At 40.0% G+C, this 288,358-nt stretch overlaps 7 protein-coding genes, 1 long non-coding RNA gene and 1 pseudogene across 11 annotated transcripts; 3 read left to right on the forward strand and 6 right to left on the reverse strand.

The window, feature by feature from the left end:
* Positions 1 to 43,962: 43,962 nt before the first annotated feature.
* On the forward strand, positions 43,963 to 131,313 carry pot1 (protection of telomeres 1 homolog). The gene is made up of 20 exons (XM_067590859.1): positions 43,963 to 44,044; positions 59,908 to 60,041; positions 60,916 to 60,988; positions 64,005 to 64,090; positions 72,372 to 72,479; positions 76,982 to 77,053; positions 81,806 to 81,932; positions 84,172 to 84,302; positions 84,382 to 84,675; positions 89,280 to 89,435; positions 121,455 to 121,660; positions 122,480 to 122,577; positions 123,864 to 123,890; positions 124,389 to 124,545; positions 124,665 to 124,873; positions 124,990 to 125,125; positions 126,082 to 126,164; positions 126,930 to 127,024; positions 130,621 to 130,726; positions 130,937 to 131,313. The coding sequence occupies exons 2-20, from the start codon at positions 59,922 to 59,924 to the stop codon at positions 131,074 to 131,076; spliced, it is 2,424 nt and encodes an 807-aa protein (XP_067446960.1). The 5' UTR covers positions 43,963 to 44,044; positions 59,908 to 59,921; the 3' UTR covers positions 131,077 to 131,313.
* A 3,443-nt stretch (positions 131,314 to 134,756) lies between these two features.
* On the forward strand, positions 134,757 to 143,865 carry gpr37a (G protein-coupled receptor 37a). Its single transcript, XM_067590860.1, has 2 exons — positions 134,757 to 136,215; positions 142,011 to 143,865. Exons 1-2 carry the CDS (start codon positions 135,265 to 135,267, stop codon positions 142,842 to 142,844), a joined length of 1,785 nt encoding a protein of 594 aa, XP_067446961.1. The 5' UTR covers positions 134,757 to 135,264; the 3' UTR covers positions 142,845 to 143,865.
* Positions 137,836 to 139,881, reverse strand: LOC137183666 (uncharacterized). Its single transcript, XR_010928515.1, has 3 exons — positions 139,509 to 139,881; positions 139,131 to 139,291; positions 137,836 to 137,925 (listed from the first exon to the last, which is right to left on the reverse strand). It is a non-coding gene; the product is annotated as an uncharacterized lncRNA (long non-coding RNA).
* Positions 143,866 to 162,203: 18,338 nt separating the features above from the next.
* On the reverse strand, positions 162,204 to 169,402 carry LOC137183667 (hyaluronidase PH-20-like). Of its 3 annotated transcripts, XM_067590862.1 has the most exons (5): positions 168,953 to 169,400; positions 167,476 to 167,566; positions 164,637 to 165,600; positions 162,914 to 163,003; positions 162,205 to 162,815 (listed from the first exon to the last, which is right to left on the reverse strand). In XM_067590862.1, exons 3-5 carry the CDS (start codon positions 165,579 to 165,581, stop codon positions 162,387 to 162,389), a joined length of 1,464 nt encoding a protein of 487 aa, XP_067446963.1. In that variant the 5' UTR covers positions 165,582 to 165,600; positions 167,476 to 167,566; positions 168,953 to 169,400; the 3' UTR covers positions 162,205 to 162,386. The 3 variants fall into 3 exon arrangements, with proteins under 3 accessions (XP_067446964.1, XP_067446963.1, XP_067446962.1); XM_067590863.1 differs by lacking the exon at positions 167,476 to 167,566 and having other exon boundaries at positions 162,204 to 162,815; positions 168,953 to 169,402; XM_067590861.1 differs by lacking the exons at positions 167,476 to 167,566; positions 168,953 to 169,400 and adding an exon at positions 166,634 to 167,322 and having other exon boundaries at positions 162,206 to 162,815.
* Positions 169,403 to 171,456: 2,054 nt separating this feature from the next.
* LOC137183668 (hyaluronidase-5-like) lies at positions 171,457 to 176,721 on the reverse strand. The gene is made up of 4 exons (XM_067590864.1): positions 176,614 to 176,721; positions 174,964 to 175,888; positions 173,866 to 173,955; positions 171,457 to 171,994 (listed from the first exon to the last, which is right to left on the reverse strand). Exons 2-4 carry the CDS (start codon positions 175,879 to 175,881, stop codon positions 171,665 to 171,667), a joined length of 1,338 nt encoding a protein of 445 aa, XP_067446965.1. The 5' UTR covers positions 175,882 to 175,888; positions 176,614 to 176,721; the 3' UTR covers positions 171,457 to 171,664.
* A 1,215-nt stretch (positions 176,722 to 177,936) lies between these two features.
* On the reverse strand, positions 177,937 to 181,851 carry LOC137183860 (hyaluronidase-4-like; annotated as a pseudogene).
* A 1,211-nt stretch (positions 181,852 to 183,062) lies between these two features.
* Positions 183,063 to 207,755, reverse strand: hyal4 (hyaluronidase 4). Its single transcript, XM_067590866.1, has 4 exons — positions 206,690 to 207,755; positions 190,209 to 191,198; positions 188,187 to 188,276; positions 183,063 to 186,473 (listed from the first exon to the last, which is right to left on the reverse strand). Exons 2-4 carry the CDS (start codon positions 191,163 to 191,165, stop codon positions 185,976 to 185,978), a joined length of 1,545 nt encoding a protein of 514 aa, XP_067446967.1. The 5' UTR covers positions 191,166 to 191,198; positions 206,690 to 207,755; the 3' UTR covers positions 183,063 to 185,975.
* Positions 207,756 to 222,133: 14,378 nt separating this feature from the next.
* On the reverse strand, positions 222,134 to 240,209 carry hyal6 (hyaluronoglucosaminidase 6). The gene is made up of 4 exons (XM_067590865.1): positions 240,008 to 240,209; positions 230,405 to 231,374; positions 230,217 to 230,306; positions 222,134 to 228,333 (listed from the first exon to the last, which is right to left on the reverse strand). The coding sequence occupies exons 2-4, from the start codon at positions 231,338 to 231,340 to the stop codon at positions 227,848 to 227,850; spliced, it is 1,512 nt and encodes a 503-aa protein (XP_067446966.1). The 5' UTR covers positions 231,341 to 231,374; positions 240,008 to 240,209; the 3' UTR covers positions 222,134 to 227,847.
* Positions 240,210 to 253,643: 13,434 nt separating this feature from the next.
* On the forward strand, positions 253,644 to 287,479 carry wasla (WASP like actin nucleation promoting factor a). 2 transcript variants are annotated; one of them, XM_067590887.1, is made up of 11 exons: positions 253,652 to 254,242; positions 262,381 to 262,515; positions 264,498 to 264,584; positions 266,081 to 266,177; positions 267,805 to 267,828; positions 276,983 to 277,187; positions 277,792 to 277,834; positions 281,078 to 281,231; positions 283,622 to 284,247; positions 285,617 to 285,725; positions 286,080 to 287,479. In XM_067590887.1, the coding sequence occupies exons 1-11, from the start codon at positions 254,138 to 254,140 to the stop codon at positions 286,139 to 286,141; spliced, it is 1,647 nt and encodes a 548-aa protein (XP_067446988.1). In that variant the 5' UTR covers positions 253,652 to 254,137; the 3' UTR covers positions 286,142 to 287,479. The 2 variants fall into 2 exon arrangements, with proteins under 2 accessions (XP_067446989.1, XP_067446988.1); XM_067590888.1 differs by lacking the exon at positions 267,805 to 267,828 and having other exon boundaries at positions 253,644 to 254,242.
* Positions 287,480 to 288,358: the final 879 nt, after the last annotated feature.

The raw sequence follows: 288,358 nt of genomic DNA on the forward strand, positions 1-288,358 counted from the left end.
TCTGCAACAATGTGTAACGGGAAGGAGTCAAATGTTCAGGACCATGGACAGCTCCCGTATCTTTACAGACGCAGCACCTTAATGTTAATTTGTGCCTCATAGAATGAGCTGATACAGATGACGACAAGACTCTGGAAGCAACAGTGACTCAAGTAAGAGACTCAAAGTACATCTCTATTATCTTGGACTGACACCTGACATTATTATTTATTATTATTCTGAGAAACGTAGAGATGAAGGAGCTCTTCCTCAGCTCTGTAAATGTTGAGGTCTGTCCACTGTCATCTCAGATAAGCTGAATGAGCTGAAGATCCCATTTGAAGATTGCAGAGGGCCAGAAGCTTATGATAAAAGGGACAACATGAAGGGCATCACCAAGGAGTACAAGCCAGACTGATCAAAAACAAACAAAAACAAAACAACCCAGAGTGATGTTGGTCCCATGTGGAGTATAAACTCTAAACCTTGTCATTGCAGATGCTGCCAAATCTTCAACAGATGCAGTTGGGTTTTTTGGGGGCAAAAGCTCTTCATATTCTTTCTACAAAGTGTTCATGCAATCAGGTATCAGGCTTGTGAGGGTCGGGAGGAGTTACAGGAAGTCAGACAGACAATCAACCATCATCCTGTGGCCAATGTGGAGGCACAAGCATTTTCAGATGGAAGTTGTGTCTTAACGCTTCTTGATTTGCTGTGTTGTTTACTGTGAGATACTGACTGACAAACAACAAGCTCCTCCAGTCCGCCTCAATGCAGCCTGATACAGCAGTGAATTTAATCTCAAATGCAAAGGCCTTACTCACCACGTACCAGGAAGCTGGATTCTCTGAGGCCCAAACAACAGCCAGAAGTATTTGTCAAGAAATGAATGCAAAGGCTGTTCTGAGAGAGAAGAGACTGAGAAACAGTGAGAGACATTTCAGCTATGAGGCTCCTGATGAACCAGTGACTGAAAAACCTTTAAGTCAACTACTTCAACACTGTGGTCGACTCTGCTGTAACATCCACGGATGAGAGATTTGAAACATTTGGTTTGAGCGCTGCTGAACTTTCAGCACCGAGTCTCAGATGTCTAGTGAATCTTTAAAGGTTCGCTGCATGGAAGCTGAAAACACTGTAACCTTCAGAGATGGCTGACATGAGCGGAGCTGATCCAACACACCAGATTCAGATAAGACGAGTCTTTGAGCTGCTATCCTAACCTTCAGATAGCCCAACAATGCCGTCACCCTACCAGTAACAGCAGGTCTCCCATGTGTCAGTGGTCTGGTCATCATGAGCATTAATCATGAAGAGGGGAAACACACGTCCTATGATGACATCATTGATGATTTAACCTCAAGAAAGTGCAAAAGAGCTGCTGATGCTGATGCTGATGTTGATGCTGATGATGCTGATGCTGATGTTTATGCTGATGATGCTGATGCTGATGTTGATGCTGGTGCTGATGATGCTGATGTTGTAGAGATGTTGTAGAGGGAACCAAAGCTAATCACAGAGCTTTATAGGTTTTGTTTTACTATAACTATGGCGTTGTAACTTTTGAAGATATGTCTGTTCTCATGGGAGGGGGGGGGGGGTGTTACGTTCACTGACTTTTTTTTTTTTTTTTTTGGACTGAGCTGTCTGAGCTCCTCTCTTCCTGGTCGGATTGCCCGCACCTGAACTGCATCTGGTCGTCAGTGGAGCTGTACATCAACTCCCCCGGACCAGTGCTTCTTCCCGTTTTGTCACTGAGCTACTGGTTGGACTGGTGCTGTCGAGTTTTTGCTGTTCATACTCTGTGTTGCTGTCAGCACTTTGATACAGCTCTGGGTAACTTGATGATTTTCAGGAAGCCTTGTAGGGGTTCTCTGCCTTTTTATTTTGCTTTCCTTTTTTTTCTCCTGTATTGTGGCTAGCCATGGAGCGTAGCATTGTCTTCTTTTTTTATTCTGTAGCCCAAGTGAGACTTTTCTTTTCTAGTTAGAGAGGGATTTTGTTTGTTGTTTTGGACTCGGAGACCCTGACGCCGAAGTTGCTTCCTTTTTTTTTTTACTATATCAGTCAGTTTATCTGTTAATAATCCTTTTTTGTTAATAAATGGTTCTAACTGTCACACTTTCCAATTGTTTTAGCAGCCTTTTTCCTACCATTTTTACAAAGGGTTTTGGGTTACCTAATTATGTTACTCCTTGTGTCCCCCCCCGAGACATTAGAGGTCGTAACAATATACTAAAACATATAACTGCAGCCATAGCCTATAGGCTTATGTTTACATTGTATAGCCAAAGCTTATTGTATAATATTGTTTGGCAGGCAGCAGAGACAAAGTTCAGTGTTATATTTTAGATTTTTTACATTTTATATTTTCTGCAATTTCTTATTTATGTTAATGTTACAGTAATATTCATTTAAATTATCTTCTATTCCATAAATATCATCTGTTTATACCTCATTCTGATGTATTTAGGTCTACTTATTCTTAGACTGACAGACGGAGCAAACTGTTGTAAAGGAGGGAGGATTGTAGTGGGAGCACTGGGGTGTCAGGTGTGACTATATGGTTTATATGGTTTACATGTGTGGGTCAGGTATGAGGGTTTAGCTTGAGGCCCCATGCAGGTCTGGACCGGCTCTGCTTTCTAGTTCTAGTTAAAGTACAGTAAAAATATGGCAGCAGGAAGCAACAATAAAAACACACTTTATTGCACCAGAAGTTACTGCAGTTAAATAAACTTGTTATTACACACTGACAGGAATTTCAGTGTTTTGTAAAAATATTTCATCAGTGTCAGCATATTTGGGGCTATGTGTGTATATGAGTACTGTTGTATTATTGTGTTTTTTGGACTTCACGCTGCATTTTTTCCCCTCAAACACACCACAGTCTCTCTCCTCTGGTCTATTTTAAGGGTCAGTTAACACTGTTATCTCGAGCATGTTGCCACACTGATGTTATGTGCTTAAGTAGATCCTCACGGTGCCGCTGGCATGACTGAGGACCACAGATCTCGTTCCATTACGTTAAAGGGACCCCGTGTTCAAGCTCACACTGGAAGCTGTGAGATGTAGCAGTTGTGATTCAATAAATGTGTTTCAGTGTGTTCAAATGAAATGAAGTGACCTCCTGATGATAATAATAATGCAGATTCACAAATGTGCAAATCCAGTGTTAAGATTTCACATCACCAGACACGAACTCCAGCTCATGGGATACACTGACTCAGACACGTGTGCACTAGTACGCCCCCCCAAACACCCCGAATGACAATTTCTATCACGCTTTCTGGCTTTGCACACGAGTACATTTCTATCGGTCAGGGGTCATTAAGCAGCTGTCTGACATCTCCCTCTCTGTGCTGCTCAGTGATCTCTCAACATCAACCTACTTTACAATAGCTTTCTCCTCATTTCATTAACTCCAGTGGAAAAAAAAAGACAGGACTAAAGTCACAGTACAACAATGTCAGACCGTTCAAACCTGGAAAAACTCAGACTGGGCTGCAGCGAGCTGAAACCCCCCCACTGTTCCCTTTCTCTGTTGTTGTTTTTCTTCACTTTTCTGTTCAATTTCACTGTTTCTACTTAACTGCAGGAACGTGCAAACATGTTGTTTGTTCTCTAATGTCGTCTACATGTGTTGTGATTCTTACACAAAGAAATAAAGTGGATTAATGTGCATAAGAACCTTTCCGTGCTTCCAGCAGGTAGGAAACACTCCTCCTCCTCCTGCTCAGCGATAAATCAACCTGACTGCAAGACGACCACAATGAGGACGTGGATGTGTGCCTCTTGTTCAACATTCCTGTCAAGTAATTTGTGGGTTTTGATTTTCGCCAACACACACACACACACACACACACACACACAACACTTAAATAATTCTGGGGCTGTGAGACGCCTTCCAGCAGCTTGTTTTCCCTCCTCAGCAGACGACGAGCGGCGGAAGGAATGCAAATAGGACAGCGGGGATAGAAGAGAATCAGTGAAGTGTATCTGGGCGTACAGGTGTACTGTTTGACAGGGGATGAATGTTTTTGGTGTAATGCATTCAGAATGAGGCAGGAAGCCGGAAAGAACATGCTGTGAACAGATAAGTGCGATGAGTAACACCTGAACAGGTTCAACAAAGAAATGTTTTTTTTTGTGATTGTGCAGAATCCAGCAGAGGATCATGGGAGTCTCAGTGAGATGACACAGATTCACTGATGTTATACCTCCCCCAAAAAAATACAGAGTATGTAGATGACAAATCATCCAGAGACAGGGGAAAAGTTAGGAAGAAAGAGACAAAAAGCCACATGAAAACATTTTATTTTAGGAAATTTCCAATGGAAACAAGTGTATATGAAGATGCTCTCTGAAAATTTCCATTAATTTTTTGTATCCCTGATAACTTCTCTCCATCTGCCCTGCACTGAGAAAAACATGTCAGTGATTCCAGGGAAAGTTATCACACATTCACATCCAGACACCCAAAACTGAATCTGTGTCTGATAGACAACGATGTGCCAGAAAACACTTAACAAGCCCCACTAAACAAAACTTGAGGTTAACTGTACAAAGTTAACTGCTTATTACTGCCAAATATCAGTTGAAGGTGTGTGATGAGTCACATCAACATAAGATTGAAGTGATTTCCAAAACTACAAAAACAAAGTTTGCAAAACACCAAAAAAAGACCTGACAGAGGAATATTTTGTCTATTACACTCAGTTAACAGATATGTTATCACTTAATTTATTAACAAATATTAATATCTGTCTGTAAAAATGCTAGAAGATGGAATGGAAAATGGCAAAATGCTTGTGACAAGTTCCCAGAGCCCAGCTGACATCTTTGAATTGTTTGCTTTGTCTGACCAACAAACAAAGATATTCAGTTTACTCTCATATAAGACAAAAAAAGCAGGAAAAAAATGTTGCATGTAGATTAATTTCCTGTTAATCATCTAAGGAGACCACAATACATGTTTTTAAATCTTCCTGCATTGACTGTAAATCTAAATCTCACCTGCAGCTGGTTCAAACTGGTTACCAGTCAAATACAGACTTGGCACCAGATTATCTTCCTGAACTTCTCCTTCGTCCTTTTAATAGTCATTATGAATTTTATTTATTGATCTTTTTTCCCCTCCTTCTATTATTTATATGTTCTCTGTCTAATGCTGTTGTGTTTTTTAGGATTTAATCCCATTTTTTATTTATTTTCCTCTTGATCCTCATAACTATGACTGTTTTTATTTGATTATAGTCTTGACTCAACATCATCATTTCATCTCATTCATTTGGTTAATAAAGAAAAAGACATGAACGTGTAAAGTCTTCTTCTTTGTTGCTGTAGTCATGACGACAACCATTTAGGACTTATTGGTGTGCAGGTATTTATTACGCCTGGTAAAATCAGATGATGCAGTGTGCTTACTCACTACCTGAACCAGAGTTATTGCCGTTTCTTGTTTCGTCCCGTCTCTTACTGATGCAGATTACGATGCGCTGCGATGTTGCCGTCCTGAATCTGTCAGTGCAGATGAGACACGGAGCTGTACGGGAGCCTTTAGCTCGTCTGTTACTCATCAGTCGTCTCCCGCTGTCATCCGACATGTTGTCTTCAGACGTCACTTCACGCTAAGACGGAGCGGTTGAACCCCATCGTCTTGTCTGCGTACATAAAAATCAAAACGCACCTCTTTGTAAATACAACTGCGTCGCATGCAGCGGTAAGTCAGAAGACATGTTCCTCTTCGTGCTCCGAAGCCTTCATCTAATCTGCTTTATTACTCCTGACAACCTTCAACAGACTGAGCGATCACCGGAGTGAATTACACACTCGACTGTTGATGATTCGCCACTTTAAAGACCCTTCAACTGCTCATTCAGAAACATCTTGGTCTTTATGAAAATGATGAAGAGCAGTGAATGAAACTCACACACTGTCAGATACGTGACTGTCGTATAGTAAACTTATGACAACACTGATTTTAAAAAACCTGATACTCAAAAACAAAAAATAATCTATGAGAGCAGACACAGACATACAACATAACCTCAACATCCGACTCTGGAGAAGGACTTTGATGAATGTCTTCTCAAGAACTATTGACACTTCAACACATATTTGCATTTTTGGTCCTCTGAAAGAGTAAACACAATACTAAAGAATCGGGAGTAATAGCTTTTACATCTGTGATCGCTAAACGCCGCCTCCTTCTTTACTGGAAATCCACAACAGCTCCTTCTAACATTCAGTGGATTAAGGAGGTTTCAAGAAGGGGAAACTTGAACAAATTCTACAATAAATGGCAACCGTTTATGGATTCCTTCCTTCCTTCTTCTATGTCTAAATACCCTTTTCACTGTATTGTCTATTTGGTTCTATATATATATATATATATATATATATATATATATATATATATATATATATATATATATATATATATATATATATATATATATTGTAACCGTTATTTGTTCTTGAAAAATGTGTAAACTTAAATCTGATGGTGTAAACAAATACGTCTAATGCTGACACCGATGTGCCCAGATATTTGTAAGTGCCTTTGTTATTCTTGTATACACATCAATAAAAATATGAAACAGAAGGACCTTGATGAATAAACCACCTCACTCTCCTCGTTTCCTGTTTCTCCTTGTTTCTTCAATGTCAATGGTCCAATAAAGGCGAAAATGAGCCAACTGAACTGAACTAATGCAACTTGAGGGCTTTTCCCGTCATTTCAATACAATTAGGTTTCTGTGGCACCATCTAATGGACATGAGAGGAACTGCAGCTTGATTTTAGGGGGCCGAGTGTTCATGCAGCGATCAGCAGTGAGTCTTTTCTATGCTTGATTGCCGTGATCCTCGTGAACAATTTAAGGAAAGGAAGCAGGGGGAAAAGAGGAGTTGTCAGACTGTTACTAAGGCCTCTTCCCTCCCTGGTTAAAGGAAACATTCAGTCCTTGCAGAATAAACTTGATGAGCTACAAGGAAATGTTCGCTTTCTTCCAGGACGAACAGAGACAGTTGCGTCAGGCGTTCAGAGTCTTGGCTCACCGAGCAAGGACTCAGATAGCGATCTTTCGGATTCGGTCGGCTGCTCCATTTCTCCTGGATCAGAAAGCAGAGGTGACGGGAGAATCTATTGACTCTATGTCAGTAAGCACTACTGTATCTCTGTGACTGTCAGAGAAAGACTCGTCTGATGTTAAACTTCTATCTGTGTTGCTCCGTCCTTTCTATTTACCCCGTGAATTCCCACAAATATACATAACAACTGTGTATATTCATCCTAAGGCAAAACCTGCTGCTGTCACAAGCATTATATTTGATCTAGTGCAAGAACTACAGTCCATTTCACCCGAAGCACCGAACCTCATACTTGGAGATTTCAACTGTGTCTCTAAAAAGTCTTCTATCAACATGTAACTTGTCCAACCAGGCAGAATAAGACGTTACATCTCTGTTACACACACTACAACTGTGTGCTGCTTCACCACATATAAAACTGTCCTAAAGAGAGAACAAATCCAGACCAAAGAGGTTAAATCTGGTCTAAGGAATCCACTGCTTGTGCACTGACTGAAAGATGTTCAGAGACTCCTGTAAGGACATTGATGAACTCACTGATGTAATCTGTTCTTATGTTGCCTTTTATGAGAATATGATTATTTCTACTGAAGAAGATTAAGGTTTACTCTGATAATAAACCTTGGATGTCTGAGGCAGTTCAGTCTACAGAAGAAGCGGAGGACGGGCTGTTAAATAGATGCAGCCTAAAGGGAAGTGAACGTGTGAATCTTGAGGGCAAAAATAAAAGTATAAAACTAAAGTAGAGAGTTAACTGGCTGAGAGGAACCTCAGCTTAGTCTGAACCAACATTACTATGGACGGCTTCACGTCGGGTTGTAAATTCACCAACGTTTTTAATAAATTCTACCTGAGATTTGATCAGTTTGACTTTAGAGATGAAGTTGAAAAGATAAACAAGAGCCCTGGTCCTGACAATATCAGTGGCAAATTAAGTGCAAAGCATTTAAGTTCTATCTTTTATGACATTTTCAACATGTCTCTGCTAACCTATGGAAGCAGGTTCTGATGATCCGTCTCCCTAAAGGCAGCATCCCTGAAGCTTTTAATGACTTCAAGCTGGTCGTCTTCACTTCACTTGTAATGAAAAGCTTGCAAAGGAAACCGAACACATGCGCTGTATGTAATTCGCCTACAGGGCACACCGAGGAGTCGAGGATGCTACTTACTCACCCCAGTGTTTAAACACCTAGAGGGGAATAAAACCCAAGCTAGACTGTTATTTATTGGTTTTTTCCTCAGCCTTTTATACTATCCAACTCCAACATTTCAGCCATGAGGCTGAACAGAGCATTTTGAGTTGAGTCACAATCCGGTGGGTTGGATAATTGATTTTTTGACAAACAGAACACAAAGGGTGAAAGTGAACGGCATTTTATCAGATTCATTATGTTCTTTCTACTGGCTCGACCCGCGGGCTGTGTTCTCTCACCTTTACTTTATATTCTGTACACAAACATGCACCAAAGTGAGCATGAGAAGAGGACCATACTGAAAGCTGCAGATGATGTTTGTCACCTGGTGCAACAAATCTTTCTTGGAGCTAAACGTGTCCGAGACAAAGGATATGATCATGAGACTACAATCATTAAAGACCAGGCTGTGGACTGTGTAGACAGCTACAAGTATTTTGGGACAGTCTAGACTCTAAATTGACCTTGTTGTAAAAAGGAACATCAGTGTTTGTTTTGTCTCAGAAAATTGTCCCGTTTTCACACTGATAAAACCATGATGAATCTTGGAGTGTGATGACGGTGTGACGTAGCAAGGGATCATGGGAGTTGTTGTCTTCGTTATTAAACAACCAGCTTCTCCGGGATAGGATTACTCCAGTGTTCATCATTCAGGATGTTTTTACCGGGAGCCAAATTATCCGCAGAGGTCTCCTCCTCTCCAGAACAAACGGACCCGGTGATTAAAACACTTAAAAATTTTTTTAAAAAATCAGTGTTTCTCCGACGATGTTTGGTGACCACCGGACTTCCTGGAGGGGCTGTTAGCCGAGCTGCTGCTAACGTTTGTCCAGTTTATTTCTCTGATAACTTAAGATCCAGACGTCCAATGACTAAAATCCTTCTTCCGGCTAAAAGATATAGTTAAAAACCACCTAAATTTATCATGAAAATGTGTCTTAAAACTGAATAAAAGTCCATTTATAACAGTTTGTGTGGAACAACCACGACGCCGATGTATTATCTTGTATGTGTGTAAGTTACTCTTTGGTAGACGCCATTGTAGCGGACAAACACAGCGCCGCCGTATGCATCTGGTGCGTGTCTACTCTTTGGTAGAGGAGGTATGACGCCATTGACAGGCGACCAAATGAAACGGTCCGTTACTTTGATTAAATTACAGATTTCTCTGGGTTTGAAAACTGTTGGAAACATTTGGGATAATGTAAGTACACAACTCAACAACATATATAACATAGGTCTAGATGTTTTCAGACATTTTAATGTGGAATAATTACATGTTATAGCTTTAACAGGCTTTTATTGAATCAATCTTTGCTTTTTCACTTGTGTCATGGTTTGGTAACTCAGTGGGCTCAGAAGCTTATAATAATAGGTGAGTCTGAAGTCGAGCTGTCAGCTGCAGCGTCAGACGAGCTCTGTTCTCCAGGACTCTTCCATCCCTCACGTAGAGAATTCCAGCTCCTTCGCTCCGGCTGTCGGTTTGCTGCCCCCCGAGGTGAAGAACAAAGTGATGCTGAAATGCTTTTGTACCTGCAGCCACTGCACTAATAAACAAAGCTATAGCATGAGATGATGCACTTCATCCATGCCTGGCACTTTCAGCTTTTTAGAGTGTGTGTGTGTGTAGAAGCACTTTGTCATGACCTTTTTGGGAGTTCTTATGCTTTTTTTTTGATTCTATGATGATACTTCTTTTAATGTATTTTGTTTTGATGTCTTTTGAATCCGTATCGCTCTGATGTCTTGTTTTTAACTGCTGAATCTTCCGTCTGCACAACAAATTTACCCCTGGGTGCTAATAATAAAGAAACCATGAACCTTTAGATGCTGACTTTCATAAAAAATTTCAAGACATGATTCATCTCATTACTGCATCTGAGCGTTCAGAAATAAACGATACATTTCTGATTTCAGTAGATGCCTTGTGTTGTTTGTAATGAAGCCTGATGGCGCCACTGTTATCTGTTTGCATCATCTGCGTTCAAATCGGTTTAACTTGAGTCAGATCAAAGTGTAAAGTGGTCGGCACAACGTTTCCTTCTCTTTTTCTGTAACTTTCAAATGACACTTTAACGACGCCGCGACACAACAGAGACATGAAAATATTTATCAGCAGGAATAATGGAAAAATAAATGGGCAGTGCTGCTGCTCGGAGTGACACTTCAATAAGTCTTCTGAAGGAGAGAAAAACCAGACAAAAACTTGAAAATTCAATTTGGAGTGTCAAAATAATTACGCCGCCTGGGACTGACTGGAAGGAAATTGTTCTCTTTCAGAGTAAAGCGAGAAGAGTCCTGAAGCTTCTCAAGGACACTGAAGGTGTGATCAGACAAACATATGGATCAGTTTGGAGTTTCTGTTCATTTCTTCTCAAGAACCAAAAGAACTTAATATGAACAAGCTAATGACCGTGACTTAAACATCTTAGGTTCGTTGTTCAGTGTGTGTAATAACTTTATTTTACATTCCTGCACTCCTTCCTTTTTTATTATTATTATTATTAGTCTCACACTGAAGGTGCAGACCAGTCTTTGCTGGTTTAAATTACTGGCACCTTTTTATTCCAGTTCAGTCTGTGTAGCAGCACAAATTTTGCACAAGAATTTTTAATTTGAGAGTATTAAATTTCTAGCCAGTGATTCAAAATGCAAATAATAGTTCATGTGCACATTTTTTTTAAAGTACTCTGAACAGATCATTTATAGAAAGAGGATCTTTAAAGTGTCCTGCTGAGTTTTGTTCTGTTTGTGTCACAATATTTGACAAAGTTCTCTGTTGACGGGCGTTACAGCGCTGCGTCCCTATTGGACAATTACTTTTGGACGGACAGGTCAATGCTCCGAAGTGCATCAAGTGGTATTTTTTCCCACCAACTGCCAATCCTAATAGAAAATTAGAGTATTTTACATTTTTCTTAGGTTATTATTAATAGTTATCATTTGACATTTAACTCAGCAGCCAAATACATTTTGTTCATGAGTCAGCGTCCATAAAACTGTGACCTCTGACCCTCCATCTCCTGGTCAGCAGGTTTTTCTCTCTTCTGTTCCAGCTGCTGATTTAAAAAAACGTTCCTGTAACAGAGAAACCTTCTGAACCTCCCGTAGAGACAAATAACGAGCTCCGTAATTATACTGTAATTGTCTGTGGGTGGCTCAGAGTGTGTGTGTGTGTGTGTTTATTTATGCAGCGAACGTGTGTATTTATCTGTGTGTTCAGATGTGGTTCAGCTGCGTCTGTCAGTCCAGTTCAGAAGAAACAAACTTCAAAAGCTAAAACACATTGTATGCATTACACTTCCTTCATCCAGCATCACATATGAGTTATACTCCGTACAAATAGCTGTGTGAATATAAACTATATACGTGTGGAAATAATGAGACCAGCAGTGCATCTCTGGAAGCCTTATCGAGGTAGAACAAGGCAAGACAGGTTTATTGGTAAAGCACCTTTCAAACATAGAGACAAATCAAAGTGCTTCATATACTGTGAGGCAGGAAGTCTCAAAGTCTCAGCGTTCCAGGAAAATAAGATTCCGAGGATCCGTAATGTCATAAAAATATTGATAATGCAATATGGAAAAACGTTTATATTAATGGATTTTGTCACTTCTGTTAGTATTCATTGTTTCTTGTCTCACTTCAATTTTGGGGAATATCTGTGTCTCCGTTTTGGGACTACAGTTCCCATAATACACTGGGGGATGTAAACAGGAAGTATAGCATAGATGAGAGCAGCACATCCGGGTGCTTTGGCCTTGCGTCATGCCCCCGCCACTTTTTGCACTTTGGACGCAGGGAATGAAGAAACAAAAAAATCATAAAGAGCCACTGCAGAGAGAGAGACAGCTCCTATATCTGAGGAGAGAGAGAATCCCGTCTACCTGGTAGCAGCTCTTGAAAAATTCCTGAGCAAAATTCTACCAGGTGCAAAGTCCCTCCGTCTGCAGCCGAGGAGGGTAACAGCTCTGACAGACAGCTTCTGGTTGTCCCCCCTGGGAGTAAACCAGCTGTCACAGATGTTACCCAGGATGTGCAAAGCAGCAGGGACACACACACACACACACACACACACACACACATCTTACACCCACTGCAGCCTGACCGCCGCTGTCATACAGAAACTATCTGACGCGGGACTCGAGGCGAGGGAGATCGTGGCAGTTAGCGGATGTAGGTGAGATGCTTTATATAAACATATAGATACAACAATGTGAGCTGTGATTTATAATGAGTGGTGGATGTAGTGGAAATTTTACAGTTTTACATTCTTTGCAAAAAAAAGGTCGTTCAACATGCAAGCGGTTAATGAAGAAAGACCCTGAGCATGAGGAGAGCTAAACATTTATACCTGAGGAACGCCCCCCCCCACCCAAAGAAATGTTTTCACACCTTCTGGTCTGCTTTGGGTATCGGAGCCGACCCCCTACGGTGTGGTTCACACCAGAGGCATCCTGCAGGTTTAGTGTGTAAATTTGAACAAACATCATAATTAAAAACACAAAAGGGAAGGTGGGGTGTCTCAGGTAGACAAAGAAATGAAATTACAATTAACATAAAAAATATACAAGTAAACAAAAAACTCGATCCGTGGAGAACAGGAAACGATGGAGCGACGTACGTCTGAACAAACTCATCAGAATCAAACAAAACACTGTAAACTTTGTTCACTGGTTGCACAATAAATGGAAACATGCAGATAAATGTGCATGATACAAGCAGCTGGCCTGATGTAAAGTGTAGACCTGCACAAGGCTGCAAGCTAGTGTGCAGGAAGATGTTTGTGTTGCTTGGCAACAGTCCAGTTGTGAAACTATTTGTGTTGGCTGAACCAAATAAATGATTAAATAAACAAATCATAATCTGATGTCTCTTATTGCTGTTAACTAATAAATGGCTCTTGTAGAACTGGTGTATAAAAGCAATATCATAACAACAGCACTGCCGCTGGTGTAATATTCATTAATCATCTGCTAGTTGTTTATCCAGCTGTGTGCACGTTGTAGCTAAAAGCAGCTTCATCCTGACTTGGTCCTGACTCGGTCCTGACTCGAGGCTTTGACCCGTCTGTACCAGTCAACTAGGAGACAAGGAAAAAGATGATCTTCCTGAATCAGTTTTGCTTTAAGTCGTGTTTTTCAGTACTTCTGCTGCTGTGTACATCTTGTCAGACTGAGGAGTAAAACCTGATTGACAGTCAAAGTCATGTTGTTAATCTGACTCAACGAGCTGTTCTGGCATCTCGGCTTTTTAAATGGAGACCTGTTGCTGCGGCTCTGCTGGAATAATTACCAGCTGCTGAGCGTCTCTGTATAATAATAATAATTCAGCCTGAGAGGAAGTTAGTCATATCAATCATCGCTGACGCCGTGTGAATGCTGATGAAGAACACTGAAGAGGATTAACAGTCTAGTCTGTTAGTAATAATGTGTCTCGTACGTCCGTCCTGTGGGGACAGTAAGTAACGTCTGCACATTTTGAATTCCTAGAAGACAGCAAATGTGAAGAACTAAGCTCTCCTGTTTTCCCATCAAAGCTCAGTGGTGGTAACAATAAGATAAGAAGAGGCTGAGTGGAAGCTCTGTCAGCTCGTTATCATGCTGTAGAAGTATTTACACATTAAAAGGACGTGTCTGGTCATTTTCTATATTTTTCTTCTTGTCAACAAATTTCATGTTTGGATCCAAACCAACGATGAACTGATCTACTAACAAGTATTGTTAGTAATTAAAGCTGCAAGCAGCGTTGGTCGGGACCTCGCACTCTGGCCCGTCGGGATCAGATCATTTTGCTTTTTTAAAATGAGGGATATTTATTACAAGTGTGGTGTGCTTTTATTTTGAAAGTTTGATTGACATGTGTACTGTCAGGTGTGTAGAGACAATAAGTAACTGCAGCTGGACACAGAAAAATACTCATATATTTGAATGGAGAGTGTGAGTGAACCCACACCTTTTTGAACATTTACTGCTTCCACATAGTTTTAGATACAAACTTCATTTGAACTTTAAATGAGTCACGAGACTTTGACCTACAAATCTTGAATTTACATGTTTTTTCTATCTTTTATTGTTTTTGATATAAATCCCATGACTTTGGCCAAATCTTACATTAAAAATCATATTTTAGTAGGAAATTTTGTTGCGAAGCCATTGATACAGGCTTCACTTTCATTTTCATCTTTAATTTTCTAAAATAATAAGTGTAATAAAAACAAAAACAGGATTTTTAAGCCTCTTTCCACTTTTATTCGAATACAAATACAAATAATTTTGCTGCCTCAACAAATACAGATACAAATACAAATACTGGACTCTCTGCACATCCCTACTAACTACAGACCTAAAATACTGTCCAAGATATTATCACTGAGGCTAAACAAGGTTTTACCACAAATCTTTCACAAAGATCAGGTGGAGTTTATATAAAAAATAATAATAATAATAAAATATTAACTGATAACATGAGGACACTCCTACATCTAATGTGGATCAATAGAACCAACTCGTGCCCTTAATCAGCCATATCACTCGATGCCCAGCAAGCATTTGATAGGGTAGAATAATTAAGTAATATTAATAATAATAATAATAATTCAGGTTTGGTAATGATTTTTGTAAATGGATAAAAGTTCTATATTCATGCTGCAGGGCTGCAGTTTTCACTAACGGGATAATATCTCCATTCTTTAATATATTAGATCAATCCACTTCTGTTCCAGCAGCCACATCGATTAGAGACGAGCCAAGAATTCAAGGAGTTATTGGAGGCGGCAGGAAACACTAATTATTACTTTATGCTGATGACATTTTGGAGTCAAAGACCCTGCAGAGACCCTCCATACCAAGTATCTGGTTATGAAATTAATTGGCACAAGCTTGCATTTAATCAAAAGTTATGAAATATTTGAACTGAACCCAGAAATTATTACCACTAATATGGAAACAGTATTAAATCAAATATAAGTTAATCTGGATAATTGGAGTGAATTACATTTGATGTTATCACAGGGAAAGTAAACGCAATAAAGATGGTTATAATCACACAGATAAATTGCCTAACTGGAATGATACCAATATGTATTCCATAATAATTACTACTAAGATATAACAATATGATAAAAAAAACACTTTCTTTGGGATGAAGGAACTCCTAGAATTCATATGAAGAAGCTCTGACAGCCAAAGAAGAGATAATAACATAAAATATTATGTTTTGAAATGGCTGAGCTCACCAGACTCTGAACTAACTTCTCCTTTTAAACCTACTGAGGTTCTGGCACAAAGAAAAATAGGATGAATCCCATTCTAGCACATTCAAAAGGTAGTTTCTCTCATAGATCTCTCATAATAATCAAATATATCCATCCATATTGTAAAACCCCAAAGTAAAAATAGGTAAACAGAAGCGTTATTGGGCTCAGCGGATAAATAAAAGGTATCAGAATACAAAATGACCCATTAGAAGAGGGAAAAATTCAATTTGGAGAGACATAGTCATCTTAGGAAATATTTGCACATTAAACACTGTTTTAAAATGAAAGTTCACTCTCATCAAGATAAAACCCAGAAGACTTTTGTCTGTTTCTTCTGTTTCTGTACTCTTCCTTGGGTCCCCAGAAGTATTTTTAACAATATTTCAATAACAGAAATACATCAATACACATCTGTAATATTCATACTCACAATAAACTAACAAACACAACAACCTACTCACAGCCTGTCTAATACATACAATAGCTCTAAACAATCATTTCATCTCTTAAATAATTAAGAAAAGCTTAAAAACTCATCCATTTAATCACATATGTCTACATCCAACCACGTCTTCAAGAACAGAAAGAACAAAAACTCATAACATTCTGCACTATTCCTTGTGTAAACAAATACAATCTTAACTTTTTGTTAAAACATGTATTACTCTCTGAAATCAAAAAGCTTGGTAATAAATGAAAAGGAGTCTAATTACAACTACCAGCAGTGTTTCATAAAGCATCAGAGTGGTGTGAGATAGATATGTCTCTGGGTAAATATGGGAAAAACACACACGAGAGAAGATTGTTTCCAACAATGAGGAATATATCAGAGAAGCCAGAGGCAAATTTATTCAATATAAAAAAGACTTAACAGATATTATTACACCCCAACAAGACTCGATAACAAGTCTAATTAAAGACAGTTTATGTTGGAAATTTAAAACAGAACAAGGTACATACTGGGGGTTTGCTTGAATACAAATACATTATACGGCAAAGCACAAATAATGAGTTTACGAATATTTGTTTCATACAAATATTTTAAAAATATTTGTTAGTCAGAAGTCTGTCTGCAATTAAGTAAAGTTTTAGCTCAGTAGTCAGCGCAGTCGTCTATGATCTGAGAGACCCAGATCCCAGTTTGAGACCCAGTGTGGGGACCTCCTTCATAAGGTAGTTTATTCAGGAACACTTATTGTAACACTTAAATTTTCTAAAATTAAAAGCGTAATAAAAAAACAACAACAAGATTTTTAAGCCTCTTTCCACTTTTATTCGAATACAAATACAAATAATTTTGCTGCCTCAACAAATACAGATACAAATACAAATACAAATACTGGGCTCTCTGCACATCCCTGGTACATACATGCAAACATTATTTCTCTTTTATGGAGGAATAAATGGGTGAATGGTTATGTGAATGTGAACTGTAGAGTATTAACATCTGGCTTAATCTGCGCCTGGTTGATTCTTAGATGTTGGAAAGAACCTCAAACTCCTTCACTGAAAACATGGAGGGGAATAAATGATGGAAACATGTGAAAAGATGTTTGGAATATTAAACAGAAACAATGAGACAGGTGTGTGTCTGGAGGGAGCAAACTAACCTTGACCAGAATCTGATGGTTTGATAAAAAACATCTGTAACTGCTGCCTCATACACATAACTGCCTGTCTTATATCGGTGTCTGTTTGGTTACCTGTCTGTTCTTTTGTTTTGTTTTCTGTTGTTGTATTTGAAATTCAATAAAAAACTAATTTAAAAAAGAGAACACATCAATGAGCCTCACTGGGCGACATGTTCCTTCATTATGAAGAGTTTGGTCTCGTTAGTTTGAACCAGAAAGACAGAAATACTCTCCAGAGACTGAAAACTTGACGCTGTTATTAGTCTTTGGAGCCGTTTCTAAACAAACCAACGTGTCCAAAACTCTTTATAATGAAGGAACATGTCACCCAGTGCAGCGATGAGGCTCACTGATGTGTTTTTAATAGTTTTTGGACATAGAGGAATAAGATTTATCAGCTTTGATACACACACACACACACACAATACTTGTTAGTAGATCAGTTGTTGGTTTGAATCCAAACATTTGATTTGTTGACAAGAAGAAAAACAAAGAATGCATGCAAGCTCTAAACATCTATCCATCTTTATCCTTATGTCAGCTGGATTGTCATTAGTATTACAGTCCATGCACCATCATCATCATCATCATTCCTTTTATTGCAGCTCTTTCAGGTATTTCACAGCAGAAAGCCATTTTCAGTCCCATACGGCCGGATTCGCTGCAGAAAGCTGTGAAATCCTGTTTGTCCCTGGAGTGATGAAAGCACTTTAGGAGTTTGTGTCTCGGTTCAGAGCCTGTTGAAAGTCCCTGAAGCGTTTCTACATTTTCTGCCCCGCTGGAGGAAAAACTGCAGCTTCCCCGCCGATACGTTAAAAACACCTCCGGTCTCCGAGCGAGAGGAGCTCCACAAATTATTTTACAGACAGGAAGAATGTGAGAGTACAGGTAACGAAGCAGAAACCTCAATCACTTTATTTTCCATGAATAATGTGTATGTGTGTGTATGTGTGTGAGATCTTTGAAGAGAAACAGAACATTGTCAGACCAGATATGAAGACATAAATCAGTGAAGATCCATAACGACCGGACAGTCCTGACAGTAGAACTGCATGATTGATTATACTACGATTCATCTTCATGCCTGTTTGACAACAATTCATATTTGCATTAATGAGGAGATCCACTGCATCAAACCAAGTAACAAGTCAGGACGTGGTTAGCCTAGCTTAGCATAAGGTCTGGAAGCAGTGGGGAATCAGCGGTCCTTCTCCCTAATCTCTGTCCGTTTAATCCGTAGATCTACACAAACAGAGATGTAAAAGGTTTTTTGGGGGGGGGGGGTCACATGCTGGAATTATTTCTTCTTGAACAAATCACAGGCACAGTGATGAAGACGTCAGATTAGTTTGATTTGATTTATTGAACAGGACAGTGTGCAGTATTAAGCATAAATGATGCACTGCACCGGAGTTAGCTTGAGGCTAATTTGCATTCGTAATCCCCCTGGAATCAAAACACACAACAGCACAACAACAAACAGTACAAAGCAAAAAAATAAATTAAAAAAAACAACACACAGAGCAAAGCATACAAAATACAAAGCTACACACAACAGCACATCACATACACCCACAATGTCAATTAAAAATTAATAATGTAAACGAGGCTCAGTGGTCACACAGCTGATTCATCTTTAGTTGATTTTTTAATTTGGCCTTGAATGTATCGATAGAACTACAGTTCTTCATATCATCAGGTAGCTGACTGCTCAAATGCAGTGCGACAAAATGGTAAATATTATAGAAACAGAAAGAAAGAAACATTAAAACAGATCATTATGAAGTTGCTGAGAAACAACATATTTTGTTGACAAAAACAGTCCCACCACAAAGTCATTGAGTAGCTGTTCTGAAGCTTTCGGACATGATCTTCCTCAGTTGATGTCGTTCAATGTTCAAATTTCCATTTGTTCTGAGCTCTTTAAGAATCATTCTGGTGATTTTCTATATTTTTCTTCCTGTCAACAAATCTCATGTTTGGATCCAAACCAACAATGAACTGATCTACTGACAAGTATTGTGTGTGTATCAAAGCTGATATATCTTATTAAAAACACATCAGTGAGTCACACCGCTGCACTGGGTCACATGTTCCTTCATCATGAAGAGTTTGGTCACATTAGTTTCTTTAAAAACAGCTCCAAAGACTAATAACAGCATCATGTTTTCAGTCTCAGGAGAGTAGTTCTGTGTAAGGCAGATAATTTACAGCTTCACTAGCTTGTTGTGCTAAAATCACAACCTCTTGACTTTATATTGAAGTTCTTTGAGAAATTAGTATAAAGAGGTTGTGATATATAAACCACAACAAGCTAGCAAAGCTCTGAAAATGGAATCACATTCCTGCACATGCTACGTAAAACCATGAAAAGCACACTATAGTAGTGGGATTTCACTACTTTTTTCTCTTTCTTTACTCCAAATATCTTATTCCTCCATTGTTGTCCGCTGTACTGGGTGACATGTTCCTTCATCATGAAGAGTTTGATCACATTAGTTTGTTTAGAAACGTCTCCAAAGACTAATAACAGCGTCATGTTTTTAGTCTCCGGAGAGTAGTTCTGTGTAAGAGACGCCACTGAGCATGTGCAGGAACACGGCCGTACAAAGAGCCTCTCTCCTGAGATTTACAGTTGCTGTTATTAGTATAAACTAGATATTAATATATAAAGCATATGTCACACATATATACAGACAAAATATTGACACTTGTCAATATACAACACAACCTTCCACCAATAACTACTCAAAATGACCTCAGACTTCACTCAGCGTCTGTCAGTGTCAAAAAAACATAATAACCTTAACAGAGACAGTATTTAACAGATATAGTATTTATTACAGGGCTGTTGTGTGTGATTGCATTAAATTGCCTGTGGCCACTTAAAGGTTTAAAGCTAAGCTGCACGCTGCTAAAATTAGCAACTGCACACAGACATCAATGATATATTTTAATAGATAGTGGAAGAAAGATCATGTGAGGATCATTTAACATCTGAAAAACTACTGTAAAATATGAAGTTTCTCTCAGAGTTGCAGTGAAGTTCAAACTGCAGGTTACAGGCAGCTGAAAAACCCTTTTTGAGAGAGAAAGTAAGAAATTCAAGTCATTTGTTTTAAAAATAAAAACATTTCAAGGAGAAAAGAGGCCGCACACAGAGATCTAAATCCAGGACTGTCCTCTGAAAAACCCCTCGTTATTATTTATTATCAGAATGTTTGGGTTGAAAGCTGCGGGTGATTTAACTTTCATGGATGAAAAATGATTTTAGGAGCAATAAAAATAAATCTGTGTTTTGGTAAACAAAGATGGAGGTCATGTATCAAAGTTACAGAAGCAGCAGCAGCAGCAGCAGTGTGAGATGTTTAGAGACATTAAACGACCAATGAGGAGAGGTCTGAGGCACAACATCCTGTCAATCAATCCTTTATCTGAACGATCAATGACATGGCTGTCGGATGGATTTCTGGCTGGTCAGATGTTTTGGTCGGCTGTCTGCAGTTTTAGTAGTTCAGTCAGATTTTCTACAGTCGTATATATTTAACAAGTTGTGTCTCCAGTAGTCTTGGCCTGACAGTGTGTTGTGATAAATATTAAAGGAGACATATTCTGCTTTATTTATATCCTGTTATGAAGTCAAATGTTAAACATGGTCAAAGTTACAAAACTTGAGGTGAACGTATGTAAAAATGTTCCCTGCAAGTCAAAAGTCAGGGCTTCAACCAGCTCTGAACGATTTGTTTGCGACCATTTTTTTCTACCTTGTCGACAAGCTGACGTTGGCTCGTTGCACATGCTCATAAACGTCCGTCCGTTCTGTAGCCGTGGTTGCTACGGTTGTTGCTAAGGTTTTTCCCTATATGTTGTTCACGTTCATGAAGAATGAGGAAAAGTAGTAAAACCTGCTTCTACAGTTTGTTTGCCTCCAGTGCGTCTGGATGTCAGCCAATCAGAACAGAGTGGGTTCATCAGGAGGGCAGGGCTTAAAGAGACAGGAGCTAAAACTTCCTGTTTCAGACAGAGGCTGAACTGAGGGGCTGCATAAAGGACCAGTAGAAGATAAATAAGGAGTTTTTAAACTGGAAATCATGTAAAGATATTCCAGTAGAGCCCCAGAATATAAACATAGAGCTGGAAATGTGACCTTCCTTACTTTTCCTTTAACTTTTGTCAACAGATGTCTCAGTGTTGATCCTGCACATCACTGAAATCTGTCATCTTCATCAATAAATCCACATTCACTGTTGAAAAAAAGTATGCAACAGGACTGCAATTCCTTAACACTGAATTAACACGACACTCGCTGTGTGTGTCTCTCTCTCTCTCTCTGTGTTTAGTGAAATATTTGGCAGGCGCTCTCTAGGTCTGATGGGAAATGTAGATCAGTGGGTAAGTGGATGTAAATTTCCGCCAGTGGAGAAACTATTTAAGCTCTGCAGCGCATCAGATTCCAACAACATCAATTATTTAATATGTTGGAATTAAAGACTGGCACGCCTGGCTCCCATTTAACGTTTTTAGGTGATGTGAAATATTAATGCAGCTGAGACCGGGTCACCACGGAGACGGAGGATGTGAGTTTACTTCAGACTGAAAAGCAGAGAATAAAAAAAAAAAGAGTGATCAACAGGCCTGGACTGGAGCACCGGGACAAGTCCTGGTGGCCTGGGGTGTCAGACCAGTGTCAAAACATGAAATTATAAAGCTAAATCATAGAAAAAACAACAGCTACATCCATCCAGATTTGTACACAGCCCCCCCCCCAATCCCCTGTGCAAGTTAACCAAAGAGTTTTCTCTGCAGTACAGCTTAGTTCAGACTTTGAGTTCTATCATAACTCTCTACAGGCTCAGCAAAATCTCTTTCTCCTTTTTACAACAACTGAAGCTTGAGTGTGATTTAATGCTGCAGGGAAGTAAAAACAGCTCACAGACACTCACCATCTGATATTGTTTTGTTTCAGTGAACACTTTCAGCAACACTGCTGTCCAGTACTGAATGTTTTTCTTTTATCTCCAACAAGCCTGACCAGAAGGACTCTACAACTTCTTTTTGAAGGTAGGAACAGAATATTAAAGCGCTGTAGACTTCTGTGAACCAGCAGGAAAAAACCCTGGAAACCTTCAACTGAAGTGGAAAACATGAAAATCAATTGAGGTTGAAGTTTCAAGGAAAGTTTTGAATGATTTGGAGGGATTAGATTCCTGACCAGCGCTGGTGAAACTCATGTCAGGTTCGACTTGTGTTTGTGAATCACTCCGAGATTCATGAGTCCGTCTCAGGGCTCCAGGAGGTGTTTCATGTTTTATTCACTTTTTCTGCACTGTCACTGTGGCGGGATTAGCCTGCTATGGGGCCCGAGTATAGACTGTATGTAAAGATGGACATGACTTCACCTGCTGATTTGCACTGGGGCTGGTTTGAAGCCCAGAGTTGCGGCTTATGGTCGGCGCCATCTTTTCCATTTGTAGCCAGGAGTCCGGAAACCTGCCCCGCGGACCCAAGCTAACTTGTGCTAACATTAGCTAGCTAACAGGACACATAACATTGTTATCAAGTAACATTAAACTTAAAGGGGACATATTATGCTTTTCCTTATTTTCAGAATATATATATCCACACATATATACACACATACACAGATATAATGTTCGGTGTCGGATGTTCATGTTAAAAGTGGCCGACGTGTCAAATAACGAGGTAAACGTATGTAGCAGTACTCCCTGTTAGCAGAAAGCAGCAGCTTCAGGCTGCTCTGAACGCTACGTTTCCAACTGTTTTTTCTACTTTCGGCCCGAGCTGATGTCAGTTCGCAACGGATTTCTTTCTGCTTGTACTCTTCCTCCCTGCGTTATTTATAACTGATCCACTGAACAAACAGCTCCAAATGTTGTTGTTTCGACCGGTTTCAGCGCCGCTAACGAAGCTCCGCTAATTCAGTGAGGAACACGTTTTATTTCCTGTAAATTCTTCACAATAAAGGTCTCGTTAGTTAGTCATTTAAAAGCTTTTAATTTGAAGCAGTAAAGCAGGAAATGTTTGTTTTGCATTGATGGTAAAGTTACTCTGATGCGTAAAGCTGACCAATCAGAACAGAGTGGGCTGTGTATATTGATGGGCTGCATAAAAAGGACCAGTATGAGATAAATAAAGGAGTATTTTTTAACCGTGAATCATGCCAAGCTACTCTAGTGGAGTCCAAAAATAAACATTTAGAGCTGAAATGAGCATAATAGGTCCTCTTTAATGAAAAAATGCGGCAATAGTCCAACTCAGTGTGAGTCCCGGAGCGAGGAGAGCAGCAGGTGAGCCAACTGTCAATCACAGCTGTCAATCAACACCCACACAGCAGACATCAAAGCTATTATAAGTCTTCAAGTCTTATTAATGGAGTGTTAATTTCCAAAATGACCACCAGCACACTTATTAGAGGGCCTGAATTCAGAGTTTGAGACCAGAATGACTTGTTGAAAAAATTTATTGACTCAATATTTTCTTAATGAGAGAAGTTGAGGCTTTTTGAATGGGAGTCTAGACGCGAGGCAAAAGTTTGTTGTTGAACAGGAGGAATAATTACAGCAAAAAAAAAAAACAGGTTTCTGTCATGGCTCGTAGCAAGAATGGACCCAAATGCAGAATCTGAAGGTGAAGCAGGTCTGAAGAAAACTTTTTTTTTTTTTTTTTTTTTTGCAGTGAGCAGCAAAAAAATAAGCTGACAGAACAAAACAGAACCAATGATCCAACAAGAGTCAACAGAAAACCAGACTTTAAATACAAACGAAACTAATCAGATAACGAGGAACAGGTGACATGACACCGGGGCGGGCTGGGAGCTAACGAGACTGATGCAGGGCAGGTGTGAAGGTGACAACAGTCTGGGGAAGAACACTGAGACCAGGGCAGAGCTAACGAGGACGAATGCAGGGCAGGTGTGAGGAGGAGTACAGGAACACAGGAGGGAAACACACAGTAACAGAAAACACAATAGTCTAACTCACAACCCAGCATAAATCAAACTGTCCCAGAATAACTTAAGCACAGAACACTACAAACTAACTAATAATGCAAGACAGTCCTTCAGAGATGCAAATCCAACACAGTCCAATCTTAACATAACAGGGAGAAACACAAAGGGTTCATCTAAGTCTCTTATTTGATATTTCCTCACTCCTCCTCTTGAACTGGAAGTTGTTCTGGTCCGCCATGTTGACGGGCGTCCCAAGTCTCCCTTTTTTCTGCTCTGAGGAGCGAGGAAACTGATCTGATACGTCACAACATCACTGTAGTTTCATACCGACGTGGAGACAGATAACAGATTAAATTTAAGTGTATCACTCTCAAGTTTTATATTTGATTTGTTAGTTAAAAATCTGTGTTAATTATCTGATCAACAAAAAGAAACATCAACTTTCTTCATTTATTTGAAAGATTTTTCTTTTCATGACATCTTGTTATTTCCCCCATGAACTGAGAGTCTGTCTGTCAGCAAGAAACACATTTTAAACACATTTATATTTTACATAATTAATCGTTATTTCCATTCAGTCACATGTGAGGCTGAAGATTCCTGAGCGTCGGGTTTGATATAAGTTACATAATTATACATAATTCAATTTTCCCTGAAACATTTAGTCTAATAAATAATTTCCAGTGTGCAAAAGACACTCTAATCATATTCTGGGTTGTTAAACAATGAATTCACAATCAGAATATCAATAAATACAGACACAAATAATTAATAAACAATATAAACGCATTCTGCCAGTAGAAATGGTTCATGTGGCTCTGAGCAGCACACAGTATAAACACAGAACACAGGTGTTTGTTGAACAGGTAACAGGCTACAAAGAGAACTGATAACATCCACCTTTATTAATATTATAACAGCACACATGTGGACATTAGGGATGTGCAGAGGGACCAGTATTTGTATCTGTATTTGTATTTGTTGAGGCAACAAAATTATTTGTATTTGTATTCGAATGAAAGTGGACAGAGGCTTAAAAATCCTGTTTTTGTTTTTATTACGTTTTTAATTTTAGAAAATTAAAATGTTACAATAAGTGTTCATAAATAAACTACCTTATGAAGGAGGTCCCCACACCGGGTCTCTAACTGGAGTCTCCCAGATCATAGACGACTGCGCTGACTACTGAGCTAAAGCTTTACTCATCACCTCACTGCAGACAGACCTCTACCTATTTATACACCCATAACACAGAGACAGCACAGTGTGTAACATGTAGAGACTTCAAAGGTGATTCTTGCTTTGCACTTTTCATTTATTGCCTATTTTTTTACAACCTAACTTTGTGGAAAGAAGAAGGTGAACAACAGGTTATGGAGAGTCCCTTGGGAGCACTTCGAGCATGTCAGTAGCTCAGCTTTATCTCCGGGGAACACCGCCAAATTAGGAAATGTGCGTCATGTAGCAGGTGGATGTGACTCCCCTCATTGAGACCTGCTGATAGACGTAACAGAGGAGTAGAGGAGAGACACTGAGATAGTGATGTAACCGACCTGCCCTCATTATTTGACATGGTTTTCTTTTTCCTCCTGAAAACAAATAATTTTTAAAATATTTGTATGAAACAAATATTCGTAAAAAAAAAAAAAAAAAAAAAACACTATTTGTGCTTTGCCGAATAACGTATTCGTATTCGGGCACACCCCTAATACAGACACAAACTCCATCAAAAGCCGCTACAGCTGTTAAATGCAGCTGTGATCAGCTGTCAGCATCATCAGAAACTTCAGAGGAAAGCAAGTCTCATGTCTCTAAAAACAAATTTGTCTTGTCTGGTTTCTTGCATCTCTCCAGGCGTCCTCAGTAAGACGCAAAGAAAAGATGCAAGTGAGGGAAACGTGGATGCAATTTAAGAGACTTGAGATGCACCCAAAGAGTCCAAACACAACAGAGAGTCATGGCAGGATGGCAGGATGTGTCCTTTAAAGGCAAAACACATTGCTGAGTATGAAGCATGTCAAAACACCTGCAGTGCACCCATCATATTCTATTCAAACCAACTCAACGGTGGCATCTTGAGTGCATCATTGCATCACCTTGTCAGGCGGAACTTTTTTTCCAGCATCAACGTACCTCAACTTCCAAGAAAAAGCACATTCACTTCCTAATGGACAAACCCAGACATCTGTACTTCTTCTGTCTGCTGCCTCTGGTTTGTGCTGCGGCTTTAAATTGACATGACGCTATGTGACAAGGTCAGTGAGCGTTGCACTTCATACATGTAATAACCCGGATTCTATGATGAAACGCGGCTCGAAAATCAACATCAAGTGTGTCGTGACATTTTCAATCTCCAGACGTGTTTTTACTGTGTGAATACATGAACACATGTTAACTCGCTGACAGTCTGACATTAAGTGTGTTAATATCTCCACGCTGGACTGTTTTCAGCTCTGAAAGCGTGTGATGTAACAGCAGCAGAGCACATCTCCCTCTCTGGATTCAGCACATTTGCAGTGATTATGCAAAACGCCAAACACAACAGATTTGTTTTTGTGCTCCAGCTCTGCTGTAATTGTAAAAATATTTCATGATGAAGAATTGTTAAATTCCAGAAACTTCTCCTCAAGTTTTTTTTTTTTTCCAGTTATTTAAAGCAATGATTGACAAACGAGCTTTTGGGATTATTTAAATCTAATGGGTGCGAAGCTGTCCTCAAGGATTCATTAAGTTTTACCAGTTTATAAATGTATGTTATTTGGCTGCAGAGCAGAATGCAGAATGTCTTTAATCAAATGTTTACACCAGAACAATTCCAATAATGAGCCATTTTTCTCTCAGCTCAGCTCCGGTGTTGAAGTATGATAATTGAGATCCTGTATGAGGTGAACGGCTTTCATCTCTCACATGAAACCCAATAAGAGAGGCCAGACAAAGAACACATCTCATCAGAGTCTTTTCATACTGGAAGAGAGTCCCTGTCACACACACGCAGCTTTAATTAAACCACTGAACAAATATTGCAGCTTCTGTAATGGTGCCGATGACGGAGCTGCCCAAACAAAACCCCGTCTGTTTCCACAGAGTGTGATTGTGAGAAGCAGGAGGCAAAACTAAGATCATCAGAGAGGCTGTTATTACACTGATTTCAGCTGTAATATGCAACTTTTCACATTAAAGCAACAACCAGTGAACAGGAGGTGTCCTGACCTACTGGGGGAATTATTATCAGTTTCTCTGAAATTATGGTTTCCACCTCGATCTGAGAGGCAGCGAGTTCTGTAACTTTAAGCAAGTTTTCTTACTTAAAGGACACATATTCTACACATCTCCAGCTCTATATTTATATTCTGGGGCTCTACTAGAATATCTTTGCATGATCTCTAGTTAAAAACTCCTTATTTATCTTCTACTGGTCCTTTATTCAGCCCCTCAGTTCAGCCTCTGTCTGAAACAGGCCGTTTTAGCTCCTGTCTCTTTAAGCCCTGCCCTCCTGATGAGCCCACTCTGTTCTGATTGGTCAGCTTCAGGAAGCTTCCTCCGGCTCCGGAGACTACGTTAACAAACTATAGTAGTTGAATTTAGCTTCTTTTTCTAGTTCTTTATTCAAAATGGAAATTATACGATCCGAAATATGAGCGTGGACGACGTGAACAACCTTAGGAACAAACGGAACAGACAGCTGTTTGTTCAGACGTCATTACGAGGAGGAAGTAGAGGTAACTTTGCAAACAAATGCTGTGTCTCAAATCACATACTTCTGTACTTACACTTAACATCTTGAGTGCATAAGTGCATTCACACTGAGGAGTATGGGAAATGCAGTGCACTGTGAGAACCCGGATGGTGCACTCAAAACAGTCAAAAAGTTGATTGTTGAACTATGGACACTTCTCGCCCTCAATGGTCGCCATCTTGGCTACGTAGCGGAAGGGGAGGGACCATTTTTCAAACTGGAAATGGCGGCCGGGTACGTCACCACATTATACAAATGTAAGTTATACATGTGTTTTTTAGCACTAAGCGCCACTATACTGGTGTCGGATATAAGCCATCAGTATGTTTTTTGGGTTAATTTAGCAGTCTGTAATGATTTGGTAGCGCGAACGATAACGCTAGCTAATGCTAATTTGCGATCATCATTTCCGGTAAGTGCACAATGGCTGTGTTTGATTTGAGACACCCTGTAGAAATTCACGCACTACGCCAGTAATATATAGTGTACACAGTGTACTACATGAAAGTGCAGAACAGAAGTATGCGATTTGAAACACAGCTCAGGAGTTCAGAGCAGGTTGAAGCCCTGACTTTTGACTTGCAGGCAGCAATTCTACATACGTTCATCTCAAGTTTTGGACCTTTGACCATGTTTAACATAGATATCTGATATTAAAACAGTATCAAAATAACAGAAAATCACAAAAAGCATAATGTGGCCCGAGGTCAAGGAGGCAGCAGGATCCACAGTTTTTGGAGCTTGATACATACTAGGGACTAAAAGTCTGGTTCATTTTTAGCCACACTAGCGGCTCTTCGGATGGCATTGTTGGTCTCTCAGTTTGTCAGCTGGTCACCACTTTGGTCCAGGTGGAAATATGTCAACAACTATGAGACGGATTTACGTGAGATTTTCTGCAGATATTCATGTTCCTCAGAGGATGAATCCTGCTGACTTTTCCTTTGGCGCCACCATGGGGTTAATATTTTTGTGTCTTAATGAAATATTATGACAGCTATTAGAAATTAAATTTGGTTCAGATATTCATGGTGCTAATGATGAATCTTAACTTTGGTGATCTTTCTTATATGTGGTTAAACCTGCAGTGAGGAACTTTAACATACAGTGCTGCTTGAAAAGTTTGTGAACCCTTTAGAATTTGCTCTATTTCTGAATAAATATGACCTAAAATGTGATCAGATTTCCATTCAAGTCCTTAAACTAGATAAAGAGACATTACACTTTTTCATTTATTTATTGAGCAAAATGATCCAATGTTACATATTTGAGTGTGGCAAAAATATGTGAACCTCTAGGATTATCAGTTCATTTGAAGGGGGAATTAGAATCGGGTGTTTCAATCAATGGGATGACAATCAAGTGTGAGTCTGGGAGGCCCTGCCTTATTTAATGAAGAGAAATCTGGGTCTTTAATATCAAACCCTGAGCTTCACAACACAGGGTTGTGGAAGTGTGTCATGGCTCAAACAAAGGAGATTTCTGAGGATCATAGAAGAAGAGTTGCTGATACTCACCAGGCTGGAAAGGGTTACAAAACCATTTCTAAGGAGTTTATACTCCACCAGTCGACTGTCAGGCAGATCATATACAAATTGAAGACGTCCAACACCATTGTTACCCTCCCCAGGAGTGGTCGAACAACAAAGATCACACCAAGAACAGGCGTGTAATAGTCCAGGAGGCCACTACGGACCCCAGGGTAACGTCTAGAGTCCATCATCAGGAGAACATTGAACATCAACGGTGTGCATGGCAGAATTACAAGGAAAAAAGCCTCTTCTCTCCAAAAAGAACATTGCTGCCGTCTACAGTTCTCTCAAGACTACATGTCAGCATTATGTTTGGCGATGAGCCAACACTGCATTCCAACATAAGAACCTTATCCCATCTGTGAAACATGGTGGTGGTAGTATCATGGTTTGGGTCTGCTTTGCTGCCTCTGAACCAGGACAGCTGTGAGCTCTGAGTTGTACCAGCAAATTCTACACAAAAATGTCAAGGTATCTATCTGCAAACTGAAGCTCAACAGAAAGTGGGTCATGCAATAAGACAACGACCCTAAACACACAAGTTGTTCTACCAAAGAATGATTAAAGCAGAAGAAAGATAATGTTTTGGAATGGCTGAGTCAAAGTCTTGACCTTAATCGTATAGAAATGCTGTGGAAGGACCTGAAGCAGGCAGTTCATGCAAAGAAGCCCACCAACATCCCTGAGTTGAGACTGTTCTGCAAGGAGGAATGGGCTAAAATTCCTCCAAGCTGATGTGCAGGGCTGATAAACAGTTACTGGAAACGTTTGGTTGAAGTTATTGCTGCAAAAGGGGGTCACACCAGTTACTGAAAGCAAGGGTTTACATATTTTTGCCTCCCACAGATATGTAAGATTACATAATTTTCCTCAATAAATAAATGAAAAAGATGAAAAAAATTTAAATATCTGTCTCATATCTTCAATTGGGTTCACCTTATCAAATGTTAGGACTTGTGTAAATATCTGATCACGTTTTAGGTCATATTTATGCAGAAATACAGAAAACTCTAAAGGGTTCACAATCTTTCAAGCAGCACTGTATAAATAAAGGTCTGTTACATTCAAAGCCATAAAAGTTCACATAATGCTGATTAAGCCTCTCATCACCAGATAAATCTCTCTGTATTTCAAAATATATGAAACATTCCCCTCAGCTGTACTTTGTGTTTAGTGTTAATTAGACAATAACAGCTAACACACTAAATACTGATGTTAGCATTTAGCATAAAGCAAAGTGATGCCCAGTACAGTGTCATGGAGCCACTGGTGTGAGGAGGGTTGCACACTGCTGCATTTTATAAATATAATACATGAAATACACTGTGCAAAAATACCAGACTTTAATTTATCCTTTTTTTAATCAGGAGTGATTGCAGACCTTCTAGTCAAACAGTACTTTGCAAAAGTTTCAGGCACTTTAGATGTTTAGACTCTATTGACCCCTTTAGTTGATGTTGTGCTAAATGCTCCATATTCTCATGTAAATTTGCATTTAATAACTGACACAAAAACATCCTACATCAGGTTGTATTCCAGCACAGTGGCTCTATGTGGGAGTGTGTGGATGCGTGTCTACATAATGGATATTTGTCTTAATTAAAGGAGTAGTATACTGAGCGGTAAGAACAGTGGGTCAATACGAGTTCTTTTCCAGACTGCTAAGAATTGTGATTCTCTGCTTGTGTTGTCTGTGTACACAAGGCGTCCACACAGTCAGGAAGTTGTATAAATAACGAAAGAATGTCTGAGTGAAGGAATGACAGAACTGTAGAACATTCAGCAGCATGAACACACACATACAGCAGACAGTCGGAAGTGATTGTGAAGACGCCGTGTGGAGTGATTATCCGCTCAACTCTTCGGTTCTGCAGCGTCTGATTGACCGACACTCTGGAGACTTGAAGACATTTAACTTGAACCTTCTCTGTCCGCCTGGAGGCCTCAAAACGACACTCCACCGCTGTCAAACACACCCACACACACACACACACACTTCACACACTCCTGAACCAGCTCCATAATGACCCATCTCCTCTGTCTCATTATATATCTGCAGCTCTGGTCCAGCAGCAGCAGCTCATAAAGAGCACGCTCGTTTCATCCTGAGGCCTTCAGCTCAGAGTAATGACTCTCTGAGGACGAGGTGTCGCCACAGCAGGAAGCCTCGGGAGACTTAGCTTAGAGAGCTAACAGTCATCGCTCTCCTGTAAACCTTTTATTATCCAGAGAAAGTCAGCTTAGGTCTGTCTTTAAGCAGCGGCCGATGGTTCGCCGCAGCTGCTCGGAGGAAATCTGACCTCTCTCTCCGAATTCAGATTAGTAAACACAAAGTGAACCGGACACATTTCCTCTGACAGAGAGAGCAGAGATGTTTGGCTTAATCATGGCTGGCAGTCGCCCCCTCTGACAGATGAAGGTCGTCTGTGTGGATGTGTGGAAGTTATTCAGTCTCTAAACATTGAAATTAATTAGGACGCTTTGTGAAAAAATAATGTAGCGTCTGTCTGACCTCCACAGAAGAGAGTGTGTGGAGTAACTTATTAAACCAGCCGGAATAACTTGCTAGCTTATGATTTAATTCATTAAACTCCATGATTGCAGTTTAATCAGAATCAGAAAGTCTTTTGCTGGGCGACAGAGCCATAAATTAAAGAATTTCAGAGAAAATACTGTTAATAAAACTACAGAAACTAGAAATTATTGCTGAAGGGATCCATAAATGTGTTCTTCATGATCTGATAAATCATCATGTTTGCATTAAAGCTATAATATGTAATTATTCCACATTAAAATGTCTAAAAACAACTAGTCCTATGTTATATATGTTGTTGAGTTGTGTACTTACATTATCCCAAATGTTTCCAACAGTTTTCAAAACCAGAGAAATCTGTAATTTAATCAAAGTAACGGACCGTTTCATTTGGTCGCCTGTCGATGGCGTCATACCTCCTCTACCAAAGAGTAAACACACACAAGATGCATACGGCGGCGCTGTGTTTGTCCGCTACAATGGCGTCTACCAAAGAGTAACTTACACACATACAAGATAATACATCGGCGTTGTGGTTGTTCCACACAAACTGTTATAAATGGACTTTTATTCAGTTTTAAGACACATTTTCATGATAAATTTAGGTGGTTTTTAACTATATCTTTTAGCCGGAAGAAGGATTTTAGTCATTGGACGTCTGGATCTTAAGTTATCAGAGAAATAAACTGGACAAACGTTAGCAGCAGCTCGGCTAACAGCCCCTCCAGGAAGTCCGGTGGTCACCAAACATCGTCGGAGAAATATTGATTTTTTAGGTGAAACAGCTTTAATTAATATTTTTAATGATTTTAATCTCCGGGTCTGTTTGTTCTGGAGAGGAGGAGACCTCTGCGGGTAAAAACATCCTGAACGATGAACACTGGAGTAATCCTATCCCGGTGAAGCTGGTTATTTAACAACAAAGACAACAACTCCCATGATCCCTTGCTACTTCACACCGTCATCACACTCCGTCCTTTGTTATTGTTTTGATTGAGACGCCTAGCGGCTGAAATTACATATTGTGCGTTTAATATTTTTATTTTGTCTTACTTTTTTTAATATTATCATGTCATATTTTGGAGGTTGTAATTAGTTTGTTTCTCATTGTTTTAAAATTTGTAAATGTTTGAACTTTACTATGTTTTCTCTTTGCTGTACAGAGTTTGCTCATTTTTAATTTTTTTTCAAAAAGCGATTCACTCAGCTGCCAAAATCCACAGTTGCTGGTAAGAAATGAGAAGCAGCTTTTGATGGTAAATCTGCCGTAATTATCAGTGTAAACAGCAAATGTAAATGTGCCGTATGAGAATGGACAGGTTGACAGCCGTAGCAACTATAACTAAGATCACGTCCACAGCTTGTTTCTGTTGATGCCTCCGTCCACATTAAAACACCAAAATGTGAGTAATTCACCTCCTACTGGGCATGTGCGGAGGACAGATGAGTCAGCATCAGAAAACCAGTGAAGAAGAAGTGGTTTACTGTTTCTGTCATGGATGTATCATAAGAATTGGATACTGGACTCAAAGATGGCACCTGTTCAATCAAATGGAAACTGCAGCCCCAAAACTTTACTTTGGGACGACATCACAGATTTTAAATTTCACTTTTCTGAGTTTGAGGAAAGTTTTACAAATATAAAACCTTCATGGACTAAAAAATCATAAGTATGATAATTGACCTTATGTGGAGTTCAAGGTGTCTTGTCAACAGATTCACAGACGGGAAAATGGTTTGTTTTTCTTCTGCAATACCGTGAGTGACCACAAAAAGTTCCAGTTCTGTCTTAATACATCTGTGATTTCTGTTTCTACATCAGCTTCCTGACATTCAGTGTATTGCAGCAGATTCTGACAGTTTGAGCAGAGAAAGATGGTAGGTTGTTACCTTTAACTCTAAACAAGCTGTTAAAGCAGACAATAAAGAGAACAACACTCGCATGAAGCCGTCCGCCATTATTGTTGTTGTTGTGTTACTTCTTCTTCCTCTTCTAATGAAACGCCGTGCTGCTGCCACCATCTGTTCTGTCAGCGATATGACAGCGTTTCCCCGAACACACTATGACACCACGCTGGCGTTTTCACATTTACACACTCTGGAAAAGTTCAGTTTTCAGGAGAGAAAATTGGCGTTTTAGTCTGGACGGAGGGCCTAAAGGGGGGCGGGGCCAAGCAAACGTCCAGTTCTCGCTGGATGTATCAGCTTTAATCTGTCCTGCAAAATATTCTCTTTCACTATGTTTCTCTGAAATATTTAGATTTTACCACATTCACCAAACCTGCATGAGTGAATTTTATATCACGTTCCATCATTTTTTACGTCCACAGACAGAAATCAGGTCTGATTTTATGTGCATTAAATGACACATTTGTTAGACCAGGAGAGTGAAAGTGTTTCAAATATGTATTTTTTTTTTGCTGCACATCACATGAATAATGTGTTGAACTCCTCTGGCAGGTTATTGATCGTTGCTGTAGACCTCCAGTGAACGTTCATTTCATCAGACTTCTCAGAATGAATATTTCTGTCCGCCTGATTAGATTTGTGATCTTCTCTGCTTCTGTGTGTCTGTAATTATCCAGACTTTCATTCTTCATCATATCAGACTCCCAACCTGCTCCTTCACATTATCGTTGATCAAAGGAAATGATCCACCGTCGAAGTTTCTCTCTCACACACACTATCAACTCTCAGCAATTAACTCCTTAAAATGTTATTTGCTATTTTCACTGTTAACTCATGTATTCGTTCTGAGATCAATTACCTCCACGTCAGCGTCTCCACACTCATTTCACTGATGGATGTCAGTCGTGACTGAAACTATAAACTCTGAGGAAACTTTGACAAGACTTCCTGAATCAGGATCCTGAGATAAACCTGCGAGGTCTCTGATTCAGCAGCAGCCAAAGATTTCTGATGTTCAGTCGACTTTTAAAAGCGTATCACGCTGAAGTTCTCACTCCCAACTCGTCATATATCGACGCTTTGTCAAGGCCCCGTGGCGTCACTTTTTAACACACTTGGTACCCCTTTACTGTCATTTTTTAACATGCGGAGTAGTCCGACAGACTTCTGTTGAGCTCCCACAATGTCTGAAATAGACGCCATGAGACTGATAACGTCTATATAAGGCGACAAATTTCAGCCTGGTCACCAGAATAAAACGTTGGTATTGTACGTTTCTGCAAACCACAGATATGTGAATATGTACATTTCAACATCGGTCGGTGGATGGGTTGTAACGTTGTTGGCAGAAACTTGTAAATCAGCAGAGAGCACGGTTCGAGACCACCTCGCCGTTTTTATTTTATTTTTTATTTTAACCCAAACCATGATCTTTTCCTAACCCCTAACCAGGTGGTTTTTGTGCCTTAAGCACTGCGTTGTCACACCATAAAATATAATTATTTTATAACAGTGACTGTCGTGATACTGCGCGTTGAAAAGTGAAGCTAAAGGGGTACCCAGTGAGTTAAAAAGTGATGCCACGGGGTCCTGACCAAGTGTCGATATGTGAGGAGTTGGGAGTGAGAACGTGTTTGCATTTCATTTATTAAACACTTAATAATTTTATCATTAGGTGTAACTGCTAGCTGCCATTTATTTTGTTACCTAGCAGGGTTATTTTGTTTGTAATTATTATTTTTCTATCAACTTTTATAACAAATATAAAACACAAGTTTGTTTCATAGTGAAACACCAGACCACATGTTACAGTAAATCAATGAAGAACAAGTAACAGAACAAACAGAACAAAGAAAAACCTTAAACCGCAAAGACAAAAGTAAAAATAAGGGGGTTCTCTCCAGCTTCCCCCCCACAGACCAGAAACATGCAGGTTCACTGATGACTCTAAACTGGCCATGAGTGTGAATATGAATGTGAATGTGATTGGTTGTCTGTCTCTATGCTATATTTTAGCCCTGTGATTGGCTGGCAACCAGTCCAGGTGAACCCCGCCTCTCTAGTTTGGACTCTGGGAACAGAAAGCAGACCTGAGCTTTAAATCCTTAAATCTTTATGTCCTCAGTCTTGTACCTTTGACCTTTTATCACAGAATCAGATATTTTCTAACGTGGTTGTTCATCTTTTGTCCTGATGGTTTAACTGGGAGAGTTTCATATTGATCCAAACTGTAGAAGAACTCAAACTGTGAGTAACGTGATGTAGCTCCTCTCACTTCTTCTCTCACTTTTCAACTCGATAGCATCATTTGAGACTTTGTTTGTATTCTGCTATTCCATAAAAAAGGAAAAAGAGGCGACTGTGTGATGAATCCAGTTTGCAGGTATGTTGACACTGAGCTGCTGTCAGTTTAATGAGCAGCTGTGACCACAGAGCAGACGGATCACAGGCCGCCACGCCCTCGGCTGTCCGTCTGCAGCAGCACCACAGAGCTCCGGCGCTCCTCGGGGCCTGAAACTCACAGGGATGATGAAGCTCATCTGTGAGGGGGACAGGACGAGTAAATCATCTCCTCTTCATCTTCCTCCTCCTCCTCCTCCTCCCCCGCCTCCTGGCCCCCGAGGCTGATGGGAGGTTGGCGTCATATTTTTGTGTCATCTTTGTTAATGCTGGGTGACACCAGCCTCTCTCTGACCTGCTGTACAGTAGTTTCCTCTTTTCTGAGATTAGATTAGACTAGAGAGTAGATTAGATTAGACTGGATTATATTAGAATAGAGAACAGTTAGATTAGACTAGATTATATTAGATTACACTAGAAAATAGACTAAATTAGATTGGATTATATTAGACTAGAGAACAGTTAGATTGGACTAGATTATATTAGATTACACTAGAAAATAGACTGAATTGGACTAGAGAATATACTAGATTAGACTGGATTATATTCGACTAGAGAACAATTGGATTGAACTAGATTATATTAAATTAGACTAGAAAATAGACTGAATTAGACTACAGAATCAGAGAATCAGCCAATCAGAGAGAACACCACCTGCAGCTCATCACACGCACACACACACACACACACACACACACACACACACAGCGAATGCAGAGAGAGTACTATTAATACAGGAACAAAACAAATAAATGACCAATGATTACATTACATTACATCATATTAGACTAGAGAATAGATTAGATTATATTGGGTTTTATTACTCTAGAGAACAGACTAGATTAGTTTAGACTAGATTATATTAGTCTAGAGAACAGACTAGATTAGACTAGAGAACAGACTAGATTAGATTATACTAGATTATATTAGTCTAGAGAACAGACTGGATTAGATTAGACTAGATTATATTAGTCTAGAGAACAGACTAGATTAGTTTAGACTAGATTATATTAGTCTAGAGAACAGACTAGATTAGATTAGACTAGATTATATTAGTCTAGAGAACAGACTAGATTAGTTTAGACTAGATTATATTAGTCTAGAGAACAGACTAGATTAGATTAAACTAGATTATATTAGTCTAGAGAACAGACTAGATTAGATTAGACTAGATTATATTAGTCTAGAGAACAGACTAGATTAGATAAACCTAGATTATATTAGTCTAGAGAACAGACTGGATTAGATTAGATTAGATTAGTCTAGAGATAGACTAGATTAGACTAGACTATATTATATTAGTCTAGAGAACAGACTAGATTAGATTAGATTAGTCTAGAGAACAGACTAGATTAGACTAGACTAGTTTATATTAGTCCAGAGAACAGACTAGATTAGATTAGACTAGATTATATTAGTCTAGAGAACAGACTAGATTAGACTAGAGAACAGACTAGATTAGACTAGACTAGATTATATTAGTCTAGAGAACAGACTAGATTAGATTAGACTAGATTATATTAGTCTAGAGAACAGACTAGATTAGATTAGACTAGATTATATTAGTCTAGAGAACAGACTAGATTAGATTCGACTATATTATATTAGTCTAGAGAACAGACTAGATTAGATTAGTTTATATTAGTCTAGAGAACAGACTAGATTAGACTAGACTAGTTTATATTAGTCTAGAGAACAGATTAGATTAGATTATACTAGATTATATTAGTCTAGAGAACAGACTAGATTAGATTAGACTAGATTATATTAGTCTAGAGAACAGACTAGATTAGATTCGACTATATTATATTAGTCTAGAGAACAGACTAGATTAGATTAGTTTATATTAGTCTAGAGAACAGACTAGATTAGACTAGACTAGTTTATATTAGTCTAGAGAACAGACTAGATTAGATTAGACTAGTTTATATTAGTCTAGAGAACAGACTAGATTAGACTAGACTAGATTATATTAGTCTAGAGAACAGACTAGATTAGATTAGACTAGATTATATTAGTCTAGAGAACAGATCAGATTAGACTAGATTATATTAGTCTAGAGAACAGACTGGATTAGATTAGATTAGATTAGATTAGATTAGATTAGTCTAGAGAACAGACTAGATTAGATTAGACTAGATTATATTAGTCTAGAGAACAGATCAGACTAGACTAGATTATATTAGTCTAGAGAACAGATTAGATTAGACTAGATTATATTAGTCTAGAGAACAGACTGGATTAGATTAGATTAGATTAGTCTAGAGAACAGACTAGATTAGATTAGACTAGATTATATTAGTCTAGGGAACAGACTGGATTAGATTAGATTAGATTAGTCTAGAGAACAGACTAGATTAGATTAGACTAGATTATATTAGTCTAGAGAACAGACTGGATTAGATTAGACTAGATTATATTAGTCTAGAGAACAGACTAGATTAGATTATACTAGATTATATTAGTCTAGAGAACAGACTAGATTAGATTAGACTATATTATATTAGTCTAGAGAACAGACTAGATTAGATTAGTTTATATTAGTCTAGAGAACAGACTAGATTAGACTAGACTAGTTTATATTAGTCTAGAGAACAGACTAGATTAGATTAGACTAGTTTATATTAGTCTAGAGAACAGACTAGATTAGATTAGACTAGATTATATTAGTCTAGAGAACAGACTAGATTAGATTAGACTAGATTATATTAGTCTAGAGAACAGACTAGATTAGATTCGACTATATTATATTAGTCTAGAGAACAGACTAGATTAGATTAGTTTATATTAGTCTAGAGAACAGACTAGATTAGACTAGACTAGTTTATATTAGTCTAGAGAACAGACTAGATTAGATTAGACTAGTTTATATTAGTCTAGAGAACAGACTAGATTAGATTAGACTAGATTATATTAGTCTAGAGAACAGATCAGATTAGACTAGATTATATTAGTCTAGAGAACAGACTGGATTAGATTAGATTAGATTAGATTAGATTAGATTAGATTAGATTAGATTAGTCTAGAGAACAGACTAGATTAGATTAGACTAGATTATATTAGTCTAGAGAACAGATCAGACTAGACTAGATTATATTAGTCTAGAGAACAGATTAGATTAGACTAGATTATATTAGTCTAGAGAACAGACTGGATTAGATTAGATTAGATTAGATTAGATTAGATTAGATTAGATTAGATTAGTCTAGAGAACAGACTAGATTAGATTAGACTAGATTATATTAGTCTAGAGAACAGACTGGATTAGATTAGATTAGATTAGTCTAGAGAACAGACTAGATTAGATTAGACTAGATTATATTAGTCTAGAGAACAGACTAGATTAGATTAGTTATTCAGTTCTAGTGTATAATGAATGAGTTGTCGGCCTTGGCTTTCAGTTGTGTCACATGATCTTCTGCAGAGGGAGTTCTCCGGTAGTCATGGAAACATAGATGTTTGTATTTCCATCACGTTTGGTTCATGGTTTGAGTTTTGACTCCAAATATTCACATAACCTGCGTTAATTAAAATGTTCTTTTGCAGATTTTCTTGAAATTTGGTTAAAATTTGCACCACATTTTGATGGAAACCTGACTTGTTTGTTTGTAGCAGACAAAGACCTTATAAAACAAATCAGGAGGTGTTGATAAGATATATAATATGTTAAGTGTCCAGTTGATGTGAAAGAGACAAAATTCAGTAACAACATTCATAACCATAAAAACAACAAATGAAATCTGACTCCCTGAAGTTGTGCTGCTGGTAAAGATGCAACACAGGTCAGATTATTTTCTTACTGAAGGCGGCAGCAGCCTGATCCTGAGATCAGGGTGAACAAGTATCCATCAGGAGCAGCTAATGACGCCCCCCCCCCCCCACGCCCCCTCCAGGCAGCAACAATATGGAAGTTGTTGTTTTCCATCTACCAGACAGCTTCATGTATGTGGTTTATTGATGATATTCTGCAGCGATGGAGGACGGTCGATTAGAAATATAAAGCAGGAACAGGAACCGTCGGGTCTGCTCCTGCGATGTACCTCTGCAGGAGAAACTCATTAGTGCTGAGTAATGAGCCTCCTGTTAATATAGCAGCAGAACTGTTGCTCTCTATCAGAGGCTCTGAGAGCGTTTGGCATTTTTCAATTTAATTAAACAGTTAGTAATCTGGTTGTAAAAGCTTCTGAGGTTTCCATCTATAATGTAACATGAATATGACACTAGTTATAGCTCGGAGCGGAGCTGCTGTTTGATGTGAGGGAAGTTGTTGTTTCTGCCCTGAGTATAATGATGCTGGTTGATGCAGATTGATCCATAGAAAGATATCTCAATAATTACTTGACAGATTGACATGAAATTCACTCCGGATATTCAAACTCACCAGATGAGTCTTAATGATTTCGGAGAACTTTCCTCTTGAGTCACTGGACCGAGGGAAGCTGTGCCTGTTACACCTGCATCGGCCTTTAATTTTATACTAATTTCCTGGAAATGTTCTGAGTAATTTGCACGTATTTAACAATTCATTTTGCAGAAAGGATGGTGCAATTTGGTGCAAAAGTGGTTGGTTTGTTGGTAAGTGTGCCGATTCATTATATCTGGGTTCATAATGGGTTGTTAATTTGTAATTACATCCTTAATAAATTAGACTCTCAACAGTAAGATGTTATTCTGCTGTTGCCAAACGACTGTATAGTTATTTGTATGCTGGAGAACATTAAATGTCTATAATACTACTCAAATAGACTGTTTTGCAATAAGGTGAACATTTAGTAAGAAGACTTTGGTTTGACAGACTTTTGGCTTTGAATATCTTGACCTGAGCATAACTGTGCATAGAGAAGATGAACATATAAAGAAATCTGACGTCAGCTCATCTTGAAAGTAGAAATGCTGCTTTAGTCTGGACCGACGGTCGAAACGAAGAGAAAAAGATACATTTACAACTTTAGCCGGCTTAGTCTGAGACAGACTGAATACAGTGGTAAGAAAAAGTATGTGAAACCTTTGGAGTTATATGGTTTTCTGCATGAATTGGTCATAAAATATGATCTGATCTTCATCTTAGTCACAAGTATAGACAAACACAATACGATAAGCTAATAACACACAAACACTTACAATAGTTTGTGGGTTTTTTTTAAACACATCCATAAAGCATTCACAGTGCTGGTGGAAAAAGTGAACCCGGGGATTTAATGACTGGTCGAACCTCAACCATGTGTTTCCAGTATCTGCGGATTAGATGCACAACGTTCAGGAGGAATTTTGGACTCTTCCTCCTTACAGAACGGCTCTCTTGAGTTCAATCCACAGCATCTCCATCGGTTTATAGTCTATGCTGCTTGTTCTTACCAAACAATTCAACCTTAGTTTGTGTCAAGGTGCTCTTTGGCAACCCTCAGGTGCGCAGAGATGTTTTTTTTGGCGAGCAGTGGCTTCCACCATGCCTGTTCAATGACCTGCATCTGGTGGACTCATGATCAGAGATGTCAACCGGCTCTAATGATTCCTTCAAGCCTTCAGCTGATTCTCTGGAGTTCTTTTTTTACCTCACTGAGCCTTCTGCGTTGTGTCCTTTGGAGTCATCTTAGCTTGGCAGCCACTAACTCTGGACTGATGAATATCTAAACTCTTTGAGATTTCTTTATAAGCTTCTTCAGCTTTATGCAAATCAACAATTCCTGATAGTAAGTCTTCTGAGATCTCTTTTTTCCGAGGCGTGGCATATCAGCAGGTACTTCTCGTGAACAGCAAACCTTTTGGGTAAAAGTAGCTCTAACACACACCTCCAATCTGGTTTCATTGATTGGACTCCAGGTTGCTAATTCCTGACTGCAATTAGCTTTTGCTGACATCATTAGCCTGCGTTCACATATTTTTTCCACCCTAAAATGTGAACGTTTGAACGATGTGTTCAATAGAGACAACAACAATACAATGATTTGTGTATTAGTAGTTAAAATAGATTGTGTTTGTTCATGATTGTAATTTATATGAAGTTCTGACCGTGTTTAATGTCAAATTTATACATAAATGCAGACATTTCCAAAGGCTTCACTTACTTTTTGCCAGTGGATGCTGATGTTAATGTCACCAGTGTGCCATGTGGCAGGAAAACACTGTATAGTGTGCATGTTTTCTTGATGACAGCTGATCAACAGGCCAGAGTGGATCATAAACACATGAAGAGAGAAACACAGACGCGTGTCGTCTGGAAGCAGACACTCAGTGGTGTTGAAAGGGACACTCTCCCAGTGTGGGTTGGTGCTGCCGGCGGCGGCGGCTGCACTTCAGCAGCTGACGTTATTTTGACTCCTGACAGGACAAAGTGCTGCACGAATCCTCCCAAACATACCAAACGCAGAAGGGCGGAGTCACCGAGCGGGAAGCTGTCAGTCGTCCGCTGTCACTTCCAGCAGCGGCGGTGAGAGTCGGCAGGCTGGCAGGTCGTCCTGCCTGATGTCAGTATCACACCTCCAGCTCCTGTCAGACAGACAAAACACAAACTACTGTCACACAGAGCAGAGCAGACCTGCAGGTTCAATAAAAACTGGACATTATAGCCTTCATGAAGGCAGAATTCATTGCAGGGCTGTTGTATTATACTGCACTAGGTTTTATCTAAACTGGCAAGTATATATATAGAATTTTATCCTTTTTGTCAGTGTTGAAATGTATTGGGTGATACTGAGAAGTGTTTCTAATATTTTTTTCATCCCATCCTCATATGTATAAATGTGGGAAGAGTAAATATGACCATTTAATAAATCTACACCTCTCTAAAACAAACCAAATAGGAACTTTTTAAATTATTTTATTGCAACATAGAAACAGAACAGTTATACAAACATAGAGGTGAACAAAAGGTTCATCATACATCAAGAGCAGTAGAAACAAAATTAAGACAAATTATGAGTCAGATATAAATATCAAGACAAGCAACAGGCAATAACTAACCCTAACAACCCGTACGTATGAGGCACAAAACAGATATGTCATCATATAACATCAGTTATTCATGGAGTCTTATGGATTCCTTATTTATAAGAAATTTAAGAGACATGAGTAAAAGGTTAAAATCTATTTCTGCTGAGAGAAATGAGGCATGTTGGGTAAACCTGTCAGTACTCTTTGCTTGTGTAAAAAAATGTCACTAGAACCAAGAAATTTACTACATAACCAAGTGTTTGATGCTGTGTGTCAAAATAACAGAAAATGTCCCTGAGGCTGAAGGAACGTGTGTGTGGGTTGACTTTGGCAAGTAAAAAAAAAAACCCTACAAAAACTAAGAATGTACAAAAATGTCAAGGTTTTCTCTCAGGTAAAGAACAAACAGGAGTTTCTTCATACTTTCCACAGAAGAAACAAGAGCTGTCAACACCTGTTTAGCTACAAACACATTAGAGGGATAAATCGTTTGTAAAAGTTTAAAATGGGTTTCCTTTCCTTTGTTGGAAATGCAATATTTGTAAGGTAGAAGCCAAACCTTCTTCCAGAAAATACTATCAATGCATAACTTCCAAAATAATTCACCTTTAGGTCTAAATTTGTTCTACAATAGTTTCCTTGTCTCCACATACCGACTGACATTTAATTAACTGTATTAAACCCTGAGGAAGACCTTTAATAACAGCTTTAATAACTATAAATTGATAAAAATGCAACTATTATCATCGTAAAGGTCAAGAACATGTTTAATATTCCTGCCAGTTTGACTAAATAAGGGCTGAGTAATACAGACCCTCCGCGCATGCGCATTACAGCAGCCTGTCAATTCGAAACCAAGCGAGGGAAACAAGCTGCAGCCGTAAGTTTCCTCTTTTATTTAATTCCTCTTTTATGCTTTGTTTCCTTCCATGTAATGACTGGTGAAGATGTGCAGTTTGCCACATACTGTATGTATAATGAAATGTTTTTAATTAACCATCTGTAGAGGTTTATTTAGTGGCAGTTTGACTCAAACTGACAGGAAGAGCAGCCAGACCCCATTTAAAAAAACTCATATTTTGGTTTGCATTACTTTTTGGGACACTTTTATGCAACACAGAGTACATGGTTGCTCATTTTAAAAGTCTATATATCCCAATCTAAATTTCGGCTTACACCCAATACACAGCCGGATTACATTAAAGGGTTAAAATCACGATTATATTGATAAGTTTACCGTTTTTTGACCTCAGTCCTTGTCCAGACAACATGCTCAGTTCACCGTTTGGTCCTGCAGGAAAGTTGAAATATTATCAAAGTAACGTGCTGACTGTGTACAGAGTGTTTGCCGAATGTACCAACAGAGACTGTTTATTTGTAAAAGCATGTATTTTATATTGTATTTGCTGTATAAATCTGCAGGTAATCAATAAAACTTATAACGGGAGGATTTTTTAAAGGAGTTCGGCTTTACGTTCTAGTAAATAACTGATCAGAGTATTTCTCGCTCGTTACATATTCTCAAAGTTTTCTTTGTTCACTAACTTACCTCCACATTGTATAAAATTAGTTTGAAGTGTAAAATTGTCAGTAAATTTGTGCTAAAGCGATAATGCGTGCGTGCTAAACCGGAGGCTAACGTTAGCTAAGCTGCTCTCTGTTAATGTTGGCTAAAGTTACTCAGGAGGCTAAATGGCTAACAGATACAGCTGCAGGTAACTTAATGACACATAAACTGTATCTGTACAGAAGAAAACTGTTCACTGTTCATGTTATTTATTACTCACACTTACGTAGTGACAGGTAGACCTGCAGAGCTGAGACTGATTGCTAGTAGTATTCAGATCATTTACAGTAAAAGTACCAATACAGCAAAGTAAAAATACTCAATTACAAGTGAAAGTACATAAGTATTATGAGCTTGATGTAGTTAAAGTATTGCAGTAAAAGTACATAAGTATTATGAGCTTGATGTAGTTAAAGTATTGCAGTAAAAGTACATAAGTATTATGAGCTTGATGTAGTTAAAGTATTGCAGTAAAAGTACATAAGTATTATGAGTTTGATGTAGTTTAAGTATTGCAGTAAAAGTACATAAGTATTATGAGTTTGATGTAGTTAAAGTATTGCAGTAAAAGTACATAAGTATTATGAGCTTGATGTAGTTAAAGTATTGCAGTAAAAGTACATAAGTATTATGAGCTTGATGTAGTTAAAGTATTGCAGTAAAAGTAGTGGTTTGGTTCCTCTGACTGATATATTATTATATATGACATCATTAGATTATTAATAGTGAAGCATCAGTGTTAGAGCAACATGTTACTGTTGTAGCTGCTGGAGGTGGAGCTAGTTTACACTACTTTATATACAGTTAGCTAGTTTAGTCCAGTGGTTCCCAACCTAGGGGTCGGGCCCCTCCAAAGGGTCAGCAGATAAATCTGAGGGGTGGTGAGATGATTAATGGGAGAGGAAAGAAGAAAAAACAAAGTTCTGATACACAAATCTGTTTTCAGTTTTTGGACTTTTTCTCTAATCTTTGATTTTTGCTGAAATATTGGATCATTTGAACATTTATTGAAATGAAAGCATGTGAGAAGTTTAGAGGGAAAAATCACTATTTGGTGGAGCTGTTAACAACTCATAGACATGTGAAATGTGACCCCGACTACACACTGCTTTTTGTAAGACGTCAGAAGCCAAAAAGGTTGGAAACCACTGGTTTCATCTTTAACAATGTGTTGTATTTTAAAAACTTGTTATATTATCCATTGTGTCAAATCTTCATCTGAAAAGTAACTAAAGCTGTCAAATAAATGTAGTGGAGTAGAAAGTACAATATTTCCCTCTGAAATGTAGAAAGTAGCATCACATGGAAATACTCAAGTAAAGTACAAGTACCTCAAAACTGTACTTAAATACAGTAGTTGAGTAAATGTACTTTGTTACAGTGCTGATGTGAGTCATTTCTGGGGTTCAGATCAGATGTTAAACTATTTAACATTTCTTGTTATGTTGTGATTCAGTATTTGCAGTAATGTGATGTTGTATCTGTCAGAACGCTGTGACCTCTGACCTTTAACCTGCTACCTATTTAACCTGTTTGTTGCTTGTGATTTAATCTAAATAAAGAACACAGCAGTGAACAGTGAGCTGTGAGCAGCAGCAGTAGAAGAAGAGGAGACTGGTAGTTGCAGCTCTAATGGTCTTCAAAGCTTATTTTCCTCTTATTTCTTCCACTTTCTCTGTTCAAATCGGCTGTGATTGCGTAAGGAAATAGCTTTGCCTGTTTTTACCGCTGACATTTTATTGAGGTGCTGCTCGGTTAATCACAAGAAGGGATGAACAGTATGAAGCCTCACAACTCAGAAAATGGGATTTTACAGTTTTGCGTTTATTTTGGAGGCAAACGATTGAAAATAACACAGAAAACGACTTTATTTTCAGCGAGGAAAGCTGCTGCATGTGTTTTACTGATGGAAGTGACGGCTGAGTCTCCCTGTTGTTGGTTTATACTTTATATTCTTTTGATTCTGTGAAGCACTTTGTAACTTCTTTACTGAGTTTTGACAAGTCTGAGAAAAGAACCCTGATGATGTCACAGTGATGTCATCAGGGTTAAAACCGGAGGTGTGGAGTTTGTATGTGGCTGTTTACAAGGCAACTAACGGAAAGTGGTGAAAAATGTGGAGCTGCAATGATGAATCGATTTCTGTTAAATTAATCCCAAACTATTTTGAGTCTTTTTTTGATTCCAGCTTCTCAAATGTAAATATTTCCTGGTTTCTTTTAGTCCTCTTTTTAGTCATCTTTTTTTTTTTGGAGAAAAAAATCGCTTGCAGCTTCTGAAATGTGAATAATTTCTGGTTCATTTAATCTTCTGTGACAGTAAACTGAATATATTTGAGTTGTGGACATTTGAGGACGTCATCTCAGGCTTTAGGAAACAGTGATCGTCATTTTTCACCATTTTCAGACGTTTTATAGACCAAATGACTGATCTATTAATCAAGAAAAGCAATAATGAAATAATCAGTCGCAGCTCTAATTCAGAGTATTCAGAGACAGCACCTTCCACCTCGGTTTACATATTTTATGAGGGGAAATCCTGCACTGGAGGGCAGTGAGATGATGAATGAATAACTGTGTTAAGAGTTATTGTTGTTATTAATCAGCCTGTGATATTCTGCGGTGGTCCTGGATTCTCCTCCTGCGTTGGGGCTGCAGATGAATATTTATGACTTCTAAAGGAGCTCGCTCATCCTGTCTCCACCCCACCTGCGAGGGGGTAAAAGTCGAGCGCTCCCTTCCCCGCTTTTGAAGTGGCGGCTGCTCGCTGCGGGAAGGATCACGCGGTGCGTGACCCAGGCGGCCTCCTGCTGGACAGCTGGACGAAGGAAGGGGCTCAGGACAGGGCTCGGTGGCTGCTGTGTTACAGAGATCACCTGCCACTTATTTCACCTTTTTCACCTGAAAACTTGTTGGTTGGAATATAAAAGAGCATCCAGAACCTGGCTGGTTTCCTGCTGGATGAAAAAGAGTAGAACGAATCTACCTGAATCAGTCTGTTGAGTGTCAGTTCTTCTTAAACCTCAGTCAAACAAACCGACTGAAACAGGACGACGTGTTGATGGTTGTGTAGTGACACGTGTGCATTAGAGGTGGGCCCGAATGCAAATACGTTATTCAGCAAAGCACAAATAGTGGAGTTTGTTTCATAGAAATGTTTTTAAAATTATTTGTTTTTGGTAAGAAAAAAACAAAACATGTCAAATACCAGCGAGCTGGTCAGTTATAGTCGCTATCTCACCCTGGGATTCCACCGCCGCGTTCTGGCTCCAATGTGGTTTTGCTCCGTCCTCTGCACGGCGCCCTATTCCACCGGGAGCGTGTCAGAAGCGGAGCGTCTTCACTGCGGGGAAGCCATCCGCCGTTTAAAGTCAGTTGCACTCCTGCTACAGTAATTACAGCAGCCTAGTCAAAGCTGATAAAGTCCCTTAAGGCTACCGTAATTACTGCAGTAGCAGAGCAACTAAACGGCCCAATTTTGTTTCATTTTCCTTGATCTTTGTGCTTCTGCTGTGGTTCAGTAGACAACGTAGTTAAATGGTTTCTTTATTCATCTGTTTTAATTGTGTTTATTGTTGATATACGACCAGGAGTCTGCACGGGGTGTTTTATTTTGAAAATTGACCGGATGCTCAATACTGTTTCTGTGTCTGACTTCCTGCCCAGCTCCATCTGCTCTGTGCTGCTTGACGCGGCCTCCATAAAAAAATAGACGCGGCACCTATCTTTAGCGCAGCGGAGCGGAGAGCCACCTCTGGGACGCTTTTGAAACGCGCCGCGGCGCGCCCGGTGGAATCGGATACATTGACTAGAGTGGCCGCGTCGGAGCCGGAACGCGGCGCACACGTGCCCGGTGGAATTCAGGGGTCAGTGTCTCTCTTCTGCTCCGCTGTGACGTCTATCAGCAGGTCTCAATGAGGGGAGTCACATCCACCTGCTACATGACGCACATTTCCTAATTTGGACATCACTTTCATTTTCATCTTTAATTTCCACTTTTATTCGAATACAAATACAAATAATTTTGCTGCCTCAACAAATACAGATACAAATACAAATACTGGACTCTCTGCACATCTGTAGTGTGCATAACACCGACAGGTTACAGCTGAAGGATACTCGGGTCCTCCCTCAAGAAAATTAATGCATTTTCACATCATTTTGTATCTTCTATCAGGTTGTAGTTTTTCACTCAGACATTAGCAAGAAGAAAAGTGAATCACTGTGTCCTAAGATATCAAATGTCTAACAGTCCAAAAGTCAAAGATATTCAGTTTACAATGATATTAAAGCAGCATTAGAGAAGCTGGAACTAAAGGATGTTTGGCTTTTTTGCTTAAAACATGAAAACTGATCCAAATAGTTCCTGATTAATTTTCTGGTGATCCATTCAGTGATTAACTGACTAATTATCGCGGCTCTGCAGCAGATGAGCTGCATGTTGCTGAGCAGCACAGAGTTCACTCCACCGCTGTCACAGGAACAATCCTCTCTGCATCTGTTTCTAAGCACTTGTTTTTTTTTTTTTTCTTTGGTTCTTGCTTTTGTTGAGCTTCTCTCTCTCTCAGTCTCATCTCCACACAAAAGAGGAAAGAGACAAAGATTATGCAAATGTGGAGCAAATACGGTTTGTGTCTTGGCAAACGCTCCGGCGTCGGCTGAACCAACAGAGAGAGAGGACAGTTATAGGAGGCGGCGTCCCCTCCACCTCGCTTCATACTGATCGGCTGATGTTTGGCAGGATGGATTCATTCACATCTTCTCAGCTTCTCACACTGATAGCAGCTGTCAAAGGTGATCAGTTACTGATTTGTAATTTGTAGTGAAATAAGGAGAAGACAGCAGTAGAGTCGGGTGATATATGGAAATGTCCCCACATCAGTTTCTTAACGTAGCCGTTTACTGCAAATTCTCAAATATTTACCTCAAGAACCAGGCTGATATCAGGCTTACATGGCACTCAGGCATGTTCCCAGTAAGCTAGCGTTAGCTTGGGTCCGAGGTAGCGGTTCCTTATCTGGAGGGTTGTGGTTCCAAGATGGCGCCAACCATAAGCTGCAACTCTGGGCTCCAATGTAGAGCTGCAATTAATGATTCATTTCATTTTATTCATTTAAATTCTTAGTTGTTTAGTCTAAAGAATGGTGAAAAATGTCAATCACTGTTTCCTAAAGCTCAAGGTGACATGACTTTTATTTAAAAGTACTGCCAGATACAAGTAAAAATGAATCAACAACTATTCTGAGAATCAATCACTGAAAACATGTTGATCATTCTCTGGTTGCAGCTTCTTAAATGTGAGGATTTGTTGCTTCTCTCAGTTTTATGTCACTAAATATCTGAAAACCTTTGTGTTGGACAGAACAAGACATTTGAAGAAGTCAGACACTATTGTTGTTTGCTCTAATGCACATCATCTCATCTGTGATCACAACAATCATGTGTGTACTAGGACTGCAACTAACAATTATCGTCCTTATCGATTAATCTGCCAATTGTTTTCTTGAATAGAAGTCAGAAAATGGTGAAAAATGATCACCATTACCCAAAGCACAAAATGATCCTGCACAAATCAAAAAAAGGCAATTAATTCTCCAATCACAAGGAAAACTGTTGCAGTTTGTCAGCTGAAAAGAAATTGTGGAGAAGCTGAGAGACGACGGAGGAAAAGCAAACGACAGAGTTCACTTTGACATTTTCAAAGATCAAGTTATAATTTACAGTAATGCAGTCAGTAGAGAGACGAGTCTGTTTCTCAAAGATTATTTCAGAACACAAAATAATCCCAAAGTGCTTTTTTCCCCTCAGTTGACAGTCTTCTAAAATCCATCACCTGCACCTCAGTCTTCTTAATAACTCAACTCTTAAATGTGAAGAATTTACTTCATTTTTTTAAAGGAAAAATAGTTTCTACCAGAGTCGGTGTTGTAACTCCCCTGGACCTCCCTGCCCATTGGGCCTCCATCTATGATGTCATCCTTTGATATGATGTCAGAAGTCGCCATCAGTGAAGTAATTAGGAGAATTAGCATAAACTCTTTAATTGAATCATGTTCCCCACAGCTTTTAAGACTTCAGTGGTTAAACCTCTCCTCAAGAAATCCAATCTAAATTACTCAGAGCTAAATGATTACAGACGCGTTTCTAATCTGCATTTCATTGGTAAACTTTTAGAGAAAATTATTTTTAATCATCTACTCATTCATCTAACCAGCAACAGCATTTTAGAAAAGCTCTGATGTGGTTATCGAGCGGACAACAGCACAGAGACAGACAGACAGCACTACTGAAAGTTATAAATGGTTGAAAGTTGTAGAAGTGGATTCAAGCATCGTGGCCGTCCTCCTCTTCTTAGACCTCAGTGCAGCATTCGATATAATCAATGACATTGACAGACTTGAGGAATGTGTGGGTCTGTCTGACTGTGTTTTAGCTGGTTTCAGTTTTATTTAACTTGCAGACAGTTTTTTTTTATCAGCCTGGGTGCTTCTATATCAGAGACTCATGGTATTGAATATGGTGTTCCTCAGGGAAGCGTTCTGGGCCCAGTTTTGTTTTCATTCTAAATGCTCCCACTTGGAAACGTTATTAACTATCACCTGTCAATTACCATTTTTATGCTGACGACACATAATTGTACATCTCTGAACATGCTGACATTGATTGTCTCACTGACATTAATGTTCGGATGGGTAAAAACCTTTTTTAAATTAAATAAGGAAAAACAAATGAAATTCTCTTAATAGGACACAAAACAGGAAGAGAAAAACTGCACTCAGTGCTCAGTGATCTTAAACAGATTAAAACACAAATAACAAAGCTGAGAGTGATTTTAGACTCTAATTTAAATTTGAAGTCTCATTTTAACAAAGTCATTAAAACATCCTTTTTTCAACTTGGAAATACTGACACACAAGTCAGAGCTTTTTAACTCAGAGAAGCTTTTTAACTCATTCATGCTTTTGTGACTCACTGTTTAGACTATTTTAATTCTCTTTTAACTGATTACCTAAAAGGTCTTAATTAAAACAGAGAAAATGAATCATATCAGCCCACTGCTGACGACGCTGCCTGGCTATCTGTATCTCTCAGAACTGATTTTAAACTTCTTTTACTTGGTTATAAAGCTTTAAATTACAGAGATTTTCTTTTATTTTATGTTCCAGCCAGATGATTTAGGTTAAATGTTCCTGTTGAACACGCTGCCTCTGACTGGTTCTCTGTGTTTTTAAATAGAAATTAAAGACATATGTTTTTAATCTGGTTTTTAATTTTAACATGGAGTAACGTTATAGCTTTAGCTTTAGTTTTTAAGTTTTAATCATTGGTTTTTACATCATTTTAATCCCCATTATTCTCTTTTATTGACTTATTTATCTGTTTTCAACACTTGATTGTTTTATTGTTGTAATATTTAGTCTATTTTGCTTTTGTTTCATTTTATTTTTATCTGTGTTGTATTAATCCTGCCATGTGAAGCACTTTGGGCTACATGTTTGTATGAAAGGTGCTACATAAATAAAGTTGAGCTGAGTCGAGTTGATTCTCACTGCAGAGGAAACTCCTCCAGTCTGCATGTAAATAAAGCTTTTTTTAGATCTGTTTTCAACCTGCGGGTCAGGAGATAAGACGGATGATTTGTCGGGGATGCATAAAAACATATCTGCACCACACAGACTGTGTGTGTCATCGGACCCCTCCGGTCCTTCTGAAATGTTCAGTTTCTTCTAAAGATGAAACCGATGAAACAACATGAAAAGAAAAAATATTCTTTAGTTTCACTGTTAATACTGAGCTACATGAAACTACTACAAGGCAGGAACACCAAAACCAAAGGTGTCTTCTTCTTCTTCTTCTTCTTCTTCTTCTTCTTCTTCTTCTTCTTCTTCTTCTTCTTCTTTTTCTTCTTTTTCTTTTGTTCATAAATCAAAGATATTCAGTTTACCTTCACACACACTAAAAATCACTGGGATACATTTTTACCCAGTTTGTGTCATTATATCACAGACACAATACTGGACCTTTAATGTTTGATCCATAAAATGTCAGGAAATGGTGAAAAATGTCCAAGATGACGTCATCAAATGTCTTGTTTTGTCCACAATTTAAAGATCTTCAGTTTACTGTCATAGAGACTAAAGACACCAGAAAATATTCACATTTAAACGCACAATATGTAATTTCAGCTGCTAGGGGTCTCAATCAAAACAATAACAAAGGACGGAGTGTGATGACGGTGTGAAGTAGCAAGGGATCATGGGAGTTGTTGTCTTGGTTGTTAAATAACCAGCTTCACCGGGATAGGATTACTCCAGTGTTCATCATTCAGGATGTTTTTATCCGCAGAGGTCTCTTCCTCTCCAGAACAAACGTACACGCAGATTAAAATCATTAAAAATACTAATTAAAGCTGTTTCACCTAAAAAAAATCAATATTTCTCCGACGATGTTTGGTGACCAGCGGACTTCCTGGAGGGGCTGTTAGCCGAGCTGCTGCTAACGTTTGTCCAGTTTATTTCTCTGATAACTTAAGATCCAGACGTCCAATGACTAAAATCCTTCTTCCGGCTAAAAGATAAAGTTAAAAACAACCTAAATTTATCATGAAAATGTGGCTTAAAACTGAATAAAAGTCAATTTATAACAGTTTGTGTGGAACAACCACGACGCCGATGTATTATCTTGTATGTGTGTAAGTTACTCTTTGGTAGACGCCATTGTAGCGGACAAACACAGCGCCGCCGTATGCATCTGGTGCGTGTTTACTCTTTGGTAGAGGAGGTATGACGCCATCGACAGGCGACCAAATGAAACGGTCCGTTACTTTGATTAAATTACAGATTTCTCTGGGTTTGATAATGTAAGTACACAACTCAACAACATATATAACATAGGTCTAGTTGTTTTTACACATTTTAATGTGTTAATCTACATAAGAAGCTGGAATCAGAATTTGGACATGAATGATTCCAAATGATTAATTGACTAAAAAGTGTTGTATAGCTAATAATCCTGTCTGTGTTCATGAGTAACACCTCACATTATGCATCGTCCTTCCTTCCAATGTTAGTATGAAACTAGAATCAGGCAGGTTGAACCTGTAGTCAGTGACTCAGAGGTCTGGACCAGGCTTCATGCTTGCACTTATTTTAAAAGTGTAATTGGGACGTGTGATATGAGACAGTTTAAACACGAGTGTCTGCGTCCAGGGGTCTGTCTGCTTAGTCTTTTCTCTCTCTCTGCTCTTGCTGCCCACAGAGAGTCTGTGACTCAGTGCTGGAGTGTGGGGGTTTTTTAAATAGTTTTTAATAAATGGGGTTCTTTGAGTGCTGCAGAGCTGCTCTCCCTTGACACGCTTCCCACCGCTCAGCTCTCGCAAGCTGCTCCTGACCTGATAAAAAAAAACCCAAAAACAACAACCCTGAAATCACCTGCCGAGCCATGTGACTTTCATTTTTTTATTTATTAAATAGGTGAAGCTGCCGGAGCGTTGGCCTGTGGCAGCTGGAGGTTTTTTATGTCGTAGGGAAATAAATGGATGTTTAGTTTGCAGCCAACACTGAGCTGCTTGTCTTGACTTCTGTCTGTAATTAATCAGTGTACTTTGGAAAAAAAAAGATTGTGAAACAGCAGTTAAACTAGTGAACTTCTGAGTCATCAGGTTATTTCTCAGTGGATGGTGGAAAGTAACTAAGTACATTTACTCAAGTACTGTACTTAAGTACAATTTAAGGTACTTGTACTTTACTTGAGTATTTCCATGTGATGCTACTTTCTACATTTCAGAGGGAAATATTGTACTTTCTACTCCACTACATTTATTTGACAGCTTTAGTTACTTTTAAACTTTTTAATTTTTACATAAAATAACATAATAAGTTTATAAATGTTGTTGTTAAAGATTAAACCAGTGGTTCCCCAGTACTTTTACTTTAATAGTTTAAGTAAATTTAGCAGGTAATACTTCTATACTTTTACTTGTAATGAAGTATTTTTACATTGTTGTATTAATACAGTCCCATAAGTAAAGGGTCTGAGTTCTTCTTCCACCACAGTTTGCTGTTTAAAACGTTTTCTTTGGTTACCGTCTGAGTGACGAACATCTTTGATGTCCAGGCTCCTGCTTGGTGATTGGTTTGTTGATCTGTGGTACACAGAAGCCAATCACATATTTTTAAAGCAGCTGTAAGCAATATTTTTGATAATAAACAATGTATTAAATGTCAGTGTGTAATGTGTTGGTTGTGGATCGTAGTGATGAACTTACAGAGAATTATCAGTGACTCTGCAGCTCCTCTCGGCTTTACGGAGCTTTATAGTGAGTTTCAGCTCATTGTTTATCTGTCCGGCTGCAACTTTACTGTTCTGGTTCACTCTCAGCGTCTCATAGCGTCATTTTTCAGAGAAAAAGCTGTAAAAAGTCGCTGTACACTACCTGCTCAGCACCAAACAGACACAGTTAGCTGTAGACTAGCTGGTGAACATAGTGGAGCATTTAGCAGCTAAAGAGCCAGATATTTCCCTCAGGAGTTGGTAGAGAGTAAAAACAGAGCTAAAAGAGAGTGAATATTGGACTTACATTCACCAGGTGGACAGAAACACGACTCCACATGAATGATAATGTTGCTCCGTAACTGCTGGATGTGGAAATAAACAACTGTTTGCTAACATGTTCAACATATCAACTTAAAAGATGATGATGAGTCAGATTACCGATATATGCACATATTTTTTTCCACCTTGCTGAGGAGACTATTATGCATGCAAGCATAGATTGTACTAAGTGATCAAAAAAAGACAATATATGAAGCAAGAACTTGGGAAGAGTTCAGGAGCTCAGCATTAAAACTTTAATGAACCTGCCAACTGGGTCAAGCAGACTTTTCTTTGAGTTTATCAGACAGAATTAACGAGCAGGATTTAATCTGTGGTTGACAAGCCGAAGCAGAAGGTGGCGGTAATGCATCTAATACGCTGGTTTTCAACTGCCGTTATAAACTAAGCAGAAGAAGAAGAAGAAGTTTTTTTCAAACAGAGTGATACATCCTGTCAGCTGAGACGTTACCTATCTCTGCAGCTGAACACAGCAGCTCCTCCGCGGACTGTTCCACCTTAACGGTCCTGGTGCCTCCTCTGCAGGCTGCACTTCACTCAGCCGCCTGACAAGCTCCTTCCTCCTCCCAGCTGGTCCCGGCTCTCCGTGTGGATCCAACCGGAGCGTCGAGGTCCGGTTAGCAGCAGGTCTGTGGAGCAGAAGAAGAAGAAGTACTAAGCAAGTAGAAGAAATGAACACATCTTGTAAAATGTGGTTTGTCCACAGCGCGAGACAAAGACGACAACAACAATTAGTTCATTGATCGATTGGTCGGTGAAACTGCCAAACATTTGATGGTTCCAGCTTCTCAAATGTGACGATTTACCACTTTTCTTTGTCATATATGACTAGAGCTGCAGTGATTAGTTGATTAGACTTTGGGAAACTGATATTTTTCACAATTTTTTGACATTTTATGGACCAACAACAACAAATCAATTAATCCAGAATATTGTGAATGCCGTTTTCCCACAATTTTTATCTTCTATTCAAGAAAACGATCTGCATATCAATCGATAATGAAAATAACTGTTAGTTGCAGCACTAGGCTGACAGATTCTGTATTACAGCAAACAACAAAAGTGTTTGTTTTCTTTAAATGTCTTGTTTTGTCCGACCAATTGTCCAAAACAAAGATTTTCAGATATTTACAGTGATACAACACTGAGAAAAGCAACCAGAGAATGATCAACATGTTCTCAGTAATTGATCATAGTCGTCCTGTATTTGACAGTATTATTTAGATAAAACTGAAGAATGAATGAGACTCTAAGCCTTCAGTAGATTAGATCTACACTCAGTGAGCTGGTCGGGACTCTGTGTTTCTCTCAGCGGCCCTTCAGTAGGTCATGCTGTCTGTTTGAGGGGAACAGGTCAGAAACATTTCATTGTGTGCGACCGCTTAGCTTCCTCCCACCTGAGCAGTCATGTCTGCTCTGAGCTCACGGCTCAGCGGTGAGCTGCCGTGAAGAGATCTGTCCTCCGTCCCCCCTCTCAGCCGCTCCGTTCCTCATGAACCATGTTGTCGGGATGAACTCGAGTTACCCTCCCGAGTTAATATGCGTCCCGGAGCAGCTGAACGGTGGAGGTTTTTTTCGGTAACGCTTGGAGGAACAGAGAAAGCCGCCGTCTGCTCGGTCGTGGCCCCGGCTGACATTTGGCAGAGATCAGCTGCCGTCCCACCGCAGGGAGCGACCGACTGTTTACAGCCGACTGGTGGTCTCTGATATGTTGTTGCTCTGTGGGACGGGGGGCTCGCCGCTCAGTCTGTACCGTTCATCTACCGCCCTGTATGTAGATAACATCCTGCAGGCCCACATGTCAGGAGTCCATCATACAGGTGGACAACAGACACTGCAGGGGTTTCAAACCAAACCCTGAGACCAGAGAGATGAGCAGACAACCAACGGGAGTTTATTTCATTACACACGAACATACAAAACTCAGAACATCACCAATGCAGCCCTCCTTCAACTTCACACCTATTTATACCAAAAGCGGACGTGACTTCCTGCCTGTGTTTTTGGCACTTTTGTAAGAAAAATGATCACTTGGACTTTGACCAATTGGGTGTAGATGTCTCTGCACCATTTGGACGAATATCTACTGTGTGTGTGTGTGTGTGTGTGTTGTACTTTGCCCCCCCCCCCTTTCCTAATATGTGTCTTCTGTTTATCTTTGGATGGGTCAATGACCAGCGGAGGTCAAGCCCATCTGGTAAAAGTTGTGTTTTCCCAGAGATTATAACCAGAACTTTTGAAAACAACCTCCTTTAAAGGAGGACTCATCATAGTCGTAGGAGCTGCATATATGTGTTTTGTACGCCATCTTGGTTATAATTGGGTTCCTGTTGATGGTTCCTTTTTGGCAGAATACCTGCATTAAAGGATAATTCTGCTGATTTTCTATATCTTATCATCAACAAATCTCATGTTTGGATCCAAACCATCAATGAACTGATCTAACAACAAGTATTGTGTGTGTATCTAAAGCCTGATGTATCTTATTAGAAACACGTCAGTGAGTCACATCGCGGCACTGGGTCACATGATCCTTCAACGGTCATGTTTTCACTTTCTGGAAAAAAGTGTTTCCGTGTCAGGAAGAGGCAGCCGCGCTCGCACGAGGACGTGGGAGGGTCCGTCGACGGCGCTCTGCTAGCTTGTTGTGCTACATATCAGAAAGTCTTAACTTACAGTGTCTGAGTCTGAAAAACTGTTGATTGCTTATTGTAAAGACTATTAAGACACAGATTAAGTTTTGATTATGCTCGGTATAAACTAATCTTGTTTGATAATATGTGAAAATAATCACAATTTAAATTAGTTCTTTCAATTAAATAGTTCCCAGAAAAATTACATGTTTTCCTCTAATCATTCTGCCGTCAACGTTTTTATCTAATTTTTTAAAATTAAATCACAAACCTGTGTGTGGTCGTCCTGGAAACGTAATTCAGTTTTGTTTCCAGTTTCAGTTTTATTAGAAGCATCTTTCTGTTTGTTTCTGTTTGTTTCTTCCAGCTGCCTCATGTGTCGTCTGATTGGTTAATGTGTTTCTTATTTGTATTAGTTTTCAGTACATGTTGTATCTTTTGTCCTAAAGTTGATGCATGTTGTCAGAAGGATGAAGATGTTTTCTGTTTACCTGCATTTTGTCCATTTTCTTGTGTTTTCAGTATGTTTACTTCACTCAGACTGTAAAATACAGCCTGAAACTATTGAACAAGATTTTAAATCTGATCAATCTGATGTTGACTTTTAGTGTTTGACAGTTTTTTTTTTGTAACTCGTCATGTTTGCAGCAACTATAAAGAACATACCTGTATTTATTTGTGTGCAACGTAAATCAGACTCATGTTGGTGTTTAAAGACCTTTTGCAGCTGCAGGTGAACTTGCAGCTCTGTCAGATCATATATCGATTCATCTGTCGATTATGTTTTTGATTGATTGATTAGTTGAAAATGGTGAAAAATGTTGATGTCTAGTTTTATCCACAAGCTGAAGACATTCAGTTTACTGTCATAGAGGACTAAATATTCACATTTAAGAAGCTGGAATCAAAGAATTTGAACAATTTTCTTCTTGAAAAATGACTCAAAACGATTAAATCAATTATCAAAGCAGTTGTTGATGAATATAGTTGTGAACTGATGGATTAACAGCTGCAGCTCTGTGAGGTTGAGGACGTGTTCGGAGCAGACTAACAGCTCTGTGAGGTTGAGGACGTGTTCGGAGCAGACTAACAGCTCTGTGAGGTTGAGGACGTGTTCGGAGCAGACTAACAGCTCTGTGAGGTTGAGGACGTGTTCGGAGCAGACTAACAGCTCTGTGAGGATGAGGACGTGTTCGGAGCAGACTGACGGTGACTGGTAGCAGCTGTAGGTCAGGAAACGTCTGCGGTACCTTCACACAGATCAGCTCTGAGCTCATGAATGAATTGCTCATCCTGCTCTAAATCAGGCCTCCGGCTCTTCCCCTTCGGCCTAAATCAGAGAGCTTTATTTATTTATTTATTTATTTATTTTTTTTTTTTTTCCTCGCTGAGTTTTCCGCCTGACTGAGCAGCTGACTGTCCGCTTGAGTGAACAGCTCGTCTGCCTCGCAGGCTGTTCCCGCTCCTCCTCCTCCCTCCTCCTCCTCTCAACACGGTAGCACCGAGGGACTCGCCAGTCAAATCTGCCTGAAATCAAACTAACGAGCTCTGACAGGAAGCAACGCGCTACCTGCTGGGAACACGGCCAACACTTTCCCCGGGTTTCTCTCTCTGGAAACGCCTCGCAGACTTGAACCCTCCCGCCGTGTTGTCGACATGGATCTGGCGGTGCCTGTTAGAGGTTTTATCCTCGTAATGAGTCTTCTTCTTCTGTGGTGGTGGTGGTGGTGGAGGACAGTCAGACTGGACTTTCACCCCAAACACCTTGAAAGCACAGATCACATGTCAGATCAGTGGTGGTCATAATATCATAGCCTGAAGCTACAGACGATGAACTGACATCATTACTCACAACTCTGATTAAACCAGTTAACCAGTTCATTTATCAGCCTGTTTGTTGGTAAATAAATATTTTATCCGTGTCTCTCAGGTCACCTCAATGTCATGCCTGTCCATGTGCTGTCGGAGGGGGCGGGGCCAGGCGTCCAGGTACCAGCTCACCTGACCAGGATTCCCGTGTCGCTCATCAGCGCCGGAACCGACTGCACCGACAAAACAGTCAAGGTTTGTTTACAGCAGGATCGTCATCAGAAAGGTTTTCATTCAGTAGAGAAACGACAGGATATGATCCACTAATATACGCTCTGATTGGTCAGATACCGACCATTAGTCAGCTATAAACGTGTTAAACTGCTCAACATACCAACAACTAAGACGGAGACCTGCGGTGAAGCTGCTTCCTGTCTTTCAGTGGACAGAAACCTGCAGTGATGCTTAAGTGACTCGTTACTCTGTAATCAACGTTAGAAACGTTGTTCCATTATCACTTTAAGTATATTTAGTTTGCTCTTGTTAACAAAATCAGCAGCTAATCAGGAGAGCGACTCCCACCTGTGCGCCGCCCGCTCAGCTCCAAGCTCTGAAATATCTCACAGAGCAGCTCTCGCCATAAAAACGGAGCCTTTTAATGTTTCTGGAGACTTTCCTCAACACATGACAGATGTCATGTAGCGGCTGTAGTAATTCTGACCCAGAGCATATATATTTATATATATTTATATATATATCCATATAGATATATATCTGTGTATTTCTCTCTTTCTTCTCTTTTCATTCATCTATCAGCTGCCACCATCTGTTCACATCCTCCTAGTTTCTTTTCTTTTCTCTTCACGAAGCTATTTTCTTGTTCTTGATTAGTATGCGGCAGGAATATATTTATATATTTATATATATATAAAAGAAAAGAAAAAAAACCAAAGCAACGGAATAATCCACCTTCTGTCTCGCAGCTCATTTCCCCGAGGCGCTCATCAACACGGCTCAGTTCTCTGACGTGTCTTTGAACGTTTGACAGGCTCGGTGACGCTCTGCAGAGATTCACTCACAGCTCAAAGCTTCTCAGTTTGTCTCTAAGTTTTTTTTTTTCTTTTTCCAGGGGAAGGTGGTTCGTAAAGGCCCGCTGGTGTCATTGGCCTCTGACGACTTCATCCTGAAGACTGTTATTCAAGGTATCGCATGTTTGTCTCTGTTTGTACCTGCATGTGATCTTAAGTACAGTACATGACTGAATGTTACTTTCCACCACTGGCACCAGGTTAGCAGGTGCTGCTACTTGCTAGTGCTAGTGAGCCACATTAGCCTTCAGTCCGAGCTAGCTACCCGCTAGCTACCTGGTGTATAGCATCGACCGACTGCAGACTGTGCTGTTTATACTGGACCTACAACGATTAGTTGATTAATCAGTTAGTTGTCACCTGTTACATTAATCAGCAACTATTTTGATAATTGATTAATTGTTTTGAGTCATTTTTTTAGGAAGAAAATGTCTAAATTCTCTGATTCTCGCTTCTTAAATGTGATATTTTCTGGTTTGTTTAGTCTCTTTGACAGTAAACTGAACATCTTTGTGGACAAAACATTTTAGGTTGAATCTTGGACTTTGGGAAACAGTGATCAACATTTTTCACCATTTTCTGGACCAAACAACTAATTGATTAATTGATAAAATAACCAACAGATGAATTGATAATAAAATGAATCGTTAGCTGCAGCTCTGGTTTATAAATGGCTGCTCTGTTTCTTAAAAGGTCAGTACAGTTAAAAAAAAAACACTTTCCTGTTGTTCAACGATGAGAATTTGTATGTAAAAGTTTAAAAAAATGTTTTAAATGTTTTATATTCAGCAGGTGAGCGAGTCGTATCTCTAACTGGTTCCTTATCAGTTAGTCTGTAACTTTAGTCTGTCTGCTGTTTGTTGCTGTGCAGGTAAACGTCTGGAAACACTGAGACTGAACCATACAGGAAGTACTGCGGCGTTGACTCTGTGTGTGTGTGTGTGTGTGTGTGTGTGTGTGTGTGTGTGTGTGTGTGTGTGTGTGTGTGTGTCTCTCGTTGGTCTTGTTATCTCTGATCATCCAGATCTTATTGCAGGATGAACAAGAGGCTCCTCTCCTCACAGTGTTTGACCTGCTGCTGCTTTGTGAGATTGTGTGTTTGGTGTGTCTTCTTGTTGTCTTTTTGTTTTGATGTAGTTTTATAAAAGCTGTGTACAGATGGTGTGTGTCCCAGTTTAGTCCAGTTTGTTCAGACTGATGAGATGTTGAGCCTCAAAGAGAAACCAGTGTTTAGTCTTTACATCCTGCCTCCTTGTTACTGTGTGTGTGTTCAGTCTTAATGTTGGACAAATTAAAATAATCATTATAGTGTTGAAGTGTAACAGGCTGTTTTTGATACTCTACTAATCACAACATGGAAAAAAACTAGTGAGTCGTGCTGAACAGAAAATTATAAACAAACAATCTGAAGAAGCATTTTGGATTCAACAGGTTTTTGCTGAAAAGACTTTTAATTTCCCAGAAAGTGCACAGAGTCGGCAGAATTCATGAAGAGAAAATATTCAGAGATCCACCTTGAGATGCGAGCTTCCTGTTTGAAGACCTTGATAATTATTTCAGTTGTGTCTGTTCGCTACACCTGCAGAGATTATTTATAAGACTGTGATCAGTCGGTGACGGAGCGAGGTCAGTTCTGTTGCACAATTATAACGCTTGATTTTTATTGTTTTGTATAATTTGGAAGCATGTAAATATTAACTAATACAAGAACTGCACACATCATGTTGGTCTATTTGGATGCAAAGTTGCAAACTGAGGCAAAGTAGTTCCTGTCCTGAGTATAGACTGTATAAAATATGGACGTAGTTACCGTGACGACACTCGTTGGTTTCTGAAGAGCGGTTTTGAAGCTCAAAGTGAGCCGCTCCGGCCGTCGCCATCTTGGCAGTGCGTGACGCTGCCTAACTCCCAGCCAATCAAAAATGGACAAAGAGGCGGGCCGAATGGCTGAAACAAGCCACCTAGCGGCTGGCGGACCTGTCACTCAAAGCAGCCATGTCCTTCATTATGCAGAACTTTACGGCTTATTAAACTTAAACGGGTGAGTTATAAAAAAATTCACCCCCCGTACAGTTGTCATGAAAGAGGAAATTAGCTACAGAGACCAAAACCGTTGTTTGTACCAGGCTGTAAACATGTTTATTTCTGCTGTAAAGTTGGGTATTTTAACATGGGGGTCTATGGGGATTGACTCGCTTTTGGAGCCTCAAGTGGTCGTTCAAGGAACTGCAGTTTGTGGCTTCATTTTACAGCCCCGGAGGTTCTGTACATTTACTACCAGACTGACAACTTACTACTAACCTTTTCCTCTGCTCTGCTTGTATCCACCATCACTTCTCTGTCGCTCGCTCTTTCCCCGCTCGCTACGCAAACACACTACGCAATGACGTATTACTTAACGGAGTTATGCGCCCAATAGTTTCCCAGGTAACGACACAGAGGTTGACTCACGTACCGGAGCAGCACTGCATAGAGAATGAAGGGATATTTGGTGTTAATTCTGGCATTACATTTTTTTTTTTGGCCTGGCGGGAGAGAAACACAGATTCAGTAAACGTTCAGTAAACGTTGAGTAAACGTTGAGTACAGTTAGATCCGACAGTCTCCGTTAAGTTGGGCGAGTTCAAAGTTGTGTAGTCTGAAAGTAGTCTGTCCCTCCCGCTGCAGGAAATAATGGATTCATCCTGGAAAGCTGTTGGTGTAGCACTTCTCTCCTTATGAAAATAACACAGAGATGATTCAACCAATGAGAATTTAGTTGGACGAGAGCTTATCGACCAGCAGACTACAGCCCTGTAATGAGGGAACATGTCGCCCAGTGCATTGATGTGTTTTTAATAGTTTTTTTGACAACAGCAACAACTCATCCTCATCCTCATCCTTTAGTTGGAGGTTGAGTGCACAGATGAAGAGGAATAGTTTTTACCTGATGTTTGATTTTCTCTGCATGTAGCAGTGATTTTACGTGACGTCAGCTCAGCAAACCCTGTCATATAAATCCAACCCATCCTCAGTTCGCTGTCTCTGTGACTCAACGTTTACAAATACATATATGTCATACATGATAGAAATGCCCTTCATCAGCTTCACTCCTCATCACTCTGCATCTGTTTTTTTCTTTCTTTTTCAGAAGAAGACTCTCAGCCGAACGTCTCCATTAACGTCTTCCTGCTGGGAGCGCTGGCCAAGGACTTCTCTCAAGCCGTCAATCAAGAGGTACAGTCATGACTCATGTTCCTCCTTCAGACACAAAGAGTCTCCATGCATGTATAGAAATATATTCTGTCATGTTATCTATGGAGTTATATTTGTGCCTTGTTCCTGAGCATATATGTAGAGAAATTATAATCATGCAAAGAAAAATTTAATTTTAGCAAACAAATATCTGTTTTGTTGACAATAAATGTATCAATCTAAACCTCTATTCATGTGTCCTCTGTCAGTATCTCGCTAACGTCTCTGCTCTGTCGGCTCTCAACTCGACAGCGTTACGGTGCTTCAGTTCCAGCCAATCAGAAAACTGGAGCGGGTCATTTTGATTGGCTGTTTGTCTCCAGTCGGATTGCCAATAGTATTATTAATTACTAATTACTATACAATTTAGGGTGCATACTTATACATTTTCCTTCTGTACTATATTTTCTTCAGTTCTGCCAGACAATATTTAACAATAGTTAACTAAACTAGTTGACTAACTTGATGATTGCTAGCTACACAGGCTAGCACAAGGCTAGCTGCCATTCTCCACCGGTCCTCAGACTTTTCTCCCTCTTTGTTTGGACTGAGTGGGTGAAAGCTGGTCTGTGTCTGGCATGATGGTTATTTGGGTTGCCTTTACTGGTTGGTCTGTGTTTGTTGTCACTCTGGTCTGAACTCATACAGCATATACTCTGTCTCAGTGATGAAGAGGACTGTGTGTGTTTTGAATCTGCTCCTGCTTACATATTGTTTGTGATGCGTTTCTTCGTGTAGTTTAGCTTGTTAATGTTTTTTCTTTGAGTTCAGGACTCTTGTTTTCTGTAGTTTTATCTCTGCGCTGCTTTGGTTTTATTCTTGACAGTTTGTAACTTGTTCCTCATGTGTTCCTGTAGTCCTGCCCCCCCCCCCCGCCCCCCCCTCCAAGTATACACACCTGTCTGTTCTCTCAGTAGTCTGTCAGATGGTTGTGTTTCAGCTCCTGACTGCTGAACTCAAAGTAAAGGTCTTGATCAGTAATTCATTTGGGTCGACCTGCTCCGCTGCCTGTGACATTATAAACATTAATGTACAGTAGTTCCCTTTAAAAGATGCTTTAATTGTTCCTGTTTTAAATCTGAGGTATCATTTAGTTGGACAGAGTGTGCTACATCTTCTTTTAAAGCTGTAAACTGAGCTAATGAAGTTCACACTGAATTTCATCAAACTGTAAACCAGTAACGTGGAGCTGCAGAGATTCTTCCAGTGCTTCCAGTGCTCCCCTAGTAACTAGCAGTCAGACTGGAGACAAAACAGCCAATCTGATGATTTCTTACTGCAGGTTTCTAATTGGCTGGAACTGTAGCAAACGAACACCATGCAAACCTGGAAGCACAGAGATGCTGAGATGCTGAGAGGGGAAGTGAGTGAAACTGAGTGAATAAGGTCACAATATGTGTGTTACATCCCTGAAAAACGTCCAGAGGATAAAGACAGTAACACATATAACAATGAGCTCAGGAAGAAGAAAAGAAACTGATGTAAAAAACATGAATTTATTTAGAGAATAACAAATAAATGTGGAGCAGCATCTCAGAATGAAGCTCCTCAACACAAGTTAAAGAAACGATCTTCACCCTTCAGAAGCAGCAACCAGAGCGAGGTGTGTTGAGCCTGCAGGGTTTTCAGTGTCATGACGGATCACCATGGTAACACATACTGCAAACTAAACCTGGTCCGGAGCAGGTGATGTTCTGAGTTTCAGCTTAAAGCAGCAATAAAAAGCACCGAACTTTCACTAACTAACTGATTTACTGCACAGTCTGTTTAACACTGCAGCTGTTAGAACACTGATTAGAATATTGATTAGTCTGTTATCAGACTGACTATTGATTTGATGTCATAATGTAAATGTATAATGGTGCAAGAGGTTTTGGATACTGTGGGATGAGATGTTGTTACAATATATCAAACTGTATTTTAAATAATAAAAAACAAAAACAAACAAAAATAAAACTAATGAAGAAATACTTTGATCTGTTTATCACAGATAATATTCCATCTATAATATTAATGTCACTTTGATTTGAATCTAAAGTGATTTCCACTGATCCTTCATTATGAGTCAGTTTAATGTTTAAATCTGCTGCATCAAGTTTAAAGTTTCTCTGGATGTTGGAGGCTCTGAGCGGTAAAATATGTATATAAACTAATTATGTAATTAATAAATTAATGAATTAGTTTTTTAATTAACAAATTTACATCAGCAGTTTTCTGCCAGCGTCTCTCTCACCTTATTTGCAGCAACAGTGTTGCTTTTTTCTGTGATAATATATTTATATTATTCATTGCTCTCCGTTATAACGACCTGTTCCTGCTGACTGAAGCAGGCGACGCACGATTGGTCCGTTTAGTGCGGAAAAAGAGTCAAATGACGCGTCAAACGCCTCCTTTCATGGTGACGCGCACAGAGCCTGAAGCAGAAAGACTGAGTTCATAACCTCCGTCGTGATACCAGCTCACACAAAGAAAGCCTGGATGTGTTGAACTTACTGATCCTGGTACACGAGCTGTCACATGACCCGCTGGCCCCGGCCATCTCCTCCTCCTCCTCCTCCTCCTCCTCCTCCTCCTCCTCCTCCTCACTACCTGAACACCTGTTGATGAGCGAGAGGAGTCATCTGCTCCACAGGAGGAGGAGAGCAACACTAAAAAAATTGTGGATAATAACAAACACGTAAAATAAACGTGTTGAACAGGAAACATAACAACATAATTATCAGGTTTCTTTCCTGTCATGAACAAACTAAAGACTGTGAGCTGCATCTGTAGATGTTCAGCCCTGATACATGAATCATATGAATCTATATTTAGGATGTGCTGACATGCTGTTGATGATGATGATGATGATGATGATGATGACGTTCAGTGCAGACTTGATGGCTTCTAGCAGCTGAATCTCATTTACAGTTTGAACTGTTTCCTGTTTGTGTTTCTCTGCACCTGAGTGTGAACAAACGCTGCTGCTGTGTTTGTTCACACTTCACCTTCTAAAACACTTTACTCAGATCTCCCATCATGCTTTGCAGAGAGAGGCCGGAATAATCAGTGTATTGATTGTTTCTTTATTGTTTTTTGATAATATGTAGTTTAGTTGTTGTCTTGATAAATTCAATATAATGTACATTTCCACAACAACAGCTGTCACTCTGCTTTCTGTTTAAAGGCCTGATCACACTGGAAGCATCTGACGTGCACGTTTTGAAGTGCACATATTGTTTTTAATGGCTGAACACGCGCTAGAAGCTTCATGACGCGCGTCTAACTGTCTTGACGCGTCTACTCCGACCTTGTTTCGATTTTTGGAGCGTCATATGACGACCCAGCAACCAAAACTGTTTTCTCTGCAGCCGAAAAAGAGAGAGAGAGAGAGAGAGAGAGACAGCGCGGCGGTGGTCGAGCAAAGAGAGCGAGCGGCAGTGAGAACAAAAACCTCTGAACGAGAGAAATAAAACGTTTCATATTCTGATTATTTCACTGCAGTCACGTTTTAACGCACCAATAAATAAACATCAAACAGTCAACAGATGATTCACTGTGAACACAGACGCTCTTAGTTTCACTTTCCTCCTTTTCATTCATTCATTACATCCTAAACTAATGTAGCGGTTAATACGAGGACAAAATGACAAATCTGTGTTGGTTCTGTGGTGGAATTTCAAATCTGACGTTTGCGGTGCACCATAGCAGCGTCACATGACGGGCGTCAATTATCCACTTATTATTTCCTTTTTCTTCTTCATTGATGTTTTTCACTGTTAACTCACTCAACACTTCCTGCACGGCTGTTTCACATTAAAAGCTTTCCAGTGGCTCAAAGTGCTTCATCCCTGCAACTAACAATTTTATCAATTACCTGCCGATTATTATCTCGATTAACCAATTAGTTTGGTGCATAAAATGTCAGAAAATAGTGAAAAATGTGAATCAGTGTTTCTAAAAGTTCAAGACGACGTCCTCAAAGATCCTCAGTTTACTGTCACAGAGACTGAAGAAACACATTTAAGAAGCTGGAATCAATTTATAATGAATTGATTTTAACAGTTGGTAACTAATTGATTAATTGACTAATCGTTTAGATCTAATCCCTGCAGCGGTTAGTTAGTTGCATATATGTGTGTGTGTGTGTATAAATATTTATTTTTTTGAATATTTTTACATAATAACTTGTCTTTTCTTTTCTTCTCTAAAACGTTTTCAAATGTTTGACTCATCTTGAACTCAGAGGCAAAATTTACCAAAAAAATTATCCAATCAAATGTGACTTTGGGCGACCAGCTAACCGCATCTATTATATAAAACGGCCTGCGGCGTCGCGGTAGCTGCAGTAGCTGCAGCGTCATAGAGAGGAAGTGTCAAGTCAATTTTATTTATATTGCACCAAATCATAACAGAAAATATCTCAGGGCACTTTTCATACAGAGCAGGTCTGAACCTTCTGTGTGTTACATCACTGTGTTTCCATTTCCTGAAGAACGTGTGTGTGTGAGGTCTGATTGGTTAATTTCTGCGTCCTGATCTAACAGCAGGTGAGGAAGGTGTGTGTGCAGCTTCGCTAACATTATCTGCAAACTGTGTATTTTATTCTATTATATTTATTTGTGGGGGTTTTTCTCGGATGTGTGGTTTGATTAACTGCAGTTTTATTGTTACCGTTCAGCTTCTTCTCGCACTAACACGTCTGCCACAGACCGTAATGATTGATTACATTCATTATATTTAACAGATCTCTAGTTATTTTTGATCTAGATAATTTATGCAAATAGAGAACATGTCCTTGTCAAACACAGAGGAGTTTGGAGAGGTTATTCCCTTGAAGCTTGAAGCCCGAGGCAGCTGAATGAAGTAACAGGTTGAAAGCCTTTTTTTATAGTAAATATTCATGAGATTAAATTATGATTTTATTCATTAAAAGCTTCGAGCTGGCAGTTTGGAAGGTGTGTTAGTTGAAATAGTGTTTTTTTTTTTCTGCATCATAAAAACTGATTTGAATAAGGTAATGAGATATGATTTGAAATGTGATGATATTAATTTGCAGGATGTGATAAATTCATTGTTGTGTTTGAAGGAAGGTGTGCTGAGCTGCGTTAAGCCTCACATGGACTGAAGTAATTGAATTTCCTGCTGTTTGACAAAGTAAAGCAGCACATCAAGACTTTATTCACTTTATTTAGAGGTAAAAATAACAGACAAAAGCACAACACTTAGACTCAGGTTATAATAAACCAGAATAATCCTTTATGTTTCAGATTAAAGGGGACCTATTGTGCTTTTCCTTACTTTCAGACATATATATATAACGTCACAATGTTGGATGTTCATGTTAAAAGTGGCCGACGTGTCAAATAACGAGGTAAACGTATGTAGCAGTAATCCCTGTTAGCATAAAGCAGCAGCATCAGGCTGCTCTGAACGCTACGTTTCCAACCGTTTTTTCTACTTTCAGCCCGAGCTGACATCAGTTCGTGATGGATTTCTTTATATGGACGTCTGCTACGTGCACACTCTGCTCTGAGATTAGTTAACGCCGAGCCACGACGCCGTTACACAGCACAGCAAAGTAAAATAAGTAGTTTACCTGTTGGAGGTGTGCTGGTTGTCTGCAGCTCTTCATCAAACATCATCATCATCACTGTGGCTGTTTCTGCTTGTACTCTTCCTCCCTGCGTTATTTCTAACTGATCCTCTGAACAAATAGCTCCAAATGTTGTTGTTTCGACCGGTTTTTAGCGCCGCTAACGAAGCTCCGCTAACGAAACTCCGCTAATTCAGTGAGGAACACGTTTTTACTTCCTGTAAATTCTTCACAATAAAAGTCTGTTGTTAGTTAGTCATTTAAAAGCTTTGATTTGAAGCAGTAAAGCAGGAAATGCTTGGTTTGCATTGACGGTAAAGTTACACAACTCCGATACGTAAAGCTGACCAATCAGAACAGAGCGGCCTGTTTCAGACAGAGGCTGAACTGAGGGGCTGCATAAAGGACCAGTATGAGATAAACAAGGAGTTTTTTTTTAACTGTGAGTCATGCAGAGCTGCTCTAGTGGAGTCCAAAAATAATCATTTAGAGCTGAAATGAGCATAATAGGTCCTCTTTAAAATTTACTGTGTATTTGTGTCTCTCTGAGTTGTTCGTTCCACCAAAGAGACATTTTCCCTCACATGGTTTCATATAAATAACTGTTTGAGGCCCAAAGATGTAAAACTCTCCAATATTTCACAAAAACACAAAGGTTAAAGAAAAGTTCTGAAAAATTCATCCAACTTTATGTAGCAGAACTTCGTTTTTTCTTCTTCTCTCCCCAATCTATCGTCTCAAGACCTCTCAGATTTATCATGTGACCCTCACAAAGCAGCTCAAACTAGGGCTGTGGGATATGACGATATATATCATGTGACGATCGTTTCATATTATGCTCTCTCATTTATATCGTTGTGACGCAACTCACACTCTTTACAGCAATATTCTGCATCATTTGGAGTCCGTCCATCTTTTGACTTGGATTTCACTGATGTTTACTTGCTTTTATTGCATTAACAGTAACGTAACGAGTTGAGCAGACCTGCCAACCTGTACGCATTTGTCACTCAATGCTCAATTCATAAATCTATGGTTCACTTGTGCACGTGCAAGTCCAACAGCAACACGCAGCAGCTTTGTAGCCTGCAGAAAAGCAATAGAAGAAGAAGAGTTTGACCAATTATAGCACCGGATTCAGCGAGGATATGGTCCATACATCCATGATATGGTCACACTTGACAAATACGTGATGACATTACAAGAGACTGCAAATAGAAAGCAACATGTGTGTTGGCACTGCAGTCTATAACTACTCCAGGAACATTTTAACAACCCCTCACTGCAAATTACGTCCAATATTTAAGGAGAGATGTGATGAGTTTCAGCAGCCATGTTCATATTCAGCCTGTATTGTCATTAAGTCATCGTACCATTGAGTTATAGCCTTCCTTTAATGAGAACTGTTAAATATTGATTTAATCATAGCAACATTGTCATCATCTTTTCCAACTCAAAAATCAAATCGTCTTAAAGTTAAATTATTGTGGAGGTGTAAACAATATAAACTATATACATGCAGCAGCAGTGGGAGGTTAGTGTGAAAGACAAGTGGACAAACAGGCATAAATGACTAACAGTAGTTGGCATCTGCACATATTTTTGTAAACAATCTGTTATTATCAAGAATTTTCATATCAGTGCATCCTTCACATTTGTGTCAGTTTGCTGCATGTGTGCACATGTATGTTTGCTAATTACGTACAATAATTCATTGTTTTAACAGCAGTGATTTGCATCTGACTCATCTACGTTGCAGAAGTGGAACCGTCTCTCCTCTGCTGCGCTGCACGTACGCGGAGGACTCAGCCACGCCAGCGCTGCGGAGGAGCAGAGAAGCAGCGAGACGGCGACCACATAACAACCATAAGATGCTGCTGATGCATCAACTCATCAGTATTAATAATGAACGGTCTGATTTCCTGCATAATGACTACTTTAAGTAGCTGGTAATACTTCTATACTTGAATAGGATTTTATATGCAGGACTTTTTCTTGTATTGAAGTATTTTCACATTGTGTCTCTGAATCGTCGTTGCCGCGGCGGCTCGCTGTGACAGTCGACTCTCAGTCCACTCCGATGCCGTCACGTGTGCACATCTGTACAGGCGCGGCAGCTGTGATGTTGTTTACAGGGCGGCGGTGGATGTGGATGTGTCTGTGACCTGCACAGGGACGGTGTACACATCAGGGATAATCCTCCTGTCAGCAGCATCTCACTGTGTTTCCGTCTCCCTACGGCGGCGTCTCGATGGAACTCAAAGCCCCGCAAAAAGCTCTGTGAAAGGCAGGAAGTCGTGGCAGCCTGAGCCGCGGCGCTCGGCTGTAGATCACAGAGGTCTTGTCAGGCCGTGTGTCTTCTGTAACGTGATTATTCAGACTATGCGCTGTCCCTTTTTTCAGCCCTGAGCGAAGGCTTTAAAGCCGTCTCTGGAGGCAGCTGACACGCCAAACAAAAGACAATCTCCACTTTTCATACCGGCTTATCATCGGCGGCTTGTTGTGAAGTCTTACTTAACGTCTCCCAGGGTGCAACATCTGCTGCTTCAATCTGCTTCAATCTGTACTCCCTCTGGGAAGAAGGATGTACATTTATCTCTCTGCTCTCTCTCTCTCTCTATCGTTTTTTAATCCCTGATTCCTCACTGCTTCATCTTGTTGTTGTTTATCTTTGTGTTTTTCTGGCAGGATGTGGTGGTGGCCTCTGGCTTCACTGTCGGCAAATCTCCCACGGTTAATAAGGACAAGCTGCACCCCTGTAACCTGCTGCTGTCAGGAGACGACGCCTGCGTTTATGTAAGAACTTTAATAAATATAAAGTAGTTATGTAGCGTAAGAACAGGCTCTTACTTAGTGTTTGTCTTACACAGGTCATGTGCACTAAAACAGCATTTTAATACAATACTAACTACAGTACGCTGTAAGAAATGAAGGTCAAAATCCACAGCGCTTGTTCTAAAGTTCAGCTGAAGCTAATATGGAGCTACAGCAGCCTCAGGTAGATAAATGCAGGTGATATCTTCCAAAGTTACAGTCTGTTTAAGATGAGATTCCCTCTTTTTGTTTCTCCAGCACATCTCTTAGTAGTTGCGTGTAGATTTGTTGCTTTTTTCCTCACATGTTACAGAGTGAAGCACGTATTTATCACCGCTTCCCTTCTGCTGAGATGCAAACTCTGTATTTATGTCCATTTTGACAGCTATCAGGATCTCTCAAAGGAAATCTCTGGAAAACATTTTTCCCGTCGCTTGTTTCTTTCACAACACAGCAGATGAACTCAGACTGAACCTTTATTCCATGTGACGCACAGAGGCAGGAGCAAGTCGAGGTGGAGATATAGTTAAAAACCACCTAAATTTATCATGAAAATGTGGCTTAAAACTGAATAAAAGTCAATTTATAACAGTTTGTGTGGAACAACCACAACGCTGATGTATTATCTTGTATGTGTGTAAGTTACTCTTTGGTAGACGCCATTGTAGCGGACAAACACAGCGCTGCCATATGCATCTTGTGCGTGTTTACTCTTTGGTAGAGGAGGTATGACGCCATCGACAGACGACCAAATGAAACGGTCCGTTACTTTGATTAAATTACAGATTTCTCTGGGTTTGATAATGTAAGTACACAACTCAACAACATATATAACATAAGTCTAGTTGTTTTTAGACATTTTAATGTGAAATAATTACATATTATACCTTTAAAGTTGCTCTTCTTTGGGTTTCATCGGCGGTTGGCAACCAGCTCTTAGATGCTTTCAAAGTTTTCTCTGAGCACGTCTTCAGTAGTAAAAGCCGATTTACACGCCACGACCACAGTGTATCCCTCCGCCACAGCTCAGTGAGACGCTTCAGTTCATTGAAACAAAAAGAGGGAATCAGCAGACTTGGAATAACACAAACCTTTCCATGACAGTTAAGTGTGGAGACTGAAAGAAAATACAGTATATATAGAGAGAAGAGGATGGTGTGTGACATGTAATAAAGTCACACATGCAACCAATAAATCCATTTTAAAATATACAAAGAAACATAAATATAAAGGATCTAAAACTGACTTAAAGTGGGGGAGGTTTATTAAAACACAGTCACAAAGACAACAATTCTCTGGTGGATTGTATCAGTTGCATCTTTTTCATTTATAGTTATGAAACATGTTTCCAAAGGCCTTCAGACAATCGAGCGGAGCGACTCCGTACCAGCGCTGACAGCGTGTGAGACGACCTCGTCTGCGGTTCAGAGGATGGACTTAAAACACCAACAGCTGGGCCTCTGATGCCTCGCTGACGCTGCGCTGTCTGCTATTATAACTGAAATATCTTGTACTGTAAGCAGGAGGATAAATCACTAAATATAAGTCAGGAGGGTCAAGAATGATGGACAAAACTACAAAAATAAGACTCAAGTCATGATGTCATCCAGTGTGCACATATACACAGAACATCTTAAAGGATCAGGCTGTGATCTTCTGTGTTTTTCTTCTTGTCAGTAAATCAGATGTTTGGATCCAAACCAACGATGAACTGGTCCGTTAGATCTGTTGATTGTGCTGCTGGTTTGCTGTTAGAGCCTGTCGAGATCAGACGTCTGAAAACATCTTTTATAGGATATCAGTGTTTATGAATGTTTGATATGTTGCCGTGTTTTATTATCCTACTCTTGACAGTTTGTTTTTCGGTGTAACTTCATTCTGATCTGTTTGTTTTTATCTGCTTTTAATTGCTGTTTGTTAATTCTGTTACAAACCCGGCTCCGGCTTGTAACAAAGGAGAGAGAGTCCACACTGAATAACGGTGCAAAAATGTTATTTATTTAACTAAACATAAATCATACGGGGATGTTTGTATCAGTGGTGTAAGGTGGGTGTGTGGATGCATGAAATGTTGAGTGCAGAAGTAAAGAAACACAAGTTCAAAACAACTTGTGCAAGCCATGTGGACGGGGTAGAGAGAGAGAGAGAGACGACCGGGCCTCCTCAGGTACAGCTGATCAGCTGACGGACCTCTCACCCTCCCACTCCTGGAAGAAACACTACAAGAGTAACTGGAGAGAACTAGAAAGAGGGAAAGAGAGAGAAAGAAAGCAAGAGAGAGGGAGAGAACAAGAGAGGGCTGTCACAATTCTTTCTTCTTTTCTGTGCTATGTAAATAAAGCTTTATGATTATAAATAATATTAGAAACGTGGTCCCTTTTAAAGAGCTCCAGTAGCTTCTTGTTATTGTACTGAAGTTCTTTGAGAAATAGTTGTGATCTGCAGCACAACAAGCTACTGAAGCTGTAAACAGAACCGCGTTCCTGCACGTGCTCAGTGGCGTCTGCCGCACAACGAAACAATCTTACAGCTGTTATTAGTCTTTGGAGCCGTTTCTAATCAAACTAACATGATCAAACTCTTCATGATGAAGGAACATGTGACCCAGTGCAGCGCTGTGACTCACTGACGGGTTTTTAATCAGATATATCAGCTTTGATACAAACACAATACTTGTTAGTAGATCAGTTCATTGTTGGTTTGGATCCAAACATGAAGAAAAATATAGAAAATTGCACCTTTATGCTTTAAGTTGTTGGGGTATCAGGGACCAGCAGGTAGTCAGGTGTGTATATGTGAAGGTGAACATACAGAACATGTGCAGCATTAAAATCGACCTTCTGTTCAAATGGAGCTGAAGCTCATATCGATACATTATTTAAGGAGGCAAAGAGGCTGAAAACTGTTTCATATTTCATAAGAAAAACACGCAAACGAGAGAAAGTCATTCATATTTTATTTATAGTGATAAATTAACCTTTAAAAGAAACCTTGACTCCCAGAACCATGACCGGGTCACGACCCCGGGATGACGTTTATCACTCATCATCTCTGAACTGATGCTCTGCAGCTTTATTATCTGTGTGTGTGTGTGTGTGTGTGTGTGTGCGTGTGCGTGTGCGTGTGCGTGTGCGTGTGCGTGTGCGTGTGCGTGTGCGTGTGCGTGTGTGTGTGTGTGTGTGTGTGTGTGTGTGTGTGTGTGTGTGCGTTTGTGTGTGTGTGTGTGTGTTCAGTCTGCAGGCTGTAACACTGTTTGAACAGGAGATCTTCTGTTTGAACTGTACATTGAACAGTGTCAGACAGAAAACAACAACAACAACAACACCAGGAGACGTGTTTACCTGCTGATGAGCTTCACATCGTTTTCCCTCCAGGCTTAACTGTTACTCCATTAACAATACAACATTAACACAATCCCTCAAATTTACACTAGACTTGCTTTTTCTCCTCAAATCAACACAATTCACAAAACTTCTGGAATGTAACAGAATTTGTGAGCAAAGTGAGCAGTTTCTGATTCATATTTGCTGTTTCAACCCTTTAATTTTACTTTTTAAAGAATAATTCTGCTGATTTTCTATATTTTCCTTCTTGTCAACAAATCTCATGTTTGGATCCAAACCAATAATAAACTGATCTTCTAACAATACACAAGTACAATAGTCCATCAGGTCAGAGGAGTTTGAGAAAGATTCTTTAGTTTTGTCTTAAAGATGGAGATGGACTCTGCAGATCAAATGTAGTTTGGTCGGCTGTGCAATATGACCAAAATCTCATATCTCATATCCTGATATGGCACATTTTCTGTAAATTCAATTTTAAATGTGGGCAGCAACCGGGAGCCAGCGGTAGAATATGAACAGTAAAGTGAGGTGTGCTGTTTCAGGCTGGTTGAAGACCAGATGCAGCGATGCATTGTGGATCATCTGCAGAGACCTGCAGGGGAGACCTGCCAGGAAGGAGCTGCAGCAGTCAGTGTGTAATATTATGAGATGTGCTGCATGCTCAGACAGGGAGGGTCTGATCTTCATGATGTCATACGGGGCAAATAAACACAACCGAGCAATTTAGGCCACATGAACCTTAAAGGTTAGTTGACAAGCGATGAATAGAAGGCGAGACCCGCATCAGCTGACCCACCTATTGAAACCCAGAAAACACTCACCAACCGAGTGCTATCTCCTATGTTCTGGATCAGAGTCTCTACTGATGCTGTTATTAGTCTTTGGAGCCGTTTCTAAACAAAGTAAAGTAACCAAACTCTTGATGATGAAGGAACATGTCACCCAGTGCAGCAGCGATGTGGCTCACTCAGTTCATCAGATGGCTGGAAGCTAGTTTGTGGAATTAAACTGCATCTTCTCTCTTCACTCACTCTGTCGTTGTATTTCTCTTCTCTTCCTCCAGTAGCAGTAGCAGCAGCATCGTCTGCAGCGAGCCTCCATCACTGTAACGTCTTCTCTCTCTCTGTCTTTGTCTTCCAGGTGTCTCGCCCGCAGCCCGCTGACCCCAGATCGCCGCTAGCCATGAAGAGGAGCTCCGCGCTCTCCACTGAGGTCAGAGTCAGAGGCCTTGTTAGCTGAGGTGGCTGCTGAAGTGTGTTGTGGAGGTCTTGTATCTGTCAGGACACTTCATGTCAGCTGAGCTTGGCTGGATCGGGGGGGGGGGGTCTCACCAGACCTCTGTGCCTCCGTCTGTCAAGGTGAAATGTACTAAACATTATAGGCAGGCAGTGATGGCAGACTATGGCAATTATGACCAATCACATTCGCTGCTTTAAGCTAGCTGTAAATCAATTGATTTATGTTATTAGAATGTAACTTGCAGTTTTGAGGATGTTGAGGATGCTGGGGGGTCTGACGATGCTGAGGGGGGCTGAGGATGCTGAGGGCGCTGAGGATGCTGGGGGGGCTGAGGATGCTGAGGTTGCTGGGGGGCTGGGGGGGCTCAGGATGCTGGGGGAGCTGAGGATGCTGAGGGAACGCCTGGCACCTCATAAGAATGTCTGGATTAGAAAAGAAGGATCTTCTGCATTTCTAGTCATGTGTAGCTCGTGTGCTAATAAATGCAGTGAGACAGAGGGGAGAGGCTGAAGAGTCAGGAACAAGGTTCAATGTTTTGCATTGAACAGTATTAGAATATGTTAAAATATGTTAAAACATTAGTTCAACAGCTTTGAATATATTTATTATCTTATAGTTTTCAAATAATATACAGTTTTATTAATTGGTTTGTTAAATACATATTATTAACGTTGGAAACTCAAACGTGAAAAACTCCTTGAAAAACGCAGGTTTAAAAAAAATTAAGTTAATTTTTTTTTTTCATGCCTGAAGAGGAATAAAAACACTTCAGTTATCATCATTCATGCATGAAAGGGTTAATCAATAATGAAAGCAGTTGTTAGTTCCAGCCTCAGCAGAGTTTAACATGATTATTGTGTTTTCATGAGACTGTGTGAACTGTGTCAGTATCCAACACGCCTGTTGATTTGCAGTAGAAACAATAATAACAGTAATAATGATAAGCAGCGAGGGTCCTGATGATGCAACAGATACCTGCTGCCTTCACACGGCAGTGAAAACCGTCACCAGAGTCACTGAGACGCCTTCAGTAAAAGCTACACATGCTGATAAGAATCACTCTATTTTTTTCCCGCGGCATTAATCTCGTAATTGGAATAAAACAAGATTGTGATTTGCTGCTTGATTGCTGCAACAACACGCTCTGCATTCTGTCCTCCCGCTGGGACGCATGGCGAGAAACCAACATACCAAACTGGTGCAAGTGAGGACAAAACAGAGCGCCCCAGGAAATGGCAGATTGCCTGGTGCGGAGCTCTGTTCTCCGCCACGCACAGGAACCAAAATAGACCTCAAAACATACAGATTTTAATAACTGCTTGTCTTCTACAAGGGTTTTATGAAGGACCTATTTGCTTATAAGATGTAATTATCAGTGGAATAAAATTACCACAAGAGCAGAACAACCTTTGCAGGCAGATTTAAAACACGTAATAACTTCAACCAGAAATAAAATCTGATATTTTGAGACCAAATTAAGTTATTTAGCAAAAAATATTTGGTGAATAGGACTGCTGAGGTCACAAGACTACATGTTGATGTAAGTTCTAACAGTAACCAGCGGAGGAAGAAATACTCAGATCCTTTACTGCAGTAAAAGTACTAATACAGCAATATACTACAGTAAAAGTACATAAGTATTATGAGCTTGATGTAGTTAAAGTATTGCAGTAAAAGTACATAAGTATTATGAGCTTGATGTAGTTAAAGTATTGCAGTAAAAGTACATAAGTATTATGAGCTTGATGTAGTTAAAGTATTGCAGTAAAAGTACATAAGTATTATGAGCTTGATGTAGTTAAAGTATTGCAGTAAAAGTAGTGGTTTGGTCCCTCTGACTGATATATTATTATATATGACATCATTAGATTATTAATAGTGAAGCATCAGTGTTAGAGCAGCATGTTACTGTTGTAGCTGCTGGAGGTGGAGCTAGTTTACACTACTTTATATACAGTTAGCTAGTTTAGTCCAGTGGTTCCCAACCTAGGGGTGGGGCCCCTCCAAAGGGTCAGCAGATAAATCTGAGGGGTGGTGAGATGATTAATGGGAGAGGAAAGAAGAAAAAACAAAGTTCTGATACACAAATCTGTTTTCAGTTTTTGGACTTTTTCTCTAATCTTTGATTTTTGCTGAAATATTGGATCATTTGAACATTTATTGAAATGAAAGCATGTGAGAAGTTTAGAGGGAAAAATCACTATTTGGTGGAGCTGTTAACAACTCATAGACATGTGAAATGTGACCCCGACTACACACTGCTTTTTGTAAGACGTCAAAAGACAAAAAGGTTGGAAACCACTGGTTTCATCTTTAACAATGTGTTGTATTTTAAAAGCTTGTTATATTATCCATTGTGTCAAATCTTCATCTGAAAAGTAACTAAAGCTGTCAAATAAATGTAGTGGAGTAGAAAGTACAATATTTCCCTCTGAAATGTAGAAAGTAGCATCACATGGAAATACTCAAGTAAAGTACAAGTACCTCAAAACTTTACTTAAGTATACAGTAGTATATAGTTGAATAAATGTACTTCACCAGTGCAGTTTGGTCGTCTGTCATCACCACAGCATGATGACAGCAGCTTCGCCTCCTTTCTACGGGTGTTAAGATTAGCAGGCTAGGCTAACTAGCCTCCACTTCCTGATAACTGAGATCCTTCCAGTTCTTTAGTTAATGCAACATTGCAAAAAAAAAACTACAATCAGACTGTAGTTACAGTTCATGTGACTGTCAGCCTGTAGAGAAACATGAGAACTGTGGATGAACTCGCTGCGATAGAGATAATCACCTCTACTAGTTAGAGATACAGTATGATTAAACATAGATACCAACCGCTTCACAACCACAGGAAATGAAATAATAAGAGCTGTGACGAGCTTTAAACATTATTAAAATAGAATAAATTAACAGATACGACTGACAGAATAAGAATAAGTGAGATTAAAGATTCATCACAAGCCTGCGATCAGAGTTCAAAGGCTTCATGTAAAGCTGCTTCTGACTCTTTGAATTTGATCTGAGCTGCAGAACAGATGGTGGTAAAAACTAAAATAAATGTTGGACCTGCTTCTTTTGTCTGTTTTTCTGTTTTCTCAGCATATACTGATCTTTCAGATCTTAGTTGTTCTCTTCTGAAAATCACATTTGAACGTGAGGTAACGTTTGGAAACTATCAGCTCCTCTGATCTGTCGTTTCCTTCGTTTTCAACATTTATCAGAAATGACATTTGTTTAGTTAAATGTCAAGATTAGTGAATCTGTCAATAATAGAAAACATGATTAGTTCATTTTTTTTGAAACATCAGTTCTGTGGTGATGATAGTTCACATTTATTTGAGTCTTTGGAGTCTATCTTAAAACAAGTCAATTCAGTTTTATTTATATAGCGTCAAATCACAACAGAAGTAACACATAGAGCAGGTCGAGACTGTACATTTTAATCAATGTACATACTGCTAAGGGCCGACGGGCGAGGACCCTGTTGTTTGTTTGTTTCGTTATTATTACGCCACTTAAACCCTAAATTTGACCCCCTAAACATGCTCAAAAACTCACCAAATTTGGCACGCACATCAGGTCTGGTGAAAAATTTGATAAAATGTAAAAATTAACCCCCCAAGTGCCAAAATATGCTCTCTAGCGCCACCTATGTAACTAAAATGGCCACCATGGCCCGTAGGAATGTCGTAGAGAGATCAAACCAAAACTCAATTATTCGTCTCAAATCATATTATCACCGACACCCCTGACCTAAATCCAACAGGAAGTCCACAATCTCACTTTCAAAATAAGACTTTGCCACAATTTTGGACTCCAAACAAACGCTATCTCCTCCGACGTATCAGCTTCAAACTTTGATCCATGACTTATGACACTGTGCTGAACAAAAGTTGTTAAAAACTTTGTAATAACTCGAACGGTTTGGATTTTATAAGCCCTGAAATTTGCAGTGCCACATCACCCTTACAATGTAAACCAATGGGGAGGCAATCTATGGGCATGAACTTTGTGTCAAACAGAGGCTTCTGACGTCTAAACTATAAGTCTGACCACTTTCAAACCTGTATCAATGGATTCGCCACGAAATTTCCTACTATAATATGATTTTTAATGTTAAATTTGGCCAAAGTCATGGGATTTATGAAGATATTTCACAAGAAGCGTACTCTAAAATCCTCCTCTCCAACTGCTCCTGGTGATGTCACTCCCTCAGTGCTGTGAAACATTCCGCAATACACACTCATTATAAAATCACAGGAGGAGCAAGAAAAGACTTTAAAACTCACACTCTAATATCTCAAAAACAATAAAAGATAGAAAAAACATGTAAATTCAAGATTTGTAGGTCAAAGTCTCGTGACTCATTTAAAGTTCAAATGAAGTTTGTATCTAAAACTATGTGGAAGCAGTAAATGTTCAAAAAGATGTGGGTTCACTCACACTCTCCATTCAAATATATGAGTATTTTTCTGTGTCCAGCTGCAGTTACTTATTGTCTCTACACACCTGACAGTACACATGTCAATCAAACTTTCAAAATAAAAGCACACCACACTTGTAATAAATGTCCCTCATTTTTAAAAAGCAAAATGATCTGATCCCGACGGGCCGTCCATAAGTCTCTTCCTAATGTGATTGTAAGCAACGGGAGACTAAATTGTTCTCATGTAAGACTGACTTTAATGTGCCGGTGCTACGTTGATAACTTTTGTTTCTCCTCAGGTTTCCAGGACGACCAAGGCTCAAAAATACACGTATACCCCGCTAGGTGACCTGAAGGCCGGAGCTGTAGTCAACGTGTACGGAGTGGTGGTCTTCTTCAAACAGCCGTTCAGGAGCCGCGGCACAGGTCTCTTCATCATCTGAATTATTCTTTTCAACCAGATTTAAGAGTCTACAGCCGCGCTGGTCGCTCTGTGAGGTCGTAGCAGCGACGCTTTAATGATATTAATGATAGAATCTCAATCTGCACTATAGTTGAGACATGATATCAACCTCCTGGTGGATGAAAAGTCATTACGCCTTTTTTCTCTGGGAATCTTAAATGTTTGAACCAAATTTTTTGATAATCTGTCAAATAGTTGTTGAAATATTTCAGTCACGACCAAAGTTTTGAACATGTTTGATCTTTTTTTACGCCTCCACGCCGCTGACAGCCACAGAGCTCTCTACATATATATATCTATATCTCAGGAACGCCTTCAAAGAATTTCTTCAAATTTGACACAAACGTCCAATTTGAACTGTCTGATGAACTGATTAGAGTTTGGTGGTCAAAGGTCAAAGGTCACTGTGACCTCACAAAACATGTTTTTTGGTAATAAGTCAAGAATTTATACACCAGTTGTGAGGTTTTCACACAAAAACTGTCGAATAGGATAAAATGATGAAGTGACATTTTAAAGGTCAAAGGTCAACTTCACTGTGACATCATAACACTTTCCTGGTGATTATTCATCACTATAACTCAGGAGCAGAAGGGAGATTGTGACCATATTTCATATTTGGTCGGATATTGAATCTGTGACTCTGATCTTTTGTTCCCATCTTGAAACTGTGCTGATTTGTTTTATTAAATTCATACTTCAAACTGCAGCTTCACTGGTTGGTGGAAGCAGGAAGTCAAAGTCATATTAAAAGAAAAAAGGTCATAATGTTATCAAGATAAAGTCAGAATATTTACAGATATCCGTCGACAAATAAACTCCAGGTTATGATTTTCTCTTTTATTGGTAAGTAAAGCTGTAAAACTCTGTTACTGCTGTAAAACCAGACAGTCAAACTAGAAACTCGTGTCTAAAACTGTTAGAAAAGATCGATCGTTACTGGTAAACGAGGCTGTGGAAACATAAAACCAGCAGAATGAGCCGACAGACGGAAAAGAAGAGAAAATATTTCATGAAGTGATAAAAGCTGGAATCGATGCTGAGTGAGAGCAGATGCAGAAGCTGCAGCAGAGCTGATGGAAACGTCTCTGATTATTTCTGTAACGCTCAGAGAGGTGTAGAGAGAAGAAGAGAGGAGCGTTGTTAATAGTCTAATAATGGACGTCTGGGGTTTGAACTGGCTGCTCATCAGCTTTAAAAGCTGCAGCGCTCATCATCATCATCATCACACAGGAAGATGTTTTAATCTGAACCAATGAACATCTCGAACAATATTTAGTCATTTAGTTGGTTTCCTGGTCGGCAGCTGATATCATGAAGAGCAGAAGAAGCTGTTTGACTTTTGGTCAACGTTCAGACGACGGAGTGATGGAAACGGTGATAAGATGTTCAATCTGAGTCGACCTGCAGCCTCAGGATGATGAAGAGTGTGTGTGTGTGTGTGTGTGTGTGTGTGTGTGTGTGTGTGTGTGTGTGTGTGTGTGTGTGTGTGTGTGTTCTCTGTCCAGAGTTTATCATCATGTTTGTGGATCCTTCAGGCGTCTTTTAAAGTAAACAGAGATATTAGAAAAATCCATCTCATCAGACACTGGAGACACACACGCACGCACACACACACACACACACACACACACACACACACACACACACACTACACACACACACGGTTCATCATCCTGTCAGATAGAAACACATGAACATATAAAAACTGAAACATAAATGTATTTCTACTGGATATGAACACAAAAGTTGTAAAAAGTAAATTGATAATATTGGTAAAAACATTTTTTAGAGGTGATATAATAATACAAATTGGTTGTTAATTTACTTTTAGAAGTTTTAATATTTTCCAACAAATTTTTACACAAACACCAAAACTGACACAAACACATTATTATTATTATATATTATATTTGTGTGAGGACTAAAGCTTCATCAATCAATGAATGTTTCAATAATCTGATAATAATATATAATAATATATCTGCCAATATTCATTTTTGTAATGAAAACACATAAAATAAGTTATTTATGAATATATTGAATGATGGAATAGAGACTCTGTTTCTAAATTACCTCGGCAGAACTAAACGTTGACAATAAAGTTCTGTGTTTCTCCATCAGTATCAATAAAATAACTGTCAGGAGAGCAGCTGTGACGTTTGTCTATCAGACATCTGATCAGACTTTTTCTTTCCTCAGACTTCTGCTCCAGCCTGAAGATCACCGATCAGTCCAACCAGAAGATCGGCTGCACCATCTTCTGTGAGAACCTGGACGACCATCCCAAGATCTTCCAAATCGGAGACATCATCCGCATGCACAGAGTCAAGGTTCGTCCCGGATCACACACACGTTATTTCCAGCGGCGGCGGCGTTAAACTGAACTAACTGATGATCTTCTCTGCTCAGACTCAGCTCTTCAACGACTCCATCACGCTGGTCAACACCTTCGGTTTCTCCGTGGTGACGTTCGAGGGGGCGGCGGGCGGAGCCGTGGAGCCCCGGACGTCCAGCCGCTCCTTCCACTTCGACCAGGAGGACCGTCGGATCGTAGAGGAGCTGCGATCCTGGTCGGCCAGCGGGGCGCTGCTGCCTCCGGTTCCCACGATGCCTCTGTCCGCCGTTCAGCCCAAAGCTTACTTCGACCTGACCTGCCAGCTGCTCGCCAAAGCGCCCGTCGACACCACCTGCACCCTGCTGAGGGTAAGACAGACTCACCTGCTTAGTGATGCGGTCATCCAGTCAGCCAATCACGTGGCAGCAGGAACAAGTCAGCACCTCCAGCAATCAAACATCCCATAATTTTATATTATATTATATATGAGCTGCCAATTTAGTATAAAAGTAAGTAGTTGATCCAGTTATATCACTGTAATAACTGCAAACATTTACTTATATAGTTAAATGATTAATACAGTGACAAATACATCAATAAATAAGTGATGAGGAAGTTAAATAAATTAATATCAAATCACATAAAGGAAATGTATCTTCAAATTTTAAACTTAAAGATATTTTCTAATTAATGTATCTTTTAAAAACTGTGTGTTTTGTCTAAAAATCTTTTCTATATCGTGTATATTTGTATTATATTTTTGTATTTTGTTGTTGTCTAAAGTCAGCTGACATACTGATGTTTTCTTAGTTGTGAAAACAGTATAAACAGTGTTCAGATATGTGGAGGTTTGTGTTAAAGCTGCATTATGTTAATGATTAATATTCAACAAAGATGTTGGTGATGGTGATGGATGTTCACTGCAGTTATAAAGTTCTTCACTAAAACATCAAACTGTGCAGCTGCTTCACTGTTTCTGTCATATTTTTATTTTCTTTGAATCAAACATGTTATTAAAGTGCACAGAGAGGATGCAGAGAGAGAGAGCTGATTGGTGCTCAGTGAGCAGCTCTTCTCGTCGCTCTGGTGGTGAAACGGCGTGAAAAGTTCCTCCTGTTGCTGCAGGACGTCCTCGTTCTACGCCCGTCACTTCTCTGTTGGAGAACCTCCAGAACCTCCACGGCCTCCATCTCGTAGTTCTCCGCCCGGATCCTGAGGAGCGTTTCTTTATCGAGCTTCTGAATGAGCTCCATGATGTCCTGGTTGAGAGCTTCTTGTTTCTCTTTCTCCGTTTTCAGCTTGTCAGCGAGCGTCTGGCTTTCGGCTGAAAGCTTCTCTGCGACCGTTCGAGCTTCCTCCAGTTTTTGGAAAAGCGCCTCCGCGGCTCGAACGGCCTCCAGGTTGCTCTTCTCCGCCTCCGCCCTCAGCTGCTTCTCTTTGTGGAGCGTTCGCTGCAGCTCCAGGATCTCATGACGGAGTTCCGCCTGTTTTGCTTCCTCAGATCTGAGTCGAGCTGAAAGCACGCAGCTCTCGGCTGAAAGCTCCTCTGAAAGTCTCTGCGTCTCGTCCACTTTATGGAAAAGAGCTTCAGCGATGTCCACGGCCTCCAATTTCTCCGTCTCCGCTCGCCTCCTGGAGACTTTCTCTGTGAGGAGCTGCTGCTGGAGATCTTCCAGCTCATGTTTCGCCTCGGTGAGCTCTGCGGCGAGCATCAGACTTTCAGCTGACTGATTCTTTTCTGCCTCCTCCAGTTCTTGAGAAAGTGCCTCTGCTATCTGGGGGCAGGACATCTCCTCATCTCTCAGCTCAGGGGCTTTCATGGCAGAAGCTCTCTGGAGTTCCCTCCTCAGCTGCTGGATTTCCAGGAGCATGGCCTCTCGGTGGTCGTTCTCAGCTGACATCACAGCTTCTCAGATCTCTTAAAGTCGTCTCTGATAAAACACTGTGTGAATCTCTGTCTGTCAGACTTGTGTCTCTCTGATATGGAAGCGGTGAGACTGAACTGAACATCTGCAGCTGGATCGTTCCAGAACATCACGTCATAAAGGATGCTGGAATGTCGAGGTCATAATGGTTGAACTGGTGCTGCTGTGAGAGGAACGTTCATCTAAAAGGAAAATAAATAACCATTCATTCACCGTTCCTCACACAGCGTACATCCACATATTCTGACAGTAACGCTTCAACATAAACTGCAGGTGTTCTGATTCATATTATCAGTGATCGTGAACACTGATCTGTATTGAAACCTTCCTCATATAAACACACACATGCAACAAGCTCATACGAACAGATTCATTCTTCAGAGGCTGGTACGACTGATTCAAGAAGATTTGTGGCATTTATCAATTTTCTCGTACTTTGAATTTTCTCTTATGAACAAATGAAATCTACAAATGATCCAGTCTGACTTCCTTCACAAGGGGAAATCATAAAGACATTTTTAGCATCTAACTTCATGTCAAAGCGTTTCTTTCTCTTTATTTCTGTCACAGTGCAGCTGCTGCTCTGATGGATTCATATTTTCTAATTGTTTCATGTCCTCTAATAAAACTACTGACTCTCCTAAACGTATCATGTTACCGTCTGCTGAGTTCTGACAACATGAATTAAAGCTCTGTGGTGTCAAATTCTTGTTTTCACTCTTTTTTGTGAATGAAACTCACAAACGGAGCAGAACATGAAGCCTTATATGGACATTTTAGAGGCAGTGATTATGCTAATGATCACATCTCATGAACAGGTGACGTTCATCAGAAGTCCGACTCTCGTACGAGTAAACCTCACAGGAAAAAAGTCAGAGAAGAATGTGAAAACAGACACCTCGTCTTTGCAGAGGTTTCATCACTCTCATGAAGCGACACCACGACGTCCAGGACTGTTATTAGACCAACGACAGTCTTTATGTTCTGATCCCAGAGCGCGTCCCAGTCGTCTCCAGGAGTTAAATTGAATAGTCTAGACATCACAGACTGATGAGAACCGACTTTTTAACTTTAATGTGTTTTTCCTGCTAATAAACAACAGAGCAGAAACTTCGTCGTCTCCGGGAGGCTTCGCTGGAGGCTCTTTACTGTCCACTTTTATTTATGTTTGTTTTTATCACCAACACTTGGCTGCTTTTCTTCTTCTTCTCATCGATGTTAATGTGACTCGTTGTCTTGCTAGAAAGCTGCGAAACTGATGTTATTTTCCTGATTAATTGATTAGTTGTTTGGTCTATAAAACATCAGAATATGGTTTCCAAAAGCCCAAAATGTCTTGTTTTGTCCACAAGTCAAAGATATTCAGTTTACTGTCATAAAGGATTAAAGAAACTAGAAAATATTCACATTTAAGAAGCTGGAATCAGAGAATTTCTTATTAAAAAAATGACTCTAAATGATTAATCGACTAATTGTTGCAGCTCTAGTCCACATCGTGTTTCTCCTCCTTTGCAGTAATTGAGCTGTTTTCCTTCAGTCTTCATCTGTCTGGCAGTAAATCCACTTGACAGTCTGATGGCCTTCTAGCAGGAGGAGGTCTTGTGTATTTTATCCGGGTCCTGAGCCGTTTTACCTGCCGCCGCCGCGGTTTTCAGGACAGAAATGAGGCTATAAGTGACGGCTGGTTTCCCGCCAGCGCTGCTGATAGAGGAGATAAATCTGAACAGTATTTTTGGCAGCGACTGCTGGTGCGCTGCCAGCCGGCTCTCACTGATTTCTAAAGCTGCTCTGAGCTGTAAGAGCCTGCTGTTACACAACAACACACACACACACACACACACACACACACACACACACACACACACACACACACACACACACACACACAACCAGGAGAGGAGGCCGTCCAAATCAGAGCAGGTTATTAGGAGGAGAATATATTTTGCGTATCTGTCCTCAAACACCTGAGAGCGACGTCAACCGAGAGTTTGTTAAATGTTCCCGAACTTTGACGTGAATAAATCTGACTGAAGGAAGCTGTGATGAACATGAATGTTTATATTATTATTATTATTACAGTATTATTACTAATTAAAGTCATAGTTTAGAGCTGCAGCAATTAATTGCCATCTATTTCGATAATCGTCATTTTTTAAGGAAAAAAAGTCCCAATTCTCTGATTGCAGCTTCTTAAATGTGAATATTTTCTAGTTTCTTTAATCCTTTATGAGAGTAAACTGAATATCTTTGAGTTGTGGACATTTGAGGACGTCGTCTTGGGCTTTGGAAACCATTTTCTGATATTTTATTGACCAAACAACTAATCGATTAATCGGGAAAATAACTGACAGATTACTCAACAATGAAATAATCGTTAGTTGCAGCTCTATCATAGTTAAAGAGTAAATGAATTAATGTTTTCAGTCACTTAAACATCAAACGTTTTCTGTTTCCAGCCTCTCCAGTGTAAGAATTTGCTGATTTTCTCTGTTTTTTGAGGTTGTAAACTGAATAAATTTTGGTTTTTGAACAAAAGAAAACATCTGAAGACGTAACCTTGGACTCAGGAAACAGTTTGTAACATTTTAAAGTCTAAATAATTAAAAGATAACTCTGCTCACACTAAATGGAAATCTATCAGCGGCCTCCGAACATAAACAAACCAACATGCGTCCCGACCACAGCGCTCGCTCTGTCTTTACTTCCCTTCAGACTCAGACACAAATGTTTGAAATGATTCACATATAAATCAGGTTTATTTGTGAAGCTGTAGGAGGCTCAGCAGCTTATATGATATATTTATATATATATGTATAGAGGTGAAAAGTTATTAAAATCTAAAATATCATTGTATATTGTTGCATTAAGTCACTGCAACTAAGGGACTGAGAATAAAAAGCTGTTGACAAACTGGTCTTTGTCTGTTACGTTGTAATAATCTGCGTTGTATAGTGATTAATCTGACAGACAGGTGGATGGATGGTCCTGCTCTGGTCCCTCTGAGTCATGCTGTCTCTGTTTATGTGTGTTTATGTGTGTTTTGTCAGGTGTGGGACGGGACCAGGTGTCCTCACACTCTTCTGAAGGTGATAGTGGAGCCGAACGTCACGGAGGGACCGTCCTCCTTCCCCGCGGAGCGAGAGAACCTCATCGCTAACGTCCTCGTCTACGACAACCACGCCGAGTTCGCCAGGCAGCTGAAGGTCAGAGTTCACTCGCAAAAACAAAACCCCGTCCTACAGAAAAGGTAAAAGCTGATTATATCGAGCACAACGCTGCAGCTGAAAGTTAGAATGAGCAACTTATTTGTGACACAAATTACATCCTTACATCTCGTAACTCGGTTGAATCTGAACCCAATTTTCTGTTTTTCTCTGTCATGTATGACAGTATTTTGAATATCTTAACATTTTATTCTGTTAATTATACAAAACAAACAAATCAAAGACGTTATCGTTCCTCTACATGTTACTACATGCTGCTGCTTCACTCTCGATCATGTAACATCATTAAACTGAGACAAAAACACATCAGGCTTCACTGACAAATATCAGAAGAAACAACTAAGGCTGCAACTAATTATTATTGTCGTTATAGATTAAACTGTTCATTATTTTCTCGATTAATCGATTAGTTGGTCTATAAAATATCAGAATATGGTTTCTAAAGCCCAAATGTCTTGTTTTGTCCACAAATATATTCAGTTTACTGTCATAGAGACTAAAATATTCACATTTAAGAAGCTGGAATCAGAGAATTAGAACTTTTTTTTTTCTTAAAGACTCCAAATGATTAATCGATTATCAAAATAGTTGCTGATTGGTTTAATAGTTGGCAACTAATTGATTAATTGATGAAATGTTGCAGCTCTAGAAACAACATAACCGGGCGCCGTTTTAAAGTCAGTTGCACTCCTACTACAGTAATTACAGCAGCCTAGTCAAAGCTGATAAAGTCCATTAAGGATACCGTAATTACTGCAGTAGCAGGACAACTAAACTGCCTGATTTTGTTAACTTGCTCAGCTTTCATTGATTTGGTCATTTAACTGTCTGTTTGTTTTGTGTGAATATCACCACATAAATTTCTTTATTTTGAAAATAAAAATACTATATATGGCACATAACTAAGATATGTAGTGATGTAAATAATGTCAGTAAGACAAAATGACAGTAACATAAAGTGTGCAGCCTCACTGTGGTAAATAAAAGATAAGAACACGTCTCTGCTTAGCTCTCAGATTACAGACGGAGATGGAAGGATTGTTTTCTGATGTCAAACCTGCTGACTGCACACAGTTATCAGATCAGATAGGATTTGCGAGTCTATTCTCTTCACTTTTCAGTCGACGTCAGCTGCCGCCGCCGCCGCTGCCATCTGAATATCGCAGCACGCCGCTCAGAGCGCCTTAGAACAGAATAACAACAAGACATGAAGAGAATAACATGACTCGACACACACGCATGACATGAAACCTCAGAAACACTTGATCTTGTGACACAGTTGTGCAGACCTCATCCTCACCGCAGTACACACTGACCCTGAGCACACACACACACACACACACACACACACACACACATACACCTCTGAATGTTTCTGTAACATCCTTCATTCCTGTCACTTCAAACCAACATCAGACAGAAGAAACTGTGTGACGTTATTTAGACGTTCTCACTGAGTCATCAAGTGCTAAATTAGCATAAACCTAATGATTAATTTATTACTTTGTGTATTATTCATATTAGAAAATGAGGAAGTTTACCTGTATTTCAACCTGAGGATCAAGTGTCCAGATAAAGTCCCTGCTCTGGCTGTAGTTCTTCTTTCTTGTGCTCTGGAAATCACTACTTTGTAGGGCTGAACGTTGCTGAAAAAGGTTTAGAAAACTTCACTCAGACAGTAAAGTTTCAGGTGCTTTGGACCCAGAAGGACTAATCTCAGAGACTGAACCTGGAACTTCAAAGTCCCTGTTGTGCATCCTGTTAGTGTTTCCACTCGTACTCCTGCATGAGTTGAATGTAATTAATGAAGTACTACCTAGACTACTACCTTGTTTTATGAATGAAGCCGCACGCTTCCTGTGCATTTGGAAAATACGACCCCCAAGCAGGGACACTTCCTGGGGGGTAAAACAGTCTCCCTGGAACTTCATTTAGACCTGGTTCCTCCGGTGGAAACACAGGAGTTCCTTAAAGGGTTCTTAGTCTGCGGGGAAAGTTCCTGCTGTTGAAACATGACTTAAGCAGCTCTGTTAGACCCGACAGACGCTCGAATTTTCTTTCTTCTCATTAAAGAAAGAAAAACAAAACACAGATGTTTTAGCCTGAATTTTAGAGGTTTTAGAGGTTTGGGGTCGACGTCGGTTCATCTTTTTACTCGTGAAGCTTTTATTGCATTTACAGAAACATAACAAGTGTCGTTATCATCAACTGGAGTAACGTTGGGAGGGTTGGGGTCCATATCAAGAGTTTCCAAGGCAACAACACAGAGGTTGGCGAACAGAGGCTCCCAAACACAAATGATTATTGATTTCCAAATGAATGGATATTTGGCATTATTTTTGGCATGGCAGGGCTCTCGTTGGCATGGCGACCTGTCAGGTCTGAACAGTTATAGAGTAAACACTGTGAGATTACTTACTGTGGTTTCAAAGTACCTGGAACATTTAATGGAGAAAAACTCTTTTGCTCCGTAGTTTCTGCAGATACTCGCTCAGTATTGCACTTCACCTGCAGAACAGACTGGACGGGACTTCTTTATCAAGAATATCTGTTGTTGTTGTTGTTGTTGTTGTTGTTGTTAATATCTTGTTGTTGTTGAGGTATTGTGTTTGCATATCACCAAGTACTGAGAGTTAACATCACACGTCTGGTCAGATTCATAATGTGGTTCTGATGGTAGATCGATCTGTGTTTGAAACAGAAAACAAGCACCGAGTGAAAGTAGTTACATCACTGACCTCCATCTTTTGTCTTTATTTGACTTATTTCACTGACTTTTATATAAAACCATCCAGTTTCATTCTCTGCAGCTCAGATTCCTCCTGCTGACCTCAGATCACCCTCCGCTCACAATAATCACTGTGAATTTTTTTAAAAAAATGCTGCAATTAGAGTTTCCTCTCTCTCTCTGGAAGGTAAATCTGCAGCTTTGATCCTCTTTGCTGCTCGGCTGTTGTTGTCAGAGCTGCAGACTCATCAACATACAGCTGTGCAGCTCTGATACTCAACACATCATACGTTTTAACCGTACGGGACCAAACATGAAAGAGCTTTACGGTACATTTACATTTAGTTTGTTGTCATTCAGCTCCTGTGGTGACTCACAGCGTGTTCACAAGATACATCTGAGAGGTTGTGAGATGATTAAAGGATCATTTCTATCAGTAATAATATCACTGTAAAAAGTTAATATGTGTTTACTGTTTGTGGAGTAAACAGGAAACTGGGACTGCCTCCTAGAAGTCTCTGAGTCGATGCATCAGTGGATAAACCCGAGTCGACTCGCGTTTCTCAGTCGATTCGCTGCCTTTTTTTTTTTTAGCGACGTCATCAAACTTTTACAGATTCTCGTCTCTAAGTGACATAAATACACAACTGTGATGGAAACAGAGGACGGAGCGACTGTTTCCCGCTCTGAGCTCTCACCTCGCTGTTAAATGCAGTGAAGTCTCTTCTCTGCTGACAGCGCTGTCAACAGCCAATCAGGAGAGAGACGCTCCATGCTGCGCTTGGATTTAATAACTGAACTAAAACCAGGATGCAAACTTTTTATTTCTCTGACTGTGAAAATCTGATGTTTTCACATCACAGATGAAGAACGACAGCATTAAAACATGAGTCTTACAGGTAAAACATGAGACTCACATGCATTTGATTGTACTGTAACTATGGTAACCGGGCAGAGACATGAATAACGTTTGTCACAGGAAGCTGTACTGAAGAAAGAAACAGTATGTAAGAACAAAATATATGTAAGGAGATAAATATAGAGTCATCACACCTGGGTCAATGCTAAAGTGCTGACTCTGAGTCTATTGTGTAAATACCAGCAGGGGGCTGGGGGGGGGGGGGGCAGCGCTACAGGAAACACACACTGAGAACGTTCAGAGTTTATAATAATCTGTTCGCCAAGAATTTCACAAGTTAAAGCACCGTCTCCAAAAATCAGATTAGCTTTGAACGCTCCAGGTTAACCTCCAGCCCCCCAACCTGTCTGATCATCTGTGTGTGTGTGTGTGTGTGTGTGTGTGTGTCTGTGTGTGTGTGTGTGTGTGTGTGTGTGTGTCTTTGTGTGTGTGTGTGTGTGTGTGTGTCTTTGTGTGTGTGTGTGTGTGTGTGTGTGTGTGTGTTGGTTAACGTCCACTGTGATTCATATAACTTCAGTTAGATTGGATGTAACAGACAAATCCATCCAGCCCCTTTAGAATGACTTATTCCAGTCTTGTGTGAAGCGTGTGTGTGTGTGTGTGTGTGTGTGTGTGTGTGTGCGTGTGTGTGTGAGACAGACTAGCTGTGAAGCACATCCATCTTTATTCAAGTCTCTGAGACACAAATTTCATCGTGTCGGTTGCAAAGTCACATTGAATTACAAGACAGACCCCACACACACACACACACACACTCACACACACACACACACACACACACACACACACACACACACACAGGTTTATGACACAGCTCTGTTGAACATATTGAACCCTGACTTGTTTCCGTCACATCAAACAGATGCATTAAATGGTTGAACGTCAGTCGTCATGTGAACCAGTTTCTTCTCCCACTTCACACACTGGAAACACCATCTACTGCCCCACTGAACCATAACACTGTTACATACTTACATATACGTTTTTAGATTGATCTCCTTGCAGACAGCCACTGGTTTCAGTTTATTTCCATTAAAATCATCTTGCAGAGACTCAGTTTTATCCTTTAATAGTGAATGTAAGATCAAGTTGTGAGCTCTTTCTGTCCAATGTCAACACCTTTTTTTTCCACCTTCTTTGAAAAATGCAGCAGCTAGATTGAATGTTTCTCCACCATTTATCAACTCATCAAATAACCGCCTTTATAAAGGTAACCCACAGCTCTTTCTTCAAATGACAGAGTATTACGTCTAATAATTCCTGCAGAGCCTGTTCTTGTTATTCTATGTATTTCAGCCCCCCGTAGTCTTTGTCCTTCACTGGTTTTTTATATGTTGGTAATCAGTATGGAGCAGCCTGTGTGGTGGCTGAAGTGACCAGAGGAGAGCTGGCAGGAAACCAGGAGCTCATTTGTCCTTTTCACTGTTTCCCCTCCTACAAGGACGTCCACCCTGTAATAATCACAAATAACTCTAACAGCAGAAATCACTGTGAATTACAGCTGCATTTCATGACCTCTTGTTGCAGAGCTAATCCCACATAACCAGAGCCGCTGTTAGAGTTCACACACGGGAATATGTTTAAGGATGAATGAGTGCGTGTTGACCTCTGGGTAGTTTCACTGCCTTTCTGTTGTCTCTGTACTTGTTAGGATACATCTGTTATACCGGTGTCATGTGTAAGGCCTCGACACTCACACCAGACGCTTCTTCTTCTGTGTTTGCTCGAAGTTAAACTTTTATTTTAACCGCTGAAAGTTTGAAAAACAAGCTCAGATCTTTAAGTCCTGGAGGCGAAAGGATGTGCGAGTGCTGGAGGTTTGGTTGTTTTTTTGGCTTCAGCTCACAGCCCTCGAAAGCGGAGGCCTCTCGGTCGATGTTTTCATAGATGTTTCTGTTTCTCAGAACGTCTTGTTCAGTGCAAAACTGCCAGATGCTCTCAGCTACGTAACCGTGTGATCTGAAGGCCGCAGCAGCAGCAGCAGCAGCAGCAGTGTGTGATGGTGATGATGATGATGGGTGCAGTCAAGGAGCAAAATCAGAGCGGTTTCCACAGCGACGGCTTTAACCGCTGTAGATGAACAACATTACAAACCGTCAGTGGTCGTATGTTATCATCAGGTGTGCTTTTTTATTTACATCATACACCTTTTCATGTATTCACCTGAAAACAGACTCAATCCAACATAAAACATAAAAAAAACGTTATGTATAAAATTGAAGAAGTGTGAAAAGTAATTTTATTTACATCCTGCAGATGTAATGGAGCGCAGAGATCAGTCCGTCACATTTACATAAACTGCAGCTAAACGATACTTGATGTCGAGTTGTTTTGACATTCGTTGCGCTGAAGAGTGATGAAGTACGACAGGAAGTGTTTTTCAGCTGCTGAATTTTAAATATGAGTTGAAGAGAAGACAGCTTTTAAACTGCAAACATGCATTTATCCCGGAAGAAGAAGGACACATGTGAGGAAATACAGTTAAATAAATAATCAGTTTAATAGCCTGATGTTGTCACGTCTGTTTTATTTACATAGCGCCAAATCACAACAGAAGTGATCTCAGGGCTCTTTTCACATAGAGCAGATCTAGACTCTTTAATTTACAGAGACCCAACGTTCCTCCATAAGCAGCAGCAATGAAAAGCTCTCCTTTAACGGGAAGAAACCTCGAGCTGAACCGACTCTAGGTGGACGCCATCTGCTTTGACCGGTCGGGTTGAGAGAGAAAGAAGGAGGGAGAGACAGAGAGAAGCATAATAACAATAAGGGATGCACGATATTGGATTTTTTGCAGATGCTGATATTTCCAACTTATTGTGGCCGATTGCAGATATATGCACATATTTTTTTCCAGCTGGCTGAGGAGACTATTATGCATTCAACAACAGAGTGGTACATCCTGTCAGCCGAGGTGTTTCCTATCTGTGCAGCCGAACACAGCAGCTCCTCCGCTGAAGGTCCCGGTGTTTCCTCTGCAGGCTGCACTCAGCTGCCCGTCAGACCCGCTGATTCTTCCCACTTTAACCTGAATAACAAACCGGGGCTCGGTGCTCCGGTTGGATCCACACAGAGAGCCGGGGTTAACGTTAGCTGAGAGGCTAGCGGAGCGTTAGCAGCAGCGTGACCGGAGGGAAGCACAGCCAGCTAGCCTCCCAGCTAGAAGAAGCAGCAGGTCTGACGGGCAGCTGAGTGAAGTGCAGCCTGCGGAGGAAACACCGGGACCGTCAGGGTGAAACAGTCGGTGGAGGGAAACACAGTGAGGCGGCGGAGGAGAAGGCAACAAATCGGCTTCTCATAATCAGCAGAAAATGTTCATTTCGGGCCGATATTTCATTTTAGAGCTTATATCGGCCGATACCGATGACGTGCCGATAATATCGTTCATCCTTAATAACAATAATAACAATAACAACAATAATAATAACATAAGCTAAATAGCCAGATGTTTCCCTCAGGAGTTGGTAGAGAGCAGAAACAAGACTCCACATGAATGATAATGTTGCTCTGTGACTTTTTATGGATTAATTGATTGTCTGGAAATGCTCATATAAAAGCTGGTTACAGTTATTACAGTAATATAACTGGATCAACTTTTCATACTAATCTCACATTTTAAAAGAGTGATATATCCTCTGGAAGTTATTTTTTTCCCGTCCAACCCCTAGTTAGACCATCTCATCGTCTTTATCTGTTATATTCAGTGGCTCAGTTGAAAGTTTTGAACAGACAGTGGAGGCTTTTCTTCTTCCAGTGGAGAATTCATCAGCGAGTTTACACTTTTTAATGATGGTGGAAAATGACTCAAATGACACGGACACATTATTCTTTAATATTTGCTTCATTTACCAATCATTTGCCTAAGTGAAGTTAATTTCTTCTCATTAATTTCCTTAATTATGGCTGTATGAAGTGATCATCTGTCAGTTGATATTATAGAGTCGGTTTAATGGCGAGTCTGTGAGGCAGAGCGCGATCTGTTTGACTGTTTTATACTCTGTGAAACAGCTCTCCACTCCGTCCTCGTGACGCACGTCCACACTCGACCCCGGAGGCGTTAAAAAGCTCTTCACAGTCCGACAGAGCCGACTCATTACAGAGAATGTCTTTAACCACAGATAAACGTTGAAAAATACACTTCATCAACACATTATTTAACTTGAAACAACAGTGGAGGTAATGAGTTTGAAGTTATGTGTTGAATGAGATCATACGGAGGTCGCCGGCTGTAAATAAAGCTCAGTGAAACGTTAGAAGCGGAGCGGAAAAAAGGATCTATGTGATGAGATTATTAAAGTCAAAGAATTTTCGGGGTTTTGTCGGCTCGTTTGAAACTTGTCAGAAACGACTGTTTGACCAATGAGATCCGTCTCTGTTTAATGAGGTGATGAAGTGAGGCGGCATCATCTTTTCTCCCTCCGCCAACCTCCTCCACAGGATTTTTTTAGTGAATGATGTTTCCTAGAAGTTCATATACAACTAAACTGCAACAGCAAAAACGTTTAGCTAGAAACATAATGTTTCCTCTCAACATAATGAGAAAATGTTATTAATTAACGTATTTGGCAACTAGTTTGTTTTTTTCCAACCAAAATATCAGATGTTGTAGTAAAATATCAGCTGGTAGAAACGGTGTTCAGACTCTGGTATCAACATGTTTCTGAACATGTAATACAACAGCAGCATCTTTCACCAACCTGAACCGAACCCGGGTCTCTGCTGTCAGAGTCCTGCGTCCATCCCGACCTCTGACCTCTGATCCCCGACCTCCGACCTCCCACTGCAGAGACACATAGAAACGTCACCGTGAACATCATCCAGGTGGAGACGTCACATGGAAACAGTTTAGTTGTATATGAATGTAACTTCTAGGAGACGGAGTTGCAGGCTGAGGTCGCCATGACAACAAAAGCCAATCAGATGACGGCGTGCAATGTGCAACATTTAACAAAACTAAGAGTTTACAGCAGCTAACATGCTAACAATGACACAGTTAGCATGGTGATGTTTAGCAGCTATAATGTTTATTGTATTAGTAAGGTATATATTCCATATCGTTTATTCAGTGCAGTTAGGTCGTGATTGTTTTGTCAGATGTAAGGGAGAACAGTAAATGTGAATGTTTTTTATGGGATTATCCATACGTTTACTATATCCTGACAGTACAAATATACAGTATATAACAAAACTGAGTACAGCTCTGGTCAATATCACTAAAAATAATAACTAATTCTTTCCATTTGATACAATTTTATCTGTTTTTTAGACAATACTCAAGATAAATTAAGTCAATTCACTTTAAAAACAGAATGTTTGACTCATTAAACTATAATGAAAGGTCCATGTTTAAGAAGGAACTGCAACACCCTTCATTAGTAAGAATCTATCCTTTATTTAAATATTTTGTATGCTTGTCTTTATTTTTGATGACAGATTGGATCCTTCTGGACAGGATGATACCAGCCTTGTTCTGTTATTATTCACACATGATTCTTTCCAGCTGCTCTTTGCTGGAGCGGTTTTGTTGCTCTACCTTCCTCTTATAAATACTCTAAAGATGTTCTGTTGGATCCAGGTCAGGGGTCGTACTCAGCCCTCAGCACTTTCTTCTTCTCTAAAAACTCTTATGTGATGTTTTTCAGTGTGTTTGGGATCATTGTCATGTTGGATAAGTCCTCTCCTGCCAACCTTCTTGAGACTGGGAGTCATCTTTTCATTCATAGTGTCATCTATAAATCTCCTCGACACCTTTTATCCTCCCACTCCCACCTCCATGTTTCACAGTGGGCACCGTGCAGTCGCTGTTAGTCCTGGCCAGGTCCACACACACTATAAACATGCTGGACCCCATCTGTTCCAAACAAATTTATTTTGATTCCATCTGAACAAAGAATGTGCTGCCAATGTTCATCAGGCTTCATTTCATGTTTTTTTTTTGGCAAAGTTTAATCTCAGCAGTTTTGTGCCATTTTGTGAGCGACGCTGGTTTTGTTGTTGGACGTCGTCCGTAGAGGTTGACTTCCTGCGGTGACCTTCGCACTGTGTGAGCAGTCACTGAAACACCAGTTTCCACACAGATAATCCTCGTGCCAAGTCAGAAGGACTTGATTGTCTGTTTTTCAATGCAAGGCTGCATAAACAGCAAATTGTGCGTGGTGTCATTTTTTCGAGGACGGCCGTTGCTCCTTCTGTTATTGGTAGTAAGAGTCCTCCTGTACCTCTGCTGCAGCCGGGTTTGGCTTCTGTTCAGCAGCCTACTGATGATCTTGTACCTTCTAGAGGGATGAGAACTCCAGCAACACCTGTAGTATGAAGAACAACTTTATTAGTTGACTGACGCGTTTCAGCTTGTGGCCTTCATCAGGGTCATCATAAAACACATTACAGGCAACATTTAAATAAAGTTGGGCATGAAAAAAGGTACCAAAAAAACCAAAAAAACAACCAATCATACATCCAGACACATATCAGCCAATGGGACATCTACAAAGACGGGTTGGATGTATGATCTTGTGGCTTCAGGCCAATCGTTGTCCAAGATTAACAGAGGCAAGCAATGACGACATCCAACCCGTCTTTGTAGATGTCCCATTGGCTGATATGTATCTGGATGTACATTATTGGTTGTCTAATAAAGTTGTTCTTCATACTACAAGTGTTGCACCTTGGAAGTAGGTGAAGTTGTGCCAGAGACCGTCACTCTGGATCTTGTACTCTCTCCCATCTTCATGAAGTCTCACAATCTGGTTTCTTACTTGTTCGTGTAGCATTAGACACAAGACTGAGAGAGTCGTGTTGTTCACAGCTTCTTTTATAATCTCGTTCAGACAGTTAGTCTGAATTGGAAATAACAGGTGTAATCATTTTTGTTTCAGTGGTCACAGGTGTTCTCACCTCTGTTGTATTGAGGCCTGTATTTTCAATTTTGTCTATTTAACCTGTTTTTAATTACAAATGAGATCAAATTACCCGACACTCCACCCTAAAAATACTACAGTTATTGTAAGATGTGTTGGGCCGTGGCTACAAGTTTGGCTATCAGCAATAATTAATGATTATCAAAGATAATTGTTAATTATTAAAATCAATAAAATTATTAATAAGAATTAATAATAACGGGGCACCACCCTGGACTCAGGGAAAAAGATAGCCAATTCAGTCTCAAAGTGTACTAATCTATGAATTTGGGACTTTGATTAATAATTAATTTAATAACTATAAACAAAATCACCATATCAATAGCTAGTTATGGTTGAAGGACTTGGAGTTCTTTACAGAGCAGGGGTTGGCAAAACTCATTCTTGTGCAACATTAAAACAGACAACAGGTATATCCAAAAGCATTTATTTAACAAAAGGGTAAAAGCAACACACAATACTAATCTAGCTAAGTGTATCTATATACAAGTGTGAATGTGTGAGTGTGTGTGTGTGTGTGTGTGTGTGTGTGTGTGTAGGGAAGACAATAGCAAGATGGCTGCAGTCACCTGGTGACTGAGCACATGGCATGCCGACACTTTGGCTGATAAAGGGAACTACAGGGATAAAAGGCCAGACCATGTGGTGTCTTGAACCACATGTGCTGCCTGAACCAAAGTTTGCCAAACTAGGTTTTAACCTCTTAACTGTGTGGTTCTCTATTCAAGGCCAATTGGTGTATGCTAAAGGTGCCAGGTTAAAACGAGGTTAGTTGCATGCAAGGCCTAGTTACTGGATGTAACATGTGTTAAGCATGCTAACATTAACCTAGCGGTGTGGCTATGCAGTAACCTGACTATAGGCAACAAGGACATCACAACAACATTTCAATGTATAACCTTAACCAAATCAATACACGTACAGTACATTGTTTGAGTTAAACATTCTTGCTTAGCCGTACTATGCTTCACTGTGTTGCTAGGCTATGCCCAGTTGTTACCAGTCCATGAAGGAAGAGATGCTTTGTGGTGTCCTGCTTTGTAGCCGGTGAATCCGTGGGTGAGTCAGGCTGAGAAGGCTTTGGCTCTGAAGCTGAAAGATGCAGGCGTTGCTGGGCAGACAGCACTCCAGTCGTGCAGAGAGCCCAGGTCACTCCTTGGTGTAGAGTTAGCGGCAAGCTAACTCCATTTCGCGGCTCCTGTACTTGTTAAACTGGCCAGCAGACTTGTGTGTTAGCTGCTGGCACAAGGAAACTTAGTTTCTGAGTCTTAGGCAGGCTCTCGCGTCTTCTGCCGTAAAGAAGACTGTGTGTGTCTGCTGTGAGCAGGCCACACAAGAGAGCAGAGAGCTGCTCCTGCTGCAGCTCGTGGAGAAAAGAGAGAGATAAGAGGGGAATCTCTAGTTTTGATAACCTGGATCCATGGGTGGAGCTTCACACTTTGGGTGCGAACCCCCAGGGCTCAGGTTTCTTGGAGTCTTGAAACATGTGTAAACTGTGGTCCACATGTAGTCCCAACAGATGATACAGTTTTGAATCATGTAACATTTTAGTGATATTGCACAGGGATGTACTCAGTTTTGTTACATACTGTTTATCGATTTTGGAAAAATATCCGCTAATATTGTTATAATGAAATGATTATTGCGCTCTAGTGTGCCGGTTAGGACCTGGATTGTGTTCAGTAAGTTATTAGTAACCACTAACTGGTTTAAAAGTAGTGGTTTAGGTTGCACCATTATAACTTAAGAAATGTCCCAGCAAGTAAACACTTTAGTAATGTGTAAATCTGTTGCTAGGAAACATCTGTAGCACTGTCCAATAAGAAGGCAGCAACTATGTAAACAGGAAGTGAATGTAGCATCACAAGCAGTGACATAACTTCCAAAAAGAACAGTTTTAGGAGCCAAAAGATCAAATAAACTTAGCTTTCAACAGTAATGCCATGAATAGTTTTTATTGATCAGTTAACTTGTTATTTGGTCTTTAAAACAGCAGCAGTTCTCCTCAGTGTTTCAGCTACTCGGCAAGTCGGTTGTTCCTGCATCTTGGAGAAGTCGCCACAGTTCTTCTTCTATTGTGGATTCCAGCGTCTCAGCTGCTTCTGTCTCTTCATGTTAATCCCAGACTGACTCCATGATGTTGAGATCAGAGACCATCTGTTGCAGAAGATAGATCTTTATGAGTCTGGTTGGATGTTCATGATGCAGATGATCAGATGCCTCCCTGATGCTGCTGCATGCTGCTGTATTATAGATAAGAATCAATACTGCAGGTCTCGCTTTGTTTCTATCTGTATAGTCGTATTAATGCAGTTTACAGTGAGACTGAAATGTCTGATTATGCTAAACTAAGCGACGTTATTTTGGTGATTTAGTAATGATATTGGCTGTGATGTGTTTTATCCCAGTGTGTCATCTGTGTGTTTGCGGTGTGATCACATCTGTGTAGTTACAGCTGTTTACTTCTGGCTGAGTGTGAAGTCAGACATAGATAACAGATACAGACATAGACATTCAGATAAAACATGGAAGTGAGAGTCTTTGATTTTCCGTATCAGTAGAAGACTATCAGGTGTGTGAAAACTCTCAGCTGAGGTGTAAAAATTAAATGAAGTTCAGGTTAAATTTAGATTCTGTTGTTGCTCCTTAATAGAGAAAAAGACGTTTTTTGCAGGAAATTATTTTAGTCTTTTAGAATCAATATTCTCTGTTCAGTGAGGTTGTATAGTAGCTTCATGTTGGTATAATAATTACCAGATGTTCTTCCAACTTTTTATTATTTTGCAGAAACCACATCAGTTCAGTTATTGATCTGCTGGACCCCTACAGTGAGGGAGTCTATTATGCTGTGGGGGGGCATTTTGCTGGCATGGTTTGGGTCCACTTGTCCTCTTAGAGGGAAGAATCACTGCTAATCAATACACAGTTGTTGTGAGTGATTGATCACCTGTTGTGGAAATTGTCTGAAAACACTAAACGCACATATGAAATAACACACGAAACACTGCTGGGTTGAAGATTAAAAGAAGAGACAGAACACACAAAGATTTGTATCTATTCTATTATAGTGAGAGAAGGAACAGAAAAATGATCTGTGATTGGTCAAATCATACAAGCTTGTAGATCACAACCAATGGCAAACAGCCCTGAGGTATACATTTACATGCCCGTGTATGCTAGATAAGAGCCACATCTCCCAAGGAGACAGGAAGGCAAGAGCCCTTTTGACCCTTTAACCTGTCCTGTTTACTCCCAGACCCAGGACGTTACCTTATCTGAGCCTAAACAAGAATGGAAAGAGAGGAGTGGGCCTCCTAAAACACAACATAGCAAATGATCATCCTTGCACAACTCTGCACCTTAAAATGATAAGCCAACCCTTTGGTCTTCCATTACCTTTACACACCTTTATCCAATGATGAAGCATGTCTATCCTGATGGGAGTGGTCTCTTCCAGGATGATAATGAATGGTTTGATGAGTATGAAAACAATGTGAATCATATGTAGCGACCTTCACAGTCACCAAATCTCAACCCAGCTGAACATCTATGAGAGATTTAGGACCGACGTGTTAGACAGCGTTCTCCACCACCATCATCATCAAAACACCAGATGAAGAATGATGATCATCCCTCCAGAAGAGTTCAGAGTCTGTAGAATCAATGCGGCATCAATCAATGTGTCAGATATCCACTTGATATGACTAACTCAGACTGCTGAAGCCTCATATAAGCTTCACATCTACTTTTAAATGTGGGTTTTGGCCTCCATCACTTCCATTGAAAGCACATTTGAAGGATCTTTTAATATCCAGTATGAACAGGAGGAATGATTACAGCGAGGAAAACCTCTTTCACTGTTCATATGGACACCTGACTGCTGGTTTAAGACACGCTTGAAACATTGTGAACCCGTCCTTTAACCTACTTCACCTACTTAAGTTCTTCTCCCACAATGGCTCTATCGGTTATCAGAGATCACATTCGGCTGACAGAAGGATCCACACGGTCACACAAACCTTAAGTGGAAGTCTAAATGGTAAAGGAGGAATCCATTCAAAACACTTAGGGTCTGTAAGTAAAGCTCAGACTGATGGATCATTGGTAAAATGCCCCTTTGATTGGATTTTCCTGACAGTTGTCTCTTAACACCTGTCAGTTGATCCAACACACACACACACTGAGAGAATTTCCACTAAAGAAGTGTTTGAACAGGAATATTTCCCCCAATTACCAGGCTCCTCTGGTGAATCGTCGGTGATATTGTGTGAAATTGACTGAGGCGTTTCTGTGAGAAGAAGGCCATTAGAGGAGAGAAAGGAGCCCATTATGATGAAAAGAGAAGCTGAGAACAAGAAAGCAAGAAGAAGGAGGAGGAGGAGGAGGAGTGCTGCCTCCTCAATCATCGATTCCCACGGAAACACACATACACACACAATAAAACATCTATTTGATGTTTAAAGGGATAGTTCAGATTTTTTTTGAAGTACTTATCCAGAGTCAGTGTATTAGCTGCAGTAGATGGGTGGGGGCTCTGACTCTGGGTAACTACCTCATACAACCCCACTTCACAAAACCCAAACTATCCCTTTAGGAAAGGAAGAAACCTTTTGCAGACTTAATCAAAGCAACAAAATGTCACATTTAACTGTCAACCTGTCAGTCTGACGCCACCTTCATCGGCAGAAACTCACTGATCTGCATGTAAAAGGAGACGGAGAGCATGCAGGATACTGTGTGTGCACAGTTTGTTGCACCTCGTGGTTTTTACATTTTACACTTTTGCATTAGTGATTACATGTCAGACACAGAAATAAGCTGCTGTTCATCTAAAACGAATAAACAGATCAGCATGTGTAGTTTGTTCACCATGTTGTTGGTGTTCACATCAGCTTTAGAGGAAATCTGGTCTGACCTTTTACTGGTCAGCTGATTGACAATTATATATTTTTATTTGTTGGGTGCTAATTGTATAATAAGAGTCTGAACTCTTCTGGAGGGATGAACACCATCCTTCATAAAGATATTCCCTCATGTGGTGTCTAACACGTCATGTGATCACTCACAACAACTTTGTATTGATTAGCAGTGACCCTTCCCTCTAAGGGGACAACTGGACCCAAACCATGCCAGCAAAAGGCCCCCCCCTCTCCCCACAGCATAACAGAACCACCAGACCCCCTCACTGTAGGGGTCAAGCATTCAGACCTGGACCAGTTTTTCCTTTAATTTGTCACCATCTGTATGTTTACATGCTGTTTAATGTGATGCGGCTGAGCAGCTAATTATATAATTAGCCTGCTAACTGATATTAGCGGTGAATGTTTGGTGGCTCGTTCAACAAGCTGCAGGACAAGACGTCTGTTCATGTCTGTAAGTTAGATAAGAAGGAGACTTAAGCAGGAAGCTAATGTGGGTTGCTGGTCAGATTCTATGGCCCCACAGCATAACAGAACCACCAGACCCCCTCACTGTAGGGGTCAAGCATTCAGGCCTGGACCGTCTCTTGGTGAACGCCACGCATGCACTCACCCACCTGTGGAGGATATGATGGTGATGACTCATCTGACCATATCACATCTCTGTAGACCAGTACCTATAGTTTTTGCACCACTGAACTCAGATGTGCATTCATCGTTATAATGAGGGGTTTATACACTGCAACCCTACTATACTCCTTTTCAAAAATTAGTGAAGCAGAACTCCGCAAAATCATCACACAGATGAAATCCTCCACTTGCTCCCTCGATGCCATTCCCACTTTCTTTTTAAAGGAAGTTTTAGATAGTTTTATCTATGATGTACTGGACATTGTAAACTGCTCCCTAGAGACAGGCATCTTCCCAAGTACACTTGTCTCCAAGACAAGCGTGACTTTCTCTTTGGTGTTCCTCAGGGTTCAATCCTTGGTCCGCTACTGTTCTCCCTGTATATGCTCCCGATTGGAGAAATTGTTCGCAACCATGGTGTAAATTTTCATTGTTACGCAGATGACACCCAGTTACATATATCTGTAGTGCCAGACGACAAAGATGCCCTAATTCCTTTGATAGATTGCCTCTCGAGCATCAAACAGTGGATGAGTGGTAACCTCCTTAAATTAAATAAAGATAAAACAGAAGTTCTTCTCTACAGATTAAACCAGAAGTAAAAAACTTGGCGGTTATCCTTGATTCTGAATTGAATTTTAAAAGTCATGTCCGCAACGTTACAAAGACAGCTTTTATCATTTAAGAAACATTGCAAGAGTCAGACCATACCTTACTTTGGAAGATGCCAAGAAACTCACTCATGCCTTTGTTTTATCAAGCTTAGATTATTGTAATGCACTTTATACCGGTTTACCAAATAAAACCATTGATCAGCTGCAACTCAGTCAAAACTCAGCAGCAAGAATTTTAATTGTATGTTATGAAAGGTGCTATATAAATAAAGTTTATTACTATTATTATTATTATTATATCCTTCTCTATGTAATTGTCGACAGACTGTTCTTGCTGACAGTCTGATCACATCCTGCTACGTTCTCAGTCACCTGAGGAAGAGTTGCTCTTCTGTTTTTTCTTACATATCACACTAATGCACGAGCATCACAATCATCAAATGTGTGCTGTCGACCACAATTTACTGATGTCTTTCCCACAGATCTAAGTGCAGATGCTGTTCCTATTGAAACACGAGCTGAACAGTCTTTGTGACTGAAGCTGCTGCCATCCGTCGTCCCAACAATCAACCCTCTATCAAAGTCGCTTAGATCTTTTCCTCTCGCCATCTTAATATAAAATCATAATAAACTGGGCCTGCTCAGTGTTTTTATACAGGCCACAGAGCATGACTGGATGTTAATTGCTTAATTATACCATGCAGTGCACCTGTGTGGAGGCATCTGCATTCATTATGTTTCTCCCCACATTTATTCAGGTTTTTCTTTAAATCTATAACCCGTCGTATACGTGGACACGTTTCCTCATTCAGAGGAGGACGAGGCTGGACGGAGGCTTTAACCCAACAGTGGACATTGCCACGGGAGACCGCTGTTCATTTCCTGTTTACAACCACGAGTTGGGACAGTTTTCTAAACACTGTAATTACGATTGCCCCCTAACCCCTAACCTTAACCCCGTGGTTATTATTGTAGCCATGGCGACGAAGGTGGTCTAACTTTAAGGAAGTAGTAACTTTAACCCACCACATGTTTCTCTAACCTTAACAAAGTGATCATTTTAACCCAAACCAGGATCTTTACTAAACCTAACCAGACCTGAACCACAGCGTTGTGTTGTGTGTCGTTCTAGAGTCACATGATCAAACCACAGATCTGCTCGTTTCATTTGAAAGACATGTTTCAATGTTTATATGTTGATGTTAAAGCTGCTCTGTGGAGTTTTCTATTAAACAAACAAAAGCGTTGTGTGCATCCCTGAGGTCTAATAAAAATGTCGGATGCATTTCCGTCCTCATAAAACATTTGCTAAGCTGATTTTTTTTTTCTTTGTAAGTAGTTTAAATCTTGCCTTGTTTACATCCATGGTTACTAGCTTGCAGTCTTCTTCTTCTTCTCTGCCTTTGTTGGTGCATTGCTTTGTTTCTCGGGAACCTTTAAGCAGGTGTAATGTTTACCAGGTTCACTATCTTAGTTTAGTATGTATCTGGACATGATGTGTTTCTGATCCTTGACCCAAACAAATATAGAAATGAATGAGTAAGCAGCAGTTATTTATACTGTAGCATGAACTTTATACTGTTTTTGTTGACCCAAATAATCTTTCCTCTAAGCTCCATGACTGTTAAAGCTGTGAAGGTGTAGAGTTACATAATTGTCTTCGGCAGTGATTCTATCACATTACAGTGAATCATTTTACTCACCTCATAGAGCCTCCGAGCATCATTCAGATGTTTTTTCAGATTACAACCAGACATTTCTTGACTCATAGTTTGTCTTTTGTGTTTCCAGCCTCAGTCACTCACCACATACTCAGTTTCTTCTGACTCTACCGTTCATTATTCATCCATTGATCTTCCCCTCTGTCCCTCCTGCAGTCCTCTCTCTCTCTCTCTCTCTCTCCCAGCAGAGGTGTTTACCTGCTTACGTCATTCTCTCTTCCTGCTGAAACTGCACCTGTCTTTAGTCTGGTTGCACACAAACACTGTAAACACACCTGTCACCTGCCCAGCACGGAGCTGTGAAAATGGAAACACTGCAGCTACACCTTATTTTTATACAGTCTGCAGGCTACACACAGCACAGCAATGGTTATGCTAATGATGCTAGCCATGCTAACTAGCCGCTAGCCGCCGTGCAAGCTGGTAAAATGGATCCGTCGCGTCTCTTTGCATCCGCGGCTTGGTGCTCCTGTCAGTGTTGGAGCCTCCGTGTGAGACGAGCTGCATGAGGACGTAATTGAAACTGTTCACGCCGATTCATTTTGAAAGAGCAACAGCCAATGGGGAATCTCCAACACTGGACCGGCTGACCAATGGTGTAACTTCATCACTCATTCAGTCAGTGACAAACAGACATTCGGGGTTAAAGGGCTCGTCCGTAAATATGAAATTATAGTGCAGGGTATTGATATTTAACACAAAACGTACATACAGGATACTCCAGGGCTGAAATGATTAGTTTATTGACAGAAAATTAATTGACAACAACTTTGATAACTGAGAAATTGTTTAGGTCATTTTTTAAAGCAAAAATGCCACAAACATTCTCATATATCATAGCACTGTTTCACTGAGAGCACACAACCCTGGCAGCTCTGCAGAGATCTTACCAATCATGTTATGTGGAGTTAAAATAACAAGTTCGTTAGAGATCAGTAGAAATATCAGTCGGGACGATTCAGCAACACCTTGACCTTTGTAGGAACATGTCCATACACAGATCTGCACCCATGCATACAGAATATATATGTAGGCCTGATAATGTGGATTTGCAGGCAAACATGCATTTTTATCCAAAGAAAAAAAAAAACGTGACCACATATCAACGATTTTACGCATAAATCACTAATGTCACAGGCTTGAAGTAATGATTGAAGTCTGGAGGGTCTTCATCTACATGCCCCATTATGATTAAGCAGTCATGTTTCATCACCGCCTCCTTTTGTTTTCTTTTAATGGTCACATCCTGGAATATTGTGGAGAAAGTTTGAGCCATTGATTGTCGTGTTCACAGTGTCACCGTGACCTCCTCAGTGTGTCTTCAGCTCCAACAAGCTTCTGCTCATTATCTCATTTTTAGCACTCATGGTCGACCGAGCGCACATTTCCATGTCATCGAATGTATTTTTGGGGGGGGGGAGATCGTGCACTAATGCAGCACGCTCTTTACTCCCACACTGTTTCCTGTTTAGTGAACACAGCTCGGAGGAAAATGAGACTTCACGTCGGCCCCTGCGGGCTCAAATCCTCCTCCAAAAAAAAAAAAAAAACCACCGACCGCAACACAGAAATGCTGCTTCTGCTTCTGCCGGCACCGTAGAAGGCAGCAGAGCATCACACAAACAACCGAGAGAGTTCAGATCCACGCTCACACCGACGCTTCATTACACAGCTCTCGTCTGTGTGGAGATGTACAGATCATTTGTTTAGATAATACAGCTCTGGACTGATTCATCGTTGTGAGAGTGTGAGTGGGTCTAATTCTGAATCTGAGGAAGAGGGTTTTTTAAAAAGCTTTCATTGGAAGTCTCTTCTTTTGATCAGAAAAAACTGATGTCATGTTCATGTAATGTAAAGCTCGCTGGCTCAAGTAATAAATAAATTCTGCTGCTTTTTAACGCTGTGAGGGACGGGACTTCCCTGGCGGCCGTCTGACTCCACAGCGGCCTCAACCTCCTTCTATTATTCATGAAGATGAGATAAGGAAGTGGAAAACTGAGACCTACAGCACAGATCTTCTCTGAACACTCTTCCAGAAAATACAGTCAATAAACCAGTTGTTTATTCAGTGGTTTAGTCGTGTTGATGTCACAGTGAATCTTCCTGCTGAAGCAGATTGTTTGAGTGTTGGGAGGATTACTTCATTATTAGTCCAGTTTTATTTCATTAGGAAGTCTCATTGAGAGCAAAATCTGTTCACACCAACGGGGACAGTTTTATTGAAGATATCTGACCCCAGTTCACAGTTGTATCATGTGATCTGGCGTCATGGTTGTTCACTTTAAACTCAACTACACACTGAAAATCACTGGGTTCAAATCTGACCCAGTTTGGGTCTGTCAAGGAGCTGGGTGAGCGGAGCAGATGGACCCAAACGCAGAGACAGTAGGCAGATATATTTAATGAAAACCAGGAAACAAATGCAACACAAATCAAAGAGTCCCTCAAAAAGTCCAACTAAAAACAGAAAAAGTCCCGGTAGGACGTGACAGGGTCAGTATAGCGTTATGGAATTTTCCATCTTTAGGGGTTACAGATGGGGTTACGCTGGGTCAAGCTGTAATTCTGAAGCAGGAAGGAGGACATATTCTCCTTCTCCTTGGGTCTCCAGCTGTCTGTGATGTTTCGGGGAAAGCAGAAACCTCTCTGATGGAGGGTAAATCAGCATCGCCATGGTCACCAAGGTCGGAGGAGGCTTTGCTAGACGACACAGATAGATGGATGCGTCGATTCTATTGACGCAGTCAGACATTCAAACCAAAGATCTGCTGTTCCATGCAACGTGACCTTAACTGACACGGGTAAAATGCAGTTCCTTGTTTAGAAACTAGTGAACCAATTAGACTCATTTTTCATATTATAGGCTGATAAAGACTAGGACTCAGACCTTCAGAGGACAGGATGGAAAGAGACAGCATCCGAGTCGCAGATGACTTCGATGTTCGATGTTTCAGTTTCTCCTTGATCAAGTACTTCAATCAACCTTTTCAGCTTTAAGACATCAAAGGCTGGTGTCCACTTTCCTCCACTGAGGTGCTTCAAATATCCACAACATATAGAAGCAACATCAGGTTAACTTTACCCAGCTTTACACACAACAAGCTTCAGCTAAAAACTCTCACAAATGTTTTGTTTCTTGTACAAAACGACGTGCAGATGACATTCAAAAGACACACAAGTTATTAAAAATCAATAAGAAACTGTGACATGTAAGTTTAAAAAGAGTAGATTATAACAAGCTTTAGTTTGGGTCAATAATCCAACAGTAAAATAAAAAATAACACTAAAACTGGGTCAAAACAACATTAAACCGGTATTGTGTTGGTGATATATTATATAATATATATATATAATATTACTGACCCAAACTGAGTAAAATTTTAACTCAGTGATTTTTAGTGTTTGAATGGTTTCAAACACAGACCTGCTGGATATTCAATCCAAAAAGGAACAACGATAAAACGAAACGGCAAAAAACGGGCCGATTGGTTTGATTGGTTTATTTGATTCTGACACCAAAAACATTTTTTTGTTTTTTGGTTTTTCAATGACAAATAAATTACGAATTATCCGATGATACCCGGACCATAAAGCCTAATATAGTGGTTCCCAACTGGTGGGTCTCAGTCCAAAAGTGGACCATGGGCTCACATTTGGGGTCGACTTCATCAAAAATTAAAATGACTTTCAAATGAAGAGAGTTTCATTCAGGTTGAAGTACTATTTCCAGCTTGCTAGTCAGTAGCGGTGCTACAACATGAAACAACCTACGGCTTTGTTGGTCATGTGACCCTCACCTTGCATGCCGTCTTTCCAGAGATGGAGAAGAATATATAGAAGTTCTGGCCTGATAACAACAACTTTATCGTTTTGTATCAGGCCTGTTTACATTATTATTTTAGTACAACCCAGTAATTAGCTAAATTAGTTTTAATTTCTGTTGCTTCTAATATTTTTAAAATGTTGTTTTTTAACCCTTAATGTCACTCTCTTTGCTGCAATGCAATGCTTCTTATGTGTTATATATGTATTAAGGGTCAGTAGCGGTTAGTTGTGTCTCAACAACAAGAAGGTTGTGAGTTTGAATCCACTGACGTTGTATTTGAGCACTTTAAGGACTTTTTATCTATGGTTGCTTTAAAGCTGAGTTGAACCTTTCAAGGATCAAAGATTAAGAATAAAGTTTGAAGCTCAACTTTTCAGCCAACGAAGACAAAAAGCAGCTGAATCAGGTCAGATGAGAAAAGGCTGATTGATTCGCAGCCTTTGATAATGACAAATAGACCGATGTTTCAACACTACTGTGTCTTCATCAGAGTCAAAGGAGCCTCTTTTGACTCATCTGAAAGACAAAAAAACCATTAAAGTGAAGCTTTTTTGAAGCCGATACAGAATATTCCAGAGAATGGCTCATTTTTTAACATAAGCACATAAAAATTGCTTCTTTTTTTTACAGGATCCCTTGAATTTGTTTTAGAGATACAGAATGTAGTGAGCAGGACGTTTTACACTTGAAGCTTCCAGATGGACAAACTATGTAATGATGATGTTTTATAGTGGAAGTAAAGAGCACGTCGGCTAATATCTGAAGAAACGATTACACTTCTACTTATTATTATTATTATTAGGCTTACTCAGCTTTAACAACTCAATAATATTTAAACACACAATTTGTAATTTCAGCCGCTAGGCGTCTCAATTAAAACAATAACAACAGGTGGAGTGTGATGACGGTGTGAAGTAGCAAGGGATCATGGGAGTTGTTGTCTTCGTTGTTAAATAACCAGCTTCACCAGGATAGGATTACTCCAGTGTTCATCATCCGCAGAGGTCTCTTCCTCTCCAGAACAAACGTACACGCAGATTAAAATCGTTAAAAATACTAATTAAAGCTGTTTCACCTAAAAAAATCAATATTTCTCCGACGATGTTTGGTGACCACCGGACTTCCTGGAGGGGCTGTTAGCCGAGCTGCTGCTAACGTTTGTCCAGTTTATTTCCCTGATAACTTAAGATCCAGACGTCCAATGACTAAAATCCTTCTTCCGGCTAAAAGATATAGTTAAAAACCACCTAAATTTATCATGAAAATGTGTCTTAAAACTGAATAAAAGTCCATTTATATCAGTTTGTGTGGAACAACCACAACGCCGATGTATTATCTTGTATGTGTGTAAGTTACTCTTTGGTAGACGCCATTGTAGCGGACAAACACAGCGCCGTCGTATGCATCTTGTGTGTGTTTACTCTTTGGTAGAGGAGGTATGACGCCATTGACATGCGACCAAATGAAACGGTCCGTTACTTTGATTAAATTACAGATTTCTCTGGGTTTGATAATGTAAGTACACAACTCAACAACATATATAACATAGGTCTAGTTGTTTTTAGACATTTTAATGTGGAATAATTACATATTATAGCTTTAATGAGTGAAGGGATTGTTTGAACCATCTTCTACTAACTACAGACTCTAAATGACATCAAACGTATCTTTTGATATCTGTAATAATGAAAATATCTGTTAATAATAAAAACAGTCCATTTCCTGTCCTTGATTGTTTTATTGAAGGCTCAGAATGCAGTTGAGGTATTTAATGTAAAGTGAGTTGATGTAGCAGCATAAAGAGCCTCTCTGTTGAGTCGCTGTGTATCTGACAGGCTTGTAAAACTCGTTCCCTGCTGCTCCGTGAGGAAGTCGGTGTGAAATGAACAGTTTCTTCCTCTCAGTAAGGGGCACCAGTTTGGTTTTTTTTGGCTGCTTTCTTGAACCTCAGCTCAACGAGAAGCTGTGGTGTTTTTTTTTGTTTTTTTTGTTGTTTGTTTTTACTGAGCAGCGGAGCAGCACAGATACCATGAGACAGCAGCATCGGCGTCTTTGCCGTCGGGCGGTAGAGTGTTTAGTTTTCATACAGATCTAGTAGTTTCAGAAGCCGCCACAGGCTGCTCCATTCTGTTCCCTCAGCCTCTCTTAAGAAGAAAATGGTTTGTTTTTGAGGGGAAGCTGCAGGGAGCCATTTTTCTGTCAGACGGGCCGATTGCTCTCAGTGGTCCGTGGTCCGGTGTGTTCTACGGTCCCTGAACGCCCCTGTGCACATGCTGACGGTGATAATGTGCCCATTATACTAAGTGTAGTCTCAGCTGAGTGATCTTATTGGTCAAAGTGCTCAAAAAAAAAAAAAAAAAACGGTCACAAAGCTCTCAAACCACGCCGCTGATTCTCCTGCTGCTGGTTGCTATGCCAACAGTCTTAGTAATGATGGGGCTATGAAGTGATTTTTTCTCTTTCTTCCTGGGATTTTTATTCCTTTTTAAAAAGGAAATATTCCTAATGTCACACAGAAAGTGGAGGAAATGGAGACAAATTATGCTGCACTGTAATTTCTCTACTTTTAAAGAAGTTTATTAAGTATGTCTGTGACATTTATGTCGGATATTTAAAACTCCCTGCAGTTACAAATGAAGAACAAAAGAAGCCTCCTGTCGATGCATTCAAAGAACACATAATGTGTATTTAATGGGCTACAATATGAAAAAATAAAAACACTATTCACCTGCTTTAGTTCAGTTACACTCGATGTGTTTAAGATCAATACTTTGACCAGAGGTGGGAATATATTGATACTGGATACGATACTAATAGTAACTGAGAACAAGTCGCCCTGTTTCAAACTTAATAATGTAGGATTAGTGTCAGTACAATACTTTAGATACCAAAACTGTCCCTTTTTGATGCCTTGTTTCGCAAATTATAAACATGTTTTTATTCAAAAATCCTTTTTCATTCAACGAAAGAAGCCAAAGTTGTCAAATGGTAAATGTTGTCTTAACACAAGCAGCTGTAGGAGGACGTTACTGAACAAAATACAGACTAAAACTGCAAAAAAAAAAAGGTTTAAATCAGTAAATATCTGATTAAATAATAAGCCAACGAGATTATCGGGATTTTGATTAATGACAGTTTTTGGTACTTGACAGTTTTCAGTGATCTGAGACACATTTCAGTCTGCAGCCTGCAGGTATTGAGGTTCAGCACCCAGTCGTACTGTAATCAGTGTCCAGACCTGCCAACCAGTCTCTGATTAGTCGATTGATTCTCCGCCGGGTGGAAATATTTGTCAATGTGCCCAACAGCAGATCTATTTGAATCACTGGAAACAATGGCGGATTGTGAGCGGTTGCGTGAGGATAACAGAACAGTCTCTGCTCCTCTTGGGAAGGTTTTCCACTGGATGTTGGAACCTGGCTGCAGGGATTTGTTCCCGTTCAGCCACGAGAGCAGGGCCAATCACGTTCAGCCACTTCAAAGTGGGAAACCCATTATGTGGCTGGCTGTGGCTCAGGAGGTTTAGAGCGGCTTGTCCAGTAATCAGAAGGTCAGTGGTTACTGAACTCCAAATTGCTCCCGATAGTTGTGCCAGCACCTTGCATGGTAGCCTGCTGCCATCAGTGTATGAGTGAATGATCAGCACAAGCATTATAAAGTGCTTTGGATAAAAGTGTTATATAAACGCAGCCATTTACCGTCTACTTTATGGACCAGACTTTGTGCACGAGGGAAATACGTGGACACCGAGGAGTCAGTCATCATCTCTACAGGAACACTCAGGAATCTATTTTATCTCTGTCATCATGTCCACTTATCAAAGGAACAAAGAGAGGTTGTGTTTAAATCCTCCTCCGAGCCACACTTACGTTAATCATCAGAGCACTTACATGCAATTAAGTAACCGACCTACAGTCGGCTTTCTCCAGAAAACAAGAAACCCGGTTCCCATAATCAGGGTGTGTTGTCGGCTTCTGTTACGCATGTGCATAACAACAGACTGCAGACAGAGAGAAGAGATCATTACACGGAGCCATGCGTCCAAGTATTTAAAAATAACTGCATCCAAAATCTGAAACTATAATAATAATAATAATAACTTTATTTATATAGCACCTTTTAAAAATAGAGTTTACAAAGTGCTTTGACGGACAAAGCAAAAGCAAAGACATGAAACAGAAAACAATAACAGATCTGACCTTAAAAAGATGGCGGCCAAAGGCAAAGAAAGACAATAAAGAGATGATAAAAAGTTTAAAAGAAAGATGAAAAGTTAAAAAAAGTTTAAAAGAAAGATGCTCAAAAGACAACATCACATAAAAGCAAGTCTGTAAAGTTTTAAGAAGTGATTTAAAAGAAGTCACTGATTCTGCAGCCTTATCTCCTCAGGAAGGTCGTTCCAAAGTCGAGAGGCCCTGGTGGCAAAAGCACGATCACCTTTACCCCTAAATTCCACCGGCGCACCGCGGCACGTTTCAGATGCGTCCCGGAAGCGGCTCTCCGCTCCGCTGCGCTAAAGATAGGTGCCTCGTCTATTTTTTACAGAAGCCGTGTCAAGCAGCACAGAGCAGATCGAGCTGGACAGGAAGTCAGACACAGAAACAGCATTGAGCATCCGGTCAATTTTTCAAAATAAAACACCCCGTGCAGACTTCTGGTCGTATATCAACAAAGAAGGCAATTAAAACAGACGAATAAAGGAACCATTTAACTACGTAGCCTACTGAACCACAGCAGAAGCACAAAGATCAAGGAAAATGACCAAATCAACGAAAGCTGAGCAAGTTAACAAAATTGGGCTGTCTAGTTGCCCTGCTACTGCAGTAATTACGGTAGCCTTAAGGCACTCTGTAAGCTTTGACTAGGCTGCTGTAATTACTGTAGTAGGAGTGCAACTGACTTTAAACGGCGGATGGCTTCCCCGCTGTGAAGACGCTCCGCTTCTGACACGCTCCCGGTGGAATAGGGCGCTGTGCAGAGGACGGAGCAAAACCGCGTCAGAGCCGGAACGCGGCGCACACGGGCCCGGTGGAATCCCGGGTTTAGGTTTAAGCCTCGACTTTGGAACAGCCAGAAGGGCCCACCTGAGGATCTAAGGCTGCGGGCCGGCTCGTACGGGGGTTCTGTTATGTAGCTTGGAGCTTCAGACCCAGACGTGCTTTAAAAGTGATCAGTAGAATCTTAAAATCAATTCTAAAACAAACAGGAAGCCAACGGAGAGAAGCCAGGATCAGGGTGATGTGGTGTTGTCTGTTAAAACCAAACTGAAACCAAAAAAAGTAGCCTGTAGATGTATGTATGTTCCACTGCTGAACTTTTGACGGTTAAATTCAGACACAACACAAACAGTCAGGAAGCAGCGTCTTCTGTCACTAACAGAGTTAAAATCTGGTTACACACTCCTGGATTACCTGCTTAACCTGGTTTCTCTCTGAGTAACCTGGTTACTTAAGTTCCCTGTGATACAAAGAGCAGCTGCAGGCAAGTCAGAAGATGTTTCAGCTCCAACTAAACCACCTTCAGATAGCTGCTGTACTTCAGGACGTACTGTGACCTTGATCCTCTGAAACTTTTAGCTTGTTATAATCACACCTGGCCTCTCTGGACCGCTGCAGAGGATTATTTAATATGTGAATACAGACAGGAAGCTCGACTGTCCCGCCGTCTGCATCCGCCCTCTGGTGTTCTCCTCCCTCCCCCAGCATTAGTCACCTGCTCAGCTCTCTCTACACCTGTTTCTTAACACAAGCTGTGGTAAATTCTGCTAAACTCTCTTCATGTAGCTCTGAGAAAACACAGCCAGACCCCCAGAGTACTTACGGCTGTTTTCTTGTGTCTCATTTTTCTAAACATCGAGGTCTCCCCGGAGACAAACTGAAACCCGGGAAGAGTGCAGGATTCTGCAAACAGAAGTACTGTCTGTTTGGTCTTTATTGTTTGCTTCCTGCCTCAGTGGGATTTAAATGATCTTAATAATGATTCTTATTCAAATAGCATGTTTTTCTCTACATATTTAGAAAGTGCTGCTGAAAATGAAGAGAACTGAAATGAAAAGAAACTCCCAAAAGGAAAAGAGGAAGGTGCTGCTTCTGGCCATGTGAACACTTTACAAAGCCACCATAGAATTACATTTAGCTCCATGGAAACCATGTTTTTATTTAAAAGAAAGATAGAGGTTATTAAACACATGACTCATATAAGGTTTAATTCTTATATCTAAATGACAAAATAGGCTGTCTTCAACGAAAGGTGACTGTTAATGACTAGGACCAGAAATGAAGCTTTGTCCACCTGTTGTACTGGTTCACCAGATATAAATAGATCCAGTTTAGGCTTAGAAACCTATTTGAGTCATGACCCAAAGACAATACCTTTAGTTTTAAAGGTGCAGTGTGTAGAATTTAGTGGCAGGTGCAGTTCCTTGAATGACCACTTGAGGCTCCAAAAGCGAGTCGATCCCCATAGACCCCCATGTTAAAATGCCCAACTTTACAGCAGAAATAAACATGTTTACAGTCTGGTACAAACAACAGTTTTGGTCTCTGTAGTTAATTTCCTCTTTCATGACAACTGTACGGGGAGTGAATTTTATTATAACTCACCTGTTTAAATTTTATTAAGCCGTAAAGTTATGCATAATGAAGGACATGGCTGCTTTGAGTGACAGGTCCACCAGCCGCTAGGTGGCTTGTTTCAGCCGTTCGGCCCGCCTCTTTGCCCATTTTTGATTGGCTGAGAGTTAGGCAGCATCATGCACTGCCAAGATGGCGACGGCCGGAGCGGCTCGCTTTGAGCTTCAAAACCGCTCTTCAGAAACCAACGAGTGACGTCACGGTGACTACGTCCATATTTTTATACAGTCTATGGTTTTAACTAGTGTTTAATCCCCTGAAAATACAATAATAACCTTAGACTGTAGTATATATATGATCAATACATGTAGAGGAAGTATGGCCTGTTTTACAAACACTAATGAATGATGATACTTTTTTTCTTTCTTGAGCAGTTACTGGCTATCCATTACATATTCATATCTCCAAGCATATATATATTTCACTGCTCACATCAGAGAGTCTGTCTGATAACATAACTACTTCACATAATTGAGTTTTCTAGTCAGTCATCAGGAGGTCTGTAGCAGCAGGAGAGGTAGATGAACCTGAACCTTCATCATTCAGCATGAAATCAGAACGTAGTGTAACAGGAAGATGGTTTTGTACAAACAAATGCTCTCCATGTATCTTGTTCCTGCTGCTGCAGATGTTCACAAGTGTAATTACCAAACCTTTCAAAGTTGTGCAAATTGATTCACTTTGGTTCTAAATACACCTGAAGAGCCCGGCAGCTGATTTATGCTCATTTATTTGCCGCCGTCATTACTGCGGTTAGATGTTAATATGATGTTAAAGTGGTTTAATCACAGTCACAGGAAAAAATCACATGAACACAACTTCTGACCGACCTCCCAGCAGGAATGACCTGCTAGTTTATGATTCAACTCATAAAAACGTATCAATTTAATCAAATTAAACATAATTTAAGCTAATAAAAAAAAAAGTAGTAAAAGTAGAATTTCAGCCAGGAAATGTGTTGATATTATAGCACCAAGCTAACAGAGATCATCTCAGCCCCGTGTAGGTGGATCACTCAGCGGTACCTGGTCGGTCAGAATGAGACTGAAACACGAGGATTTAATGGAGATTTATGAAGAAGCAGAAACTTGTGACTGAGTGTCAGTTTGTTGTCGGAGCAGCTGATGACAGAACAGCTCAGTAAAAAACTGGACTAGTGATTAAATTTCACTGAAAAATGTAAGTTTAGTCGATTCAAACTTGTATTTTAAAGCTTTTACTGGATCTCTTGGACGTATATTCTTGGCAAAACCATCCAAACATACATAAATAAACAAACATACTTATATGTGGGTTTGGAAGTGATGGAGACTGGTCTACTTCCACCTGCAGCCTGGATTCATTTATACTGACATCACTCTTCTTCAGGTTTTATTCATGCAATCACAAGAGGTTGCTTGTCAGAACGTAAACACATGTTGTTTTGAGAGTTTGCACAGAGGAGCAGTGCTGTCATTTCCTCCATGAGGACAGTCTAAAAGCAAACTAAAAGGCAAAGCGTCACCTGTCACTGAAGTTTATTCAGCCATGTTGAGTTTGATGGCGATAAAATAACAGCATTATGTTTGGAGTTTGTCTTTCAGTCAGTCAACATTTGTTCAGTGTTTATGTTTTGTTTTAATAATACAGAAATGCAAATGTTTTTTGTCCTCTATCGATACAAAATATTTCTTCTTCATTTAAATATTCTCAGTTCATGACACAATGGAAGTAAAAACCAAGTGGATTTCATTTTTCCCGTCTGTCTTTGAAGTCTCACGAACGATGGAGCTTCTCCTGTTGGTCAGTTTTCAAAGTAACATCCTGTTATGTGGGGAAATATTTTCTAGATAAAAGGATCATTTCAGAGATGCTTAAAAGGCTTCAGTGTGGCAGTAGTGGCAGTGTCTCCAGTCCTCCCAGTTCATCTCCTCTCAGCTCCTGGTGTGGATCTTTTTAGAGGAGGAGGAGGAGGAGGAGGAGGAGGAGGAGGAGAGGCCTCAGGAGATCAGCTGTTAATCCACCCTGACACTGGCTCAAACTTCACCGAGGAAAAAAAATGATTTAAAAGAAGCCGTGGATTATAGAGGATTCACTTTGAGTCACTCTTCTGCTTCTAATGCAGTGAAAAGTCCAGATATTTGTGTCTATCTGGGTCTAATATTGACTGAACCATGTCATATAAAAACATTGTTAGAGATTTCATTTATTAAATCCCCCCTGACACTCGATCATTGAAGCGTTTGTTGATGATGAGAGCGAGGACAGATTTCTGTCGGCTGCAGGCTCGTCGTGACGGAGCTGAGAAGAAGAAGAAGAAGAAGAAAAAAACAAACAAGTCCTTTTGAGCAGCGTCTGAATGACTTGTCATCACTCTGACTGTAAGTTTGGTGCAACATCGCCATCTGCTGATTGATAAAAACCCTGATGATTCTCCAGATCATTAGGAACACAGACACAGTGACAACAGTGATGGAGCCTGGGGATGAATCTTCAGTGTGTCAGAGAGGAGTTCATCCGACTACATTACATCACTTATTACTGAATAAGATATGAGACGTTCCCTCAAGCTGCTTTAAAGGATAAGGCTGCAGTTTGCTTCATGTTTGGATCCAAACCAACAATGAACTGATCTACTAACAAGCCTGATATTTCTGATTCCTCCGTTGTTGTCCAGAAACTATTAAAAACACGATGATCAATGGAAGTGATGGAGGCCAAAATCCACAGTGTGTCCACACAGTCATTTAAAAGTCTGTGTGAAGCTTATATTCAGCTTCAGCAGTCTGAGTTAGTCATATCAAGTGGATATCTGACACATTTACAGTCTTTTTAGCATCAAATTCCCTCTTTGTGTTTCCTCGGACAGTGTTTCCCTGTTGAGCTGCAGGTGGAAGTATAGTAACAAAAAGAGGAACTTTGGCACTAAAAAGACTGTAACGTTGAAAGATATCTACTTGATTTGACTCATTTGGACGCTGAAGCTTCATATTAGCTTCAGATAAACTTTTAAATACATTTTTTTGCACAGAAGGAGGACTGTGGATTTTGTCTTTTTATTTTTTAATAGCTGCATATAGTGGTGTTTATATTGTGCTGTTTGTTTCCATCAGCCTGGCGACTTCCTGAGGATCTACAACCTGCGAGCGATCCCGGGATCCAGTAAAGTACCCGGCCTCACCAGCAACCAATCAGAGGAGGAGGAGGAGGAGGAGGAGGAGGTGGATCACCTGGCTTTCCACCTGCACGGAGGGACGGCGTACGGCAGAGGGATCCGCGTTCTTCCAGAAAACAGCCCTGATGTGCAGGAGCTGAAGAGGTACGGCAAGAGATGAGGGACAGAAATACCAAATACGAAATGAGGCTAAAAATCCAGTAATAGAAGAAAGAATGGAAGTGATGGAGGACAAAATCCACAGTCTGTGCAAAACATGTGTTTAAAAGTTTATATCTGTTGTTTTAAGAACTTCTCACCCATATCGGCATAAAAGCAGAAGTAGAAAGTTTATTCTTGACTTTGGAAACAACAGTTTACAAAAACAATCTCACCATAAAGATAAGATATTCTGCTGAGGAAGTGTGTGTGTGTGTGTGTGTGTGTGTGTGTGTGTGTGTGTGTGTGTGTGTGTGTGTGTGTGTGTGTGTTACAGTCTCATTGTTCCATCTCTGAGAACGCCGTTGAGATAAAGTGGGCTGCATTTTAAAGATAAAATGCGTCTCTGATGTGTTTTGTAAGAGACTCGTCCACAGTTTGAACTACAGCGTGTGATGTAAACGTCAGCGGTTGTGGACAGAGACATGAGGTGAACAGCTGCGGCCTTAAAGGATGGTTACACATCCTTCATCACTCACACTCTGATGGGGTTTTATATAAATATATATATTTTGGGGGGTTTTTTATGCCTGTATTATAGGGACAGTGGAGAGATGACAGGAATTAAAGGGAGAGTGTGACGTTACAGTTATATAGCGTGTGTATTAACCAGCAGGCTGCGGGGGCGCACACACTCTGATGGTTTAATACACACAGAGGAAGTTAATCCAGGTCCTCTCACAGCAGTATTTGATAAATGTCACTGGAATCATACAGTAATGCTCATAACCAGAAGTCATTTTCTTCTTGTTTATGTATCTGTAGAGTCATCGAGGCTTTTCCAGAGCACGACGAGGTCGACCTCGCTGAGCTGAACGACACCACCATGTTGGAGGTCTGGAGCACGCCGCCGGAGTCTCCCGGTATGAACGAATGGATGAACGTCAGAGCCTGTTGGTCCCGTCAGACCCGTCGTGTATAATGAGTTATAGATTTATAGCTGTTCTTAACATGTAAAATAGTACACGATGGATGGATGGATGGAGGGAGGGATGGATGGATGGATGGATGGATGGATGGATGGAGGGATGGATAGAGGGATGGATGTATGGATGGAGGGAGGGATGGATAGAGGGATGGATGTATGGATGGATGAATGGATGGAGTGATGGATAGAGGGAGGGATGATAGAGGGATGGATGGATGGAGGGAGGGATGAAGCTGCTTCCAGTAGCTGTGTCTTAAATCCCAGTCTTCACTGGGATAAAATAAAAAGTCATGTGACCTGAATGTTTCCATGCAGACGAACAAACAGCTGCAGCTTCCGTCGTGTCTGTTCTGAAACTCTCGAGTATTTGGGATGAAGTTTCATGACACTTTTTTAAAGTAACGTTTTTATTAACATAAAAACAGTTTGGCATTGTCCGAGCTTAAAGGACCAGTTCACAATTTTTCAAGTCTGTCTTAAAGCAGCAGTTGGGATCTGTAATCATTCCTCCTGTTCATACTGATCATCAGAAGATCCCATTATAATACACTCACAATTGAAGCTTTAAACTGGGAATCATGCAAAGATATTCCATCAGAGCCCCAGAATATAGATATAGAGCTGGAAATGATACTGTATGAAGCCACTGATATCTTCTTATTATACAGTAAATAAACCCCAAAGTGGTCTAGTTTCAACACTTGTGAATATCACTGCTTCCTCCCCTCGATTTACAACGTTTTTGAAGGAAATTGTCAGAACAATTGAAATTCAAACAAAACTGAAAATAGTTGTTGTTTAGAAACTGCTGCATATCTGGACGATGTTCACAGCGACTGTGATCAGATGTTTTTCAGCAGAGCAGGTTGTTTATACGTCTGTGTTACTTGTTGTGAGGAGTTTTTCCTCTTTTGGCTTAAAGGTAATATGACACAGTTTTTTGACCGGGGTCATGTCCGGGTCATGTGCAGAGACGACCCTGGGAGCAGCAGGTCACGGCCGGTCTCAGTCAGAGCAGTTCATCTCTCTGTCTGATAAGGACGTGTGGGCAGCAGCTGCCCTGATAAGGCCGACCGTCTCCTATAGAAACCAAGGTCATAGAAGATAAGCTGCGTTCTGTTTCAGACTGTCTCTCAGCGTGTGACCTGAATGTAGACAGCGTGACTTCTGTTGACTTTGTGTCTGGTTCAGTCCTTGATGGTTTCTCTGTCTGTGTTTTAGATGCTGACCCAGTGGAGTGCAGCACAGGTAGGAAACTATCAGCTGCTGTGACCTTTAAACAGTCATAATATATGTGAAATGAAAGAAATCCAGCCTGGAGAAGATCAGTGGTTTGTTTCAGCTTTAATTCTTCTCTGTTTGTCTCAGTTTGTAACTTATTTGAAGTCACCAGCATCTCTGCAGACTCATAAACAGGCTGCTGATAGTAAAGTACATTTATATCATCTTAGTCCGGTGTATGAAACAGCCTCCGAGGTGTTTAGGACGTCATAAATCAGAGACACAAGAGGAATCTTGTCTGCAGGGCGTCTGCAAGTCCTAGAAATGATGTTTTAATGATGCTAAAGACCTTAAATGCTCCAGAGTTCCTTTAGTTTCTTCAGTTTTGTTTGTTGGGACGACAGCCTGTGTTTTATGCTTCATTCTATTTATCATTAAACTCTTTTAAAGTTGCTGAAAGTCTCTTGTGTTTGTGTCTGTCAAACTGTAAATGTGTTTATTGTTTGTGTGTTTTTTTGTCTGCAGACAGAAGCTGCGGACACGACGTGCAGCTGGAGACGCTGTCCGAGCTGAAACGCACCGATCCGGGTCGAGTTCACCACGTCAGAGTCCAGCTGAGATCCTACGAGCCCCAAAGGCTCCACCAGGCTCTGAAACTCTACTGCAGCAAGTGTTCATCTATGTAGGCTCACACACACACACACACACACACACACACACACACTCACTTCAGATCTGAACACACATTCAGAACTTGTAAAATGTAATTAAATCAGATCTATAATTTCTCTGTGATCTCAGGCAGGACGTCCCGGATGATGAGCTGGTAGCAGGTATCTTCTCCGAGGCGTCCGGGGACTCTGGACCCTGCAGTCCCCCGCCGTGGGCTCTGTCCGGGCGGGTCGAGGTCCCCGGAGACTCCCCTGCTTCCCGGACTCAAGCTCTGAGCATTCACCTGTCCACACAGCTCCTGTATGAAGGCAAAACCAAAGAGCTCGTCTTCCTCATGGGTAACAGTCCTGCTGACACTCATTTCTTTGAGGAGAAATGATGTTAAACAGACATCTGTCATCATCAGACAGGATGAAGGTACGTGCCTGGTGACAGACGTTCTGGTGTTTTGCAGGTTCAACTCTGGAGGAAACGTGTCGACTGGCGTCCGGCTACCAGAACATCGTCCCTGTGAGGTCATCAGGAGGTCAACTGGCTCTGCTGGACCTGACTGCACCTTTCCTGTTCAGAGGCAGGAAACGATACTACGGGTCAGAGACGCTGTTAAATCAGTTATAATTACTGCTTTATTAAAACATGTCTGACCATGTGATGCTACTTTCTACATTTCAGAGGGAAATATTGTACTTTCTACTCCACTACATTTATTTGACAGCTTTAGTTACTTTTCAGATGAAGATTTGACACAATGGATAATATAACAAGCTTTTAAAATACAACACATTGTTAAAGATGAAACCAGTGGTTTCCAACCTTTTTGTCTTTTGACGTCTTACAAAAAGCAGTGTGTAGTCGGGGTCACATTTCACATGTCTATGAGTTGTTAACAGCTCCACCAAATAGTGATTTTTCCCTCTAAACTTCTCACATGCTTTCATTTCAATAAATGTTCAAATGATCCAATATTTCAGCAAAGATCAAAGATTAGAGAAAAAGTCCAAAAACTGAAAACAGATTTGTGTATCAGAACTTTGTTTTTTCTTCTTTCCTCTCTCATCACTTCCATTGTAAGTGCATGATGAAAGGATCTAATGGTCAGTATGAACAGGAGGAAAACATGTTTCAATGTTCATTTGGGCTCCTGACTGTTGTTTAAGAACTTCTCACCCATGTCGGCATAAAAGCAGAAGTAGAAAGTTCATTCTTGACTTTGGAAACAACAAAACAAAAACAGTCTCAACACAAAGATATTATATTCTGCTGAGGAAGATTGTGTGATATGATCAAAAGCTCCAGAACTGCAGTCTCATTGTTCCATCTCTGAGAACGCCGGCGAGATAAAGTATGCTGCGTTTTAAAGATAAAGTGCGTCTCTGTCCTCAGTTTAAACTACAGTGTGTGATGTAAACGTCACCGAGGTGAACAGCTGCGGCCTTAAAGGATGATTACACATCCTTCATCACTCACACTCGGATGGTTTCCTCTGTGTGTGTGTGTGTGTGTGTGTGTGTGTGTGTGTGTGTGTGTGTGTGTGTGTGTGTCGCAGGTGTAAGCGGTGCTCCGAGGCTGCAGTGAGGGAGCCGTGTGCAGAAGGAGTCGAACTGATCGATGAGAAGATCGTCGCAGACGGTGAGTTTGATTCGAATCTCCGTCGTGTCGGAGAGGTTGGAGAACACACACAGGAAACAGCTCACACTCACATGTCAGTGTGTTTCAGCTTGTTCAGGCCCAAAAAATCCATTTGTGCAGCTTTAACAGAGGAAACAACTTGACATGATTTTCTTTCACAAATCAATCGACAGAAAATTAAAGGATTACAGGAGGAAGTCTGGTGATTTTCTATGTTTTCCTTATTGTTGTGAGCCGTAGACCTCTGTTACTGTCCAGAAACTATTAAAAACACGTCAGTGAGTCACATCACTGCACTGGGTGACATGTTGCTTCATCATGAAGAGTTTGGTCATGTTAGTTTGTTTAGAAACGGCTCCAAAGACTAATAACAGCATCAAGCTTTCTGGAAAGTTTTTCCATTTCAGAAAGAGAAAAAACTAATGTGACCAAACTCTTCATAATGAAGGAACGCTGTTGTTGTTGTTGTTGTTGTTGTTGTTGTTGTTGTTGTTGTTGTTGTTGTTGTTGTTGTTGTTGTGCTGTTTGTGTGCTCGTCCTGTGACGTCTCGTCTCGTCTTCGGGGTTTAAAACCTCCAAGCTGCTCTCTTTATCTCACAGAGATTTATGTTTGTGTCCTTTTCCTTCCTCCTGATTCAGCAGCTTGTAAAGGTTCCTGAACAGCTCCTGGCTGATTTCAGCTCTGTTCAAGCTGCAGTTTTTTTTTTCCTCCTCTGAAATAAATCACATTATGTTATAATGTTAATGTGCTCTTCATGTCTGCAGCTCTCGGCGTTCAGCTGCTGCGGTTCGTCCTGCTGATGAAGCTCGAGCTGCAGGACGCCACCGACATGTTGGACGTCTTCCTGTGGAGAGACGCCGTGAGTCTGAACGCTGATCGTATCGCGTATAAACTACAGGCTCAGTGTGGATCAGATGAGATTAGATTACAAGGAGAAGTTCTGCTGTGTCTGAATGTTTTTACTAAAACCACGTGTGAGAGGTTCAGAGCACAGCAGGTGAATCAGAGAACAGGAGGAACATGTTGAGGAGATGCTACAGAGTTTATACACAATCAAAAGACATGATTCACCCTCTGACTGCAGCAGGGATGATGGAGGAGTGAAGGTTTGGAATTGTTGGTATTTCTCTGCTCAGTAAACATTTTAAACTAAACAGCTAACCTGAATATAAATATATTAAAGCCCCTGGAAAGGCAAATCCATGATTGGCTATTAATCATGTAATTTGGGATCTAATGTGCATATAGTAAACACATTCTTTAGAAAGTTTCTCTCCCTTCCCTTGTTACTGGGTTACAGTTGGGCGGGGCTAAACTAGGGAATTTATTACGTAATAAATACCTGCCCAATCATATTTAGGAGAAAGATGATTGACGTGGCTATCTGGCCAAGCTGACTTCACAACACTTACTCTCATCTCCCGCATGAGAAAACAATGCAGTGCACTTTTCTTTGCTTTTAGCTGGAATGAGAATTCAAATTAGCCTGATATGGTTTGAAAGTTACTGTGTTAAGCTAACTAGCAGACTTGGGTACACCATCCAAATCTGTATTAATCACAGAGTGGATAAGTAGCTCAAAAGTGTAGCATAGAAATGCTAATGCTAACAGTTTCATGTAAGTGAATGAAAGATGCTAAAACACTTAGCTTCGTAGTCTGGAAGGTATAGTTCAATAAAAACAAATGTGTGGTCTACTCTAGTCTGCTAGTTAGCTGATTAGTCAAGATAACCAGTAGACCACTGGGGTAGATGATAATAAGTTTAAAAGTTTTGAATAGAAAAGCTAATGCTAACCGTTTCATGTAAGTGAATGGAAGATGCTAAAACGATTAGCATCATACTCCAGGAGGTATGGTTAAATAAAAACACAGTTTCAGGTGGTCTAACCTAGTTTGTTAGTTAGTGGATTATTCAAACTTTCAACGAAGTAGGGTCCATTTGATAGATTAGATTTATTCCATATCAGCAAACATTTTAGTGAATGAATAGGAAATAAAACGGTACTTGAGCTAAAAGTAGCTGTCAATCAAACGTGATCTGGACACGCCCACACAGTCCTGAGAAATGCTTTGAGCAGCCAAATGAGCTGTTTTTGTGCTTTCTAATAGTTATGAATGTTTATTTTCATTCAGATTTTTGTGGATGCTCAATGAGACACTCAACTTTGATATCATATATGCATTTGTATGATTTCAAACCACGTTTCAAGGCTTTAAGACCTTGAATATGTGACATTGCTGTTGTCATGTATCTGTTAAACTGATGGTTTAATTAGTTCATCTATACACACACACGATCAATAGTTTTTTATTTTTAATATTTTGATGCACAAATCACTTTTGTTGGCAATCTGCTAATTCCTCCTTTTAGTTAAGTTATTAAAAAAGGTCATGTTTGCTTTTGTAAAATATTTCGGGATGTTATGAATGTGTTTTCACTTGTCTGTTGCTCTAATTATTACAAATAACCTCCTGTGTGACCATCTGAACACACTTATCTTCATAATATTAATAACAAACTATCAGTGTCAGTCTGATTGTTACTCTAAATCCTTCTATAAATCTTTATCCTTCTGACATTTAAAATTAAAGCCACGTGTTTTGGTTCAGTTGTGCACATTCAGCACCGCTGACATCACAGACAGCGCTCCACATTACACTGTTACACCACTGAATGAACGTTTAACTCGGACTCGGCCTTGAACATTTGAGACTCGCTTTGAACTGAAAGACTTAAAAACAGCTCAGTTAGCGCTCAGTTGGAAAAGTAATAACACCAACGAAGAAGAGTGTTGTCACTTCTCTCACAGGCTGCATCACTGCTGGATTTTCAAACTTATTTTGATGTTGAAACCTTAATTAATGATCATGATGGTGTCTCCTCCTCTCCACTGTGAACCCACTGAGAAATGTTCTCATCAATATTATCATTTAGTGGATAATCCAGAGAAGAAGAAGAAACTAATTAGTGCTCTCAGTTAAAATATGTTGCTTAGAACATGTATATATACACAAATATATACGTGTATATATGAGCATGAGAATGTTTACAGTGAAAAACTGTTATATTCTAATCTCAGAGATGACACAGTGTTCTCATCCTCATATCCGAGTCCAAGATCAAACCTAAACCTTATTATCTCCCAGTGATCCATAGTTAGGATGTAGCAGGATGAGAGAACAGCGTGAGGGTGAATTCTGTTAAATGAGGAACATGAATTAGTTATTTTTTCCTCTCGAGCTCCGTAAGATCAAATAATAGAATAGAATATAGACGTCTGTTGCTGCTCTTAAAAACTGGACGCGTTTGATTCCAAACTTCTGATCTTTCAAGTCATTCAGTTCAAACTGGAATCTGGTTGAAATGTTACTTTACAACAGAAGAAAAGCGACTGAGATCAACATGGAAAATTGCCACAACATTTACATAACAAGCAGCTCGTCTGAATGGAGCTTTTTACTGTCTTTGTTGTCTCTCATTAGCGGACTGAATGTGCCAGTTTTAGTTTCAGGAATCCAGAGAAACAGTGGGGAAAAAAGGCTTCTCAAGCATGTCTGTGAAAATACTCAGAGAAGAAGGAAGGAAGCTGTCAAACGCAAAAAATGTGAGAGAATTTAATCTGTTCAATGTGTTCACGAACACTAAAAAGCACTAAAAGCCATGAAGAAGACAGAAAAGGCTTTGATCAGCAGCGGCTCTGGATCGCAACACGTTTGACCAGTTTTACTTCAGTTCATGTTTATCTTTTCTCAGGAATGAAACACTTTTAAATACTGTCATCCTGCCGTTGTCATGACGACATAAAACATCCCTGAGCTCAGTAACAGCAGTGAGGTTCAACCGAGGGCCAGTTTCTTTTTATTGGGAGGCTGACGTTGAACGTGTCACGAACTGGTTCAGAGTCAGAGACAAATAAAGAGAATCACACATGAACAAAGCTTCTAAAAGGACGTTTATTATCAACTTGAGATTAAACATAATAATGTCAGACAGCTGAGTCAGTAATGAATGTAACATGTGGACCAGAGAAGTACAAAATAAAATTACAAAATAAAACCCTGATTCATCTGACTAGTAGAGGAAGAGAAGAGCGAGAGATTAACAAAGTGACTCCTGATAATAATAATAATAATAATAATAATAATAATAATAATAATAATAATAGGAATAATAATACCCAGCTGTTCCAACCCTGCAGAGAGAACAGCTCAGTTGAATTCAGGGAAGGAATCAGAGAAAACTGATTATTAAAAATAATAATTAATCATAATCTTTGTGAAAGGAGATGGAATTGAACGCAGCGTGTTCTGAGCGCCGACATCAAACCTGATAAAAGCATGTGAAACGGGTTTTATAAGAGATTTGAAGGTAAACATGAATGTGTGATGATGTGAACTTCCTGTAAAGACGTCGTTTCTTGTTTTTTTTAACTTGCTTCGTGTCTTTCATCAGGAGTTGTTCTTCGGCGTGTCGGCCGAGGACGTGGCAGCCAATCAGGAGGCTCAGAACAGTGTCCGTCAAACCATGGACTCCCTCCTTCCACCAGGGGGCAGCACAGGTACGTCCATCAAACTCACACACACCTACAGAGCAGCTACAGAATCTACCGAACGTTACTGAAGACAGGCTCAGGTGTGTGTGTGACGTTAGTGTCAGGTGTGTGTGTGTGTGTGTGAGTGTGTGTGACGGTAGAGTCAGGTGTGTGTGTGTGTGTGTGTGTGTGTGTGTGTGTGTGACGTTGATCTCGTGTGTGTGTGTGTGTCCTCAGCTGAGCGTCCGTGGCTGGACTTGTGTCTGACAGCGTACCCAGCGGAGGACAACGGGGGACAGAACCAAACCTGCTACCAGATCTGCAACACCACCGTCACCAAACCCTCGTGCACTCGCTCCGACCCCGACCCCGCCTGAACCCCCTGCAGGTCAAAGGTCACCAGTAAATCACAATCCTGCAGGGAAAAAAAAAACTGTCTCTACCTGTTTTGTATTTAATGTCCTTTGTGTGTTTTTTTTTATTTGTAAAGTAAAATAAATGTACATAAATATGTGAGACTGACATGTGAGTGTATTTTGAAAATTCTGCTTTGTTTCCTGTACAGCTCACAGAGCCTTTAATGACTCTTTCAGAATAAAAGAAGTGACTTTTAATGAGGCTGTTGGTGTTTTTGCAGCAGAGGTTTTATATGGAAACAAACTGGCTGTGATTCATAATGTTCCTGTAATTCAACTCAAAGGTTATTTATACTTTCTGTGGAATTTGCAGCATCTGTGTTGAGATCAAGAGTCTCAGTTATCCAGACTGTTAATCATCTAAACTGTGGACCTGAACTTGTTTTTTAAGTTTGATAGTTGGATGAGTAGAGACAGAGAGGAAATGTGGGCAAGAGAAAGTCTGATACAGCGTGAAAAAATGGTTTGTTTACTGCAAAGAGAACCTCGTGTCCTCTTCCTCACACGGTAATACTTAGGAGAAACAGCTGACAGGGGACTTGTGTTGATGTGTTTTCAAAACACAGTATATTTATTTTCATCTTAATGTCCTTATGTCTTTCAGCAGGAAGTTCGCTGCCCTGGTTATCATCCAGGAAGTAGACGATCTTTTGATAAACTTTGTGTTTTTCTGTCCCGTCAGTCTGGACAGACGAGCTCCGTTTCCTCTTCTGTTATCACCTTATTACCTGTCCGTCCTGCTCTCAGGTGGAGGGATGTTGACACCTGGAGAAACACTGACCTCTGACATGATGACCTCACCAGGTGTTGAAGACCGGCAGCCAGGAGCTCCCAGAGCTCCCAGAGCTCCCAGTATTTGAAAACTAAGACACAAACACTCCAGAAACTGATTCACATCCTTCCAGTTTTAGCTGCTGTCATCAAAAACGAAATCTCACCAAGAGCTCGCCGCTGCTTTAACCCTTTAATATTGTCTTTTAGTTTAGTGCAACAGGAAGGTTTGGGTGTAATACTCAGACTTGACACTAGATGGCAAACAAGACCTGTTTTAACAGAATTCAGTCACTTTCACTGAAACACGATAACGTTTCTTTACTGGAACTCAGATTTTTCCTCAAACTGCAGAAGCAAATTCCTGCTGTTTAATTATAATATTTAATAAATCTATTGTCAACTATACAAATATCACAAGTACACTATTAATTCCTGCAGAATCACTTCAGAGTGTTTTTATGTTTCTCTGTGAAACTAAGTTTGGTTTGTTTTGGTCACACTTTACACACATTCACCATGAAAACTAATAAACAGAAACACAAGTTAAAGCTGAAACATGACGCAGGATAAAAACACTAAAAGTTAAAAAAAAAACGTATTTCCATATTAATAACTTTATTTAAATAACACTTCAAAACAACTGTTACAAACAAGGACAAATAAAAGAAAGCAGGAAAACAAATAAAATAACATATAAAACAGTTAAAAGTAATGATCAATAATGGATAAAATGAACAGATAAAATAAGTCAGAGGTAGTCTTGGTTTGAGTCATGATGACAGACTGAACATATAAAAACTCATTATACAAGCTGCACATGTTCACTTCAATACTAAATACTTTCATCCATCTTTCCTCTTTATTCATTTCATTAAATAAAAACATTTGTTTTTAAAAACTGCAGTAGAGGATGTCACATCATCTGGTCAACTAGTCTGAACTCCAGCGCCCACACTGAAAGGATTTACATCCAGAGGTGCCGTTTCTTTATATTTTGACTGAGTTTTCTCTCTGCTTAGCATTATTAATGTATTAATGGTGGTTTCTAGCACATTCAAACAGCCTTTAAGGCCTTTTTAGACAAAGATACTGAACTCTGCAATATTTAACCTGTAGGGAGTTAAAATGTCCTTTATTAGATAATCAAAGATATAATGAATCATTATGTTTTAGACAGTTTACAAGCTGCTCTGTTGTTGTTTAACAAGAGCTTCATTGATTCTTGATTGTGTCATAAACTTACATAACATCTTCTTACAACTGACATTAAGAAACTTTTTTTAAATTTATTTAAAATTGTTAGACAGGCAGTTTATGAATCATAGACTCATCAGACAGGTTTTAGTCTAATAATCCAGCTGAGTAGGTCACTAGAGTGCAGCTTTTTATCTCAATTCTATTAAAGTTGACTTTTTTCGAGTGTGTCAGGAGCCCAAATGAACATTAAAGCTGTTTTTCTTGCTGTAATCATTCCTCCTGTTCATACTGACCATTAGAAGATCCCTTCATAATGACCTTACAATGGAAGGGATGGAGGACAAAATCCACAGTCCTCCTTCTGTGCAAAAATGTATTTAAAAGTTTATCTGAAGCTAATATGAAGCTTCGGCGTCCAAATGAGTCAAATCAAGTAGATATCTTTCAACGTTACAGTCTTTTTAGTGCCAAAGTCTTTTTGTTACTATACTTCCACCTGCAGCTCAACAGGGAAACACTGTCCGAGGAAACACAAAGAGGGAATTTGATGCTAAAAAGACTGTAAATGTGTCAGATATCCACTTGATATGACTAACTCAGACTGATGAAGCTGAATAGAAGCTTCACACAGACTTTTAAATGACTGTGTGGACACACTGTGGATTTTGGCCTCCATCACTTCCATTGAAAGCACATTTGAAGGATCTTTTAATATCCAGTATGAACAGGAGGAATGATTACAGCGAGGAAAACCTCTTTCACTGTTACTATGGACACCTGACTGCTGGTTTAAGACACACTAGTAAAATTGTGAACCCGTCCTTTAATAAATCTGGTTTGAGCATTTTAACTATTTGAGGATAGATTCAGTTTTATTCCCACAGTTATTAAGTTTGAGTCTCTGTTTTATGAGATGATATTAAATGGAGGATATCAGTATCTCACAGCATTTCATTAATTATACTTTTAGTGTACTTGAATTTAAGATAAGGTTAGGAAATATTATATATAGGGGGGACCAGGGACGGTATTCATTATTTAAAAAGAAAAGAAAAGAAAAGAAATGAATAGTCACAATAACATGAATGTTAAATAATCTTTTTCATTCTGAGTATTTGATTGATTAATTATGTATATTTTAAACATGTTACATTGGGACGGTTGTAACGGTGTAGTGACTGTATTTAAATCAATTTTGCAGCCTGAACATATTTCATAAAACCACTTTAATACATTGTTTCACTAGTTGACACATTGACGTTTATAATATAGCAGATGGACTCTTCCGGTGTAAATGGTTTTTGATTTATCTGGAAAATTGCAGAAAGTGTTACAACTGTCCCTGGTCTCCCCTAATCACACAAGCGCAACTCTTTAAAGCAGTTTTCCTTCATTTTCAAGTTTATAGGTTTAGAATTTACTTTCTTGAAAATGTAGTTTTTATGCACTGGTCCTCTGCCAAATACAGAAAATCTTTATTTTTATTAAGAAATGTGGACAGCTGGTGTCACTTTATAACAACTTCTTGAAATAACCTTCTTACATTAAGAAAACAAGTTGTCATGAATGTCAGTAGATCGTGTTGGTGTGGTGGGTGATCCCACACAGATTTATTATCGGATCAGAGCCGGTTTGACAGTGAACCCCCACCCCCTCCGCCAACTCTCTCCCCCTCCTCCTCCTCCTCCTCTCGGGTCCTCTCCTCTCTGTCAGACGAGGCTCGGCGTCTCCTCCGGCCGCATCTCTCCGCGCTCCGCCGCGACCTCCGAGCGCTCCGGACCCGCTGTGCGTGCACAAACTATCCGGGATGGAGGTGTTTCTACCCGGCTAGGAATCAACTCTCCACCCGTACCTCCACCTTCTGCTGCACACGATCCGAGCGGTCAGTTCACTGTTTCCAGCCCAGTTTGAGGATATTTTTTTCCGCTCTGGTTTTTGGTCTCACTGGTGATGCCTCCAGACTGGAGCCGCTCCGGGACGCACCCGAACCGGTCGGGTTCAGCACTTTCAGGCGACCAAAGATTGTATGAGAGTTGTTTGCGCGCAAAAATGAAGGAAAACTGACATTTTAAAGTTAAGATTTGCGCTTTTTTTCTCGACTGATGATCAGAAATCAGATGGATCGATCATTTCGGAGCAAACATCAGTTTGATCTCACAGGTTAGACAAAACCACACGATGCTGCTTCCATTCCCGGGGTTGATGTGTTTGTGGCTGTGCAGCGAGGCCGTCGCGACTCAGCTCCACTGGCACAAAACAAAGACGACTTTCAGTCCTCATTATGAATCCACCGCCGCTGACAGGAATGCGCAGAGCCGGAGATGGCGCACAGTCAGCGGGGAGGACAATGGGGGGACGCGCGGGGCGAGTGCGCAGGCCTCGTGGCTGGATACTGTAAACCCGTCATCCTCTGAGCAGCTGGGTACACAGATTCCCCGGCGCGCTGTGCGTAAAAGCGACGCGCAAAATGGAGCGCGTCGCGTCGGACCTGCACCTACAGAGGAAGATGGAACGGATGGAAACAAGGTCGGTGAGCCGCGCAAAGGTGGATGCAGTCCGGGAGAAGAGCAAACCCCGCGTGGACCTGCCGTCATCCGTGGGAGGACAGGACACAAGCGGCGGCAGAGACGGAGCGCAAAATCCGGCAGAGCGAAGCGGAGCGAGGCGGTGAAGGACGAAGCTGCGGCCGCGTGGGAACCTCTGCCCGAGGCCATGGCGCAGGAGCAAGAGGACGGAACCCCTTTCGGTCTCAACACCACCGACTATGAGGAGGAGTACGCGGTGCCGGACTTTACCGACAGCACGCCGTTCGTGCCGGTGAACACGCGCCCCAGACGCAAGCAGGTGAAGAACCCGTTCTACCCGGTCACCGCGGAGTCGTACGGCGCGTACGCGGTCGTGATCACCGCCGCCGTCATCTTCAGCGTGGGCATCATCGGGAACGTGTCGGTCATGTGCATCGTGTGTCACAACTACTACATGAGGAGCATCTCCAACTCGCTGCTGGCCAACCTCGCGCTCTGGGATTTCGTCATTATCTTCTTCTGCCTGCCGCTCGTGGTGTTTCACGAGCTCACCAAGAACTGGCTGCTGGGGGAGTTCTCGTGCAGGATCATCCCGTACCTGGAGGTGAGACGGAAGGGTGGGGGGGGGGGGGGGGGGTGGGGGGGGGGGTCAACAGGTGAGATGAGATCTGACAGCAGGATCATGATGAAAGTTTCTTCTTCTCACCGCAAAGATCAACTTTATTGATCTCAGATTAAACTGAAGATGTTTAGTGGATCATTGATTAGAAAGTTTTTAAAAACTTCAACACTAAAATATTAAAATTAAATACAAAAGTTGCTTGAAAGGAGTCAAATGGAGGTTAAAGTTTGAGAAACTCAGAATGTAAAAGGTTCCAGCTGACGGTGTGATTGATTTGATTGATTGTCCAGTAGAGCTGCAGTGATTAATCGATTGAAAGACAATTAATTGGCAACTATTCTGATAATCAAACAGTTGTTTCAGTCGTTTTGGTTCCAGCTTCTTAAATGTCATATCTGACAGTAAACTGAGCATCTTCAGACGTCACAGTGGACTCTGAGAAGTTATGAGTGACATTTTTTCACATTTTTTTAGCATTTAATTTAATTAATAAAAGATTAATAAAATAAAACTTTAACAGGACAAAGATGGAAGAGCAGCAGGGTTTCCCTCCTCCAGGAGGAAGAACGTCGAGTTGACAATTTAATCTACACAAATCAACTAATTTTTTTTTAAAATCTGAATAATTCACAGTCACATTTAAGCCCCTTTCACTGTTTCTTCTTCTTCTTCCTTCAGCTGGATGTTTGTTCTTCGTCTCTGTTTGTTTTCATTCATCTGCTGAAGGAGGAAAGTTTCTCTGAGCTCATTCTGGTTTTAACGGGCGAGTCTACAAACATGATTTATGACTTCACAACTATTTTGTAGCCAGTTATGGTCCAATATGTAACTTACATAAGTGTGATGCAAAGTTTTCCTGCTGGACACCAGATGTTTCCTCCTTCACTGGAGGCGTCAAGTTTCCACATCACAGCCGTGTAAGTTGAATACTGGACCAGGATTGGCTCCAAACTAGTTGTGATGTCACAAATCCTGCTCATAGTCCCACCCCCTTAAAATCAGATTCTCAGTGAGCTCAGAGAAACTTTCCTCCTTCAGCAGACGAATGAAAACAAACTCTGAACAGAGAAGAAGAACAAACATGTTTCTGACTGGAGGACAACTTTAAAGGATAAGAAAGGAGGAAATGTCAGTTTAAGATATTTTAATGAAATAATAGTTTAACTTTTTTGTGGAAAAAAACATATCAGACTAATTATTATTCAAAGCGGAGGATGTTATATGTCTTTAAATGTGTCTGGAGGAGATCTTCATTCAACAATGTCTAATGTTCAGCAGGTAGACGGGTTCATAAATGATACAGAAGAAGGAAGTGAAGTCATTTTTTTTTTATTTGTCCATGTTTCAGTTTTACTTATTTAAGCAGGAAGTCTCTTGAGATAAATTATATCTGGTTACCATGGCAGCGTTAAGTAAGGCAGCGTCTCCAGTTTATCTTTAACATCAATCACAGGCCGTAGGCTGCAACAGCCAATCAAAAACTGGAGTCAAATTAATCAATAATCGATGTGATTTATACATAAAATAAGACAAGTAACAAGCAGGTCATGTGATCAGGAGGACGGCGGCTCCAGACTGCACTCAGGCTTTAAATCAGGTTTAATGTCGCCTGATGTGAAGGTTCGTTAATCTGATCAGCGTCACATCAGAGGCTGCAGAAAACAAGACGACACCTGCTGTCCATGTGACAACCTGCCGTCCAATCAGAGCGAAGATCAGGATTAATGAAGAGTGTCTCAGACTGAGATTAGAAGAACCCCCCCCCCCTCTGATCAGCTGCTTCATCAGAGTAAACAGGATACGAGAGACACGCAGGTTTCTATGACGATCAAACACACCTGAAGAAGAAAAGAACACAGTAAATGTACTCCAGACTTCATAATTATTTACCACGACTTAATTTTAATTTTGATGTTCCTTAACTTTTATTTTTTCTTGACTTTTCTTGACAGAAATGGTCCACAAGTCTCTGTAAAAATCTTGAAAATGATTATTTGTATTATTGATTCATCTGTCGATTATTTTCTTGATTAATTGATTAGTTGTTTGGTCCATAAAATGTCATAAAATGGTGAAAAATGTTGTTTCCCAAAGTTCAAAATGACGTCTTCAAATGTTTTGTTTTATCCACAACTCAAAGATATTCAGTTTACTGTCATAAAGGACTAAAGACACCAGAAAATATTCACATTTAAGAAGCTGGAATCAGAGAATTTGGACATTTTTTCTTAAAAAAATGACTCAAAGTGATTGATTGACTATCAAAATAGTTGCAGATTAATTTAACAGTTAATTGATTACTCTTTGCAGCTCTCTCTATATTACCTTCATCATATTTGTATCACTTCAGTTTTCTTCATCTTGTCGTCCTGATTCTTCACTTTCTCCTTCTCTATTCATAAAAAAAAAAAAAAATCCCTCCAGAGACTCACGAGAGGTCAGAGGTCACCATCAGGCTCGTGTGACCTCTGACGGTGGAAAAGCTTTTTTGCTTTAAAGTCTTTAAACAAAAAGGTTTAATTTACTGTTTAAGCTTCTTAACAGCATCTCTGTTAGAGCTGATGACCTACATCATTCTGTATATTTTAGTTCGGCTGTTATTTGTCTGTTTCTCTATAGATCAGCTGTCTGTAACCAGGATGTGTTCAGTACAGAGTGAGAAATGAATAATAAATGTAACTATAAGGATCTGACTCAGAGGAATATAGCGAGCCGAGAGGATGAGAGACTGTAGTGAAACACAGGACGCTGCTGTAGGTTTGACTATTGAACAGTAAAGCAGGTAATAAGCAGGTTGGACCCAAAGTAAGTTCAAGTTATAATGTAGATCTGTTAGAAAATAAACAACAAAACTCTCTGCTGTATGTGTGTGTACAGTTCAAATCTGTCACACTTACCGTAGGTGAGGAAAACTCTAGTGTTCTTTATTTCACAGCCTTCTTACTGCAGCAACATGTTGTGTATCTACCATCCAGTACTGGAGAAGTGTTTCTCTGGAATCTTTAAAGATGTCCTCTGAAGTCCTGAACCGTCTTAAGACGACTCCAACTCAAAAAACCTGTAAACAACATCAAGATAAAATGACCTTCATGCTCCAGTTCATAAACTTCTGTTGTACAACAGGCAGCACACTTCAGTTTCATTCATAACCAACCAAAACGATCAGTTCAGATTGCAGTTAAGGTACACAATAGAAAACACAAATATTTATATATAAAACTCTCTCCAACATTTCAGGATGTGATCACATGACCCAAACAGGTGGATAAACTGACCTTTATGTGTTTGACATGTATATCAGAGGTTTGAACTGTTTGAGGAAACATTTAAAATGTTGAAGTTGATGTTTGGAACAATCAGATGTGATCCACAGCAGCTTCAGAGAGTCATGAGCTGAAGACTCAGAGAACAGTTGCAGAAATCTGAAAATGTTGCTCTTCTCTCTTTTCACTGAGCTCTGCTTCCCAACATTACCAGTGTTTTGTCTGTTAAGTCACTAATTTCCTTTCATATGACTGAAATAATGAAACACAGGTTTTATTTGAGTAGTTTGTGTATGTTGTTGAAGGGCTTCAGTCCTACTGTGATGTTTCTCTCAGAGTTTTGTGATGGTGAGCAGATCGTCTGTTTAATCAGTGATAGTGCAGCTAATAACGAACACCTGCTGTCACTCAGCAGTGAGTCGCGGCTCTGTCAGGTCCAGTTAGGAAGGATGAAGCTGCTTCGGTGTAATTTGGTGAACTCACGGCTGAGCGTGCAACCAAACTCTCCTCTAACTGGTTAATGGAGCGTAATCTAACAAACCAGCAAGAGGATTAAATCTGATACTGAACTGCTGTGATGGATCCGACCCACATACACACACACACACACACACACACACACACACACACATCTGGAGCTCAGTGCATCTGAGTGAGATATTTTAACACAGACTTTTCTAATTGCTGCTGCTCAGAGGATTAACCCTTTCCATTATAATGAATCTGTGACCCTTCAGGACAACACACACACACACACACACACACACACACACACACACACACACACACAGTCAGTGTTCAGAACAGGGGTGAGGCAGCGACTCAGATCAGTGAAGTAAATAGTAGACTATTAGCTGAGTACTGATGATGAATATCTGCAATCAGAAAATACGTTTTTATATCAGAGAGATGAAAATTGACTCAAAGCTGCTCTCTCTCTCTCTCTCTCTCTCTCTCTCTCCTCAGTTATTAGACAATCAGTCTAAAAGTGAATTTGCAACAAAAATCAGATTTTACAAACGTCGATCCATCACGAGTAGGTGACCCGTGTGGATCAATGCAGCAGATCTTATTGATCATCAAGCGACCTCTTAAAAATATCAACTTGTTCCTTCAATATTTTATGTCCAAACACTAACATGTATTCATACGGATCATAAACACACTGAAATACATCTATATTCAACAGAAATAAAGATGAAAGCTTTCCTGCTGCATTTCTATGACTCGTTCCTGTAGAAACACTGTAGTAGGTTCTATAGAGAGCTACACATCTGACTGTATTTACACTATATACACATGTATACACTATCAACCATTAAACTACATAAACACAATAAAACAACTGTTTTATATGTTGTCAGGGTTTTTATCTCGGTGTGTCTGATGAGTTGTTGTGTTTGTTTGTGTGTAAAATGAGCAGCTGTATGTTGGTAAAGTTCAACATGTGGACTCAACATGTGGACTCAGTATTAAGCCATGCAGGGAATCAATCATAAAAAAAACTGTAACTATAATTTGAATTTTAAAAAAATAATCTCAGATTAGAGCATTGTGCAGCTCAGCTGTGTCGATCTGCATCACACTGTTTGTGGTTAGTAAATGTCACATTTAGCATGTTACAGTTAGCGTTTAGCATGAGAATCATAACCCTATTAACATAATACTCAGTAGACTCCAGTAGCTTCCAGTTCATTAGGTCCAATTAGTTTAATCAAATAAAGTCTGATCTAACATCCCTGCAGTCAGCAGAAGTACACAGATCCTTTAGTACAGCAATGTTGAAATACTCCATTACAAGCAAAAGTACATAAATATTATCAGAAAAATGTAGTGAAGGGATCATTCTGGTGATTTTCTATATTTTTCTTCGTGTTTGGATCCAAACTAACGATGAACTGATCTACTAACAAGTATTGTGTGTGTATCTAAAGTCTGATATATCTGATTCCTCCGTTGTTGTCTAGAAACTATTAAACCGCTGCACTGGGTGACATGTTCCTTCATCATGAAGACTGTGGTTAACATAACTTGTTAGCGTTGAGATTTCTTTTGAAGATTTTCGACAACTGCATTGTTTATGTCCATGTTTACCTGTTTGTCTTCTTCTTCCCTGTTATTTTCTGGCACATTGTTTCGTTAGTCTCCTATAGATCAGGTGTGTTCAGGTAGATGAAACTAGCCAGGTGCAGTCATGCTAATCCTAGCGCTAACCCATCATGTTGGCGTCCTTTATTTTATTGCATTGTTAGGTTTTTTGTACTGTTCTGCTAATGAGGGCCCGCCGGACCTCCAGGGGCCCCTCACATCGCCAGGGCTGAGAAAATACTGAGTTACATAACCAGACATAAATGTTTTAACATTTTCTGACGTGTTCTCCTGTTGAGAGTCACCATGGCGACAAACTCTGTTATTGCTTCTTTTAACAAAGAAACTTTTTATCTTCTGGAACATTTTTCACAGAATAATAATTTCAGAAACTTGTGTGACCCAACATTCTTCTTCTGTTCACAGGTGGCGTCTCTCGGGGTCACGACCTTCACGCTGTGCGCTCTGTGCATCGACCGTTTCCGCGCCGCCACCAACGTTCAGATGTACTACGAGATGATCGAGAACTGGGCGTCCACCACGGCCAAGCTGGCAGTGATCTGGGTCGGCGCTCTGCTGCTGGCGCTGCCCGAGCTGCTGATCCGACAGCTGGTCACCGAGGACGGCGACCCACCTGACGTGACGCCATGCGAGCGCTGCGTGGTCCGCATCTCCACCGAACTACCCGACACGCTGTACGTCCTGGGACTCACCTACGACGGCGCTCGCCTCTGGTGGTACTTCGGCTGCTACTTCTGCCTGCCGACGCTGTTCACCATCTGCAGCTCGCTGATCACCGCTCGCAAGATCCGCCACGCCGAGAGGACCTGCGTCCGCAGCAGCAAGAAGCAGATCCAGCTGGAGAGCCAGATGAACTGCGCCGTGGTGGCGTTGGCCATCCTCTACGGCTTCTGCCTCATCCCGGAGAACATCTGCAACATCCTCAGTGTTTACATGGCGGCCGGCATCCCTCGGAGAACCCTGGACATCCTGCATCTGGTCAGCCAGCTGCTGCTCTTCTGTAAGTCCGCCGTGACGCCGGTGCTGCTGTTCTGTCTGTGCCAGCCGTTCACCAGAGCCTTCCTGGACTGCTGCTGCTGCTGCTGCGACGAGTGCGGCCCGCCCCGCTCCGCCGCCAACGCCACCAGCGACGCCGACAACGAGTGCGCCACCACCGAGCTGGAGCTGTCGCCGTTCAGCACCATCCGCAGGGAGGCGTCCACCTCCACCACCTACGCCGCCGTGGGGACACACTGCTGAGGTCAAAAGGTCAAAGCTCAGCATCGTTCTGGGTCGTTTCTATGATGTAATTAGGAATCCGATTGGCCGACGCGTCGACACATCAGGCTGTAAATTCCTGAGTTTTTAAAAACTTGAGTAGAATCGACCCGAACTGTTTACTGACGGACGAACTGAAGACGTCGTCACTGTTTACAGAATTTATATATGAAAAACACACAGTCAGTATTACTTAATTACATTTATCTGTTTAGTTTTTTAATTAACTCACCGATATTTGTACTGAATATCCACTCAGTCTTACTTTTTGTTCGTTGTCACTGTATATGACATGGCTGATGATCATTTTTTACAGCCCTGACGTCGACCAAGTCGTGATCATAAGATCATCATTAAAACTGGGTAACGCTTTATTTTACTGTAATTTCATAAGAATTTCCTCAGAGAAACGAGACACAGTTCTGTTATTCTAGTTATTTTAGTTAGTTGTGTTTAATTTATAAGCAGTCGTTGATTTGACGTTGACAGTTCTTCATTTAAACTCATGTAAATATGAATTTATTAATCATCCTTTTATTGGAAACCTTGTTTTATCCCGCATGTGTTGAGTTGTTTGCTTTCCTGAAGGCAGATTTCTGACCTGCTGCACATCGACTCGTCGTGGTCTCCGCTACGATTAGCATCAAATTAGACTCTTTTCAGGAAAGTTATTAAGAAATTACAGACTCGTTACTATAAATTGTTGTGTTGGGGATAAAAGATGATCATCAACCACAGCTGCTGTGAGCGTCTTTAGTTTTATTTTGGTTGTTTTCTTCAGTTTCTACGTGTGAGTGAGTCAGTGGGACGTATAGTAATATATTGAAAATGGCTGCGTTTCGTTTCGTTGACGTCTGTGTGAGTATATTTTTTCTTTTTCTCTGATTTCTTTGGTAGCAGAAATCTGCACTCCTCCTGGTCTGTAATGTGACAGGATCATTGTTGGTTTTGTTTTAGCCACAAGAGAAATGTCACTTCAATTAAAAGAATATTTAAAAACTGATTTTTTTTTTTTTACCCTGGTTTGTATTTAGAGAGTTGATTAGTTTGTGGGCTCCTTTCTTAACGATACAGTAGAAATGACATCAGTGTCTCTCCAGCGTCGCTGCTGATGAGATAACAGGACTTATCAATACTTTCTCCATCTATTGTGTTGAATCCATAAATTATTTCTCAGATGGTTTGGCGTCATGATTCTGTTCAACGTAGTCCAATAGTTTCCTCCATTTTGTGAAGACGAGGACAAATGTTTTACAGTAGATGGTGTTATGAATATCCTGCTGGCCTGTTGCACTTATACACTGTAAAATTTAAATTTGGTCAAATCATCATAGATTGATTATTTTATTGTGGATTTGCTCACAGGTGCAAAGTAACTCAAAGCTGCAACAATCAGTTGATTAATCGATTAGTTACCAGCTCATCTCAACATGAATATTTTCTGGTTTCTTTAGTCTCTATGTGACAGTAAACTGAATATCGTTGAGTTGTGGATAAAACGAGACATTTAATGACGTCATCTTGTGTTTTGGGAAACACTGATTGACATTTTTCACCATTTTCTGACATTTTAAGACCAAACAATTGATCGGTTAATTGACAAAAATAATAAAAATAATTATAAGTTGCAGCCCTAAAGTTAATAAGAGGATTTTATGTGTCATGTTTGGTGAACTTTGACACCAAAATCAAACTGTTATGGTGCTGAAATATCCTGCAGTCTGTAATTACAAGCAGCCGAGTGAGAATAACGTTCATGTCACGTCGACCTCCGAGTTGTAATTCCAAGATATATCAGGAATTTCTGGCAGCTTCCATATGTCCCATTTATGGAAAAAAAAACCCAACAGAAGTCTCAACAAGCTGACAAAAAGGTTTCTTGCTGCAAATCCTCCATCACTGACAGTTACATCTAAATAAAATACACTAATAGAATCAATACAGCTAATTTAAAAGGAGTTATTCACTTTTACAAGTTTATAATACAACAAAAACAAGCTAATTTAGACATCTAGTGTGACGACGAGGCCAATAATTGGAGTTACCATGTTGGGATAAATCGTAAATGTCCCCAAGTTGGAACAACAGATGACTTTTCTGTTCTGGTACAAAAACACATCTGTTGAGTAAACTGTGTTAACTTATTGTCTGGTTAGAGACTAATCCTGCAGTTAGTAGCTGGCAGCTATAACTGATTAGCTTGGTGGGATATTGGAGCTGGCTAGCGCTATCATGTTCCCAGCAGTAGCAGTAATTTACAAACTAGTGTCTCAAGTAATAGAGATGCAAAGTGGAAGCAGCTATTCCCTGGTCCTGAAGTAAAAATCCTGTTAATTGTTCCTGTAGACGACGTCAGTGACTGTCAGTTCACTTGGATCAGCATGAAACTCTCCTGTTGAATCATCAGAACAAAAGATGAACAACTGTGTTAGAAAATATCTTTTTCTTTAGTGGAAAGTCAAAGCTACATAAAGATGGACATAAAGATTTGGGAGTAGAAGTTAACTACAACTCCCAAGGTGCATTTCAGCAAGAAACAGCCAATCACAGAGCTTAAAATTCAGTCATGTGCACCGCTAACGAATATCAGTTCACTTTTAATTTCTGGGTCACGATTGTTTAAAAGTTCGGTGATGAAGAATTTTGAATTTAACACACTCTGATTCAAACCAATGGTTTCACCTCCATAGCAACAGCAGCTGAGGCTCATGGGTATTGTAGTATTCTTTACCGTCTGCCAAAATCATGGACATAAACCTGTAGGATCATTACATCATCCAGTCTGAGTTGAGTCTGAGTTTCTGTGTTCAGTAACATCGAGGAGGTCGATAAAGATAATTTAGAACTGAGAATATGGAATGAACCAGCACAACTCTGAAGACTTTGCAAAGACACAAATGAATTTCCATGCAGGCAAAAACACTGTAAAGTCCTGCTAGCGTCCCCTGGAGGCTGCAGAGTTCATTACAGCTACAAAATGAAAATGTTGCACAGAACAAGCAACTGATTTCTTACAGTAGAAGTATATATCTGGCAATGCATTGTATTTAGTAAAATCATGATTCCTGTTATGTACAGAGATGTACAGAGTGAGACTCGCCATCGCCGTCTGTCCAGAGGACACAGCTGCTTTTGTTCAGACGCTCAAAGAAGTCCTCCTCCACTGAGAGTTACAGTCAGTTTTACTAAATACATCTTCATCAAACAGAGCATTGAAAGGTCAGTGTTTAAATACATGAAAATTAATGCATAAGTTAGTTTTTTTTATTTGCTCAAATTGCAGACACATCAGATAAATATCAGCATCTTCTCTGATAACGGTTGGTTTGCTGCGTCACGCTCAGCACAACTCTCAGCTATTTGTAATCTCGCCATCGTTTCGTCATCATCATTGCCATCACCGCCCAGCCGGAGAGGACACAGCACGCCATTGTTCTTCACCTCCCGCTGTCATGACGACGGAGGGAGTCTGCCTCTCAGCTGGCCGCCTCAGTGAACAGTACAGTGCACACAGACAGCACAGCACACCCAGGCTCATTTATTCAGTTGTTTCTGATGGTTTCTGGCCTCAAAACAGTACATCCTGCTTACTGTTGCTTCAAACATCAATATAAAGTTAGGTCATGTGTACATGCCGCCTTTCTGATCAGTGGATGACTCGCTGCAGCTCCTGGGCCACATGCCAGCAGTTAGCATGGTGCTTGTTAGCATGTTTGAATCTGTATGCAACATACCAACATTTAGCATTTTTTATCAAGTTAGCACTAATAATTTAGAATACAACATTTAGCATTTCAGTATGAGCATGCTAACATGCCAACATTTTATGTCATGTTTAGTCTGTTAGCATGCTAATATGCTAATGTGAGCACGTTAACATGCAAACATCTGATCTGTAATCAAAGTCTGTTATGTTTTAGCATATTAGCATGTTGACATGCTTACATTTAACATTTTAGTGTAATAAACTAATGTTTAACATTTTAACAAGTTAGCACTAATAATTTAGAATACAACATTTAGCATTTCAGTATGAGCATGCTAACATGCCAACATTTTATGTCATGTTTAGTCTGTTAGCATGCTGACATGCTTACATTTAACACATTAGTGTAATAAACTAATGTTTATCATTTTAGCGTGTTAGCATTAATTGTAGCCTATAAAATATAGTATTTAGCATTTTAGCCTGAGCTTGCTGACATGCTCTTTTAGCATGTTAACATGCATATAGTTCAATCTTCTGCTTTAAGAACACACACGCAGCGAGGTGGGGACCAGAATGAACTTCAATTCAAGTCCATCAAAATTAAAACATGTCACACAACTCTCAACGTTTTTGGTTGTCTCTCCTTTAGACCTCATGTGATCAACAAATCACCATATATACAGTATAAAACACCAGAATTAATTACTTCTTCAAAACGATCATATAATCCTAAGAAAAATGTCAAAGGCCTTTTAACCAGAACATCTATTCTTTTCAGAAAGGATTATTCAGAAATGTAAAACAAAAATTAAAGGATGTTAAACACTGTGCCTCGGATGACCTGATTTGGAAGATGAATATTTAACTGACTGATGGCTCGAGATGAAAAAGTAAATTTTCTGGACGATGCTGTGAATCATTTTGAAGAGGTTATTGATTCTGATGTTTTATATGGTGATTTGTTGATCACATGATGAATTGGTGAAATAACGGAGGCGGCCACCCTGATGAAGGTGAGATAGCCGACAATGTTTGGTGAATAAAGAGAAGAGTTGTGCATTTTAATTTTGATGAACATACGTATAGTTAGTGCTAATATTTAGCATGTTATACGTTACCATTCATCTCAAAGTACAGCTGAGGTTAAAGTTCAGTCATTTGTTTTAGAGGAATTTACTGCTGTGATGAATTCAAGTAGACGTTTTGACTAGATGGTGGCACAAGAGGAAAAGTCATCAAGGGATCAGTTATGTGGATTCATTATGAACGAATGTCTGCTCAAAATTTCACAACAATCCATCTGAGATATTTCAGTCTGGACCAAAGTGTCCCTGTAAACTCAACAACAACAGCTACAAATGGAGTCTTGGCTTGAAAGTTGTTGACTTGATAGATATTTGGATAAACTGTTCATCTCCAACCTCAGAGAAAATATCCTCACATTTCTGAATGCAGGCAGCGGTGGAAGAAGTACTCAGATCCTTTATTTTAGTAAAAATAACCAATACAGCAAAGTAAAAATACTCCATTACAAGTAAAAGTCCTGCATGAAAAATCCTCCTACAGTAAAAGTACATAAGTATTATGAGCTTGATGTAGTTAAAGTATTGCAGTAAAAGTACATAAGTATAATGAGCTTGATGTAGTTAAAGTATTGCAGTAAAAGTAGTGGTTTGGTCCCTCTGACTGATATATTATTGTATATGACATCATTAGATTATTAATAGTGAAGCATCAGTGTTAGAGCAGCATGTTACTGTTGTAGCTGCTGGAGGTGGAGCTAGTTTACACTACTTTATATACAGTTAGCTAGTTTAGTCCAGTGGTTCCCAACCTAGGGGTCGGGCCCCTCCAAAGGGTCAGCAGATAAATCTGAGGGGACCCCGACTACACACTGCTTTTTGTAAGACGTCAAAAGCCAAAAAGGTTGGAAACCACTGGTTTCATCTTTAACAATGTGTTGTATTTTAAAAGCTTGTTATATTATCCATTGTGTCAAATCTTCATCTGAAAAGTAACTAAAGCTGTCAAATAAATGTAGTGGAGTAGAAAGTACAATATTTCCCTCTGAAATGTAGAAAGTAGCATCACATGGAAATACTCAAGTGAAGTACAAATACCTCAAAATTATACTTAAATGCAGTACCTGAACGCATCATAGTCTTGCTCTGTTTACATTATGACCTCCAATAATCTTTCATCATTCTCTATCAGATGCATCAGAACACACTGTACTTTACACTGATCAGCATCATTCAGAGCCAAGAGGTGGAACAGTTGTTTGTTTTCTTAAAAATCCTGACTGTACTTTCCCCCCATCATTTAAGATCATATTATTAAAAAATTAATTTGTATTTATAACATTCATGCGCTTGGGTAATGACACAACGTTCTTGCCTTCATTGTATTCATCACAGAATCACCCTGAGGAGACTCTTTGTATGTAAACCACATTCTTCTCTAATCACTCGTTTGGCTTTGATTTGCTCTCTGGCAACAAACATGCGCGTTTGAGTCTTTTGTAAATGAGGCTGGAGGCCCCCGCCACCGCTCCAGTAATTAGACAGCCCCATTCATTCAGATACAATGGGGCAACGGGTACACTGAGGCTCCGGCGCTGAACAAGCTGCTCACTGACCTTCTCCCAACTGCTCCCAGGACTGTTTACTGTGATGAGACGGACGTCCTGGGAGGGCTGGGGAGGGCCAGGCTTCCACGGCAACCAGACCCATCGTCCCGGATGGTGCAGATTCAGGTAACTTTTTTTTTTCTGGCTGGGAGTCTGAACATCATAACAGCCTTTGAGTAAAATCAAAAGTTATGAACATCATTTTAACAGCTTGCTGCCAAGTCGCCATGTCTGTATTTGTTCTGCCTCTTCTTCTTTGGTATTGTTTGGGGTAAAGTGGAGGTGAAAACACCTTGAGGTACTTTTTTAATGATTTTATAAAGTAAATCTGCCATAACTTGTAGGCTGAAAAGTAGAAAAGAAACTGTGTGCTGGGGACAAGATATGTAAGGTATTTAGTGTTTTGCAGATTATTAATCTTGCACTAAATTTATAACAGTGCTCTGTTTGTTTAAAGGTAAAGCGCTGATTGCCATTAATTTTAGCATTGTTTATTATAGTATTGTTTTTAGGTAAGGTAGCATTTTAACTCTGTAATTGTGGTCTTTTAGTTGAATCATATTACAGGTAGGAAACTCCCTGCATGCTGCCAGTAGATGGTTGGTTTCCTGGCCATGATGCATCAGTCACCTCCTTTTCCTCCCTGTTAGGATGTTATTTCTTGTTTTTAATAAACAGCCATTTATGGCAGTTAACACTGACTGTTGTGGCCTCTTTATTGATTTATTGTAGCTCCAGATATCTAACAGTTGCACATGTTCTCTGGAAGTGGGATCTGAAGTTGTCACTATTAGGGGTGTGCCCGAATACAAATACGTTATTCGGCAAAGCACAAATAGTTGGTTTTTTATGAATATTAAAAAAATTATTTGTGCTCAGGAAGAAAAAGAAAAACATGTCAAATAACAGCGTGCAGGTCGGTTACATCACTATCTCAGTGCCTCTCTTCTGCTCCGCTGTTGCGTCTATCAGCAGGTCTTAACAAGGGGAGTCACATCCACCTGCTACATGACGCACATTTCCTAATTTAGACATCACTCCTGGAGTTTGGGTTGTTCCCCAGAGATAAAGCTGAGCTACTGACATGCTTGAAGTGCTCCCAAGAGACTCTCCATAACCTGTTGTTCTCATTCTTCTTCTTTCCACAAAGTTAGGTTGTAAAAAAAATAGGCAATAAATGAAAAGTGCAAAGCAAGAATCACCTTTGAAGTCTCTACACGTTACACACTGTGTTGTCTCTGTGTTATGGGTGTATAAATAGGTAGAGGTCTGTCTGCAATGAGGTGATGAGTAAAGTTTTAGCTCAGTAGTCAGTGCAGTCATCTATGATCTGGGAGACTCCAGTTTGAGACCCGGTGTGGGGACGTCCTTCATAAGGTAGTTTATTCATGAACACTTATTGTAAGATTTTAATTTTCTAAAATTCAAAGCGTAATAAAAACAAAAACAGGATTTTTAAGCTTCTTTCCACTTTTATTCGAATACAAATACAAATAATTTTGTTGCCTCAACAAATACAAATACTGGGATCTCTGCACATCACTAGTCACTATATCTTCCTTTGGATCGAAGTGTTGAACTGATGCACCAACATCACTGTTATTTCTTCCTGTTCACAGACTAAAAAGAAAAAGATCGATCAGTAGCTGCTGCTCAGTTGAACGCTCTATATGTGTTTGTTCCCGGCTGCAGTGTGATGGTGTTTCTGCTGCTAACTGACTGTGACTCTGCAGCAGCACTTCGTGCCCTCAGGTAAAGAGTTTTTTTAACGGAGGCCGACTGGAGCTGCTGTCAGAGAGCTGCAGTGATCTGATTCAGTCTGAGGAGTCCCTCTAGACGCCTGCTGCAGTTCCCTCCGCAAACCCTTCACATCCAATCTGTTCTTTCACTTAGTGAAAGTGAAACTCTGCAGATTGAAATGTCACCGTCCTCACAGTCTGCTGCTGAGTTTCACATCCAGAGAAGACAAAGAAGAGAAACTCTGGGCTGTTGCTGAAGGTCCTGCTACTCTACAGGAGACATGTTGTTTCAGGATTTCTGCTCAAACTGAGATATTGTATTTATACAACTGTTTGCTTCAGTGTCTTCTTTAGTTACAACTATGGAAATATTTAACATGTCAGGAGAAACAATCTGGAAAATCATGACAACAAACAGGAAACGAACCACAAGGGTTGATACATACAGTACCTGCAGTACAGCATTAAAGCTAATGTGACCCACTTTTGCTTTTGCAGAGCCTTTAATGGTGATTTAACAACTTCAAAGTTAATATGATAAAACGGTGACTGCAGACAGGAAGTGGGTGCAGGAGATGAGTCAGAATCAGCAGGTATATTTGTTTGGACTGAAAACCTGCAAATTCTCAGCAGTGGAAGATATTTATTTTCACTTAAAGGACACAGCTGGTGATGTTCTATGATTTTCTTCTTGTCAACAAACAACTCATGTTTGGATCCAAACCAACAATGAACTGATCTACTAACAAGTATTGTGTGTGTATCCAAGCCTGATATATCTGATTCCTCTGTGCCGTACATATCACAACCTCTTGACTTTGTGCTGAAATGTCTAATAAAGTATAGTAAGTTAAAAAAATAAAGGTCGATCAGAACTGATTCTTGTGACATCATGTCTGATCATGTTGGAAATTAGTTTATGCTTAAAGTTGTTCAGAACGTTTGCACTTGCAGGTGGAGTGAAAGCCGACCGTCATAGGGAGGCGAGGAGACGTGATATTGTTTAACTACTGGGATGAAGGAGCGTATTTTCAGACAGACTCTCCTGGAAGTTCATATAATAAGCGACAGAAATAGTCTAATGTCTCTGACTGCTTCAGAGCGACTGGTTTCCCTCCTTGTCTGCTCTGAACTGGCAGGTTCACGTCTCTGACTGCTTAAAAAGTGCATAAAGTAAAAAGAAAAGTTGACAGCAAAAACTATGTGTTTAAGGATGAGTGGACTGAGAAATACACATTCATTTAGCCCGATGGAAGACAATCAAGCTTGATTTGCAATGAGACAGTGGCCATAGTGAAGAGTGGTGGGTTAATGTAAAATATAACTACGACATTTTGACCAAAACTATCCCCAGAACAAGAAGAAGAACCACTAAACTGAACCAGTTAAAGTCATCATATCAAACTTCCAGCAGAATAATCGTAAAATTACACATTTTCAACATTGAATACAATGAAGAGCTCACTAATAAACACACCTTTTGTTTCCAAGTGTAAGGATTTGGTTACACAACAAAGTTGTCACCTCTCACATTGATAGAAATGCTGCTCATGTACATAAGTCTGGAGTATTTTGTGCTGAAACATCATCATGTAATGCAGCCTTACTGGACCTTTTATGCAGTGGAAATGTGTTCAATGGACCTTGAAGTCTGGTATTTGAGTTTGCCCGCCCTAGACCATCAAATGTCCCGGCTCAGTAGAAGAGGTGAGTCCACTGGTGAGTGGCGAGGCACTGCAGACATGTCTGTAATCGAAGCACAAACAAATCTTCATCAATGAATCTGAAAGTGAACTGAATGACTATTATCTGATCTGAATCAGTGGCTTTTAGCGGTGCAGCTCCACTCAGCGCGGTTCACAGTACATTACCTCCTCATTAAAAAATTAGAAGATCTCAGCAGAAACATCGTAATCTGAGAAGCCCGTCGTAAATAATTGGCTGCTGAGCTTTTAATGTGCAGCTCAGACCATCAACAGACTGAACGTACGACTGAACCAACCATTGAACCAACCGTCAGGTCATATGAACAGCGATGCGTTAACGTTCTGCGTTCTGAGGTGCATCTGAATGGTGATGCGTCCAGTTACCTTTGGAAAAAAGTGAACAAACTATATAGTCAGCGAACTAAACAAAATGATTTCAATCAGCAAAGTGATTAATGATTATCACAACTAGTCTGTAATAACTAAAAACCTGGAAAAATGACTTTACCAGTTGGTGAATATTAGGGTAAATCATGAATCCAAGTTACAAAGTACTCACGCTGCTGAATAAATCGTCTAATATGTACTTGTATCTGTAGATCGACCAGGGACAGACTTTATTTTTCAGAGAGACATTAAAGAAATGCTGATTGAGTTATAGAAGCTGGCCTGGTGATGACATCAGCTATCTTTTCCTCATTTCCTGTCATCTCTCTGGCGTCGGCTCTGTAATGAATGCATAAAATACTGAAAACCGCTGAAACAAACACCATCATCCGCAATTAGACAACGTTTAGGATAGCAGCATCCCAAAACCTCAGGCAAGAACATTAATGTGTGCTCAACCCGTCTGAGGGAGATCAGGGTGAAAGGTTAAAGATAATTATGAGGAGAAATGTGAATTGGGAAAGGATCTGAGGACTCGTCCGTCCAATTATCACCATGAAAGAGCCTTTTGACAAACACTTTGAGTCAGCATCCGTAATGTATCTGCTCTGACAGAAAACACAGGCTGGAATCGTTTGGCAGATCGCAGCCCGGCTGTTGTTGTTGCTGGGAGCGGATTTCTAATTGTGTTCCCCTCTGACAGTGCTGTGTGAAATATGGGGATGGTAAGGGGGGGGTGTGTACAAGGAGGGGGTGAATTCCCTTAGTGATGCATCAGTTTGGGCAGCAGGGCGTTCAGTCACAGCCGGTGACCTAGAAATGTTGCTGCAATCCCCAACAAAGGAGGAGAATCGGGACAATAAAGCTCTTATTCCCCCCCTACACCCCCCCTGGACAACAGCTTCCATCTGACAGAGCAGATTATACAGACGGGAGACCGAGCCGAGACAAGCTGGGCCGAACCGGGGCTGCCGGGGCACCGAGGGCGACGGCTCCACCAGGAGGAGGCTGCGGTTCGGTCGGCTGTTGAGGTGCGTTCATACTGTGAGGCCTCAGGATGGAGATGCTGCTCAAGTCCGTCTGTGATGATTTTCGTGACTCTCTGACCTTTCTTGTTTGGCCTCCATGGGAACAGCTGTTTACAGACAAAAAGGTCTAAAAAGTCACTGTACACTACCTGCTCAGCACCAAACTGACACAGTTAGCTGTAGACTAGCATAGTGGAGCATTTAGCAGCTAAAGAGCCAGATATTTCCCTCAGGAGTTGGTAGAGAGTAAAAACAGAACTAAAAGAGAGTGAATATTGGACTCACATTCACCAGGTGGACAGAAACACGACTCCACATGAATGATAATGTTGCTCTGTAACTGCTGGATGTGGAAATAAGCAACTGTTTGCTAACATGTTAGCCACAAGTACTTTATAAGCTGATAATATGACAGAAGTAGTTTTTACAGACTATCCTGCTGAAAACAAGTGGACAAAAAAACTTAATTTCAAGCAGCTTTAACCAGATTGAAACTATAAAGCACCAAGAATAGAACCCTGAGGAACCTCACATGTTATTATTGACATTATCAATGGGAGGATCATGTTGCTCCGTAACTGCTGGATGTGGAAATAAAGCAACTGTTTGCTAACAAGTTCAACATATCAACTTAAAGCTGATGTGTTCACTACTTGTTTCTGATGAAAACTAGTGGACAAAACATCAGTTAATGCAGGTTTAACACAGGACTAACATGGATAATTAAACGGTACTATAGGTTTCTGTAATTTGTGTTTCTGAGAAATCATTTCAGCATGACTGACGGCTCAAAATACCACAATACCCATAAGCCTCGGTTGCCGTTGCTATGGAGAAGAATCCAGTTAGAGCTGCACATCAGAACAGTCATGAAATTAAAATGTTTTGTCATTGCAGTTGTAAACAAAACATGGCTCCGTATTTGCTAAATTCACTCTAAAGTGACCCAGAAATGAAACATAAACTGATTTATGCTGTAGAATATAAAATAAAAAAGGTTCTGGGGGCCCAGAGCTGGACAGAAACACACCAGATTAGTTGTATTTATTGTTTAAGGGCCCCCAGAGTGAGCTGCTGCAATTAAACGGGTCTCTTAAACTTCATCATCATTGTCAGTCTTGGAATAAATGTTACCTGACTGCAACTACTGCTCCCAGTTTTGGGGACAGTTAAAACAAGCTGGTTGCACAACAGCACTTCAGCAGGCCTCGCTGACTGTTATAGAGATCTTTTCAGCTACAGGATGTCGTGTCAAGGCTGCAGGTCACAGTAGAAACCGGGAAGAGATTCTGGACATATGAAATATTCATGTAGCGCACAACAGGCCGGCTGTTCGTCAGAGCAGCTCCGTCACTCAGATACCGAACTCTTTTGAAAGACCAGCTGATGCTGACGAGTCCTGAATATGGATGAGGATGTGAAACGGAGCCAAACATAAGTTCTGACATAAAATCTCACTGTGCTCTGGAATTCAGTCATTCACTAAACAATGACTGTGTGTTTTAGTACTGAGCCGTGCACATTACAGACACTACAGACTGTTTTATCTCATGAGGAACACGTTATTTACTAGGATGCAATTCTCCTCATGTCATAATGTACAACCAGTAAAAATAAGAGGTAACTATATTTAACAGCGGTGGAAGAAGAACTCAGATCCTTTACTTCAATAAAAGTATTAATACTACAATGTAAAAATACTCCATTACAATAAAATTACAAGTGTAGAAGTAGTACCACCTAAATTTACTTTAGGTACTAAAGTAAAAGCAGAAGATCAGGCTGTGACTGATATATTAAATATATTTAACGTTATTAATACCAATGCATTGTTGTAGCTGCTTTAATTGTAAGTGAACAACCTTAACATTGTCACTATTTTAGCTGTGATTACATAGTTATTTGCAGGAAACTTTTTTAAAATTTATTTTAAAAAAATTCTTTCCAGGATGTTATAGGAAACTTTAGCACCTGTAAAATAAAGTTTTACCCTGTAAATTCTTAGAGTGGTTCCTGAAAAAGAACAATGTCAAGTCAAATAATTTTTTATTTATAGCCCAATTATCACAAATCACACATTTGCATCAGGGGGCTTTACAATCTGTACAATCTGTCCTTAGATGCACAGTTTGAATAAGGAAAAACTCCCCAAAAACACTTTTAATGGGGAGAAAAAAGGAAGAAACCTCATGGAGGATCCCTGTTCCTGGACGTACAGACAGGAAATAGATGTTGTGTGAACAGAATAAACCAAGAAAGAAAAATGACAGTATGGACAGGAACAGGCTGACACAATTACAGATACACTGATAACATATATGTCAATGTCATTTGGTTATAATTACAGTAAAAACTGAGAGATTGTTTAAAACTTCTGGCTTGGTACAAACCTGTCTTAAACTACGCAAATATGTTTTCTGAGTAATGTAATGACGACTGAATGACACTGATGGATTTTTTTCTGTATTATGAGAAAATGTTGTCAGTTAATGGACTTGGTAACTGTGGATACTGAACATATAAATTAAATGTTCAGTGTCCTTTTTTCCCACCAAAATACCAGATGTCGCAGTAAAATCTCTGCTGGTAGAAACTGCAGCAGCGTTTCAGTGTTTGTGGTTGTGTTCAGACTCTGATGAAAGATCCTGGTCTCTGTTTAATACAACGGCAGCATCTTTAATTAACCTGAACCAAACCCGGGTCTCTGCATCCCCCCCCCCGACCTCCCACTGCAGAGACACATAGGAACGTAGCTTCAGGCAGAGACTTCTTCTACTTTTTCCATCAGCTTCTGTTCTGGAGAGGCGACAGAGAGACTGTTTTTTTTACATGAACTGAGCTGTGATGAAATTATAATAATCTGATGTGCTGAGTCGGTAGCGGCGTTCTGTGTGCAGGAGCTGCGTGTCCCTCAGATCTTTGTTGTGTGAAATCAGAAACAGCAGTAGGGACGAGATGACTGCAGCCGGCCGCTGGAGGAGGAAAAACGCTTCTGACAGCAGAACTGAAAACAGAAGAAAAACACCCCGCTGCCTCGAGGACACAAACAGAAACAGTGTCAGTGTGCTCGCTGACACACTGAGCTCCACATAAATGTACTCTGAGATTCACTTTTGTACATTTTGAGGTATTTTACTTCATGCTGTTAGAGCCTCTTTAGTGCTGCATCAGTTACTGTTACTGCTCTACAAACTGCTGCTCTTGCATTTTGGGCTTTTCTTCAGTATGAGTGAAAAAACGCCTGCACACTTACTCAAAGCTACAAAATGTAATCAGATAGTTCGTATGAGATAGTTTAATAATAATAACACACCTATATTTATACATCCATGCTCACTGACAGGCTGATAAGCTCCATGATGATGGGTGTGTTTAACCATCCAGCCTGCACACGGTGATAAACATCTGAAAGCAATTATCAGTTCAATAAAGTGCATCAAAAAGAGCATCCCTCAAAAAAAAAATATCACAAATATCAAAACATATATGTCATATGATACACATTACATCAGATTCAGCATCACATATATCAAAATCAACATCACTTTCATTCTATATTATTATATTATGTGTTATAGATATTAATGCCTCTCAATGTGCAGATTGGAGCTTTTGCACTTGGTGCAAGTTGGAAGAGGTTCTACAAAACGATGCTCTAAATTAAGTTAATAATTAAAATAAAATTTAGTTTGTTTTCAGGTAAAAAGATGTAGTAAATGTAATAGTTACTACATTGTAGTATATTAGGGTTCCTTAAATTCAGTGTATTTGCTTCCTCGTCTGCTGGAGATGAATGTTCAGTGATTCGTGCTGCAGCCTCTCTACACATCCAGAGACTCTGTGTTGTGTTTCTGTTTTGTTGTGTGGCTTTTCTGTCACAATGAAGGGCGGGATTATCCTGCAGACAGACTGAATATGAGCAAAACCTTCCTCGTTCTCATCATCCAAAGTGAAATCCACCAATCAGAAAATTCTGCAGATAGGAGGTTTTGCGCTTTGGCCATCGATATGTATTATATTTACAAATGTGTGTGTCAGGATCTGGGATTATAAAGCCGTCAAGAAGCTACAAAAATCTATTTCACACTTTAGAGAAAATGTTTAATTTCATATTCTTGATTCAGATCTTGAGGTGAAAGAGTCTAAAGAGTGAAAATGTAAAAACTCTCTTTGGATCAGGAGGATTTTCACATCGTCTCCTCTTCTTAGAGATCTAACACCAGTGTGTCTGAGAGTTACAGGTCACACTGGTCCTGCTGCATCAGTTACTGGCTGCTCTACAAAGTCCTGTTCTTGTATTTCAGCCCGGTCTTCGGTGTGACCTTTTTTAAAAACCTGAAATGAAACACAGACAGACGGCAGCTTCCATATCTGCTGTTTGGAGCCGCTGTCAAAAACTGTTCTGGTTTCTTTAACCTCATTAGTAACTCAGCTAGAACGCTGGCGTCTGCTCGTTGGCCCTCGCTCCCTTCTTGTCTCTCCAAATGTCATTTTTGGAAATCTGCCTGGACCTTTTCATAAAAAAAAAAAAAAAAAACAGGCAGGTATTCACTGGTATTTTGTGTACAGCCACATACTGTCCTTCATCTTTAAAGACACAGACACAGACGGTTATTTAGACCTGCCGCTCTGTTTCTGTGTCACCTACAGTGTTTCTGACACTTTCAAAAAGAAACTTTAAGGTGTTTTCTTTTTGTCAAAACCTCATTTATGCACATAGTCACTCTGGTTCAGGAGCTACAGCCAGAAGAGGAAGAGTTTTAAAACCAGAAAACAGGAAGACTGGAGTTTACTTCTCATTATTTTAAATAGTTGTCAGTTTTGGCCGAGAAGGGGAAGTTGTGCCTCAGAGTCTGAAGTCCCTGAGGGGCTTTATTCATTCATGCCAGCTGACACTGGGCTTCTACAGTGGACTGGTCTGTGTTTATATTTATGACTCCAAATGTGAATGAAGCTTCAGTAGCTGCTGAGAATGAAGGGAAAAAATGAAGAGAGACCCGACCCCCCACCCACCATCACTACCGCCTCAGCCCCTATTTGTGCACCGTATTCAAATGTTTTTCCATATTACTCTACAGTCAGTGTTTTTGGTGTTTTTCATCGGTCTATTAGTGTTATTTTCTTCTTGTTTTTTATAAAAGTTTGTATAATTGTGAGGAGGGAGCTGGTTCAGCTGTGATACTTGTGGTTCAGTGAGTCTGATATGTGGAGGGACGGAGCTCTGACTCCCCCTACAGGACAACAACCTGCAGTGCAGCTCAGACAGTTTCTCCTGCAGCAGAACTCAAATCCTCCGATCTCAGATTACACCTGAACACACGTTTACTCTCACCTCAGTTTTAGTGCCATATGCAGGTAATAAATTAGAAAACATTGGATGAACTCCTGGGTTTGCAGATTTGTCTGATATTGAAGTTTCATCCTGGGGGAGAGGATATTTATGGTCTGCTACACAAATTTGTGTGATAATTAAAGGACAGCTTCACAATTTTTCATGTGTGTGTTAAACCAGCAGTCAGGTGTCCATATGAGCAGTGAAAGAGGTTTTCCTCGCTGTAATCATTCCTCCTGTTTATACTGGACATTAAAAGATCCTTCAAATGTGTTTTCAATGGAAGTGATGGAGGCCAAAATCCACAGTGTGTCCACACAGTCATTTAAAAGTCTGTGTGAAGCTTCTATTCAGCTTCAGCAGTCTGAGTTAGTCATATCAAGTGGATATCTGACACATTTACAGTCTTTTTAGCATCAAATTCCCTCTTTGTGTTTCCTCGGACAGTGTTTCCCTGTTGAGCTGCAGGTGGAAGTATAGTAACAAAAAGAGGAACTTTGGCACTAAAAAGACTGTAACGTTGAAAGATATCTACTTGATTTGACTCATTTGGACGCTGAAGCTTCATATTAGCTTCAGATAAACTTTTAAATATATTTTTGTCCTCCATCACTTCCATTGTAAGGTCATTATGAAGGGATCTTCTAATGGTCAGTATGAACAGGAGGAATGATTACAGCAAGAAAAACAGGTTTAATGTTCATTTAGGCTCCTGACTGTTGTTTTAAGACACATTTAAACAATAGTGAACCACTCCTTTAACTTCTTAGTACAGAGGTGCAGAGCAGCTCCTCTCAGATTGAGGCTGTTTGGACTCTAGTAACCTACTCAGATGGATTATTAGACCAAAACCTGTCTGGTGAGTCTATGATTCATAAAATTTTCCAAGACTCAACTGCCTGTCTAACAATTTTAAATAGAAAAAAAAAAGTTTCTTAATGTCAGTTGCAAGATGTTATGTAAGATTATGACACAATCAAGAATTGATGATGCATGCAACTTCCATTATCATGCTCTTGTTAAACCACAGAGCAGCTTGCAAACTGTACAAAACACAATGATTCATTCATTCATATCTTTGATTATCTGAATAAAGAACATTTTAACTCCTTACAGTGGTGAAGGGATCCTCTGATGGTCAGTATGATCAGGAGGAATGATTACAGTTAGAAAAACAGGTTTAAATGTTCTGACTGTTGTTTTATGACACACTTGAAAAACTGTGAACTCGTCCTTTAATCATCTAACTAAATAAGTTTTATCTTGTGAGACAGGAGCTGTTTCAGACAGAGGCTGAACTGAGAGGCTGCATAAAGGGCCAGTAGAAGATAAATGTATCACAATTAACAATCTATTAATGTAATATACATTAATATATTAGTCACAAAGGCCAATTTTCAATAATGAGTACTTTTACTTTAATACGTTAAGTACATTCAGCTGATAACACTTCTGTACTTTCACTTAAGTAGAATTTTAACCCTTTCATGCATGGTGTCCACTACAGTCGGCAGGTATTTGGAAGCCATCTTGAACCATGTAACTTGTAGCACCATGTCCCAACTACCAGGTGTTGAACCCCCAAAGTGTCGTCTACAATTTCAGCTGAATATCATTTTTGACTCTCTTTTTTGTGATATTGAATCATAAATTCAACATGGCGGCGGGTGGAGGAAATGCACCAAGTAGTTCAGGAATATCTGTTAAATACTTTTATTCTCAGAGAAAAAAAACAGGTAAAAAGTATATTTTTCAACTAAATAAGATGTCTGAAATACTTTTATCAAGTTTTTAATAATATTTTTCTTGTACATTATTTTCTGTGACTGAAAATACATCCGTCCGCTCCGGTGGACGTCATGCAACAAACGGTACATTCTGTCTATCGGGCCTCGGTCTTGTTTTTCAAATGTCCTCTCTATTGTTGTTGTTATCTAATGTTCCTATGTGTATTCATACCATTTGCTCTTAGTAATAAAATAATATATATATAAACATATATATATATATATATATATATATATATATATATATATTGCCTATATTGATTTCCATGAATAACTTTTTACTCCGTTGGTGTCCACTACAGTGGACACATTTCAAAATTCAATATATTAAAAAAAAAAAGTTACTGACATGATTTTTCACTTGTTTAAGAATAAAAATAAACAGTAAAAAATTTTTACTCTGTGATTTCATAATTCATGCATGAAAGGGTTAAATGCAGGACTTTTACTTGTAATGGAGTATTTATAAAATGTGGTATTTTACTTATTTTACTTTTACTGATTGATTCTTCCACCACTGCTTACAGCTGAGTTCTGTGAGAGAAATTCTTTCCTTTATTAGCCTGATAACGGACGTGTGTGTCATACTGGAATCTGGGGAGAATTTACGACTCTGTGATATTTTATTTCAGACGAGACATGTGAAACCTGAACCTGGAAGCATCTGGTTTACAGAGTCTCCGTTTGGTTTGGAACATAACCAAGGCTGGTTCACGAAGTGTCAATAAATTATATATGTAGAAAGTTTCAACATCTCCAGTTCAACACTTGATAAACTCTGTACGCTCATAAAGATATTGTGATATAGCTGAAAGTTCAGGAGCAAGCAAGTCGAAAAGTGTAATTTAATAGATTGCAAATGTATAATGTGGGAATTTGCATATTTGTTTTATGTCGAGGGGTTGATGTGTCAAAACCTTGTTTTAATATCATAATAATAATAATACCTTTCATGCCAATAAATGCAACTTTTAGCGCTTTACAAATTATAAAAGACATTTTAAACTTGGCCACCAGGCTGCAGGTTAATCCTCCATTAATATAAAAGAGTGAATGAGAGATTTGGTTAAACTAAATAAAAATATCTTTAATGGCAAACCAGATAAAAACAGTCACAAAAAACAAGTAAATGAATGAACAACAGGCTCAGATATCTTTAAACATCTTGTCACACACAAATAGTCCAAACTTTCTGTTAATTTACAATTTACATCACGACATACTTCAGACAGAGTATTATCATCCCCAGCAGGAGGAGGCGGGACCTGTCAGAAGTGCGGCATCCAGCAGAGCGACTCCGTGGGTTGATGACGGCCTCCTCGATGACGTTGAGCGTCAGGACTGATCGGCACGGCTCCTCGCTGTAGCACATGCAGTCAAAGTTGCGGTCGAACCAGTCGATGTCGTCCTGCGAGAGGCCGCCGCTCACAGTGAGCGGGGCGCCGAGCCTTTGCCGCTGGATCCTGTAACGGCGCGGGTCGAGGTGGAGGAAGACGTCGTCGTTCCAGCGCTTCCTCACACAGCGACCTCGGCCCTGGCAGAGCGCGTCACTGCACAGCTGCGTCGCCGTGGAGACGTTCAGGATGTACGGGTTCATGACCTGCTCCAGGTGCTGTCGAGCGTCAAAGCAGGAATCCTACAGGACACTGAGTCAGTTAGTTGCTGTGAATTAAATTTAGCAGAAGAATATGTTCAAAACTTTCCCAAAAAACCCAGAGTGATGTCACTTCCTACCTCAGAGTCGGTGACGTTCATGTCTCCCCAAGAAACAACACCAGCGGCGCCGAGAGCAGCAGCTTCTCCGATAGTGTTGACCAGATCAAACTGTGAAATAACAGCCAGTTAGAGAAAAGCAGGAAGTGGCCTTCTACCAGCTGGGCATGTTGATTGATAAATAGCAAAACTCTGGGTCCATTTCCAGGTATCTTGTTAAAAAATAACTAAAATGACACCTCCTCCTCAAATACCAGCGCTCAGGTCGGTTACATTGTTATCTCAGTGTCTCTCCTCTGCTCCGCTGTTACGTCTATCAGCAGGTCTCAACGAGGGGAGTCACATCCACCTGCTACATGACGCACATTTCCTTATTTGGACATCACTCCTGGAGTTGGGGGTGTTCTCCAGAGATAAAGCTGAACTACTGACACACGCAAAGTGCTTTCAAGGGACTCTCTATAACCTGTTGTTCCCCTTCTTCTTCTTTCCACAGTTAGGTTGTAAAAAATAAGCAATAAATGAAAAGTGCAAAGCAAGAATTGCCTTTGAAGTTCTTCCCTACATGTTACACGGTGTGCTGTCTCTGTGTTACTTCCTACCTCAAATTCAAAACCCTGACACTTGCTTACAAAATAGCAACTAAAACAGCTCCTGCCTACCTGAACTCCCTCATTCAGGTCTACACTCCCTCCCGCCCACTACACTCTGCCAACGAAAGGCGCCTGGTACCACAACAGGACCCTAAGTCACTAGCTAGACTCTTCTCCTCTGTAGTTCCCCAGTGGTGGAACGAGTTACCAAACTCTGTTAGATCTGCAGAGTCCCTCTCAATCTTTAAGAAAAGACTAAAGACCAGGCTCTTTCGCGAACACCAAAAAAACAAAACATGCTTCTATGCACTCAATGCACTCTAATCATTGCCTTGTTGCACTTCCTGTTGGCATCTACGTCCTATCGGGCCCAAACTTAAGCTTTATGGCACTTACTGGTGTTGTTGTCTCCTGACTAGATCCCTGCTTGTGTTGTATCAGTGTCATATGTACGTCGCTTTGGATAAAAGCGTCTGCTAAATGAAAAATGTAAACGTAATGTAAATGTAAATGTGTTATGGGTGTATAAATAGGTCTGTCTGCTTATTTACAATGCACTTGGTTTTAGTTCAGTTATCAGCGCAGTCGTCTATGATCTGGGAGACTCAGGTTCAAGACCCGTTGTGTTAGGGTTAGGGTTAAGGTAGTTTATTCATAAACACTTTAACACTTTAATATCCTAAAATTAAAAGCATAATAAAAACAAAAACTGGATTTTTACACCTATTTCCACTTTCATTAGGATACAAATCCAAATGTAAATAATATTTGCGTTGCCTCAACAAATATAGATACAAATACAAATACTGGGCTCTCTGCACATCCCTAGTAAGTACAGATAGACTTTAAATTAAGATTTAAGGTGGGAACACACACTAAAAATCACTAGGTAAAAATTTTATCCAGTTTCTTGTCAATCATCTCTACATGGACACCTGGGAGTCAGTTCTGTCTCTTCCACCATGTCCCCTCACCAAAGGAGCAAAGGTCATCTGTATATACACTATTTCCTCTTTGGTATTTTAAAGTGTAAACTGTTGCTATGGTTACCTGCAGTGTAATATACGATCACATAGGCGAGAGATCAGTATTTCCTGGAGTAACCTACATTGTGCCTAAAGGTGACAAAAAGGTGTTTTTTTGTATTTCACCTCTGACATGTAGTCGTCAACGCTGTCCTTGTACACGGGGCGGATGTAGGCGTAGACGGGGATGGAGTAGGAGCTGTTGGGGAGCGTTGACACCCTCATGGCCTCCTGGATGCGATAGCGGACGAACAGTCGGGCCTGCTGGGAGTCTCTGAGCACCAGCTCCAGGTAGATGGAGGGAAAGAGCGCCGTGGACTCTCTCCAGAGCCACAGCAGCTCGTCATTCCTGTTGTACTCGATGGCGGGACACTCTCCGGTGAAGCCGTCCATGTCCTTGTTGTAGTCATAGTTGTAGCAGTCGGGGTACAGGTAGTAACCCCACAGTCTGTTGGGCCTCAGCCTCTTCCCGATGCGGATGGATCGGATAAAGTACCTCTTGGCTGCGCGTTCGAAGACGATCTTCGCCCGGTCCTCCGCCTCATCATCGGTCAACGTCGCGTTCTTCTTCTTGACCGTTTCGATGGAAATCTGTCGGTAGATGTCTTTGCTGCCCCAGTTTCGGATCCACTGCGGCCTCCACTCCTCGAAGTCGAGCACGGCGAGGCCCGGCTGGTCGGCGGGGATGTAGTACTCAATGTCATCCTCCGCCAGCTCGTGATGCTCCTGCAGGTCTACCAGCTGCGGCAGGCCTTCATCGTACATCTCGCCGGTGTCTTCGTCCACGTAGGGGAAGATGCCAAAGCGGTCGGTGTAGAATATGGAGATGCTCTGGTTGGTCGCCGTTTTCAGCGTGCTGCTGACGAAGTCGAAGTAGGAGAGGTCGAGGGGCATGCCGAAGCGGATGTTGCACAGCTCGGTCGGAGCGTTCCACATGAAGAGGAAGGGGAGGTCGGGACGGATGGGAGGGTCCGTCCTCGGTAAGGCGTAGCTGGAGCACAACAGGGCCAACGTGGCGATGACGACAGAGAGGAAATGTTGTTTCTCATCGAATAGTTTGACTTTGTTCATTTTGAAACAGGAATCTGATCTGTGAAGAAAAGGCAACAGAATAATAAGAGGTGAGTATCAGTTCTGTAGCTCTAAAATGAGTAAACTTTGTTCTGATGTCAGAGTTGCTCACACTTCATGAAGGTTGTCTCCGAAAAGGGACAAAAGTAAAACAACTACATACAAATTTTCACACAAAGGTGTTAAACTTAGACAAATCTAGTCTACAGACAGCAACATGTTTCTCTCTGCCTTCCATAACGTAGTAACATTCTTGCACACGGAAAGCATAATTTAGCCACTTTTCAAAACCCTTAAACTTCAGTCATTCAGTTCCACGTTGTATATTCAAGATTTGTCCACATAACTTAAACTAACTTTAACTAACTTACTTACATTTTTTAGTCATGCTTGCGTCATGGTTCTGTGGTAATATCACAACAACTACTGTATGGATTGCGATGTAATTTGATGCAGACATTCATGGATCCCCTGACTTTTCCTCTCGCGCCACCATGAGGTTCACATTTGTGTTTTAAGTGAAATATCTTAACAACATTTAATTAAATTTCGTACAAACATTCATGTCCTCCTCAGGATGGATTGTATCAGCCTTTGTGATCCTCTGACTTTTCATCTGGCGTCATCATCAGGTCACAATTAATCTGTCCAACACTTTGATTTATGTCCAGTAACCTTCAAAATTTAAGATGTTCCCATAGCTAGCCATAGGTTTACTTTGTAATTAGTGCTAATTAGCAAATATTAGCATGCTAACATGCTAAACTAAGAGAGTAAACATGGTAAACATTATACCTACTAAACTTGTTAAACTTGCTAAAGCATGTTAGCATTATCAGTGTGGGTATATTAGCATGCTAATGTTAGCATTTAGCTCATAGAGCCGCTAGTATAGCTGTAGACGCTTCTGGTTTCCACATTAAACCTAATTGAGGTGTATGTTAAGGGGTTAAAAGTTTTTAAAACAAGTTTTTAAATTTGCAGGATGGTAGAATTAGTTTTTAGGCGTAGAGATGTATCTACGATGTCCTAACACCTGTTCTGCAGCTTACCAGGTTCAACAGCAGGAAACAGCACCTGGCGGGGAAGTCGCTGCTCAAAGTCTTATTTAGCAAAGACGGAAAGCAGAAGGTCAACAAAATGTTCTCTGTCTTCTGTTCAGATGTATTTTTACAAATTTAAATTTGAATGTTGCATTCTGACATCATAGCAAGAAAAATGTGTTGCTGTCAAAAAAAGAAACTCATATTAACGTCAGATCTCCCCGTTTAAATCTGAAAAAGTGACTGTGAAGGATTTTCCTGTAAGATATTTGAACATCTGAGTGTTTAAAGCTATTTATATCACACAGGTGAGTTTTAAATATCAGGAAGATTTAAGTTTGGTCTTGTTTTAATTCAGTAATAGCAGCAAAATAACTCCTGCTAAAAACTCTGCATTCATAGAGAGTCTGGTCTGATTTTGTAATAAAAAGACAGCAGGTGATTTTACACATCATCCCCTTAAAGTCCCAAACAGTCATTATTTTTCATGATATTAATGAATTGTGTTTAAAAATAGATTCACTGTTTGCTTCAAAAATAAACATTCTAAATGTGTCCAAATGTATTTCCTGCAGAATGAGAAGAGTTTATCTGGCAATCAAATAAAACAGAAAATAAAAGTTCCTTATATTGACTTTGTGTGTCAGTGTGTCTTCATGTTTGTGTTTATCAGCTGCTTCATTCACAAACATCTTCCAGTGTGTCCATGAAGGGAAACAACGGTGTCCACACACTGGAATTTAGCGCCAAAAAAAAACTTTTTAGGGTCAGAGCCAATCAGCAGCTACCACATCTCGCGGCTGAAGAATGTTAAAGCGCCGCCGACGGCCGCTGATTGACAGCTGGCTCACCTGCTGCTCTCCTCTGGCTGCGGTCTGAGCACAGGTGCTTGAGTTCAGGGGGTTTCGTTGTGACTCGTTATCAACCACCGATGCAAAACACCTGGGAAAGTTTTTTCAGCCCAGCGGATCAGAGGAACCTCCAGTTTCAAGTTAAAAATAAAACTGTGGAGTTATGACAGGTGCAACGACATGGCACCACATGCCGTGACTTCAGGAAGGATTTATGTCTTTAATATCCTGCAAAGAGCTGCTGGCTGAGTAAATTTTTGGTGTTTCCTTTGTTGCGTAAAAAAAAGAGATTAAATATGAATCAGCAGCACGGCTTCAGTTGAAGCCACTATAGTTCTCATTTCATTGCAGCGACTAAACAAGCAGTTCAACATTTCTCTGTTATTGAGAAATGTCAGTAAGAACACTTTCTCTTTCCTCAATGACTGAGGCTGTGAGGACACGTCACCTGCAGCTGCTCGTGTGAAGAAACACTGTAGCCGAAGGCGGGAAAACTCAGCCTGAATGAATAAAGATGTGCTATCTGAAAATGTAAATGCACATCCATAAACCACAGTTTAATATAGAAAATGAAGGCTGAAAGGCTGCAGCCACAATACATTCACCAGCCACTTTATAGGGACACCTGTTTAATCTAATGCAATCCAACACAGCAGCTCTGCTATAAACTCTACTTTTATGAAGCTTCTACGGTTTCAGTTTTTGTTGACATTGTCAGAAAAGGTGAAAATTCTACTTTATGTTTATTACTGAGGTCGTTTTTAATCAGAATCAGCTTTATTGCCAACAAGGTAATCAGATTACACACAAGGAATTTGACTTGTGTTGTTACAGTAGCAGTAAATACTACTAAATAAATACAAAAAGAAGAATTTACAATAGAAGAAAAATGTAAAATATAAAATAATATTCTTTAAATGTGCTCTATAAATAGATTTAGATTAGAAAAAGATGTAATATTCCACTTTGCCCATCTGCCAACATCTGTGCTGATACTGTTGTATTTATATTGTATTGATGTTTTGATGATAAATCTGTTATATGAGGCTTAGTCAATAAAAAAAACCAACACAAAGGAGCAAACTGAAACCAGACACCTTACAGACCATACAGATACTTCTACTTCTAATTATAGTTGTCTGTCTGCAGTCTCACATAGTCAAATAGTTTTACACACTCTGCACAGTGTCAGCTTTATTATTTTTACAAGGTCACAGGATCTGATGTGTAAATACAGTATCTGTGTCTCCAGGCAGGTTACAGACAGATATTTTATAGGTTTATTTTTTGACAGTTTTATGATTTCTGTCATTTCAGAAACACTCCTGTCAGTTTATTTTAAAAGCAGAAATAATGTCACAGCTGCTGCTGAACTCGACCCCAGTAATGTTTCGGGTTAAACTCTCAGAAAAACACCAATAAACCTCTTGAACCCAAATGAGACAGTTAAATGAGACATCATTAACAACGCACCAACCTGCTCTGCTCTGGTGGGGGGGTCCCGCTGTCCAAACTGCCCGCTTGGTGAAAGCTGAAATGATTACCTGTTAGTCGTAAACACTAACCTCACACTCCTCTGTGAGTCTAAATCGCTCGTCTTTAAATGAGCTGTTGCAGCAGCTTAAATTACAGCCAGAACACTTGTGGAAACTTGTCAAAGCAAAGTGGATCTGCAGCCCTGGGGTGTTCCGTTTTTTATTGGGAGGTCCTGAAGTTTTCCAGGCTGTTTTTTTTTCTCCTCCTCCTCCCTGCCTGGAGGAAGATATCTGAGGAAGCTCCAGGTTGAAGACAATGCGGTGGACAAATATCCGAGGCCTCTGTCCGGACACGTGAGGAATGCAAAGACAGTTTGAACTTGGTCAGCTGTGATTGGAAATCTACTGAGGAAGTCCAACTGGTTTATCATCAGGATGATGAATCACACGGCTGATTCCATTACAGATTACCAGCAACATCTGCCCAAAGTTCAGACTTATTATCAACTGATTTTCAGTTGGATTTAGTCAACAAGTCTATTAAAGGGAAGATGTTTTCCACTAATTTTGCCAGCAGAGTGAATAATACGAAATTTTCCCTAAAAATTACACATTCTGAGAAAGACAAGTCGTCACAGGAAGTCCTTTGTCATGTTGTTAACTGTTTAAAAGGATTGAAAACACAAATAAAATCTGCAGTTAATCTGTTGATCTGTTTACATCAGACATTAGGGGACGTGTCCTAAACTATTGCTATGTTCACATTACAGGCCTTAATGTTCAATTCTGATATGATAGTCGATAGTTCATATTCATGTTTGTAAGTGACATGTATCCACTGAATAGTTAGTTCAGTTCCTTCTATAGAATGATGTATTTAATTTAAGTTGCTGTATAAATGATTATTTTTGTACCATAACTACATATAATGCTTGACACGTATGTACATATATGTGTGTATATATGTGGAATGTTTGTTGCTTTTGTTTGTGGTGTAAGTTATGGTTTTTTTGTTTGTTTGTTTTGTTTTTTTTCTCTGTGGGTGTGAGTATTGAATATGTGTTTTATGTTTGTGTATAATACTAAAAAAAAACAACAACACTGAAATATGAGCCGCATCTGGAATAACAACAATAAGGTCGGATCATAAACATGGATGTACTTTTTTTGGCGGGCTGTGAGGTGCCGACACTGAGTGTTGACGACAGGCTACATGTGCCAAAAAACCACATGAACTCCGATCTGAGCGTTCTGTGCCAGATATGGATCAGATGTAGAACCACATAGATCTGATATGAAAAGATAAACCTGATTTGGTTTGTTTATTTTTAGTGTTTTGGCAGCTTAATAGCTTGTGGTGCGATTAAACATGGCAGATGATGTTTTAGAGCTTGTTTGATGAAAACCGCCGGCCGCAACTGCTGGAAACACTCGATGTGTTGTAATATCAAAACTAGGAGCTAAATTAGACTGAAAAGCTTCATAGAGTATACAATACATTAGGCCTGCAGCTAATCAATTTATCATTAAGTCCATAAAATGTCTGAAAATATCGAAAAATGCCCGTGACATCTTCAACAACAGTCCAAACCCTGATGGTTGTATTATCCTGTGTATCCTGTATGATAAAGAAAAGCAGCAACTCTTCACATTTATGAAGCTTTTTTGTTTGAAAAGTGACTGAAATGGTCGACTAATCGATTAATCAATTGTTGCAGTTCTTAAGTATTGATTAGCTGAGTCTCTCTTAACCTTTATTCTGTCTTTTACCTTTTTATTTTCATGTTTCATATATATTTCTACTGCTACCATTAATAATAATAAACACTTTGTTATATGACGCATGTTTGATTAAAAACACATAGTGTACTAATTGACTAATCCTTGACCTTATTGTCCTCAGATTCTCGCCTACAGCACTGTCTCACTAATACAGACAGAAATTAAAACGCAATTATTGCATTTTATTCAGGGTGTGCCAGCGCCTTGATGTTGTTATTGCTGGTTTATTGACACACCTAAATGGAACAAATCCATCACCATGTTATCTACACCTGAACTTTCTTGCTATGACAAGTAAAAATATCTGCGGTAAGAACGGTCTGTTTCTCTCGTTAGTGATTCACACAGCACAACACGGGGAAGAACAGGTCACTGATTGACTGTAAACAGCAACGAGTTCAGATGCTGCCCTGAACTTTGTGTTTACTGCTCCTACCCCTCTTTAAACCTGCAAGAAAAAAGTGCTGAACCCTGACACATCATCAGCTTTTAAGTTGATATGTTGAACTTGTCAGCAAACAGTTGCTTATTTCCACATCCAGCAGTTACGGAGCAACATTATCATTCATGTGGAGTCGTGTTTCTGTCCACCTGGTGAATGTGAGTCCAATATTCACTCTCTTTTAGCTCTTTTTTACTCTCCACCAACTCCTGAGAGAAATATCTGGCTCTTTAGCTGCTAAATGCTCCACTATGTTCACCAGAAAGAAAGATTCAGAAAAACTTTTATTTAGGCCGCATTTAAGTTTTAATTCAAACAAATCACAGTATTATGTCTGATTCAGGTGAGAGTCACATTTAATTATGCGAACTATGAAATATTTTCACCCAGATTCATCCCTTTCTGTTTTTACATAATGAACAATCTTTAAATTTAACGTCATGCAGATCACTACACAATCACACCAGTAAGGGACGCTGTTCCAGGCCGATTACACCCAGATGAGTTGGATCGTGGTCGGATGCGTCAGCTTCGGTGAACAGCTTCCTCCCGCGTAGCACTGACAGGTGAAGTTTTCGGCCCAGGCGTTGAGGTCGGCGGCTGAGGGGAGACCGATCGCCATGTACTTCCTCTCACCCCGTACGATGCTGAAGTACGCGGGGTTCAGGTGCAGGTAGTTGGCGGAGTCATAGTTCTTCCTGACGCAGCGGCCCTTCCCCTGGCACAAGACTTTGCTGCACAGCATGGCGGCTGCTGTCACGTTGGCGATGTACGGGTTGAAGGTGGACGTCAGAAACTCAGACAGAGAGTGACACGATCCCTGCAGGGAGGGGGGCGGGGTTTATAGTTGAGACGCAGGTGTGTTGTTAGAACAGGAAAATGGTCAGTTATGAGTTCAGTTTAGTCGAGAAATTTTCTTTTAAAGGAAATTTAAATATTTTTTTCATCTTTTTAAACATGAAATTTTTATTGAATTTAGTGTAAAATGTAAATTTATTGTCAAATGTTAGAAAATGAGAAAATGTTTACATACAAAAATGGTTAAAATCCAAAAAAATAAAATAAATACAAATTTAATTTAATGAATTAAAGTTCAGCTAATATCAACTTGTGCGTGGTGCAATGCTAATAGTTTTTGGACAACAACAGAGGTCTAAAGCACAGAGGAATAAGATATATCAGGCTTTGATACACACACAATACTTGTTAGTAGATCAGTTCATCGTTGGTTTGGATCCAAACATGACCTAACCCAAGAGGAAAAACATAGAAAATTGCAGCCTCATCCTTTAAAGAAGCATTTCTGATGTATTTTTGTCATTTCACTACTAAAAAAAACCAAGTAATTTATTTTAAAATTACTCCAAAAAAACACAAAAACATAAAAACAGTCAAAAAAACATCAAATATCAATACATTAAACACATAAGAAGCAGAAAATTCAAATGAAGTTGAAGTAGCTTTCACACATCTGTCAGTCGAGATAAAGAAAACACTTCAGTGTCAAAGCTCTCAGTTCCTCCTAGAACAAGAAACCATGATCCACTAATTATTTGCTGATTAACGCCTGGTCATCTGTTCCTGTTTGTAGACCTGTGAAGGGTTTCACATATATAATATGTTCTTATGGCTGCAGACACACACAGCTGCCCTCTGCTTCATCTCTGAGAAAATATCTGTTCATATAAGCATTTGAATATCATATTAAGACAGACCAGTCCAACCAGCGGTGGTGGAAAGTAACTAAGTACATTTACTCAAGTACTGCACTTAAGTAAAGTTTTGAGGTACTTGTACTTTACTTGAGTATTTCCATGTGATGCTACTTTCTACATTTCAGAGGGAAATATTGTACTTTCTACTCCACTACATTTATTTGACAGCTTTAGTTACTTTTCAGATGAAGATTTGACACAATGGATAATATAACAAGCTTTTAAAATACAACACATTGTTAAAGATGAAACCAGTGGTTTCCAACCTTTTTGTCTTTTGACGTCTTACAAAAAGCAGTGTGTAGTCGGGGTCACATTTCACATGTCTATGAGTTGTTAACAGCTCCACCAAATAGTGATTTTTCCCTCTAAACTTCTCACATGCTTTCATTTCAATAAATGTTCAAATGATCCAATATTTCAGCAAAAATCAAAGATTAGAGAAAAAGTCCAAAAACTGAAAACAGATTTGTGTATCAGAACTTTGTTTTTTCTTCTTTCCTCTCCCATTAATCATCTCACCACCCCTCAGATTTATCTGCTGACCCTTTGGAGGGGCCCCACCCCTAGGTTGGGAACCACTGGACTAAACTAGCTAACTGTATATAAAGTAGTGTAAACTAGCTCCACCTCCAGCAGCTACAACAGTAACATGCTGCTCTAACACTGATGCTTCACTATTAATAATCTAATGATGTCATATATAATAATATATCAGTCAGAGGGACCAAACCACTACTTTTACTGCAATACTTTAACTACATCAAGCTCATAATACTTATGTACTTTTACTGCAATACTTTAACTACATCAAGCTCATAATACTTATGTACTTTTACTGTAGTAGGATTTTTCATGCAGAACTTTTACTTGTAATTTTTACATTGCTGTAATGGTACTTTTACTACAGTAAAGGATATGAGTACTTCTTACACCCCTGCCAACTAGTGGATAAACTTGAGAAAAGTGTGGTTACCTTGTTGTTGTAGTCTTTGATTCCTCCCCACATTATGACCCCTGCTGCTCCCAGAGCTGCAGACTCTCCTACAGTGCTCACCAGGTCAGCCTGAGGGAGGAAGAGACAGGAGGTTTGACACATTCTTAAACAAGACTAGGTCAAAGCCTGTGTGAAAGTGTGAAAGTATGAAACGCTAAAAGCCCTTTAAGTGATATTTTAGTGATATTATGATATGATCATATAATCACTATATCACTAATTCAGATATGGTGCAATGATAACTCTGTGTATTATGCTAACCAAATATGAGAACACAACCAAATACAAGAAACACAGAACAGAAAATTAGTTACTAAAATAACAGTTTCTGAGGGACACTAAGTAGTGATGAATGCGCCTGGACTTAACTTCTTTTTATCGTTATTGTTTTTAACATTCTGTGCTTTTATTACAGAGTGATAGTGGAGAAATGACAGGGAACAGGAAAAGGGAGGGAGAGATGCAACAAAGGTTCCCTGCCCGGATTTGAGTGTTAATCCACGGAGGACCTCACCTGCCTGAACCTCAATTCCTTTAAAACAAGTTTCTATTTTGTTGCAGCTTTTCTGTCTTTGGTTTTGTTCTCTCACTTTGCAGTGTTTCCTTATCAATGCTGCACATGTTTTCCTGATTTGCTTTTTGTTTTTCTATTTGTGTTTTCTAAGTTGCAGTGTGTTGAGCTCTCAGGGCCACTGTACTGTTCCACCTGACACAAGTGCAACAAGGCCTGCATGAAGTAACCTAAGTGCTTAGCAGATTAGCTGGAACTAGAGAAGGATAGAGAGTTAGAGAAAGAGCATATTAGGTGAGTAAGTACTCTCAGAAGAGCAATTTTTGAAGACAAAGCGATTCTAATGACTGAATCAAATTTGATAACTCATCTCACCACAAGGGACCATACAGGAGAGTAAAGAGGCCTTAACATGAACACCATGTCATACTGAAGAATGAAGAGAAACAAATGGACATCCAGTCTAATTATCAGGCTTGTAAAATCCATGTTTCCTTCAAACAGTCCCTGCTGCAACCTACACGACCAACCTAAAGTTAGTTTGTAAGTAACTCAAGCTAGTTCACCTCAGTGTGGAACTTTTGGGTCTGGTCTCGGTACAGTGGCCTGCAGTAGACGTAGATTGGAACCGTGTACGGCCGTTTAGGCAGCCCCGCCACCCTCAGCGCCTCCTGGATTCTGTTGCGGACAAAGAGTGCAGCCTTGGGGGAGTTCCTCATGGCCCTGTGGAGGTATATGGAGGGGAAGAGGGCAGTGCTGCGCTCCCACAGCCACATCATCTGGTTGTTCTGCTCCTGGGTCTTCGCAGAGCACTTCCCTGTGTAGCTGGACTTCCTCCAGTTGTAATTGTGGCAGTCGGGGAACAGGTAGAAGCCCCAGCGGCGGCTTGGACGCTCACCGATGCCAAGGCTGATGGTCTTCTCCATAAAGCGCCGCCCGGCGTGCTGGAACTGGTTCTTTGCCAGTTTGGAAATGCGCTTTGATGATAAAAACGGGGCCATCTGAAGGGCGTGAAGGATGGACAGCTTTTGATAAATACGTTTCGATCCCCAGTTCAGTTCCCACAGAGGGCGCCAAGACTCCCAGTCAATGACAGCCAGCCCAGGAGAGGAATCCTGGGAGATTAAGTGATCTATCTGGTGTTGGGCCATGGCCAGATGCTCCGTCAGGTTACCCTTTTGGGGGACCCCGCCATTGTAGCGCTTGTGTTTGGCATTGTTGACTTTAGGGTAGAGGCCGAGGCGGTCCTCGTAGAAGATGGTGAGGAACTGACCGTGCACCGCGCCGGGCGTGGTCACCGCCTGGAAGGCTGCAGTGTCCAGTGGGATGTCGAGTTGTTGACACACGTCGGTGGGGGCGTTCCATATGGCCACAAAGGGGTGGTCGTGGATCAGTGGCGGCTCGGTGGGTGGCAGGGTGAGGACGGTGGTGATGGATCCGATGATACAGAGCGTGAGGCGGGACAGGAAGGGCAGGACCATCATGATGGCTCTGGACAGAAAAAGAGAAGAAACAACAAATAACTCCCCGACACATTCTGCTCCGTCCACTCCGCCTCCATGTTCACACGGAGGGTTTGCTGTATCAAAGGCCGTCCCGAACCTGTTAGTGCGGACAGGAAGTGGACAATAAAACCCTCCGACAGCGAGTCTACATCGCTGCAGACTTGTCATTTTCAGCTTTCTATTAACAAATACAAGTGCTGAACAAGTCTAACTGTTTAAAATAATCAAGCTCTCTCCTTCATGCATCTTGTTTCCTAATGTTATTGTGCTATATGTGAATGCTAATGAGCTTTAATAAATATAAATTGATTATAATTTACATTATTTCTTATTTCTCAAAGACTTAACATTTTGTAAAGATGAGGTTTTCGTCTGACAAGTTCTGCTGTCTCATTAGTGTCGTAGTGAGACTGGAACGATCGTCATAGGTTGGATGCATATGTTGCACAAACAAAAAATGATGGTTTTCACCTGACAATCACAAAATGCAGATCACGAATAAAAACTTTGAAATTAATTTAATCAAAGATGAACGTAAACTCAATCTACCGGTTAGTTAACTGTTGCTACAAATTTTGCAGAAACTCCAAAACTGACATCTTGTCCAGAAAATGTTCAGATGATCGATTCTATATTATTTAAAAGTGTCTAATAATCTCCTTCATCTAAACAGGTAAGTAAAATATGAATTTTAAATAGTTTTACACCTACCTGCCACTCTCTTCAGTGACCCAAGAAGGACTGTTCACTCTTTCTAAACTTCTCTGAGTCTGTTTTTTGCTGTTTCATGTGTAAGAGGAAACTGTTTCTTCACTCTGATCGATTGTTATCTGATAAACGATGTCTCGCCTGGACCCCACATTCAGTCAGCTGTTGGATCCTGAGTCGAGGATTCAGGGGTTAATGCCTTGCTCAGGTGTAACAGTATTTGTTGTACTAACACCTTTTTGTGATTTAAATAGTTTAACAGATTTTCATTTGGTGTCATTTACAATTTGACATAGCAGAGAAAGAGAAGAAAACCTCTCAGATCATCAATGCATTCACTCTTTATACTGTATGTAGCACATATGAAACACTTTGGTATCATAATTGAACGTATTAAAGAAGAATTTGGAAAATGAAAACAACTTCAGACAAAACTACCAAAACTACTTTTTACTTTGTTGATGAGGTAAAGAAAAGTGAAAAAAGATGAAGAAAAGTTCAATTAATGTTTTAGTTTCTTTATTATAGACACACATCCTCTTCCACTCTGCATTTATTATTGGTGATGCTTCTGGCATCAGTGTATTTTATATGATAGGGTTGTTACTCAGATGGGCTCTATCAGACCGGCTCTACTGACCGGCTCTATCAGACCGGCTCTATCAGACCGGCTCTACTGACCGGCTCTATTGACCGACTCTATCTGACCGGCTCTACTGACCAGCTCTACTGACCGGCTCTACTGACTGGCTCTACTGACCGGCTCTATCAGACCGGCTCTAATGACCGGCTCTACTGACCGGCTCTAATGACCGGCTCTACTGACCGGCTCTACTGACCGGCTCTACTGACCGGCTCTATCACACCGACTCTATCAGACTGGCTCTATCAGACCAGCTCTATCTGACTGGCTCTATCAGACCAGCTCTATCAGACTGACTCTATCAGACCGACTCTATCAGACCGGCTCTATCTGACTGACTTTATCAGACCGGCTCTACTGACTGGCTCTATCAGACCGACTCTATCAGAACGGCTCTATCTGACCGGCTCTACTGACCGGCTCTATCTGACTGACTCTATCAGACCGGCTCTACTGACCGGCTCTACTGACCAGCTCTATCACACCGACTCTATCAGACCGGCTCTATCAGACTGACTCTATCTGACTGACTCTATCAGACCGGCTCTATCTGACCGGCTCTATCAGACCAGCTCTATCTGACTGACTCTATCTGACTGACTCTATCGGACCGGCTCTACTGACCGTCTCTACTGACCTGCTCTATCTGACTGACTCCATCAGACCAGCTCTATCTGACTGACTCTATCAGACCAGCTCTACTGACCGGCTTTACTGACCAGATGCGTCAGCTTCGGCAAACAGCTTCCCCCCGTGTAGCACTGACAAGTGAAGTTTTCGGCCCAGGCGTTGATGTCAGCAGCAGAGGGAAACTGGTCGCCAAGTTCTTCCTCTCACACCGTTTGATGCTGAAGTGCGCAGGGTTCAGGTGTAGGTAGTGGGAGGAGTCATAGTTCTTCCTGATGCAGCGGCCCTTCCCCTGGCACAAGACTTTGCTGCACAGCATGGCGGCCACCGTCACGTTGGCGATGTACGGGTTGAAGGTGGACGTCAGAAACTCAGACAGAGAGTGACACGATCCCTGCAGGGAGGGGGGCGGGGTTTATAGTTGAGACGCAGGTGTGTTGTTAGAACAGGAAAATGGTCAGTTATGGGTTCAGTCTGAAATTTAAATCTTTCTTTCATTGATTTCATTTAATTTTCATTGAATTTAGTGTAAAATGTAAATTTGTTGTCAAATGTTAGAAAATGAGCAAATATTTATGGATCTGAGGTGCTTTAACAACATCAGGTTGTGTTGTGGCTTCGTTTTTAAGAAGAAATCAAAATGTTTACATACAAAAATGTTTAAAATCCAAAAAACTAAAATAAATACAAATTTAATTTAATGAATAAAAGTTCAGCAAACATTAACTTGCATTTATCTAAATTGCATCTAAATGTGTGGTGCAAAGCTAATAGGTTTTGGACAACAGAGTAATAAGATATATCAGGCTTTGATACACACACAATACTTGTTAGTAGATCAGTTCATTGATGGTTTGGATCCAAACATGAGATTTGTTGACAAGAAAAAAAATGTAGAAAATTGCAGCCTCATCCTTTAAAGAAGCATTTCTGATGTATTTTTGTCATTTCACTACTAAAAAAACCAGTCATTTATTTTAAAATTACTCCAAAAAAAAACACAAAAACATAAAAACAGTCAAAACGTCAAATATCAATACATTAAACACACATAAGAAGCAGAAAATTCAAATGAAGTTGAAGTAGCTTTCACACATGTCAACCTGTCAGTCGAGATAAAGAAAACACTTCAGTGTCAAAGCAGTCAGTTCCTCCTAGAACAAGAAACCATGATCCACTAATTATTTGCTGATTAACGCCTGGTCATCTGTTCCTGTTTGTAGACCTGTGAAGGGTTTCACATATATAATATGTTCTCATGGCTGCATATGCACACAGCTGCCCTCTGCTTCATCTCTGAGAAAATATCTGTTCATATAAGCATTTGAATATCATATTAAGACAGACTAGTCCAACCAGTAGTGATGGAAAGTAACTTAGTACATTTACTCAAGTACTGCATTTAAGTGCTTTGAGTTTACTATAGTAGGATTTTTCATGTAGGACTTTTAGTTGTAATGGAGTAGTTTTAATTTGCTGTATTAGTACTTTTACTCAAATAAAGGATACACGTACTTCTTACACTGCTGCCAACCAGTGAGTAAACTAGTTGGCAGTCAGAAAAAAAAGTGTGGTTACTTTGTTGTTGTAGTCTTTGGTTCCTCCCCATATTATGAGCCCTGCTGCTCCCAGAGCTGCAGACTCTCCTACAGTGCTCACCAGGTCAGCCTGAGGGAGGAAGAGCCACACAGGAGACTAGATCAAAACCTGGTACATGTGTTGACCACCTGTGAAATGCTAAAGGCCTTTTAAGTGATATTTGAGTGATATTATGATATGATCATATAATCACTATATGATCATATAATCACATATAATCACTATAACACTAATTCAGATATGGTGGAATGATCATTCTGTGTATTATGCTAACCAAATATGAAAACACAACCAAATACAAGAAACACAGAACAAAAAATCAGTTTCTAAAACAACAGTTTCCAAGGGACATTAAGTAGTGATGAACATGCTTGGACTTAACTTATTTTTATCGTTATTGTTCTTAACATTCTGTGCTTTTATTACAGAGTGATAGTGGAGAAATGACAGGGAACAGGAAAAGGGAGGGAGAGATGCAACAAAGGTTCCCTGCCTGGATTCGAGTGTTAATCCACGGAGGGCCTCACCTGCCTGAACCTTGATTCCTTTAAAAACCAGTTTCTATTGTGTTGCAGCTTTTCTGTATTTGGTTTTGTTCTCTCACTTTGCAGTGTTTCCTTATCAATACTGTACATGTTTTCTTGATTTGCTTTTTGTTTTTCTATTTGTGTTTTCTAAGTTGCAGTGTGTTGAGCTCTCAGGGCCACTGTACTGTTCCACCTGACACAAGTGCAACAAGGCCTGCATGAAGTAACCTAAGTGCTTAGTAGATTAGCTGGAACTAGAGAAGGATAGAGAGTTAGAGAAAGAGCATATTAGGTGAGTAAGTACTCTCAGAAGAGCAGTTTTTGAAGCGATTCAAAAAATAGCGATTCTAATGACTGAATCAAGTTTGATAACTCTGCGCTCCCACAGCCACATCATCTGGTTGTTCTGCTCCTGGGTCTTCACAGAGTGAAGACCCTTCACAGAGTGAAGACCCAGGAGTGTAGCTGAGTGTAGCTGGACTCCTTCCAGTCATAGCTGTAGCAGTCGGGGAACAGGTAGAAGCCCCAGCGGCAGCTTGGACGCTTGCCGATGTCGAGGCTGATGGTCTTCTCCATGAAGCGCCGCCCTGTGTTCTGGAACTGGCCCTTTGCCAGTTTGGAAATGTACTTTGATGATAATAACGGGGCCATCTGAAGGGCGTGAAGGATGGACAGCTTTTGATAAATACATTTCAATCCCCAGTTCTGGTCCCACAGGGGGCGCCAAGACTCCCAGTCAATGACAGCCAGCCCAGGAGAGGAATTTGGGGAGATTGAGTGATCTATCTGGCGTTGGGCCATGGCCAGATGCTTTGTCAGGTTACCCTTTTGGGGAACACCACCATTGTAGGGCTTGTGTTTGGTATCGTCGACTTTAGGGTAGAGGCCAAGGCAGTCCTCGTAGAAGATGGTGAGGAACTGACCGGGCACCCCACGGGGTGTGGTCACCGCCTGGAAGGCTGCGGTGTCCAGTGGGATGGCATGTTGTTCACATATGTCGGTGGGGGCGTTCCATATGGCCACAAAGGGGTGGTCGTGGATCAGTGGCGGCTCGGTGGGTGGCAGGGCAAGGACGGTGGTGATGGATCCGGTGATACAGAGCATGAGGCGGGACAGGAAGGGCAGGACCATCATGATGGCTCTGGACAGAAAAAGAGAAGAAACAAGTAACTCTCAATCCCCGACACATTCTGCTCCGTCCACTCCGCCTCCATGTTCACACGGAGGATTTGTCGTATCAAAGGCCGTCCCAAACCTGTTAGTGCAGACAGGAAGTGGACAATAAAACCCTCCGACAGCGAGTCTACATCGCTGCAGACTTGTCATTTTCAGCTTTCTATTAACAAATACAAGTGCTGAACAAATGTAACTGTTTAAAATAATCAAGCTCTCTCCTTCATGCATCTTATTTCCTAATGTTATTGTGCTATATGTGAATGCTAATGAGCTTTAATAAATATAAACTGATTATTATTTACATTTTTTCTTATTTCCCAAAGACTTAACATTTTGCAGAGATGAGTTTTTCACCTGACAAGTTCTGCTGTCTCACTAGTATCCTAGTGAGACTGTAATGTTTGTTATAAGTTGGATGCACGTGTTGCACAAATAAAAAGATGATGGTTTTTACCTGACAATCACAAAATGCAGATCACAAATTAAAATTTTGAAATTAATTTAATCAGAGATTAACATAAACTCGATCTAACAGTTAATTAACTGTTGCTACAAATTTTGCAGAAACCGAAGACATATTGTCCAGAAAATGTAGGTAAGTAAAATATGATTTTTAAATAGTTTTACACCTACCTGCTGCTCTCTTCAGTGACCAGGGAAAGACTGTTCATTCTTCTAAACTTCTCTGAGTCTGTTTTTTGCTGTTTCATGTGTCAGGGAAAACTGTTTCTTCACTCTGCTCGATTGTTATCTGATAAACGTCCCGATGTCTCGCCTGGACCCCACATTCAGTCAGCTGTTGGATCCTGAGTCGAGGATTCAGGGGTTAATGCCTTGCTCAGGTGTAACAGTATTTGTTGTACTAACACCTTTTTGTGATTTAAATAGTTTAACAGATTTTCATTTGGTTTCATTTACAATTTGACACAGCAGAGAAAGAGAAGAAAACCTCTCAAATCATCAATGCATTCACTCTTTATACTGTATGTAGCACATATGAAACACTTTGGTATTCATGTATGGTATTATGTTTTAGTTTCTTTATTATAGACACACATCCTCTTCCACTCTTCAACCTCTGGACTCTATCACTCTGCCTTGAGATTTATTATTGGTGATGCTTATGGCATCAGTGTATTTTATATGATAGGGTTGTCACTCAGATGGGCTCTATCAGACCAGCTCTACTGACCAGCTCTATCAGACGAGCTCTACTGGCTGGCTCTACTGACTGGCTATACTGACCAGCTCTATCAGACTGGCTCTACTGACTGGCTCTAGTGACCAGCTCTACTGACTGGCTCTACTGACCGGCTCTACCAGACCAGCTCTATCGAACTGGCTCTATCAGACCGGCTCTACTGAGTGGCTCTGCTGACAAGCTGGATGGGGCTCAGCGAAAGGTCTTAGTGAAACTGTGGGGTGAGTGACTGAGCTGCAGAACAGTATCTTCCTCAGATGAAATGCTCTCAGGTTTCCCGATGTGTGATATTTTTCATGTGTCATCGTCAGTAAGAACAGACTGTAATGTCTCTGTCCACTCTTCTTCCTCTTTTCAGGCTTCAGTATTTGCGGGAAACCAGCTGGTAGATGTGACAAGAGTGACCTTGAGTTTTATTGAAGTCTATTTTGAGGGTTTCCCATCCTCCTCTGTGCCATTTTGCCACAAAGAATAGTAAATGTCTGCTGACGTGATATCGCCCTTCTGAGACTGTAACACATGTTGCATGCACGTGTTGCACAAATAATAAACGGAAGCTGTTGTTGTGCAACTCCACAAGAGAAGCTTGTTTCTCTGGTGATTCAACATGGCCTCCAGCAGCTCCCCTGAAATTGTCTTTTTATGTGCACAGAAAGAAAAAAAAAAAATGACACAGGTGTAATGAAGAAAAATCTTTATTTGCAGTGCATTTACATTCAGGTAACATTTTTCATGTTGCATAGTCCTTGTTGCATATTCGATTTACAATCTTAAGATAATATAAAATACAGTGAGTGCAGTCTGTACACACAGGAAACAGTTACTGCATCAAGTGAAACTCTTTAGACCTGAACTTCACTTGAAGGCTGGTTTGAGATGAAAGTACTGATTCAGTTTGAAGCAGGATCAGTGTTACAGAGACTCAAGACAGATGCTACATGTTTGACTTGAAGAACCAGGTTCACGTTTTCCATAGTTCACAACTTAAAATGCTTCTTGTTTCTAGTCTGTTCTAAATTTGGATTGAACCCGAGAACAATCGGATAATATGAGCAACACAGGCTGCATTTTAGTAAGCCAATTTCCAACTTGAATGTAAGTGTTTTCCTCAGATCCAGTCAGTTTCACTGCAGGGCCTCTTCTAAAGATTATTGAGCTCTTTATGTGCAGACTGCCACAGAAAAAAACAATGCTAATGTTTACGGGAAGGAACACTGAGGTTTGTTCAGACCGGATGCAAACTGAATTTAAGAAGTGCTACAATTGTATGTGAAGTTAATGAAAAGACACAAATGGAAGCAGACTCACTCAAGTGGTCATAAACTGAGTTGAAGACACATTTTCTACTGTAAAATATTTCAACTTTATCAAACAATGTGCACTTATCCTTAAGTCACCAAGTCCTTCCATACAAAACGACCCATGTGGCCATTTTCAAATATTTAGTTAAGGTTAGAGAAAGATTACAGTCATGGTTAAAAGAAAACATACTTGTGTTTACACCCAACCATCCACCAACACCTTATTTCCCAGAAGCTTTTTATACACCAAACATTTGACTAAATTGAACTTTTGTCCCAAATACACTGACCCAGTGGGTTGAACTGGAACAACCAACTTTGGCAAGTATCAGGCGTTGAAGACCTGTAGAACCACAAAGAACCACGGAGTCGTGTATTCAGATACAGTATGTGCCATCTTTTACATCTGTTCAGTGTTCGGTCAAACCTACAGTACTGTACATCAGCTTCAGAGACAGACATATAACTGTTTGTTCCACTCAGACACAAAAAGATGAGATATCATCAAAGACTAAAGCCAGTCTGTTGATTTGATTCCTTCAAACCAAGATACTCCGACATCAACCTCTACATTGACAGATCAACAATAACAACACCAGTCCATATAACAAAACAGACTTGATCCTCTATACTTAAGATGTATGTATGGTAATAAACACAACAAAAGTAAAAGATACAGATATATAATATTTTGAAATCAATAGCACCTACAAACATGTACACAACACGTCCCAAAAGGCTCAAATATGTGGAGTTTCCCGACAAGCTGTTTTTCAAGAGTATAATGTAAGCAACAATAAAAGATAAAAAAATACACAGTTTATATATATTGTCAAGTAAAACCACAGCTTATTGTAGAGAAAATTGAGTTTCATATCATCAGCAATACTTTAAGGACATCTTCAAAAAAAACCCCACCACAGACCAAGCGTCAGATGTTGGGGATTATTTTCCTACATATGGCCGTGTTGTAGTGTTAGCACCCTTTGGTTTCATTGATCTACTAACAAGTATTGTGTGTGCATCAAAGGCTGATATATCTTATTCCTCCATTGTTGTCCAGAAACTATTAAAAACATATCAGTGAGCCACACCGCTGCACTGGGTGACATGTTCCTTCATTATCTAGAGTTTGGATACACACACAATACTTGTGAGTAGATCAGTTCATCGTTGGTTTGGATCCAAACATGAGACTTGTTGACAAGAAGAAAAATATAGAAAATCACCAGACTCATCCTTTAAAAGTAAAACATATAGTATGTACATTTACAAAGTAACATTCCTGGGAGAACTGATGCAGTTGTTGGCCAAAGAGGCAGTGCAGATTATCACAGAAGTCAAAGTCTAACTGGTTGAACTGTAAAACAACCAACCAAACCTTCATCTGTCAACATGAAACACCTCTGTGTCATGTAAAGTGCCATCACACCACTTAAAAAGGGAAGTGTCATGTTTTTAGCCACACTAGCGACACGGCTCAGGAAACAGTTTGTTCAAAAATTGTTCTAGACTGTCAAATGTATCACCATGAAAGTTTGTACATGCATCCATGGTCCCCAGAAGACGATGCCTACCAACTTTGGTGATCTCCTGACCTTTCCTTTAGCGCCACCTTTTGGTTCAGAGTGAAGTGTCTTGACTATAATTTGATACAGATAGAAGTTCCCAAGCAGATAAACTCTAATGACTTTGGTGATCCTCTGATGGGACAAAGTTTTCATTTATTCAGTTGGATCTAATGGCATTCCCATCAGCTTCAACTGTACTTTGTGATTAATGCTAATCAGCAAATGTTAGCATGCTAACACAGGAAGATGAACATCAACATCTAAACATCAACATGTTAGGATTATCATTCAGTGCATTTACATGCATTTTTAACTGTCATGTAAACAAGAAACCTGGTTTCTGTAACTGGGGTAGAGGATTAGAGAAACCTGGTTTCCTCAGAATACCGATTTCTTTCAAAATAAGGTTGGTGGTAGGAGAGAAATCTGGTTACTGATGTGCTGCATGTACACACAGATTCACAGTAACTACAGAGCATGTAAATGTGTTCCTGGTTTACCCATTTAACCTGGTTTCTCTGAGTAACCTGGTTACTAAGGTGCATGTAAACACACTGATTGTGAGCATGTTAACATGCTGATGTTAGCATTTAGCTCAAAGCACCACTGTGCGTAAGTACAGCCTCAGAGAGCTGCTGACATGTCTGAAGCCTGTCAGCAGCTGTCAGAGACCAAAGGCCATGAGATGATGCTCTGTGTTGAAAATGACTGCAGAGTGCATCATACAACCATCTTCACTAACGATAAATTCAACAGGAGAATCAACAACATCAGGTGAGGGCTGCAGCCGGTTGGCGGCGCCGCACTCTCCCCTCCCTCCCACTGATCATCCTGCTCATCCTCCCACTCCGTCCTGCGCCTCTCCTGCTCGTCGTCCTCCTCCTTCCACTGTTCGTCGTCCTCCTTCACTTCGTTGATGCTGTCGCAGCGCTCGCCCTCGTGGCCTTCGTAGCAGTGGCAGCGAAACCTTTCAGTCAGTAGCTGCAGTTCGTGCTGTGAGTGCCACCCAGTGACGGCAAAGTCCCCGTCGCCGGAGGGCTGGATGTTGTAGCTGTTGGCGCTCAGGTGGAGGTAATGGCGGGCTTGGGGGTCTCGGCGGACACAGCGGCCATTCCCCTGGCACAGAAAGTCGCTGCAGACCTCGGCGGCTCGCGTCACATTGGTGATGTACTGACCCAGACGATGGCTCAGGAAGGACTTCACTTTGGTGCAGTTGTACTGTAGAAACAGGACAACATATGATAGTCATGATGTGATGCACTTTTTGGGTTGAGATGTTTAAGGTTGGATAGAGTAGTTATATTGATTAAAGCTGCATTTTTTGCAGCAGAACAATAAACACTGACACATTATCACCCTATAAAGTAGTTGTTGTGCCAAAGATGTTAGCAAACACCTGCCCATGTCCACATCCAGCAGACACAAAGCAACATAATCATCCCATTGGAGTCGTGTTTGTCTCCACCTGATGGATGTAGGTCCAGTATTCACTCTTCTTTCAGCACTGGTTTTTAGCCTCTTTTATCTTGTAGTGTTACAGTAGATTTACTGTATGCTTTAGTTTCAGCATTTCCATCAGAAGCAGGCAGCTGTTTTCATCAAACCATCTCTGATAAACTCATAGTTCACTACCGGTCCAGCACGGAAGACAGACAAAGTTAGAGACTAGCTGGTGAATAGAGCAGATATTTCTCTCAGGTAGAGTCCAAACCAGAACTAAAAGAGGAGTAAATATTGGACTTACAGTCATCAGATGGACACAAACATGCTGCTGTTTGCTAACATGTTAGCCACAACTACCTTATAAGCTGCTAATGTGTTTGTTCAGCTTGTCTGTCAGCTTGTTGTGGAGTTCTTCTGCCTCCTGGTAACACAAATAAATAAATCAGTGAATTCAGCTTTAACTGTTGAAAGATCCACTATTTGACCAAGTACTGAGACTGTGATGATGGTTGACATGGCTGATATTGTCCAAACCAAGCTGATGAGGGATGAAGGTGTTGCGCTTTTTCAGCACCGGAAAACTCTGTTAACTGTAAAAACAACTATAATGGTGAAAAGTAAGTACAATTACTCAAGTCTCTCTGTATTTCACAGTATACTGGAGTTTTTAATCTGGTGTCGGGTTTGACATTCCCACGCTGGCCGGATGAATAAATGCATGAATGCAGACTTCCACCAGCCAAGCTGGCTGATGTCCAGTTAGCTTTCTGCTAATTTGAAGGGCGATAACATAATTTAGTTGTGTGCTTCAGTAGTAATAATCTAATGATGTTATACATAATAATAAATCAGTCAGAGGGACCAAACCACTACTTTTACTGCAATACTTTAACTACGTCAAGCTTATAATACTTATGTACTTTTACTGTAGTAGTATTTTTTATGCAGGACTTTCACTTGTAATGGAGTATTTTTACATTGCTGTATTGGTACTTTTACATAAGTAAAGGATCTGAATACTTCTTCCATCACTGACTACAATCACAAAAACACTCCTGAGTTCCTGGTTTGTCAGATGCTGTTTAGCCTTTTCCATGTAGAAAGGATCACAGCAGGCAGTAAAAAAAACATGTGCATTATACTTTTCAAAATGTCAGAGTGGTTTCACAACAGACGACACACACAGCGACCACATGATGTCTACTCTCTATTGTCTGACTATATTTATAGCTGAGGTTTTGTCTGGTGTCCAAAACAAATCAAGAAGCTTGAGGAAAGAATGTTTTTCACATGAAAGTACAGACTCCGTCCGTCTCAACAACAGAAATTAAGACCAAACAAATGTGAAAGTCAGGCAGTTGATCTTCTGCCAAAACAACATGCAATATTTATTATAAGTAAAAAAATCCTCACAGCAATAACTGAGAGGTATATTTCCCAGCAGGTGTGATTTTACACAAAGTAACACACAGCTGAATGGACACCTACCCGTGATGAGGTCAGGTTCAGGTCGCCCCAGATGACGAATCCTGCAGCTCCCAGGGCAGCGCTCTCCCCGATGGTGTGGATCAAGTCTTTCTGCAGGAAACACACACAGAAGAGGACACATCACATGTCACTGTCTCCATCACTAACACACATACACCAGGCCCAGTGAACAGTCACAAAAACCCTTCTCTTTATGAACTTTTAGAGTCCAAACATGACGGAAACAATCATTTAGAGTTTCAGCGAGGGACAAGTCAAGCTAAATTATCAGACAAATAAAAAGAAAATTATTTAACAAAAACAACACACTGCTTTTTGGAATTGATCTCTTTTAATCTTTATTACTGAATGTAAATAATTTGTAAAGGTAAACCTAAACTATTTAAACTGTCCAAAAATGGACAAAAATAGATGCATATATAGATGTATTTTTGTTTTTCTACTATGTGAATGAAAATACATTGACATAGATATTTAAAAACTTATTTTTAAAACTCATAACTGAGTCTGCTGTCCAGTCGGGCTTGTTAGATAAAAAAAAACTTCCTCTGGTTTTATTGACAGTCATGCTGTTCAGCCACAGAGGGTTTTTATTTAGTAAGCTGCTTTTCTCTGGACGTCCACTAGATGGCAGCGGTGAGTAAACTTTGACCTTCCTGACTGTGAGACAGCGCAAACAGTCACTGTACAAATCTTAATGTCAGAGATTTGTGTGCATTGTAGTGCCTTTATTAAACATCTATATATAAGTTGCAATAGTTGATACTGTGAAAATTATGGAAATTCTCCACAATACATTCATCTAAAAATGAAAAGTTGTGTTGGCTTGGTTAAGAGTAAAGCTAAACCTAAACTATGATATGAGCTGACACTAGAGCTTTTAATTGATTAAAGTGACAAATGAAAGGGATCATTTGTACTCAACAGACAGAGAGAAAGGAGACCAGAGATGAAATTATAAGTCGATTTATCAATTAGTTGTGTTATGGCTTCAGGTATCTAATGAGCTCAAAGGAAACAATCCCACATATAGACTGGTGTGGGCAACAAATTGATGTTTCTGATCAAATTTCGGATTACATTTAGTGACAGTAAGACTTCCATATATTAATTACATTCATAGTTGTATTTTGAGAGGACATTTCAAGCTGTTATAGATGCACAATTGTAGAGAAAAAAGAGGAAAAACTCAACATATATGAAAGGTGTTTTGTGATTTTTGAGAGCTCAGTTTGTGCCATGTAAAACAAACACAGATTGCTCTCTGTAATGTTTATGGATCAATCTCAGTGCTGACATATGTTGTAGTTGAGGCAGCAGCACCAACCTTTCAGCTCGCAGTCTGCGTACGTCTTGTCATGCGCAGCGCTATAACATTCCCCCACCCTCGAAGTAAAGTTGTGCTCTACTTCATTAAAATGCCAGCGTTTAAAGACCAGAAAAAATTTGGGGTTAGGCTCAAATATTTGTTGCTGGAGCCTGGTTGCATTTAGAGCTGAACAAGTCTGTTCAAAATGAGAATCACTTTCTTTTTCCACTCAGAATTGAGATCAGGAGCACATTTTTTATTTGAAATGTTAATTGGATTTTTTTTAGACTGCTGACTTCTAAGTGGAAGTAGCAGTATTTGTTTAGTCATTTATACAGGGATCATAAGAGTAGAGCTTGTTTTTTCATTGGTTATCACAGATAGAAGGCAAACATACAATTAAAACAGCTTCACAGTTACAGTCTTTTTAGTGCCAAAGTCCCTCTTTTTGTTACTATACTTCCACCGCAGCTCAACAGGGAAACACTGAAACACAAAGAGGGAATTTGATACTAAAAAGACTGTAAATGTGTCAGATATCCACTTGATATAACTAAGCTCAACTTTTAAATGCATTTTTGCACTAAATGACTGTGTGGAACCTATTTCACTGTTCATATGGACAACTCACTGATGTTTTAAGACTTGAAAAATTGTGAACTTGTCCTTTAAGACAGTAAAACAACTACATTCTTGTTACAAACTGTTCTTACTGTGGTGAGGAAGGCCATGGCTTCGTCTCGGTAGCCCAGCCTCAGGTACACGTAGGTGGGGAGTTCGTACTCCTTCGAGGTCAACGAGGCAACGCGGAGCGACTCTCGTATCCTGTTCTGGGAGAAGTGCAGGTTGCTGATGCTGTTGGTGTTACTTTTCCTGATCGCCACGGAGGGGAAGAGCGCTGTGCTGCTGTTCCACAGCCACAGCAGCTCGTCGTTCCTCAGGCTCTCCAGCAGGGGGCAGAAGCCTGTGTAGTTCTGGTCATGCAGGTTGTAGTTGTGGCAGTCAGGGTAGAGGTAGAAACCCCAAAGGCCGTTGGGGCGAAGGCGCGTCCCAAGCTGAATAGTCCTCTGCATGAACGCCCGGGCGCTCTTCTCAAAGCGCCGCCGTGCCAGCTCTTCCACCTGCGCCGCTGTCACGTTGAAGTACGCCTTGGAGGTAAGCTCCCTCGACTTTCTACGGTAGATGTCCTTCTTGTGCCAGTTACGGCTCCACTGAGGCCGCCAGAACTCCCAGTCGATGACAGCCAGGCCACGGAAGTCTTCTGCAGGGATGAAGTGGTTGATGTCCTGGTAGGCCTTGAACAGGTGCAGGTCCAGGCTGCAGTTCTGTGGCACACCACCGTGCACGGCGGCACCCTGCGGCGTGTAGTAGGGGTAAAACCCCAGCCGATTGGCATAGAAGATGGTGATGTTCTGGCCCGTCCAACCAGCACGCGGGCTCCCATGGATCTGGAAGAGGTGGTCAAGGTTGGTAGTGACATTGTACTTGATGGTGCACATGTCCAGCGGGGCGTTCCAGGCTGCAATGAAGGGCTTCCGGCCGATCAGAGGCAGCTTGGCGGGTTTCTGACCGAAGGCAGCGTGGAAAAGCAGCAGCAGCCAGGAGCAGGTGAGGGCGACAGGTACCACGTGCTGGGAGGAGGATGTCCCGCCCACTGGCACCACAGGCATCCTGGGGTTCAGGAGGAGCAGCTGTCAATCATCCTGAGGAGAGGGCAAGAGAAAATAGAAATAATAAATATTGAGCTTTTCTTGCATAAACTTTCTCATGACCACTGTAATTGAAGAGTAATGACTTTATTTTATCGTCTTTATTCTGTGGCTTCTTCGCTCTCCAGATCTGTAATTTATTTAATTAGGGGTCACATTTGTGGTGCAAGTGTTCATGAATGGATAGGATTAGGATTCGGGTTGAGGTCGGTATACTATTGAATTTTTTTTTCAAGAGGAAGAGAAGTGTAGCTTATTCAAATGATGATATATTTCAGATATTTCCTACATTTGGAAAGGTTTAAAAAATGAAGATATTAGTTTGCTCCACCCAGAGACAGCATTTCCATTAAAATGTTGCACACGTTTTAAGCAAATTTCTGAAATTTCCAAGTTCCAAAGTTTCCATCAACAACATTTCAGCAAATTTATTCAAAAGGAGGTGACGAGGAGCAATAACAATGATACTCTGTGTACAGTAAAAGATAAAGAAGCAGGTACGACAACGTCAAGGTACATTTTAAAAACTTGTTTCTGCCTTTATCCAGCGGGGGAAGAAGTTTTCAGATCCTTTATTTATGTAAAAGTACCAATACAGCAATGTAAAAATACTCCATTACAAGTAAAAGTCCTGCATGAAAAATCCTACTACAGTAAAAGTACATAAGTATTATGAGCTTGATGTAGTTAAAGTATTGCAGTAAAAGTACATAAGTATTATGAGCTTGATGTAGTTAAAGTATTGCAGTAAAAGTACATAAGTATTATGAGCTTGATGTAGTTAAAGTATTGCAGTAAAAGTACATAAGTATTATGAGCTTGATGTAGTTAAAGTATTGCAGTAAAAGTACATAAGTATTATGAGCTTGATGTAGTTAAAGTATTGCAGTAAAAGTACATAAGTATTATGAGCTTGATGTAGTTAAAGTATTGCAGTAAAAGTACATCAGTATTATGAGCTTGATGTAGTTAAAGTATTGCAGTAAAAGTACATAAGTATTATGAGCTTGATGTAGTTAAAGTATTGCAGTAAAAGTACATCAGTATTATGAGCTTGATGTAGTTAAAGTATTGCAGTAAAAGTACATAAGTATTATGAGCTTGATGTAGTTAAAGTATTGCAGTAAAAGTAGTGGTTTGGTCCCTCTGACTGATATATTATTATATATGACATCATTAGATTATTAATAGTGAAGCATCAGTGTTAGAGCAGCATGTTACTGTTGTAGCTGCTGGAGGTGGAGCTAGTTTACACTACTTTATATACAGTTAGCTAGTTTAGTCCAGTGGTTCCCAACCTAGGGGTCGGGCCCCTCCAAAGGGTCAGCAGATAAATCTGAGGGGTGGTGAGATGATTAATGGGAGAGGAAAGAAGAAAAAACAAAGTTCTGATACACAAATCTGTTTTCAGTTTTTGGACTTTTTCTCTAATCTTTGATTTTTGCTGAAATATTGGATCATTTGAACATTTATTGAAATGAAAGCATGTGAGAAGTTTAGAGGGAAAAATCACTATTTGGTGGAGCTGTTAACAACTCATAGACATGTGAAATGTGACCCCGACTACACACTGCTTTTTGTAAGACGTGTAAGGAATAACACAACATCTGAGGCTTAAATTAAGTGTTTAAAGAATATCCCAGAGCAAAGATTCAACATATGAGTGTTACAAACCTCCCACATCGAGTCTCAACCCCAACAAGGAGAAACTGTGGTGTTATGTGTCCTGATGTGTTTCTAAGTGCTGACAGACCGACAGAATAAGCAGCAGAGACAAACCCAACGCTTTTAATGACAGTGTGAAGTGTTACAGTCTGTCTGCAGGAAGAAAAAAAAAAAAACACGAGTCTCTTTTGACCTTCTGACTGGTTTTATATTGTTTCTGTTCAGTGAGTTTATGGGAGTCACAGCTGGAGGAATCCCTCTGAATTGGTTTCAAACTGGTCATCCACAAATTCTGTCATATAAATAAATGTCTGTTCTACTCTTCTCTCAGTCTGTGTCAGCACAATAGTGGATCATGAAAGCTTTGCCATGTGCTTTTACATGTGATTTTAGGAGCCGATAGTTTTTCCATGTTTAAGTCTGTGCAAACATTTGGGATGTATTTGGCAAAATGACATGACTGCATAACCTCATATTGTAGGAAACTAAATCCACATTTATTTTCCAGCTATTTAAAATTTATTTGCTCCCAATAGTTTTCAGAGAGTCTGGAATATTTGAATTTAATGCATTTGAATAATTGACTCATTATTTTGTTTTGTTTTGTTTTGGGTTTTTTTGTTGGTTTTGTTTTGTTTTTTGTCAATAAAGTAATAGAAACAACAGGAATTTAAAGTAACTTAAAGAAAGCAGCATTCAGGAGGTTAAATTAAATGTCTGTGTTTGATTATTAGACACTGATGATCTGTTAATGCTCCAATCTGTATCAGTATACGAAGAACATCAGTATCCTCAGCTTCAAATTTCCACTTTACCAACAGTTTGGTGGCGTATTTTGGAAAGTACTGGCTGCTCCCTAGATGATTCATCCTAATGACCTCCTGACCTTTCTTCTGGCACCACCCTCAGTGTAAACATTTGTAGTATCCTGGTTCCACACCAGTGAATCACCTCAGGGGAACCGAGGATGCTGTAGGATGCCTCCCACATCCCCTTCAACACCGACAATCACCGCACAACTTCCTCAGTGACCAACACATTCTCACACCAAAACACATCTCCAACCATCACCACCAACACTAGAGTGTGTTCAGTCCCTCTACACCCTGTACACCAGGAATCAGCAATCAGTATCAATTATATCAGTTCTTCTCAGCATTGTTTACTCGGGGGGGGGGCGATGTCGTACAGATGGTGTTGTAACTTGGTTTATAAAACAGTTTCAGGGTTGTATCTGAGGGCATTTGTCATAATTCCCATCAGGACGTGAGGGCTAACAGAGTGACAGCAGCTTCTGTTAATACTCATCTGACAGAAAATGACTCATAAAAATGAACATATTCTCCGTGTTGGATAAACATTCACAAATCCATTGTGAATGTTGCCACGTGTGCCGGTGAATGCTTCACATGTGAAACGTCCGAAAACCACGTTCTCCTGAATGTATCACATGTGAAATGTCCGAAAACCACGAGCCCCTGAATGCATCACATGTGATATGTCCGAAAACCACATGTGCCCTTGAATACATCACATGTGAAACGTCCGAAAACCACATGTGCCCCTGAAGTTTCACATGTGAAACGTCCGAAAACCACATGTGCCCCTGAAGTTTCACATGTGAAACGTCCGAAAACCACATTTTCCCCTGAATGCATCACATGTGAAACGTACAAAAACCACATGTGCCCCTGAATATTTCACATGTTAAAACACATTTGAGTTATCACATGTGAAACAGCACTTCACATGTGATAACTCGCATGTGTTTTTTTCGTAAGGGTTACACTACGAGAATAGAAATGTAACTGAAAATTTATCCACACACAATAAAAAGAGAGCTGCTTCATGACTCCAAAATACTGTCGCTGACAAAAATCTGTGATTCAAGACCTGCATCACCCTGCCGGGGTTCATTTCACAATAACGACCCGCTCGCTGTACATTACCCCTTACATAATTATTTAATTGTTTTTATTTAACTTCAATTGTCTCTTAAATCAGAATCAGAATCATCTTTAATGGCCAAATATGTTTACACATAAAAGGAATTTGACTCTCACAGTTTAAAAGGATATAAATAGTGCAAAGAAGTGAAGAGTGATGAGATAAATATTAAAATATTAATATAAAAGAAAATGACGTTACTATATATACATATAGTAGGTGGTTATGTACGGCCTGTTCAGTTATACAGTAGTGAGTGGAATATATTGCACATTTGTATTTTAGACTAACATAGATGTATATAATGTATAGATGCAGTGGGTATTAAGGTGACCAGCGTTACTGCACAGTACCACAGTGAGTTAACTGATCATAAGTGTGACGGCGAGGAGGAAGAAGCTGTTCCTGTGTGAACAGTGTTGTGTCACGTCTACCAGAGGGGAAAAGGTGGGAAAGGTTATGTTCAGGGTGTGACGGGTCTGCAGTGATTTTCCTGCCTGTTTCCTGACTCTGGAGGTGCACAGATCCTGGACGTTGGGCAGGGTGGCACCGATAATCTTTTCTGCAGACCTGATTGTTCCTGTTTGATGACGGACCCAACCAGACAGACAGTGATGGACGTGCAGAGAACAGACTGGATGACTGCTGTATAAAACTGGATCAACGGTTCCTGAGGCCGGTCCTCTTCCTCAGCTGGCCCAGATTCAAATAATACAAATTTAACTTCTGCAGCCTTTGTTTCCCTCCACAGGATGTGTGGTTTATCTTACATGAGGTTAAACGTTTGAATTATCTCTTGACTATTTCTGTCGTCAGAGACATGAATAGTTTTTGACTTCTTTCCATGGCACCCAGAGGTCAGAGGTCACAGAGAGGAAGTCAGTTGACACCCAGGGATTGGAGCGGGGATTTCTGCCGGAGAGACCGCTGCTTTTCTGTCTACATCTAGTCGTCTTCTGACCAGAGCCGAAGCCTCAGGCCATAATGACAGGCTTCCCCGCCAAATGTCTCATTGAGGTTCGGTGTTTGCTGCATCTCTGCGTCTCATCTACAGCTGGTTGAACCAAACATCCAGTCAGAGAGCAGACAGAGACACCAATCAGGAGCCTGAAATTTGTACTTCAGTCTTTGCAGTGTCTCAGTGAGTTTAAGTGTTACTCTACAACCATGTGCTGCTATCTGAATACCAGATGCATAAAACTCACTAGATTCACGACTAAAACTGAAGCCAGAAATATGCAGATGCATTGTTTTCGTCAGATTTATAGAGTTGTGTGTACGCAAGGTTCTGTTTTATGAATCTTAGTCATTGTGAAACTCGGCATGAGCCTCATTTCCACTCCCATAATCAGCCATAAATGGATGCAGATGCCCCTAACCAGCTGTTTTCATATCAAATTGCTGTCTACTGCACTAGTCTGTAACCTGTCAATGAAACAAACAGGAAAGAAGAATAAATGTATTTTCACCAGTTGTGTTATGCACAGCTGTGCGTCCATATCATTCATCACATGAACCTGTAAACCATCATCAACATGATATCTCAGAAATGTGATCAATTATTATTTAGTAGCTCATATCTAAACCAACTTTATAAGCTTTGTCGCAACTAAGGATGAAATAAAAAGAATATTAACAGCCTATGTAAATTAAAAGAATGATACAGTTGATCAAAGAGGTAATTAATCACCGTTACGTTTATAAATGCATCTTTCTTTGGCATCTTACAGATCGCCGTGTAAATGCAGTAAAATCAGTGCAGCTGGTCACCAACTTTAGAAAGACATGAGTATGCTGGTCTGAAGTCAGTGTGAGGTGTTCACATCAACAACATTAAGTGTTTATAAATACCAGTTTATGTGCAGGAAATGGCGTATGCATGGTTTTTGTGTGCGTGTGCATCGTTTATGCATCTGGCCTCCGGTTTGGACCTCACTGCTGGTTTAGTCTTCATTGAGATACTGTTGGCATCCTTGCAGTGCTTATCTAAACACATGTCCAACAATATTAATTTCCTGGAAGTTGGTTTTAGTACCAACTTCTGGGTTGTGTTGAAATTTAGGTTCAGGAAGGCGCCACAAAGGTGGGGAGAGAGTATACTGGAAACAGAAGAAGTTATGAGTTCCTGTAGTGGGAAAGGTGGATTATTACTGTACTGTGAGTGGGGCAGTGGCTGCCAGTAATATTTCTTATAACCATCAGTAAGATGTTTTGAAGGAGACACATGAATTAGCTGTGTATTTATAAAAATGAAGAAATGAGGATGATAAAAACAAATAAGGAAAAGCAGGAACCCCCCCGCCCCCCCTTTCAGATAAGTTGGTTTAGAATCAAAGTATTTTCCTTTCTTTGTTTTCCTGCCAATTTTCCACTGTAGGATTGGAGATAATTTGACTCAGAGAAGAAGGATCATTTTTCAAAGCCGTCTGTACCGCAGCGTCGCAGGAAATGTATGGATGTACGACCGCTTAATGGCTTTAAGTCTGAGCTGAAACCACTTCCATCTGATGCTTGGCAGAGAGCAGAGCAGACGTGATGATGATGATTAATGATAAGAATGTTTCTGATTCATTTTTAACTTGTATTTCTGTCTTTTTTTTTTTTTTTTTTACATCTATCACCTCTGTGGTTTGTTTAAGTTTAGGCATCTAAAACTATTTAGTTGAGTTTGGGAAAGACTGTCGTGGTTAAAAGAAACGATTGTTAGATGAAAAGTGAGAAGTCACATGCTTTGTTGACCCAACCGTCTCTCTAAAGGGCAGCAGATGACACGGGTGAAAACACCAATGCCTATTGTTTTTGTAAGCACACCCTTCAGCAGGGTCTTACACACTACTATTCTACTCTAGTAATCGTTAAATTGCATTTGCTCTGTCTGTATAGAGCATCTGATCTGTGTGAGAACGACAGAAAACTTATGTGCAGCACACATTGGCCACATTTCAGTGACAAATACATGTGCATCAGTTTATATTGCTTTATTTATCTGACAAAAAAAGGCCCAAAAACCCAAGAAGGACTGGAACAATTAATCCATAATCAAACTGGTTGCAGTTTAATTTTCTTAGAATCGACAAATCATTTAATCTCTGACCACAAGAGGTCGCTTGTCAGGAAAACGGGGTCGTTAAAGTGCTTGAACAAACGACGAATGCTGTCATGCTTTACGTGAGAACAGTCTCCTCGTGGGGAGAGACTCAAACTGTAGATAATCTGATTGTGTTGCATCTAAAAGGAGCCTCAGTTACAACGAGTGCTCCGAATTAAAAAAGCAGATACGTGGTTTGATCATGTGACTCCAGAACGACACATAATCTGGCGTCTCTATCAGCAGTAATCAGCAGGACGACATCATCTGTCTGTGTTTTCCAAAACTGTCACACATCACTGTTAATCAATAATGATGTTTTATGTGACAACGCTGTGGTTCAGGTCTGGTTAGGTGTAGGGAAAGATGATGGTTTAGGTTAAAATGATCATTTTGTAAAGATTAGAGAAACATGTGGTGGGTTAAAGTTACTACTTCCTTAAAGTTAGGCCACCTTCATCGTTATGGCTACAATAATAACCATGGGGGTTAAGGTTAAACTGTCCCAACTGGCGGTTGTAAACAGGAAACAAACAGCGTCTCCTGTGGTAAAGTCCAACCCAGTCACCAGAAGAAAGCTTTGGTGTTGAACGTTTCTGCAAACCACAGAAACATTGAATATATACGTTTCAACACGTGAATTACGTATCATATCAACATTTCTACAAACATAGCATATTAACATTTCTACCCGTTGAATAATGATGTTTTAGAGTGTGACGACGCTGCGGTTAAGGTCTGGTTAGGTTTAGGCACAAAGACCACTTGGTTAGGGTTAGGGGTTAGGGTTAGGGTTAGGTTTTATTCTGGCGACCAGAGTGGATAAAGTCCACTGTTGGGTTAAAGCCTCCATCCACCCTCCTCTGAATGAGGAAATGTGTCCACATATATATACGTCATGTGACCTGCACCACTGCTCCACCTCACAGTTACTATGACGCTAGATGGCAGCCGTAGTAATTGGTCGTAACAGGTTGTTTTTGGGTGACTGACGAGGACAGACTCTTCAGTTAATTTGGTTCATCATATGCACAAAAAAAAAAAAACCTATCATGTGACCGCAGTCTGGGACCATCTGAGAGGCTTCATGTGCTGCAGTTAATAAATTCTTATCACAGGAAAGACAATAAGGGGCCCGACCTCAGATTAAAGACATCAGAGTTCATGTTTAAAGTTTAGTTTTGTGTCAAAGTGAATTATTTATCCAGAGGAGTTCGGTGCCCGCAGGCCGGTCTGGCAGTGATTAAGATAAGAGTTTGTTGATGTCTGTGGTTCTTGTGGAATGGTTCCCCTCATTCAACAAATACAAGAGACCATCTAATTTTCAATGTCTCTGTTGGAAAATCGAGGGTGAATTTGAACCACAGTTGCCAGCGTCTGAAGTTCAGACGCTTCTCCTGCCTCTCAAAACAGCAGATGATGATGACAATGCAGCACAAAGGTGAAGAAGAAGGCAGGAATGTTGGCGCGTCACCTCGTAGTTCACTGCATCTCTACACAGCTGATAACAGATCAGTTCATGACCTCTTTATCTGTGTGTTCATGTGAGGACTGAAGGACGGGCCAATCTTTGGAGTAAAGCTCAGAGTGCTGCTGTGCAAACCTCGACAATCTTGACGGAGCTCATTTCACACCAGGTACTCTTGGAACACGAGTGAATTTCATGCCCAACGAAAGCATTTCAAACTCAGGAGTAAATGAAGCCAGAACAGTTTGATGGAGGCGGTAGAAAGATGAGAACATTTAGAGATGCCAGGAGAGGTTGAAGCACGTCCTGTGTGTTGATGTTTGGGAATAAAAGCAGAAACCCCCGGTGGAGGGCGGATGACGGACGAGAGCCAGAATAACAGACTCCCTCACACGCACCATCTGTCATGTAAATATGCTCCAACGTCACCGAGTCACATTACTACTCGCTCAGCCTGATTCAGACCGTGTTCATGCCTCAGAAACCATGAAAGCATTTGACATTTCATGCTGCTGTCCGCTGATTTAAAAAGACCTGTATCTACAAACCATAAACAGCTACGTGCATGTTGTTCAAGCCTCCAGTTGATCTTCATAGAAATTTACTGGAAAGGTTTTGGTAATTCAACCTGAAAACTCAAAAGCTCAGCTTGTTATTATTTTATCAGTCAATCCTGGATCATTCCTCGTAGTATTCCCAGAAACCATTTCAGTTTATAATCATCATAAGTTGGTCCAAGTTCCTTTTTTTCTTCATAGGTTATTTCTTCTAATTGTTTGGCCGTGTTTCCTAATGTCAGTATCTGACAAAAAAAAGGGGGTCTGTTTTCTAACAAGTATTTCCAGTGACACGGTTGCAATGTAATGGTTGCATAAATTAAACATTGGTGCTCTTTACTCAAACTTTTTACTGCATCAAGCAGAACATCAGATCTTTTCCGCTTTAAACTATACGTGCATGTTATACAAGCTGCACGAACAACACGCAGACCTCATACAGGACATGTAATAAACATGATGGATAAAAGATATAAGGCTGCAACTATTTATTAATTTATTTCATAAAATCTCTTGTTCCCAGAGTTTGAGGTGATGTCTTCAAATGTCTTGTTTTGTCCGACCAACAGTCCGAATCCCAACGACACCCAGTTTCCAATAAACAATATAACACAGAAGAAAGCAGCAATCCTCACATTAAGCTGCAACCAGAAAATGTTTGGGGTTTTGACACCATGATGAGCTAAATAAACAATTAATTGATTATTAAAATAGTTGTCTAATTATGTTCTGACAAGCTGGTAATCTATATATTGCAGCTCTGCGTGAAACTATAAACCAGTAGCCTGTTACATGGCAAAGTTCAGACAAAATAGATTTTCAAAATAAGATTCATGTCATTTAGCGCCTGCAGCACACCGCACGCACCATACAGACAGAGGAAGTAGTCAGTCTACAGTAACCCAGATGTGCCGGTCCAGGGACAAACAAATATAAACAAATAACAAAACAAATGTTTTTGTAGAGCAGTTGTTCCTAAACTGGGGCTCAGGACCCTCTAATGGGTCCCAAGAAAAATGTGATGATGATTAAGAGGATAGAAACACTTTAAATAGCTTTTTTTTTCTAATTAAGCCTTTTTCTAGTTATTATTACTGGACAATTGTATCTGTTCAGGCCCCTGAAAATATTTATTTATATTCTGGTTCCTACTAAAATACCTTTGCAAGATTTCCAGTTAAAAACTCCTGATGAGCCCACTCTGTTCTGATTGGTCAGCTTCAGGAAGCTGCGTCAAGGCCGACTTCTGGCCGTTCAGGAGGCTACATCAACAAACCATGAAACAAACTATAGTAGCAAATTTCATTACTTTTTTCTTTTTCTTTACTCAAAATGTCAACTTCTCAAATATATCTGTACATGTTCAAGTTGAAATATGAGAGTGGGTAACGTGAACACGTGGAAAAACCTTCGCAACCAAAGCAAGGTAGAAGAAAACGTTGCAAACGAAGCGTTCAGAGCAGGTTGAAGCCCTGACTTTTGACTTGCAGGCAGCATTTCTACATATGTTCACCTCAAGTTTTGGAACTTTGACCATGTTAGGATCCGACATCATAACAGGATATAAATAACAGAAAACCACAAAAAGCAGAATTTGTCCCGTTTAAAGAAAAACAATCTGAGAAGAAAAACTCTTTGATTTAACTGCTTACTGCTCATAAACATGTGCAACCGGTGACAAAGTCACAAGTAGACATAGCTTTGTTTTGAGGGGTTGCATGCCAATAAGATTTGCAACCTCTGCTCCAGAGAAGTGATGCGTGTCGGCGTATTCTGACCGGTTGATGCATATATCAAGAGAACAATGGCTGCGAGTGTTGTTTGTTGCCTTTAACAGTCTAAAGTCCTGCTAGTTTCCCCCTAGAGGCTGCAGTGTTCATTACAGCCACAATATGACAGTTTGGGACAGAACAAAACATCATACTGTGTCCTGATAGTGGGACCAGAACAGATGACAACACACACCAGCTTTGTTGTACTACATATGAAAACATCCATGCATGTTGTTAACATGTAGGCTCATACATCAGCTCTGCTGACATGCATGTCAGGATATATAACTGTCTGATTTCCCAGCTTTGATGATCCAGAAAAACAATCATTTTAGCACATTTCTGCTCTGGATTGGCTTTCATGGATAGATCTTCTGTCTGTGCGGCGTGGACATCAAATAATGTGATGTGATCCTACCCGACAAGGTCAGAGGGTCACGAAAATCATCAGGATTTGTCCTCTGGGTACCATTAATATTCAAATTTCATGGTAGTTTGGTCAGCGTGATATCTTACTGTGGACAGACGTGTTGAACCGAATAACAGACATTATCCTCATCATTTACAAAAACATGATTTCTAATATAAGTGCAGCCTGCAGCCTTCAATCTGCATACAAATAACACGACTTTGCATGCAGTGCATACACCAAAGTTCAATTTAGCGTGCAGGATATAAACCACTCCTTCTCAAGGAAGCGACGTCAATATAATACAACTTTCTTTTCTTCTATAAGGTGATTTTTGGCTTTAAGAAGGAGGCGTTTTAGGTGGATGGTTAAGTTGCAAAAACAGCAGGAGACCACTGTTCTCATCGGGCATTTTAACTGGACATTTTTACCAGGTAGGCAGATATGAAGGTATTCCCAAAGAGGAATGTTTATGTATTTTTTGTGATGCCCTTTGTACAATGACATAAGGAATTGTTTGTTTGAAAAGATAGAACTGAAAAACCCTGATTTGTTTTGGTAAGCCGATGTTGAGGTGTTGAGTTGGCTTTTTAATATGGAAATTTTTATTTTAGCGAGATTTATAGGAGACGCTTGGCAGCTAAAACAGAGAATATTGTATCCATCATAACGGGACATTTCTTCCATGTAAACTAAATGTTCTGAACTGTACATTATGATATGTCATGTGGCCATCTTGGTTATTTTTGTCTAGTGTCTTGTAAGTCCATATGGGCTGGGCACCAGAAAGGCGCAGGATGCTTAAATAAACAGTTCAATCAATCAAAAAATTCACCACATTTTACCGTTATAACCCAAATCATGATTTTCCCCCAAACTCTAACCAAGTTATTTTTGTGCCTAAACTGAACCAACGGCCTTAAATGAGATGTGAAAAGGTTAAAAATGCATCACTTGCATGCAAAACTGGACTTGGCGTATGCACCTCATGCAATTTAAAAGTGTAAAGTCATGCTATTTGTACGCAGATTGTGAGACCGAGTAATATGCTGAGTCAGATAGCTGCTGTCAGTCGTGTATTGCAGCTATCAGCGTATCTGAGCAGCGTGTAACTGTCCAGAAAGATGCTCATCTTTAGCCTGACGTCCGTGTATTAAAGAATTTTTCCAACTGATTCATTCGAGCGTTTTATCAGACGAAGAGTGGCCTCAACGCCCGGAGGAGCATGTGATGGTTCAACTGAAAAGGAACCATGAAAATCCTCCAAACTGGACTGCGGCTCATCTCCTCAAATCATCTCTTCAAACACTCAGCAACATGAGTCTGCATGAAGACCATCCATGAATCAAACATACAATACCGGTTGAGTCATGTTAACCAGAGCAAAGAGAAGCATTTTAACAAAAATTGCTTGGTGGTCATGAATGTGGTCATGATTCATGTCCTCACACACAAGAGCCTGAGAACAAAAGCCGGAGAGAACGGGAACCACCAAAGCCGAAATCTTTTCCACTCAGCGGAGCCAGAAAGCTAATGACAGCGTCTGATGAGGAGCCGAGCCTCCAAAAATCCCTCCGCCGGGACGAAGACGATGGGTGAGTTTGGGTTTTTTGGGGGTGGACTTGTCAGATGGAGAAAACAGATGGATGACCTCAGTGGAAGAGAGAAGACAAAACTGATGGCGATGAAAATAATGAAAGGGAGGCAGAAGGATTATTTTCTATCCAAGATCGTATAATTTTTCAAAAGGAGTTAAATGATGGTTTTTTACTTTTTTCCAAGATATCTGTTTGTTTCCGTCAACGTAAACACACGTTTATCAAGGAAGAAGGTGGAGAAAGATATTTTATCAGCAGAGATGTTTTATATCTTCTATTAAAAAACAAACAAATGTTTCAATAAAACTTTGAAGCGAGAACGTTCAACCATGTTTTTTACCTAAAATTTGTAAATCTCAAAATACTAGTGATGAGAAAGAATGATGATGGATTTTTGGGGCCAATACTGATATAAATATTTTATAGTTTTTAAAAAAAATCCAATAATAATATTTAACGATATTTGTTTTCTTACCTAAACACACAACACACACAAACATTTCTGATAAGAATCAGCATTAAAATAAACTCATCAGTGCTCTCTGATGGACAAACTGTGATCAGTGTAATGATACTATGTAGCTTCATTCACAAAAGTTTGCTTGTTTTTCTAAATTAACACAACTAGTTAACTTCTACGTGTCTCTGTAATATGTACAGACGGTTGACAAATTGAAGCAAAAACCCTGAATAAATGTGTGGAGAAACATAATGAATGCAGATGCTTCCACACAGGTGCACTGCATGGTATAATTAAGCAATTAACATCCAGTCATGCTCTGTGGTGTCTATAAAAACACTGAGCAGACCTAGTTTATTATGATTTTATATCAAGATGGCGAGAGGAGAAGATCTTGAGCTCGTGTTTCAACAGGAACAGTGATTAAAGTGACGTCAGCATTTAGATTTATGGGAAAGACATCAGTAAATTGTGGTTTGATGATTGTGATGCTCGTGCATTAGTGCGATATTTGAGGAAAAACAGAAGAACAACTCTTCCTCAGGTGACTGAGAACGTCAATGCAGGACGTGATCAGACTGTCGGCAAGAACAGTCTGTCGACAATTACACAGAGAAGGATATTATAGTAGGGTTGCAGTGTTTAAACCCCTCATTATAAAGATGAATGCACATCTGAATGCACATTTGAGTTCAGTGGTGCAAAAACCATCGGCGCTGGTCTGCAGAGATGTGGTTCAGCACCTTACTGAGACACTAACTGTTGGTTTTTCCATGAATTTGTCACCAGTCTGTATCTCTTACTGCTGTAAAAGTTTCCTTCCTGTGGATCAATAAACAGAAGATTGCTCCTTCTGGAAATGTTTTACTGCAGTCCTTCTTTCTTCAAGAGCACCAATGTGTTTATATCTTGAGATTTACCCCCTTTGACACAACACTTCAAATGCATCTACAACAATAAAGATCTTCCAATTTGTCTCATCATGCAGTTTGATTACAGCTGCAAGCAACCGTTATTTCCATTATCAATTAATTGATTCATTGTTTGGTCCATAAAAGGTCCACAAATGTCATGTTTTTAGTCCACAACCCAAAGATATTCAGTTTACTGTCATAGAGACTAAAGAAACCAGAAAATATTCACATGTAAGAAACTGGAATCAGAGAATTTGGACATTTTCTTCTTTAAAAAATGACTCAAAACGATTAATTGATTATCAAAATAGTGGCAACTAATCAATTAATCGACTAACGGTCGCAGCTGTAAGTGTGACGATCAACTACAAACTCTAACATGTGACTCCCTTCATCAATATATATATCATGACATGTCAATATGCTGCATATCATTCATTTAAAGGAGTTCTTTTGGTTCACATTAGTATGCAGAATTAAAGCTCAATTAAACACCTTAAAACCTCTTAAACCTTTTTATTTTTAATGATTTTTAGATTTTATGTGTTATGAGGTTGTTTTTAAAGGCAAAACAGCTGAATTTTATTGGAGAAAGTCAGTTAGCTCTTACATTAGATATTAAGGAGTCTAATAACTTGACTCTGACCTCTACAAGTGCAAAATAAAGGACAACTGAGGCATTAAAAGCCATTTGTGCGACCCTGACTTTACATTTTAAGCTGCGTCTCCTCACGATGTGACATTTATTAACTTTCAACATATTCCTGCCCTACGAGGATCTTATCTCACTTTTGTAGAAACAAAACAAGCTTTGCATTCGAACACTTGCACGCTGCATTGAACAAGTGAAGGCAGAGAGAGAGAGAGAGAGAGAGAGAGAGAGAGAGAGAGAGAGAGAGAGAGAGAGAGAGCATCGTTCAGATTAACTTATCCTTTCTCATCTCATCTCACTGCAGAGCTTTTAATGCACAATCCTGAAATCCTGTCAGCTAATCAACACTCTCAGCCTCTGCTCAGTTTAACCCCTTGTTCTGTAAAAAAAAACCACTCATGAACAGAAAAGAGCTTTTTATAGCCGGCTGCTCTCAATGACTTTTCTCCAAACTGTGACCTCCCGTGCCGTCAGCTTTCCCTGACTGTTTACTGTACGTGGTTATGAGTCAGAGCATCTGCCAAATGACTGAAACTAAATGAGACCTTCAGTCTTAGAAGATAGTCCTTTAATGCCTATCGAGTAAAAAAAAAAAAAACACTGAGAGACTTAAAAATGTTTTGTTTTTCTAAATGAGAAAAACTTTCTCCGCTGCCAGTGTATTGTTAAGGGTGAGCCAACATTCCTGGCATGACACGGCGCCCCCCCCCCCCCCCCCCCCCCCCCCCCCCCCTCCTCCTCCTCCCTCCTCCCTCCCTCCTCCGCCCCCTTCCTGCATCACCCAAAACAGCCCGAGCCATGCTGTAACACCCAGGGTTGCAACCTCCCTCAGGGCATAAAAATACACTTCATCTTCCTCTTTGCTCAACAAAAACTAAAGCTGGAGTAAAGTTTAATTTTAGCCTGATTTAACATAAAATATTGAAACTTGTCACCTTTTAGTTTAAGAGCTCACCTGTAGATGCTGCACACTGACAAAAACCAGCAGTCCGTGGGGAGGTGAGGGTCTCTTCTTTTGGGGGGTCACGGCAGGGGTCATGGTGGCCCTCGGCGCCGTGCGTCCGACAAGCCCGCGTTCATTCCCTCAGTCTGTCAGTCTGAAACACAAGCCAGCCATCCACACTTATATACAGCCCTGAGAGGAGGAGAGGGAGGAGAGGAGAGGGAGGAGAAGGCGTCACCACCACAACATAGCGATTAGAGAGAGCAGAGAGGCAAGGAGGGAGGGAGGAGAGGGGGGCGAGAGACATAGACACACAGAGAGAGAAAGAGAGAGAGAGGTTTTAAATCCCAGTTTTCTGAGCTCCTCTGAGGTCTGATCCTCTCCTGGAAGAAAAGTCTCACTCATCCACTCCAATCAGCATCAGGCGGGAAGGTAGACGTAAACACAGCTGTCAACAACAATTGTCCATACATGTGTGTGTGTGTGTGTGTGTGTGTGTGTGTGTGATTGACCTTTACATCACCTACATCAGTGGCAAATAGAGGCCCTCCAGAACAAATGTTTGGCCCCTGAAATTTTAATGCGTTATTTCTGAAGCTAACGTTAGCTCGCCCTGTCGGTTCTGAACTTTAAAGCTTTTATGTTTTTTTAAAAAATAAATATTAATGATACATTTCTTCATTTCAGAGGCACATTTGTGAAATTGGAGGTGCTAACAAACCAAATACAAAACTCTGCTTCAGGGATCCTGAAATCTACAAAAAAAAATTGTATTTTTTCTGCACAGTTTTCACCATTAAGTGCACCTTTTTTTTTTTTTTTAAACCTGTGCTCTTTATCTAATTCTGCTGAACATTTGAACGGGAATTTCTCATACAATGCACGCCAGTCTCCTCCTTTCAAACCAGTTAAATAAGTGAAACCACATAAACTCAACAACCCTGAGAAAATCCGTGACGCAGAGAAAAGAAGGAAAGAAGGAAATCATGAGGGTCTCAGAGCTGTCACACATAAACAACATACATCTACTCATTTATCTGCCAAGATAAATACGGAGCAGTTTTAACTGGTATCTTTATCTCTTCATATATTTCTTAATTTGTTTTCTCATTCTCTGCTGCTGCTGCTGCAGAGTGTTACTATGCTGATTAAATGACATTACATGCGGATCCAGCACTTTAACCCAGCCAGAGCTGAGATTCCAGTGGTTAACCACACATTACAACCCGAAGACAAAAGTCACAGCGAACACGATCCCTGCGAGTCCTTCTGTTAAATATACACACGGATTTGCCCTTTTTTAACTGTGTTTTCATGTTGAGTAAATATGTCATCCAGCTAAACAGCATTTACAGTCATTTCAATATGTAGGAAGAAATACATCACAGTTTGTCTTTTAAAGGTTAATTATGGCAGAAGCAGAATGTCTCTGCATCAGTAAAACTTCCTGGTGTTACTTATAATTAAAATATCACCGTGTTTGATCATCTGTGTTTTTTCATTATGAGCTTTGAACATCAGACAGCAGCGTGTTTCCGTGCTAAGAGGCTTCTTGCGGGATCGGAAAGTTTTCTCTTCGTTTTTCCACAGTCTGTTTGTTTTCTTTTGCATTATGAGCAAACCAGCCTTTATATAGGAGTTTAGTCCTGTTTCTGTTAAAGTTCAGAGTGACTGAAGACTGGACTGGGAGTTTCTTGGGGACCAGTATGAATCAGCAGTTTCAGACCTTCGTCACTGTCAGACAAGATGTGTTAAGACCAGCGCTGCGTCTCAAATCGCATACTTCTGTACTTACACTTAACATTTTGAATGCATAAGTGCGTTCACAAAGAATTATGGAAAAATGCACTCAAAATGGTCAAAAAGTACGTAGTGGCTACGTAGCAGAAGGGGAGGGACCACTTGGCGGCCGGGTACGTTGTAACTACGGTGAACATCGCTGCATTATACAAATTTAAGTTATATGTTTTTTAGCACTAAGCACCACTAAACTGTTGTTGGATATAAGCCATCAGTATGTTTTTTGGGTTAATTTAGCAGTCTGTAATGATTTGGTAGCGGGAACAATAACGCGAATGCTAACGCTAGCTAATGCTAACGCTAGCTAATGCTAACGCTAGCTAATGCTAATTTGCGATCGTCATTTCCGGTAAATGCACAACGGCTGTGTTTGATTTGAGACGACACTACCCTGTAGAAATTCGTGCACAGCACCAGTAATATATAGTGTACACAGTGTACTACATGAAAGTGTACTAACAGAAGTATGCGATTTGAGACACAGCTCAGATTCATGTGTGCTAACAGGGCAGGTATCATAAGCAAGTAACATTAAACTTAGTGAAATAGTCCGACTCAACGCCCGCACAGCAGACACCAAAGCTACTATAAGTCTTCAAATCTTATTAACGGAGCAATAATTTCCAAAATGGCCACCAGCACGTTTATTAGAGGACCTGAATTTAGAGATTGAGACCAGAATGACTCGTTGAAAACAATGACTGACTCAGTATTTCTAGAGAGAAGTTGAGGCTTTTTGAACAGGAGTCAGTTGGAGCAGCTAGCGGCCGTCGGTAGAACTTTCAGCTGCTTCAGACTCAAGACGTTGGAGCTGCTGATCGGCTGCAACTAACAGTTATTTCAGTATCCATTAATGTGCAGAATATTTTTTCAATTATTCGATTAGTTTTAATCATTTTGTCTATAAAATGTAAGAGAATAGCGTTAAAGGCCCTTTATTATTGTCAGTGTAGCATCACAGAGGTCAAAGAAAACCATGAAAATCTCACATTTGAGAAGCTGGAACCAGCAGATGACTTAAACAACACAGATACTGAGACCAGAATGACTCGTTGAAAACAATGATTGACTTTTTATTTCTAGAGAGAAGTTGAAGCTTTTTGAATGAAAATCAACCCGGAAGCTCTGCAAACTTTGTTGGCTCATGCACCAGACAAACAATTCTCATTGGACTGAATCGGCGCCGCGTTTGAGTCCAGAATCCAGTTCTTATAATAGATCCACGGTTTTAAACGCAGGGCTGAAGAGATGTGACATCAGCACTAGTGTGTGTTTGTGTGTGTTTGTGTGTGTTTGTGTGTGTTTTATCTAAATAACCAGCTACTGTGATCCAGTCTCAGGTGTTTATTACTCTCTCCTGGATCTCTCAGATCTTCTCTCTTAACTCATCAGATGTTACCTAAACGCATCTTCCAGTTTCATCTTTTCAAAATAAAAGCACACACACACACACTGTGTTCCAGGGCAGGCTGAAGGTCAGTTTGACAGCCAATGAGACGCCCCGTCGGCTACACACTGCGGTCGGTAATTACATGCGCTGCGTTTGTGTGTAGGAGCGAAACAGGAGAACAGTTTGTTGAGTGGAAATCTGAGGAACATTGTTTGGGGAACACAGTCATCTGTGTTTGTTCCTGAAGTTCAGCAGCAGCAGTTTAGTTCTGTTCACTCTTGAAGAATGTGTTGTTTTAAACAGAGCTGTTTTTAGTTTGGGATAAATTAGCCTTTTGGCTATCTTTCCCCCTGGATAGCTAAAGACTCTTTACCATCACAAGAACTGGAGAAGCCAACAAATCCAGAAACTACAAACGTCTCTCAGCCGTTAAATTAGACAAATGAGGAAGTAAATAAAAAGGGCTTAAGGGCTGGGTTTGATATGCAATCAGACAACAGCAAAGCCAGTATGGAGTCCTCTCTCTACATAAAAATGGCCTCACCTCTTTAAATGCCCCCCTTTCCAAAACTGTTCAAAAAATATGTACCAGACTGAAATATCTCAACATGATATGAATTTAATTTGAATTGTAATCACTTCGGAGATCCTCTGACTTTTTATCTACGGTGCCATCATCGTCTCAAAGCGGAACAGCTGTTCAAATACACAAGTCATCAAGTCCGAGAGAGGGCTCACGTAGACTCTCTGCAGACTTTGAGAATCTGCTTGCGGTGCAGACTTCACCAGACTTTGCTGATTGAATGAACTCAGATTTCATTGCCATATGGATGCTGACATAAGAAGAACATAAAAATCATAAATGCATAAAACATGTAAGTATAACAAGTGTTTAACCATGTAATATTGTAGAAATACAGTATGTAGAAAAAGGATAACTCGCTGTAATCATTCCTCTTGAAAAACTGTGAACCTGTCCTTTAAGGCCTTAGGGCTTTTAGTGGTGCGTATCCACAGTGGTGGTTTATATATTACAGCCAGTTTTACTCAAAAATGTCCCACTTTTAATGTGTAAAACTCAGCCGGTCCTCATAAAGACGGACGTGCAACAGCGTGCAAACACACACACGCTGTCTTTTACACCTAATGCATATGAATAAATGCAAGCTCACAGGAAAACACACCTACAGACTGATTTCATAATGCCTGAACCTCAGCATGTGTGTGTGTGTGTGTGTGTGTGTGTGTTTGGAGGAAACCACATTCCCACAGTGGGTGGAGTGGAGGGGGGTTGGTGGTGGTGTTGGTGGTGGAGGGGGGGCGCAGTATTTGGATTCCTCTGGCTTGGCGATGTGATCTTGACTGCAGATTCATTTCCACCACCTCTGTGGATGAAAGGCCCACCCTGAACCCCCCTCCAACCCCCCCTCCCTCCCTCTCACTCACTCTCCCCTGCACAGAAACCTCGGAGTCCCCGGCTGCGGCGGTCTGAGCCTCCACACGAACATATGGACTGTGTTATGAAACGTCTGGGCTCAGACAGCACGGATCCTCCCGCCGCTTTAATGGCCTCGGCTGTAATGAGGCATTGAGTTGCCCGGGGAGGAAGCGATGCTTAAGGGTCGGCCTGTGTTCAATATTGTGTTTGATATGGAGGATTTCAGAAGAAAATTAGATGATTTTCATCTGTAAAGCTCTCATGGCGCCTGCCCCTGCAGGATGACGGTCGACAGAAATTAAATCTATTTGTAAAAGAGTGGAAACTTAAAACTGATTACTGTGGTCGCTGCAGATGAAGATCTTCGTGCCTCCGTCATTGTACTGACTGTCTGAACTGTTGGTTTTCTCTCACTTTCATCTCAACATGCAAGTAGTTTTGCATGTTTGAGCCCATTAACTAAAAGTTGCATCTGCTTTAAACTTTCCAAATCAATTCTTAAGTTTTTAGATCTTCTCTCTTCCAGGCAGTCGTTGGTTCGTGTCAGTTTTTATGAAAATTCCTGCAGGGACTTTGTGCTGAAGTTCTTTAAGACATTTATACTGTAGTACAAAGTCTAACCCAGTCGCCAGAAGAAAACGTTGGCATTGAACGTTTCTGCAAACCTTTCTACCTGTTGAATGATGATGTTTTATGGTGTGACAGTGCTGTGGTTCAGGTCTGGTTAGGTTTAGACACAAAGACCACTTGGTTAGGGTTAGGGGAAAGATCATGGTTTGGGTTCAAATAAAAATTAAAAATAAAATAAAAACGGCCGATGTCTCATTAAAAACGTGTTTTCTCACCAGAAAAACGGCTGCAAATGTCCTGACGTCTCTCTAAAAATACCCGCTTTAGTCGGTTGAAACTGGAAGCGGACACTGGTTTCGAGATGGTCTCTGCTGACGTCCAACTTGCTGCCAAGAAACTTACTAACCACTTTAGAAATGTTAATATGATACGTATTACACGTGTTGAAACGTAGATATTCAACGTTTCTGTGGTTTGCAGAAACGTAAACCACCAGCTGTTTTATTCTGGCGACCAGGCTGCAAAGTCCAGATGTTGTGTTATGTAGCACGACAAGCTAACAAAGCTGTACACAGAACCGTGATCCCGCACATGCTCAGTGGCGTCTTCCGTACAAGGAACTTCTCTCCTGAGAGTTACTATCTTATCGCTGTTTTTACTCTTTGACCAAACTCTTCATGATGAAGGAACAAGAACCAAATCCTATAAATCTAACAAACAAATAAACCTGCACAGAGAAATAGAGAGAGTAAAGGAAACATCCCACTCGACGCTTTAAAAAACAGAAGGAGCAAAAATGACATAACTGTGTTTACGTTTGAGTGACAAAGTTCTCTTGTGGTCGTAGGAATTATGACTCAGGGAACGATTCGCCTCCTTTTTCCTGCCGACAGTCAGCGTTGGTTTATTTTAACCCAAATCTCACCGTCAGCTTCAACTTTACAAACACAAACTGAAAAAGTGACACATCAGAAAACGGTTTAATTTCTGCAACCATGTCCTGCTGATAGAGACGTCAGATCAGAAAACACAGTGAAAGGCATCCTGCTGTTGCTAGGCAACGGTGTGATCAGTTGTCAGTTACTAGGGGTTCAGGCAGCAGAAAGCTCCAGTACTTCCAGTTACGGCTGCAACTAAAAATAATTTTCATTTTCAATTAGTAGTTTGGTCCATAAAATGTCAGAAAATGGTGAAAAATGTCGATCACTGTTTCCCAAAGCCCTCAAATGTCTTTTTTGTCTGACCAACAGTTCATAACCCAAAAATATTCAGTTCATTGTTATAGAGAAACCAGAAAATATTCACATTTGAGAAGCTGGAATCAGAGAATTTGGACATTCTTTCTTAAAATATGACTCAAAACGATGAAAAGATTATCGTAATAGTTGGTGATTACTTTAACAACTGGATATTAATGACTTAAGTGTTGCAGCTCTACTTGCAATCAAGCAGCAGAGACCAGTTTCAGTGTTGTTCCTCCTCATCCTCACTGTAAACTTCCCATATAGAATTAAAGAGGTTTTATCTCATCTGAAGAGTTACGTAACAAAGTTTACAGTAAAGCAGAGTTATCATTTCCTGTTTAGGATAACTTTATACCTCTTCTCTCTGGTCTCTATTTATCTGACCATCACACACATTCTTTCATCACAGTCAGTCTGCCGTGACTCTGACCTTTGACCTCCAGGAAGCTGAAGTCTACCGTCTGCAGAACGAGGGTCCGCTGATCTGCAGACATCAGTGACCTCTTGTACTTGTGTCTTGTGTGGTTTTTTTTCTTTCAAACATGCTGTGTGTTTTATTACAGGGTTGCCAGTTTTCCCCTGCAGTCATGTTATTGTTTCTGGTGCCATCTTCGCCCACCGACTAAACTCATGCGTTTTATGGCCCTCGAGGAGTCGGACGGAGTTGTTGTGTTGATGTAGGATCGAGATCTGAGAGGTCGACTGGACTCAAAATCAACAGACTGACGCCGGGCTGTTTGGACGGCAGCCATGTTGGTATTTTTACTGGAGGAGACAACTTCTACTCGCTCCAATATACCTATAAATCACCTTAGTGCGATTTAGAGTTTTAAATCAAATTAAATACATTGTTAGTCACATTTTTGTCAGTGATATCTGAGTCCCACAAGATGAATCCTAATTATTTTGGTGACTTCTTGCACTGACTATTTCCTCTTAACCACTACTTTTGTCTATGACAATATATTTTAAAAAGCTACTGGTCAGATATGCATGAAATACGCCTTTAAATAAAGTTTTTCCTTTTAGTCTTTTGACAGATTTTCAGATGGTCCTATTGATGCCGGGTGGTCCACCACTTAGTCCAAACATCTCAACAACTATTGGATGGATTGGCATGAAATGTTATTGTTCCCAGATGATGAATCTGGTAACACTTTATTTTACAGCTCCTTTAATTTTATACTAATTTCCTGGAAATCTTCTGAGTAATTTGCAGGTATTACTGTTCAGGGGAGGGGGGGTCTGTTAGGTTAGTTTAGTTGGCAATTTTTCTCCAACCGACAGGAAAATACTTAGTTTTCAGTGTTTCATTTCCCATAATACCAAATTACATAACACTTTTCAAAGAAATGTCCAAAAAATTTCCAGTTACACAGCAGCTACTTTTATTAAATTACTGAAAAGACCTAATGTGATAATGTTGGGTTTAACATGTAAAAATATAAACTGAAAACTGCCGGTTAAAGAATCGTCAAGAGTCTCATTTATTAAGAAATTTCAAAAAAAGATCCTCCACGTATGAACCCAAATAGTCTATAATGAGTCAATAACCTAAAACCAACTAAACCAACTTCAGACTTTCTTCAGGTTTTCTTATAATTTGTACCAAATGTCCTAATTAACCGTTAAAAACCTGCAAGTTGCTCAAAAAAATCCATGAAATGAGTATAAAATGAGGAGCCTGTAAAGTAAAAAGGGCCCCTAATGACTTTGATGATGATGATGATGATGATGATGATGATGATCTCCACTGGAAATTTTATCAGATTTTCACCTTCTTTGTGTCCTGGTGTTCAAACATTGCTGTTAACAATGTTTCAAATGTCAAAAAAAGCTTTTGCACTCTGAAAGAAGTCTTCGAAATCTCTTTTTTTATTAATTTACATGACCGAGCACAAAGACACAGACGTCTTCTTCAGTGTGAACAAACCACCTCAGATATTTCTACCTGCTCAGTGTGACCAGAGCAGCAGCTGCTGAAGATGCTGATTAGTGCTGACTCATGTTAATTAGAGACACTCAAAACAAAGACTAAACCGAACCAGCAAAAAACTAAAGAACAAAAATGAAACAACTACAGTCTGATGTAGAACAGCAAACAAAAAGCCTGCCAATATACAAGAAATACAAATATTCAAAAATACAAATATACAAATAAACAAAATACAAATATACAAATATACAAAATACAAATATACAAATATACAAAAATACAAAAAACTAATATACAAAAATACAAAAAAACAAATATACAAATAAACAAAAAACAAATATACAAAAATACAAATATACAAATATACAAATAAACAAATATACAAATATACAAAAATACAGAAATACAAATATACAAATTTACAAAAAAACAAATATACAAATATACAAATAAACAAAAAACAAATATACAAATATACAAATAAACAAATATACAAATATACAAATATACAAATATACAAAAATACAGAAATACAAATATACAAATAACAAATATACAAAAATACAGAAATACAAATATACAAAAATACAAATATACAAAAATACACAAAACAAATATACAAAAATACAGAAATACAAAAATACAAATAAACAAAATACAAAAATACAAATATGCAAAAATACAAATATACAAAAATACAGAAATACAAATACACAAATAAACAAAATACAAAAATACAAATATACAAAAATACAAATATACAAAAATATAAATATACAGTTCCAGTCAAAAGTCTGGACACATTTTCTCCTTCAGGTGAACAGGAAAGTGTGTCATAACTTTTAACTGGTACTGTACATGATAATACACTCACACAAACGAACACATATGTAAATTATTTTAATAATTAAAATACTATGTGAGTAAATAAAGTATGAATGCCTGCATATGGAACAAAATAAAGAAATTACAACATCTGAAGTGCAGGTCGTCATACACTGTTCATAATATCAGAGGACTTTATAAACAACTTTATTAACAATCCTCCTGTAACACAACTGAAAAATACTTCCAGATATGGAAAGCAAAGATTAACATGAGGAGAAAACACAAACGAGAAACTGATTTTGTTAAGTTAACCCTTAAACATCCACTCTTTTTATAGAATTTTCAACTATTTGGCACACCCAACTGGAAAAGCTTCTAACAGAAGAACTGTAAGGCCGTGATGTATGTATTAGGCTACATTTGATAAGTGACATCTTCTAGTTTCTGGAAATGTGTTTGTTTAGCATGTGGCTAAAACACAAACAAAACTACAGCAGTTCAAATAAGGCTCAAAAAAGTGTTTTTTGGTTCTCATTTATAATGAGTCATATTTGAATAACAATAATTAGGACGTGCTTTATGCCAGAACTATGCAGAACACCATAAACCTTCTACATTTTGTCAACATGTATAATATTCCAGACCTCTAGGCCTAACCTTATGGGAGCTAGAGAGTTTTTAGTTTGTGGTGTCACTGGTTTCCCCGAACCTCTCCAGTCATCTCAAATTGTGCCAATTGCTTTGACTCATTACTGCGTGATTCTACTGCTTACAACTGGCTTAAGGTGGATGTTAAAGGTTAAGCCCCTTTTCGACCCAAAGTTCCAGGTACTTTGGAACCAGAGGAACTAAACATGGATCTTAAAGTCTCTGTTGTTCATCCTGTTTGCATCTGAGGAACCAGACAGATCCTGCAAATTAGACCCTCGAGGAATTAAAAAATGACAGCAGTGCTTGAAATATTTACACGAGAGGAAACAACAGCACAGATTCGTCCTGTTGTTCTTTGTATTTACTGCGTCTGTCTCCACAGTAAATCATCTGCTGAGTGTTTGAAGGTTTTATTTCTGCTCCCTCTCTTCATTCACTCTCTAGCTTGTTCGCCTTTTTCTCCCTTTTTTCTTAAAACGAGTCAGGAAGCCGACAACAAAGCCAACTTTACTTTAACATTAACAAACAAAGAGAAATGTCCTCCAATTCATCCTGAATTGATACTAAAGTACTTCCTTGTTTTGTGAATGAAGCGGCACACATGTTAACCCCGCCCCCAAAGTTCCTGTACTTTAGGAAACTTTAGTGTCTGGGGAAAGTTCCTGCAGCGGAAAGGCGGTTTGAATAAAACATCTAGAAAACTGCTGCTAACATACTGCGGTTCACACAAGTTTCATTTCCTGTAAATACACAGATACATTTCAAAACTTTAAAAAATAAAATAACCCATCTTCAAAAGACACAGCCTCCTGATACTTCCAGCACAACTGTCCCACATTCCCACTTTTACTTTTACAGTTTTATAATCTCACTGGCAGATTTTCATGACTTTTACTGAGCTCATTCATGATCCTGAACTCTCACGGCAGATTCTGGACTCTATTTAACTTAACATTTTATCATAAGAATCCAAACTGAGCTGCTTCAAACGGCTGCACAGTTTCATCCTTCTTATTCTTTCTCTCTTTAAGTCTCTTAATCTAAAAGAAACCAAAAGAACGACATTTAAATATTTAACAAAAACAACAACTAGTCGAACTCGATCTGCAGATTGTGACCCAACTTAAAATGTTTATCGTTCTGCAAAATTCAAACGTTCAAACTGAGAGTCATAGAAGCTTCTCCATCTCCTCAGATCTACTTTGTACTTGAATTTAGAAACCCAGTAGCAACTGATGTGTTTTCCAGTTGATTATTTATCAGTCTTTGCTTACAGGAAGTGGAGCTGGTTTAGATGGTTTGGGAAGTGAGACGTTCTGTCCAACTGGATCTTCAGTCGTCAGTGTTTAGACCTTGTAAATTTTTTGTATATAAATGTTTATTTCCTTCTTCCTCTCGGCCTGTAATCAGAAACGGCAGATGAAGGTGATGAAGAAGGCAGCGGAGAGGTGATAAACAGCTGCTAAACAGCCAATCAGAGCTGCAAGACTAAAAGCTGGTCACAGATCGCAGGGCCTGTTCATTTATTCAGCAGCAGCACTTCAAGACGATGGGTGTATTTTGACAGATTTCAGTTCCACTAATGCAGCGTCCGACCAGCTGCTGGTGTTCAGCTTCAGGTAGCAAAACAGACGAGTGCCAAAAGAGATCAGAAACCTTTTTTTAATGCAAAAAAACAACTTTTTACTTATTTTGGTTATCAGTGTTGACAATACATTGCAAGACAATCTCCTCAGAATTACGGATTAGGAAAGAAACTATCAAAGAGAAAATAATAATAATAATAATAAAAGGGAAACAAACAGATAAAATAGCAGTAATAACCAATCAGAAAGAACAGAGCCTGCGTACAGTTATGTAGAATCACTTATGTCCTTATATGACAACCATTTTCACCATATATGTAAGATGCTCCATCACCAGTATATCATCTATAATTGACATCCATTGTTTGCTACTGGGGCTGTCAGACTTGAGCCAGTTTTGAGCCAGCCACCAGGAGAATCTTGACCAGATATCGGTCTCCTACACGCACCGATCCATCCGAGTGTCCGAGCTACAGAATAAGACAGGATTTGGGAATCACATATCCCAGTATGTTGCAGAGAACTGAGTGAACGTTCCCCCAAAAGGGCTGTACATTCATACATTTCCAAAAAATGTGTGTGTGTGTGATCTGGATCCATGCGGTTACACAATCTCCAGATACAAATATGTTATTCGGCAAAGCACAAATAGTGGGGTTTTTACAAATATTTTTTTCATACAAATATTTTAAAATTTTTTGTTTTCAGGAAGAAAAAGAAAACATGTTAAATACCAGCGCACAGGTTGGTTACATCACTGTCTCAGTGTCTCTCCTCTGCTCCGCTGTTACATCTATCAGCAGGTCTCAACCATAGACTGTATAAAAATATGGACGTAATTACCGTGACGTCACTAGTTGGTTTCTGAAGAGCGGTTTTGAAGCTCAAAGCGAGCCGCTCCGGCCGTCGCCATCTTGGCAGTGCGTGATGCTGCCTAACTCCTAGCCAATCAAAAACGGGCAAAGAGGCGGGCCGAATGGCTGAAACAAGCCACCTAGCGACTGGCGGACCTGTCACTCAAAGCAGCCATGTCCTTCATTATGCATAACTTTACGGCTTAATAAAATTTAAACGGGTGAGTTATAAAAAAATTCACCCCCGTACAGTTGTCATGAAAGAGGAAATTAGCTACAGAGACCAAAACCGTTGTTTGTACCAGACTGTAAACATGTTTATTTCTGCTGTAAAGTTGGGCATTTTAACATGGGGGTCTATGGGGATTGACTCACTTTTGGAGCCTCAAGTGGTTGTTCAAGGAACTGCAGTTTTTGGCTTCATTTTTCAGCCCCGGAGGTTAAACGAGGGGAGTCACATCCACCTGCTACATGACGCACTTTCCTAATTTGGACATCACTCCTGGAGTTGGGAGTGTTCCCCAAGAGATAAAGCTGAACTACTGACACAAATGAAGTGCTCCCAAGGGAACACTTCATGAACACTTATTGTAACACTTTAATTTTCTAAAATTAAAAGCGTAATAAAAACAAAAACAGGATTTTTAAACCTCTTCCCACTTTTATTCCAATACCAATACAAATTATTTTGTTGCCTCAACAAATACAAATACAAATACTGGGCTCTCTGCACACAACATTATCTGTTTACTTTTGATTTTAGGTGTGATAAAATATCAAATTAAATCCTTCCAATTGAATTCTCTCCATCTCAGAGACTGTGGAGTATTTTGGTGTGTTTTCCACAAATCATACCAAACTTTTGCTTTTCAACTCATCACTCTCACTTGAAAGACACATCATGACGTCACAAAGGTATCTTTCTTCCATGTCTGTTTGTCCATTTCTAACACAGTCGGACCTGATTATTGTTCTCAGTCCATCCTCACTGTTGCCAAAAAAAAAACTCCATCCAATCCAAAGCGCAGCTGCCAAAAACTCTTACAGGAAGTAAGAAGAGTTGAGCAGCTAACACAGATTCTGTCCTCACTTCATTGTCTCCCATTTCACTCCGGTCAGATTACAAAGCTGCTGCTTATCACCTACAGAGCTCACGCCAGCATCATCCTATCTGCCAGAACTTCACAGACGCTCAGCTCACAGGATGCAGGCTGTGTAACCATCCCGAAGATTAACAAGCAGTCCGGAGTGTTTTCATACTGAGCTCCACTACTGAGACCTTTTAATCAAGACTAACAACCATCTATTTTCACTCGCCTGCAGTTAAATAATTAATCCCAATTTGTAAAAACCTGTATTTAGCACTGGTTTCTGTTCTACCTTGAATTTTAATCTTTGATATTTATTTTATCTGTAATGTGTACAACTTTCTTGTAAATTGATACTGGAACTTCTGTGGTTTTATATAAAATAATTAAACTTTCTTACTTTTAGCTTTACAAGTGTGTGTTTTAATTCCTGATAACAAAGTGTGCCAGTGCAACTATTTTACCAACCATTTTGGTCAATCAATAAAGTCGACTAAATTGTCATGGATGGATTTTCTCCCTGCAGAAATTAACTTTTATAGATTGAACTGAAACCAATGTCACCCTGAGAGGAAATTAAAGTTTTCTGCAGTGAAACCAACTATTTTTCCTCTTGTCAACAAATCTCATGTTTGGATCCAAACCAACAATGAACTGACCTACTAACAAGTATTGTGTGTGTATCAAAGCCTGATATATCGTATTCCTCCATTGTTGTCCAGAAACTATTAAAAACCAACCAGCAGCTCCAATATTTTGAAGCTGAAGTTCCTCAAAGTACCACCAACAGCCGCTAGCTGCTTCAACTGACTCCCATTCAAAAAGCTTCAACTTCTCTCTAGAAATACTGAGTCAGTCATTGTTTTCAACGAGTCATTCTGGTCTCAATCTCTAAATTCAGGTCCTCTAATAAGTTTACTGGTGGTCATTTTGGGAATTATTGCTCCATTAATAAGATTTGTAGACTTATAGTAGCTTTGATGTCTGCCGTGTGGGCGTTGATTGACAGCTGTGATTGACAGTTGGCTCCAGGACTCACACTGAGTCAGACTATTGTTGCAATATTTCACCAAGTTTAATGTTACTTCATTATTGTTGTGGATATTTTGAGCGATGGTCAGCAATGGAGAAAGGTGCACACAAGACTTTTGATGTCTCTCAATGCTGAAAACGTTTATTGAAAGCACTCGGCCAAGTGGAGAACCAAAAACAGCAAACACCAGAGTGTTTTGTTCGGATGCTGTTTCTTTCCGTTCTGTCCTCTGAAGGTCCGAGTCCTCGTCTTTATCAGCCTACAATATGAGCAATTAGTCTGATTGGTTCACTAGTTTCTAAACAAGGGACTGCACTTTACCCGTGACCGTTTTAGTCGTGTTGCATGTAATTTCAGCAGTTTTGGTTTGGTTTTGGTCTGACTGTGTCATTCACCCATCTGTGTTGTTTAGGGAAGCCTCCTCTGACCTTGGTAACCATGGAAACGCTGATATACCCTCTATCAGAGAGGTTTCTGCCTGAAATCTCAAGGAGAAGATATCTTAATCTCTGATTAAGAATTACAGTGTGACCTCAAAGCCAAGCTTGACCCAATGTAACCCAATTTGTGACCTCTAAAGATGGAAAATTCCATAACAATTATGATACCTGCCCTGAGTCTGAGGTAGCGGGACGTGTTTCACCTCACACTCCTCATCTGGAAGGTTCTGGCTCCAAACAGAAAAGATGGCGCCAACCAGAAGCTGCAACTCTGCTCTTCAAACGGGCTCCGATGAAACCAACAGGTGTCATCACACCTCGCTGCATCCATCTTTACATACAGTCTGTGATAAATACTCACTAAAGCACCAAATGTGTGTTAACTATACACTGAAAATAATCCCTAACAAACGCACTATTTCTGTTTGAGTGAAACTACAGTCACCAGATGTTTGAGGAAATTACTGAGCCTGTAAAAAAGCCTGTATGTTTATGAGACGAAGTTATACTGTACGTCTTCAGTGGGAACCAATGGGCTTAGAGCTGAGCACCACAGACGGGGAAGTCAGAAAGTACTGAGAGACAAACTAACACAGTGTTGGTTTTGGTCTTTTTATGTGATTTATTGACAAGAAGAAAGAAAGTTCATCCTTTAATGGGCTAAAAACACAGTTAGGATCCTTTAAATTCTCTGTCCCGTAACATGCAGGGTGAAAAATGTTCTCTGACAGACTGTCGCTGTCAGTTTGAGGGGAAAGTCACGCTGAGTCTCCGCCAGCTGCTCTGCAGACAAGCAGAACATCCAGAGTGACTGCTGACTCGGAGCTACAGCTGATTATGGTTATTAGCTGAAGTACAGGAGGTAACTGAAGTCTGGGAGTTGCAAAATTACAGGTGTTTGGTTTCTGTTTATTTAAGACATTTTGAAGAAGTTTATTTTATGAAATGGATACAGGATACACTGTTTTAGAAAATGTTCAAACAGTTGACAGGAAACAAACTTGTCAGACTTTTCTATGATCTAACTTTCACTGGTAACATAATTGTCAATGTTTGTGTTTAGAAGACGAAGAAAAAAGATCCGAAGACATGAAACTGAGACGACTGTGAACTGCAGATGCTGTGAGATTGTTTACTTCCTCAGCTGTCAATCATCATAATCCGATAATAACAGCGACAGAGAAACGCCGTCGGGTTGAGTCAGCTCCAGCTCCGCCTCGGTCATGTGATGGCTGGCTGTGAAATCTGGTTCACACACTTCTGGAACTCTGATGATCTTCTGACTTTTCATTTGCTGCCACCAAAAGGGCAAAATGAAAGTCAAGTCAATTTTATTTACAGCACCAGTCAAAAGTTCAGACAAACTTTCTCAGAAGTCCAAATTCCTAAATAATTAATTAAATTAATAGCCAATTATTTTGATAATCGGTTAATTATTTTGAGTCATTTTTTAAGAATTTTTAAATGTAAACTGAATATCTTTGGGTTGTGGACAAAACAAAACATTTGAGGACGTCATCATGAGCTTTGAAAGACAGTTATTGACATATTTCACCATTTTCTGGATCAAACAACTAATTGATTATGAACATTATCATTATCAAACTTCCCCTTGTACTTTCTTTTACACATCTGTAGCTAGTTGATTTTAAAGTAATAAATTAAAACTGATGTCTGCCTTGATGGAAGAAAATCTAAAAACTTGAGGTAACTGGTGACGGTGAAAGATGTTTGATGGAGGCGTGAAGTCTGAGTGTGATTATTATAATATTGTGTCAATATTTTTAAAAAGAAGAAAACCAGGAGTGAACGAAAGTTGTAGGTGGGTTTGATGCTTCATCAGTCCGGGCAGCGTGACCACTGAAATCCACTAAAACCAGTTTAATTGTGTTTTTACTGGACACATTTTTCACTGAGTCACTGTGTTTCTGTTTCCCAGAAACTCATATTTATATCCAAAATATGTTTCATGAACACCAGAAGGTAAGTAAGGAACCATTTATTCCAAGGTTGACAAAGATAATGACTGAGTAGTATCGCAGTAAAAGTACATAAGTATTATGAGCTTGATGTAGTTAAAGTATTGCAGTAAAAGTACATAAGTATTATGAGCTTGATGTAGTTAAAGTATTGCAGTAAAAGTACATAAGTATTATGAGCTTGATGTAGTTAAAGTATTGCAGTAAAAGTACATAAGTATTATGAGCTTGATGTAGTTAAAGTATTGCAGTAAAAGTAGTGGTTTGGTCCCTCTGACTGATATATTATTATATATGACATCATTAGATTATTAATAGTGAAGCATCAGTGTTAGAGCAGCATGTTACTGTTGTAGCTGCTGGAGGTGGAGCTAGTTTACACTACTTTATATACAGTTAGCTAGTTTAGTCCAGTGGTTCCCAACCTAGGGGTCGGGCCCCTCCAAAGGGTCAGCAGATAAATCTGAGGGGTGGTGAGATGATTAATGGGAGAGGAAAGAAGAAAAAACAAAGTTCTGATACACAAATCTGTTTTCAGTTTTTGGACTTTTTCTCTAATCTTTGATTTTTGCTGAAATATTGGATCATTTGAACATTTATTGAAATGAAAGCATGTGAGAAGTTTAGAGGGAAAAATCACTATTTGGTGGAGCTGTTAACAACTCATAGACATGTGAAATGTGACCCCGACTACACACTGCTTTTTGTAAGACGTCAAAAGACAAAAAGGTTGGAAACCACTGGTTTCATCTTTAACAATGTGTTGTATTTTAAAAGCTTGTTATATTATCCATTGTGTCAAATCTTCATCTGAAAAGTAACTAAAGCTGTCAAATAAATGTAGTGGAGTAGAAAGTACAATATTTCCCTCTGAAATGTAGAAAGTAGCATCACATGGAAATACTCAAGTAAAGTACAAGTATCTCAAAAATGTACTTAAGTTCAGTACTTGAGTAAATGTACTGAACTTAACTTTCCACCGTTGCTGCAGCTTTTTCTCTCCTGATTCTTCACCTCAGTGTATCTGCTGATCTACCAAGTAAAGATCACTGCTTTCTTTTCCCAAAATTTTAAATCTCATTGAAATCCTTTTTATCTGAGAAGGTCAGGGATACTGTGGCTCTAACATAAAAACATCAAGATTTTAAGGCACATAGTCCTCAGCTACCTGCCGGTAAAAATATTAATAACATGCAGCTCTCTGATCCTCCAGCAGCAGCAGATTAGTGATGAAGCTCTAAAGCTTCTGTTAAATCGAGCCGATATATACCTTGATTTATAATCAGCTGACTTCAACACTTTGTATAATCCATAGTTTACTCTTTTTTTGACCGTTTTTACTTTTAACAGGCTTGAAACACAAACTTCCAGTTGCAACAGAAACGTCTCCTCCCTCCTCTAATCACCTAAAACAGTGTTTGACGCCCCGCCGTTCCTCCCTTTCCCGTGAGACAAACAGGGACTATTGTTAAGTTTTGTTGAGTTGTTTGGTTGTTAAGTCGCTGCTGCTGGCTGTGACTTATTTGACTTAAATGCACCAAATTGCAGATTCACTCGGTAGGCTGATGAAGTGTTGGCTGTGATGTCAGTCCCATTAAAGAATCATTATCCCAAATTAAACAAATTACTGTGACTGTAAAATGTTTTCTGGATAACTTTTTTTGATTTATTGAGTGTTTTATGAGGTTTTTATAGAAGTGGGATGTTTATTGTGTCCTCCAGCTGGAGGAAATGGACTCAGCTGATCGCTCAACTTAAATAAATGATCAGAAAAGTAAATGATCAGTTCATTCTGCAACAGACACAAACACAAAAAAACGCATACCAAAAAAGCAGCAACAGACAAAAGATTTTGGGAGGGATGAACGACTGCAACATTTTAACCGACCGTGACGTTAGGTAAACAAAAACAGGCATAATAATCATTTTAACCTTGGGCGTCTTCTCTGTACTCAAACAAACAAGTCACAAAAACACTGAGATCTCTGCTACAAAATGAACACCATACAAAGACAACAAGCGGCCACCCAGGATGTATATTATTCTAGTCCATGGATATCAAAATAGCCTTTGTCTCTCTCAGGCCCAGCGCCAGCGTGAAGTAACTGAGGGGGCTCATAAAATAAAATGAAGTGATTTAATCCTGCAATAGCTTCAGAAAGGCTACAACAACAACAACATAAGGCGTCTGTTTCAAAATCAAAGACTGCATTTATTAATCTGAGCAAAAATCACTCAAAATCAGCAGGGCAGCATCGAAACATCTGTTTGCAGCTTGCAGCTCTTTCTCTCAAACAAACAAAAACTACAAACAGTCATGTGTGCTGTTATTATTCACGTACAAATGAAAGAAAAATACATTTGTCTCCAAACTTATTTGGTCTGCTGCTCAGAGCTTTAATAAATACACTACTAATTGCAAACAGGTTTCCAGGTGGACTGGCTGACAGGACGAAAATCCTCGCTTAGCATGATGCTAACAACACGTTAATACGATGGGAAATCCCATAGGAAAATGGCAAAGCTAGCAGAGTTAGCGTTACACTTAAAACAATTACTAAATGTGCACACAAAACAGGAGCATTTCCAATCAAACAACATGACAAGACAGAATTAAGACATGATGAACATACATGTGCGGTGAGCTAAGCTACACGGGAGAAGTTTGCCTTTCTGCTAGAAAGCCTTCCTGAAGGCCCTGGGGGATGATATTTGGTCCCACCCACTATAATCAAAATGTGATTGGTTAATTCACTCGTCACTTTCTGAACGAACACACACACACAGCTATGGGGGCTAATCTCCACTTGCACAATGTAGTGTGACCAAGCGGCAACCTCCAGGGCTGTAAAATGAAGCCAAAAACTGCAGTTCCTTGAATGACCACTTGAGGCTCTAAAAGTGAGTCAATCCCCATAGACCCCCATGTTAAAATGTCCAACTTTACAGCAGAAATAAACATGTTTACAGCCTGGAACAAAAAACGGTTTTGGTCTCTGTAGCTAATTTCCTCTTTCATGTCAACTGTACGGGGGGTGAATTTTTTTATACCTCACCCGTTTAAATGTTATTAAGCCGTAAAGTTCTGTATAATGAAGGACATGGCTGCTTTGAGTGACAGGTCTGTCAGCCGCTAGGTGGCTTGTTTCAGCCATTCGGCCCGCCTCTTTGCTCATTTTTGATTGGCTGGGAGTTAGGCAGCGTCACGCACTGCCAAGATGGCGACGGCCGGAGCGGCTCGCTTTGAGCTTCAAAACCGCTCTTCAGAAACCAACGGGTGACGTCACGGTAACTACGTCCATATTTTTATACAGTCTATGAGTGTGATGTATATCTGTTTTACGAACTGGACGTCTGTTCACTTCCAGTCAACCAGCTGTCAACTCTACATTACCTTCACGTCCGCCTCACAGTTACTTCACTTTTCACAGTTCGTTTTGTAAATATTGCAGTTTGTAAAATGGATATACATCACACTACATTAAATGGGCCAGCTAATGTTTTCTCTGTCTAAAGACAACAAACAAACAAAAAAATCTGATTGAATAATTCTATTTTCACAGTTTCAGGACAGTAACCCTTTCAATTCTGAAGCAAATTTGATAGAAAATTAGGCTAAAATTAGAATTAGAAGAAAATAATTATTAAATGAAAGAGATTAAATATAACATTTAAAATGCTGATATGTTTGGCCTTCTCTGAAGCCCTAGAGGGTCCTAAGGGCCCCTCTGTATTGCAATGTATGGAGGCCCTGAGGTGCAAAATAGAACAACACGTTGTTGTGTTTTGTGAAATGTTGTTGTGTATTGTTGTGTAGCATTTAGTTTGTCAAACAGATCAGTTAATCCTCATCCTAAAAGCCTGAATGAAAAGCTTGAGAGGTGCAGCAACAGGCAGAAAATAGACAATCGATTTACAGAGATTATGGAGAAGTTTTTTAACTTTCTATGGATGTTTTAAGACTTGTTTAATGCTGTGAAACTTGTGAATCTGTCTTAAGCAAAGGAGGAAGTTACAAACTTTTCAGTCGACCTTTTTCAGCCAAAAGGGGTGTTTCTGGTGAAATATTACTTCAATTAAAAGATTTCGATCAATTTCAAAATAACCACAAAGACACACAAGAGCTGATTTTGAAGAAGTTGGAGGTTTTTCCGTTCATTTCATGGAGCAACATCTAGAGGAACTGCAGCTGATCACACTTACAGTAAGGTCTGGCTAACACTCAGCTTATTCTTCTTCTTATTATTATTATTATTGTTATTAAGGAGCTGCTTATTATACCTGTCTGTCGTCCTGAGGAGGAGGAGGGGGTCCTAAAAGTACATTTTGGTGTCTACAGTATCAGACACCTGATAATCAGACAGAGTCCCAGGAACATGATGATGCAGAGACAAGAGAAATGGAGGGAAAGCAGGACGAGGACATCTCCCAGCAGGCTGTTCTCCCGGGGGTGAGGCAGAGGGATGGCGGGTTGAGGCGGGACAGGAGGAGGAGGGGCCGGTACCTGGGGCACCTCGCAGTAAACACCTGTCCAGCCCTGGTAGCACTGGCAGGTGAACTTGTGCTTCATGTCCAAGATGTCGTGGTTGTTGAGGTGGCCGCTGACGTGGAAGCGGGGGCCCCTGGGCGTCGGGTTGCGGTGGATGTTGAAGAAGCGTGGGTTCAGGTGCAGGTAAGCGCCCGAATCCAGGCTCTTGCGCACACACCTGCCGTTCTTCTTGCACAGCGCTTTGCTGCACAGCTTGGCAGCAGAGGTGACGTTGATGACGTAATGTCCCAGCTGACCGTCGATGTACTTCTTCACCGTCAGGCAGTTCCTCTGGAGGAAGAAAGAGGTAAAAGACCTTATCATAAAAGGATCATACCGCTCATTTTAAACACGTAAGTACATCTCGACATCATCTCTGCATCTTTTACACCATACAATTAGTTTTTTAGATTGGTTTCCTGCCTTCCAGGTATTGAGTTTTTGTTTCACGCACAATTTAGAGATAACAAGTTAAAATGTACTGTGGGTAGGTTATCATTTTAAAAATCTTTTGTATATATGTTACAAATGTTTTTAAACTAAGGGATCAATGTTTGTTATCAACTGAATGTGATGTAATTTCATTGTCATTTTGGGGTTACATGTTGGTGAAGAAATCCTGCTCCTAGTCTAGTTGAACTCTTGAACCTGTTTCTTTCTGAGGATTGCTTGTTGACCTCTGGGGTTAACTAGAGATATCTTTGTCTTAAGCCTACTGTTTTAGAGACTGTGTGGAGGTTCCTAGACAAGCTAAAGTTGAAGGATGTCCATGTTTGAAGTTATTGATTGACCATGAGGACCATACTTGTTTGTAAGAAGGTGTAATGGTTTGTGGAAGTGTCCATTTAGGGACCAGACTGTTTTTAGCTTTACTTCTGGAGAGGTTTAAATCTGTCTAGTTTGGGTTCACAATCTTTAGAGAAAGGGCCAGCTGTACAACATGCTTTCTCTCCAAAAATACAAGATGATTGTATTTTTGTTTGTATAATTATTACTGATGATGTGATGGATTGTACAGTGTCTACAACTGCCTCAACAAGTAACAATGTTTAATACTTTCTTTATTTCTCCATGTGCCTCTTTCTCAAGAAAATTTCCACAACAGTACTAAAACACTTATCATTAAAGACACATACAGTCAGTTTACCTTACAGCAAGCAAACTGTTTAATCCATTCTCTACATAGTATTACTTTCACAGGGATATTTTGTCACTATCCGGTGATGATTATGAGACAGACTCCACTTTTTATCTTCTGGATTTACAGCCAAGTCTTCTGTAAAAAGGATGTAAAAGAAATCCACACTCACCAACAGAAACCCTGACCACTTTCACGCATAAATCTGATGCTTTGTCTCCTGGTTTTTAACTGTCAGAGTTTGGTCTGAGAAAAAAAAAAAGATGCTATTTTTGGGAACATTAGGTTCTGGAGGAAAGAGTAATTATGTCTGCTCATATGTTTCAGAGTCAGAAATCATGAAGCCTTATTTTAAGCATAGTGACTGCATGAGATTTATAACATTAACACTTGTTCCTTAATGCTTTGTGGGTTGTTTTACATATTTGTAACAGTGATGTAGGGTTCCCACACCAGGTCTTGAACCCCAGTCCCCCAGACCACAGACAGCTGTGCAAACCAGTCAGTCAAAGGGTTAACCCAGCTCGTCTAGTCATCTGTGGTCGTTAAACTACCCTCTCCTTCAGGAAGCACATCCCCTGCGTTTCAGCTTTTTCCGGCTCCATCACGTTTCTGTGGGCGATGCGTCTCCAATGGCCTCACGGTTTAGCCATCCCACTTCTGACACTAATGTCACAGCAGAGGAGGGTTCCCACAATGGGTTTCCGATCTCAGTCCCCCAAACCACAGACAGCTGCTCTAACCAGTCAGACAAAGGGTTAACCCATTGGCCGAGGGCCAGCGCGTCTAGTCATCCGTGATCATTACATATTGTATGCATTTATAATGTAGGGGTTGTACTATAACACATTGAACATTCAGTTCAAGCAATCACTGTTTGTTTAATCTGATTTTAAATGAATTTAAAGCTTAATGGGGGCAACTTTTTTCAATTTAGTTTTGATATTTGTGCATGTTGGTAAATAAACTCCACATTTGCACCTCTTTAATCAGTTCTAACTCATCAGTTTATACAATATTTCTTGGTTGTTGTTACCTGTGATCGAGCGTACTCTGATGATCCCCAGAGGATGACGCCTGATGCTCCCAAGGCAGCGCTCTCCCCGATGGTATGAACCAGGTCACTCTGAAACAGAGACATGGGGACATTTTTATAAGCATGTCTGGTGGGCGCATACTCTAAGGTAGTATGATCCATCATAAAAGTATTGACTGTAAAGTTACCTCTGAAAGAACCACAAAGGTGTAGGCGTAGAAAGGTCTGGAGTAGACAAATACGGGCAGTGTGAAGTCCATACGGGCGATAGACGCAATTCTCATGGCTTCTTTGACTCGATAGTGGACGAACTTGACAGTGTTGGTGGAGGACTTGAGCTCGTAGTCCAGGTAGATGGACGGGTATAGTGCCGTGCTTTCCCTCCAGAGCCACATCAAATGATCATTACGGACATGCTCGACATTCGGGCATTCGCCTGTGTACCGTTGCGGGTGCTGCTTATACCCGTAGTTGTAACAGTCTGGAAACAGGTAAAACCCCCACAATCCATCTGGCCTGCGACCTTCAGCCAGGGCCAAGGTCAGGTTCATGAAGTTCAGTCCAGCCCTCTCAAAGTTTTCCTTTGCTTGCTTCTCCACTTTGCTCTCTGGCCAGTGCGGGTGAAGTTTCCGGATCTGTTCCTTGGACTTGTTGCGGTAGATGTCCTTGGAGCCCCAGTTTCGAACCCACTGAGGCCTCCAGTTCTCCCAATCAATGACGCCCAGGCCTCGAAAATCCTTGTGGGGGATCAGCTTGTCGATGTCAGCCCGGGCCTTACTCAGGTGTTTGGAGATGCTCTGGTTCTGGGGCAGTCCACCATTGATAGGGAACCCGGAGTTGGAGTAGAATGGGTAATATCCCAGGTGGCTGTGATAGAATATGGTGACGTTCGGTCCACTGAGGGTTTCATTGAGGTTTGCTACGATGTCAAAAACGCTTAGGTCCAGGTCCACCTTGAATCGAAGGCGACAGGACTCAGTCGGAGCGTTCCAGACTACGACAAAAGGCCGGTGGGGGATCAGAGGTGCTCGGGCTGGCTTCACCTGGTCGCCCCAAACTTCAAGCTTCACTCCAACGCCAACCCACACGGCCAGCGTCAGGAGACGGAGCCCCATCAGCGCCATAGCCCCCGATTCCTCATGGAGCAATTAGTGGTTCCTACACAAGCACAAGATAGAAATTACATGTTTGGAGAGAAAATAAACACATTATAGGCTTCAGTGAGCAGAGATAATCAGACAGGCCTGTGGGAGAACACATGAATGATGATCACTGAAGTGAACGCTCCAAATACCACAACACGACCAAACACAAACCCCCTCTGTTCTCAGAGGGAGCAGAACTGTGATGAAAAGGATGCTGGTTGAAATCCTAAAGAGTCAGTGATGGGGATAAACTCTCCTCTTTCCTTCATCATCAATCAACACCCATTAAAACTCAGAGACACTTAAAGGACAGTTTCACAAAATTTTAAGTCTGTCTTAAAACAGTCAGGAGCCTAAATGAACAGTGAAACCTGTTTTTCTTGCTGTAATCATTCCTCCTATTCATACTGACCATTACAAAAATGTATTTAAAAGTTTATCTGAAGCTAATATGAAGCTTCAGCATCCAAATGAGTCAAATCAAGTAGATATCTTTCAACGTTACAGTCTTTTTAGTGCCAAAGTCCCTCTTTTTGTTACTATACTTCCACCGCAGCTCAACAGGGAAACACTGTCCAAGGAAACACAAAGAGGGAATTTGATGCTAAAAAGACTGTAAATGTGTCAGATATCCACTTGATGTGACTAACTCAGACTGCTGAAGCTGAATAGAAGCTTCACAGAGACATTTAAATGCATTTTTGCACTAAATGAAAGCACATTTGAAGGATCTTTTAACAGCCAGCCATGAACAGGAGGAATGATTACAGTGAGGAAAACCTCTTTCACTGTTCATATGGACACCTGACTGCTGGTTTAAGACACACTTGAGAAATTGTGAACCTGTCCTTTAATCCACTGTCAGAAAGTCCTACTAGCAGCTTCTGACAGTAGTATAAGTGTCAGCATGACTGACTTCATTGATGCTTTCTGATTTCATCCATCAGAAATATCTCAGAGGTTGCTTTAGTGAAGAACTCATCTACTGCTGCTTTTCCCGCCATGATTTTATCTCACAGCTAATTAGGTTTTGTGGGAAAAATGTGCACTTCTCAGCTCTTATGGTGGCAGTGAAGAGATTTAAAATGTGGATGCCATCTTCCTCCATAGCTTCATAGCCTTCTACTTAGCTACATCCAGTCGTAGTGGAATCAGCTAGTCGGTATGAACGAACAAACTGAACAAACTGTATATAAAGTAGTGTAAACTAGCTCCACCTCCAGCAGCTACAACAGTAACATGCTGCTCTAACACTGATGCTTCACTATTAATAATCTAATGATGTCATATATAATAATATATCAGTCAGAGGGACCAAACCACTACTTTTACTGCAATACTTTAGTGACATTTTGCTGCTAATACTTATGTACTTTTACTTAAGTGGGATGTTTCATGCAGAACTTTTACTTGTAATGGGGTATTTTTGCTGTGTTGGCACTTTTACTTAAGTAAAGGATCTGAATACTTCTTCCATCACTGCTTAAGCTACAGTACACACACAAACATGTTCAGTCTCTTTGTTGCTCTGCCTTTTATTTTCTTCTCTGTCATTTTTCTGTAAACGTTCCTTCCAGCTTTTTATGTAAGAGCCCCCCACTCCTTCCCCATCTAATTGCCCTTGGCGCCCCCTCATATGCAAGTAATTCATATTTCAGTTTTTCCAATGTCGGGGGAAAAGACATCGTGACCCGGCTCTTGGGAAACATGGCCACTGAGTTTGCCTCCAAGGACACCACGGAAAATCTCCCATCATTCTCCTTGCAGGATTGTAACCAGAGCACTGGAGCAGGAAACCACTGGTGGGCTGAGGCTTCTCCGACCATTTCAACTCTTCATTCATCTGAGGAGGCACTGGCCTGGAGCGGATATTTCCTGACGACTTTACTGGCACAAGAACTTTATGATCGCAGTAATCTTGGAAGTAGATCAGTGAATAGAGATCTGGGAAAGACGCAAAGGAGGACTCGCAGTTATAGTTGCAAATAAATTGTTAAAATGTTTCCTTTAAAACATTTTAAGAAGGTTGTAATTTATCAGAAAGTTAGTTTTCTGTCCAGCTCATTTTAGGAAAGCATTTCTTCAGGTTGTGTGTCTCATACCAGTTTCATAATCCTCCCAGCTGGAGGGTTTTTCTGGTGATGCTGATCCAAGACAAACAGAGTGCGGTGAAGCCACTCAGGCTGTCCTCCAAACCACCGAAAGACCCGGAGCCTCTGGAAACGGCGAAACTCCAGACCACAAGAAAGACCCCCCAAACTGACGGAGGAGACTGGGTTTGATGTTTTGTCTCAGACAAACACAACGAAACGGTGAAAAGCAGCTGAACTCTGCTAATTGCATCCAGATGAAGGAAATGGGGTTGAACTGTCCGTGTGAGCGGCATCGTCAGTCAATCAGTCCACCACAAACATGCATTGATTACGTGTAATGGTCCTCTGCACTATTTTATCTCCAGCCTCTATAATATGTCTCATACCATTTAAATTTGTGCCTTTATTTATGTTTTGTCATTGCACATCCTTGACATGTGACAGTTTGGTGCCATTTGAAGGTAGATAATGTTTATTGTATGATAATACTGCGAGTCCTTAACCTTTCCTTTTTGACAGAATGGGTTTATTATGGTTTTCACTGCAATATGTTCCATAACACTGTAAGATTTATGAAATATATAGTACTTGTGCTCTTAATTCATATTAAGTTATTTTCTGTTCTTGACCTTTGGAGAGTTGTTGCTATAATGTATTAAAAGATTTATCGGCTTTGTTTCCCTTGTGTCATTCTGTATTTTTCTGCTCTTTCCAATGTTTTTTCTCTGAATAACCTGGATAGTGATGCATATGCTTGGGGTTAGTTCAAGGTGCTCATCAGTCAAACTCATTTCTGTAGTCATCTGATTGGATGATTGAAGCAGCTCCTATGTGTATATATGGTTGTGATGCCGTATGCCTGATGAAGGTCGGATAGACTGAAACCTTGTGATTGCAGGAGTATTCAAACAGTATAATTTTGTTAAAACTGTGTGGGACTTTTAGGATGAAAACCCTGCTGATGTAACGTTATCTCAGGTATAATTTGGGGCTGCTGGAGTATAAATTTCCCTAAATCCAATAAGGAGAATGAAAGAGATCACAGCTGTTTACGATTGGTTCCCTGCACGGTTCAATACTGAGTCAACATCTTCAAAAACTCTTCACACTCACAGTCAGCTTTACCAACACACAGCTGGACACAACAGCTCATTTTACACACAGAAGCAGACACGAACACAACCACTCATCAGACACACTGAGATAAAAACAACAGGCAGCACATGAGGATCTTTTTATGGCCGTCTGTGAACAAACTCTTTAAATACCGAGAATCTCTCGCTGTAGCACAACTCCTCAACATGAGGACAAATCTGACAGACCTGCCGCGGTGCCTGTTATCTGAGTTTTATCTGGTGGTGTTTTGGCTGCTGCTCTGTGTGCAGACGTGTTCATGTTGTTTTCAGGGGTCTCAGGCTGCTCCAGATTTAGTCTCTCATTCATGAGCAGCTCATATAGTGAACTATGGAAAATATGAAGCAAACCTTGAATTAACAGTTAATGAGCCAACGTTAAAGTCCAACAAGCAGAGACAGAGTGACTGTCATTTTTCAGCAACACCACACATCATGGTGTGTGTGTGTGTGTGTGTGTGTGTGTGTGTGTGTGTGTGTTTTAGGATCTTTAAAACCACAGAAACTCTGAGTCAGACTGCTTATTTGACTCCCAACATGTACATAGATTATGAGTGTGTAGGTTTACAAATGTGCCTGCAGGATTAGTCTGTGTTTATGTGAGAAAGAGCGAGACGGTTGTACATAAGTGAGCTGATCTAACATATTATATATTATTCTCCAGGTTTTCAGGGACCTGATCCATAGCAGACACATGAGAAAAAAAAGATACCAATGGTCGTATTTATCAAACATGTAGAAATCACACTGAACTTAAAAATATACTCCGACCTCGTCGTCGGACTTAAGACTCATTTATGAAGCGTCCTGCTCTGACTGTCAGTAAGGAGGAGGATTCCTCACAGAGAGCGAGGCGTCGCTGTTTTACGACACTCGGAGCCACAAAGTAGAAACTATGATTACGTGGTGAGGTTCTCCTACATAGATGTTGTATATACACAACATTCAGCCTTCATAGTCTGTAAAAAAAGCCACTCACAAGGGTTAAAAACATAAATGTAGCCTGTTAAGTAAATTAAAAAAGTAGGTTTAGCTGTGTGAAATCAGCCCCGTTCAACCACATTGTTTTACAATTCCCATAATATTGCAGCATCTATATCAGCCCAGTATGAAAGCGTGTAATACACCTGCTGGTCCACTAGAGGGCATCGTGTCAGTGTCACGTTTTGTTTCGCCTAGAAGTGAAAAGTACACACGTGTACAACTTTCAAAGAGCCGTGAAGTGGCACAGTTCTATGTAAGGTGACAAATTTCCATATTCAGAGGTGGAGGTTTGGGTGGATGGATTGATCCTAACCTGGTAAAAGTAGACTCCCGCCTCCAACAGTGAGTTGCAGGACAGATTTCAATCAATCAATCAATCAAATTTTATTTATATAGCACCAAGTCACAACAAAAGTCATCTCAGGGCACTTTTCACATAGAGCAGGTCTAGACCGTACTCTTTAATTTACATAGACCCAACAATTCCCCCATGAGCAGCACTTGGCGACAGCGGTAAGGAAAAACTCCCCTTTAACGGGAAGAAACCTCAAGCAGAACTGGGCTCTTGGTGGGCGGCCATCTGCTTTGACCGGTTGGGTTGAGATTTGAAAAACCGTAACTACAATTGGTGGTACTGCACCTTCATACACGCATGTACTTTTCACAGCGAGGCAAAACATGACCTTGACATCATGTGAACAGCCTCTTTAGCCTAAATAATAAGATTTAAGACCTTATATAAACATTTTACCTGTTGTAATGAAGTTGAGATTCACAAGGAACTGCATGACCACAAATGGAGCTAAAATGTTCATTAATATATAATGATCCTCCCACGCATCACGTACCGTCTGACAAGTTGGGGACACGTCAATAAAACCCTGCTACAGCCAATAGAATCCCTGCACAAATAGACAATAAAAACCCTCGACAAGAGGCCACAAGGATACCATCATAGCAATATTTTGAAAAAGCACAATTTACTAAGCTGGAAAAACATGGTTAAATACAGTCGACTGTGTCTCATTTTCAAGGTGTCACACATTATGGCTCCTCCACCACTTACATCACATTAAAAAGAAGCCGAACTAGTCGAGCAACAGCTTCTTACCCGTAGAAGACAAGGTCGTTTTAACCGATCTGCTTTTTCTATCAGATCAATTTGCTGCAGCACATAAGAAACTGTGCCAACTGCCATTAGTTCTCCATAATATTAAGAGTATGGCTCATTAGAAATCAAACTTGTGGACACAACAACATCAAGGTGTTTTCGTGTTGTTTGTTGTCTTATTTGTCATTATTAAGCTTAGTGTGAGAGCTGTTCCTGCTTATCATAGGCTCTGTACTAGGGGTGTGCCCGAATACAAATACGTTATTCGGCAAAGCACAAATAGTGGGGGGTTTTTTTACGAATATTTGTTTCATGCAAATATTTTTTAAAATTATTTGTTTTTGGGAAGAAAAAAACAAAACATGTCAAATACCAGCGAGCAGGTCAGTTATAGTCGCTATCTCAGTGTCTCTCCTCTGCTCCGCTGTGACGTCTATCAGCAGGTCTCAATGAGGGGAGTCACATCCACCTGCTACATGACGCACATTTCTTAATTTGGACATCACTTTCATTTTCATCTTTAATTTTCTAAAATTATGAGTGTAATAAAAACAAAAACAGGATTTTAAAGCCTCTTTCCACTTTTAATCGAATACAAATACAAATAATTTTGCTGCCTCAACAAATACAGATACAAATACAAATACTGGACCCTCTGCACATCCCTACTCTGTACATAATATCCACACTTCACCAGGCCTGACATTGTGTTGTGATGCTATTTGTTGATTTTGTGGCGTCTTAAGATCAATCCTTCTTGTCTCTATGTAGTGAAGGCTCTACATAGAACTTTTATTGTTGGCGGACTACAGATGAAAATTAGCCTTTATGGCTGAATATGCACTGTCCCTGTCAAATAAAGTAATAAAATAAAAAAAATAAATACAAGTTCTAGTCACTCTAACATGTGCAATGCCTGTATAAGCTCAATCAAAGTTTGATTCATCAACAATTTATGTATAATGTTATTTGTTTGTGGTATAAACGATCTTTCGATACTCTTATTCTCATCAAGCTTTCATAAAACATCTCTCCTCTCACTGAATATCGTCTCCTGGAAACTCCTAACAGGTCAGCACGCCTCTGGAATATCCTCCTAAATATCAGCAGAGAGAGGAGTGATTTCCTACGTTAAGGAAATTGATCAAATTGTTTTTACTCCTCTTTCTAAAAGTTGGACAAAAAATGCGTCACTCTGAGAATTTTTGGCCAGTTATTGAAATGAAAGCATGTGAGAAGTTTAGAGGGAAAAATCACTATTTGGTGGAGCTGTTAACAACTCATAGACATGTGAAATGTGACCCCGACTACACACTGCTTTTTGTAAGATGTCAAAAGACAAAAAGGTTGGAAACCACTGGTTTCATCTTTAACAATGTGTTGTATTTTAAAAGCTTGTTATATTATCCATTGTGTCAAATCTTCATCTGAAAAGTAACTAAAGCTGTCAAATAAATGTAGTGGAGTAGAAAGTACAATATTTCCCTCTGAAATGTAGTGGAGTACCTCAAAACTGTACTTGAGTAAATGTACTAATCATCAAGATGTTGTTTGTTCATATTGTGGCTGTAAAACATTAAATATGAGAGTTTGTGTGACTCATGTGCGTCCACATATATCAGATAAAATGTACATTTTCAGCTCAGTTTGCTACCAACAGAGCGCCCGTTGGATGCTCGACAGGTTTCATCTGAAGGTTTCATCACTTTCACACACACACACACTTATTATATCTGGTTCATTTCCCTGGCCTCGGTGGAGTCTTGATTATGTTCATGTGTGGTTTTCAGGCTGCGGTCTCCCCTGCTGCAGTTTCCAGATGTGATTTTATGATTTTATTAACACCAGCGTCCAGACACTTCACTGCTGCAACAACGACAAGCTGCGTTTTACATTTTACTTTCACAGTTTAGTCATTAAGCCGGTCTGTCCTTCTGTCTAATTTTTTAGTATCTCAGATGTCATGTTGTTGATTTAATTATCTGCATTTCACACACAAATAACTAATTTACCTTTTTGTTACAGCTAACCCTTAACCAAAGGATTATGTTTATCAACTCAAAGTACACTTACTTGCTTGTTCTACTGCTTTTTTGACCGTATCACACTGCCCTCATCAACATAATCATTTTGAACATCTACAGTAACGGTAGAAAGCTCCAGAACAAAGCGAGTCAGTGGATTTTGAGTTGAGATTGTTTTGTCAGCTATGTCCTGCTGTTTGCTGTTGTACATACAGATCAAAAGCAGAGAAGAAGAAGGAGGATCACGCTGCAGCAGGAGTTTTGTGGATGTTTTGATGCTATCACGTGTTGTGACTGCAGCCGCCAGCGTCCACAAAGGTGTCGGGGGGAAATTCTTCTTCTGTGTTTGAGATATGCTAAGTGATGCATTATATCTCTTCATGCAGCATGGAGAGAAAGTCACAACATGGATGTTCAGAGGGTCCGCTGTTATACAGTCGTGCAAACACGTAATGCAGGAAACCCGGCCCAGACTTGTTACTACGTACACACATTTACCTTGTCCTTAATCATCTTATCCTCATCTATAGGTGTTTCCATCCACCCTTTTTTATGCGTTTTTTCAATCTACACATTAAGCTGGAAATTCATAAGTTGAAATATTGCAAATAAACAAGTAAATGATATCATACAGGAAGCGTGTGACTTAAATGTTCCCGAAGCTTCCGCCCGGCAAGAGAGACAAAACACAGCGGCAGACATGTTTCGTCCGTCAGCTCTCTTCTTCTTCGTCTTTGGGCAGCGTTCAGTACGTGTCTGTATAACCGACGCAGAGCTGTTTATCAGAACGCTTCCAACAGCAGGAAGCTGTGATGTCAGCTGTTTGTCCATCATGCTTTCCGTCACCAGGGATGTGACTATCGCTCTAGTAATTACGTCATCGCGTTGCACCGTCTCCTCCTTTTTTCTTTTTTTCTTCTTCAGACCTTCCTCTGTGCAATAAATGACTCTTCATCTACAGTTTTAATTCATGTAGCGCAAATTTTAACCAAGCACAAAAAGAAGAAAATGTCATCAACAGAGCGACAGAGGAAACACTGTTTGGCCAAAAACAGCTTGACTACATCCTCAAGCTAAAAATAAAATCCACACAAAGATCATGTTAGCAGAACGCCATGAAAACCCTCTAATAAAAGATTATGTAACCAAATGAACAAAACTTTAAAAACATTTAATAGAATAAAATTAGATATGGAAAGACTGATGTACTCACTGTGACCAAATCTGCCATTCATGGTTTGATGATGTAGAACATTTCAATAAGAGGACATAAAAAGAGTTTTATAATAAAGAGGACGAACCTTCCTGTCACAGCCGACCGTGCTGAGGATCGAGGCCTCCTGTTGGATGATCTTCTTGTCTCTTAGTGTTTCAAACCTCAGATATAGAAGCTGTCTGTCTGATGAGCTGCTCAACTGTCACTCTGACTCTGTCCCCCCCTCTCTCGGGTCCCCATCGGGGGCTCTCGGGGCAGAGATGCCCCACTATTGTTGGTTTGGCCCCTCCTCATCTTTAGCCAACAGGTTTCCCACCAAACAGCAGATAACAGGCTGCAGCACATTTTAGGGTCTAAAGACATATTGTAAAAGTACATAAGTATTAACAGCAAAACATAGTTAAAGTATTAATTTTCACTTTCAAGGCCTGATGACTTATCAGAAAGTGTAAAAGCCAATAATTGTAATAAATCGCTAAATACTTCCAGTGAGCCTTCACAGCAACATGGATCTACTTTGTTTTTAATGTTGTATGAATGTCTGGAACATGCTGAACAGATTAACATCAGAAAAGTGGATCATGCCAAATGTTCTGAGAAGTTCTGAGAAGTTTAAACCACAAAGAAAGTGAGTGAATGTGATCACAAATGTGCATACGTTAACCAGAATAATATTGACAAACAGACAAAAATCTAGAAATAAGAACATCTGTTTTGAGAAGTTTCTGTAATAAAATCAGATTTCATGTTTGCCAGGATTGAAGTGATGCCACGGTAACGGGTCCAAGCCCTCCACACAGTGTGCAAAAAAAACCCCTCTGACAATTACCGCAATATTCAAAACAGAAAAAGCTTACATCAGCCACACAATTATGCTGCGAACACATAAAAAATTTATTCTGGTTTGGCACTTTTTATCGCTCAACCAGGTCCAGTTTTCAAACCTGAAACTGCCCCATTCCTGAGCTGACTCATGACCCACAGTTACCTCAAAATCCAGTCTGGACCTGACCTAGTGGAACACAATGTGCTTCACAGAGTCTGAACTATACAATATACAATACAAATAAAACATCAGATGTAAGTAAACACAGTTAAAACAGACAAAAACCATAATTTAAATAAGTTAGACTGCTTAAAAGTGATCAGTTAAGATGTTCCAGCGTCTCAGAGCATCAGGGCTTAAAAGCAGCTTCACCAGTTTTCGAGGAAACCAGTTGGCCTATTCCAGATGACCTGAGGGGTCTTACTGGTTCACAGCACACAAGCATGTCAGTAGAGCTTTAAAGGGATAGTTCAGATTTTTTGAAGTGGGGTTTTTATGAGGTATTTATCCTTCAGTGAGTGTATTACCTACTAATGATGCACAGGTCGACCTCCGACCCAGATGTCTGATCTCGCCACAGAACTTTCTGACCCAAACAGCTGATCTGCAGCGTAATACAGTGTGCGGCATGAGTAGAAATACAGAAGTTCTACAGTTGAAAAAATGTAGTGCCAGAGAAAAGGGCTGTCTGACGGCAAGGTGAAGCGGTGAAAATTTTATAAATATAGTATACAATACAATGTCAACCCCCATCTACTGCAAGTAATACACTGACTGTAGATAACTACCTCATACAAGCCCAGTTTGAAAAAATCTGAACTATCCCTTTAAAAACGAGCATTCAAATTTTAAAATCAATTCTAAACTTTACAGGGAGCTGACGTAACAACCTGAGCACAGGTGTGATATGCAGCTGCAGCCGGTCCTGACTGTAAGGCCGTATTCAGACCAAATCAGGCGGCGCAGCATTCAGCCACAGGGTCCAGCGGAGCTGTGCGGGGGGGGTGTGGGTGTGTTTATTTGTGCTCTTGAGTGTAACCGCTGTGAAATAATCAGAAAATAACGTTTTATTGATCTGATTCACCGACTTTCTCGCTACCAGCGCTCCCTCTCTTCATTCACTCTCTACCTCGCTCGACCACAGCTGCTCTCTCTCTCTCTTTCTCTCTCGTCTTTTTTAAAATGAGTCGAGAAGCCGAGAGCAAAGTCTAACTTTACTTTTAACGTTATCAAGCGAAGGGAAAAGTCCTCTCCTCCTCCTAGTAACGTCTTTGTGCCCCTTCATGGCAGAGTTTACAACTCTGATCAGTCTGATCTCCCGCTGTGATTGGCCACCGCAGCCCTCAGCCGCAGTGACGTCAGGTTGCGTTTCTCCAAAGGTTGACTCTGGCTCAACTTTCCGGCCGCAGTCCAGTCTGATTTGGTCTGAATACGGCCTAAAGCTGCAAAACAGTCAGAGAAAAACAAACAAAAGTTCAAATGTAAAGGAACAGAATGATGCGTCCAGATTGCAGATTGCAGAAGCCTCTCGTGGATTATGTAGATTATATTCACTGTTTTGTCCTTCTGCTCAGACCAACTTGTTGGCAGAGGATCCTGCATATTTTACACACCTGCTGGCAAAGCACCATACCCTCATGAATTATTGAAATGTTTCTACCAGGCACTGGGATTTAATGGTACTTCTGCAATACAGCAAAATCACATTTTTTTTTATTTCATTAGTGATATAAGGATGGTTTAAGGACTTTGTCTCCATTTGAAAAATACAGACTGGTATTATATGAGTGTATGAGGGGAGTTTGTTGTGTTCATTGGACTTAAAAAACATAAATTAATCTATAAGCGTTACTCATTATATAACTATAAATCAGTTGGCCTCTCACTTGGATTTTCTTTGTTGTTCCCAATTTTGATTTTGTAGTATTTTTGTAGTATTTAAATAAACAATCAAGTGTTAGTTTTAATTGTAGAGGTTTTCTCCCCTCAAGCTGCCTAAATTAACAAAAACACTTGATAGGACATGACCTCAGTGTCTTTATTGGCAGCTACGGCCTTGATTTCCGGCATCGTAGTGACCTTGGGAGAGGTGTTCTCTCATCTATCTGAATCCTTCCAGCTCAGGAAACATCTGGAGGATTATGATCCGACACTCAGCACAGCCGCTCCTCCACATCAGCACCGCAGAAATGTCCAGAATCATCAGTTTATGGCCACACAAACAGAGAGACTCGACGCTAAAGCTGACTTTGTATCGGCCGTCACGCGATATCACCTGAACATAACAGCGAGTAGCTTACGTGAGCTGCAGATCAAATCAAAGCACATTCCTTCAACTGAACAAACAGCTGGACAGGAACTGCTGATGGTAAAGGAAACTGTCTGAAGGATGAACACCCACTCTATCGACTCGTGGTAGAGAGAAAGGGAATGGATGAACGCTGAAAATGTTTAATTTCATGCAAATAATAATTCATAATTCATCAGGTCACCTCCACTGTGAACAGTATAAACAGTACAAACAGTATAAACGGCATGAACAGTTGAACAGTATAAACAATTGAACAGTACGAACAGTACGAACAGTTGAACATTATGAACAGTATAAACAATTGAACGGTATAAACAGTATAAACAGTATGAACAGTACGAACAGTTGAACAGTATAAACAGTATGAGCAGTATAAACAGTATAAACAGTATGAACAGTATAAACAGTATGAGCAGTATAAACAGTATAAACAGTATGAACAGTATAAACAGTATGAACAGTATGAACAGTACGAACAGTTGAACAGTATAAACAGTATAAACAGTATAAACAGTATAAACAGTATAAACAGTATGAACAGTATAAACAATTGAACGGTATAAACAGTATGAACAGTATGAACAGTATGAACAGTACGAACAGTTGAACAGTATAAACAGTATGAGCAGTATAAACAGTATAAACAATATGAACAGTATAAACAATTGAACGGTATAAACAGTATAAACAGTATGAACAGTATAAACAATTGAACGGTATAAACAGTATAAACAGTATGAACAGTATAAACAGTATGAACAGTACGAACAGTTGAACAGTATAAACAGTATGAGCAGTATAAACAGTATAAACAGTATGAACAGTATAAACAATTGAACAGTATAAACAGTATAAACAGTATGAACAGTATGAACAGTATAAACAGTATAAACAGTATGAACAGTATGAACAGTATAAACAGTATGAACAGTACGAACAGTTGAACAGTATAAACAGTATGAGCAGTATAAACAGTATAAACAGTATGAACAGTATAAACAATTGAACAGTATAAACAGTATAAACAGTATGAACAGTATGAACAGTATAAACAGTATAAACAGTATGAACAGTATGAACAGTATAAACAGTATAAACAGTATGAACAGTACGAACAGTACGAACAGTACGAACAGTATAAACAATTGAACGGTATAAACAGTATAAACAGTATAAACAGTATAAACAGTATGAACAGTACGAACAGTACGAACAGTATAAACAATTGAACGGTATAAACAGTATAAACAGTATGAACAGTATGAACAGTATAAACAGTATGAACAGTATAAACAGTATAAACAGTATGAACAGTACGAACAGTACGAACAGTATAAACAATTGAACGGTATAAACAGTATAAACAGTATGAACAGTATAAACAGTATGAACAGTTGAACAGTATAAACAGTATGAACAGTATAAACAGTATGAACAGTACGAACAGTTGAACAGTATAAACAATTGAACGGTATAAACAGTATGAACAGTTGAACAGTATAAACAGTATGAACAGTATAAACAGTATGAACAGTTGAACAGTATAAACAGTATGAACAGTATAAACAGTATAAACAATTGAACGGTATAAACAGTATGAACAGTATAAACAGTATGAACAGTACGAACAGTTGAACAGTATAAACAATTGAACGGTATAAACAGTATGAACAGTATGAACAGTATAAACAGTATGAACAGTATGAACAGTATAAACAGTTGAACAGTATAAACAGTATGAACAGTATAAACAGTTGAACAGTATAAACAGTATAAACAGTATAAACAGTGTAAACGGTATAAACAGTATAAACGGTATGAACAGTATAAACGGTATGAACAGTATAAACGGTATGAGCAGTATGAACAGTATAAACAGTATGAACAGTATGAACAGTATAAACAGTTGAACAGTATAAACAGTTGAACAGTATAAACAGTATAAACGGTATAAACAGTATAAACGGTATGAACAGTATAAACGGTATGAACAGTATAAACGGTATGAGCAGTATGAACAGTATAAACAGTATAAACAGTATGAACAGTATAAACAGTTGAACAGTATAAACAGTATAAACGGTATAAACGGTATAAACAGTATAAACGGTATAAACGGTATGAGCAGTATGAACAGTATGAACAGTATGAACAGTATAAACAGTGTGAACAGTATAAACAGTATAAACAGTATAAACAGTGTGAACAGTATAAACAGTATGAGCAGTATGAACATTACATGTAATGTGCAAATGTAATAACAGGTCTTCAGTTCAAAAGGAGGATGCTGTTGTGGGTGTGACAAAGAGAGATGCAGCACACAGATGTCACGCCAACTTCAGGATAATTACTGTACAAATAGCCTGCAAAGTTATATAATTATTATAATTCTATAATTATTATAATTTTGTTGCTAGCAAATGTTCCAATCCAGTAGAGGACTGTAGGACGAGAGGCTTTTGAAGTGGTTGGTTTTCTAACTTGTTTTTCAGCCACAAGTTCATCTTCATAACTTCAAATTCAACAGTAAAATTACATTTCAGTGTATTTCCTGTTAACACAGTCTTGTAAAAATACAGAATCACCATCATTTGACTTAAATTTTTAAAAGAAAGACTTTTTGTCACTTTAGTGGCATTACGGGATTTACACATAATATTCCATTTTTAAAGTATTTTCACAAACACAACCATGTAAAAATACATTCTTGTCGTATGGTGACTGACATTGATCCTATCTGTAACAGAAAGACTTTTGTTTTGGGGTTGTTGGGTTGAATATAAAAAAAATTATTGGTGTATTTTTACTAACAGAACCTTGTAAAAAAAAAAAAAAAAATAAATAGAATAATGAGTATTGACCTTATTTTTTAAGAAAGATTAACTGTTGGCAGCAAATCTAACAACCTGTACTGTAAATTAAACTGTAAACTTATAATAATTTTAAAATGTGAAATACGTGTAAAATGATGTGAAATTTTACTGCACATTTTTACAGTGCAGACAAACCGCAGCAGGCGGAGGAGAAGCCCTTCCTGTCAGCTGTAGAAATATTGGAAGTGCTGAGCAGAGCGGGTCGATGTTGGTTCTGGATGACAGAGCCGGAGGGGAAGAGGAAGGGCTGGTTTCCATAAAACTTTGTTATCAGTCAAAGTATTTATCTAGAAGGAGCTTGCATGCAAGCTTTCACACCTGCATTAAGCTGTATTTTAGATGAACAGATAAAACATAACCTCATAAAACTCCAAGTATAAACAAATTGTTATCTAACCAATCCATCCAAATTCACTCTACAGGTCTTCACACACATTTGGACACATTAAAACAGCACAAATGTGCCTGAAATGTAAAATTTTGTATTTATTGATCTCTGTATATAGTTTTCTGGTGTGAAATGAACATTAGTGCCCCGCAGACACACTAGTGTGACTCTAGGGCTGTTTTTTCCACAAAAATTTCTGCAGTTTCTACTCACCATACAGGGACTTGATTTTATTCCGACGTATTTTTCTTCTTGTCAACAAATCTCATGTTTGGATCCAAACCAACAATGAACTGATCTACTAACAAGTATTGTGTGTGTATCAAAGCCTGATATATCTTATTCCTCTGTGCTGTAGACCTCCATTGTTGTTCATAAACTATTAAAAACACGTCAGTGAGTCACACCGCTGCACTGGGTGACATGTTCCTTCATCATGAAGAGTTTGGTCATGTTAGTTTGTTTAGAAATTGCTCCAAAGACTAATAACAGCATCAAGTTTTAATTCTCTGAAAAGTATTTCCATGTCAGGAAGAGGCCACTGAGCATGGACAGAGACACAGTTTCATTCTTGTCGTACTGATCAGACTCTGACACAGACATTGTAAATTTATCAAAGGGATTTAGTACGAATTAAGTCAAGACTTTTGCTGTGTCTCAAATCTCGTACTTCTGTACTTACACTTAACATCTTGAGTGCATAAGTGCGTTCACACTGAGCAGTATGGGAAACGCAGTGCACTGTGAGAACCCGGATAATGCACTCAAAACAGTCAAAAAGTTGATTGTTGAACTATGGACACTTCTCGCCCTCAATGGTCGCCATCTTGGCTATGTAGCGGAAGGGGAGGAACCACTTTTCAAACTGGAAATGGCAGCCAGGTACGTTGTAACTACGGTGAACATCACCACATTATACAAATGTAAGTTATACATGTGTTTTTTAGCACTAAGCACCACTATACTGTTGTCGGATATAAGCCATCAGTATGTTTTTTGGGTTAATTTAGCAGTCTGTAATGATTTGGTAGTGCGAACAATAACGCGAATGCTAATGCTAGCTAATGCTAATTTACGATCGTCATTTCCGGTAAGTGCACAACAGCTGTATTTGATTTGAGACAACACTACCCTGTAGAAATTCATGCACTACGCCAGTAAGTACATAGTGTACACAGTGTACTACATGAAAGTGTACTAACAGAAGTATGTGATTTGGGACACAGCCTTTGTGATACGTAGCACAACAAGCTAGCAGAACGGCGTCGACAGACTGGCGTCTTCATGCATGCACGGCGGCCTCTTCCTGACACAGAAATACTTTCCATAAGAAAAACAGAGAAAATCACCAGTGTTATCCTTTAATATAGCAAATGTATCATACAATAATACTAAAATGACCAATAACCACATGTCAGTGTGACAGAGTTGTTCAGTTTTAGCATCAGCAGCCACACAGATCTATACTGTGTTCATCATGTCAGGTCGGTCATCAGGTCGGACACACTGTGCAGCGCTGCCATGGACGCTCTCAGATCTGTCCATGAACGTCTGCACAGGAAAGAACACAGACATGATGACTCCCATCATGCCGTTCTGCAGCAGTATTGATTTGATTACACTCACAGACATGAGGGAAAAGAGCCGCGGGTATGTCTGGGCCACAGAGGAGGATTCTGGGAAGAGGGTCACATTACAGATGCTGGTTTCTTTTGTCTGAAGCTTTTTGTTTTACAGATGAGTGAATTTCAGTTCATTTTGGTAGAAATAGTCATCAGAACCTTTACTGAAGTAAAAATATCACATTTTGATGGAATAGTGCCTTAAATATAACAGTATTGTATTCGATTCTAAAGCTAATTATTCAACTGCTTTTTATGTTTTAAGTTTATTTATACAAATCTTTTGTTAAAATTATATTTTTTGAAATATTGTATCAATGCTTGTGTGTAATGTGGGTTTGTGTGGGGTATAAACAGACCATCTGATTGGTCAAATGCATCCTCATTTATCAAAGAAAGAAACAAGTTGTCACCAAAAGATGACAAGATAACAACAAATCTCTGAACTCCTCATTTACTGGATTCAGTGGAAAGTAACTGACTGAGATGAAATTCATCTGTGAGTTGCAGAAGTTTCAGAAATGAAGCTGAACTGTACAAAATAAACGTTCAAATAATGAAAGCTTCTCAAGACAAGCAGGTGTTTTAACCCAGTTTTAGTGTCATTTTCTTTATTTTCTTGTTGGATTATTGACCCAAACTAAAGTTTGTTATAATTTACTCTTTTTTAAACTTACATGTCACAGTTTGTTATTGATTGTTAATAACTTATACAAGAAACAAAACATTTGTAACAGTTTTCAGCTGAAGCTTGTTGTGTGTAACACTGACTCACAAGTTAACCTGATGTTGTGTTGCTGCTATATTGACCCAAACTGGGTCAAATTTGAACCCAGTGATTTTAAGTGTGCAGCTGTACTTACTAGCCACTTACAGGTAAAACAAATGATGTATTTTATATTTAGATCACTTTGTAGATGTAACAGGGTCAACTGTGCAGCATGTGTATGATAATTACACAAAATTTGTAAATAGTTAAATCCTGACGTGCTACTCCTCCAGGGTCAACAGGTGGAACATTTAAGGCTTAGTTCACTGTACAATAAATGATGTCCCCCGCCTTTACCTCTCCCCTTTTGTTGTCATACTTCATGGGAGAGGTAAGCGATGTTGTGCACTCCTTTTTGAAGTTTGGTTATCAGTTTGGACTTATTGTACAGCATGGTAACACAATTCTGTTATTTAATTTGTGAGTTAGCGTCACAATTGACCGGAGGAGCCTCTTCCTTACAACACAACGCAAGAGTCAACGGTTACATAGAGATCAGTTTTATTTCCCTGTAATAAAAAAGCCTCATTAAATCCTCTTTGACTCCATGTTGTGAAACGATAAAACATGAAAAATTCCAAGAAGCATGAATACTTTTAATAGGAATTGTATCTCTCTCTATCTCTCTCTCTCTATCTCTCTCTATATAGAGAGAGATCTCTCTATATAGAGAGAGATAGAGATATAATAAATATAGCACTGACTGGGGCCAGTTTACATCACAAGTACTTTTACTTAAATATGATTTTGAATGTCTCAGTACTTCTTCCAGTAGGTTCATCTGATGTGAAGTCACAAACCTTTTGTCTCAGCTGTGATTGGATGTTGCAGCTCTGTGTTCAGTTTGGGTGAAACCGGAGGAGAGGTGAGGTTGGACAGCAGTGTCTAACGCCATCTAGTGGGGCTGCTGGTCAAATACATCGATACACAAAAAATAATACCAGGTATTGTGAAAGAGGTGACTCTGTGTCTAAAATAACAAGACCTTCTCCTGGAGGATGTGGAAAGATTTTCTGGGAAATTACAGGAATCCACTCGCTGAAGTAAATGCAGATGAGACCGACTGAGGGAAAGAAAAGAGAGAAATCTGACAGAACAACTTCCTCACAGCAGTTTCACACACCTGAGAAACACTTGAACGAGACAAGGGGAAGAGAGCAGAGGATTAAATCGATCTCAGTGTCTGTTCTGCTGGAAAAACAACAACTGTTAAAATCCACATAAACACAGTCGGCTTTCACAGGTGTGTATAAAATAAAATCAGCTTAAACTATGAACCTGCTCCCCGGAGGATGAACTCTTTAGATTCAAACGACCCTGTGACCTTTCCTCTAACGCCACCCTCAGTACAGACTTCACATTTTTACCTCGACTGCTGTTTTATTCTTCTTCTCTGCCCGATCTATCATCTCAAGACCTCTAAGATTTATCTTGTGACCCTCATAAATCAGGTCAAACCGGCTCCACCTCAAGCAGCTACAACAGTAAAATGCTGCTGATGCATCAACTCATCAATATTAATAATGTACTCTGTTCAACTTATTTAATATATGAGTCACAGCCCAATTTTCTACAGAATTAGTACTTTTACTTTAGTACTTTAAAGCTATAATATGTAATTATTCCACATTAAAATGTTTAAAAACAACTAGACCTATGTTATATATGTTGTTGAGTTGTGTACTTACATTATCTCAAATGTTTCCAACAGTGTTCAAACCCAGAGAAATCTGTAATTTAATCAAAGTAACGGACTGTTTCATTTGGTCGCCTGTCAATGGCGTCATACCTCCTCTACCAAAGAGTAAACACGCACAAGATGCATACGGCGGCGCTGTGTTTGTCCACTACAATGGCGTCTACCAAAGAGTAACTTACACACATACAAGATAATACATCGGTGTTGTGGTTGTTCCACACAAACTGTTATAAATGGACTTTTATTCAGTTTTAAGCCACATTTTCATGATAAATTTAGGTGGTTTTTAACTATATCTTTTAGCCGGAAGAAGGATTTTAGTCATTGGACGTCTGGATCTTAAGTTATCAGAGAAATAAACTGGACGAACGTTAGCAGCAGCTCGGCTAACAGCCCCTCCAGGAAGTCCGGTGGTCACCAAACATCATCGGAGAAATATTGATTTTTTAGGTGAAACAGCTTTAATTAGTATTTTTAACGATTTTAATCTGCGTGTACGTTTGTTCTGGAGAGGAGGAGACCTCTGCGGATAAAAACATCCCAAACGATGAACACTGGAGTAATTCTATCCCAGTGAAGCTGGTTATTTAACAAGGAAGACAACAACTCCCATGATCCCTTGCTACTTCACACTGTTGTCACACTCCTTCTTTTGTTATTGTTTTGAATGAAACCCCTAGCGGCTGAAATTACATATTGTGCGTTTAAGTTTATTTAATATATCAGTCACAGCCCAATTTTCTGCAAAATTAGTACTTTTACTTTAGTACTTTAAAGGTGCAGTGTGTAGAATTTAGTGGCATAAATGGAATATAATATTCATAAGTACGTTTAATTAGTGAATAATCACCTGAAAATAAGAATTTTTGTGTTTTCTTTACCTTAGAATGAATCTTTTATATCTACAGAGATTGCACCGCCGTGTTTCTACAGTAGCCCTCAATGGACAAACCAAACACTGGCTCTAGAGAGAGTCCTTCGCATTTTTCATGAGTTTCACAGCCACTGTAGGTTCTTCTACACGCTCAGTTTGTTGCAATCTGCAACCTCACCACTAGATGCCACTAAAGCCTACACACTCGTCCTTTAAGTACATTTAGCTGGTAATACTTTACTTAAGTAGGAATTTAAATGCAGGATTTTTACTTGTACTTAAGTACTTTTACTTAAATAAAGAATCTGAGTCCTTCTTCCACCACTGGATATTTGTGGATGGTCCTTTAACTCCTCCTGTTTGGCCTCTGCTCAGTGTTTCATACAGCAGAGTGTAGAGGCAGCTGCTTTACAGATTAGTGTTGGTGTTAATGCTGCTGACAGGCTTTAACACTGCAGCAGGCAGGCAGGACCTGCAGGACACAAGCCACCGTCTGTCCATCTGTCACCGCCGCATTTACAACCCTCCTCCTGATGTTATTTATTCTGATGAAGTGTGAGTGTCAAGACTTTTACCTGCACACTGTAACACTGACGAAAGAACCGCTGCACACACAATGAAAGTGTTATTTGTCATGACTTCAAGTCAGAATAGAGTGTCTGATGATTTTCTATGTTTTTCTTCATGTTTGGATCCAAACCAACAATGAACTGATCTACTAACAAGTATTATGTGTGTATCAAAGCTGATATATCTTATATCTCCGTTGTTGTCCAGAAACTATTAAAAACACATCAGTGAGTCACACCGCTGCACTGGATGACATGTTCATCCATTATGAAGAGTTTGGTCACATGTTTGGTCAGAGTTTCACACAGACATTGTACACAGTCAAAGTACAAAGACTTTGTGATATGTAGCACAACAAGCTAGCAGAGCAGTGTCAACAGACCCGCGTCCTCGTGCATGCATGGTGGCCTCTTCCTGACACAGAAATACTTTCACAGAGACTGAAAACTTGACGCTGTTGTTTGTCTTTGGAGCCATTTCTAAACAAACTAAACCGCTCTCTTGCCACGAACGTGACAATTCTTCCTATTCAGTTCAATTTTATTTATATAGCGCCAAACCACAAGAGAAGTTATCTCAAGGCAGTTTTCACATAGGGCAGGTCTAGCTCGTACTCTTTATTTTACAGAGGCTCAACATTCCTCCATGAGCAGCACTTGATGACAGCAAGGAAAAACTTCACTTTAACAGGAAGAGACCTCAAGTAGAACCAAGCTCTAGGTGGGTGGCCATCTGCCTTGACTGGTTGGGTTCTTCCTCTTAAAAATAGTGTGAAATGATGGTGATTCTACAACACAGCTGTATTCTTGTAAGGTGGTAGAGTTGTCTGCTGCACTATTTGTACAGTAGCATCACTCAGGAGCAGTCTCATCTGTGAACTAATGGAGATGATCCAGTGGCTGTTGTTTAGAAGGAAAAACAAGTCAGAAAACACCTCAGCAACCTAAATGTTCAAATGATCCAATATTTCAGCAAAAATCAAAGATTAGAGAAAAAGTCCAAAAACTGAAAACAGATTTGTGTATCAGAACTTTGTTTTTTCTTCTTTCCTCTCCCATTAATCATCTCACCACCCCTCAGATTTATCTGCTGACCCTTTGGAGGGGCCCGACCCCTAGGTTGGGAACCACTGGACTAAACTAGCTAACTGTAGTGTAAACTATAGTAGTGTAAACTAGCTCCACCTCCAGCAGCTACAACAGTAACATGCTGCTCTAACACTGATGCTTCACTTTTAATAATCTAATGATGTCATATATAATAATATATCAGTCAGAGGGACCAAACCACTACTTTTACTGCAATACTTTAACTACATCAAGCTCATAATACTTATGTGCTTTTACTGCAATACTTTAACTACATCAAGCTCATAATACTTATGTACTTTTACCGAAGTAGGATTTTTCATGCAGGAGTATTTTTACATTCCTGTATTGGTACTTTTACTGAAGTAAAGGATCTGAATACTTTTTTAACACCCCCTCTCTAATCTGTTATTATTAATTATGTGGCTCAAAATTTGAGTATTTGACTTATATGACTTATTATGACACACAAGGCATCATATGTACAAAATATTTACTATTTTATACATAATTTATGATGAGAAGCATCTTATTTACATTTTTAAGTCGCCCATCTGGCTCCTCCCCGCGTTACGTCACACTGCACCCGCCCCTCCCATTCCCTCCGCAGAGCTGCATTCCTGCTGCCACGTCGGACCGAACCATTCTGTGTTAGCAACGACATTTTCGCCAACTTTAAGTCAAAAACATACATACAACACAGTTTTTTACTTAAAGTACATATCGAATATTATCCTTCTATGTGTGTGTTCACAGCCGTCACCCTGTCATCCACATTATAGCGGACAGTTATAGAGTTTTCCCAAACCAACATCCCCCTCTCTTCCCTCTTTAAAGTGGTGCGCGCCGTCTCGCTGCCATGTTGGATGTACGCATCGCCGCTGCAGCCGCTGGAGTTTCCGATTGAAAGTTGAGCGTTTGTCCGTCTAAAGACACAGAACGGGTCTTTATTTTTAATTTAACAACATAAAGAAGAGATAAGGTCCTTTCTTAAGCAGGTGCAAGCCCGGGAAACACTCCCCGTCTTCCTTCGCCGCCGCCCTCCAGCCCGGAGTCGGACTCAGCCAGCGGAGATGATCCGGCTGCAGGCCACAAGGACCGGAGCCCGCATGGATTTTGTGTAATTAACAGTGTTTGCTCAGCCCGACCGGGTATTACCACATCGTTTCGGGGTTAATTAGAAGAATTTGGAGCCATGAACAGCCACCCGCCGCCCCGCAGGGCTGCTAACGTCGGCTCCATCCTCTTGACCCCGCAGGAGAACGAATGCCTGTTCGGTTACCTGGGCAGGAAATGCGCCGTAAGTTTCCCTGTTTGTTTACCACCTGCAGGCTCAAAGTATGTGCAGGTCCACTAAGTCAAACACCTTGAGTAAACCACAGTGTGTACTTTTCCTCCCAGTGTACCTCTCTCCACTGATATGAAGCCGCAGAAAGCTCTCCTGACACCGCTGTGGCGTTTAAAACTGCGGCCCGGTGTTACAGCGAAATCTGTGACCCTCCTGTTTAGTGACCTTTCCACTGTATTTTCATTCATATCTGCATATTTGTTGGGTATATCTGTCAGCTTCTTTTGCATAACATTAGTTTAAAGCCTCAACCAGACGTCCTCACAAACAGATAAAACTTAAAAGCTGCAAACACTCTGAATTTATAAGTTCTATATTGTTTATTTCGTTTATGTTCGTTTTTTTACGTGACTAGCAGTTGGCTCGGTGCCTGGATGGATAAGATGATGAGTGATAGTTGTTGTCACCAAGTATGTAAATCCACTGAAGCTGTTGGAGGCATAACATGCAGGCATGTTTAAGGCAAACATAACACTTGGCTTATTCAAAACCTTAAACCGGTTCCAGATGGTCTTTTTAACGACCTGTTTATGTATTTTCATTAGTATTTGTATCTTTGTTTGGCCTGTTTCTCCGCTTCTTTTGCGTAAAATTAGTTTAAAGATCCTCATAAAAAGTCAAAACTTGAAAGCTGAATTTGATGGACAGGATTTTAAACACTTAACAACACATAAATCCAAACATAAACAACACCAGCACGTTCATAATTTTAATACACTATCCAGAAATAAATAAACTTTTGTCTAAACTAAATTTTTGTTTATATCAGTGACACGTGTGTCGTTTATTTTTTGTAATTCAAAAGGCATTAAACCTGTCAATTAGAGCTAACTGATTGTTTGATCAGCAGAACATTAATCCTCAACATTTTTGATGCAGTTATCTAGTTCGAGTCCCTAAAACGTGAATATTTGCAGGTTTTCTTTAACCTGCACTGTTGGCTGCACAAAATAATCAATGTGAATATGTTTCAGGCTGCAGCTAACGATTGTTTTCATGATCAGTTAATCTGTAGATCATTTTCTGGATTAATCAATTAGTTGTTTGGTCCAGAAAATGGTGAAAAATGTCAATCGCTGTTTCTAAAAGTCCAAGATGACGTCCTCAAATGTCTTGTTTTGTCCACAACCCAAAAATATTCAGTTTACTGTCATAAAGGACTAAAGAAACCAGAAAATATTCACATTTGAGAAGCTGGAATTTGGACTTTTCTTCTTTTAAAAAATGACTCAAAACGAATAACAGATTATCAAATAGTTGGTGATTAATTTAATAGTTGGCATCTAAGATGTATTTATGTAAAGCCACTGAATTTAAAGTAGTTGGACAACATAACATCTGACTAATTCAAAACCTTAAAACGTTTCCAGATAGTATAAAAACTGTCATAACCCTTTTTTTGTGACCATCTTACCCACCAGTTAGAAATGTCCAAACGTTGTTTTCTGTAAAACTGTTCCTAGTGCAGCGTTTCCTTCTACTTCATCAAGGAAGGTTGTGTATTTCCTTGACATATGTTGATAGGACAGGAAACTGTGGGGCTCTTGTCCTCAGCATTTATCAAATTCAAGCTTTCAGCAGCTGTCATGGAGGCCACTTCAGGGCCACTTCAGCTACTAAACACGACTAAACAGAAAACAGGACTCTTCAATCTTTTAACTGTAAATTAGTTCCTGGAGACTGAAAAGCACCAGGATGTTGTTTCACTGATTGAGACATTATCCTCATGCAAATAAGCACTAAAACATAACTACCTACAAAACTCTTAGATAGGGACATAAACTTACAACATGTCCAGACTGCAGTTAAATCTGATCTATTTGAGATCTATTTCGTGGGACTTTTGATGCGGTAAGGTCGACACACGGATGGCTCAGCAGGTTTTAATGTCAGCAGCAGCTGAGCCTGCAGAGTCTGTAACTGTGAGAAGCAAGCTGCATGTTGGGTAAAAACACCTGAGCTCAGCGGACAGAGCGATCAATTAAAGTCACCGCAGACTGATTATGTAGATTTGACCAGTAGGACTGAATGTGGAACCACAGCAGCTTTAACTGGTTCAGATGAAATGTGTCCACAGCACAGAGAATCTAAAAATGTCAAATATCTGATTCTGAGTCACATTCATAATATTGTTGACATTCTTTGATCAGATAGTTTCCTGATTTAAATAATAATTTTGACATTTATTTAGACAGAGTGCTCGGAGAACATAAAACAGGGTTTTGCACAAATTAAATATTAAATTATACTACTTTTTTACAACTTTGGTTTTGCATTTATCACAAAATAGTTTGCATTAAACATAAAAACATGATGTAACAGCAGATTGTGCTGCTACAGTGTTTTGTTCTGAATCTTATCTCTTAAAATCAAACTATTTCTGCATCACCGTGTGTCTATTAGGGCTGCAACTAATGATTATTTTAATTATCAATTAATCTGCTTATTATTTTCTTGAATAATTGATTAGTTGTTTGGTTCATAAAATGTCAGAAATGCTGAAAAATGTCAATAAGACGTCTTCAAATTGTTTGTTTTGTTCATAACTCAACGATATTCAGTTTACTGTCATAAAAGCACCAAAGAAACCAGAAAATATTCACATTTAAGAAGCTGGAATCAGAGAATTTGACTTTTTTTTTCATAAAAACATTACTCAAAATCATTAATCAATTGTTAAAATAGTTGGAGATTAATTTAGTAGTCCGCAACTAATCAATTAATCAACTAATCGTTAAGTTTTCTTGTTTTCATTCATGATTATTGTTGCTGCGTATCTGTAGTTTTGCTCTTTAGCCTCCAATCCTTCTGAAAATGTAACGTTATAATAAATTAATATAAATGAGCTTTAAATCACAGACTTTCTGTCTGCAAGTGTATCTCACTAGTTCTCTGTCACACTCAGGACGAGCTGCAGCTGTTAAAGTGACGTGTAATTTAATCCAGCGTCGTTTCGGTCACTAGAGTTCGTCTCAGATAAAGAGTCGACTTCATCTCATCCTCAATACAAACACACACAGATGGAGGTTTATTTCACAAAGCAGGATTAGAAAGTTACACACATATATCTGTGACAATATTAAAGCTCAATCTGATGATGCAGGTTTGAATCTGCAAATCAAAACTTCAAACATCTTCTATCATCGTTTGGTCAACGTTATGACAGTTTCAGAAGATATTAGATCAGATTGGATCTTCCTAAAGTTCTCTGTCTAATTTGTTAATCCAGCTTTGTGGAGCCCCTCTGTGGGGTTCATCTGGAGGCAGATTACATGAGAAGTTTGGGGAAGCACTGAATTAGACAGTTTTGATTTATGACTGACAGATATTAGTTAGTTAGTTGGTTTCTGAACCATGAACAGATTATTAGGATTTAAATGTTCCTGCTCTGACAGTTAGTTTCACTGCAGATCAAAAATCCTGCTTTTCTTTAGAGTGTTTAGCAGGAGACACTAATTAAGATTCATAATCAGTCCCATAAGGATCAATTTAAGACAACATTGACAGTATATGACAATAAACTCTGTTACTACAAACTGCCAGCAGCTGCTTCCATCTAACACGCCGTTGTTTTCAATTCATTTGTACAAAAATCATTTATTATTTTCTCCATCAATTAATCTGCAGAAAAATACATGTTTATAATTTCCAAGTCAAAGTGAATGTCTTCGTTTGTCTTGTTTTGCTCAACTAACAGTGAAAAACCCAAAGAAAATTAGATTATTATCATATTTCACAGAGAATAAAGCATGAAATCATCACGTTTGAGAACATTTTTGCTTATTTTCTCTGTGGATTGAATAATCGTTGCAGCTCTACGGGACGTTTTTGAAAACTCGTCTTGGTGCTGAGATTTGAAAGTTAAGTCTTGACCTTTAGAAACAGCAGTTGACAAAACAACCGCACCAGGAGATGAGGGGACGCCGTGGTCACGTTGTTTTTGTCAACAGCCGCCGTTTCCAAGGTCAAGAATAAGCTTGAAAGGCCTGCACACCCTCACAGGACAGAGACATGAGGTCTGAGACTTCATGTACCAATAATAATTAGAAATATGAGCATGAGGGAGGTGTTCTTTTGTTTATTATTGTTATTATGATGTAACACTAATCACCAGGAAAACCTCATTAAGATTAAAAAGCAGGAGTGTCATGACCAAGACAGACTGCCAAGACAGGCAGCGACATAAAGTTTCAGACAAACAACATAAAAACAACTAAAGCTCGAACCGCCCCACCTCCCTCAGCTGTGTGTGTGTGTGTGTGTGTGTGTGTGTGTGTGTGTGTGTGTGTGTGTGTGTGTGTGTGTGTGTGTGCGTGTGCGTGTGCGTGCGCGTGTGCGTGCGTGCGTGGAACCTCTTGCTTTGCATTTCGGCGTGCTGCGGCGGCGTGTCATCTAGAGTTTCAGCGTTGAGCCTATTTTCTCTGCGTGAAGTGAACAGTTCTCACATTGACATCATACCAGCAACATTACGTAATCTGTCGAATATGTCAGACATGAAAAACATACGAGCACACTTTTCTGTCTAAACTAAATATAAATTAAATATATAGTCAGACAGTAGCAACAGCGTGTGAGTCGAGTGCAGCGGTTCAGGGAGGTCGCCGACACACACAGGTAAAGGTAGGCGGTGTGAGCCGGGCGTAATACAGACAGATCTGTCACAGCCTATCGTTAGTCAATGAAAATAATACAATAAGAATAAAATTACAATAGAAGAGATAATAAAAATACAACCAGAAACAGTTTGAGGCATTAAAAACCTCCCAGTGACCCCAGTGACACTGGCAGATAGATGATGATGCAGCAAAGCTTTAAACCTGCCCAGTGAAACCAGTGACTGTAACTCATTTTATAGTAGGTTCCCAGTACGAGGAGCAACATACATAAAAGTTCTTTCACTACACTCTGTTAAAGCCTTACGTACAGTTGTAACAGGAAATTGCTGATCACTCAATAAACACACAAAGAGAGCAATGAAATAATCAAATCAAATAATATAATCAGAAGTATAAAGCATCATAGTTCTGGAGACAAAGATACAAACCGCCCAGCTATCTTTACTTTGTCTGAAAGGTTGGTTCTTAACCCTTAAATACTACTGTACAGAATTTAAAACATCTGTTTACTAACCTTACAGGTCAGCAACCCTCAGATAGAAACACAAGTCAAAAGTTCAACTAACTGAGGAAGAGTCTGTCTTCACGACCATATATGACATCATGACATTATGACATTACTACTGTATCAAATTAAGGACAAACTGCACTATCCCATAAAAGCTTATCAGATTTACACATAAACATCTACGTAACTATTTTATCTCATCACTGGCTCAGATAAAAGTACAACAGAATAAACTAACTGTTCAACTCATCTTATACAACAAAGAACTAAGTTTAGAATAGACACAGAACACACACACTAACACTAAACTGAACTTAGACACCATCTGAAACATGTATGATTATATACAATAAATACATCAAATGATAAACTACTATTCACTTTTCTTTCCTTTTCATGTACATACATAGATATGCTGGTGATGGCTGAAGAAAGCTTTATAAATAAAATAATACCAAGTTTTTTTTATTTGTCAATCAAGCACTGAGACGAGGTCTAATCAGGCAAACTGGGTCAAAACGGGGCCGTGAGAGTGAATCTTTAAACTGCTTTAAGTGTTCAGTAAAATGGAAAACCGATGATGAGGATCATGTGATATGACTGAAAGCTGTGGAACAGCCACTGAGCGGGGGGCCTTGTGCTGCGTTCGCTCCGTCATCTTCTTCTTCTCCTCGGCGGAGCTTTTTGAAGGACAGTTTGACATGAGAGACTCGTCGTCGTCGGCTGCTGAACCACGAGGTCACAAAACATCTCCAGAGAACAAACGAGCATCTGTTGTGAACAGGAAGTGGATTTGTTCATTTTGCTGCTGAGCGTCGGCTGTTCAGCGGCCGACTCACAAACATCAGAATCGCTGTTTTTTGATGCAAAACCAGTCAGATGATTCCTGTAAATAAGTCTCAGTATCACATGAAGCAATAACAGAACTTCAATAAAAAGGCTAAAAGTGAATAAATGTTGACTCATCAGTTCAGTTTTCAGTCTCTGTAAATGGATTTTTTTCCTGAAATTAATTGAAACTAGTGATTTATTGTGATCATTATTTTAGTATATTTATTATATTTTGTCCACAACTCAAAAATATTCAGTTTACTGTCTCAGAGGATTAAAGAAACCAGAAAATATTCACATTTGAGGAGCTGGAATCAGCGAATCTTTTTCTTTAAAAAATGACTTAAAACATTTAATCAATCATTAGATCAATTTTCAGGCGATGGACTAATCTTTACAGCTCTAGTTTAATTGTTTATATTTGGTTTGACATCTTAAAATGTCTCATTTTGTCCCACAAACCGTCCAAAACCCAGAATATTTGGTTTATAATGAAAAGCAGCAAAATCTTCACATTGCAGAAGCTAAAAGTATAAAATGATTTGGTTTGATAGATTTGAAACAATCAATCTAACATCTTCTGTCAACCTACAGACGGACGATCTGATCAATAATTTCAACACAAGTTAAACCAGCGTCTGTCTGGAAGGCAGGAATCAATCTAAAAAGTGATCATGTGACAATGATCAGCGGTGACGTCGTTAACGGGCCGTTATCAGACGCTAACGTGCTCGCAGAGACTCGGCGTGTCTTTATGTTTATAACTGAAGACTTTCCCTGGGTGAGAATTTACACAGCCTACTAAATGAGGCTTTTAAACGGCTGACCTTTGACCTTTCCTGTGTGATGCTGAGCAGTGATTTCATGGTGAAAAGTGTTTCCTGCTGCTCTTCTGACCCGCTCTCATAAATCACAGAGGAGGAAACTGGCCCTAGTGGCATTTCCTCTTTCCTTCCCCACAGCGGGCTGGAGTTACTCTCTGCCACAGAGGATTTAACGCTGTACGACCTCTGAACAAACCTCAAAAACCACAAAACAGCAGCTGCACACAAAACAGCAGCTGCACTTTGCTTCCTGTCCTGCAGAAATGAAGCTTAAACACTGTCGGATAAATGAACATTTTACAGCAAGACAACGATCCTCAACATTGAGACACGGAGACCAAAAGAGGTTTTTTTTTTTTTTTTAGAGCCCAGTAATGGTTTTCTTTGACCGTCAGTCACATGACCTCAATCCATTACAGCCTGCAGTAGGTGATGTTACTGTGTCAGCTGCAACACAACACGACGCTGGACAGAAAGCTGCAGAAACACCCTGAACCAGCTGTTTTTCTGCCGCTGACGTGTCGACGCTGCTGCGCCAGAATATGCCAATAAAAATCATAAAATCCTCTCAGTAAACTGGCGGCCATGATGATGATGACGATGATGATGATGCAGTGAACAGAATATTCATTTTGCTTTAAGTTTGTTTTAGTTACAGATTAGATTTTAGTTCATTTCAGCCTCATATTTAAACTTCAAATCAATGCAGATGATGTTCCTCTGCTCTCACTAATGAAGACAGTTGAGGATGCGTTCAATGGCTCTGGACGTCTCGTAAATTTAATTCGCACCACTAAAAGAAAACTGATAAACGCCACAAATGTTCTTAAATCACTCGTATGTGTTTCTGATGTGTTTCAGTACAAAACTGAGACAACAAATGACTCAAAAAACAGACGTTTAGCATCCTTGAAATAATGTCAAACGTCATTTATTTCATTCTTCACATTGAGAATCCGCCGTGTAGACATTTGCATGTGTGACTCATAATCTGATTTTCAAAAGGTCTCAATATTGCCCCAATGACCTGCTCTTGTTTCTCACCCGGTTCAGCAGGTGTGTCGTTATCTGCCGTCCTTTATCGCTGCTTAAATGTTTTGCATCGTGTAGATTTCCTCTTCCTCTTCCTTGTTTCCTGCTCTGTCAGATGTGATTATAAAATCCGGACATGTCACAAAGAGGGGAGATCACGGCCTGGTGGCTGAAATCCTCCTAATTGAGCATCTTGATTTTGATGAGCCTTAAAGCTGATGATGATGATGATGATGATGATGATGATGATGATGATGATGTCCTCTGTCTGGTCTTCAGACTCTGTGTTCGGCGGTGGTCCAGGTCTACATGGCCGAGAGGAGCTGCAGCTGGGTGAAGAGATGCTGTGGAGTCGCCTGTCTGGTCAAAGACAACCCACAGAGGTCCTACTTCATCAGAGTGTTTGACATCAAGGTGAGAGACACCAAACATACATAAAGTTTTAAAGAAGATATATATATATATATATATATATATATATATATATATATATATATATATAAAATGCTTTTTGTGATTGTCTGTTATTTATATGCTGTTATCTTTTTGTTTTCTTTATCAGTCAAATATTGAAATACACACAAATAATATATAAATACAGGTAAATTATCACAAAAAACAGTCAAATGATCCCAAAAAGGACGTAGAACAACATAAAAGGCACAGGACCAAAAGAAATTAGAATCATATATGTATAAAAAAAGAAATAAGACAGCTGAGGAAAATAAATAAATAAATAAATAAAGATTAGAGCTTTACATAAGTGAGTTCTGAGTATTAAGACAGCAGTAGGACACATGCAGGAGACTAGTTGGGGATTTAAAACGTTTGTGCGTTTGTGGGTATAAACGTTTAACCATCAAAATATTAAAGTTGACAATAAAAAAAACTGTTCTTGTGTCTGAAAAATACCATCAAATACATCATATGAAGTAAAAATATAAGGCTGTAAGGCTGTTACTATAGTTTGTTTACATAACCTCCAGAGCTGCAGGAAGCTTCCTGAAGCTGACCAATCAGAACAGAGTGGGCTCATCAGGAGGCGGGGCTTAAAGAGACAGGAGCTAAAACTTCCTGTTTCAGACAGAGGCTGAACTGAGGGGCTGCATAAAGGACCAGTAGAAGATAAATAAGGAGTTTTTAACTGGAAATCATGCAAATATATTCCAGTAGAGCCCCAGAATATAAATATAGAGCTGAATATATCCTCTTTAACTAAACACCAGAGGATATTTGAATGAATCAATATTGATATCAGCCTCAAATCCACTTTTCTGTATGTAGCTTAGAGTGATTCTTTTTTCTAAAACTGATCTACTCAATGAAAAACTGCAGATTGTTCCTCAAATGTCTGTCAGTCAGTAAGGTTGTGATAGAATATCATCATATATATAATAATCACCATTTAAATGAGTTCTGCTCAGGTGAAAATAACAAACCTTTCCATTAAATCTGTTCACGTTTCTCTCTTTGTCTTTCAAACTGCTTCTACAGTATGTGGACTGTTGCCTGACTGCATCCAAACACTGCAGACAGTCACTGTGGAAGTTAATACGGTGGCATAACGATGATGTGCAATCAGTTTGTGCAAACCGCCGGTGGATCAAAGTGAATCACCAGCAGCTGTAAAACAGTTTACTGTCTGACGCTCATTCAGGCTCTGAAATCCATCTGGATTATAAACAGTCTGACAGAATATTTAGTCTGTTTGATTCAGTCTGTTTCCATCAAAATCAACCTGTAGACTCTGAAAACCTGCTGCAGACAGATAATCCATCACAGCAGTGTGTTTCTGTAGACGGGTACAGCAGATGGGAGCAGAAAGTGTTTTGATAACTCTCTTTGCTGTTGCGTTCAGGGACACTCGACATCCAATTAGAGCCGCAACAATTAGCCAATTAATTTGTTAGCTGCTCCAGAGAAATTTAATTAGCTAAAATGTAAAACAGAGCTTCTGAAAAGTGAGAATTTACTGCTTTTCCTTCTCTTACATCATAGTAAACTGAATATCTAGACAAACGAGAAATTATGAAATAATTGTTTGTTGCATCCCGTCATTAAGTATTTGAGTGTTTTGCACACGACGCCCCGAATATAACGAGCTCTCTTATCAGGAAATCAAATCAAAAGTTCAACTGCATGGATAGATGTTGTGGTGTTTTCTCGCATAAAAAGAAGCAGCCGACTTTCAAAATTCAGATTGAGAGAGAAAACATTGATTTTCATTGAAAGGAACAGAGAGGAAGGAAATCGATGTGAAACCAGCAGGTCTGCTTTTTAAATGAACAGCGCAGGTGATTTAATATTCAGTGTAGAGTCACAGGTGTTTTCCTTCTAAACTTCAAGGAGAATTCAGTGATATATTTCTCTCTCTGTGTGTCTGATGTTTTTTGCAGGAAGGGAAAACCATGTTTGAACAGGAACTGTACCACAACTTCTCCATCAGCAGCTCCAGATCCTACTTCATCTCGTTTGCAGGAGATGTAAGTACGCAGCTCTCACTGATGATAATCACCGCGTGTGTTTACAGTCGAATATTCACGGTAGAGCTCTTACACTCCGCCTGCTTTACACACACGCAGTAATGTGAAGCAGCTGCAGGCTTCCAGGGATGTGTCCTTTAAAAATGTTAAAAGTTAAAAAAAAAAGCAGAAATAAAACAAAGCAACAAGGCTGAACTAAGCAGAAACACAGATCTGAGCAGCATTTTATCCCCACAAAACATATGTGAAGCTCTCGTCTCTCAACTGTAGAGCTGCAACGATCAGTCGATTAATCAGTTAGTTGTCAACGATTAAATTAATCGGCAGATATTTTGATAATCTATTAATTGTTTTGAGTCTTTTTTTAAGAAGAAGAAAATGTCCAAATTCTCTGATTCCAGCTTCTTAAAGCTATAACATGTAATTATTCCACATTAAAATGTCTATAAACAACTAGACCTATGTTATATATGTTGTTGAGTTGTGTACTTACATTATCCCAAATGTTTCCAACAAACCCAGAGAAATCTGTAATTTAATCAAAGTAACGGACCGTTTCATTTGGTCGCCTGTCGATGGCGTCATACCTCCTCTACCAAAGAGTAAACACGCACCAGATGCATACGGCGGCGCTGTGTTTGTCCGCTACAATGGCGTCTACCAAAGAGTAACTTACACACATACAAGATAATACATCGGCGTTGTGGTTGTTCCACACAAACTGTTATAAATGGACTTTATTCAGTTTTAAGTCACATTTTCATGATAAATTTAGGTGGTTTTTAACTATATCTTTTAGCCAGAAGAAGGATTTTAGTCATTGGACGTCTGGATCTTAAGTTATCAGAGAAATAAACTGGACAAACATTAGCAGCAGCTCAGCTAACAGCCCCTCCAGGAAGTCCGGTGGTCACCAAACATCGTGAAACAGCTTTAATTAGTATTTTTAATGATTTTAATCTGCGTGTACGTTTGTTCTGGAGAGGAGGAGACCTCTGCGAATGATGAACACTGGAGTAATCCTATCCCGGTGAAGCTGGTTGTTTAACAACAAAGACAACAACTCCTATGATCCCTTGCTACTTCACACCGTCATCACACTCCGTCTTTTGTTATTGTTTTGATTGAGACGCCTAGCAGCTGAAATTACATATTGTGCGTTTAAATGTGAATATTTTCTGGTGTCTTTAGTCTCTATGACAGTAAACTGAATATCTTTAAATTGTGGACAAAACAAGACATTTGATGACGTCGTCTGAGACCATAAAGTGAACCAACAGTATAAATAACCCCAGACAGTGCCTGATGATGATGATGATGATGATGATGATGATGATGATGCAGCATTTAGATTTTCAAAATAAGATGTCAGGTTTAGAAGTACTTATACAAGGTGTTCAGGCTTACTGCTTTGCTATAATCTCTCTGTTGAATACTTCTTATTTAAAGAAGAAGAACATTTTATTAATCTGTGGTCTTCCTCCTCTTCATCTCAGGCCTGTCAGGTCGGTCTGAACTTTGCTAGCGAGGAAGAAGCCAAACGATTCCGAGTTGCCATCAACGACCTGCTCAACCGACGGCAACGTAAAACCGGTGAGTTGTTTCACCGTTTCAGTTTGTTTTCTTCTTTCTCTGCTTCTTCAGCCTGTGATGACCTTTCACCTTTCACACCTTTTAAACCGGAGGTCTCACTTCCTCCTCCTCTACTAACAAAACCTGAATCCGGGTCCCAAACCGCTCCGCCTCGCTCATATCCGGCTGTAACAGAGACATGCAACCGATGACTGACTGGGAGAGAAAAGGCTCCTAAACAGTACACCGTTTCTTCTTCGCTGGTTTTCTGTGGCTGAGTTGCTCATCTGTCCCCCGCACATGCTCAGTAGGAGGAGAATTACCTGTTTTGGTGTTTTAATGTGGACGGAGGTGTGTGGACAAATGTCATTTCAGAATTTGACCTGCTTAATGTAGACGCACTATCAGTAATGAATCTTTCTAAAAAGACTTAATGTTGTAAGTCAGCTGATTGTTTCCTGCTCAGAAAATCCAGATCATATTAAACATGAGAGTCATCAGAGGAAGTAAAAGTTCACAGTAACTCCTTTATATACATTTATTAAAAATAAAACAACCTGCATCATCCACGTCATCCCTCTGTGATCAGACCAGGTTGTTTTGTGAGATCCAGTTTTTGAGGATCAGCTTGATTCTTGGTTTTAAGATCCAGTTTTGATGCGTCACAACATGCCGTCAGTCTCTCTCTGGATCATTTTGAACGTAGTGAAGAAATTCACTTTTGTCTCGCTGGAGGACGTTTGAGGACGTCATCTTGGACTTCGGGAAACCGTGATCGACATTTTTCACCATTTTCTGACATTTTATGGACCAAACAGCTGATTGATTAATCGAGGAAGTATTCGACAGATTGATCGATGATGCAAAGACTCGTTGGTAGCAGCTCTGTTGTTTCGTCCTGTTCTTGTTCATCGCAGCATAAAACATTTTCTTTTCTCATCTTTTTCTTGTTGTTCAGTCAAACACAACAAACAAAGCAGCTCTTCTTTTATTTATTTCGAGAGGTTTCCGTCTAATTTTCCAGTGTGAAAGTGTTTAACACCTTTTACATCTAGAATGGTGTTGATGTTGGAGGATGAACAAAGCTTCAGATGAGGACGTGGGCTGAGCTTTGGTTTGAGTTTGGGGCCGTGTTATTTTCTTTGTTTCTCTGCTGCTGCTGTGGCCTCTCTGCTCCTCTCTGCCGTAGTAAAACCGACTCTGTGCAGTAAAACGTCTGCAGTGAAGCTCCTCTCTGGCTTCCCTCCAGCTGCTCTCAGCATGTCGGCCTTTTGAAGTGCACCTCTCAAGCTGCGATGATGACTGAGGGTTCAAAGGCTCCCGGAGCAGGGACACGAGGGGTTTTTAAGGGTTTATATCAGACACAACTGAGCTTTCAAACCTTTTTTTTTTTTTTATTCTCCTCTGCTCGAGGCGAAGACTTCCACAGAACTGTGTTTCTGACTTTTTGCCAGCGGCATCGAAGGCGTGACGCAGCATGTTTTTCACACTAACTCGACACTTTCTGACTCTTGAACAGCTTCTTCTTCTCTGGTTAAACTTCTAATTATCTTCCATTTTAACGAAGCACAATTTTCCTTTTTTTAATGTTTTTTTTTTAATTAGGATGGTTCTGAAAGTATAACCGTGTTAATTTTTTCTTTTGCAGAGAAAAGAGGTGACCCTAAAAATGGTATGTTGAACCCTTAATATTGATCATGCAGATTCAGTTTTGCTTCCTTCTGCAGGCTCACAGGTGTTTGTTTTATTGTCCTTCATCACAAGGTTATATGAATATAAAACAAATTGTTTTAATTTAGTTTTTTAACAATGTTTGTTCTTTGAAATCAAACAACAAAAATCCAATAACATGAACGCAGGAATAAATAAATAAATCATTCAACGTCCCATGAGCAGAAACAACAAAACCAATAAAACACAAAAAGAACAGAAATTAACAAACCAATCAATAATTATAAGGAACACATGAACTAAGAAATAAGGATCCACAACAATGGGATACATCCAACTATCAGTCCTACAGTGATTACGTTTATCATCGTTTCTTCCATAATTATTTATTGATCATTTATCACAAATGCAGCTGTCTTCTAGTTTTAGCCGTGAAACCTCACTTCCTTTCAGAGCTTTGCAGGTTTTTATAGAATCAACGTGTGTTTGCTTCGTGTCAGAGCTGCTAATGGAGACGACATCTACATTAAAACGACACCTACTGTCATTGTGTTTCTTCTTCTTCCTCTTCCAATGAAACGCCACCGCCATCGTTTGTTTACAGGCTACAACGGCAAGCCAGTGTTTTCACATGTACACACTCTGGAAAGAAAAACGCCATTTTAGTCTCGACAGACGGCCAAAACAGAGAGAAAAGGATCCTTGAAAAGGATATTTGTATTGCACTTACAAAGGCTGGCCAGTGGATGGCAGTGTATGGGATGACACACTAGCGTCCACTGTGGTGGCTGATGTGGAACTAAACCATTAAAACCTATATAAGCATATATAAGAAAACGGCTTTTGAATAGCTGTACGCTGTAGTGACCACTATGCATGAAAGGGTTAAAACGATACCGCCGTCCACATTAAAGCACCTAAACGGGTAATTCTCCTCCTACCGGGCATGTGCGGAGGACAGACGAGCAGGTCAGCCACAGAAAACCAGCGAAGAAGAAGAAACGGTGTATTGTTTACGTTTCCTTGGCGGCTTCCTGACATTTAGTTTTATTGTGAGCAGATTCCAACAGTTTGAGACAATAAAGAGAACCAACGCCTGCATGAAGCCGTCCGCCGTTGTTGTTACTGTCGTTGTGTTTCCTCTTCCTCTTCCAATGAAACGCCACCGCCACCGTCTGTTTACACGCTACATCACCAAACCAGCATTTTCACATTTACACACTCTGGAAAGAAAAACGCCATTTTAGTCTGGATGGAGGGCCAAAACAGAGAGAAAAGGATACGTTGACCAATTTAGCGGGCCACCCTTTGTAGCCCTGAAGGGGTTTTATAGTTGTGTGTTACAGTGTTAACGGGTGTAGCTTCGGCGTCTACGCATGGACACAACAAACCTGTCCCTCAGGTATCTACAGCAGCTCTGAGTAACCTCTTCAAGTCAAGTGTGTTCAGAGTGGATTTTTTATCAAGTATAAATCCACCTTCAGTAACCAATGACAGCAGTGCTCATATGTTCCTTATCAGCTGTAGTATTGAATTATGGTGTCCTAGTTTTTTCAAAGTCACCACACCTGTAGACAAACAGTTACAAAGGTCCTGCACCGGACTTATCAGTACTGCCAGTTTGCACCTCAAGTTCACGCTGATAAAACATACAGGTCACACCTTTCCTGTTACAGCTACAGCTTCATTTAGAACTTTATTTGTGCATAAACACAATAAAAGCATGTGACTCAGTGCTACTGTGGTCCTCCAGTGGACATGAGTAGGGCTGTCGCAATAACTGCAGTGGATTGTAAGAAACCGCCACAACTGTGCTATGTTTATGTTTTGTCTTTTTGTCTTGAGACTTCAATGCGTGTATTGAGGTCCATCCAGCGGCTCCAGAGGATCCCGCCCGCCACGCAAAGCTTCTCACGCACTGAGCGCCAGCTAAACCACATAACAGAGCTCTGATTGATCAGTGCTGATGCTCGGTATTTAAAAACATGTATCGGTCATATGTTTAAACCATAGACTGTATAAAAATATGGACGTAGTTACTGTGACGTCACTCGTTGGTTTCTGAAGAGCGGCTTTGAAGCTCAAAGTGAGCCGCTCCGGCCGTCGCCATCTTGGCAGTGCGTGACTCTGCCTAACTCCCAGCCAATCAAAAACAGGCAAAGAGGCGGGCTGAATGGCTGAAACAAGCCACCTAGCGGCTGGCGGACCTGTCACTCAAAGCAGCCATGTCCTTCATTATGCATAACTTTACAGCTTGCTAAAATTTAAACGGGTGAGTTATAAAAAAATTCCCCCCCGTACAGTTGTCATGAAAGAGGAAATTAGCTACAGAGACCAAAACCGTTGTTTGTACCAGACTGTAAACATGTTTATTTCTGCTATGGGGATTGACTCGCTTTTGGAGCCTCAAGTGGCCGTTCAAGGAACTGCAGTTTTTGGCTTCATTTCACAGTCCCAGCGGTTACCGCTTGGTTTAAACTCTCCCGGGTCACCACATGGTCGAGCAGGCAGCCATTTAACATGGTAAAGTAGTTTTCCACCAATCATGCAATCTGAAGGTACTTGATTTTCACACACACCAAAAAAAGGCGCTAGTATCGCATAAACCACATACTGCGCTGTTGAGCCACCCTGAATCACCGCGGGGGAAATTCCTTCACCACGACAGCACAAGTCTTCCAGGATAAAGTGACTTTGAGTGAGATTCTGGGTCAGTTCGTACTCTGTATCCGGATGTATCTGGATACGTATCCAACAAAAGCAGACTGGAGTTGTTCACTGGTTGAATGAAGAGGCAACAAGCTGATTAAAAACAGCGTCTTCTACGAAAATAGATGTTGTTTTGCGTGACTGGATCACACATTCCAGGAGACCGGAGCGTGTGGAGTCGTGATGTTTCCTGACATGTTGACGGCGTCGTTTCACAGACAGAGTGACTCGCACGGTGACACACAGCGGAGTCTGATGCAGGTTAATCTGGTCAGCAGGAATCCCATCTGTGCCATATGTAGACCACATGGTCTCTGTTGTTGTTCCCTTTAAACCCTGTTGTGATGCACATTAGGCCTAATCTGTAATCCTCACAGTTAACTGCTGCTGAACATCTTGTTTTGTTTAGACTTTTCAGTTCATCATTACTCACCGAATGTTTCTTTAAATAGAAGACAGTTTACATGAACCAGCGTCGTAAAACTGTCAGTGTACATGTGGATTAGATCAGAGATGAGCTTTGATGTTTGCTTCTGAAAAAATAAATGCAGATAAAGTTAATGAATAAAGATTTATGGTGTGTTTGTATATATTAGGGGTGCGCCCGAATACAAACACATTATTCAGCAAAGCACAAATAGTGGGTTTTATACTAATATTTGTTTCATACATATATTTAAAAAGTTATTTGTTGGGGGTGTTCCCCAGAGATAAAGCTAACCTGTTGTTCCTCTTCTCCTCTCCACAAAGTTAGGTTATAAAAAATAGGTAATAAATGAAAAGTGCAAAGCAATAATTGCCTTTGAAGTTCTTCCCTACATGTTAAACAGTGTGCTGTCTCTGTGTTATGGGTGTATAAATAGGTAGAGGTCTGTCTGCAGTGAGGTGATGAGTAAAGTTTTAGCTCAGTAGTCAGCGCAGTCGTCTATGATCTGGGAGACTCCAGTTCCAGACCCGGTGTGTGGACCTCCTTCATAAGGTAGTTTATTCATGAACACTTATTGTAACACTTTAATTTTCTAAAATTAAAAGTGTCATAAAAACAAAAACAGGATTTTTAAGCCTCTGTCCACTTTTATTCAAATACAAATACAGATACTGGGCTCTCTGCACATCCCTAGTATATATTGGTATTTAGATCATGTCTACACTGAGCTAGCATACGCCCACGTTAGCATTTTCAGGTCGTATTTGTGAAGATTTCCATCCACATGAAACATCCGTTAAATCTCTTCTCCATCATTTTCTTTTGATTGACAAGCAAACAGTTGTTGATTGTCTTTGAACATGTGTTGACCAGTGTTGGGAATAACATGTTAAGTTCATGTCATTGCAGCCAATTCATGGTAAAGCATAAGCTTTGTCTCTGGAGTTATAATGTTATATATTGTAAATTATACCTGTTACTGAACTGCTGCTGCTGTTTCTGGTTTGATTTGTGGATCCGCAGTAAACTCTGAGATTTTGGGAAGAGTTACACTTTTACGTTAAAAGTAGCGCAAAAGTACTTTTTATATGCAGTAATTGGTAAAGTAATTCAGTTACTTTTTGAGAGAAGTAACTAGTAACTAATTACTAATTGTCAGTAACTTGCCCAACACTGGTGTTGACCAGTGGGACCATCGGTGTATTATGGTTGTGTCTCGATGGTAACCCTAGATTTGTGAAAGATCTTGTGAGAGTGATCATTTTAATCCAAACTCTGATCTTTCTCTAAACCTAACAGAGTGTTTTTTGTACCTAAACCTAACCAGACCTGAACCACAGCGTCATCACACCATAAAACATCATTATTTTGTACAATAACAAACAATAATGAATGAACAACATGTCCCCTGCAGCCCAAAAAGCATTTTCCCAATTAACCACTATTATAAAAGAAACATCTGTAAAGCTGTTTACAGATCAATGACAACAGCTGTACTGTGTTATTAACTTAATTAACGGTTAAAAATGATCAATAGAAGAGTTTAAAGGAGAAAGGAAGTTGTCTTCTTAACTTTACTGCCCCAGATGTAACATCATTTTCTCTTAATGGACAAGAAGTGAGATGACAGTTAGTTTTATGTCAGAACTTTGAGTTTGTAGCCTCTGAATGCATAAGAAGCAGCTTTTTGATACTTCAGATTGACTGAAAAGTGAACAAAGCAATCTAATGGTTGCCTTCTAAAAGTAAATTCCACTTTGCTGCGTTTTCTTTTCCTGCATCTGAACACCAACAAGCTGTTAGTAAAGGTCACTGTGCGTCAGAGCTTTAATTTGGTGTAGCAGCAATGTCTGCACGTCGTCTCAAAAGACTGTTTACTTTCATTAAGCCCCCTGACTGTTGGCAAACACTGACACTGTAAAGAGCAGGATTAACATATACTGAACAGATCAGTCGACTCTTCAATCAACTCCATGTGCTTGAGATGGTTCTTTTCCCTGAAGTTCATCCCCCGGTGACACGGTCTCATGTTTCACAGCTGAAATGTCACGACGAATCAGTTGTTGCATTGTTGTTGCTCTGGATGTGCCTCTCTGTTTTGGGAGATGTTTGTTCGCCTCCTCCCTTCTCTTCCATGTATTGTCCTTGTCCTCATTGTGAGAACATCAATAAAACAACACCCTTGTTTGGGAAGGTGCTCACGTTAGTACTTCAGGGATTACTCGCATTGTTTTGGGAACATTGAGGACTCTGACTCTGATATGAACTCTTAAATCCAGCTGAAGCTTCTTCACAGATGCTGTTCAGACTGAATGCAGTCGGGTGCTCTGCTGTATCCACCCAAGGAGGAAGGAAGGTTGTTGCTGCGATTCTGAATTGATTCACAAATGTCAAATAGATTTTCTAAACGTTGGTTAATAACGTGATGTTGACGGGACGAAAAAGACAGAACTCAACTGCCTGGACAGTCTACAGCAGGCACACGCTAAAGTTATCCTGTAGGTCATCTTCAAAAAAGGCAATTATTTAATGACTAAATCATAACCTTTGTGAGATGAACATGAAGTATGTTGTGAATACTTCCTACACCATCACCCAGAGACTAACGTTAGCGGAGCGGAGCAGCGAGCTGTAGCAGTAACAAACGAGAGCAGCTGACTGACACGCACTGCAGCGCTTAAACAACTTAAACCAACAAGAAAATAACTTGGTGTTCACTCTGTTTCAACTCATAAACCCTGCACCTGTTCAGCGTCTACAGCGACGTCTTTCCCCCCCGGAGCTGACGGTGCAGCAGAGAGGCTGCTCTCCTCTGCCGGAGACGTGACGTTAATAATAACGCAGCGGAGCAGTCCTCCTGCTCCCCTTACTGCAGAGCAAACACACCAACTTATGTTTTTACAGAAGACATTTAACCAGTGATGTTGGTCAGTAAATTACTATTTTACAATTCTCATACAGGCAGAAGACTGTAAAATACTTAATTAATGCAGTTAACTTTCTAAAAGCTGCGTACTCTTTCACACTTTTCTCTGCTGACAGTAACTTTCATCAAGATCGTTTATCTTAGCTGCCAGTTATGTTTCATATTGGATTTCAGTGGACTAAGGACACCAGTGAATGGTTTGGCACTCACTATACTGGAGTGAGAGACTACAAATTGTGCCCCCTTTTTTATTTATTCAATCAAGAATCAAATCTGACACCAAGAATCGAATCATGAGATTCCCAAAGATTCCCACCCCTAATCCTCAGGTCTGTCTTGAAGAACCCAGAGTTTTAGCAGGAAGGTTCGCAGCTTTCAGTACTGAGTTAAAGACCTTTTTGTTAATAAAGAGTAAAGAAACAACAGATCTGAGTAATTTGGGGTTTAAACATACTTCATCCTGCTGTGAGCTCTGATCAATACCATTGAAAGTACTCCTGGTTGGTACCGATAACCACACAGAACCATCCCATGCAGCTCAGTTTTAAAGGGGGGATACGACCACCAGGCCCGCCTCGGTCCTCAGGAGACAGGAGATTTGAGGTGAGCCTGTTGGTCTGGTCGTAGACATCCAGCATTCATGGGGAATCCAGGGATTTGGACTGGGATTAGCAGTGGATTAGTGGTTATGTCAGATGCTGCGGCAGAGTTTGTGGAGATTACAAGGAATTCGAGGACCGAACAGCCGGACCGACGGGAGGAAGACACGGAGGGCCTTGTTGACATTTTATAATGCAAAAGATGGATCATAAAAGCTCAGTGCAGACGGATGAAATAACTTTTGGTGAACATGAAAGACGACAGAGTTTACAGCAGCTCTTTGCCGTATCGATCCGTCATGTCCCGGGGATTACCGAGCGCTCTCCTGATGGTCTAGAGGTCTAAACACAAGCCTTATAACTGCAAAGCAAACTTCATGAAAAAGTACCAGGGATTATTAAAGGTATATTGATGATTGTGGAGAGTCAGGAGGGGATGGTTAGATTATTTACTCCTGTAAAAAACACATTATTAAGTCCTGCCAGTATCCCAGAGAGGCTGCAGTCGTCATTACAACCACGATATCAGCTCGTCTGCAGGTTTTAGTCTTGATAGTGTTGATTGCAGTTTCCTCAAAAACACACCTTATTACTTTTTCCTCTCTGGTGTAGGTAGTAATGTTAGTTATAAGTTGTTTTTGTGTGTGGATGTGGGAGATTGTGTCATGTTGTCTACACACATTAAACTACAGGTGGGATAGTCATGACGAGGCTGTTGAAGCTGTTTCATTCAGTGCCATCAGATCAGTTGTAAGCACTGTTTCTCTACTGCTCCAGCTAGTTACAAAGCTCTTCATCTCATAATGTATAAGTGTCAAAATCCCCGCAATCCCTGATTAAAGTTTATGCCAGCTAACAAATCTGAGGCGAGGGGAAGTTAAGCTCGTGACGATGAGGGTGGCGTCCAGCAGTCTGGATGTGGATGCAGGAGCAAGACTGGTAGTCAAATTACACTCAGGGCTCAGACGATGAGAATGAAGGTAATGAGGGTCTTTCCAGTGCAACGATGTGGCTCATTGACATGTTTTTAATAGAACTCACAGCTTCCTGACGGCTCACAGAGAAACAGGAGTTGACTTTTCTCTTTTACTCTGTACGTCCGCAGGCTTGTTTGTACCTTTTGACTTTTGAACTGTGTCCAGTGAAATATCTCCTGCTTGATGTCTTGCTACAAAGTGCAACCATCTCGCTGTAATCATTCCTCCTTCATAATGACCTTATAATGGAAGTGATGGAGGACAAAATCCACAGTCCTCCTTCTGTGCAAAAATGTATTTAAAAGTTTATCTGAAGCTAATATGAAGCTTCAGCGTCCAAATGAGTCAAATCAAGTAGATATCTTTCAACGTTACAGTCTTTTTAGTGCCAAAGTCCCTCTTTTTGTTACTATACTTCCACCTGCAGCTCAACAGGGAAACACTGTCTGAGGAAACACAAAGAGGGAATTTGATGCTAAAAAGACTGTAAATGTGTCAGATATCCACTTGATATGACTAACTCAGACTGCTGAAGCTGAATAGAAGCTTCACACAGACTTTTAAATGACTGTGTGGACACACTGTGGATTTTGGCCTCCATCACTTCCATTGATCATCATGTTTTTAATTGTTTCTGGACAACAACAGAGGAATAAGATATATCAGGCTTTGATACACACACAATACTTGTTAGCAGATCAGTTCATTGTTGAAACATGAAATTTGTTGACAAGAAGAAAAATATATAAAATTGCCAGAATTATCATTAAAGTTATTTTTTGTACTTGATAGATTGAAGCTGTAGTTTGTGGTTTTATTAGAAATGAATGTTTCACGCTGCTGGGAGGTTCTGACAGAAATGTGATCATAGATATCAATAAATTAATGTACTTAAAGTCTGTGTAAAGCAACAATAAATATGTCTTCTGAGTTTGACACACCACAGAGAAGTATGTTATTAACAACACTGCCAAATTTGAATGATTAAAAAGATCGCCAAGTATTTCTAGTTGTAATAACCTAATTCTCTGCCTCATCATTCCTACTTTCCTTCGCTGGTATGACCATGAAAAAGGCTTTAAATTACATCCCATGTGATGTTAAAAGGTCATAAGAAATCTTAAATTTACTTGGTTAGAACAGTAAATGTTGGACAAAACAAACTCAGTCTCAGTGTTTTACCTTTTCATAAAGTTTGTTTAGACAATGAAGGTGAAAGGTCACGGAGTCATTAAAACCTAAGCAGGAACTGGATCAGAACATTTCTTGACAATCTGCACGACAGATTTTGACATTTCTAGTAGAAATCTAATCAGAAAAACAAATCATCTCTGCCACTGACCTCTCTCTCTCTCTCTCTCTCTCTCTCTCTCTCTCTCTCTCTCTCTCTCTCTCTCTCTCTCTCTCTCTCTCTCTCTCTCTCTCTCTCTCTCTCTCTCTCTCTCTCTTCTCTCTCTCTCTCTCTCTCTCTCTCTCCCCCTCTCTCCCCCTCTCTCCCCCCCCCTCCCTGTGTGCAGGTCCGGCTCTGCCACACATGGCCACAGTGGACATCAAGAACCCGGAGATCAACAATGTCCGCTTCCACAACTCCCACAGCCACCAGCAGCCGTATCACATCAACAACATGCTGAGCCATGGCGGCCTGGCCCGAAAGGACAAGAAGACCAAAGGCAAGAAGAAGAAGCTGACCAAAGCCGACATCGGCACTCCCAGCAACTTCCAGTGAGTCCAGTTTCTATCAGAGATCAGAATGTGTTCAGTTCTTCACTTCCTGAATCACAGCAACATGAAGGAAGCAGGAACAGTAAGGTCAGAGGTCAAAATGAAACTAAATACCTCTGTTACCCTGCAGTCGTCATGGATGATGTTCAGGATTTCTAATCTGCAACAAGTTCTGTCTTCAAGTTTATTTCATGTTTCATCTGTTTTTCACATAAAAAGTGACAGAAATATTTGTGTAAAGAATAAAAAAACCTTCGCACAGATGAAGTCGGTGAGAATGTTGGATTTTTCAGTTTCAGACATTGTTAAACACAGAAAAGTGTTTCCACCATCTGACGAGCAGCTTAACGGCGAGCTGCATGGCAGCAGTAAACATGTTGCGTCGAGTCTGAAAGCATTCAATGAACACACTGTCTCTGTGAGTGACGTATGCATGCGTGTGTGTGTGTGTGTGGGCTCACTATTTAGCATGTGCACGTGGGCGACCATGTGCACACGCTAAATAGTTGATGTACTTCTTCTGTGTGCATTTAAACAGTGTCTGTGTGTCAGTATGGACACGTGTGTGTGTGTGATCTCACCACATCTGTCCTGTCTTCCTCAGGCACATCGGTCACGTGGGCTGGGATCCAAACACAGGTTTTGATGTGAGTATTCCCCTTCTCTCACACACACACACACACACACACACACACACACACACACACAGGCATGCACACACGCACGCAGGAACACAATAGTGACCTGTGTGGCGGCTGCATGATGGAATCACACAATAGGCTCTTGTTGCTTCCTGCTCATATTCAACAAACATCTCGCTGCGTCTCAGAAGCTGCACAATGTTCCAGAGAAGCCGACTGCAGCCTCGTTACAGAGCTGCACGAACTCATAAACACTAATCAATAAAAAAGAAACGCAAACAAGTCGTGGCAACAAAATCACAGACTTGATATCAGGTGTTGCTCCGCAGATTAAAGGAGCATTCTGCAAATTTTCTGTTTTATTTCTTCTCGTCAACAAATCTCATGTCAACAATGAACTGATCTATTAACAAGTATTGTGTGTGAATCAAAGCCTGATGTATCTTATTAAAAACACGTCAGTGAGTCACACCGCTGCACTGGGCGACATGATCCGTCATCATGAAGAGTTTGATTAGAAACGGCTCCAAAGAGTAAAAACATTGATTAGTTGTTTGGTCTATAAAATATCCCAAAATTTTGTTATTCAAAAAGTGTAAATCATTGTTTCTGTTTCCCAAAGCCCAAGATGACGTCCTTCTTTGATCCTGAACCAAACCTTCAGTTTACTGTCAGAGAGACTAAAGAAACCAGAAAATATATTTGAAGAACTGGAATCAGAGAATTTGGACTTTTTTTTTTTAATAAAAATTACTAAAAACGATTAAATGATTATCAAAATAGTTGCTGATCAATTTAATAGTTGGCAGCTAATCAATTTAATCATTTCAGCTCTAACATGTAAAAATAACCTTCTGAAAACAGTTTTAAAGAACACCTATTTTATTTTTTAACTGTGGCAGAAAATTCCAGAATCAGTGAAAATGTTTTAACTTGAGTCTCTAATTTAAAGTCTTGAAAGGTTCAAGTTCTCATGATGTTCTTGTTTGTTTGCATATTGAACCGTTATTGGTTTCTAGTCGTGATGTCAAACTCAGATTTCAGGGAAGTGAAGAGAAACCTTCAGCAGTGAATATGATCAGAGCTACAACAATTAATCAATCAATCATTTTCCAACTCTTCAATTAATCACCAACTATTTTGATAATCGATTGATTGTTTTGAGTGACGATTCTCTGATTGCAGCTTCTTAAATGTGAATATTTTCTGGTTTCTTTAGTCTCTACGACAGTAAACTGAATATCTTTGAGTTGTGGACAAAACAAGAGATTTGATGACGTCATCTTGGACATTTTTCACCATTTTCTGACATTTTACGGACCAAACATCTAATCAATTAATAAAATATGATAACCGCTTCTAGTCACCTGCTTTACATACATCAGTCTGTACAGTGACAGAAAAACATCCAAGTTAATAAACCAGGACAGAAAACACAATTGTAAATTAAAGACATCTTTAACATGTAATAACTGAGAGTAGGAATGTAAACAGGTTCAATGTTCTCATTTAACGTTTGAAATAATGTTTGTAATTATGAAGTATGGGCTGTTTGGGAACCTCTGACTGGTTTCTCGTAGCAACCGGAGCTGCTGGTGCGTGTCATCATTAAGTTTGTCCTCTAACGAACGTTCAGACTGACGAGCCTAACGAGCAGGAGGCTGATTGCTTTACATTCTCTGCCTCCTGATTGTCTGTGTTTAACCGACTGACCGAGCACACGATCCCACACGTTAGTCACACAGCCGACACTCCCACAATGCACTGCAGCGTGACAATAACAAAAGGTGTGAATATTTCCTGGGAGGAGACGGAGCTGCAGGCAACAGAGGAAGAAGTATTCACATCCTTTACTGCAGTAAAAGTACATAAGTATTATGAGCTTGATGTAGTTAAAGTATTGCAGTAAAAGTACATAAGTATTATGAGCTTGATGTAGTTAAAGTATTGCAGTAAAAGTACATAAGTATTATGAGCTTGATGTAGTTAAAGTATTGCAGTAAAAGTACATAAGTATTATGAGCTTGATGTAGTTAAAGTATTGCAGTAAAAGTAGTGGTTTGGTCCCTCTGACTGATATATTATTATATATGACATCATTAGATTATTAATAGTGAAGCATCAGTGTTAGAGCAGCATGTTACTGTTGTAGCTGCTGGAGGTGGAGCTAGTTTACACTACTTTATATACAGTTAGCTAGTTTAGTCCACTGGTTCCCAACCTAGGGGTCGGGCCCCTCCAAAGGGTCAGCAGATAAATCTGAGGGGTGGTGAGATGATTAATGGGAGAGGAAAGAAGAAAAAACAAAGTTCTGATACACAAATCTGTTTTCAGTTTTTGGACTTTTTCTCTAATCTTTGATTTTTGCTGAAATATTGGATCATTTGAACATTTATTGAAATGAAAGCATGTGAGAAGTTTAGAGGGAAAAATCACTATTTGGTGGAGCTGTTAACAACTCATAGACATGTGAAATGTGACCCCGACTACACACTGCTTTTTGTAAGACGTCAAAAGCCAAAAAGGTTGGAAACCACTGGTTTCATCTTTAACAATGTGTTGTATTTTAAAAGCTTGTTATATTATCCATTGTGTCAAATCTTCATCTGAAAAGTAACTAAAGCTGTCAAATAAATGTAGTGGAGTAGAAAGTACAATATTTCCCTCTGAAATGTAGAAAGTAGCATCACATGGAAATACTCAAGTAAAGTACAAGTACCTCAAGCTACTTTGAGTAAATGTATTTAGTTACTCTCCACTGTTTGCTGCAGGTTAACGTTTGATCTGATGTGAAGAAGTTGAGAGTTTCAGCAGCTTGTGTTTCCTCTTGTTGGCCACCAGGTGTCAAACTGACTCTGTGACTGACTGGATGGAAAAACATCACATCAGTTCACATTAAACAGCAGCAGGAACTGTTGAATTTATTCTTAATGCATAAATGCACATATCTAATATTTCTATAAGGAGGCTGTGGGTGTATTTATTATTAGTTTATACACATGATTTCCTTGCTGCTAATAGTATTTTCATCAGATCATCACATTATAGATACAATATATCAAAACGACGGCCTGAAGCAACGACCCGAGGCACCTCAACATATAGTTATGAATTATATATTTATAGAGGACCATAAAGACTCACCTGCCACATGTGACAACAACCTGGAAGTGAAACAGTATGTTAAACAAAACCCCCAAATTAAGAGTGTGTGTTATTTAACAGTTTTGTGTGTCGTTGACGTTGCAGCTCAACAACCTGGACCCTGAACTGAAGAACCTGTTCGACATGTGCGGCATCTCTGAGGCTCAGCTGAAGGACCGAGAGACGTCCAAGGTCATCTACGACTTCATCGAGAAGAAAGGAGGCGTGGAGGCCGTGAAGAACGAGCTGAGGAGGCAGGGTGAGAACACACACACGCACGCACACACACACACACTAACACGCACACACACACACTAACACACACACACACACACACTAACACACACACACACTAACACACACACACTAACACACACACACACTAACACACACACACACTAACACACACACACACTAACACACACACACTAACACACGCACACACTAACACACACACACACTAACACACACACACACATGCACACTAACACACACACACACTAACACACACACACACTAACACACACACACACGCACGCACACACACACACACACACACTAACACACACACACACACACTAACACACACACACACACACTAACACACACACACGCACGCACACACACACACTAACACACACACACACACACTAACACACACACACTAACACACACACACACACTAACACACACACGCACGCACACACACACACTAACACACACACACACACTAACACACACACACTAACACACACACACGCACGCACACACACACTAACACACACACACACACACACTAACACACGCACACACACACACTAACACACGCACACACTAACACACACACACACACACACACTAACACACACACTAACACACACACTAACACACACACACTAACACCAACACATACACTAACACACACACTAACACACACTAACACTAACACACACACACTAACACACACACACACACACACACACACACACTAACACACACTAACACACACGCACACACTAACACTAACACACACACACACACTAACACAAACACACGCACACACTAACACTAACACACACACACACACACTAACACAAACACACGCACACACACTAACACAAACACACGCACACACTAACACACACACACACACACACACTAACACACACACACACACTAACACACACACTAACACACACTAGCACACACACACACACTCACTCACCTTTGATGTGTCCATCAACCATCTGAAATAATGAAACAGCTTCTGAAGAACGAAGCTTTAATCAGTTTCACCAGGATTTTATTGTGAATTGTGCAAAAGGTGAAAAACATGTTTTCTTTTCTTTATAAAGATTTTATTATCATTATTATTATTATTTTATTATTAGTAGTAGTATTAGTATTAGTATTATTATTCATGCTTCTTTTTAACACCATGTGTGACATAAACGCACAGATATCGTGGCGTCTTTGTCTTTTATTTAAGAAAAGCAAAAACACCAGATAAAATACACAAGTCGAGCAGATAAAACAGGTTTTTAGCTGCTTTTTAAAGGAGTTTACATTATCCAAGGACCTTCAGCTCGTTGGGGGCTGCTGACTGGAAGGCGTGATCTCCGAGGGTCTTAAAATGTCTACGAGGTACTTAGAAAGCCCCGGGTGGAGGATCTAAGAGCTGGACTAGTGCTGTAGGGGTGCAGAAGGTCACTAATGTACTGTGGAGTCATGATGGACTCTCTATAAGTGAGCACCAACGTTTTAAAATGAATTGTAAAAGTTACTGGAAGCCAGTACAGTGAGGTTAAAATAAAGAGTTATATGTGACCGTCTGTTGGATGGTGTTAGAAGCTGAGCAGCAGCAGCAGCGTTTTGTAAGCGATGTACGGAAGATATATTAGGACAATGTCAATTAATTGATTTGACAGAAGAAAAAAATGTATAATAGCAAAGTATTTTGATTATTTATGAATCATTTTAAGTTTGTAGAAACAGCCTGAAATACATATAAATATCTAAAGTCTGTTAATATAAACTACATTCTATTTATACGTGCTCAAAAAAGCCTCAATTAGTTTAATTTTAGAAACTGGAATTAGAGACATTAATGATGATCAAAGTAGTTGCTGATTAACTGTCAGTCAGTTAGTTTCCTTCCTTTAGTTTCTGCAAAATACATAAAAATTTGGTCTTATTTTGGTAACAATTCACTTTTATGTACAAGGTTTCAGGTAAAACACGTCTTACTGGACGTGGTGAGAGGTGGATCAGACTGGATACTGGAACCATAGACGACCAGACAAACAGCACAAATAAATAATATGAAACAAGAATCTCTTTAATTCAAACACAGTTTCAGTTTATACGATCAAACACACGTCTTCTAAACACTTCGCTGATTGGCTGCTCAGTTTCAAGTTTACAACTCGCTGTGATGTCACAACTCGCTGTGATGTCACAGATCAGGCTCATAGATCCAGGTGTTAATTTCCTCCTTCAGCAGATGAATGAAAACAAACAGAGAAGAAGAACAAACATCCAGATAAAAGAAGAAGAAGAAGAAGAAACATGTTTCTGATTGGAGGAACTAGTGTGATGTCATCTTATTATCTAACCTGATCTCGTGTCTTTTGTCTCCCCCCCCCGCAGCTCCCCCTCCACCTCCCTCCCGTGGAGGCGCCCCTCCTCCTCCTCCTCCCCCACACAGCTCAGCTCCACCCCCTCCTCCTCCTCCCCCGTCCAGAGGGGGTCGGGGAGCCCCTCCTCCCCCTCCTCCTTCCCGAGCCCCCGCCTCAGCTCCTCCTCCCCCGCCTCCCTCCAGGCCAGGAACTCTGGGTGCTCCGCCTCCCCCGCCTCCTCCCACCAGAGGAGGAGGAGGCCACCAGCCACCTCCCCCTCCCCACCATCACCACCACCAGCCTCCCCCTCCTCCTCCTTCGTCCTCCTCACACTCCTCCGTCGCCCCCCAAGCCCCGCCTCCTCCACCTCCTCCTTTGGCCCATCAGTCTCCACAGGGCTCCACCCCCGCCCCACCTCCTCCCCCTCCTCCTCCACCTCCCCCGCCTGGCCCCCCTCCGCCCCCGGAGATGGACGGAGTCGGGGGAGGCGGAGACTCGCCTCATTCGCCGAGCCCGGGCGGGAAGTCGGCGCTGCTGGAGCAGATCAGAGGAGGAGCTCAGCTGAAGAAGGTGGAGCAGAACAACCGAGCGCCGCCTTCCAGCACCGGACGAGACGCCCTGCTGGACCAGATCCGACAGGGAATCCAGCTCAAGACCGTAAGACGCATTTCCACATCACACGTCACTCAAAGCTGCACGCCGGCGGTTCATGTTTATTATTTTAACCAACGTCACAGAGGAGGAACTAACCCTGCTGATGTAGTGTCGCTGCCGTCATTATTATTAAATTATGTGCAGTTATCTCAGTTTTTAAATGATATTGTGTCGCCCCTCTCTGTGACGGTCAGCTGTTTAGAACAACTATAAACACATTTCATTTCTGACGTGGTCAGACAGCACGGTGTAAGAACAGCTGTCGGCAGATGTTCTGACTCCTTGCAACGAACAGAAAAGTTGTTTTCTGTTTCCGCTGCAGCACAACTAAGCTTCAGGAATAGTTACAGCCATGCTGAACCGTGAATTTTATATATCGTGACACCCCTAAAGATCATGTTGCTGCGTAACTGCTGGATGTGGAAATAAACAACTGTTTGCTAACATGTTAGCCACAACTACTTAATAAGCTGATAATATGACAGAAGTAGTTTTTACAGACTATTCTGCTGAAAACAAGTTCAAGCAGCTTTAACCAGATTGAAACTATAAAGCACCAAGAATAGAACCCTGAGGAACCTCACATGTTATTATTGACATTATCAATGGGAGGATCATGTTGCTCCATAACTGCTGGATGTGGAAATAAACAACTGTTTGCTAACAAGTTCAACATATCAACTTAAAAAGATGATGATGAGTCAGAGTTAATGTTCACTTCATGTTTCTGCTGCAAACTAGTGAACAAAAACATTAGTTAATGCAGTTTTAAAAATCAATAAATGCAGCAGGAAAAGTACAAATTGGAAAAGTTTATTCATTGTTATTATGTTATGTTATTTTAAGCATTTATATACATATTCATGTGCAAAATGAATTTCATCTTTCTCTTTTTTTCTAATTTCTTTTTATTTCCACACATCAGTCTGCATAAAATCCAGATAATAGAAATAAAATAGATGTGAGTGTACAGGCTGATACAGCGAACCTCCTCAACATCAGGAGAAAAAAAAACAAATAAATAAACCAACATAATTTAGGAAAATACAAAGAAAAATAAATGACAAGAAGCAGAACAAATGAACAGAAAAGTGAACCAATCAGAGGAGGATTCTTTCTACCTTTAGTTATTTATTTATTAATTTTTATTTTATTAGTATTACACTAGCTAATGAAGACAGAAAATTCTAAAAATAAATAAATAAATAAAATTAAGAGAAAAGAAAAAACAGGTCGATATCTTAAAGTATGTTCACTAACATCTGTATTTTACTGCACATCTGTAAATATTCCTGTGATATAAATATGAAACATCTGATGTGGGTTAGGGGGTTTTTAATGAGCAGGACTGAACCTGTTTGTGTGTCTCCAGGTGTCGGATCTTCCAGACTCCGGCCCTCCGACGCCGGCGCCCACCGCGGGCATCGTCGGCGCTCTCATGGAAGTGATGCAGAAGAGGAGCAAAGCCATCCATTCCTCAGGTAACCGTTGACAACAGCTGGATAACCGTTACAGTACAATCACACAGCTTCACCTGTAAGACTGTTGCTTTAATGCTGCTGTTCTTCATCTGCGATGTGAAAACGTCGGATTTCCACAGTCAGAGACATAGAAAGTGCATCCTGGTTTTAGGTTGTTTGTTTTTTTGTTTTTTTTGCACAAAGGATACAATGAAAATATTACACAGTAAAATATTAAATTATGCAGGAGAGGAAGGAAGCTCAAAGGGTTTATACATAGTCCTCCCCTTCATTTCAACAAGTCATAAAACAACCTGTCTGACCTGCTGGTTTCCACACTCATCAAATATTTTCTTTTGTGTTTCACTCTTTCAGACGAAGACGAGGATGATGACGAAGACGAGGACTTCGAGGACGACGACGAGTGGGATGACTAGTGAATATCTCTCGCCTCATCCCCCCTTCTACCCCCACCAACCCCCCCCCCCACCACCGCTGACACTAAAATATCTTCTAAAAATCTTCCAGAATCTGACTAAAATTGTAATGTAAATGTATGAATTTGCTGTATATTTATTTTTGCTTTTTTTTTGTTTTTATTATAATTATTATAATTATTATTATTATTATTATTATTACAATTAATCTGTGCAATACCTCATCCGTTAAATCTGTAATGATCGTCACACACCTTCGTCGTTAAAGACCTCCCCCCCCCCACCATGGGAACATCATCATCATCATCATTAGAAAAAGCACTTAACAGCATCATCAGCACAATGTAGAGACGCAGCCGTCTACATTTGTCAATATCAATAATCAATAATCATATAAAAACACTAGCTGCTCCACAGAGAGAGAGGGATCGTGTACAATGCTTCTTGGGGAGAATATTTTTGTGTGTGTGTTCATTCCTTCATGTTTTCATTCCTCTTGTCTGGAGAAACTGATAAAAAAGGGAGACGTTATGTTGCGACCAAACAGGCAGGATCCTCTTTGTGTTTGATTGGACGGTCGGTTTAAATGCGAGATAACACTATTTTCTTACTGTGCTTCTTTTTCGTACCTTTCGAGTTTCCTAATAATAAATCGTAGTTTTAGCCACGTTATTTTTTCATAAAGAAACATCCATTGACCAAAACGAGGAGGAGGAGGAGGAGGAAGAGGAGGAGGAGGAGGAGGAGGAGGGGTCGGGGACGCCTCACGTGATTCTTCAACTTTTTATTTTTTATGTAATTGAGGCGGTTTATTTGCACACGGTTTCTACGATAGTTCATGTTTTTTTGGGGGGGTGTGTTTGTCAAATATAACTTTTGTTTTATTTCGGGTAAGTTACAGCGATGACGGACATTTTTTAAAAAGCTAAAGGTTTTGTAATATTGTGACCTTTTTAAACGGAGGATACAAACATGACGCAAAGTTCTTTGGCTTAATAGAAAAAAAAAAATGTCTGCACACAATAAATCACACAAACACACACACACACTGTGGCATTTGTGATTATGATGATGGGAGTTTTGTTCTTTTGTCTGGTTGGTTGCTTTTGTTGTGATATCATTCCGTTATTTCCTGCAGGAGGAAGCGCTCCATTCAGTATTTCAAAACAAATATCACATCACACACACAAAAAAAAAATAACTACAATGATAAAAAAATAAATCATCTTCTCCCGTCCTTCAGTTAACAAACTTATCATTTTATGCAATGCGAGTCGCGACTATAAATGCCTCCTTATGGAGAATCATTTAAGAAAGAAAAAAAAAAGCAAATAATAATGAACCAAATGTGGCATTTGCAAGCAGCTTGTTGGGTTTTGGCGATGCCTTGTGATCCTCCGTCTGTAAAACGGTGTAAAGAAATAATCAACGCTAAGTTTTAACTGTTCGTCTTAAAGAGTTTTTACCGTCCTCCAGCGAGGCTTAATGCTGCATCGAGAAGCCCGGATACTGACATCGAACCTGTGAAAAGGGTCGGGAGGGGTGGGTGGGCTAGTGAGAATACTAAATTGTATACTTAAATAAATGTTAATATTTACAGAGAAGTTTGTCTCTTGTTCTTTGTACTCATATATTTGAATGGAGAGTGTGAGTGAACCCACACCTTTTTGAACATTTACTGCTTCCACATAGTTTTAGATACAGACTTCATTTGAACTTTACATGAGTCACGAGACTTTGACTTAAAAATCTTGAATTTACATGTTTTTTCTGTCTTTTATTATTTTTGAGATATTAGAGTGTGAGTTTTAAAGTCTTTTCTTGCTCCTCCTGTGATTTTATAATGAGTGTGTATTGCGGAATGTTTCACAGCACTGAGGGAGTGACATCACCAGGAGCAGTTGGAGAGGAGGATTTTAGAGTACGCTTCTTGTGAAATCTCCTCATAAATCCCATGACTTTGGCCAAATCTAACATTAAAAATCATATTTTTGGAGGAAATTTCGTGGCAAATCCATTGATACAGGTTTGAAAGTGGTCAGACTTATAGTTTAGATGTCAAAAGCCTCTGTTTGACACAAAGTTCATGCCCATGTGGCACTGCAACTTTCAGGGCTTATAAAATCTAAACCGTTCAAGTTATTACAAAGTTTTAAACAACTTTGTTACAGCACAGTGTCATAAGTCATCTATTAAAGTTTGAAGCTGATACCATTA

Source organism: Thunnus thynnus, chromosome 5 (genome assembly GCF_963924715.1).
Source record: "Thunnus thynnus chromosome 5, fThuThy2.1, whole genome shotgun sequence".
NCBI classification, from domain to species: Eukaryota; Metazoa; Chordata; class Actinopteri; order Scombriformes; family Scombridae; genus Thunnus; species Thunnus thynnus.

Excerpts from the sequence above, each read along its gene's own strand:
- hyal4 (XM_067590866.1), bottom strand. The coding sequence starts at position 191,165 with ATGCCTGTGGTGCCAGTGGGCGGGACATCCTCCTCCCAGCACGTGGTA. Across the intron at positions 188,277-190,208 it reads CCATGGCCTTCCTCACCACA|AAAGACTTGATCCACACCAT; the intron begins GTAAGAACAGTT and ends TGTTTCCTGCAG. Across the intron at positions 186,474-188,186 it reads TGAACCTGACCTCATCACGG|TACAACTGCACCAAAGTGAA; the intron begins GTAGGTGTCCAT and ends CTGTTTCTACAG.
- LOC137183667 (XM_067590863.1), bottom strand. The coding sequence starts at position 165,581 with ATGAACAAAGTCAAACTATTCGATGAGAAACAACATTTCCTCTCTGTC. Across the intron at positions 163,004-164,636 it reads TTGACGACTACATGTCAGAG|TTTGATCTGGTCAACACTAT; the intron begins GTGAAATACAAA and ends GTTATTTCACAG. Across the intron at positions 162,816-162,913 it reads TGAACGTCACCGACTCTGAG|GATTCCTGCTTTGACGCTCG; the intron begins GTAGGAAGTGAC and ends AGTGTCCTGTAG.
- LOC137183668 (XM_067590864.1), bottom strand. The coding sequence starts at position 175,881 with ATGATGGTCCTGCCCTTCCTGTCCCGCCTCACGCTCTGTATCATCGGA. Across the intron at positions 173,956-174,963 it reads CCCAAAAGTTCCACACTGAG|GCTGACCTGGTGAGCACTGT; the intron begins GTGAACTAGCTT and ends TTCCTCCCTCAG. Across the intron at positions 171,995-173,865 it reads TCAAAGACTACAACAACAAG|GGATCGTGTCACTCTCTGTC; the intron begins GTAACCACACTT and ends CCCTCCCTGCAG.
- pot1 (XM_067590859.1), top strand. The coding sequence starts at position 59,922 with ATGCCTGTCCATGTGCTGTCGGAGGGGGCGGGGCCAGGCGTCCAGGTA. Across the intron at positions 122,578-123,863 it reads CACGCCGCCGGAGTCTCCCG|ATGCTGACCCAGTGGAGTGC; the intron begins GTATGAACGAAT and ends TCTGTGTTTTAG. Across the intron at positions 127,025-130,620 it reads TCTTCCTGTGGAGAGACGCC|GAGTTGTTCTTCGGCGTGTC; the intron begins GTGAGTCTGAAC and ends GTCTTTCATCAG.
- wasla (XM_067590887.1), top strand. The coding sequence starts at position 254,138 with ATGAACAGCCACCCGCCGCCCCGCAGGGCTGCTAACGTCGGCTCCATC. Across the intron at positions 277,835-281,077 it reads ATCCAAACACAGGTTTTGAT|CTCAACAACCTGGACCCTGA; the intron begins GTGAGTATTCCC and ends TTGACGTTGCAG. Across the intron at positions 281,232-283,621 it reads GAACGAGCTGAGGAGGCAGG|CTCCCCCTCCACCTCCCTCC; the intron begins GTGAGAACACAC and ends CCCCCCCCGCAG.
- gpr37a (XM_067590860.1), top strand. The coding sequence starts at position 135,265 with ATGCTGCTTCCATTCCCGGGGTTGATGTGTTTGTGGCTGTGCAGCGAG. Across the intron at positions 136,216-142,010 it reads GGATCATCCCGTACCTGGAG|GTGGCGTCTCTCGGGGTCAC; the intron begins GTGAGACGGAAG and ends TTCTGTTCACAG.
- hyal6 (XM_067590865.1), bottom strand. The coding sequence starts at position 231,340 with ATGGCGCTGATGGGGCTCCGTCTCCTGACGCTGGCCGTGTGGGTTGGC. Across the intron at positions 230,307-230,404 it reads CCTTTGTGGTTCTTTCAGAG|AGTGACCTGGTTCATACCAT; the intron begins GTAACTTTACAG and ends TCTCTGTTTCAG. Across the intron at positions 228,334-230,216 it reads CAGAGTACGCTCGATCACAG|AGGAACTGCCTGACGGTGAA; the intron begins GTAACAACAACC and ends TTCTTCCTCCAG.